Below are 288,358 nucleotides of genomic sequence, written 5' to 3' on the forward strand. Positions count from 1 at the left end.
GCTTTTAATATTTTACATGTAAAGCATTAAATTTGCTCAATATAATCCCTAAAACATATTTTTATGTTTATGAGTCTATTTTGGCCATTTTTGTTTCTTTTTTTTAAGTTACACCAGGGTATCAAAAACTCAGGTGGTCCAGCTCTCTCACATATGCTGAGAGGATTTGGCTTAATTGCATGGTAAGTTTTGTGGACAACTAAACAAATTCTGTGAGAAATAAGGAATATGCTCCCCCAATTTTTTCATAGGAAGTTGAATTGGATTTCTCTTGCAATTCTTTGTTCCCTAGCTCTCTCATCACTATCCCCTAGAATAACCATTGGAATAAGTTAAGTTACGTGAAAGTAATATTTTAAAGTTAGTGGGTCTGTCTGTGCTATAAATGAGTGGCTGGAATAGCTGATCATTTTCTCTTGCCCTATGCCTGTGCCCCATTCCTACTTCTCTCTCCTTGAAAACGAGTGAGGCCAAACCACATTATTGAGGTTTTTCAGGCTTGTTTGATGTCTACATTACAGCAATTACTCTACCTCGAGGAAATTGGTCCCAGTATAGGGGGAGAAAAAAAAAATCAATAATCACTTTAGCAAATGAGGAGGCAGACATTGAACAGAAACATTTGATGAAGAGATGCAGGCATGGAGAGAAGCTGAAAGATATAAAATTTTGGTGAACCTTTCCCCAGTTCATTCCCAGTGATTTACTCTGTGAATCGGTGCTGCTTACTTCATCTTTCTGTGCTCAAATGTGCTCATGTGTAAGATGTAGATAACACATACTTTGTGGGGTTGGTGCGAGAATTAAATGAGAATAACATGTTTGTGAGTCCAAGTCCCTAGCACGTGAAACATAATGCTCAATCACGTTAGCTCCTTCTGTTCCCCTCCTCCTTAAATAAAAGTTTCAAAACCCACTTGATATATTCAAGGGTATTTACAGACTGTACATTAAAATCAAACAAGTTAAAAAATATATATACGTTTGGTAAGAAGATGGTCAACAAAGCCGACCCTTAGCAAAAGTATCTGCCAGTTTTGAACGGCGGAGTTTTTGTCTCCTCATTTCTCATTTCTAGTAACCAAGAGCCTTTTGTGGTGAGCTCCCCCACGTGAGAAATGGGAACAGACTGCCTTTAATCTAAAGCAAACGAGAAATTGCTTAAGTCAAGGTAGGGACTGTATGAATCATAAACTGCTCTCTCAGATAACAACCATTAAGTAACTCTGTGTAAAAATTTGACAATTTTTATTTCATTGGCTTTTGACAGCCCTTTAGAAGGGTTTCAAGAGAACAAGATCTGACTACAGCTTTCAAGAATTCATCACTGAATATTTGTTAACCTTGCTCCCTGTGATAGCTGAAGAACTGAGATAATGCCCTTCAAATGGAGATAAATTACAATCTTTCAAAAGATTATCACGGTCTTAATCGAGTTTGCTCCAGCAGCTGAACAGCCTGTGACCTTGTTAGTTACACAACAAACGTATCTATAGGTACAAGGGTAGAATCCTTAATTTAAATGGTTTCTGTGTACGAAAGGATAGATTTTTACCAGTTAATCCATCTGAAGATGAAACAGAAGATTCCGCCTATTTAAAAGAAGTGTATCGAGCTAGTTCAGATACACAGTGAAATTTTTTAAATGTTTTATTTTGACATATATCATTTCAGAATCACAGAATAGAAAGACTATCTGCATACCTCTCAGTCTCACTCAGACTCCCCAAATGTTAACATTTCATGGGTGCACAGTGTAATTTAAAGAAGGAGACGCTCATTCCAGGCTTAGAAACAGAGTTTGTCTTATATAACTCTGAAATAGTACGACATTACATATAAGATGAATGCGTAGGAATTTCACAGTGAAAATCCTTCAGAAAGTCAGAGAGTACGCATTCTTAATTTCTTTAAAAGAAATCACCTGCTTCTTTTTACATATAGATGCAACTAACTACAAGTACCTAAACAGATGACAACATATGGCCCAGTTTATAGAAACCGCAATTACTACATCTTGGGAAATTTAAATACTTTTATCCTGAATGTAATGTTACAATAGCGTGGAGATCAGCATGCTGGGGTTGCACGATGTCAGCGCATCAGCAGTTACGCCACCGTGACAACTTTCAACAGAAGGGAGGGAGAGTTTGAACGGCATTAGTTATTACATGGCAACATTTAATCCTAGATCCTTACGGTCTGTGCCAAAAGAAAACATCTGTGGGTGCGTGGAACAGGCAGATTTGGAGCCACCACACAGATTTTGTTAGGTTTTGATGAAGCCTCCCAGGGATAAGGTAGTTTGGGAAGTAAAGCATTTATTCTTCCACTTAAAATCTTACCTCTCTGGAAATAGATGACTCTGTGGTATGTTGAAGCCCTTTTCAACTTACCCAATGTGGCAGAGAGGGAAAGGAGAGGCGTTCCCATGTCTGCTTTGTCGGGACTATTTGAAACGGGCACAGTGTCAATCATTGAAAGAAAACTCAGCATCACTTCCTGGGCCACTTTGGAGACTGCGTCTGTGTGGCAATATCCATTCATTTTGTTCCTTGCCATCCTTGCCTTTCTGTTTCAATGTTCATTTTTGTTTGTTTATTTACTTTTTTTTTCACATGGGCAGGCACTGGGAATCGAACCCCCGGGTCTCAGGTATGGCAGGCGAGAACTCTTAGTGTTCTTTTGTAAGTGTTCTTGACACTTTGTTTATCTTTCCTTTAAACATTCTGCCAAGATTATGTCTGAAAATGAAGGAAGAAACATCCATTTTCCACTTCCTAAATCTGTTGCAAGGGAAACAATCCACTGCCATTCCTGAAACACTAAGAACTTCTCAAGACACTGAAAATTTTCCAGAAAGTTGTTGGCCAAAATCAGGGCTGGAGGACACATGTGAAGAGGACAAAATAAATTCCCATAAATGATGTCACTTGCGTGAAATCAGACATTTAATTGATATTCTGTTGTCTCAATTGTTTAAATCACAAACTGCCTTAAGGGAAATACAATTGCACTCCTAGTGTCAAAAGTACACAGAGAAACATAAGCAAACTCCTCAAGCTGTTCTTTTGAATAAGAGCATGAACAAAAGAGGAACCAGGTTAAGGTATCCCGAGAACTTTTCGATAAAGTGTTTTTACGACTTCATAAGTACAATCCATGCATTTTTAGTATGATTTGATGGGTTACAAATATTTGACAAGGAATTCTTTCCTTTTCCTTCTCTGGTGCACCCTCAAGACTCCCAGGGCACTGGAATTGCAGGAGGAGAACCGTTTGTTAATTGTGTTAGATCTGGATGACTTGCTCAATATTAGATGCTCCGAAGGTACTGCTTAACCATTCTGTACTGAGGATGCCACAGCTCATCCACCAGAGGAAGTCTGTAAGGAAGTCAAAGAAACACGTTTCATAAGCGAGCCTAATCTTTAGGCTGCTTTTCGGTTTTAGAGTTAATTCATCGTTGTAAACCTGATTTCCATATCATCACATTTATTTTTTGTGCTTTTCATTAGATACACTGGTTGAGCAGCCCCCACCCCCTATTTGGGACCATTTCTTGATCCCTTTGCCTTCTAATATTTGAATCATGCTTTTTCTTTCTGAGATGTGGGTGATACTTAGAAAGAAGTTAGAAAACTTCACACAGAATGGCCAGATGTTCTCACTAATTTTTATGTAATCTCTGTATAAAATTTGCAAATACATGACCAAAACTTAGTCCAGTTGTGCAGAGGCATCTCAGGTAAAGAAGCATTGCCAAAAAATAATGGCTAAGCCAACACAACAAGCAAACTCACTGCCCTCCTCCTGTCTACATGGGACATGGCTCCCAGGGGTGTGGACCTTCCTGGCAACGTGGGACAGAAATCCTAGAATGAGGTGGGACTCAGCATCAAGGGATTAAGAAAACCCCTAGAATGAGCTGAGACTCAGTATCAAGGAATTGAGAAAACCTTCTCGACCAAAAGGGGAAAGAGGGAAATGAGACAAAATTAAGTGTCAATGGGTGAGAGATTCCAAACAGAGTCGAGAGGTTATCCTGGAGGTTATTCTTATGCATTAAGTAGATATCACCTTGTTAGTTAAGATGTAATGGAGAGGCTGGAGGGACCTGCCTGAAAATGTAGAGCTGTATTCCAGTAGCCATATTTCTTGAAGATGATTGTATAATCATATAGCTTTCAAGGTGTGACTGTGATTGTGAAAACCTTGTGTCCGATGCTCCTTTTATCTACCTTATCAACAGACGAGTAAAACATATGGAATAAAGCTAAATAATTGGGGGAACAAACGTTAAAATAAACTTGGATTGAAATGCTAGTGATCAGTGAAAGGGAGGGGTAAGGGGTATGGTACGTATAAATTTTTTTCTTTTGTCTTTTTATTTCTTTTTCTGAATTGATGCACATGTTCTAAGAAATGATCATGATGATGAATATGCAACTATGTGATGATATTGTGAGGAATTACTGATTATATATGTAGAACGGAATGATCATATGTGAAGAATGTTTGTGTTTCTTGTCATTTTTTTTAATTTAAAAATTAATTTAAAAAAATAATAGCTAATCTTTACTCATGACCTTCTCAAATAGAGTTCTTCTGCTCTAGCTCATTGCACCAAAAATGTCATGTGGCTCTTGTCATTTCTACGCTACCACATAACTATTAGGCAGGGACCTCAAGTGGTGTTGTATTAATTGTAATAAACTGTTTTTCTAGCTCTCCTTTGCTCCTGCTACTACAAGTCCTAAAGCCCATTACTTAACTGTGGGAATCCCAAGAGTTGTCTCCAAAGTACTCGTAAACAAATAAGACTCCATATTAGATAAACATATGCTGTGATTCGATCTTTAGCCCATATAACTGCTGTTCTTAAGCAAACTACTTCCTGGCCTCCCTAGGCCTAGTATTTTTTTTTTTTTTTCTCAACACGATTTTCTTGTATACCATATAATCCATCAAAAGTGTACAATCAATGTTTCTCAGTACAATCACAGAGAAGTGCTTATATTCCTAGGCCTAGTTTTTATACTTGTAAACCATGGATGATAATAGCACCCACCTGATGAAAGTGCTGTGTGGATTAAATGAGCTCATGCATGGGAAGAGTCCCATAAAAGATCAGATTCAAGCTCTAGTCATTCCGTGGTGATACCTGGGAGCATTACTCAAATGCTCTGAGCTTCAGTTACCTTAGCTATATATATATAAAAAAAAATGGCCATAATAATTCCCTCCTACCTCCACTGGAGAGTTTTTGTGTAGATCAAAGGAAGTTATATATGTCAAAACTCTTAGGACAGGGCCACGGTGGCTCAGCAGGCAGAGTTCTCACCTGCCATGCTGGAGACCCGGGTTCAATTCCTGGTGCCTGGTCATGCTAAAAGCAAACAAACAAACTCCTAGGATATAAGAGCACAAGATCTGTGTTCTTCCTTCCCCTTTTCCCCAAACTACAGAGGGCAATAGATGGAGTGGCGGGAGAGAAATAAAATGGGATGAGTTCATCTTATTAAGAAGAATGGCCAACTGCAAAGGTTGACTCCAAAGAAGAGTACTGTAGCGTTGGCTCCCAGATTTTGTTAAGCTGTCATCCTCTGAATATAGTTATGACATTTTTAAGGCATAAAAATCTAAATAGATACAACATTGATAAAATCACAGCAGCAGTTGGATCAGTTTTATCAGTCTACATCTCCCTTCCTTGTGTCTCTCTTTCTTGCCAACATCTCTTCCCATCTCCTTCCTCTGTGTTATTGCACTGCTCCAATGCCATGATTTGGGTGGCAACACTGATTGTTCTGAAGAGGGAGCAGCCCCAGTCTGCTGAGGGTGATTCCTTATATTCTAAACATGATATGCCAGAGAGCACTATAAAAGAGCGTTCCTGGGCACCGTGGCCGTTTTCACTAATAGACAGGACAGACTGCTTGAGAGGAAACAGAGAAGATGTGCAGCATAGAGGCAAGGTGGTGGGTATTTGTGAGCGATTCAATAAATTGCAGTGACCCACAATACCAGGTTGGTGACTGAAAGGGCACATGCAGTGACCACAAACCACCAAAGTATGGTAAGAGGATCAAGACAGAAAAAGAGGTGCCAGGAACCCAGCCTCGTCATCAGCCATTTATTCAGTGACCCTGTGTTTGCTGCAGTCACCTGGGAGACAGGACCAGCCAGGCATCTCACTGACTGTGGACAGGCAGAGGGAGAGACAGAGGAATTACCCAGAGCCACAAACAAGCTCTAAGTCAGGACACCGCCGGGACGACGTCGACCACTTGCTCAGCAAAGAGAGAGTCCAAAAGGGTTTTCAAGAGTTTGAAAAAGTTTCGAGAGGAATAGATAAAGGGGTAAACAAGTTTAAGATTTAGAAAATGTGATACTTTAGAGTCACACAGTCTACAGTGTGAATTCAGCTCTGACATGCACTTGACTGCCCTTCAGAAAATCACTTCTTCAAGCTTCGGTTGTCCCAGTTGTAAAGTGGAGGTAAAAATAACCTACCTGGGCAGGCTTATTGTATGCCTTAAGTGAAGTTATGTATGAAAACACCCCAGGATATAACACCAGAAAAAAATTTGACTCCTTCCTCCTCCTTGCCTTTCTTCTTTCTCCTCCTTCCCTGTGTGCCTACAAAATAAGTTTCCGAAGATAGAGAATGTTTACATTCCATATGAAACAATCTACTTCTTGTTCACTCAGCATCAAGACTCAACTGGTCCTTTCTTTAGTAAAAGCGGGGCGAGCTCCCTTAACAGACACCCTTAGATTTCTAAAACTGTACGTAAGCTCTCTCCACTTGTCACTGGGAAACACCCCTCGCTGTGAGCTAGAGCTCGCCTACACATGTTACACAAACATTTTGATGCTCTTGAATGCTCATTTGTGATGGATCAAGACTAGACAAGAAGAAATAAATAAAATGGCAAATTAGTAGTTGCTAAGTTATTTGGGGGTCATAAAGTTGGGTGGGGTGTGAGGGGAGGAAGAAGCTAGAAAAGACAAGATAAATGGCCAAGAAGTTAATAAAATATACTTGAAATACGGATGCCAAGGTAGCTCAGTGGTAGAATTCTCACCTACCATGTGGGAGGTCCAGCTTTGATTCCTGGCCTGTGATTCCACCACCCCACCCCACCCCCGACTCCCCGCAAAATCAACAAATGGTGCTGCAACAATGGGATACTCACATGGAAAAAGCATGAAATGTGACCCCCACCACACAACATACAAAAAAAAGAAAAGACACCTGAAATAGAGAATGAGTGAAGAGTCCCGTATGTGAGGGACTCAGACTTAAAGAAGATGGGTTCCTTAGGAAGATTTCAGCTTCAACTAACAGAAGGGTTTTCAAGAGTTTGAAAAAGTTTCTAGAGGGATAGATAAAGGGCTAAACATGTTTAAGATGTAGAAACATCTTGGAGTCACAAAGTCTATGGTGTGAATTCAGCTTTAACAGAATTTAACAGAAAACTCAGCTCAAACTTGTTTAAACAATACATTGGTTCATATATCGGGAAGTCCAGATATGGTGAGGGTTTCGGTGTTGCATGTTTCAATATGTCGACGCAGGTCTAGGTTCTTTTAGCCTTTCCACTCTGCCATCAGAGTGGCAGTTCTGTACGCATAAAGGCGAATTCTGCTTTAGACAAGGACTTCTGCAGTAGCAATCAAAGCTATATACGTGTTTTCTTGTTCACATTTGGTAGGAAAGAAGAACTGGCTTCTCATATTTCAGAAATGACCTGCAAATTAGTCCTCACCTTATACTAACTGGAATTAGCTCATATATCCATTCCTAAAGAGAGAAGGACTTACCCCTGGGCCCATCCATCCACCCCTGGAGCTGTTGGGGTGGGGGAACTTAGCTTCCCGTGTAGGAATTTGGACTGGCTTAGAGAATTTACGAACCTGAACAGAATCAGGGCTTTATTAGAAAGGAGAAAGCATGAATGGATCGTGTATAGTCCAGAAGACTAGGGATGTAAGATTTAAAACCTGAATTTAGTTCAACCCCCCAATTTTTCAAATGTGGAAACAATGTCATACAGTGAACTACTGGCAAAGTCAGATCCAGATATCATTTTCTTTAAGTCCCAGGCCATGAGTTTGTTTCGTTGTTGTTCTGCTTTGTTTTAAATCTATCACGCTGCTTCTTAAGCAAGCAGTACAAAAGCTCTTCACCCTAACAAGTGCATGAATCAGAGTTTTCTAATTCTAACGTCTGCTGTACCTGGTGATTTCCCAACCCATGCACCAGGCCCCTGGAGTTTTGTCACGCCATCAGGATCAGTGAATCTCAACCTGACCGGGCAATAGGATCACCTGGGAGCTTATTAAAGATACACATGCCCCAAAATACCGATTCTATGAGTCTGAGGTGAGGTTTAGGCTAATCTATATTTTTTAACCTTAGGTGAGAGAGACTGGGGGTCCGGGAGGCTGAAGCCTGAGATGAGAAGAGCACATTACTTTCACTGATTGTGTGTGTGTGTGTGTGTGTGTGCACGCACACACGTATGTATGGCTTGAATTTTTTTTTAATTATGTGCATATGATTCTACTTTCTTTTGTGTAGGCTTCCAACATCTCCAAGATGCAGTCAGGGCTGTAAGCTATGAAACCGTACCATCAAAAATCAACCCCTAGATTGGACACTAGAAAACAAATTATTGTTTACAATAATTTTTCTGATTACTTATTATTTTAATTATTTCAGTATACTGTCTCATTAATGAAAATCCTGAGGTCATCAGGTGGGTCAGTGCTCACACTTGATTCAAATTCTTGGACTCATTTTTCCTAGTTCCTGTACAGATCATAGGAACCATTCTTGAAATGAAGAAATGTCGATAGCTAGGGAGTTTGGTTGATAGACAAAGAAAAGGAGAATTCCATGGAAAACCATTCAGCTTCCTGATAAAAGAGGAAGCAGTGGAATCGTTTATAACTGGAATCCGCTCTGTTGTTGCTTTCCCCTGGTCCACTGACTCTTTATGCCTCAAAGGACAGACAAAGACCAGAGTAAGATGGTGTTGTTTATTTTCAGATCGCATTGTAGGTGTGCTTTCAAATGTCTCTTCTAAGTAAACAGAGGCACTGCATCCCTTTGAATTAGAATTCTCTAAGAACGAGGAATCACTAACAGGATATTTTAAAGCCCTACTCGCTAGCAATTTAAAGAGATTAGAAGGTCGATGGAGAGAGAAGATTTTGCAATCATTAAAATGGTAGACATTGTTTTCAGAAAGAGACATTTTTTGCTGACTCTTTTGTAACTAGTTTTGGTTTGATGAAAATCAACCACAGAGGAAATACAGGGTAGCATAATGGTCATTTTCACAAGATTCAACAAGACCAAGGCATAGCTGTTAGTCTCTGTTATTTGCACTTCACACAGGACATTTTTTTATCTGTATATAAATTGATTGGCAAATTTCTGTGTATAATTATATACAGGAAATTGGTCCTTCTATAAGTTCAACACCACACTGTGTCATTAACAGCTGGCTTAAAATCTTTTGGGGGCAAATTGTCTGAAACTTTGTCCCAGGAGAGCTTCCCATCCTCATAATACCTGGATACTCTTCAGCAGTCCTAAGTTTAGAGGAAAGGGCTTGTGCATTAGCAAGATGCAAATACCAGGTTATTCTCCCATGGAAGAACTCAGAGATGTCTCACCCATGGAATTTGTACAGTATAATGAGTGACACAGCCTGGGCACCAAACATCTAATAGTTCCTTATAGTGGCCCAATCTTAATTCCTGCCAACCAAAGTACTTGGGTTCATTCAAGATGGACAAAAGATTCAAATTAGTTCCAAGAACTGATAGGAGATGGTAGAAGAAGGGAGTCTGTCTTGGTTGGCCATTCTCTTAAAACAAATGCCACACAACAGATTGATTTCAAAAACAGGAATTTAGGGTCGGTGTGACAGTGGCTCAGTGGCAGAATTCTTGCCTGCCATGCCAGAGACCTGGGTTTGATTCCCAGTGTCTGCCCATGTAAAAAAAAAAAAAAAAACAGGAATTTACTGGTTTATCTTTGTGAGGCTAGAAAAAGTCTAATCTCAAGATACAGGTAAAGTTTTTTTTTTTAACTTTTTTTTTATATAATATAGCAAAAAAAAGCAAAGCAAAAAAAGAAAAAAGCAATAATTCTCAGAGACTCTTCAACAAGTAGTTACAGGACAGATTCCAGAGTTTGTCATGGGTTTCCATATGATCCTCTCAGATTTATCCTTTTAGCTGCTTCAGAATACAGGAGGCTAGAAGGAATAATTTTTTTTTTATCATTATAATCGACGTTTTTTTCTTTTTTGTGATAAATAACATTTATACAAAAAAAGCAATAAATTTCAAAGCACAGAGCAACAATTAGCTGTAGAACAGATTTCATAGTTTGGCATGGGTTATACTTCCACAAGTTTAGGTTTTACTTCTAGCTGCTCTAAGATACTAGAGACTAAAAAATATCAGTTTATTGACTCAGCAATCATATTCGTTTATTAAACCTTACCTTCTCCGTATAACTCCATCTTACCTTTGATCTTTCTATCCCACTCTGTAGGGGTATTTGGGCTATGACCATTCTAACTTTTTCATGTTGGAAGGGGCTGTCAAAAACATGGGGTAGGGAGATGGAACTAGATGATATTCTGGAGAGGCTGCCCCTCTAGGTTTCAGGACTTATCTGGTCCAGGGTCCCATCTGGAGGTTGTAGGTTTCTGAAAAGTTACCCTAGTGCATGGAACCTTTGTAGAATCTTATATATTGCCCTAGGTGCTCTTTAGGATTGGCTGGAATAAATTTTGGTTGGGGTTAGGCAAGTTTCAATAGGCAGCAAGGTCTAACTGAAGCTTGTGTAAGTGCAACCTAAGAGTAGCCTCTCGACTCTGTTTGAACTCTCTCTGCCACTGATACTTTATTAATTACACTTCTTTTCCCCCTATTAGTAAGGAAGGCACGGTCAATCCCAGGGTGCCGGGGCTGAACTCATCCCTGGGAGTCATCTCCCACGATGCCAGGGAGACTTTTACCCCTGGGATATCATGTCCCATGTAGGGGAGAGGGCAATGATTTCACTTGCAGAGTTGGGCTTAGAGAGAGAGAGAGAGAGAGACCACATCTGAGCAACAGAAGAGGTCCTCCAGAAGTGACTCTTAGGTAAGAGGTAAGGCTTCTTTCTCCTGGACTCTGAGCATTCTAGTACTGGCTGCCAGCAACCCTTGGGATTCCAAGGCTTGTATCTCTGCTTGTCAAAAGGCGATGTCCTCTTCTTTCTGGGTTCTGTGACTTCTGCATGTATGTATTGTCTCTATAAGGTCTCCAGTAGTATGGGTTAAGACCCGCCGTAATTTAGTTGGTCACATCTTCACTTAAAATAACAACATAAGGGTGGTGCAACAGTATGGCCCAGTGGCAGATTTCTCACCTGCCATGCTGTAGACCTGGATTCAATTCCTGGAGCCTGCCTGTGCCATAAAAATTTTTTAAAAATAAATAATAACTCAAAAGATTCTATTTACAATGAGTTCACACCCACAGGGATATAAAGTAACAGTAAGAAGATATGTTTTTTGGGTGCATAATTCAACTTACCACAGAGACCAACATTTTCCTGAGGCCATTCTCCCTACAAAGCATTGAGAAGCTAGAGGCCACATTTTTTGTTTCTCCAAATTTTCCATTCCCATGCATCAGCCTGCCCCTTAACTTTCTAAATACACCCAATACTGATTACTCTTAAAAGCAAAACAATTTCTACAGGACATTTACTTTTTATTAGACAAAAGTTGATATTCAGTATTCTAGATTGTTTTAATACTTAGATTTTTTCCTCTAATAAAGGAGGCAGAGAATTAACATATTGAGTTCCTATTGTATCAGCTACATATTGGATTTTTACATGTCATCTCACTTAATCCTTGCAACCATCCTGCAAAATACTTAGTTACATGTATAATTTAATGTTAATCTCCAGACAGTGTCTACTATGTGCCTTCGTTGTTCCAGGGACTCTAGCAGGCACTAGGGACTTTGTGATCCTGCCGTGAACTCTGTCTGGGGAGAAGATAACAAGTGGATGATTAATTACAACACAAACAGAAAAGTGCCGTAAAAGATACATGAGCAGAAGGCGGTGGAAGCCTACCTTTTGAAATTTAAACCTCTTAAACATGTGCACCAATCAAAATGGTAGACCTACCGCAAAGACAAATTCTGAGATAGGTGCAAAGGACTCCGATATTTTGATACAATCAATTTGCAAAAAAAAAACAAAACAAAAAAAACCAGATGGATAATTAAACAGGAATATAGTTTTTATCTTTTTTCTCCAAGGGAACTTGGAGGTTTCCAAATCTCTCTATCTAATCAATGGACTTTAAAGCTTCTATAGACACTTCATTTATTCATCCATACTCCCGTGTTATTTTTTTTAACAAGTTCATATGTAATTCAAATTTGTCCCATGTTATTTTAAATATAATTTAACGTGACTTACAAAAAGACATACACTAGCACAGGGTAAACAAAAAATCCTCAATCACAAAATGATTGCCTATATGTCACTTTCTCCCTTGAATCCTATTTCCTGCTACCCACAATTGTTTTCTTTTTTCCTGGTTTCACCCTTTGTCCTGAAGGCCCCACGGCGGTCCCGGGTGCCGGGGACTGGGCGGCCTCTCCGCACTGGCGCTCGGGGTGCCGCTTCCACAAGCACAATGAAGCTTTCCAAATGATTTAGGCAGGAACTTTCGTCCCAAACAAATGTGTTTATAGGAGAGCAATACGCTGGCAAGTATAGAAGCCTCGTCAAGCAGGATATTTTATCTCCAATTTATGGCCTCTGGGCGCACACGAAAATACTTCCCAGGGAGAGACACCAGCGTGGGGCGACCCTGACCGCGCCCGCAGGGAACCCTCGGCCACCTCGCGGCCACTGCCTGGCTGCAGTATGACAATTAGTGCCTTTTTTTTTTTTTTTTAATTTGCACAGCGTTTGGACTATTCATTTTCGTTTGGGAAATCATTAGTATTCTTCATTTAAAGAGGAAACCCTTGGACAAGCGTCTGAAGGTATAAATCAATAATAAAGATTTTCTCTGAATTATGATGTTTTTGCCTGGCTCTGCAATTGGATTTTGTCCCTTTTCTTTCTTTCTTTTTTTTTTAAGCTTTGGACTTTGACTTCACATACTAACTCTGTCAGGTTCCTGTGGTGAATTGATAATGAAATTAGGAGAGACAGGGTCCATTGACTTAGGAGACCTATGCCACTAGTTAAGTCTTCTCTTGGTTTCTGGAATGGGTTTGACATCTGCTTAGTCACCTTGGTTTGGGCACTTGCCTCTGACGCTCACACTTAAGAGAGCAGAGCTCAGAATGGAGATGAGGAGGAAGCAAGGTAAATAGGCACTATCAAAAGGAAAGACAGAGGTGAAAATCGATACTTCCATTAACATTGAGAAGCAGATTTTCAAAGAACATTCATAGTTTAGCTGACAGTAATGTGCCAAAGAGAGCAGTCCCTGTAAAGATCACAAATTAGGTAACTAACACTAGAGCGTTTTGTCTTTTTTTCCCCCTTTTTGCTAAGAAACTTCCCCCAATGGAATTAAAACAAAATAGACAGAGAGCTCTGCTTAGCAAAAGCATCCAAGTAAAAAGTGCACTTTTCAAGAAAAGTGATATGATAAAATTTCAGCAATGTACAACAGATTTATTAATGTACAACAAAATAAGCTAACCTGTTGAAGTTTGTTGTGATAGGCATTGATTTATAGGTATGTCTCCTTTAAAGGTCATGGCTCGTGGAATGTATGTAACTGAGATGTCTGAACTACAGTGAATTGTCATTCTCTGGTTCTGTTTTGGTTTGTTATTTTAACTCTCTTTTTTTTTGTTCATGCTTATTATTTTTTTCAATTATTTTTACAATTGAGATATAATCATCAAAATTCTCATCTTTAAATGGTTTAATTTCCTGGCCTCAGTGCACCCTGGTTCTGTGACATTGGGAAGCCAATCAACTTACATAATGCTCAGCTTTTCCGTGTGTTATAATGGTGTTGGGAGGTGTGCTGGTTTGAAGCTGTTACGTGCCCCCAGAAAAGCTTATGTTCTTTTAATCCATTCCTGTGGGTGCAGACCTACTGTGGGGGGGACCTATTGCTTAGGTTGTTTCAATTGGGAAGTGACCCAGCCCATTCAAGGTGGATCTTAATCCTTTTCTGGAGTCCTTTATGAGGATAAAAAGGGAGAGTTTAGAAAGAGAGAAACACCCAGAGACATTTGGAGAGAGCTCAGAGACAAAAAACAGGACCAGCATATGCAAGCCATGTGCCTTCCCATGAGACAGAGAAATCCTGGATGCCAGAAGCCTTTCTTCAAAGAAGATATCTTCCACTTGATGCCTTAACTGGAACCTTTTCATGGTCTTGGAACTATATATTTGCAACCTAATAAATCCCCATTATAAAAGCCAGCCCATTTCTGGTATATTGCATTCCAGCAGTGTTAGCAAACAGAAACAGAAGGAATAAATAATAGGTGTGTGTGGATGCCTAGCATGGTGCCTGACCCACAGATAATCTCAATGGACACTTGTCCCCCACTCCCCATTCCACCCTTCTATGGTTTCCATTTTCCCCATGTTGATTCTCTTGTTTCCTCTGCTTTGCCATTTCCTACTGCACATCTTCAGATGAACACCTCTGGGCAAATAAGACCACAGAAGAGTGATGGCATCCAAGCACTTTGGATAGGGGGTGTGCAAGGAGGTCTTATCTCCAACGTAAGGAGGCGGGATCAACTCCTGAGGCTGCCACCCCTACAGCTCCTCTAGCCTTCTTTGCTGGTAACTGTGCACAGGGTCAAGGCTTAGTGTCATCACCCATGATCATTTAGCAGCATGGGATTGGGCCCCTCACCTCCAGAGTCCGAGGTCTCCAACCAAGCAGATAAAGAATGGTAGGCAGTCAGCTTGGACTTTGAAGGACCCTGTTGTTCTAAACTTGATTCTGCTCTTCAAGAATGAGCTATTTTAGAACACAGAAGTGCTAAGAACCTTGGGAGAATAGAAGAGCTTCTTAGAATTCAAATGAGCAATATTAGTCATGCATCCTAGACTATGGAAACACAGATCCCATGACAACAGAGTCCTCTAAAAGGATATATATAGGGCAGTGTGGTGGTGGCTCAGCGGCAGAATTCTCACCTGCCATGCTGGAGACCCGGGTTCAATTCCTGGTGCCTGTCCATGCAAAAAAAAAAAAGGTCTTCAAGGATATATATATATATATATATATATACTTTTGGAAATGTATGGTGGTGATGGTGGCACATTACTGTGTGTGCAATTAACAGTGCTGAATTACATTTGTGAATGTGGTTGCAGGGGGAAGTTTGGGGTCGTGTATTTTACTAGAATGAAAATTAGAAGTTAGATCATGGGACTCGACAACACAGTGAAACCTGTTTGAATGATGGACTGGAGTTAATAGCACAAGCATAAGAATATTCTTTAATGAATTATAACAAATATACTACATTAAAATACAAGTTGTTAATAATAGGGTGATATATGGGAAAAATTACACTTACTATAAATTATGGACTATCGTTAATAGTACTATTGCAATATTCTTTTATCAATTGTAGCAAAGGTACCATAATAATAAAAAGTGCCAACACCCTACACAAATTCCTGCAATGGCTTCCAACACACTGGAATCAAATGTAAAATCCTTATCAAGTCCCACAGGACCCCACATGATGTGACACCTGTCTTCCTCTCTTGTCTCTGTCTTGGTTTTCCAGAGCTGCTACCACATGATGGTTTGTCTTGAATAACAAGCATTTATTGTCTCATGATTTTGAAGTCTAAAGTCAAGATGTTGGCTTTTCAGTAGGGACAACCAAATTGTTAGGCAGAGTCCTCATTCTTGGGGTTCACCCCTATGAAACTTATTCTTGCAAAGGAGAAGTTGAGTCTACTAATAATTATGCCTAAGAGTCACCCCCAGAGAATTTCTTCTGTTGCTCAGATGTGGCCTCTCTCTGTAAGCCAACTTGGCAGATGAACTCACCGCACTCTCTCTGAAATGGGACATGACTCCTAGGGGTGTAAATCTTCCTGGCAACATGGGACAGAAATCCCAGGATGAGCCAGGACACAGCATCAAGGGATTGAGAAAGCCTTGACAGAAGGGGGAAGAGAGAAATGAGAGAAAATAAAGTTTCAGTGGCTGAGAGATTTCAAACAGAGTCAAGAGGTTATCCTGGAGGTTATTCTTATGCATTATATAGATATCCCTTTTCAGTTTATGATGTATTGGAGTGACTGGAGGGGAGTACTTAAAACTGTTGAGCTGTGTTCCAATAGCCTTGATTCTTGAAGATGATTGTATAAAGATATAACTTTTACAAGGTGACTGTGCGATTATGAAAACCTTGTCTCTAATGCTCCTTTTATCCAGGGTCTGGGCAGATGAGTAAAAAAAATGGATAAAAAAATAAATAAATAATAGGGGGACAAAGGGTAAAATAAATTGGGTAGATGGAAATATTAGTGGTCAATGAGAGGAAGGGGTAAGGAATATGGTATTATGAGTTTTTCTTTTTTTTTATTTCTTTTTCTGGAGTGATGCAAATTTTCAAAAAAATTATCATGATGATGAATACAAAACTATGTGATGACATTGTGAGCCAGTGATTGTACACCATGTATGTAATGTATGTGTGTGAAGATTTCTCAATGAAAATATTTAAAAAAAAAAAAAAAAAAAAGTGCCAACAATACTGGGGTACGTGGAAACACTGTATTTTTTACACAATTTTTCATAAACCTACAATTTCTCTAACTAAAATAATAGTAATAATAATAATAATAAGACGTATTTCACAGACCTGAGGCAATCCATGTAAATTGCTTCACACAGCACCCAGAACACAGAATCTCTCAATAAATGCTGGCTACTACTGTTAAAAAGAAAATAGCACAATTATTAAAAAGTGCCATCATCAATTGTAACAAATGTTCCACACCAGTGTAAGGTGTTGGTGGTCGGGTGGTATATGGGAATCCTGTATTTTATGCATGATTATTCTGTAAGCCCATAACTTCTCGAATAAATTTTTTTAAAATAAAAGGATATGTGTGGCAGTGTGATTGTGAAAACCTTGTGTCTGATGCTCCTTTTATCTACAGCATGGACAGATGTAAAAAATATGGATAAAAAAGAAACAAATAAGAGGGGGAACAAAGGTTAAAATAAATTGAGTAGATTGAAACACTAGTGGTCAATGAGAGGGAGGAGTAACAGATTTCTTTTTTATTTCTTTTTCTGGAGTGATGCAAATGTTTAAAAAAATGATCATGGTGATGAATACACAACTACATGATGATATTGTGAGCCATTGATTGTGCACCAGGCATAGAACGTTTGTATGTCAAGAACGTTTGCATGTTTGTTAAGATTTACAATAAAAAATATTTCTTAAAAAAGGATATGTATATAGGTCCAGATGGACTAGAAAATGAAATTATAATTATATAATAAACATTAGCCTGATGTGGGAGAAAAAGTTAAAGAAATCAATATAGTTGCTTGGGGAACTCTTCGTTGAGCTGCAAAGAGCATATCTGAAAGGTGAAAGAACATAAAGCCAAAACAAAATCAATGCAATGGCACAAACCTAGAAGAATGGTGTCATAAAGTATAAAGTCCAGAGTGAGCTCACTTTTGCTGGACAAAAAAAGAGGGTAACAAAAAATGAATTTTTACCCATGTGTACAGAGCAAAAGGAGCAAGGTACTGTTGGTCACATCTCTAAGAGATTATGATGTAACATTAACAGGACAAAGAGAAAATAGAATTACTCAATTCTTATTTTGTTTGTCTTCTCCACCAAAAAGAATGACCTTCACACTGAAAATGTAAAAATGCCTGGCAGATGTGCCTGAAGACTGAAAACAAAAAGCATTCTTTGAGAGGCAAGGGAGCTTCTGAATGATTTTACATAGGGGAATGCAGCAGTATGAAGCACGCAGGAAGGCAGAGCTGGGCAGCTATTATAATGGCCCATTCAAGTATCCATGAAGGACTGGACTAATACTGGGGCAGGGGGGACAGAGAAATAGGAGGTATATTGGAATGTGGTAAGAATGTAAATTGACTGAAAAACCCATTGCATTGGCTCTAGCAAAGCTTTGGTCATGCTGTTTGAGAGGAGCACAGAGTAGAGGATTTCATATAGAGTTGGGGGAAGCAGAATGTCAACAGGTGGGAAGGGTAGAGACTCTGAGTAGAGACCACAGAGGCCTGGTCATGGAGATGGAAAGTGGAGGTGTGTTTAGGACATGGTGAGAAATCACATTTTCCAGAATCACAAGTTATGTCCAGGGAGATAGCTGGATATGAAGAGCCCAGGGAAGAAGGAATAAAGTCTAGATCCAAAGGGTTTACTATATACCAAGAAGTCCAGAACGAGGCCACACCTGATGAGCTGGAGATACATTCGAAAAAAAAGTAATAGAGCCGCTCAGGTATCTCCACCTTCTGTGGATGCCATGAAATTGGAGCAGATGGCAATTTCTCTGAAGGAATCAAGAGTTTTGTGATGGATTGCCCAACTATCAGCTGTTAAAAACAGGCAGTACCACTCCAGCCTTCCCCTCCTAAAGGCAGAGTATCTGGGTTACTTAGTTGGTTTTGGCAGGATGCTAACAGTAGTTAAGGAAGCCTTGAGGTACTGCCAGAATTTTAAAATGACTTTAGGGTCAGGAATGGTTTCCCTAAAGAGATGACATTTGGGCTGAGAAACTGTAGACTTCAGGACTTATCCTAGGGAAGTATTGCACACACTCAACCTACAGAGGAATGTTGCTAACCAAACTGAAGTTTGCCTGGTGAGGGGCCTAGAAACTCTGCTCCATGAGGAAGCAGAGGCAGCAGAGGCAGCAGAGGTAGCAGAAGAACTGTTTTTATGTGGTTTGAATCCCGGCTCTACCATGAATTAGATTACTTCATGTGACTAAAAACAATAACATAATAATGCTTATCTCACAGGATTTGGGGTAGGGATAGATGAATAAATGCATGTCACATGCCTAAAAAAGTAGTCACTCAGTGCAAGTCGGGTATTATTATTACCAGGTGAATAAAAGTTATAGTAAAGTAGATAGTTATGTATCATGTATGAAAGGATGTCTTAACCGTTCAAGTCTTGAACGAAGTTATCCCAGTTACCTTAATAAATAGCTGAAGTGTTTAAATAGGCATTAGATATCAGGAAGAAATGGTGAAGATATGATTACTGTGTCTTGAGGTATGAACTGGATGACATCTCGTCCTTCTGACTTTCAGGTTCCACGAGTTTATGTACATGAATTGGGTATTCCAAGTGTACTTCCTTTCAACTTATATAGATGCATTCCTGGTAGTAAATTATTAATTAAATGTCCAGTGGAGCTTTCCTTGTGAATTTTATAGATTCACAAGATGAGGTCTAAAGTTAAGACATAGCTGTTGTTTCAGTTTGCTAAAGCTGCCGAAATGCAGTATACCAGAAATGGGTTGGCTTTGAATGATGGGAATTTATTAAGTGACAAGTTACAATTCTAAGGCCATGAAAATGTCCAAATTAAGGCATCAACAAGAGGATACCTTCACTGAAGAAAGGCCACTGGCATCCGGAGTTCCTCTATCACATGGGAAAGCACATGGCAACATCTTCTGGTCCTTCTCTCCAAAACGTCTGTGGGTTTCTGTGGATCCTTGCTTGATTCTCCAGGATGTTTCGGTACAAACTCTCTCTCTGTGAGGTCTCTTAAAGGGCTCCAGGAAAGGATTAAGACCCACCTTAAATTGGGTGGTGTGCTGGTTTGAAAGGAGGTATGCCCCCTAGAAAAGCCATGTTTTAATCAAAATCCCACTTCATAAAGGTAGAATAATCCCTATTCAATACTGTATGTTTGAAACTGTTATCAGATCATCTCCCTGGATGATGTGATTTAGTCAAGAGTGATTGATAAACTGGATTAGGTGATGACATGTCTCCATCCATTTGGGTGGGTCTTGATTGGTTTATCGGAGTCCTACAAACAGGAAAACATTTTGGAGAATGAAAGAGATTCAGAGAGAGCAGAGCAGAATGACATAGCCGTGAGAAGCAGAGTCCACCAGCCAGCAACCTTTGGAGATGAAGAAGGAAAATGTCTCCCGGGGAGCTTCATGAAACAGGAAGCCAGGAGAAGAAGCTAGCAGATGATGCTGTGTTTGCCATGTACCCTTCCAGATGAGAGAGGAACCCTGACCATGTTCACTATATGCCTTTCCAGATGAGAGAGAGAAACTCTGACTGTGTTTACCATGTGCCCTTCCACTTGAGAGAGAAACCATGAACTTCTTTGGCCTTCTTGAACCAAGGTATCTTTCCCTGGGTGCCTTTGATTGGACATTTCTATAGACTTGTTGTAATTGGGACATTTTCTCGGCCTTAGAACTGTAAACTAGCAACTTATTAAATTCCCCTTTTTAAAACCATTCCGTTTCTGATATATTGCATTCTGGCAGCTAGCAAAGTAGAACAGGTGGGTCACATCTTCATAGAACCAACCTAATCAAAAGGTCCCACCCACAACAGGTCAAGAACAGTCTTTCCTGGGGTACGTACCAGCACGGCTGTGCATTTCAATTTGTGTTGAGCCAATTCCCAGGGAAAGCCATGTTTTCAGTGTATTAAGTTGGAAACAAAGGACACAGGATTCTTAAAAGGACTTCATTTCAAAATATGAAATGAGAAGTTTTAATTTACCATCAAAATGACCACAACCACTTCTTAAACATTTCATCATTAGTGAACTAATTGTACTTTAATAGAGTCAGCAATGAGCAATAAGAATCAGTTTGGAAATACAGATTTTTTTCCCCCTTCAAGGGGTTTTCTCAAGATTCATGATCTCAAAGAGAATGCTCATAAGCTGAGAATTATCTGGGCTCTCAAAATGCAGAAAAGAATCAAAGGAGATTTAGAAGAGAGCACTGGCCCATTTTACCAAGAATCCAGCCAGGCTGATTTGCTCAATGCAGAGTAACAGCAACTGCATTAAACACCAGAATGGTCAGCGCAATTAATGCAATTAAAGTAATTAGTCCTGGCAGCTGTAAGGTCAAATAGAGGTAGCTTTGTAACAACAATCTGCTACTGCAAAATTACTGACATTTCCAACTAAATTATATTCTCTAAATTATTGCCTTAATGCTAAATAAATGAAGTTATGCTAATACAGGGACTGATTACAGATTGAAATTAGCACAATTGCTTGTTATACAGTCTGCTAGGGTTAACATTTTTTAAAAACATAATTAATGGCCTTTGCTCACTGTCTCTGGTCATGGATCCGGCAGCTCATTTGCATTCTTTTGCAACATGCTGACAGTGCTAAATGTCTAAGAAGAAAGATCTCATCTACAGGCAGAAAATGCGTTTTTCACGTCATCAAGCTGAAACTTGTTATGGTTTCAGTGCAGCGTTAATAACAAGGATAGCCAGGAAGGGAATGGAGAAGAATGAGGCTAGAATCCCGTTTTCTTTTCACTCTCGTGATCCAAGCCTTTCCTGCAGTCAATGTGAAATGTAATTGCTCTTTTGACCTCTATCTTCTCTCTCCCCAGGTCTGAGGAAGAGCTACACTGGTTGATTATTGCAGGAATGAAAGGCACTCTGACCTTGTCGACCGAACGCCTTGCTGCTTTCAGTGTTGCCCATTATACTGAAGGCAGGCAGCTCCTGGAGAGAGGTGGAATCTGCAGGAGAGCTGCTCCCTGGGCAACCTGCCAGAAAAGGCTTCATCAGCAGCAGCTCAGACCTGGCCAAACAGCTCAGGCAGCGAAGGAAACAGCAAGGGAAAAGAAAAAAACAGAGTATATCAAAATATTGTTAGCACACAGTCTAAAGAGCTCTCAGACATCTATGCTATAGAGTGCATTTGCTATTACTGCCCCCACGCCTTCCTCCTGAACTGAAGACCGACCTGGGGATATTTGCTGAGGAAGGAAGCTTTAACCAATATAAATGCAGCTACTGGGATTTCCTAAAATAAGCAGTCGTTCATTCAAAGGTTTGTGATAATATTCCTATGTAAATAGGAATGTAATGTAATTTTCAAGCAGAAAGTAGGTCGGGATATTTAGTTACAACAATTGTTCTAGATTATAAATGATTCACTACAAACCTGGTTGGATGTATTTTTAGAATTTATGGTTGACAGGAGGATTGGGGTACAACTCACCACATGCTCCCTCCTCTAAGCTCTACAGTTAAGGGGGGCTTGTTTAAAATCAGCTGCAGTTACTTTGTGTATCTGCTCATTCTGCGCCAATCAATTCTATTCAACAAAATTTTATCTAGCATTTATTATCTGCCTAGGCTTGTGGGAAACATAATGACATGTGAATCATGCCTATGGATGAATGAAATTGGCTGACCAATCAGGCACAGAAGTGGTGCCATTTAATGCAGGGGTCATTTGTTCTTCTCAAGGACAGAAGGAGCGGGAAGAGAGTGCCATCAAAGCGCTGCAATCAGTGTGGCGTGACATTAGTTCCTTTAGTTCAGAGGTTGCTATTGTCATCCTCATTTTGGGAAGAGTAGATTTCCTGCAGTAATGAAGGCTTTGGGGTACGGAATTAGTCAGACTTAGGTTCAAACCTGTTTTAGATTCCTTGGCTGCTAAGGCAAATACCATGAAATGAGTCGGGTTAAACAATGGGACTTTATTAGCTCATGCTTGTGAGGTTAGGAAAAAAGTCTAAACCAAGACATCATCAAGGCAATGCTTTCGTCCTGAAGACTGTGACATTCTGGGACTGGCTGCTGGTGATCCTTGGTCCTTAGCCTGTCCCACGGCAAGGTCCATGGTCATCTCTCCTGGTCTTTCCCTTCTCTTCAGGGCTCTGTTGATGTTCAGCCTCTGGCTGCTCCTCTGGCTTTCTTTCCCGCTGTCTGAGCTTCATTCTGCTATAAAGGATTCCAGTAACAGGATTAAGACCATTCTTGATTGATGTGAGCCAAACCTTAATTGAAGAAACCTCATCCAAAGGTCCCTTCAATGGGTTTAATGAAAGTCAGCCCCAGGAGTTCTCAGAGAAATTGAGACCTCAACCAAGGGCTCTTGACTCATTGCAGGAAAGAATTCAAGGACGAGTCAGTGTGTACAGCCAAATAGTTTAATAAGCTCGATGCCGGAGAGCCTCAGGAATTCTTAGAGAAGTGGAGACCTCAACCAGGGGCTGATGCCATGAAGGCTCTTGACTCAGCTGCAGGAAAGAACTCAAGGATAGTCAGTATGTGCAGCCAAAGATTCCCAGGGCTAGTCCAAATGTACCACCCAAAACTTCAACACACAGCAAAAGTACACCCTCAAAGGAAGTGAGCACAGGCATTCTCCAAAGGAGGAGAGGTGCTCTGAGGTAGGGATTCTTGCACTATAAGGACTTGGGGAGGGACTCTTCCCTTTCTAGTTATGCTAATAAGGGATTGGTGAGCTGCCCTTGTCATTGGTTCTTTTCAAGTGCCAACCTGAGTGAGGAACTTTGCTACATGTCTTACAGTCACTTCCCCCTCCCACCTTCCCTATCTAACCTGCCTCAGGCTCACACTCACAGGAATGGATTAAGTTTCGAACATGTTTTTTGGGGGGTACATATAGCTGCACACCACCACAAACCCAGTTCTGTTACTCCTCAAAAGTTTTGCAATGTTGGGGAAAAAACTCCAGTTTCCTGGACTTTGGATTTCCTGGTTCCTATAATGGAAGACATGCTGAACTGAGGATCTTTTCCAGGTCTTGTATTCCATGAGTGTGTTTGTTGGACAGCCACATATCCCAGATTTGCTGGGACATCCCAGCTCCAAATGTTGTGGCCTACTGAACCAAGAAGAGTATGTATGCTCATCAAATGTTGAATTGAGAAGACATAATCACCCAGTCTATAAACAAAAAGAACCGTCAGTAGTAAGTAAAGAATGATGACTAAAGGCTGAGGGGGATGGTGTTAAAGGATTTTTTTTTAAGTGGGAAACATCATGACTCTCATACAGAAATAAAACACAGGTCAAAGGTTTAATTCCACTCTTAAAGAGAAAACCAGGCAGGTGTTACACAACACCTGGCTCAAAGGAGAATCTGAAGAGACACATTTATAGACCAGGAACACTGACATGAGTACACAAAGGGAGCAAGACCGGTTTTTCCAGGGGCGAGGAAGAGAAGTCCATTGAACGTCTACCAGACAGGAGACAATTTGCATGTCTATCAGTTCCTTACAACTCAAGAGAGTTGTAAAGTAGCTCAAAGACCACAGAAGACTAGAGTCAGATAACTAGAAGGGTAGGTATGCTGTGTGTGGACAATGCACAGTGTCCCCTTGAAGCACAGTTTTTTTTCTGCAGGACTTCACTGTCATTTCTGACAGTTCTTTGTAGAACTGGGAAAAGATCCTAGTGAGGCCTGGGTGTGAACAGAGGTCACCCGGAAAACTTTTTCTCGATGCACTCACCATCTTTACCCTGCAGCATGGATTCCAATAAATGCTCTGTAAGGTTAGAGGGCGTCTTCCATCACCTTTTGAGGTTGTGATTGGAGGAAGCCTGGAAAATCAGCTGTGTGCCGAATTGAAAAGTGCAGCATTTCTTCCTGATCCTTTGAGGGGCCTGTTGTGACGTCTTGGATGTGGTTTAAGGGTCATGAAACTAGTTTGTTTAGTTCACCAATGGTTAAGGATCAACCTGCACACTGAAGGCATGGGGAGGTCAAAAGGAAAAAGGAACTAAAAGTACAAAAAGAGGGATAAGCAGGATGAGGAAGTTTGGTGTGGGCCTCTGGGGCCTGGAATTCCCCTCCATACTGAGAGTAAGTTGCTGCACGCAGCCACCTACCATGACTGGGACAGAAATGAAAGGTCATCAGATCTCCTGGGGGTGGGGAGGTAATGTACAGATAGTATCATAAACAAAGCTTTAAAGCTCCCCTCATTTGATAACAAATCTCCAGACCCTGTGTCATCAGACTCTGCTGAAACTCTGTTCTCACATCCTTGTCCTAAACTCTTCTAAGCCCTTGCACTTCCCAACCCTTCCAGGAAACATTAACTTCCATTTCCCGCTGGGCAGTCATACGGGAGACTCCTCTCCTGTTTGTAAGTCCCAGTAAAATTCATGTCTAACTCTGTACCTGACTTGTCTTTTGGTCTTGGGCTGCCCTGACCCAAGCCCCCAAAAGCTGGGTTGGAACAACCAGATATAAAGAAGTAAGAGAAGAGTCAGACAGTACAGAGGTGTGCCCTGCTAAAGCTGCTTTGTTAATAAAAACACCATTTCAAACACATGCCCGTAAAAAGTAGGAGTGCAAAAGAAGCTTTATCTCTATAGCTCTGTTGCTTTGTAGAGTCCCACCTTCACTGGGAATCTAACTTGGTCATATTTTTAAAGGCCTCATCAGAGTGTGCATATTCTAGTTCCATTATGATGTGTTTGAAATGGTCTCATGCTCACTTCACCTGCAATTTTACACTTTGGATTTTTTCCCCTCTCCTCCATACTTTCTCCCTATGCAAAAATTGAAAGCCTAAATTGAAGCATTTTCTATTTTAATTTTTTTCTAAAGAGACACATGTCGTACATGTCCTGGACTAACAGAAAAATAATAGTGGTTTATAGCTATGAAAAGGGAAATTTCTAACAACGCAAATTTAGACTCAACAACTTAAATGACAGGTGAAAAAGAAAAAAAAAAGGAAATATGGAGAACTCGATGGGATTCAAAGATGATTGCTGAGAGCAGAATCACTAGCGTTAGACAGCTCTGATAGAGGAAAGAAGGCGTGGTACGAGGGCATACCAGTCCTTTATTTGTAAAGCCTTGCATCCCTCCATGATACTAATCTGGAGTCGCTCTTGAAATAAAAAATGAACCAACTAGGTAATCCTCACACTCAATCAATCATGTCACTTCAAAATGGGAGACAATGTTATCTTGACTGAATCGTGTTGGGACTACGGACACAGGAAAGGAAGGAAGGCCTGGTGGATTTTCTACGAGACATGGCACAGCTGGTCAGCAAACTCCCTCTGAGTCGTGGGTCATTTTGTTTGGACAAGTCACAAAGGGTTAAACCAACTACATTACAAAACAAATGAAAGATCTGCTTGAGCCTCTTTGTATTCAAAGTTTCAAATAAATAGTTTGGTCTGCAGAATAGTTTCTTTCTTTCCCTTGTTTTAATGTAAGAGAGGAAGAAAAAATTAATCAATGTCCTGTTAAAAAGAACTTCTGGTAGCTTGATACAATATATTTTAAAAAATGAAACCAATCATTTGCTTGTGGGGAGAAGAGGAAGCCAATAAAACATAGAGAAGCTTCCTTCTAATAGTACCCATTGCTTAAAAAGGAACTTTAGAGGTACTTTTCCTCCTTTGATCTGCCTCCAGAGCTATGAGGTATGCAAAATGTACAAAAACTGCTCTGCTGTCTAGATGTCATGCTTTAAATAGCCTGATGCATGCACCTTCCAACTTTTGAAAAGCCCATTCAATGTTTTAAATAAAGGCTAGTTACCAGGAATGGACAGAGAGTACACTGCTAAATATAGCAATATTTAGATGGGATTACTGCACTGTAAATTATCTCTTGTATATCACGTTTGAACAGTGAGATAAAAGGTTTATCTTGACAAAGTTTGTATAAGAAGTGGAAGTGATTCAAAATATCCATAACTTCTCCATCCACAGGCAGTGAAAGCGGGGGAGAAAAGCTCCTTTAATTTCACTATCAGCAAGTCTTTCCTGTTCATTTGCATTTAGGGAGTTTTTCTACAGCACATTCGTTTACTAGTGAGATAATGTGTCCCTGCATGATCAGATAAGAGAGGGAGAGAATTACTAATGATGAAAGGAGGCAGTACAAGGGTAAGAAAGCAAAGCAGCCCTTCCTTTTCTCACCTAATCTGGATGGATCTTAATTTCAACCATCTCAATTATTTTTTTCTCTTGCTGATGGTTGGGCCATTTTTCAAAGCTGGGTTAGGACACTGCAGATTGTGTTCTTTGGATTCTTTTTTAAGTTGCCATTCACGAAAGAAGTGTGATGTCGTGTTGACTGGCTTCTATTCTGGCTACTTGTCGTTTAATAAACTGAGGGCCATTTAATTCGACTATCACTCAGTAAGCACTAGCTGCTTTCCAGGTACCATGCAGATAATAAACAATCCGGAGGTTTTTGTCCTTAAAATCAAATTTAAAAGCCGTGATGCAAAGAAATGTTTAAATTAATGATTGGGGAAATGGAGTGTTAACTGCATTGATTAGGACAGAGAAAGAAATACAGGCTCAATTGAAGGAATAGAGGTAACTCCTTATCCTGCGTGGTTTTTAGGTAACTGCAGGGATTAATCCAGAAGCCTCAATGGCAAACCACATGCTTTAGGACCAGTTAAATAAAGACAGAAAGTCAAGGCTGTGCCCTGGAGCTGGGAAGCAGAACAGGAGAGTTGTTAGGAGCTCTGGTGTCTCTGGCATGAAACTAGACCATTACCCTGTTCCTCTTTATTCTTTTCTGCAAACTTCCAAGCCCCCACAGCGGAAAAGTGTGTATTTTTAGGAAAATCTGCAAAAATGTGCGACCAAAAGTGTGAAGGTCAGCACTTCATTGGCATAAATAACACAGAGACCAAGCACAAACATTCTGATGTAATGAAAAGGGAGCAGTAATACAGAATAGAGAAAACAATTTGCTTCAACTTACCTAAGAAACTTTTCAGAGGTAGCTTGGAAACAAAAGCCCTCCATTGGCTGATGTGACTAGGGAAGGTTTAGCACTGTATTATTTATTGTTATTTATTATTTATTTGCCTGCTTGCTGGCTTTTGGATCAAGTACTTCCTGGGATAAAGGAGCTCTCAAACAAGCAACCTGGCCACGGAGGTTAAATCTTGCTTGATACTGAAATCTGCCAGGCCAGACACACTAGGCCTTGTCATACACAGAGAGCAAGAGGAATGAATTATGAAACATTCAGTCTCATAAAGAGAATAGTGGAACACTGGTGTCGACTAAAAACTTGTTACAAAGAAAACGTAGCCCCTACAGTGGGGAAGTTGTTCCAGGACTATTTGTCCAAAGCTGAAGTATAATAGTGATAATTCCACAAATGAGAACACAATTATGAAAGAATATCTCCCTATATTCTAAATGTATTAATTCCCCCCAAAGCCATCAGAAGACATTATAAATTAAAACAAATAACACACAAACAAAAGGAACATTGCATCACCTCCTGCACTGGCCATTTTTCAACCAGGAACCCTCATCCCATTGAGCCTGAACTAACAAGTGAGAGAGAAGATAGAGAGAAGTGAATGAAGGAGAAGCTGACAGAGAAGGATTGAATCTGAGCAGTAGGGGTGATGAAAGAAAAGAAGGTATCAAAGATAATCACTAAGCTTCTGAATGGAATGATGCCCCTTTTATTGAGATAGTAACTCTGGACAAAGATTAGGTTTGAAAAAGAAAGACTCATAAGGAAGAATCAAGAAAGAAAAGCACCCTAAAAACAGAGAAATGGGAACAAACAATACAGAACCCAGATGAAACTATAAGGAATGGACATAGTGCATTTAGATCGAAGGATCATTCTTAGAAAGAGGAAAAAAGGACACAGTTTCCTCTAAACTGGGAAACTCCTTCCCTCAAATGAGGAAACTGAACATTCATTGATTGCCTTACATTGCCAGCATTATGCTTCAACAAGTCCTCATCTGTTAGGATAGTGTTACAAGAAAATTTATGTGTAGAGAGCAGGCTATCATTTAATAGCCCTTATTTTCTCCGTGTCTATAGGACAAAGACTCTGGCTAAGATTATAAAAATAAAGTGAGATTTAAGAAGATGGGAAAGGAACAAGCAGATGACATGGGATGAAAAAAAGGAATGAGAAAAAGTATTGAGAGTCCATATACATAGGTCAATGTCTTAAATGCCATGCTGATGAAATCCAGCATTGACAGTAACTAGATAAAAATTTAATTATATAGCTGGTTATATTCTTAACAAATTCTTATATTCTTTAAAAAAGAAAAGAAAGAACTGAGAAAATAGCAGTAGCTAACAAATGTCTCGTCACTGCTTGAAAGTACCAAGGATTCTTACATATATTCCCTCACCAGGTCAATAGGTTAAACACACATCTGTGTTACATTGGTTCTGATACCCTGCACCATCCCCAAGGGCTTAATTCTGAAAAGTAGCAACCCTGGGAGATGGGGTTATTGAGCAATTCTGTGAGTTCTCCCAACAGGTGCTTGTGAAGTTGAGTTAGACTGAAAATGAATAAATGCAATCGAGCCAAATTACCTGAAAATGTTACATTTTCTTTAAAAGCTGAAATAAACTCTCATGTAATACCAAGTTGGATAAATAATCTTATTCAATTTAACAAACTTTAACCTGGCGCAGTTAGGGGCGAGCATTGTGCTAGGTGCTGGGGAGATACAGTAAGGGTGATGGTAATGATGCTGGCGGACCGAACCCTGAACCAACAAAAGCAGTGTTGTTCATTGTAATCCCAGTCAGGTGGGCGTGGGCCCATGTGTCAATAGGATCTTTTGATGATGCATTTGTAGTTAAGGTGTGGCGTCTTCTGTGAATAGGATCCTCTAAGATGCGATCAGATGTGGCCAAACTGAATTAGAGTGGGCCTTAATCTAAATACTGGGAGGCCTTATGGAGAGAAGCCAGATGTCAGAGGAAGCCAGAAAAAGGCACAAGAGGGGACCAAGGGCATCGCTCTGTGACAGACGGCTGCTATCGCTGGAATGCTACCGACTTGAGGAGACAGCATGGCCTAACTGACAACTTGATGTTGGGCTTCTAGCTTTCAAAACCATGACTCGGGGCAGGTCACAGTGGCTTAGCAGGCAGAGTTCTCGCCTGCCATTCTGGAGACTCGGGTTCGATTCCAGGTGCCTGCCCATGCAAAAAAAAAAAAAAACCCAAAAAGTCAAGACAATAAATCCCTCCTGTCAAACCAACCCACTGTGTGGTATTTGTCATGGCAAACTAAGATGATGGTGACAATGAAGTGACAGGAGCTAACCTTCATGCAGTACTTATAATGCACCACATAGGTTCTGAACCCCTACACGCTTTCATCCAAATAAGTGCTTACAACAACCTCATGAAGGTAGATCAATTCTCCAAATAGAAGAGGAAAGGGAAGCTTGCTTGGCACTATCTCTGGCCCCTAATGCTTAGGGCAGTGAAAGCCCAGCCTTGAGAAAGAGCAATCTTTTCTTTCCAGTATCTCTCCTACTCTCACTGTGAAGTACTGGGGAAACTGAGCTAAGTCACCAGGGAAACAAGTGGACTCGTGTTACGTCCAAATATTGAGAAAATAGACCAATTCTTTTGTATTGCATCAAATCACATTATATCCTATCACATGAAATCATATAATATCGGATTATCTTGGTTATCAAAAAGATATTCTTAGCAATGTCACAAATAGCTTCGTTAAAAGAAGAAAAAAAAAAACCTGTCTCTTAACAGTTGATTGTACTGGTTAATGGGTAACTGCTGAAGCCAGTGGAGGTGGCCATAAGCAGCATACAATCAATCAATCACTTTTTTAAAAGCCTAAAAATGTCTAATGGTTGTGTGAGTGCTTCTGATAAGAAAATGGAAGAGGGTGAGTAAAAAGCATGTATGAAAATATTCTAATATGATAATGCGCATTTTATTCTCTTAAAAACAACAACAATGTTATATTTGCTGAGAAACACTGAGAAGCATTGTGTATTTATGGCCTAAGCTAGTCTTAGAAGCTATATTATTACCAAGATTTTTAAGTATTATTTCCATATTGGAAACATTCTTTCATTAAAATGTCTGGCTATCATTCCATATAATTGCTTACACTAGATTTCTTTTAACCCCACCAAAAACATGTCCTGCTACCACATACAGTCTCAGGGGTATACACACGTTTGTTAAACCATCTTTAGAGAAAAGCTTATAATTTTTTTAAAAAGTGTTTATGTTTAGTTTATTAACATTATTTAAATAGTAACATAACTAGAGTTGATTTGATGCTGCTACCTTGGAAACATTTAAACATTATTATAACTTAGCTCCACATTCCAGTTTTATCTCCAAAATTAATGCTTTTAGGCTCAATTTATGCTGTCAACAAATAATGATCATAGATGTGAGTTGGCTCATAATCCAGAGGTACTAGGTTACCATGTGTTGCCATGGAAACTGTTTTATTGCATTTTCTCTTCTTGATTTAGGCATTTGACAATCATAGCAACTGTTTGCCAGTCTTCTCACATCATAAAAAATTCAAAATCACAAACAACCAATAGAAAAGGACAGAAGGGGGGAAAAAATCCCATTTTGTTTTTGGACCTCACTAGAAACATAAAAAAGAAATGACAGCCTTATATTTAACATGGACCTTTCGTGAATAGCTTATCTCCCAGAAAGTCCAGGATTGTTGGAAAATTCAATCAGTGGTTAGTCACCGAGTGAACCTGTCTGCCTTGTGGTTCATTTTGTTTATTGCATCGTATATCTTTTATGATCACTAGGACTTTAGCCTGAAACAGCATTTTCTTAAACTAGAGCCATGTTTCCTTTAACGTTGTTTATTGCATCTGGAACATCTGAAATCATGGTACATATTCCATCGAGCAAAGGTCTGCAACCGAATCCTGCATGAATGTGTTTATTCAGGGTCTAGAGTAAAGGGGGGAAGAAACACCTCATCCAGTTCATGTAACATTAATCACTTTGCCAGTGTTCAGCTGAGGTCATTGCCACATTCCTAGCAGTATTTTAAGGCAAGTCAAGATTAATCACGTACATTAAACCTTGGAAGGGGAGCACGTGAAATGGATCTCAAATTAGACGTCTCTTAAAAGACAGGGAAGGGACTGTAGCAAAACAGGTTTACTTTGCTGTAGCTTGTCTTAGATACAACTTGCTTGCTTTTGCTTCATGCTAATGGAAGCACAATGATTCCGTAGGCTTCTGTTTTTTGTTTTTGTGTTTTACCCCATGTCTGAGAGTTTATAGGTCACATTAAGGTCTTTCTGAGCATTCAAAATGAAAACTCCTTCATCAAACTTTTTTTTTCTTTTCAGTATATACCAATCACCAGGCGCCGCCTAGGAACTGTGCATGGAAAGAGAGTGAGACACGATCCTCCCTCACCCACCTCCCCCGAGAAGCCCACAATCCACTGAGGAAGGCTGATGCCAGGCATTACAATGGGAAAAAGATATTGTGGGAGTGTTATCTCTCTAGAGAATGATTAATGCTGATACGTAGTCAGGAAAGACTGTACTGAAGTTAACTTTAGAGGTAGAGAACAGTGAGAAAAGCTATCAGGGAGAGGGAACAATGTGAATAAAGGCTTTGTGAGTTTCACAGATTGATGAGTGTACTGTTGGGGCTGGAGCAGAAGACTCCTGTGGAAGAGCTAAAGGAGGTGACAAGAAGAGATTCTACAATAAGTTGGACCCACTTTACAAAAATCGCTGAACATGTACTTTATGGTAAAAGCAATAAGAAGTCTGCAAAGAATTTTAAGTAGGAAAATTGAAATAATCAGATTATATTAGAGACTCATTATAATTTAGGGTGAGGGTAGGTTGTCTGGCAGACTTGTTGGTAAGAAACAAGAATCCCCGTCGCCAAAGAAGAGGATGTACAGTCAGCTAGAGAGGCAGTGACAAAAGCATAAGTTGGACCGTGGAATGAAGAGGGACATATATTATGGAACCAGAGGTGACAGGATTAGTCAACTGAGTTACCAAAGGATGACAGAAAATAGATGGAGAAACAGGAATCTACCATGATGTCAAAGTAAACGTACAAATTTAAAAATGTTTTTGCATGAGGAAGAACAAAGGAATGTCAGTATTGGTGGGTGTTGAAAATAGATGGTCATTCATATTTTAAAACCTTATGTGTAAAAAAAAAAAACCTTATGTGTGAGACTAAAGCAAAAAAAAATTTATTTGGTACAAAATTTATATTTTGACTAGTGCATTTCCTAATATAACTTATGTGGACAGCTTAATTGAACACCACAGTACATGGAAAGTTGAGTAGGGCATGAGATTTTGTAGGTCCAGAGTGATACCCTGATAAATCCCAAAGTAATTTGAACAGTGAATTAAAAAGTATTTGTAAGGACCCCTTGGGGAAATGGTGAGAAAGGGGGAAAATTCAACTCCTCCATGTGGAGAATTCCTGATCTTCTTTCTCACGAGCAGTGGGGACAACCAAAGCAATAGGCTGAGCCCTCAATCTTGGAGTTGGTTCACGTGAAACTTATCCCTGAAAAGGATAGGCTAAGCCTACTTAAAATTAGGCCTCAGATGTGGCCTCTCTCTCAGCCAACATGACAAGCAAACTCATCACCCTCCCCCTCTCTATGTGGGGCATGACTCCTAGAGGTGTGGACCTTCCTGGCAACGTGGGACAGAAATCCTAGAATGAGCTGGGACTCAGCATCAAGGGATTGAGAAAAATTTCTTGACCAAAAGGGGAAAGAGAAAAGTGAAACAAAATAAAGTTTCAATGGCTGAGAGATTTCAGAGTCGAGAGGTTATCCTGGAGGTTATTCTTGTGCATTATATAGATATCACCTTTTTAGTTAAGGTGTATTGGAGAGGCTGGAGGGAATTCCCTGAAAATGTAGAGCTGTGTTCCAGTAGCCATGGTTCTTGAAGATGATTGTATAATCATATAGCTTTCACAGTGTGACTGAGTGATTGTGAAAACCTTGTGTCTGATGCTTCTTTGATCTACGGTGTGGACAGATGAGTAAAACATATGGATTAAAAACGAATAAATGATCTTCATCTTCAAAAGTCGTTGGCTTGAAGATGGCGGCTTAGTAAGACGCGCGGATCTTAGTCCCTCCTCCAGAACAGCTACTAGGGGAGTAGAAACGATACAGAACAGCTCCCAAAGCCACGACAGAGATCAAAAAGACAGAGTACCCCATCCTGGAATGGCTGACTGGCTGAGAGAACCCACTCTGGTGAGATCGCCGAGGGGTGTGGGCTTCACCGGGCGGGGCGGCAAGCGGCCGGAGTCCCTCCCTTCCCCCTTCCCGGGCCGGCTGGGAGAATTGGACAGGCGGGCCCCTCAAACGGTGGCGGCTGGCGCCCACACCACGCGCAGACCCCCAGACCAACTGAGAGAATTGGATCGGAAATCCCCAGACCGCGGAGAACAGTGACGGGGGGGGGCCCTTCCAAACACGTGAATCCCCAGGAACGGTGCACTCTCCAGGGCCGAGGCGGCTGGCACCCTCCCGCCACGCTTGGCACCCCGGGCCGACTAGGAAATTCGGACGGGCGCTCTCCCGGGCTGCGGCGGCCGGCGACCCTCCCCGCATTCGGACCTCGGGCCGGCTAGCACTCTTCCAAGCCACTTCGGCTGGCGAACCTCCCCGACGGTGAGAGTTTTCCAAAGTTAAAGGACCCACAGCACCTTTTATTGGTGGGACCCGCAGACAATCGTGTGCCACGAGCGCCACCTACTGGGCAGGATAAGAAAAACAGAACCCAGAGATTTCACAGAAAAATCTTACAAACTGTTGGACCCAACACCCAGGGAAATCTGTCTAAATGCCCAGACGCCAGCAGAAGATAACGGATCATGCTCAAAAAATTGAAAATATGGCCCAGTCAAAGGAACAAACCAATAGTTCAAATGAGATACAGGAGCTGAGACAACTAATGCTGAATATACGAACAGAAATGGAAAACCTCTTCAAAAACGAAATCAATAAATTGAGGGAGGACATGAAGAAGACATGGGCTGAACAAAAAGAATAGAAAAACTGAAAAAACAAATCACAGAACTTATGGAAGTGAAGGACAAAGTAGAAAAGATGGAAAAAAAAACAATGGGAATCTACAATGATAGATTTAAAGAGACAGAAGATAGAATTAGTGATTTGGAGGATGGAACATCTGAATTCCAAAAAGAAACAGAAACTATCAGGAAAAGAATGGAAAAATTTGAACAGGGTATCAGGGAACTCAAGGACAATATGAACCGAACAAATATACATGTTGTGGGTGTCCCAGAAGGAGAAGAGAAGGGAAAAGGAGGAGAAAAACTAATGGAAGAAATTATCACTGAAAATTTCCCAACTCTTATGAAAGACCTAAAATTACAGATCCAAGAAGTGCAGCGCACCCCAAAGAGATTAGACCCAAATAGGCATTCTCCAAGACACTTACTAGTCAGAATGTCAGAGGTCAAAGAGAAAAAGAGGATCTTGAAAGCAGCAAGAGAAAAACAATCCATCACATACAAGGGAAACCCAATAAGACTATGTGTAGATTTCTCAGAAGAAACCATGGAGGCTAGAAGACAGTGGGATGATATATTTAAATTACTAAAAGAGAAAAACTGCCAACCAAGACTCCTATATCCAGCAAAATTGTCCTTCAAAAATGAGGGAGAAGTCAAAACATTCTCAGACAAAAAGTCACTGAGAGAATTTGTGACCAAGAGACCAGCTCTGCAAGAAATACTAAAGGGAGCACTAGAGTCAGATACAAAAAGACAGAAGAGAGAGGTATGGAGAAGAGTGTAGAAAGAAGGAAAGTCAGATATGATATATATAATACAAAAGGCAAAATGTTAGAGGAAAATATTATCCAAACAGTAATAACACTAAATGTTAATGGACTGAATTCCCCAATCAAAAGACATAGACTGGCAGAATGGATTAAAAAACAGGATCCTTCTATATGCTGTCTACAGGAAACACATCTTAGACCCAAAGATAAACATAGGTTGAAAGTGAAAGGTTGGGAAAAGATATTTCATGCAAATAACAACCAGAAAAGAGCAGGAGTGGCTATACTAATATCCAACAAGTTAGACTTCAAATGTAAAACAGTTAAAAGAGACAAAGAAGGACACTATATACTAATGAAAGGAACAATTAAACAATAAGACATAACAATCATAAATATTTACGCACCGAACCAGAATGCTCCAAAATACGTGAGGAATACACTGCAAACACTGAAAAGGGAAATAGACACATATACCATAATAGTTGGAGACTTCAATTCCCCACTCTCATCAATGGACAGAACATCTAGACAGAGGATCAATAAAGAAATAGAGAATCTGAATATTACTATAAAGGAGCTAGACTTAACAGACATTTATAGGACATTACATCCCACAACAGCAGGATACACCTTTTTTTCAAGTGCTCATGGATCATTCTCAAAGATAGACCATATGCTGGGTCACAAAGCAAGTCTTAACAAATTTAAAAAGATTGAAATCATACACAACACTTTCTCGGATCATAAAGGAATGAAGTTGGAAATCAATAATAGGCAGAGTGCCAGAAAATTCACAAATATGTGGAGGCTCAACAACACACTCTTAAACAACGAGTGGCTCAAAGAAGAAATTGCTAGAGAAATTAGTAAATACCTCAAGGCGAATGAAAATGAAAACACAACATATCAAAACCTATGGGATGCAGCAAAGGCAGTGCTAAGAGGGAAATTTATTGCCCTAAATGCCTATATTAGAAAAGAAGAAAAGGCAAAAATGCAGGAATTAACTGTCCACTTGGAAGAACTGGAGAAAGAACAGCAAATTAATCCCAAAGCAAGCAAAAGGAAAGAAATAACAAAGATCAGAGCAGAAATAAATGAAATTGAAAACATGAAAACAATAGAGAAAATCAGTAAGACCAGAAGTTGGTTCTATGAGAAAATCAATAAGATTGATGGGCCCTTATCAAGATTGACAAAAAGAAGAAGAGAGAGGATGCAAATAAATAAGATCAGAAATGGAAGAGGAGACATAACTACTGACCTCACAGAAATAAAGGAGGTAATAACAGGATACTATGAACAACTTTACGCTAATAAATACAACAATTTAGATGAAATGGACGGGTTCCTGGAAAGACATGAACAACCAACTTTGACTCAAGAAGAAATAGATGACCTCAACAAACCAATCACAAGTAAAGAAATTGAATTAGTCATTCAAAAGCTTCCTAAAAAGAAAAGTCCAGGACCAGACGGCTTCACATGTGAATTCTACCAAACATTCCAGAAAGAATTAGTACCAACTCTCCTCAAACTCTTCAAAAAAATCGAAGTGGAGGGAAAACTACCTAATTCATTCTATGAAGCCAACATCACCCTCATACCAAAACCAGGCAAAGATATTACAAAAAAAGAAAAATACAGACCAATCTCTCTAATGAATATAGATGCAAAAATCCTCAATAAAATTCTAGCAAATCGTATCCAACAACACATTAAAAGAATTATACATCATGACCAAGTAGGATTCATCCCAGGTATGCAAGGATGGTTCAACATAAGAAAATCAATTAATGTAATACACCATATCAACAAATCAAAGCAGAAAAATCACATGATCATCTCAATTGATGCAGAGAAGGCATTTGACAAGATTCAACATCCTTTCCTGTTGAAAACACTTCAAAAGATAGGAATACAAGGGAACTTCCTTAAAATGATAGAGGGAATATATGAAAAACCCACAGCTAATATCATCCTCAATGGGGAAAAATTGAAAACTTTCCCCCTAAGATCAGGAACAAGACAAGGATGTCAACTATCACCACTATTATTCAACATTGTGTTGGAGGTTCTAGCCAGAGCAATTAGACAAGAAAAAGAAATACAAGGCATCAAAATTGGAAAGGAAGAAGTAAAACTATCACTGTTTGCAGACGATATGATACTATACGTCGAAAACCCGGAAAAATCCACAACAAAACTACTAGAGCTAATAAATGAGTACAGCAAAGTAGCAGGTTACAAGATCAACATTCAAAAATCTGTAGCATTTCTATACACTAGTAATGAACAAGCTGAGGGGGAAATCAAGAAACGAATCCCATTTACAATTGCAACTAAAAGAATAAAATAGCTAGGAATAAATTTAACTAAAAAGACAAAAAACCTATATAAAGAAAACTACAAAAAACTGCTAAAAGAAATCACAGAAGACCTAAATAGATGGAAGGGCATACCGTGTTCATGGATTGGAAGACTAAATATTGTTAAGATGTCAATCCTACCTAAGTTGATTTACAGATTCAATGCAATACCAATCAAAATCCCAACAACTTATTTTTCAGAAATAGAAAAACCAATAAGCAAATTTATCTGGAAGGGCAGGGTGCCCCGAATTGCTAAAAACATCTTGAGGAAAAAAACGAATCTGGAAGTCTCACGCTGCCTGACTTTAGGGCATATTATGAAGCCACAGTGGTCAAAACAGCATGGTATTGGCATAAAGATAGATATATTGACCAATGGAATCGAATAGAGTGCTCAGATATAGACCCTGTCATCTATGGACATTTGATCTTTGATAAGGCAGTCAAGCCAACTCACCTGGGACAGAACAGTCTCTTCAATAAATGGTGCCTAGAGAACTGGATATCCATATGCAAAAGAATGAAAGAAGACCCATATCTCACACCCTATACAAAAGTTAACTCAAAACGGATCAAAGATCTAAACATTAGGTCTAAGACCATAAAACAGTTAGAGGAAAATGTTGGGAGATATCTTATGAAACTTACAATTGGAGGGGGTTTTATGGACCTTAAACCTAAAGCAAGAGCACTGAAGAAGGAAATAAATAAATGGGAGCTCCTCAAAATTAAACACTTTTGTGCATCAAAGAACTTCATCAAGAAAGTAGAAAGACAGCCTACACAATGGGAGACAATATTTGGAAATGACATATCAGATAAAGGTCTAGTATCCAGAATTTATAAAGAGATTGTTCAACTCAACAACAAAAAGACAGCCAACCCAATTACAAAATGGGAAAAAGACTTGAACAGACACCTATCAGAAGAGGAAATACAAATGGCCAAAAGGCACATGAAGAGATTCTCAATGTCCCTGGCCATTAGAGAAATGCAAATCAAAACCACAATGAGATATCATCTCACACCCACCAGAATGGTCATTATCAACAAAACAGAAAATGACAAGTGCTGGAGAGGATGCGGAGAAAGAGGCACACTTATCCACTGTTGGTGGGAATGTCAAATGGTGCAACCACTGTGGAAGGCAGTTTGGTGGTTCCTCAAAAAGCTGAATATAGAATTGCCATACGACCCAGCAATACCATTGCTGGGTATCTACTCAAAGGACTTAAGGGCAAAGACACAAACGGACATCTGCACACCAATGTTTATAGCAGCATTATTTACAATTGCAAAGAGATGGAAACAGCCAAAATGTCCATCAACAGAAGAGTGGCTAAACAAACTGTGGTATATACATACGATGGAATATTATGCAGCTTTAAGACAGGATAAACTTATGAAGCATGTAATAACATGGATGGACCTAGAGAACATTATGCTGAGTGAGTCTAGCCAAAAACTCAAGGACAAATACTGTATGGTCCCACTGATATGAACCGACATTCGAGAATAAACTTGGAATATGTCATTGGTAACAGAGTCCAGCAGGAGTTAGAAACAGGGTAAGATAATGGGCAATTGGAGCTGAAGGGATACAGACTGTGCAACAGGACTAGATACAAAAACTCAAAAATGGACAGCACAATAATACCTAATTGTAAAGTAATCATGTTAAAACACTGAATGAAGCTGCATCTGAGCTATAGGGTTTTTTGTTGTTGTTGTTGTTGTTGTTTGTTTGTCTTTTTTTGTTACTATTGTTATTACTTTTTTTCTCTACATTAACATTCTATATCTTTTTCTGTTGTGTTGCTAGTTCTTCTAAACCGATGCAAATGTACTAAGAAACGATGATCATGCATCTATGTGATGATGTTAAGAATTACTGATTGCATATGTAGAATGGTATGATTTCTAAATGTTGGGTTAATTTCTTTTTTTAATTTTTTTCCATAAATTAATAAAAAAAACCCAAATAAATGATGGGGGAACAAATAAAATAAACTTAGTAGATTGAAATGCTAGCAAGCAATGAAAGGGAGTGGTAAGAGATATAGAAAAAAATAGGGGAAACAAAGGCTAAAATATATTGGGTAGAAGGAAATACTAGCTGTCAATGAGAGGGAGGTGTAAGGGGTATGGTACGTATGAGTTTTTTTCTTCTTTCTTTTTATTTCTTTTTCTGGATTGATGCAAATGTTCTGAGAAATGATCATAGTGATGAATATACAACTACGTGAAGATATTGTGAGTTATTGATTATATACCAAGAATGAAATGATCATATGGTGAGAATGTTCATGTTTGTTTGTTGTTATGTTTTAAAAAAATTAAAAATAAAATAAAATGATGTCAAAGGGTCTCCCTGGGTAGAAGAGGTCGATGATAATGCTACTGACCAAGGTATGGACATCCAAGTGGTGATTTCTATTAGGAGATTGGAAAAACTACGGTGCTGCAGAGGGACAGTAGTGGGGGGTACATTGATTTGGGAGTCATGAACTTACTCATATGGGAAGAAGGGAATGTCCAAGGGGAAAGTTAGAAGAAAAAGAAAGAGAGATGAATGAAATGATGGAGAAGAGTGAGAAAGGACATTCAGAGGCTAGAGGAAAATACAAGCATGTGAGTGCATGCATTTCCTACTGCTGCTATTAAAAATTACTACTAACTTGGTGGCTTAAACTGACATAACTTTATTAGCTTACACTTTTGGGGATCAGAAGTCCAACATGGGTCAGCAGAGCTGCATTCTTTCTAGAGGCTCCAGGTGAGAATTGTTTCCTTTTCCAGCTTTTAGAGACTGCCCAGGTTTCCATGTTCCCTTCTGACACTGGCCTCACTCTGACCACATTTCCTTTTCTCCCTCTGCTTCATTCGTTAAACCACCTTCCTTGATGCTGATTATCTTGTCTCTTTCTTAGGAGGACCCGTGTGATTTGCTTTGGGCCTATCTGGTAATCCAAAATAATTTCCCTATGTCAAAACCTTTAATCACATATGCAAAATCCATTTTGTGATGCAGGGCAACATATTCTCAGGTTCCAGGGATGGAGATGCATGTCTCTGGGGGGCCATTATTCAGTCTCCCACAGTGAGGCATCCCAGAAATGCAGCTATAAGAGAATTTCAAAAAGGAGATGATGATCAATGCCAAGAAGATAAGTAGGTCGAGGACTGTGACATCTTAAGAAGTGAAACTATTTCCTGTTCATGTGATCATTTTTACATTGAGAAAGAATGTTAGAGATTTGAGGAATTTTTGTGTGTTTTGGTATCTAAAAAGTAAAAGTGGCATGCAAGATAATTTCTGAAAGACAGAAAATTTAAGAATAAACATTAGATTAAAAATATTTTAGATGGATTGCTTAAATACATCAAATGCAATCTGTACTTAGGATTCTAGTAGGCTCGTATTTAAGAGAATAATGTTTCACAGAAGAGGCCAGCATTATTTTGAACCATTGCAGCTTTGAATGTTCATAATATGCATATTTAAATATGCCCTTATATTGTATGTGACAGATTTACACACTTCCCACGTCAACCATCATACACTTCCATTAAAGATTTATTTATTTTTAAAAATACGTTTTATACTCCCATAAAAGGGGGAAATTAAATCATAAAAATACACACAAACTTACTGTTTACAGTCTGACTACTACTCAACCCTGGAACCACCAGAGTCAGCAGTTTTCCTTTCTGTGCTGCATATGAAAAGAAGGGTCCAGGTAAGAGCTTAGGTTTTCTGCATGAAACTTTGCATTCCCAAGGGCTGAATTTTCATTCAAATCTACATATCACAAATGTGAGGTGCAAAAACATCACCTTCTTATTGGAATAAAAATTGGGAAAAAAAATCCTTCTACGAGAGCAGAAGGCTGAATTGTATTCTTCTATGCTTGGTGTCACCTTTATTCACAGTGAAAATTTCAGAATTATCATCTCATAGCAGAAAGCTATTGGATTGTGTTGTATAGCTCTTACCACAATAAATTTTAAAAAAAGCCATTGGAGAAAAATTGACACTATCCATAGAAACTGCAGACACCATTTTGGGATGTTTGTACATTCCAATTAGTTTTCTATTTATTCATACAATAATTCATTCATTCAATATGTACCTACTGAGTGGTCATAATATGCTGGGCTCTGAGAGAGGATTTAAGATGGGGGCACAGTCCTTGTACTCATGCCAAAAAAAAAAAGGTGTTTAACTACGGCCAGTCTAAAAATAACATGTAAATGCTGTATTAAAATTTTTTAAATTAGAACATATTCAGGAACTGACACAACTGAGAACCTGAAAGGGCCAGGCGACATGCTAAGCAATGTACAGGCATTATATTATTTAGTACAAGAAACCTAACAGTCACTCTCAGAGACACAGCAATGTGAGATCATGGAGCCTTGGAGCTGAGTTGTCCCTGAGTCAGAGCCTGTGTTTTTCTCATTTCTCTTCATTGCAGTAATCCAGAGCCTCCAAACCAGAGAACTGCATAAGGACAAGGGTATTTCTAGCCTAATTGTTTTGTTTGTACTAATGCAAAAACTAATTTACACTACCTGAGTTGACTTACATCTTTGGCAAGGAGCTGCCTTCCAGAAACCTTCTAGGTAGTAGTCTAGTCTAGGAATTTGATCATTCTGTGTCCTAGCCAGAGTTCTCTAGATTTTTTTTTTTACTTTTTAAATTAAATTAATTTTTAAATTTAATTAAAAATTAAAGTAACACACAGTTAGCTTTGACTTTCCAGGATGCTTATCATTCTTACAGAGCTGAAGATTCTCTCTGTCTCTCTAGGCAACCGTTCCAGAGACCCCAGAGGGACCGTGCCCAGCAGCTACAAGAGAAAAAGAACTAGTGCCACTTCTCAACCTATTTGTTGTTTGGAGGCTTGGAAAAAAAGGTATTTTGTTTTCTAGAAATTGAGCAAAGTGGGTCAGAGACTTTTTCTAAATCTACGGTCAACTTACCTTTTGGTTGAGGGTTTTATAAAACATTACTCTATTCAACAGGCAAACCACATCGCCACATATCCAGTTCGAACTTCTTCCCTAAGTTTTGGTCTTTGCTAAATGTCCAATCATGCATTCTTCTCTGGCACACAGTTTAACCTCATGAATGGCTTTTTTGGGACACTTTTAGGCAAGAAGTATATGCCCTAGCAAGAGACCAGACCTGGGTTGGAATCCAGCTCCAACCCTTTATTCCTTTGAGATTATGAGCCACTCTTTACCTCCCTCTAGCAGCCTTTGCTTATTTCTGTGTCATGAACCAGTTCCAAACTTAATGGGCTTAAAACAAAAAGCATTTTATTTGCTGATGAGTCAGTGGGTCCCTAATTTGGACTAGGCTCTACTGAGCAGTTTCGCTGTTGCTCTCACCTGGGATCTTGCATTCAGATGCAGACAAACAATGGCTCAACTGAGGCTGGCTGGTCTAGAATTGCCTCACTCACATGTCTGTTGGGGTACCTCGGTTCTGTTCTCCATGACCACTCCAGCAGTCTAGCTGGGGCTTCTTCACCCAATGGTCTCAGGGCTGCAACCACAGCCAAAATAGAGCAAGTAAGCAGGCCACGGTAGCTCAGCAGGCAGAGTTCTCGCCTGCCATGCCAAAGACCCAGATTCGATTTCCGGTGCCTGCCCATGAGAAAAAAAAAGAGATTTTGGGATGCACAGGTAGTTCCATGGTTAGAATGCCCACCTTCAATGTGGGAGACCTGGGCTCAATTCCCAGACCATGCACACTCGCCCCCCCCCCAAAAAAAAATAGAGCATGCCCTACATGCAAGCACTTTCCAAACCTCTGCTTGGCTCTCATTTGCTAATGCGCCAAGGGCCAAATCAAATATCATGGCTAAATCCAGATTCAAAGCATGCAAAAATAAAGTCCATTGCATATGGAACTTATAGGTAACTAAAACTCTTAGGTTTTCCTTCTATAAACTCCTATAAATCCAAATCCTAATGTTATCCCTTTCCAAAATTGGCACTAAGAGTGACTAAAATGCCATAAAATACATAAACTTTGTCCTTGTTCAAGTTATTCCGTTCAGTTTTTGGCTCATCCTTCTAATTTGTCTAGATTTTTTCTGTGTCCACATTGTGTCACCAAACACGTTTACTTGCTTTCCCAGTTTTGTGCCAAACTTAAATTTGATAAGCAAATATCCTCTCTCTTCAGCAAAGTAGATGATAAAAATGTTCGGCAGGGAAGTCGTGGTACAGAGACCTACATTATATAACTAGAAATTTCCTTTTGGGTTTAATCAGCTACACATCCTCTCAACTTTCCTTTTCTCCAGTTTTCATATCTCTACCTTTTCTGAGCATGCTATTGGCAATCTTTCATATATCTTGCTGAAATTAACATATCAAATGTGTATAGCATTCCCTTATTTACCCAGCCATTTCACCAATCTAACATTTTTATTCTAATGAAATGAAATTAGTTTGCCATGGCTTGGTGTCATCTTCCTATTGACCTGCAGCTTGACCGACGACTGGAACCCTCTTTTTGCCTTCCTTCTTTTTACCACCTCTGATTCCATAGAAGTTCCATCCTCCCACTCGGACACCCCCTATTATTTCCTGGAACCTATTTTGCAGATTTCAGCATCCCCCTGGTTTCTGCAACATTAGTCTCTCCTTCTTCACTAGCTCACAGCCACCACCACTGAAGTATTGATTTTCAAACCTGATCATGTGTCAGAATCACCCGAAAGGCTTGTTAAAGCACAGATGGCTGTGTCTTCCCTCCAGAGTTCCTCATTCAACCGGTGTGGGGTGGGAGCTTAGATTTTGCATTTCTAACAGATTCCCAGGTGATGTTGATGCCACTGGTCTGGAGACCACATTTTTTTTTTATGTGAGAAAATGTCTTTATTTTATTTATTTTCTCCCCCGTTACTGCAGCACCATTTGTTGATTATTACATACGGGTGGTGGGTATATATATATATATATTTTTTTTTTGGTTCTTTTTCTTTTTTTAAATTTTATTATTATTATTTTTAAAATACCAAAAAACATCAAACAAACACAAACAGTCCTATTTTGATCATTCCGTTCTACATATATAATCAGTAATTCACAATATCATCACATAGTTGCATATTCATCATCATGATCATTTCTTGGAACATTTGCATCTATTCAGAAAAAAAAAGTGAAAACAGAAAAAAATTTATACATACCATAACCCCTTACCCTTCCCTTTCACTGATCACTAGCATTCCAAACTAAATTTATTTTGCCGTTTGTTCCCCTGGAGACCACATTTGGAGAGTCAATGAACTAGCATATCCCATCTTAAAATAAAAAAACAGAACATCTCTCCTTTGACCTTACAGACACCAAAATAGAGGTCCATTTCCTGCTTCCTCTTCCTCACTTTTGCCTAATGTCACATCAACATTTCCTCATACCTCCATCCACCTCTATGCCATTGAAATCTCTTTCAGTGAGTGCACCAAAGGTTTTCTTGCTGCCGAATACAAAGGTCAGTTCTCTGACCTACTTTTATTCCATCTCTCAGTCACGTTAAGAATTTCTTTCTATAAATGCTTTTCTTTCTCCATTAGTTTCCACGATACCTTTTTTTTTTTTTTAATGCTCTGCATACTAACTCACCAGTTGCCTCAATGATTTTGCTGGCTCCATCTACTCAACTCAAATTCTAAATCCGTGAGTGCTCAGGACTTAGACCGGGGCTCTCCTCTCTATCTCATTCTCTCTGGAGGTTGTCTTTCTTGGTTTCATGATTTTAAGTACCCTGACTCCCACATTTATAACTATTAGCCAAGGCCTCTCCCTCAAACTTAACTCACACATGCAGTTGCCTACTTGACAACTCCATTCGATGTCTCTCAAGCATCTCAAACTCAAATCTTTATTTTCCATCCTTAATCCAGTCCTCCCCCAATTATCCCTGGGGCAGGCAGAATAAGGGCTCCCCAAAGGTGTCTACATCCTAATTTCTGAATCCTGTGACGATATTACCTCACATGGCAAAAGGAACCTGACCAAGGTGATTAAGATTAAAGACCCCAAGATGGGGGAGATTATACTGTAATCCAGTGGGGCCCAATGTAATCACAAGAGTCCTTAAAAGTACAAGAGGGAAGCAGAAGAGTCAGAGAAGGAGATGTGACAACAGAAGAGAGCATCAGACATATGGCAGTATGATTATCTATGTGAGCTCAATCTAATCCTTTCCCTGCCATTGTCAGAGGGAGATGTGACACAGAAAGAGATTCAGGGGGTGAGATGTGAGAAGTGCCGCTGCTGGCTTTGAGAGGGAGGAAGGGGGCTGTTCTAGTTTGCTAGCTGCCGGAATGCAATATACCAGATATGGAATGGGTTTTAAAAAGGGGAATTTCATAAATTGATAGTTTACAGTTCTAAGGCCGAGAAAATGTCCCAATTAAAGCAAGTCTACAGAAATGGTCCTATCAAAGGCAATCAGGGAAAGATACCTTGGTTCAAGAAGGCCGATGAAGTTCAGGGTTTCTTGCTCAAGTGAGAAGGCATGTGGCAAACACGGTCAGGGTTTCTCTCACATTTGAAAGGGCACATGGCAAACATGGCGTCATCTGCTAGCTTCTTCTCCTGCCTTCCTGTTCCATGAAGCTCCCTGGGAGAAATTTTCCTTCTTCATCGCCAAAGGTCACCGGCTGGTGGACTCTGCTTTGTGGTGCTGCAGTATTCTCTGCTCTCTCTGAATCTCTTTCTTTCTCCAAAATGTTTCCTTTTTTATAGGACTCCAGAAACTAATCAAGACCCACCCAAACCAGCACAGGGACCATAACCCAAGGAACGAAAGTGGTCTCTAAAAGCTGGAAGTGGCAAAGAAACAGATTCTCCCTTACAGTCTCTGGAAAACAACACAGCCTTACCTGGATTTTTACTCAATGAGACCAGTGTTAGACTTTTGACCCATGGAACTATAAGGTAATAAATTTATGTTCTTTTAAGTTGCTAAACCTGTGGACACTTTTTACAATAGCAATAGAAAATTAATATAACCTCCATCTCCGGAAGTGGCACCCACACCTACCCAGATGCTCAAGCCAAAGTCCCAGGTGTCACCCCTGAAGCATGCCTTTTATCTACCTTCTATCTGCCCAACCCATCAGCAGGTCCTGACGGTTTTATCTCCAAAATAGATCTTGAACCTATACATTTCTCCATCTCAGCAGCCAACGCCCTCATCCAGGCCACCATTGCTTGCATCTGGACTACTGTAATAGCTTCCTAAATGGTCTCTTTGTTTCGACAGTGGTCCCCATATAATTGATTCTTCATTTAGCAGCCACAATGACCTTTTGAACAGTGTATGACACTTCTCTGCTTAAAACTCTTCAATATCTCCCCATCACATTTATAACAAAATCCAAGCCTCTGAACGTGGCTACATGTCCCACGTTACCTGGATCCTGCTTCTCTCTCTGGCTTCACTTTGTACCTTTACCTTCACGCAGCTTGTTTACCATATTGGATTTTTTCTGTCTCAGTAACATGCTGACTGCAAGGACATTGCATTTGTTATTCTCTCCCTGCCCATGGGTGGCTAATTCTCATGTTTTAATTTTTTAAGTCTGAACACAAATATCACTTCCTCAGAAAGGCCTTCATTGACCTCTCCAGCTAAAGCATCTCATGCCACCAACTAGTCACTCTTTGTCACATAACCCTGTTTCTAATTATCTAGTTTGTTTTATTTGTTTTCTTTGTTCCCCCAACTAGAATGCAAGCTCCATGAGGCTTGCCTGGCTAATTCAACATTATCTTCCCAGGATTTAAAACAGTGCCTGACACATAGTTGTTGATAAATAAAGGCTCTTTGAAGGGCTGAATGAGTGAGCGAATGATGAGATCACATTTGTTTTTTTAAAGTCACAAGCCCTATTTGGGGATTTTGAATGTAGGCAGTGATTTCTAGGGCATAAGCCTTTTTCAGTCCTTGCCTGGTTCTGATTTTCCAGCACACCTGTCATACCCCAGGATTTCTCAGAGACATTGAGAGTGACTTTATGATCACATCTGCATAATCATTACAGAATTCCTAATCAAGTTTTTTTCTCTGTGGATTCACACAGCAGGGCCCAAACTGAAGGAGGCTGGGGACAGAATTGGGGGTTGGAGGAAAGAGATAAGGGGAAGGTTGGTAGGCACAGTTAAAATGATGACTTTTTAAAAACATGCATATTATAAGATAATCTATTTACTGATCAGTGATGAACTCTGTACTTCCCTCATAAGTGCTGGTAGCAGCCAAGAGCTTTCTGACTGAGGCACTTGGAATCCCTTGATGGTGTGTTCAATGCCAGTGTTAGAAAGTTTTAATCCATAATTAGATATATATTGAGTCATTCAAATATCATTGAATTTTAATGATTTGAATCTATGAAAATATGTAAATTAGTAATGGCTTATTAAACTTTACAGTTTCGGGTTACTGTAAAAAAAGATCTGTACATACAAAATGTTAGGGGGAAAAAGCTTTTTGTGTATTTTATTACATCATCCTTCAGTAAGGATGACAATGTAAGTGTTCATTTAAAAATTAACAATTTTTAAAAATAAGTGTATTAGCTATTATGAATAGTACCATTTCCACAAAAGCTGAGTGCAAACAGTTGTTTAGGTTTAAGCACTTTATCTTGATCCCTGACACTCTATTTTGTGCTTTGGAAAGCTCTACTCAATTCAAAACACAGATTTAGAAAAGGCTTCGTCCCTGGAACCCTCCTGAAAGCCTGTAGTTATGGTGGTTACTTAAATATTATTTCCATAGCTACGCTGGCTTTTAGCCACAGCTGAAATGCATATCAACAAGCCTGCTGTGAAAATGGGAAGGGAAAAAAAGAGAGAAGACCGAGGGCACTAATTTTCCTTCTTTGGAGTAGGAGGTATAATGTCTTTATAAAGTAATAATTAAAAGAAAAACAATTACTGGAACCTTATCTGGACCATGCAGCTGTACTTCCTCCTTTCGCATTTGCAGTGTTTCTAAGGTTATGACAAACCATGAAAATTGCATCTTTAGAGGAGTTTTATTCCTTTTCCTATGATTTGATTGAAACAGACAGCTACATTTTGTGTATATATAATTAGGCAGTAAAATAGGCTTTGAAGGCAGGTTTCCATTTAGTATGTGAGTCACATGCACAACAGCCTTTCATTCAACAGCCAAAGACTGATCTTTTTAATGCCTCAACTCGCTCAACATGTTTTCTGAATGCTACATCTTGCATCGAGGGGGAAAAAAATCAGCTTTTACCCCATATATTTTTTTTCATCTTCTTTGCAAAGGAAAAACAATCTGAAAAGCCAATCTAGGAAGTCTTTGGTGATTTAACCTAACGACAAACTGATTTTTATCGTCCTTTTTCCAGATTGTCGTAGGGACACCACTGAAAGCTGCACCAGTTCTTGGCGTGTCTAATCCCGCTCATAAAAGGCCATTGTGGCAGTAAAACTGAGACCAATGGCTTTTTCATTCTCCACCTCTCAGCTCTCCAAAGTAATGGCACTGGGTCTCCTCATCGTGTTTTTCTTTTCAGATGCATAGTTTCTCCCTTTAACAAGGTTAAAAAAAAAAAAGAAGGGGAAGAGGGAAAAGGAATCAATCCCATTTTTGTCAAAGCTGTCCACATATGTAGCACTAAGTATTTTTTTCCCCCTGAAGTTAAATTAGGAAGAGCTTTAACATGGGGCTGTCATTTGAGACGTAGTCTTTTTTGTTGTTGGAAAGACTTTCCACTGAGATGTTTTTGTGACTATGATGAGAACAATCTTCGGGTGTACTTTTTCACATAATAGAAGTCAGACCTATTGATGGTACATCATCATGCTTTATCTGATTAAAAAGCAGTTGCCTATTAATTCGCTATCCTTTCATCTCACTGCACTGCTATTCACTATCTTCCATCCCATTACGGCAAACCCAAAGATGGGAAGAAATAATATCAAGCGACTTGGCTGATTTATGCAAGTGAAAGTTTGTGTCTGTCGAATGCCTTTCATCTGAGAACCTCAAAGGCCTTACCACATTGACAGGGCCCCATTCCAACATAAAGGGCCCAGAATGACCATAGTCATGTAAATCTAAGTTTCTAGAACGAATAGTACCCTGGTAACCATGAGCGATGAACTGGGTTCTCATTTTTGATGTGAAATTCGATGTCCATGCAAGAATTTCCATTTCCAATTCAGGCTCCATCACAGAATAAACCACTCAGTATTCAATTTACCTGCTGGGATGTCACCCTAGGGAGGTAACTCCCCTAAATGAAGGGCTTTACATGACAGGCAGGTGTATATATTTCTTCAATTGGCCTAATCTAATAAAGTTAGACATGATGTATATGTGCAAAATGTTGCCATGTTAAATAATTCAGGATGAAACTGCCTTTTCTAGTTGAGCTACAAATAGAGGTTAATCAGCATTTGTTGGCGCCTGCATCCCCATGGGGACTTTTGGACCAACTGAAAGAAAACTGCATTCCCTGTGCTGGTTCTGATGCAGAATGCAAGGGCAGGGCAGCTTTCCTACACTGAAACCAAATGACACCTTTCAAAGTGGCCAACCTTTACTGGTTCCGTTTTTGCAAGTAGGAAGTGTGGGTCCCATCGGAGGAGTGTGATGCCCAGCAGAGTGGCCATATGAGTTTGATATGGGGACTTGCCTCCTTGTAAAATGAGGGCGCCTGCATGCAGAAGCAACGCCCCAAACTGCAATAATCAGCTCTCTTAATTATTACTGCCTTCTTCATTCCTCTTCACGTTTCTCCTCCATTTCCACTCCCACCCCCAGCCTCTTCCCCTACCCCCAATCTTATTCCTCCAAACTGTGGATTCTTAAAGATTTATTTGTTCATGAAAACAATATCCCAGGTCAAATTTGTCTGGAGCCTTACTTAGAAGAAAAAGCCATAAGGTTTGCATTCATCACTTCCATATTAACCTTATAGACACAATGGGAGCCATCAACTTGTAAGAATAAGGTCTCTGGGCAGGCCACGGTGGCTCAGCAGGTAAGAGTGCTTGCCTGCCATGCCCGAGGACCCGGGTTCGATTCCCGGTGCCTGCCCATGTTAAAAAAAAAAAAAAAAGAATAAGGTGGAATAAAATACATTTCCACAATATTATGTTTCTGAGCATCAGGGATGCTTTGTATTTACATGAAAAAGCATAACGGACATTATTTCACAAAGAAGCCTCTTTGCCTATGAAAATGAAATGGCAACCTTATGAAAATAATCCAGCCAATATCGATAGTTTCTCAATAACTTCAGAATGTCAGTTTGTATAATCAACTTGTCAGCCTAATCGTGTCCGTGAATCTGATGAAATAAGGGAAATTTGTGCCCTATGTCTTGATTAGTGAACTCAGCGGAACACAGCAGTCAGTTAGTTCATCAATCTTTAACAGCTGACCAGGACCCAGCATTGCATTCCCCTGAAAAGGATGGAGCAAATGGCCAATGATAGAAAACGCAGAGTGACTGATACTCCTTTGCCCCCTCGGTCACATGGAACCATGGCATGGGTTTTCTAGGGCTAGCCTTATTTCAAAAGGGTACTTAGTTAACAAACCCTTTAACGCAAGCACATTTTTGATGTTTGTTTTGTGTCAAGTCAGAGGAATATGCTACCGTTATGAAAGGAAGACCCTGACTGATTTTTAGTAAAGGGAAAAGAAAAAATAAAAAGCTGAAATAGTTCCTCCTGCCTCCATCACGTTCCTTTGTATCATGCTTTACTATTTTCTTCATAGAATTTGTTGCAATCTGAAATTATCATCTGTATTTACCGGTTTACTTATTTATTATTTCTTGACTTTGCTAGAATATAAGTTCTGTGGTGGCAGAGACTTTGGTACCACTGGTGCCTAAAACAGCCTGTCACACAATAGATGCTCCAGAAATATTTGTTGAAAGTAGTTAATAAATGAACACTGGTAATAAGATGAATGCCCAAAAGTAGCTTTTTCTAAAGAGAGATCAAATTTCGATAGATTCTGATTCCATAATCCTATAAATATTTAACCAACATAGAAATGACTCGATCATTTTATTTGGATTGTTGCTAGGTATAAACATCAAAGTCCACAAGCGTTAAATGCAAGCCAATGCCCAATGGCTCTCTACTGCCACTTCTGTCATTTTCTCCTATAAGCACTACAGTGAAAAATCATGTACCTAAGAATGACCCAGAGTCAGTGGAAGATGCTCAAATGAGTTATAATTTCAAAACAAAGTTTAGATATTTGTTCTGGGCTGTTTATTGTATTAAATTGATTGATATAACTTGGGGAAACCATATACTACATCCTCACCAACTGGTCTATGGATCAAGGGCAGGTGGTGTTTAATCCTGCAAAACATGACCTGGATTCCCTAACATGCCCTGTAAGTCTCTCTCCCTGATTTGGGGGTCATAAAACACAGTGCTTAAGAATGTGGACTTTGGACTTCTGCAGGCCAAGCCTCAACTCTGCCACTATGCCTCCATTTCTTCCTTCTCAATATGGGATAATACTTTCTACCTCAGTGGGGTTGTTTTGGAGGGGGTGATATTTTAAAAAAGATAATGTGTGTTGACACTTAGCACCATGCCAGGCACATATCACTTGAAAATGTTAGCTATCATTATTACTGTCATTATTCTCTTACTGCCATTTTCCCCAAACTTGCTTGGCTTGCCACTCCTCACTTCTGGAATCTTCTGCTCGTGTCTTTCTTGTCTCCAGCTCATGGTCTCTCTTCAACTAGCCTGTTCATTCCATTAGAGTTTGTTTGACCCAATTCTGTTCTTTATTGAAATGGATCATTCAACTCATCTGCCTTGTCTTATACCTGTCCATGAACCTCCTTTAGTCTCCCAGCCCCTGTCCTGAACCAGCATCTCTGAAATACTAGATTATTTTTTTTAATGTCAATATATTTAATATCAGTATGTTTTGAATCATCTGAGTTTCATCTTTTTACTTTAATTTTCTTATTGATTTGATTTTCATTAGAAATTATGAAAGTAAGAAGCATTCTTTTCAGACTGTCAGATCAGAGTTGATACATCAACATATTTTCTATACAATTACTTATATTTTCTATTTAACCAAAAGGGAGATTGTATATTTTTCAAAACATTTTCGTCCTCATGGCACTTTCCATAGAGCCTGATTACACATCATTGTGACAGACTAAGAAAAGCAGGTGTTTTCTCAAGTAACAGTTATTTGTTATTTTGCACTAGGTAACTAATATGCGGAATAGCTATGCTTTCTTCATAGTTTAACTACAATAATTCCTGTAAGTATTTATGCTTTAGGTATTAGTAATACTCCTGGGCTTATGAACTCATTATACACGAAATTTCACTGGGAGTTTGTGCTTGTCAAGCCTTTCCTGACATGGGAAATATTTGATCACCAATCCTAAATTTTAAAAGAAGACATTAAAGTAACTTAACTGGTCTCAACATTGCCGTTCTCCTTCTAAACTTTTAAAACTAACACTTCTTGATTTAAAAACTCAAAGTGAAATACTAGATTCTTAATCCAGCAACCACCTTGGACCAATCTCTCACTTTGGACATGACAAATGGTTTCTATATGTAAATAACCTTGCCCAAGATGTATGGCCGTAGACAAAACACGAGCAAACTGAGTTTCCATACTTTGGGGTACAAGATTAAGAGAGGGAGTTGGATTCAAATGCTCCCCAAGGGCCTTGCAGATGTGGCCACCACAGTGCCCTGGCCACAGCCACAGTCAACCCTGCCATGTTCTCCTACATCACAGTTGGAAGGTCTCCTTTGGGCTGTTTGCAGACAAAATCCCAAAGACAGCAGAGAATTTTCATGTTCTGAGCACTGGGGAAAAGGGAATTGTTTTTAAGGGTTCCTGCTTTGACAGAGATGTTCCTGGGTTTATGTGCCAGGGTGGTGACTTCACATGCCCTTGCAGCACTGGTGGCAAGTCCTTGTACGGGGAGAAGTTTGACGATAACTTCATACTGAAGCACTGGGGTCCTGGCATCTTGTCCATGACCAATGCTGGACCCAGCACCAATGGTTCCCAGTTTCTCATCTGCACTGTGAAGACGGAGTGGTTGGGCAGTAAGATGAAAGGGCTGTGAATATTGTCAAGGTCATGGAGCACGTTGGGTCCAGGAATGCAGGAACACAAGAAGGTCACCACTGCTGACTGGGGACAAGCCTAATAAATTCGGTTTGTGTTTTGTCTTAACCACCAATCCTTCCTTCTGTAGCTCAGGAGAGAGTCCCATCCCCCCTTGTCTGCTTCAGTATCCTATCATTGTGCTCTTGCTGCAGTTCTTGGGGTTCTACATTATCCTCCCCTTCCAGGTCTAGCTGTAGTGCAGAATTTAAGTTTAGGATTATGAATAAAAAGTTAGACAACCAAAAAGAAAAAAGAAAGAAAAGAAAAAGAATGCTCCATATTTTATTTGGAAAATAAAAATACTGATTCTAATGATACAAATTTCTCTTTATGTCCATATCTGCTCAGGTTAAATTTTGAAAGCACTTCTGTAGCAAAGCATTCAATCTAATTATCATTTTATCAAATGTTAGACTAACTGATCTAGGTTGCAAATTTTCTGTCTTTATCTCAATATCTTCTATAGCTATCAGTTTCAAATAGATGCTAACAGTCATATGTATAGTCTGTTTGGACTCCTCTCTAAATTCATATTGGAAATACAGTGTCTAATATTAGCAAATTTAATATGCCTCTTTTTATAATCCACAGCAGTGAATATGATGCATCATCCAACTATGTGCTTATTTGGCAGTTTTACTAGTCACCATATAAAATAAAAATACATTGAATTTGAAGATTGCTTTATGTTTTTAAGCACACTCATACATATTAACTCCTTTGACCCTCACAATAAGCGAATGAGGTAAGTAGAACAAGCCTTATTGTCCCAATTTATAACAAGAAAAACTAGGGCACCAGAGAAAATGGAAGTGGTTTGCCCTAGGCAACACGGTTGATTAGTGACAACTAGGACAAGACCCCAGTATTCTAACTGTGAATCCAGGATTCTTTCCACGATGCCTGTCCCCATTCTCAGCCAGCTCGCTCACTTCCCTAAGCGGCAATCACCAAAGCCTCTGCTGCTTTAAGAGATCTCTTCTACCCATAACAGCACCGCTTTGTTTAGACAGAATTAGTCAAAGATTTGGCTATAGAAAAGGTGTGCGTGTGCGTGTGTGTGTGTGTGTGCTTATACATATGTAAAATTGATATAGGTAAGTATGCACAGTTTCTGGTTTTAGATGTGGTGTGTTTCTGGAGATAATTAGAACCCTGGCTGTGCTTGGCTGTAGTGTACAGTTGCCTTCTCCTGTAATGGCCCTGGAGGAAACTATCTAATAATCAGTTGAAAATAACAAGCAAACTCTAGGAGTCTGGAAAAGAATGAGTAACATTGCTATTTATGGGAGGCTGGAAGCAGTGAAAAATGGTTAACATTTGAACTGTATAGTTCTTTCTGTTTACAACCCTGAAAGAACTGTTAGGTCAGATGCTTACTTAGGTTCACCTTCCTAATTTTATTACTGTAACATCATAGGTCTTGGTATTCACCTCTTGCAAATTCAAAAAGTCTGGATGTTTTAACATTTAGCCCTTCTTCAATCTCCTGTCATTTATTTCTTTCACACCCATGAATCCATGTGTCATAGTAATTGTCCTTCCACTTCTTTGGATTTGCAAATTTGTAAAATCAAACTTTATTTGAACTTTGTGCAAGCAGTTTATGACATGTCCAGGCAAGGAACATAAAAAGTAGAAAGTACAATTTGACCTCTTGAAGACTTACACTATCTTGAGAGCTAAGGTATACATGAGAAGGCAATAGAGAACCAAAAAGATATACCCATTTCACATCCATTTAGATTGGTTACTCTAAAAAAGTAGAAAACAGGAGAGGATCTGGAGAAATAGGAATACTCATTCATTGTTGGTGGGGATATAAATTGATGCAACTTGGAAAACAGTTTGGCAGTTCCTCAGAAAGTTAAGTATAACATTAACATATGTCCTGGCAATCCCACTTCTAGGTATATACCCCAAAGAATTGAAAGCAGGGACTTGAACAGATATCTTTGCACACTGATCTTCACAGAGGTAATATTCACAACTGGTAAGATACAAGCAACCATGTGTCCATCAACAGATGACTGGATGAGCAAAATGTGCTATGCACATGCATGGAATATTATTGAGCCATGAAAGAGAATGAAGCTCTTTTTATGAAACAACACTGATGAAACGTGCAGACATCATGTAGATAGAAACAAGCCAGACACAAAGTGGCAAATATTATGTAATTTCACTGATTTGAAATAATCAGAATAAGAAAATTCATAGAATCAGGAACTAGAATGCAGGTTATCAGAACCGAGGTGTGGTAGGAAATGGGGAATTAATACTCAATTGGTACAGAGTTTCTGCTGGGGTGAAAAATAAGAAAAGGAAAGATATTAGAGAGAAAAATATATGATAGCTTATGGAAAATGAGATCATGCAATACCCAGTACAAAGAAATAATGAAATCAACAGAAGTAAACAAGTAAGTGGGTTAGTATTTCTCAGTGGAAAAACCATAGTGAGTGTATAAGTTTCCTAGGGCTGCCAGGACAAATTGCCATAAAGTAAGTGGCTTAAAAACAACAAAAATTTATCACCTGCCGTTTCTGGAGTCTAGAAGTATGAAGTCAAGGTGTCAGCAAGCACATGCTCCTTCTAAGAGCCCTGTGGAAGAATCCATTTGCCCCTGTTTGAAGCTCTTATGCACATGAGAAAATCCATGAGCTTTCTCCCGCTCCACTCTGATGGAGGCAGCCATGTTTCTTTTAATCCTGACTCAATATTGTAGGTGAGACCTTTCAATTGGATTTTTCCATGGAGATGTGACACATCCAATTGTGGGTGAGATGGAGATGAGACTCCACCCATTCAAGGTGGGTCTTGATTAGTTTACTGGAGTCCTTTAAAAGAGGAAACATTTTGGAGAAACCTCAGGTGCAGACACAGACACAGATGTTTGGAAATGCAGAAGCCTCAGGAGACACAGTTGTTTCAGAGCCAACAGAGATACAGACATTTGGAGGTGCTTGGAGTACCAAGAGAGAGCAATGCCTAGACATGAATGTTTGGAGATGCAGAGCTCAGCAGACATTGCCATATGCCTTCCCATAAGATGCTAAGCAAGCCAGAACCCAGAGTTGTTTCCCAGAGTTGCTAAGTGAAGGCCCACAGACATTTCCGCTAGTATCAGAAGCTGAAAGCAACAGAACCGGCAATAAGGATCAACAGACATCAGCCATATGCCTTCCCATATGGCAGACATCAGCCTTTCTTGAGTCAAGGTATCTTTCTGGATGACTTAGTGTGGACATTTTTATGACCTTAGAACTATAAACTTGTAACTTAATAAATCCCCTTTTTAAAAAACTGTTCCATTTCTGGTATTGCATTCTGGTAGCATTAGCAAACCAAAACACTGTCTTTCTTTTATCTTGCCTCTGGTAGCCCTCAGTGTTCCCTGGTTGATAACAGCATTACTCCAGTCTCTGCCTCTGACTTACATGGCCATCTTTTCCTGTGCATCTGTATTTCCATGTCTTCATATGATCTTTTTATAAGGAAGGACACGGTCATTGAATTTAGGGTCCAATTTAGACCTTAATCTAATCGGGCCTCATCTTAACTAGTTAAATCTGCAAAGACCCTATTTCCAAATAAGGCCACATTCTGAAGTTCCAGGTGGGCATGAAATTTTAGGGGACACTATTCAACAGAGTTTAGTGAGCTTAAATTTACTCTTTAAAAAATTTTTTTTGATAAAACAATGTACAAGTACATACATTCTTAACATGCAAACATTTCATACATGGTATATAATCAATGGCTCACAATATCATCACACAGTTTTACGTTCACGACTATGATCATTTTTTAGAACATTTGCATCACTCCAGAAAAAGAAATAAAAAGAAAAGAGAAAAAACTCATACATACCATACCCCTTACTCCTCCCTCTCACTGACCACTAGTATTTCCATTTACCCAATATACATATTTTTTAATTTTAACATTTGTTCCCCCTATTATTTTTTATTTTTAATCCATATGTTTTACTCATCTGTCCATACCATAGATAAAAGGAGCATCAGACACAAGATTTTCACAATCACACAGTCACATTATGAAAGCTATATCTTTATACAATCATCTTAAAGAAACATGGCTACTGGAACACAGCTCTACAGTTTCAGGCACTTCCCTCTAGCCTAGTACACCTTAAATTAAAAAGAGGATATCTATATAATGGGTAAGAATAACCTCCAGGATAACCTCTTGACTCTGTTTGTAATCTCTCAGCCACCAACACTGTATTTCTTCTCATTTCTCTCTTCCCACTTTTGGTCAAGAAGGTTTTCTCAATTCCTTGATGCTGAGTCCCAGCTCATTCTAGGATTTCTGTCCCACGTTGCCAGGGAGGTTTACACCCCTGAGAGTCATGTCCCAGGTAGAAAGGGGGAGGGTGGTTAGCTTGCTTGCCATGTTGGCTGAGAGAGACATAGGCCACATCTGAGCACAAAAGAGGGGTGACTCTTAGGCCTAATTTTAAGTAGGCTTACCCTATCCTTTCTGGGGATAAATTTCATATGAGCAAACCCCAAGATTGAGGGCTTGACCTATTGATTTGATTGTCCCGACTGCTTACAAGAATATCATGAATTCTCCAGATGTTGAAGTTGAATTTTCCCCCTTCCTCACCGTTCCCCCAAGGGGACTTTGCAAATACTTTTTTATTCACTATTCAAATCACTCTGGGATTTATCGGAGCATCACTCTGGACAAATCTACAAAATCTCATGCCCTATACAAGGTTCCATGTACTTATGGTGTTCAATTAAACTGGCCATATAAGTTATATTAAGAAATGCACTAGTCAAAATATAAATTTTGTACCAAATAAACATTTTTTTTTGCTTTAGTCTCACACATAAGTTAAAGTTTTAAAATATGAATTACCATTTATTTTCATCACCCTGTAATGTTGACATTCCTTTGTTCTTCCTCATGCAAAAACATTTTTAAATTTGTACATTTAGTCACTATCATTGTACACTTTAGGCATTCCTTGATTATACCATCTCAGACTTTATAGTCTATCTTTCCTTCTGATTTTATTTGTGCCCCTAGGCTTCTCCCTCTATCATTCTCACATTCAGCTTCATTCAGTGTTCTAACATCATTGTGCTGCAATCAGGTAGTATCGTGCTATTCATTTCGGAATTTTTACAATCAGTCCCGTTACACAATCTGTATCCCTTCAACTCCAATTACCCAATATCTACCTTATTTCTATCTCCTGATGACCTCTATTCTTAACTGAAATTCTCCAAGTTCATTCATTAATGTTAGTTCATATCAGTGAGACCTTACAGTATTTGTCCTTTTGTTTCTGGCTAATCTCACTCAGCATAATGCCCTTAAGGTCCATCCATGTTGTTACATACTTCATAACTTTATTCTGTCTTATAGCTGCATAATATTCCATTGTATGTATATATCACAGCTTGTTTAGCCACTTGTCTGGTGATGGACATTTTGGCTGTTTCCATCTCTTTCCAATTGTAAATAATGCTGCTATAAACATTGGTGGGCAAATGTCCGTTTGTGTCCTTGCCCTCATGTCCTTTGAGTAGATACCTAGCAATGGTATTGCCAGGGAAGTTGAGCATGTTTTCATGTGCCTTTTGATCATCTGTATTTCCTCTTCAGTTCAAGTCTTTTGCCCATTTTGTAATTGGGTTATCTGTCTTTTTGTTGTTGAGTTGAACAATCTCTTTATATATTCTGGATACTAGACCTTTATCTGATATAAAGTTTCCTAATATTGTCTCCCATTGTGTAGGCTGTCTTTCTACTTTCTTGACAAAGTTCTTTGATGCACAAAAGTGTTTGATTTTGAGGAGTTCCCATTTATTTATTTATTCAGTGCTTGTGCTTTGGGTGTAAGAGCTAGAAAACTGCCCCCTATTATAAGATATTTCCCTACATGTTCCTCTGAAACTTTTATGGTCTTAGATCTAAAATTTAGGTCTTTGATCCATCTTGAGCTAATTTTTGTATAGGGTTTGAGTTATGGATCTTCTTTCATTCTTTTGCATGTGGATATCCAGTTCTCCAAGAACCACTTATTTAAGAGACTGTTCTGTCCCAGGTGAGTTGGCTTGACTGCCTTATCAAAGATCAATTGTCCATAGATGAGAGGGTCTATATCTGAACACTCTATTTGATTCCTTTGGTCAATATATCTATCTTTATACTAGTAACATACTGTTTTAACCGATGCAGCATCATAATATGCCTTAAAGTCAAGTAGTGTGAGACCTCCGACTTCATTGTTCTTTCTCAGGATATTTTTCAGGGCACTCTGCCCTTTCAGATAAATTTTCCTATTTCTGAAAAGTAAGTTTTTGGGATTTTAATTGGTATTGCATTGAATCTATTAATCAATTTAAGTAGAATTGACATCTTAACTATATTTAGTCTTCCAATCCATGAACATGGTATGCCCTTCTATTTACTTAGGTCTTCTATGATTTCTTTTAGCAATTTCTGGTAGTTTTCTTTGTGTAGGTTCTATGTATCCTTAGTTAAATTTAGTCCTAAATATTTTATTCTTTTGGTTACAATTGTAAATGGATTTTTTTCTTGATTTCCCCCTCAGATTGTTCATTACTTTTGTATAGAAACACTATAGATTTTTGAGGGCTGGCCTTGTAACCTGTCACTTTGCTGTACTCATTTATTAGCTCTAGTAGTTTTGCTGTGGATTTTTTGGGGTTTTCAACATACAGTATCATATCATCTGCAAACAGTGAGAGTTTTACTTCTTCTTTTCCAATTTGGATGCCTTGTATTTCTTTTTCTTGTCTAATTGCTCTGGCTAGAACTTCCAACACAATGTTGAATAACAATGGTGATAGTGGACATCCTTGTCTTGTTCCTGGTCTTATGGGGAAAGTTTTTCAGTTCTTTCCTATCGAGGATGATGTTAGGTGTGGGTTTTTCATACATTCCCTTTATCATGTTGAAGAAGTTCCCTTCTATTACTATTCTTTGAAGTGTTTTCAACAAGAAAGGATGCTGAATTTTTTCAAATGCCTATCTGCATCAATTGAGATGATCATGTGGTTTTTCTGCTTTGATTTTTTGATATGATGTATTACATTAATTGATTTTCTTATGTTGAACCATCCTTGCATACCTGGGATGAATCCTACTTGGTCATGGTGTATAATTCTTTTAATGTGCTGCTGGATTTGATTTGCAAGAATTTTGTTGAGGATTTTTGCATCTATATTCATTAGAGAGATTGATCTGTAATTTTCTTTTCTTGTAGTATCTTTCTCTGGTTTTGGTATGAGGGTGATGTTGGCTTCATAGAATGAGTTAAGTAACCTTCCCACCGCTTCAATTTTTTTGAAGAATTTGAGCAGGATTGGTACTAATTCTTTCTTGGATGTCTGGTAGAATTCACATGTGAAGCCATTTGGTCCTGGACTTTTCTTTTTGGGGAGCTTCTTGATGACTGATTCAATTTCTTTACTTGTGACTGGTTTGTTGAGGTCAGCTATTTCTTTACAAGTCAATGTTGGTTGTTCATGCCTTCCCAGGAAGTTGTCCATTTCATCTTTGTTGTCTAGTTTATTAGCATAAAGTCGTTCATAGTATCCTCTCATTACTTCCTTTATTTCTGCAGGGTTAATGGTTATGTCTCCTCTTCCATTTCTGATTTTATTTATTTGCATCTCTCTCTTCTTTTTTTCAACCTCACTAAGGGTCCATCAACCTTATTGATTTTCTCATAGAACCAACTTCTGGTTTTGTTGATTTTCTTGATTGTTTGCATGTTCTCAATTTCATTTATTTCTGCTCTAATCTTCATTATTTCTTTCCTTTTGCTTGCTTTAGGGCTCGTTTGCTATTCTTTCTGTAGTTCTTCCAAGTGAATAGTTAATTCCTTGATTTTTGCTCTTTCTTCTTTTTTGATATAGGCATTTAGGGCAATAAATTTCCCATTTAGCCCTGCCTTTGCTGCAATCCATAAATTTTGATATGTTGTGTTTTTGTTTTCATTTGCCTTGAGATATTTATTGATTTTTTCTTGTAATTTCTTCCTTGACCCACTGCTTGTTTAAAAGTGTGTTGTTCAGCCTCCATACATTTGTGAATTTTCTGGCTCTCTGTCTATTATTGATTTCCAACTTCATTCCTTTATGATCTGAGAAATTGTTTTCTATGATTTCAGTCTTTTTCAATTTATTGAGACTTGCTTTGTGACCCAGCATATGGTCTATCCTTGAGAATGATCCATGAACACTTGAAAAAAAATGGATATCCTGCTGTTGTGGAGTGTATTATTCTATAAATACACAAAGTTAAGTCTAGCTCATTTATTGTATTATTCAAATTCTCTGTTTCTTTATTGATCCTCTGTCTAGATGTTCTGTCCATTGATGAGAGTGGGGAATTGAAGTCTCCAACTTTTATGGTAGATGTGTCTATTTCTCTTTTCAGTTTTTCAGTGTTTGCCTCATGCATTTTGGAGCATTCTGGCTTGGTGTATAAGTAATTATGATTGTTATGTCTTCTTGTTTAATTGTTCCTTTTATTAGTAGATAGTGTCCTTCTTTGTCTCTTTTAACTGTTTTACATTTGAAGTCTAATTTTTTGGATATTAGTATACCTACTCCTGCTCTTTTCTGATTGTTATTTGCATGAAATATCTTTTTCCAACCTTTCACTTTCAACCTATGTTTATCCTTGGGTCTAAGATGTGTTTCCTGTAGACAGCATATAGATAAGTCCTGTTTTGTAATGCATTCTGCCAGTCTATGTCTTTTTATTGGGGAGTTTAATCCATTAACATTTAGGGTTATTGCTGTATAGGCAGTACTTTCTTCTACCATTTTGCCTTTTGGATTTTATATGTCATATCTAATTTTTCTTCTTTTTACCTTTAATAATAGTCTTCATTTCTACACTGTTTTCCACACCTCTCTCTCTCCTGTCTTTTTGTGTCTGTCTCTAGTGCTCTCTTTAGTATTTCTTGCAGAGCTGGTCTCTTGGTCACAAATTATCTCAGTGATTTTTTTGTTTGAAAATGTTTTAATTTCCACCTCATTTACGAAGGACAATTTTGCTGGATATAGAATTCTTGGTTGGCAGTTTTTCTCTTTTAGTATATTAAATATATCATCCCACTGTCTTCTCCCCTCCATGGTTTCTGCTGAGACACCATGGTCTTCCCTTGTGTGTGATGGATTGCTTTTCTCTTGCTGCTTTCAAGGTTCTCTCTTTCTCTTTGACATCTGACATTCTGATTAGTAAGTGTCTTGGAGTATGTCTATTTGGATCTATTCTGTTTGGGGTATGCTGCACTTCCTAGATCTTTAATTTTAAGTCTTTCATAAGAGTTGGGAAATTTTCAGTGATAATTTTCTCCATTAGTTTTTCTCCTTCTTTTCCCTTCTCTTCTCCTTCTGGGACACCCACAACACGTATATTCATGCACTTCTTGTTGTCTTTCAATTCCCTGAGTCCCTGCTCATATTTTCCCATTCTTTTCCCTCTATTTTCTTTTGCTTGTCAGATTTCAGATGTCCCATCCTCCAGTTCAATAATCCTAACTCTTGCCTCTTAAAATCTGACATTGTAGCTTTCCATTGTTTTTTTTCATCTTTTCAACTGTGCCTTTCATTTCCATAAGTTCTGTGATTTGTTTTTTCAGACTTTTGATTTCTTCTTTTTGTTCATTCCTTGCCTTCTTTATACCCTCCCTCAATTCACTGATTTGATTTTTGATGAGATTTTCCATGCCTGTTTGAATATTCTGAATTTATTGTTTCAACTCCTGTATCTCATTTGAATTGTTGGTTTATTCCTTTGACTGGGCTATATCTTCAATTTTCCTAGTATAATTTATTATTTTTTGCTGGCATCTAAACATTTAATTTCCTCACATGTTTGTTATGGAGAAAAAAAATAAAAGTTTCACTTTTTTACCTAGGATTTTCTTGCTGGGTGACTTTGTTGTCTATCTGTTCTTTGACATTCAATTCAACTTATTCTGGTCCTCTAGCATAGGTTTTTTTTTTAATTTTAACAGTAAATAATGAAAGTTTTATTATACATTACTGACAAAATACTTTCTTTTACAAAGGACTACAATGGTTAACATCCTGTGATTGCTTTAAATAATTATACTGTCATTGTTATTTTTGTGAATATACAGATTTTAAAAAACAGTTTTCTTAGGTAGGTTTATTAAGCCCCAACATTTGTTTATGCTGTTTTTATCATTAAATATACTGTATCTTTAAGTTAATTTATATTGAATTAAAAGAAATATTTCAACTAAGATTTGTTAGTATCTCAAATCTAACAGATTACTATTCTTAAGCAGGTAGTAATAATTCCTATTAACTTTAAAACCTAAGTTTAATGTTTTACTGTTCTTTTTTGTTAATTTTTATCGATACAACAAAATATAAGCACATACATTCTTTTTTTAATTTATTTTTTATTTATGATACATAATCACATACAAACAAACATTCTTATCATATGATCATTCTGTTCATGTTGTATAATCAATAACTCACAATATCATCACAGAGTTGTATATTCATCATCATGATCATTTCTTAGAACATCTGTATCAATTCAGAAAAAGCAATAAAAAGAGAACAGAAAAAAATTCATACATACCATACCCCTTACCCCTCCCCTTCACTGATCACCGGCATTTCAATCTACTAAATTTATCTTAACATTTGTTCCCCCTATTATTTATTCATTTTTAATCCATATATTTTACTTGTCCATTGATAAGGTAGATAAAAGGAGCATCAGACACAAGGCTCTCACAACCACACAGTCACACTGCGACAGCCATATCATCATACAATTATCTTCAAGAAACATGGCCACTAGAGCACAGCTCCACATTTTCAGGCAGTTCCCTCCAGCCTCTACATTACACCTTAACTAAACAGGTGATATCTACTTAATGCATAAGAGTAACCTCCAGGGTAACCTCTCAACTCTGTTTGGAATCTCTCAGCCATTGACATTTTATTTTGTCTCATTTCACTCTTCCCCCTTTTGGTCAAGGTTTTCTCAGTTCCTGGATGCTGAGTCCCAGCTCATTCTAGGATTTCTGTTCCATGTTGCCAGGAAGGTCCACACCCCTGGGAGTCATGCTCTAGGTCTAGTCCCTCCCTAGAGAGAGGGAGGGCAGTGAGTTTGCTTGTTCTGTTGCCTGAGAGAGAGAGGCCACATCTGAGCAACAAAAAACGTTCTCTTGGGGGTGACTCTTAGGCCCAATTTTAAGTAGGTTTAGCCTATCCTTTGCAGGATTAAGTTTCATATGAACAAACCCAAAGATTGGAGGCTTGGCCTATTGCTTTGACTGTCCCCACTGCCTGGGAGAATATCAAGAATTCTTCACTTGGGGAAGTTGAATTTTCCCCCTTTCTCACCATTCCCCCTAGAGGACTCTGCAAATACTTCCCTATTTACTGTTCAAATCCTCTGGGATTTATCTGAGCATCACTTTGGACAAACCTACAAAATCTCATGCCCTCCGCAAGGTTCTAAGTATTATGGTGTTCAATTAAGCTGTCCACATAAGTTATATTAGGAAATCTAGCATTGGTTTTGTTTAACAAATTAGAATTTTTCAGTTCTTGTTTTCTTATTTCTTGCTCTGTCTGTATGGTGTTCTATTTATTTATTTTTTCCTTAGGAGGGTCTACTTAGATATTATAGACCCCAGTCAGAGTTTCCCAGACCAGACTGGCCTCCTCTCAGGAGGAAAGAGTCACCTGTGTCAGTTTTCTCTGAGGGTGAGACCCAGAAGATTAAAAGGTCTTCCTGTGAAGTCTCTGGACTCTGTTTTTCCTATCCTGCCCATTATGTGGTGCTTGTCTGCCTGTGGGTCTCACCAGCATAAGATGATGCGGTACCTTTAACTTCAGCAGACTCTCCCTGCTGGGGCCGTGGTGGAGACAGAGGAGAGGGTGTACGCTGGCTTTAATCCTTTCAGTGTTACAGTCCCTCGGGCCTGAATTCCTTGAGGGAGGGATTCCACCTGAGCTGGGCCCCACCCCTCCTCTCCTGGGGAAGGCACAGCCTCCAGGGAATTACTTCCTTTCATCTGACCAGCCTCTTTGCCTCTCAGACAAGCATAATTCTGCCCCTGCCTAGAGTAGTAGAAGCTTGAGAAACCTTGCAGTTATATCCAAAGAGCAGTCAAGCCATAGAAACACAGTGCAGAAAAGAAAAAACGAGAAGAAAAAAAATCCTTTTCAGAGCAAAACCCCCTTCCTCGGGTTTGCCAATTAAGAGCCTAAGTTGGTACGTTGCTCTTTATATCTCCAGTTCATATGTGCTCCCTCCTTTCCTTCAGAGCCCAGACTCTTCCAAGTATTTTGTGCTGTCTGATCCAAAAGCCTCTTCTTTTTTTCTCTGTCAGACCTACCCCCTCTACACTGGGGCAAAAACTAGTAACTTTAGCTTTTATTTAAGGTGTAGTTGAACTTGTTTCTATCTACATGATGTCTGCACGTTTCATCAGTGTTGTTTCATAAAAAGAGCTTCATTCTCTTTCATGACTCAATAATATTCCATGCATGTGCATAGCACATTTTGCTCATTCAGTCATCTGTTGATGGACACATGGTTGCTTGTATCTTTTACCAGTTGTGAATATTACCTCTGTGAAGATCAGTGTGCAAAGATATCTGTTCAAGTCCCTGCTTTCAATTCTTTGGGGTATATACCTAGAAGTGGGATTGCCAGGACATATGTTAATGTTATACTTAACTTTCTGAGGAACTGCCAAACTGTTTTCCAAGTTGCATCAATTTATATTTTTAATAGTCAAAATTTGTTAATTAATTCCACAATTGGCGTTTGGTTGGGCTCAGCCCCTGTTGCTGGTAAAGTCCCTTTCCTTTCCCCTCTGGGAAATGGCCTGTGGTATTGGGGTGTGGGGGGCACCGGCCACCGCAGCTTGGGGAGCTCACCGGTTCTGGGTAGGCTCACAGCTGGTCCAACTGGTCCAGACTGGAGTATGCTGTGTGTCCAATCACTGACGTGGCCCCAGCAATTGTTCTGTCCTGTTCCTGACTATTTACTTGCTGCTCTGAAGGACGAACTAAATCCCACACCTTGCTAAGCTGCCATCTTGAGCCACTTTAGATTTGCTTTTTAACCTTGGAAGAATCGAATGATTTGGACAGCAGAAAACAATGAAAGGAATGGTGAATTATAGGCAGTCATGTGATCTTTATTTTCGGGAGATACTGTAGTGTCTTTCTAGCTACAATAATAGTAGCTATCATTTGAATGCCTGTTTTGCATACTATACCATATACATTATTTAATTTCCAGATAACCTTGTTTCCCAATGCCTGACAGAATTCCGGAGACATAGCAAGACTTCAGTAAATGGCGGTTAAGCAAATGAATGAAAGGAGTATGTTTAGCTTCCCTGCTGCTGAAACAAATACCATACAATGGGTTGGTTTAAACAATGGTAATCTATTGGCTTCTGGATTTGAGGCTAGGAAAGTCCAAAAGTGACACATCAGCAGGGAGATGCTTCTTCTTGAAGGTTATGGGGCTCTGGGGGCTGGCTGCTGGCAAGCCATGGTCCATGGATTTTCTGTCACATGGCGACATCTTTTCCTTTCTCTTTGGGGTTCCACTGACTCCAGTAAGCTGCATTAAAGCCCAACTTGATTCAATTGGGCCATACCTTAACTGAAGTAACATCTTGAAGAGATTTTGGTTACAATTGAGTCCACTCCCAACAGAATGTGGACCGAACCCAAGAACATGCCCAAAGTGGGATACACAATTCTATCTCCAATGTAATGTATGATCCTTATTTATTTATGAGGAAACCGAGGCTCAGAGAAGTCAAATGACCTGTATTTGGCTACATAGCTTAATAAACAATAGGACAAGGATTTGAATAAAAGTTGTCTTATTTTAAAGCAGAGATAATCCTTTTCTTGGTAGTGCGTAGATTAACAAAATATTCTGGCTAAAGTTTGAGTACAACACCTGGCACAAAGAGAGTGCTTAAAAAAAGTATTTGAACAAAACATCACTCATAGGTAAAACTGATATGGGATGAGTGAGGAATAATAATGGAAGCAGTAACACAACTGTTTTTAGATTTTCTAAAGTTTAAGAAAATGTGTTTAGAGTTGATGGAACTTCAAATGATCCATGGAAAGCAAATATTTGATGTGATATTTGCTTTTATGCACAGCCATGGCAAGTGTTACATAGTTGTTTTGTCTAATGATTTTAATCCCAGGCATAAAAGAGACAAGTAAATTGCTTTTTTGGATTAGTCCCCATTTTACATATTTAACATGGTTTAAGAATATTTCATATTTTGATGTTCCAAATAACATCAAATAATATTCCCAATTCATATAATACCTTAATAGTCCTTCAAGGTATTAAATTGACTCATAAGCTTTTTAGAATCAACCTAAGTTTTTACAGTATTTCTCTATGAAAATTACAGTATTTCTCTATGAAAAAAGATTATGCAGCCTTAAAAAAATGAGATAATTTTATATGTATTGATATGGGAAGATGTTTATCATGTATTCTTTTTTTTATTTAGAGAAAAGTCCTATTTATTCTGAAAAGAAAAGAAAAATCCCATACATCTCCTTTATATCCCTCTTTTATTGACACTTAGCCTTAGCATAGTGCCTTTGCTACAATTATATCATGTGTTTTTAAGTGAAAGATAATTGCAGAAAAAGTTGTATAATGAAATTCCTGTTTTTACAAGGAGAAAAACTACATATATGTTCTTGTATAGAAAAAGGTATGAAAAGGTATATACTAAACTGTCCAGAGAGGTTTTTACTGGAAGATGAGTATGGTTAGGAAGTTTGAAAGTAAGCTTATGCTTTTTTGCTCTGTATATATCTGTATTTATTTTGATTTGTTTTTTAACTTTTTTGATATGAGCATGATTATCTCCATTTCTTCCATTTAAAACCCAACAGAGAGGGATGGGAGAAAAAATATGAAACTATTAAACTTTACCAACAGGGAATCCCCTTATACTGTGTTAAACCTTAGGGACACCCAAATCAATAGCCAGGCCCTTGATCTTGAGGCTTACTGTTGTCAAGCTTATGTAGTATGCTGGTTTGAAAGGATGTGTGTCCCCTAGAAAAGCCATGTTTTAATCAAAATCCCATTTCACAAAGATAGAATAATCCCTATTCAATACTGTATGTTTGAAACTGTAATCAGATCATCTCCCCGAAGATGTGATTTAATCAAGAGTGGTTGTTAAGCTGGATTAGGTGACAACATGTCTCCATCCATTTGGGTGGGTCTTGATTAGTTTCTGAAGTCCTATAAAAGAGGAAACGTTTTGGAGAATGGAGATTCAGAGAGAGCAGAGAATGCTGCAGCACCACGAAGCAGAGAGTCCATGAGCCAGCGACCTTTGGAGATGAAGAAGGAAAACACCTCCCAGGAGCTTCATGAAACCGGAAGCCAGGAGAGAAAGCTAGCAGATGATGCCGTGTTCACCATGTGCCCTTCCAGCTGAGAGAAAACCCTGACTGTGTTTGCCATGTGCCTTCTCATTTGACAGAGAAACCCTCAACTTCATCGGTCTTCTTGAATCAAGGTATTTTTTCCTGAATGCCTGTGATTGGACATTTCTGTAGACTTATTTAATTGGGACATTATCTCGGCCTTAGAACTGTAAACTAGCAACTTATTAAATTCCGTTTTAAAAAGCCATTCTGTTTCTGGTATATCGCATTCTGGCAGCTAGCAAACTAGAACATGTAGGAAGCAGAGAAGCTTTAGCCTACCTGTAGGTATGCCTAAGAGTTACCCCTGGAGGACCTCTGTTGTTGCTCAGATGTGGCCTCATTCTCTCTCACCCCAACTCTGCAAGTGAAACCATTGCCCTTCCCCCATGTGGGATATGACATCCAGGGGTGAAAGTCTCCCTGGTGTCCTGGGAGATGACTCTCAGGGATGAGTCTGGCCCTGGCACCGTGGGATCAACAATTCCATCCTGACCAAAGGGGGAAAAGTAGTGTAACTAATAAAGTAACAGCGGCCGAGAGAGTTCAAATAGAGTCAAGAGGCTACTCTGGAGGTTGCTGTTACATAAGCTTCAGTTAGACATTGCTACCTATCATACCTATCATTAGGTTTGTTTACCTAACCTCAACCAAAACCATTCCAGCCAATCCTAAAGAATCTCTAGGGCAATATATAAGATTCTACAAAAGTTCCATGCACTAGAGTAACTTTCCAGAAACCTACAACCTTCAGATGGGTCCTCAACCAGATAAATCCCGAAACCCAGAGGGGCCAACCTCTCCAGAATATCAGATAATTCCATCCCCCTAGCCCATATTATTGACAGCCTCTTCCAACATAAAAAAGTTAGAATAGCCATAGCCCAAATACCCCTAAAGAGAAGGATAGAAAGATCAAAGGTGATGGTGGAGTTACACAGAGAAGATAGGATTTAACAAGCAAATATGATTGCTGAATCATTAAATTGATGTCTCTTTTAGTTTCCAGTATTTTAGAGCAGCTAGAAGTAAAAACCTAAAATGATGAAATTGTAACCCTTGCCAAACTCTGAAATCTGTTCTAAAACTAATTGTGGTGCTGTGCTTTGAAATGTATTGCTTTTTTGTATATGTGTTATTTTTTACAAAAAAGTCTATTGTGATAATAAAAAAAGTATTTAATTCTTCTAGCCCCCAATGTTCTGGAGCAGCTAGAAGGAAAAGGGTGAGATGATAGTATGGAAGCCCATGACAAACTCTGAGATCTGTCCTGTAACTACTTGTGGAAAAATGCTTTGAAACCTATTGCTTTTTTCTTTCCTTGCTTTGTATAGATGCTGTATTATACAATGAAAAAAACTAAAACAACAACAACAACAGAACAATAGAGATTATATCAAGATAGTGGCTTAAGCATAGCTACATAATTTCCCCTTACACCAACTGTTTAAATAAAAATTTCTGATAGGAGAAATAACTGAATAGATATACTTATGATCCAATTAATGAGCAGGATGATTGAACCTAATGATTCTACCAGAATTCAGGGCAAAGGGGAAAAAAAAAACATGGAAAGTATGAGAAAATAATTAAGAAACACATAAGATATATCTGGAAGTTTTAACATTTATTCAACAAGACTTTCAGAAAGGTAAAAGAGATAATGGAGGAAAAGACATAAGTACACAACACAAAAAAGAGGAAAAAAGCACAGAACTGAAGAAAAGTATGTGTAAGGTGTGTGGAGAAGGATTAAAAAGGAAAAAAAAAGATACGCTCACACACATTGTGAAATTTAATAGATAAATCTGAAAAAAAAAAGTTATTTTAAGCTCTCAGCTTGAAGAAGCATGCTACTTAGCTATACATGACTGGAATAGTGCTTGGAATTACCAAGATTCTCAGGTCACTTAATTTCTGGTCTAGGATTCCCTCAACCGCAAGCCAGCCTTGGAACTTTATTGCTCTAAAACTTAGCATAGACTCCCTTCCTAAATCGAGCCATGGTTTGTTAGATATCGGGTACGTGTATTGGTCCATATTGATTGGATTTTAAAGTAAACTGTCTTTCGATAACAAAGATTAAGATGGGGAAAAACAGATTATTTCTGGTTCATGACATGAGTCTGGTTCTAATCAGGAGAGGAAAACTAAACAGTAATTTGGAGACAGAAAGCTTAATATAAAGACGTATAAATAATAACATGACTGGAATAAATGAGGGATTGGCTAATAATAAAGAGAACTATATAGAATGTAGGAATAGCAGATATAATATAATATAATATAATATAATATAATATAATATAATATAATATAATATAATATAATATAATATAATATAATATAATATAATATAATATAATATAATATAATATAATATAATATAATATAATATAATATAATATAATATAATATAATATAATGGCTACTACTATTAGTGCTAAGATACAGCGCCTAAGGAAAAGCCCTGCACCCTTCCTCCCCTGCCTCCAAGCTGAGATCTAGATATTTCTGGAGAGGGATGGCCTTGGCTCTCTGATGGCAAAGAAGTCACTGTAGGTCCATGCTGGCAGACCTTGCTAGAAATCCACCTTCAGGAACTTGTTAGAAGTCTAACACCTAGGGCGCTGGTGAAGCTGTTCATGGGGAGATGTCTCATAAGAAGCACTCTTCTCCAAAAATTAGGTGGGTGGGGGCTGTTGAGAGAAACTGCTGGCACTTAGTGCTATCGGTTGCCGTACATGGGAAGCAAAGGGTGCTATGCTGCAGGAGCGTGAAGTTGGAGACGCCACCTGGGGTTTGGAGCTTGGTGCCTGAGAAGCTGCAGGCGCTGCAGGAGCCTGCCGAGGGTACACTGGGACTAGTATGCAAAGCCTTTCCTTCTGCAATGTCTCTCCAATGTCTTCTACTAACAAAGCTTAACATTGTGCCAACTGGCAAGGAAAAGTATCTACAGACCACTTTCACAGAGAAGGAAAAAAAGGGTCAATTCAGACCTGAGAAGCAAGGAAAAAAAAAAGATAACTGGCACAATTAGTATGAACTACATGTCAGGATTTCACTTTATTCCATCTTGAACTTCTTATATTCAAGTTTTGTGAAGGATTACCCAGATGTTTTCAAAAGGTGAATATTTAGATAGTATTAACATTAAACTCATTTTTTTTGCAATCATAACTTTTATGTGGATACCATTTTGTAGAGTACCAAATAGTAAATATTATGTTCATAATTATTACTAGAAACACCTTTATGACCATAAATGAGCACAAGGTTTTCTTCTATCATTTTTTTTTTTAATTCTAAAGTTTCTTTCTCCTTAACTCATTAGCTTCCCAGAAAGTTACTGGATATACTGAATTATTAAGAGTTTTAGGTGTCCAAATAAAAATTCTAGTCTTTTTTCATGTGTTCTCCTAACAGTATTTCACTTTTGCTCCATGGTGAGACTGGGTCCTAGAGAGGCATGAGGGGCACTTACCTACCTTATGGAAATAGCTCCCCAGGTCTCCTCCATCTGGTGTTCCTATTTAGAAATACATGTTAATGCTTGCATGGTCTTCCTGTAGATACAACTGAACTGATGTTGAATGTCCTGTTTTCCTTTCCCTCCTTTCTTTCCCAGCTAGAATCTTTATTCATCAATTAACTTCCATCTCTACTGATTCCTTTCCCTTAGCAAGTATGGATGTTGAAAGCTGTTTTATATTAGAAAGACACAAACAAGAATGAAAGCAAAATCTTCCCCGGACTCTTTTTCTTCTCTCTTGTCTTTAAACAACAAGCCTCCAAAGAATGGGCTTCATTTGATTTCTCCATTCGCTCTCTCCTAATTCAGCCTCGACATACTGCAGTCTTGTTTTTGCCACCATTTCGCGTACATTGCTCCCTCTAAGATCATCCATGATTTCCCAAAGTCAAATCCAACAAGGACTTTTCTGTCTTAAACTTACCTGATCCTCTTTGCTACATTTGGACTTGTTAACCACCTCTCCTTCACACAGCTATCCCTTCCCTAGTTTTTTTTTTTTGCTTGAGCAGTCCCCGGGAATCAAACCCTGCTTGCTGGGCCACCGTGGCCCACCCCCTTCCCTAGTTTTTAAAATCCCTCTGCTGGCTCATTCTCAGGTCCTCATATTATTTGCTCCACACTTAGATGTTGGTGTTCCCTGGGGATCCTTTTTTGACCCCGTATCCTGTTTGTTGACATTCACTTTTGCTTCGATCAGCATGTTTTCATTCATAAAGGCCTATCTCTCAACAGGTGTTCATTGATACAGAGTTTTTCCTGATTTTTACTATTTTTAATTTGGCTGTAGAATATTCTTGGAGAATTTGCACTTTCTAATCTGAGGGTTTTTAAATTCCAGAGTTGGCTTATTGGATATTTATTGTTATCTTTTGTCTACTACATGTACTTTTAGGGCAGTTTACTCTAGTAGTGGAATTGAGTGGATCTAGACACACCCAGAGCTAGTCATTAATCATTGTCCCCTACATTGTGGGGAAACCCATTCTCTCTACTGTTGTCACACATATAAGTCCAATATTAATTCATTGGCTTGGCAGACATTTTTGTGCATTACAATTTCCAAGAACTCTGCCGGGCACTGATGATATAATTCATTTACTACCTTCCAGACCCTCTCTTTTTCAGTTATATAGCAACAAAAGACTATAAATTAACTTATAAAAGATTCAAAGGTTTTCCATGGTCTTTCGAGGGCTGGACATTTGCCTTTGATAGAGCCCATTAGGAGAAGTCAGTCCTACGATGAGCCAGGCTGGCTGAGAACACACTTTGGGTGGAAATGATACAAAGTCTGAGTCTTTCTTAGGTTGACCGGGCGCACAGCTTGGCAAGCAGAGCACAAGCTGGATTTCAGCTTCCATTTTCCCCATGGCAGAACACTTGATTTACAATAAGGCTTCAGCTTACAGCCTGGCCACCATTATTCATCTTTAGGACCCCTAAGATCTAGCCACGCTGGATGAACACCCCATTCTTTTATGTGCATTGTGTTTCCATTGTCTGACATGTCCTTTCCTCCATTCCCATGCTGATGTGACACAAAAATGTAAGCCACCTTCTTCCCCAGATCCTGTACTGATTAGTTAGATAAAGCTAGTTTTCCTCTTCCCCAGAGTAATCCTTTTTGTATTTTTTTAATTGTAAATAGCATCCTTCTCAAAGTTTGGCAAGTGTCTTATCTAGGAAATTGAAGCATCTCAAGGGCAGAGATGCTTTCATATTCCCTTTTGTATTTTCTTCTGTGAATCTTGAATGACACAATAGAGGTTTGTAAAATTACTAACTGAATGAATATGATCGAATTTAATCACAGGAAATGAGTTAATATTGGTAAAATGCTTAACACAGTGCCTTGCAGAGTAAGTGCTATACAGGTGTCTGATAAATAAAATGAAAGGTTGATAGGCTGTGGATTTGGATTTAGGAGGACTATTGTTATTATAACATGATAATTGCGTCTATAATTTATTAACAGATTCAGAGACACTTTCTTCTTTTAACACTAGGCTTTTAGTAATGTGGAACCATGGATGGAAACACTGCTTTCCTTTTATATTATGTTCTGTTTTCTAATTACATATCATTTCTCTCATAGTGATAGTTAAATCTCATTAGATTTAATGATTCATTCATTTTCTGCTATAATAGTTTTATCAGTGACTCCTTGTGTTATAATCTCATTATTTCACAAAATTATATCCTGCTTGTAAAAAATAGTATCTGTTACTGTGATTTCATCTTCTTCAATGCCCTTTTTTTTCCTTAAAAAAAAATATGGAACGCTTCACAAATTTGCGTGTCATCCTTGTGCAGGGGCCATGCTAATCTTCTCTGTATCGCTCCAATTTTAGTATATGTGCTGCCGGAGCGAGCACTTCAATGCCCTTTTAATGTCAATGTCATAGTCCTCCTTGTGACTAGATTAAATTTTTTCTCTTCATTTCGTTTATTTCTGCTCAATGTTGCTTATATTTTATAGCTTTTTTCACTGCATGCTGCTGTTCTATTTAAAGACTTTAACTCTGAAACACTGGTTTCATTTTTACAACAATGTTTCCTTCAATAAAACAAAACATTCAGTGAAGAAATCCAAATTATGAATGTTTCTTTTCTTCAATGTACAATACACATGTAACGAAATATTGAATCTTCATTCTTTCAATTCTAATAATATAATTCTTAATAGGATTAAATTTTTTACCTCCTGATTGCAATATAGTTTATACAAGGAAGATATATATGTTCAATTGAGTATATGTCAAGAACATAGAACATTACAGATTTTCACCAACATTACACATAAAATATTACAGCCACCACAGGTGGCTGAAAAATGAATTTCAAACAGATAAATAAAAATGAAGGATAGGATGTTGGCATAATCTGCAACTTGTCTGTAGATGGAACAATGTCATTTGAGACAATTTTGCCCTATTGGATTAATGCCAAAAAGTTCCAAAGCCAAGGGATAAATTGTGTTTCTGAATGGTTCCTTCCTTCCCCAAGACTTGGTAGCTTTTCTTTCACTTTTCTAATATAGAAATGCCACCAGCCTCAACAATGAGCATTATTGCCACTCATTATGGCAACAATTTTTAAATGTTTTTAAATTTTTTAAAAATGTTTTTGAATGTTAACAATAAATTGATTCTCTCTCTCTTTTTTTATATTCTGATTTTAAGACCAGATCCTTTCTTATTTAGGACTAAGCACTTTCTCACATGATTTGTATATATTTGAAATAAATGTGCCAAGTCTTCTGCTTTGTATAATATTGCTCACTGACAGAAAAAATGGCCAAAAGAAAATAAATTCATTTCCTATTATTATTTATATTCTTGAGCCACAAACCAATTTTAAGCCTGAAAGAACTGTACATCCTTAAGACATCTGTGGTTCTTTTAGAATAGCAATTATTTTTTTAAACAATTGCTTTAATTATAGGAAAATGCAACTTTTTTTAATTTTGAAGAAAAATGCATATCTCCTTTACCCATCAACATGGTCAAACATGAATATTTTTCAGTATTAAATTAAAAGTTTTCTAATTTTATAAAATCTCAGCCAAAAAATCCTTTTCTGGAATAGATAATGTTTAGAATTATAAAAATTAAAGCATAAGTTAGACTAATTTGTTCTTTTAACTGTCATGGGAGTCCTCTACAATCCGAGGACTCCCCTAAAATCCAAGGACACCTCACGAGAGCCCAAATACAAACAGAAAACATTTAAATATGTTTAGAAGAAACTTCCCTGTATCTTAAACTTTATTCTTAGCAGATCCCCCAATAAGAGCTATAGAATTTAAAGAACAGAAGATGCTTCTCTGGATGATTTTAAGAATCTTAAAGAGGAGGAAGAAGGAGAAGAGGGAGTCGAGGAAGAAGACAAGGAGGAGGAGGAGGAAAGAAGGAAAGAAAAGAAAGGAAATGAAACAACAACAACAAAAAGAGGTGACTGAAGTACTTTTGGAGAAGAGGGTCCACAGAGCCGGCTAGTATGCAGCGTGTGACTTGAGCTGTAGAAACCTTAACATACTGGCCCAGGCAGCAGCCAATCAGGAGCTGAGAACCACACTTCCATGCTGATGATTGGCTGATGGCCTGGAGGCTCAGCTGAGCCAGCCGCCTGCGAGGAAATGCTCTGCTGAGAAAATAGCAAAACAACTTTCTGGCTTTCTGTTGTTTACTGCATATTCTCCAAATGATTGTAGTGATTCATCCTTTCGGAAAGCTTGTTTTGAAAACAAAAGAGGCACAGTTGTTCACAACAAAAGTGGTATTCAACAGCCAAAGGAGCCGAGTATAATGGCACTCTTATTTTTTAAAAATAAACTTTCGTCTCCTGATTTCTTCTAACCAAATATGTTTAAAACTTCCCAGTTGATTCATAAAAGTTGGATTTAAATTATAAATTGGACCGGGCTTAGTCTCTCTGTCAAACATGTTTGCTTTACTAATCTGTCAGCTTTGTGGAATAAGCGCGAATGGAACGTAATTCATAAAATGTGGAATAAAATCCCTAAAATCTAACTTCAAAAAACTGTATTAAATGCTTCACAATTAAAGGAATTATGCCATTCTCAAACAGAAGACTATTTTAGGCATTTTTTTTCCTATAGTCATATACATCTGAAAGCTAGAGCTACATTTACCAATTTTTACTACTGTTCTCACAAAATCTACTGTCATTAAGTCATAGAGATTTTTTAAAATGACAAGGTGGGGGACAAAGAAAGAAACAAGGAAGAAAGATGGAGTGGAAAATAATGACTGCATCCTTGCTATATTTTGACCTTCCCCTGCTTAGCAATATTTATTGTTTTGTTTGTCTGTCTGTCTGTTCTTGAGGAAAACAATTCAAATAGAGTAGTGGCAACATTTCACCTAAAAGTTTTTAAATTTAGTTTTACAAACATTCTTTCTCCCAGACCATCCTTCTGGAAATGAGAATAACTCCCATAATGCAGATTAAGCAGAAGTATTTTGCAGTCTCTCCCATGACCATTCCTTGGCTAGCTAACAGACCAGCCATTCAGAAGCAATTTTCTTCAGGCTGAAATTATGTGCTGACCGTAGCAGATCACTGCCCATAATAACCCTTCCCCCACCCAACGCTAAATACAATCTGTCTCCTACTCACTGTAATAACGTGCAAATGACTGTAATTTTGCAGACAAGAAAAAGCCCAAAGTGAAACGTGTCTAAACAGAGGTCGATTTGAAAAATCAGGGCTATTACCTAAATCTGTAAAATACATATTGTAATAAAACCAGCAACAGCAATCTCCAATAAGTAGTTTTCTGTTCTTTTTTTTTTTAATGTAGCTTGTGTTTTGATCTTCTTTAAACACCCGATCTCCTCTGGCATACATGAAAAATCCTTTTTCTGAAATGAAATGGTTTCATTACATGCAAGCAAATCGCCATTCTTTGCTAAGCGATTCACAGACCTTGCTCAACCGGGGTTCAGATGTAGCAGCACAGGCTCACCCCAACCCAGCCCACCCCGCCCCATCCCACGTGAGCGTAGGCCAAGTAGAGGTAAGATTTCAGACACTGACCTACATTGGCGTTCCCTCAATGTGATAGTATACCAACGTTTTCCTATCAAAGAATGTGCTGTTTTGCCGTATTTTGTTAGGATCTATGGCATGGCAGGGCACACAAAGGACAAAGCTTGGCTGCTTTTTTTCTTTCTGATTAATTTTAAAGGGTAGAATTGGAAGAAGGAATGGGGGAATACATAAACATACGGGAAGTGCTCCTCCTCTAATTTCATTTTCTTTACTAGTAAAATTCGTGGTAGTCTTAAATCAGACCATGTAAAATTTGCTTTATATCATTTCAACTTAAGTTAAACTGTGTTATCAAGCTCTGTCAAGACAATTTGTACTCTCCTTTCCTTTCATGTAGGATCCCTCAAACTCCAAGGAGTTGAAATTGAAGGTGGTTAATATGTAACCATCTGAAAGGCTGTCATAGTGTCCCACCACCCAATGTGTGTGATTATTCAGATTCATGAATATATATATATCACAAATGTAGACACGCTCTCCATGACAGGGTGAGCATCCCCATCTTTTTCCCCTCACCCTCCTCTCCTCTTGCCCTGAGAAGGGCCTGAAAGTTTTCAGGGAACCTGGACTCTCTCCTCCGTAGGCTTGTTTCTTGGAGCTGCTTCTTGGAGCTTTCTCTTGGGAGCAGGGAAATTTCAGGATAATGGAAAATGTCAAATGTTTGGCCAAGAACACTGCTTATCTCTTTCTAGGGACAGTTACCTAGAGATAGCTATTGTTAAAAGTCCTCTCCAGAAACCTGAATAGGATTTAGTACGCAGATGTGAAAAGGCAGAGAGTTCACTGGGAGACCTTAAGCTGGGTAGGAAGCCGGGACTTTGCCTGTAGGTATAGAGTGAAGACCTTCTGGGGTTTGTGAGGGTGTTTCATAAATCACCAACTCTGCATTCCTTAGAAAACAGGGCAGGTGACCTGGCCTCTACCTTGAGGCAGGCCTGTTCATAAACAACCCCAGACAGATAATAATCTTTCCTCACAATCTTCGTGGGTAGCTAGTAAGTTTCTCATTATGTCTAAATTAAGTTCCTTTCCCTATAAATCAAGTCTATTTCCAGGTAAGTTGCATTGTTTATAACTTTGTTGTCTTTTTTTTTTCCTTTAAATCTCCAGATTTGAACTGCCAATGTTGGCATAACTTTAGAAAAACGAGGTGCAGGTAGAGACTCTCTTCCCTATAAACAGAAACCCAAGAAATAATTTTTGATCCTTAATAAATATATTCCAAATCAGAGGATATAGGCAGAAAAGGAAGATCACAGTGCTGCCCTGTCTTACTGCCTCAAGTTCCATTGCCTAAGCTGAGCTCTGTTGCCCTTAAAAAAGGAGGAAGCTTGTCATGTCCGGACCTTCTGATCTGTTTGTAAGAGATGTGGTACTTGCAGGGGCAGGCTTGATCCTGGGGCCCTGGGAAGGGATGGTTGTCACTGGAGGTAGGATGAGAGGTTAACTGGTAACTGGCTCAGTTTACACTAACTTCCTGCTCCCCCCACACCTCCATTCCTCCCAGACTAATTTCCAGACATCTCTCCTCTACCACAACTGTGAGGAGACAGGCACTGAAATGGAAAAGTACAAAGTGTACACAATTATAGAATAATGGCTTGGTATTATCAGGTATATATACACGTAGATGTTAGCATGGAGACAAGTGTTTTTCCCTGTTACCTAGATAGGAGATTAAGGTCAAGATTTCTTCTCTTGAAGTGCGGTAGAATTTCCCAGTTTTGTGATGGGAGTAGATATGATTTTCAAAAACTGACAGCTAATTATTTTAGTTCAGTCGTCAATTAGGTGATAGCCCTCAGATGTCTCCTGTTGGCCCCATTGTCAAACAAAACAAAACAAACACCAGCAAAACCGGCATAACAACACAGGCTTATTCAAAGTGTCTGAGAAGAATTTGGGAGGCAGGAGCTGGCTCGGGGTGGGGTGTAAATAGAGTGTGGGGACGTTGAAATGGAGGGAAAGGCTTTAATTTATCAAAATGGTTTTGGTTAAATGTGTGGTTGATTTGGGGATAAGCTTTCATTTCTGGCCAGTGGGTCCATAGAAAGGTTCAAATTTGGGGATTAGGTGTTGAAGTTGGGGTTAGAGCTGATTATTTCTGTATTAGGAAGCCGAAACTTTGGTTTTAGTTATACTAAATCACCCTGTGATTTGCTTTTGCGTCTCCAGCTTCATCAGATCTTATTTTCTGTATCCTTTGAAGTTCTGTTATTTTAAGAGCTGACCATTGATTTTTCCAAACTGATAGAACATATGGGGCAGCTGGAGGTTTCCCAAGGCTGCCATGTAGAAGACACCCCAGAGACATCGGAAGTGCCCAAGAGTGACCTGGTTCTTGGTGGAATCACTTTTCTAAAAGAATAAGAGTTAAAAATAGACCATGTGGTGCTGTGTTGTTATCGATGGGACATACACAAATTGTAAAATCTGTAGGCTCAAAAATATAAAACAAGCCTCAAAGCTAAAATGGAAGATAAGTGGATTTCAGAGATCTAATTCGCCTCTTTATTTGTTAATGTACAGTCCTGATTTAAATACAAATTGATTTACAGAGACCTGAGCACTACTATAGATTGCATTCCTCTCGTTTATATGCCTCAGTAAAGGGTGGAAACTGCTCTTTATTACTATCTGCAGCATCAAATCTATCTAGTTCATGTAGGGTTGTGAAACAACTAATTGGCATTTTTTTTTATGGACTAAATATATTGAAAGCTCAAACATGAGTCAATAGCCATTACTTAAAACGTGTGACATAAATATTTTTATTGATCCACAGTCATCACTTAATATTTACGTCACAAGCTATCTTCTTCAATCCCGAATCCACTTTATATGTCCATTTGACTCAGTTAAGACACATTCTTAGATTGCAATTTTGTTATGTGGAAATCACAATCCCAGTAATACTGGATCCTTAAAATTTGGGATGATAATGCTTTGATTGAATTCAGTGAACACATTTCCATATTGTAGTTTCTAAAAATAATACAGAAAACCACAATGAAAAATTAAAGAGAAAAGTGCTCTAAAGGTTTACTATATAGAAATACATTTGCTTAAATATAGCCACTGTTATAACACCAGACTAAACTTATTTCATATTAATCTCTTATTCTTGACCACAGTACGTCATTTAGTTTGTTGGTGGCACTTGTCCTACTATAAATGCAATAAAATGTTAAATATTTCTGTATTCTTGGTGGACTGCAAGATGAAGCATTACGAGGACTTACACCCGGGAAGACAGGGTTAATGATTTGGGGGAAGAGAAAGTCTGACAATCCAAGTCAGTTTAAAATGGGGAATGGGACTCCTACAGGGGTTCATCTTTCTGGTATATTTCTCTCGCAAAATCGATTTTTTTTTTGTTTTTAAAGGAGGCTGGCCTGAGGTGTTAATATGGTTGGTCGGGACCTTATTTTTCATTTTGTGGGTGCCGCGTTAAGGCCAGGTGGAAAAGATTTGGTACTAATTCCAGGAAGACCCGTTCACGTGGTGGTCGCCGGCGCTCACACTCGGAGCGCTTGTGCACCCGGAGGCTGGAAACAAAAGGGTTACTTGTTTCCCCACCACTGCCTTTCCCCTCAGATCGATTTTTCTTATTTAATAAGCGAGTGAAAAGAGAGACACGGGGAAGAAAAAAAAAAAAAGAAAAAAATACAAGAAGGGCAAAGCGGTGGGGGAGGGTCGAAAGGCAGAAGCTGTAATCCAGAAAGCCAGCCCTGGTTGCTGGCGCAGCCGAGCCTCTGCACCCGGGGAGGGAAGCAGCGCAGAGCGCTCGCAGCCTTTCCGCGCAGCCAGCCTCCCTTTCCTCCTCGCTACGCGCTGGTGGCTCATTTGGCTTCCCTCTGCCACCGAGCGATCACATACATTATTTCCCCCCAGATAACACAATCAAACTTGTATTTACCGACATCCTCTCCTCGCAGCCTGTTTGAGATTTGTTTTAATAAATAAGTGTTTTATGTGAATGATGTAGTAATTGAAACAGGCGCGCCATTTTTTTTCCCTTACTGCAGGAGGTTCCCCAACCCCAATCTGCTTGGAAAATAAAACGCTTTGTCTCCACAACCACCCCCCACCGCACCCCCACCAGCTCGCAGTGTGTGTTTTATACGTGTGTGTATCTCAACCCCCTACAGTAGCCAAGAGAAAGCAGCTGGCCAATCAGGAAGCCCAGTTTCATAAAAGCTGCTCTCTGATTGGCCCGATGCGAAAGGGCATTGGGAACAAAGAAAAGTCCCTTTCAGGTATAGAGGCTGAGAGCTCCTTCTGCTCCACTCCCCCGTGCATGTGTTATGTTTGAGTCCTGATTTCAGTGTTGCAGAACAAGCTTGTTGTGTGTGTGCACCAGGGGATCTTTGTTTTCTATTTTTTTTGTTTTGTTTTTATTTTTGCTTTTATAAAAAAATACACAGGACGGTCTGTGACATTTGATGGCCCATCTTCTTTCATAATACATTTGTTGAAGAGATTATAATTTCCAAAATAAAGCGGCTGCAACCAAACACATTCAATGCAGTTAGAAGGAAAAGGTCAACTCGATCCAATACAGACCGTAAGTACGGTTGCGTGGTGTGTCTCTATATAGCACTTAGCCGGGACTTCATGCAGGGGAATGTGCGAGTTTTATGCATTGAAATGAGGAACTAGTTACAGGGTTTGGCTTTTGCGTTTAGAACAACAGCCCAAGAAGGGTGAATTTTACTCAGTGGAGGGTGAAGCATTTGTAACTTCTTCACACAAATCAAGCTTGACTGGGCACTCGGGGTAACTTGAGTAAATTACCTTTTGGGCTTTAACCCAAAGGAGAATAATATGTGACACAGTTACATATCGTGGTCTGCGGTGTCCATTCTCTACGTCGCCTCAGTCCCCAACCTCTCCTGCCCTGGCAGGGCAGACCCCCCTTCCAGACCCAGCCAGAGAAATGGGGGCAGGGGCAGAGGCAGGACAAGCCGATTTCTGTTTCCTCTTTCATCCTACTGCCCAATAATTTAATATTAAATAAGGGAATGGTCACCCATTACGTGTAATGGTTAGAATTACCATCTTCCACCTTCTTAAAAAAAGCAACCAGGAAAACACCACTGGGGGGGGGGGGAGGAGAAGAAAGCCCCACCCAAACCCAGACAAACCCACAAAAGTAACAATGGTGTGTTTATTACAGAACCTGGCTTGGGAGAACTAGCAAAATGTTTCTCTTTGTTTAATATGTGAGAGGTCCTTAAAAATCCGAGCGTCTCGGCAGCGTCCTCTCCCTGCCCCCAGGCGTCCCTGTCCCTAGCGCCTGGGGAAAGCCGACAAATTGGAGATAAGTTGAGGAAAGGTTTATAAGGTGTTTCTTTAAAACATCTGCTTTGCTCTTGTGTTCATTACATGTCACTCCTTCCTAACTCCCGAGATCTCGATCTCCGAGAAATGTTTCACATTCATAACTTGTAGCTGTGCCCACTGCAGGGGAGGGGAGGCGGCGGCGCGGGGGGGGGGGGGGAAGGTGCGGGGGGAGGGGGAGACCTTCAGCTTTTTTTTTTTTAAAGACCAGATCAGTATTTTCTTGATACGCTTGTCACCATTTTTGTTCTCACGACAACCAATTGAGCCCTTGATCCTCACGTGATGTGAAAGGCTTGCACTGTAACAAAATCGCTCCTTTTAGATGGTTGGTTGTTGCTAAGTCGCCCATCCCCCCCCTCCCAGCCCCGACATTTCCAGCAAAAGCGACTCTCCACTTCCAATCCATCAACAATTCATTACAGCTTTTAGCTTCCAAACGCCAGCTAATTAAAAATACTAAGCCAAGCTCCGAGGCCATCTGACCAAACACAGGAGGGGGTGGACGAGCGAAGGAGGAGGAGAGGAAAATAAATAAAAGGGAGACGCGCCGTTTGCTACGGGCTAAAGGCGGGGGAAAAAACTGTCCCGAAAAAGGTCGCCTTAAAAAAATTTCTCTTTTTTTACTCTAATTATCGAATTACCACATGACTGATTGTCTTGAGCGACAGCGGCTCCCCCCTAACCCCCCCTCCCCCGCCGGGACTATACTAGGAACTGGGTTCCCTTTTCTTAAAACAACATAAAACAGGAAAACATCACATCCTTTAGGCTGAGAAGACTCAACCGATTTTACCACGCCGCGGCTGCCCCCGCCCCGAGCGAATGCTGTTGGCCCTGGTCTCTCCGCTCCCCCCACACCTTTTTCTCCTGCCCGGCTCCTCTTCCCACCCTTTCTTCCTTCTCCGCCTCCCCCTTCTCTTCCCCCCTCCTTGTCTCTTAAGTTAGTTCAAGAAATCAAATCTGTCAGGACGGGCGGAAAAATGCCACTTCCCGGCTAACAGGCGGAATCCAGCCCAGATTTTCAGTCCTTTCTTCTTCTTCTTTCTTCCCTTTCACTAATTTATCCCGATGTTAGCACATTCTGTCTCGTTACTAGCGGACGCCTGTAGGGTTGCTACATGGGATCGTTTCTTACTGGTCCTGGTGACTCTGAAGTCGGCAGCTGAAGGCGGATGAGAAGTTGGGAAAACTTTTTTCTCTAAGCTCTCTAGCTCTGGCTCTCTCGCTCTCTCTCTCTTTTTAAACTATTACTCTCGATGCTTGTTAAGAGGGAAAGATACCCTTGGTGCTTCTGTTGTGAATGTGAAACATTATCTTCCAGCTGTACAGTGACACATTTTTTTAAGGAGAAAAGGACTCCTGATCCGTTTGCCAAAAGAGGGGGTGGGGAGGTGGAATAATGTTATCGAGTGATTATTCTGGCTGAGATGTGTTATTTGGTTTCTTCCTTCTTGATCATTTGGTGTTTAAGTAAAATGAGGCACAGGCTTGTTTGCCGAGTGGAGTGGGAAAGGCATTTTGATTTGCTGGCCTAATTAAAAAATGATAAAGGATTAAAGGTAAGCAATGTCTGTGTGTGTCTCTCTCTCTCTGTGTGTGTATGTATATTTAATTTTTTTTTTTGTGGCAATCAACTGTTAAAAAGGGGCTGATCCCTTTAAAAACCGTTTTAACTGATCTTTGTCAAACACACACTCGTTTGCGGTCATTGAGGCCACCTTGGCGCAGATCACTTAAAGTGTATGTCTTAATCAGTTTCCCGTACAGTCAGTAGCACCATATTTAACAGACTGAGCAACGCTATGATCTAGGAATATGGTAGAACTGTGTAGATGTATTTTTTTTCCTCAAAAAAGCAGATATTTAACCTTTTTACTTAACACTGCCTTTTCCATAGAGAAATGCTCTTAAAAGACGTGTGTATGTGCATTTCAAACAATTGTATAAACTATTGGGGAAGAAAGGATAGGAGGGAGGGATGTATATGGGAGGGGATTGTTTGGCTGTTTTTCTGTTCCTTACTGGGAACAAAACCAGATTGCCCAGACAAGTTGTCAGAAGAAGTAATAAAATCAGAAATAGGGAAAATTTAGGCAGCTTTATTCTGAAACTAGCCTCAGAACTTCCAGTGTCTGGTCTTTTAAATGGTAAGATCTAGGAAATGTTTGGGGATGTTTAAAGCCACGTTCCTCCTTCTTGGTTAAGTCTTCAGGCTGTGTTTCTGGGGCTGAGATATCACATGTGCTAGACAGGAATTCTAAGCCACCCCCTTTTTAAAACCAAAAACCTTCCTGGATTTGAATCAAATTCTTAAGATATTTTAGTGCTTTTTTTTCAAAGTGATTTATCTGTGTTGTGGATAAAGGGATTTTCTTTTTACCTACTGTAAGTTGCTTACTGTCATGGGTATGTTTTTCAGTTTTGATTATTGCCCTTTAAAACTGATATTGGACTGTGGAGACAATACATGAGCCACCTTACTCTCCATCCTTCCCTGTACCCTTTCCTGACTCCCCAATATTAATCGTTTTATATTCTGGTAACACCCAGACAAGAAATATTCGACTTTTCCCCCCTTCACAGGAAAAGGTGGACCTGGACTGAAGGGTGTAAAATCCCTGGACACATTCCTGGGGCAGGAAAAAGAAGAGGAAGATTAGAAGATTTTTTTTTTTCCTTTAAGAGAAAGCCCAGCGGAGCTAAACGAATGTCCCCTCATCTCCAAAGGAAAGTTCATCGGATTTTTATTCTAGAGAGCTCATCTTCAGGATGTCAGTGAACATTTCTACTGCAGGAAAAGGTGTGGATCCAAATACGGTTGATACTTATGACAGTGGCGATGATTGGGAAATCGGGGTTGGAAATTTAATAATTGATTTGGACGCTGATTTGGAGAAAGACAGACAGAAATTTGAGATGAATAATTCCACCAGCAGCAGCAGCAGCAGCAACCCTAAGGATTGTGGAGGTCTGGCTTCCAATGGGGCCGGGGCTGCCGCAGCCTTAGCTGATGGCCTAAAATTCGCTTCTGTTCAGCCCTCCGCTCCCCAGGGGAATTCGCACAAAGAGACCAGCAAATCAAAAGTGAAAAGGAGTAAAACTTCTAAGGATGCTAATAAATCTCTGCCTTCTGCTGCCTTGTATGGGATTCCCGAGATCAGCAGCACTGGCAAGAGGCAGGAAGTCCAAGGGCGCCCTGGAGAGGCAACTGGCATGAATTCAGCGCTGGGTCAAAGCGTGAGCGGCGGCGGCGGCGGCGGCAACCCCAGCAGCGCTAGTACCAGCACCAGCACCTCGGCCGCCGCGGCGGGGGCCGCCTCCTGTGGGAAAAGCAAAGAGGAGAAGCCAGGTAAAAGCCAGAGCAGCCGCGGCGCCAAGCGGGATAAAGATGCGGGCAAATCCAGGAAGGACAAGCACGACCTGCTCCAGGGCCACCAGAATGGCAGTGGCGGCCAGGCCCCCTCCGGCGGGCACCTCTATGGCTTTGGGGCCAAGAGTAACGGAGGTGGCGCGAGCCCCTTCCACTGCGGGGGCGCTGGGAGTGGCGGCGTCGCCGCTGCAGGGGAAGTTAGCAAAAGTGCCCCGGATTCAGGGCTCATGGGAAACTCTATGTTGGTAAAGAAGGAAGAGGAGGAGGAGGAGAGCCACAGGCGCATCAAGAAACTGAAAACTGAGAAGGTAGGATAAAGTCGCCTTCCTAGATCTCCTACTTTCCTCTTTGTGTGCATTTGTGTGGGTGTGTGTCGGGGGTGTGCCTTTGTTGTGCCTTACACGTCTTATTCGTGTTTCTGTTTCTCTGTGAAATTTGTATTCAATGCATCCTTTACATGAAAACTTGGCATGGGGGGAGTTTACTTGGGTGCAGTGTTTGACTCTTGCTGCTGCTGCTGCTGCTGTTTGGGGTGCTAGGGTTTGGGTCCCCAGGTGGCCTGGGGAGGGCCTGAGTGCTCTTAGGGGAAGCCCTTTTTGCCCTATAGATGGGCCCCTGGCCAGTGAGGAGATGCCCTGTGCTTTTAATAGAAAACCAGTTCATGCACCCATTGGACTCTTGTCCTGGTTTCTCTCCTAAGGGTAGCTGCCCTTCTGTTTCCCTTGACACATCCTAGTATTTCTGGTGATGTGTCCTTAGGTGTAGGGTTCACATTCACATTCCTTCCCTGGAGAGGTGTGTCAAAGATTCTATTTGCACTGCACCCTCAACCTTTTCTTTTCCCCCCTGCTGTTTCTCCAATATAGTTCTGTCAAATGATATCCTTGCATGGGTTCCTGTTATTGGTCCTGAACCAAATCACAAGCTTGGTGTCCTTGGGTCATTGATTTCATAATTGTGCATAAAGATTGGAATGATTCTGGTGGCTGCTAGGACTCTGACCTTGGTCCCACACTGACTTATTAGCTGGAAATTTAAGAATGTTATCACTCTTAGGATCACCCTGAGGCTGGATTCTTGGATTTCTAGCTTTATGGGGAGCTGAAAGGTTGGTAAGAAAAACGGAATAGATTTGGTGGATTGGTGTTCCTGAAATGTGAAAACATAGCCAAAGGGGATGTGGCCAGTAATAATGAATTCTGTGTTACATTCACCAATGTGAAAAATTTTTAGGCATTTTGGTCCCTTCCTCCCATCTCGGTCATTCACTTAAAATCTGTAGGTAGACACTGCTTTAGAAAAACTGCCCCCAGAGTTGTGCAGCTCAGGGATGGAGGCCTGTCTGTGTCTCACTGGTCTAGCCATGTGCATTGGGTAATGTCTGGGAACAGAATGTGCTCTGTCCACCAGGCAGGCTGGGAAAGAGCTGGGGGTGTGAGTGATGTTTCCATAAAATTAACCTTTGGATTAATTCTACAAGTTGTGTCTTGCAGAAGCAATATGTTTATCCTGATGTGGTTTGTGGCATGGTTGTTTGGAAATATTTTTAAATACTTTTGTTTTTGGCTACTTCTGAGCAAAATTCTCAGTAGATCAGAATTGTAAGTGGTGGTAAAATGTATTTGGGTAATTTCTGTGAAATGTTATTCATTGCTTTCTAATATTTAAGCTTTTGTATTTTTATGCTTTTGCATGTTCAGGTTTTAACTTGGAGTAATAGGAATATAGTTTTGATTTTGTGAACTTAGAAGTTTATGAAGGTAATAGTAAGATGTAGATCATGCAAAATGGGCAAAAAGCCCTTGAACACTTATTTATATCTCCTTGGTCTGACATATTTTACAATTATGAATTTGAGTAAATTTTTCAAAGTCCCACCCAGGCTTCGATTCTTATGTTTAAATGCGTAGTTTTGCATAATTTCTGTTAAAAGGCGTTCTGAAATCTTCTTATTAATTTAGTACAGTAGGGCATTTACTTTTGTTGCCAATAGTCTTCAAATTGCAGTTCTAATCTGCTTTAACTATCTAGATGAATTGCCCTAATCCAGCACTCACAATGGCTGTGGTTAAGGAGTCAGAGCCATTTGATTGGATTCACTGGCTGCCTGGAATGTGGGAGGTACTGCCCTTTTGCATTCCCTTTAGCCTTTTAATCTTCCAGCCAAATGTTCACATTCAACAATTTTGTTTAGCTGGCAATCGGAACATTTCAGTATCTCAAAGGCTGCTGTCATGGCAACCGAGATTAGAGCGTGGTGTCGGTTCTCCAGTTTTTGTGTTCTTTTCACTTTCCAGTCACAGAGGAAACTGGATGAAGAATGGAAGAATTAAATTATTCATATACATGCAGCTCATCTTCAGACGAAGCAGTATAAATGTGATCATATGAATTACATAAATGGAGAGCAAACATGTCATGGTCTGCGGTGGGGGAGGGGAAAGAGTGGACGAGCACAACGCCTTTAGATTTAAGCCTGGTCCCTGTGCAGGCAGGAAGCTGCTCTTCCCTCCAGAGCCACTGGTGGTGGCAGATGGGACCCTGGGGGTCAGCTTCCAGGACTTGAATTCTGCAGGGTGGAATTCTCTATAAGGCTGAGGCGCTGGCTCAGGCTCTCGAAGACAGTTTCCTAGGTATTCCTCAGCCCACCCCACCCCCTCCCATTCTTGGCCACAGAGATGGAACTCGGTGCATGAATGCCAACCAGGGAAGTAACTCTAATTCCACTAACTCATGATTAGGTAAAATTCGGCTTCAGTTTGGAAAATTCTTTCTACTGATATGAGGATACCTATTTAGGAAGTTAAAGATTTAGGAGGACAAGCTCACCTGACAAAAGATTTCGACACTGATGCATCTTTAGGAACAGTTTTTGAACGTTTTATGCAATGTTTTAATTTAAGCTTTGCCTGGTTTATCTGGGTTTGTGAAGAGTGAGGGCCCTTCAAGAGGAAGATGATTAATCAGACGTGGCTCATGAGGGGCCACATGTGAAAACTGAAAACCTAAAGGTGTGTGTGTATGGCTGTGTGTGCATTTTCCTTTTTTTTTCTTCTTTTTCTGGTTGGAAGGTTACAGGAGATTCATAATACTTGCTGTCACCGGTTAATTTTCACAGCATGCTTAAATGTCTCATTTTTGGTCTGTTTATTCTATTTCTTCACTACACAAAGTCATGTAAAACATGATAAATTGGACCTTATGAAACCTAATTAAATCAATGAGTGTTCTACTCTTTATGTGGAAACCACAAGTATGTTGTAAAAGTCGCCACTCCCTTAATACGTGAACAAAATCAAAACATGCCATAATTCTAAGATGTTTGAGCTATATTTCTATAGCCCATTTTGTGGTTAAACCACCAGTGACATGTCTGAATAAGTAGATTTGACAGGTTGGCTTTTGGTTGTTAAAACCTGCTTCTTCGCTTCCCCATCCTTTCTTTTGAAGCATAGTCTTGTATTGAGGCTTTTCGTGTATCCTCCGTAGTATTACAGTTTTGATTTATCAGACAAAATAGAATGATATGGAGTACATGGGTTTATTTGATCGTTGGAAAATTTGAAAATGCATAGAAAAATTCTTAAAAACAGCTGGTAGTTAAATAGAAACAAAAGGCCTAATTGCGTTTTAAGGTTCAGATTATTCAGTAACTATTTAGAAAGAAATTATTTGTTAATACCATATTGCTTTCACTAAGATGGTCCTTGCCATCCTAAAGCTGCTCTCTACAAATTCTGCAAATAAAGGATATCTTTCATTTTTTTTTCCTTCTTGTAGAAGTCTTTTTTTTACACTTCACTAGGGAGTTCTGGCACATTTTTTGAGTGTGAGCAGTTTAAGTACATTTTTTGATTTATGGGTTTTTTGGATGATATGCTTTTTGTTTTCACTTCCCAAATAGAGTGCCCCCTACAAATTCTGCTTAGAGAGTTCAGTTTATCTACTGTGAAATAAAAGGACATAAGGGTCATTTGCTATAATTAAAGAACAAAGTCCATTGTTGTCCAACAGCAAACTGTTTTGAAAGCTACATAAGGGATTTAGCTGTTTAAAACGTTGGTAGCCAAGTGTGGCTCCCACCCAGCATTGATCCATCTCTTACTTTTTTCCATGGGCTTCCTCGGAGGTGACAGGGCATTTTGAAATGGGTGCAGACGGCCGTCCTTACCCTGAGGAAGTTTCCTATGAGAACCCACAGAGTATTTGTGTGACCAGATGCAGATGCATCATTGAATTCTCTTCTGAGTTTAGCCTTTGAAATCTGACTTGATGGAGAGATTACCAAAAACAAAAACAAAACAAGATTTGGAATTAATCACGATTGTATGTGCTAAATGAGATAAATAATGTTGAGTAACTTTTAGTAACTTTGTAAATAGTCTATAAAAAAAAAGAAAGAAAGAAAGAAAAAGGAAGGGATTGATTGCCTAAATGTCACGAGGTTAAGAATGCTCTTCATGTGAGATTGCTTGGCTGCAAGATTGTTTTAATTAGAATGTTATAAAGACTTATTTTTTCTGAGCAGCATTTTATAGTTGGTAAATGAAATGTATGCTGAAAGTGCTAGGCAGAAATCTCCCTAACCACAGAGGTGTTCAATAACCAGATTCAAACAACATGGAAAGTGCCATCTGTTCTTCGTTTTCAGCATAAAAAAACAGGGATTGAATGGCTGAGATTTGCTCCAATTTTGACTGACCGTGTTTTTTTTTTTTTTTTTTAAATTTAAAAAAGTTCACCTGGTACTTCATAGAGACTTCAAATTGCAGTAATATGAGTAACACTGTGAAAACACATGTTCCTACATTTATTTTAACCAGTTCCACTTTTATTTAAAAGATTTCCAGAAGCCCAGCCATTGAACCCTTTATAATGGTTATTCAGTTCCTGCAGGCAGTCACAAGGAGGGGTCAGCTCTTCAAAGATCTGACTATTTAGCCAGTACCTGAATTATTCTGTCAATTTTCCCCCTGGAGGCATGGGGGGAAAGGCTCTCACAGGTTAACTCTGGTCAGCGTTTATCGGTTAATCTAATTGTGTGAGGACGCCCTTGGACTTGCTGCTGTTTACTGTACAGAGACGTGCTTTCCTTCAGAGCCGTACACTGGGACTGTGGGTAACAAGGACTCACATGCTTTTCATGATAACTTTTGAGCCCTTGACTTCCAAACGTTAAGATTCTTGGTTCTGGATTTAGTGAGAGAGCTCTGGGTAAAACGTTATCCGGCCTTTGTTTGAGGTCTTTTATGGAAGCTAATGACTGGGCTTGTGTCTCCCCGAGATAAATGACATTATCTCTGAGTGGGCTGACAGGAAACAGACATGTTAATGGTGAAACTGCGGGGAGGATCTGCTCTGGTTGTGACAAAAGAGTCAAGAAGGGACCCCTGCTTGTGGTCATTAACACATAATGCATTCTTGCTCTTCCTAAGGGGCCCTTGGTAATTGGAAAGCTATTTTAGCCACAAGCACTTAAATCATAAATCTACTACTAGTTCCTTTGCATTCTTAAAAGTAGCAAAGTAATGTGTTTTTTTGTTAACAAGTTGTGCGATGTGGGCTTTTTTCTTTTTTTTTTTTTTAATGGTGGCAATTCTAGGCTACTGTCGGTGATGACGTTTGGGAGAGCTGTGCGCTGAGACATTTTCAGTTAGATGGGATCCCTTTTTGGCTTTCTTCATTCTCAGTCTTCCTCTGCTTTCATAAAGCAAAAAACTGGATCCAAAAGCCCCAAAGAAATTGTCTTTGTACTCAAAGGTGTCTTGCTTGGGGGCGGGGTTGTGATTTAGAACGTATTTTTTATTTTTTTATAAATTGGGGGAAAGATTTTGCTCAGGGATTTGGATGTGATGTGACCTGCCTTTTGCAGTGTATGTTTACAAAGTCATGGGTGTAATTGAGATTCAGTGCAGTTTGAACTCTCTGCTTCTTGAATGGAGGCGATTGCCGTGTTGAACACACGCTACTGGTATAGAAGAGGTGTAAGGATCACGTTATTTTATTCTTTAATACTAAGCACTGGAAGTTTTTCATAGTAATTACTGTAGCACAGCATAGTTTTGATTGACAGCGCTCTGAACTTGCCAGTGATCTGAACATCAAGGGGCTTGCTTGAATACTAAACAGTTTTTTCCTAAGTTTCTTGCATAAGGTGGAAGCCAGAACTAAGGAGATACTGGGCTAATCTTAATCTTGTTAGTGACGTGGTAGTGGAAATCATCTTTCGTCACTAGGAGTGTTCTCAGTATAACATCTCGACCTTTAAGCTTATAAGAAAAGAACAGGGGAGAACCACAGGAGCACCTACCTTAGGTCAGCATTAGAGAGCAACACAGGGACAATAGTGTTGTCCATTAACTGTCATTTCATAAGTGTGTAAATGGAAATTACACCTACAGATGTTAGATTGGGCTTGGGTCGGAATAGTTAGAATGTGCTTTTATTATTATTATTTTTTAATTAAAAAAAATGTTACCACTCTGCTACAGAGTAAATGGGCCCCTCAGGCTCCAAATTTTTTCCCAGAGCTGAGGTTTCACTAGGGACTACTTGCTCCCTTGCAAGTCCTTTTTAATTTGAGCTAGAGGTTTGGCAACTGGAACAGAGCCTTTGCAACTGAATGAAAGGTTGTTAAGCTATTCATAGTAGATGGACCAGTAGTTGGGCTGTTTGTAATGTCATTTTGAGAACTCAAAAGGATATTCAAATGGATGACCTTGGCACTTTGCTCCTAAAGTGGAACTGTGCACATGTACTCTATTTTGGCTAGAAATACCTTTGGAAATGTAAGATGATGTGTTTTGCCTGAATAATTGAATTGATCACAAAGCAAATACTGCTTGTATTTTGATAGGTCAGTGGGCCTGGAACCACAGGGATTCTCATCTGGTATTCAGAAGCCCCACCCCCACCCCCCACTGCCCCGTGAAGTTAAATGAAAATACAAAAAATATTTTTTATAGTTGTAATAGTGAACTCAAAAGGAAGCGTGTTGTTTTGGGTAGAAAAACTGGTTTTGAAATGATTAAAAATACTGCTGCTGATTTTTCAAAGCCATTTTCTCTTCCTTCTCATCCTTGTGCCCCCCACCCCCCAGTGTGGTTATTATTCACTGTGACTCCTCTAGCTCCACTAACAGGCTTTATGCCTCCAGGGAATCCTCATTGTCAGCTAGCAACTTAAGAAAAATATGCCTACAGGGATATTTAGGCATATTCCAATAACGCCATATGAATGCAGCTTTTACTAGTTTAAAAGAGCACAAATAAAAATATATTGATTATATTTTGTGTTGTACATAATGATTTTGGAAAGCAGATATTCAGGTTATAGAATTGGTTTATTATGTTAACCAGAGAGCAGATGGCATGGTGCCACAGACGTATAATTTTACTTAAAGGAACTTTTAAGGTTTTGATGTGTTTTCTTTTCCTCTTATTTCCCTGATGGCTTCTTTTATTGAAGGGTAACTTAAGGAGACCTGGTAGCAATTTTACTGCTTTCCCCTGACAGTTTAAAATAATAGCTTGGTCTTTGGTTGCGCTGATCTTCTACCAGTTAACTTGATTCTGGTTTTTGTCATGTGGCAGTGAATTAAAAAGAAAAAAAAAACTGTAGTGTGTTTTAAAAAATGGACTCTTTTCTATGCTTCAGTTAGCATTAGACGAAAAGGTTCCAGTTGGTCACATTTTCATAAACTCCTGGGAGTCAACTGCTCATCCTTTTGATTGAAGAAAACTCCTGGTTTAGTTTCTTGGGAAAGCATATCTGGCCCTCTAGTTGTTTTGGGTACACCTTTTTGTCTTTTGAAGTTGTCACTGAAGCTTCAAATGTTGTGTTTAAGTTGTTCCTAATGAAGCTAGCAAGCTTTCCCCAGACTGGAGGGCTGAACTGTTTTTTGTTGCTACACCCATCATGAATGGCAAAAGTGTTTGAATTCAGTTAGAAGTACACTTGTTTCTATGCTGTTCCTCACCTGAAACCTCAACAGAATAAGTTGCAGAGCATCTTCTGACTTTTTTCTTTTTTTTCTTTTTTGCAAATGTGCATGGCCAGACCTGATTACTTTTGGATTTCCTGTCACTTCCTTGGCTGATTTTATGGATGGCTCATGTTAAAAGCCACAATAATGTTTGAATTGGAAAAGTTGGAGCCTTGGGTTTTCATTCTTCATGGAGAACTGTTTATTTGTATGTGGTTCACCACAGTACATGAATAATGCTATCAAATCTGCGCTCTATTATAGACTTATGACTATCGCAGCAGCACTTTTAGTTATGTGTTACTGCATTTTATGTTTTATTTCATTGCCAAATCTTTTGTGATGGAAATGAAATTAGAACTGAATCTTTGCGACAAGGGGAAAGATGGGCACAACAAACGGAAATTGTCCCTTGAGCCAGCGCACAAGTAAGCAGTGGGAATGGATTTCTTTGTTTTTTTAATTTCAAAATCAGTGAAATGTAGAGAAAGTGTTTCAACTTTTCTTTGAAAATATGTTGGAGACAAGTGAATCTTCGACACATGGAGGCTGCTCCAACAACTAGCTTTATCCTGTCGTCTTGTTTCGCATCTTAAATAACCCATTGAAAAGAAACTCACAGTCCCAAATCTTTTAAACTGTTCTGGAGGTGGAATCTGAGTTAAGTAATATGTTTGCTTCTGCTCCCCAAAGGGAAAAATCATGCTTTAAAAACAGAGCAGTGGAGCTTTCTCCCATCAAACTCCATTTGGCCAGTTGTCTGCATTTACATTCCTCGCCCAGATCCTCCACTAGCCTTTCCCATGATGCTGCGGCAGATGCCAGGCACTGGAGGAGGAGAGCGCGAGCAGCTGTTTCCATTACTCCGTTGGTGCATTATCCGCCGCAATCTGCTCTCCTTTTCCTCTCCCCTCCCCCGCCGTGAAAATAAAGAAACCGCCTTCTTTTGACATTTGCATCCCGTAGTTTATCGGTCTGCAGGTTTTCTACGTTATCAAGTGTCCCTGGTTTCTTGAGGGAGCCCAGCAGGCGGAGACCCGGGTCTCCTGCGCGCGTGGCGGCTCGCCCTGGCCGTGCGCTCCCGGGGGCGCGCGGGGGCGGCGGGGCGTGGGCCCGGGACGCGCCCTTCCTGCAGTCCCGCCGCGTTTATGGCCCCGAGCTGTGTAAACCTGTCAGCTCTCCGCGACGCTTTCAGCTCTTTCTCCACGAGCCCCAGCTTCTAGTTTGACAACGTTCCCCCGAGGCGGAATTCTAATCTGCTTCCAATTAGTTGCAAAATGTGACTGAAATTTCCACATTATGACTGCTGTTTTACTTGCACGCACACATCTAGAAACAAATTAATGCTCTTGAATTTTTTTTTTTAATTTAACTCTTGGATTTACTTTCAAAGGAACAGTTTGGAATGACTTCCAGGATTTGCTTATTTTCTCAAAGCCTCATATACTGGGCATTCTTTTTTTTAAAAAAAAAAAACAACAACAAGAACAACAAACTACGGCGGGGCTCCCCCCCACCCCCGTCGTTAGTAAGACTTTTCCATCCTGTCGAGAGTTTCAAAATGTGTTACATATGTTTAAGCTATGCAAATAAATTTTGTAGTATTTCTAAAATAAACAAAACAAGGACGCGTGGCCAAGTTCAACGGAGGGGTCCCTGGCAGTGTTTTAATAGAACACAAATGGCCAGAAACTTACTTCTAAATATAGCTTAAGTATATTTGGCCAAAACGCAATCAAAGACTCCCCCCCTCTTTATATTCTTTCGTTTGATTTTCAAAAGCTATGAATCCAAACAAGACAATCGGGTGATTAATTGGCTTAGGAATATGAGGGTGGCGCTGAAGATGTCACTAGCGCATTCACGTGTGTCCCACGCGTGTGCATGACTTGGGACACATCCCGCTGGACCTAGCCATTGATCTCCTGTGGTTTTCCTGGCCTTCCCGCAGCGGCCCGCACAGAGTCCTCTCTGTTGGGAGAACGTGCTCAGTTTTGGGTTTTGGGGGGGTTCCACTTGAAAAGAGGTCATCACCCGGAGTTTATTGCCTCCTTTTCGGTGGTTTTATTTGACTATGTTGACCCATCTAGTTATGTGTAAATATTACATTTGTTTAAGTCTTGGTTGCTGAGAAGGCCAACTTTAAGACAAGCTTTTATTAATTGCTGAAAAACTACTTTCTCAAGTGCTGGAGAAGTTTAGTACCAACAACCCAGTGGATCTTTGGCTTAGTATTTGTGAAAAGGTGATACTTTTAAAGTATGTAAATAGCTAAATTTACTGGTGCATTTTACAGTGGAGTTGGGTTATTCAGCTTCTCATGTCATATCAGCAGTAATAATGGGCTTTATTTAAGGAAGTGTGAAGAATTTCATTGATGATAAAGTGGTTATGTTGATTACATTACTCTTTATGAATTTCTAAGTAACACCTTCACATGTAAATTGACACTTTATCAACATGGTCACATATATTCATAAAAACCCCATATTGATTGATTTATAATGTCCTCTTCTTTTTTGCATGCTGTTTTCAATCTCTTTAACCAAGAACATTTATTACTCGTGTTCACACAAAATCTTTAAACATATATTTTTAACCATGTTAGAATTCCACAAAATTAGGAGTGCTTTTTGTATTGCTTCCTTTCTCTGTGATTACTAGTGGGGGGAAAAAGCCAGATTGAAATCCTTAAACTTTTAAAATGTGGGCCTCCTGGGTTAAAAAAAAAAAGAAAAAGTGTCCCCATAGTGAAATGCTCCCAATAGGCACTATTGTGGTAGCCTCTCCTGTCCCGGGGTTCACTAATTACCCTTTAATGAGGTCAGTCTGCCCTGGCCTTTTCCCTACCTGGTGAAGAAAAGCACACTAGACAGTTGGAGTTCAAGTGGATCTCGCTGTATTTGCAATTTAGCATAACTGCTTTGAAGGCCCCTGGGGTGCTTAATTGGGGCCGGGCATTTTTGTTTTGGGGGAGCCAGTGCACAGCTCCCCATTGTGCTTGGAGAAGCTACTGTGCATCTTGGAAGCATACATGCTTTTGTTGATGGTGTATAGTTTTATAAACTCCAAATGAGCTTATTGCCTTTTAACCATTGGGAGCTCTAAATAATGGAAGAAACTAGAAGTCTCTGGGTTGGGCAACCGCCAAACTGTTTTTTTTTTTTTTCCTCCCAAGAATGGTTTAATTGTAGAGCAAGCCACTTGTTTACAGATTAAAATTTCTGTGGTCACCAAATCGTTTGGACCAGGAGGAGAAAGAATGAGGTACTAAGGTACAGGAATTGAATGCCTAACGTTATATTTTGTGATCACGCTCAGATGTTTTTACCCCTTCCTTTCACAAAGGAGGCAAAAGAATTCATTGTTTGATGACAAGAACTGCCTGACCAAATGCTTGTTTTAAGCTGTAAAACGAGAGAGGGGTGAAGGGGCGGGGTAGTATGTTGTCATTTCTTCGCTGCTTGGTCAGGAAGCTAAGAATTTAAGGTTCTTCCAGTCTAGAGAGGGGCAGCGGCTGTTGTTGAATTTTCCTGTTTGTTTCAATGAGAGAGAATGGGGTGGGGGTGGGGGAGGTGTGGGGAATAAGAAATAGAAGAAAAAGAGGTGAGAAGGAGGGGGGTGGGTGGCAGAGAGCCTTGGTCGAAATGGCCCTAAACAATGCATTCTCCTAAATAGTTTGGGCTGTACAGATGTTTCCCGTTATTTCATTACTTATCGATCCTTTTATCAGTAGAGAGGGACTCTCCAGCAAGGGCAGTAAAGGGTACAGCAGTTCTTTAAGGAAGAGCTATTGACTGGCAGCCTGAATTTCAGGATATCTTTTTTCCTTTTTAACTTTTTTTTTGAGGGCTAGATGATATTTAACAATATAAGACCATAAATCAGGGCATTTTTTCCATTGTAGTTGTAGTTTGTCCTTCTAATCCTCTTATGAATAAGTAGGCTTAAGGAAATCACTAGTAAAGTCTTGTTTTTTAGAAGTATCTATCATTGTAGACACTCCCCAACAAAAAATAAAATGTTTTTATTTTTACAATAATCTTCTTGGGAGTGAAACCCTGTATCTCAAACAGCTTTTTTTTGTGTACAAACTGTCACTTTTCCTGATAATTCAGGATACTTAAAAATACCATTTCTCCATGATTTCTCTATATTCCATTTGGCCATAAAGAAGCCTATTTCTTCTGCAACATTAAAATCATTTGTTGAAAGAAATAAATAAAATAAAATCATTTGTTGAGCCTTGATTGCTTCATATTAGACAAATGAACTTTTTAATGTTAATTGAATTAAGGTGAGTTTGTTTTGTCTCCTTTTACTTTAAGCTCTGGTGTTATTATTTTGGTATCATGGCATAATTTTCACTTGACAGCTCTTTTTCTTTGGGGTGGGGGTAGTGAGCCACAGCAGGATTATAGGAATGGAGGTGTAAAAAGTTAGAAAAGCCTAAATGGTTTCTTGTCTTGTCTAACTAGTGACTTTAATGTGCTCTTGTTCATTCATCATGCTTTTCTCTTAATATTTTCTCAGTAAGGAAAGAGAATGGATTTCATTTCTTTCAAATCTCATAAAACTTGGCCCTCTCATAGTCACTAAGCAGACTAAATTTGTAAGATCATGTTTTAAAATTTGTGTATTTTTTAAAAAAAATCATGCAGTAATTTACCAAATAGACTAAACAAATCCTGCAAGTGCTCACCTAAATTTGACTTCTTTAGGTGTTATTTGAATGTTAATAGGTGCTTAACCTAGGCTTACTTAGCAAAACAAAACAGATAAAAAAACAAAACAACCACGACTCCTGTTAATATTTATGACAGCCTAGAGCCTTTGCAAGCCTGAAATCTCTTTACAGTTTTAATCCCTCCTGGAAAGGAAGCTCTTTACCAAATTGTCAATGCCTTCAAAATGTGAATGCTTCTGAGGGCTTTAAAAATGTATCATCTACACATACCATTAATTTTCAGTAAATGTAGTCTGCTTTATCTCGTCTCTTTCTCCTCCTCTCCAACATGTTCTTTTAAATACTACTTAAGTGAACTCTTTCTGTTGCCCATTGTTTGAGTTTGAAAATTTGAAAAAGCTGCTGGAATCCAATATACCAGAAATGGTACAGCTTTTAAAAACAGAATTTATTAAGTTGCAAGTTTACAGTTCTAAGGCTGTGAAAATGTCCAAATTAAGGCACCAACAAGAGGCTACCTTCACCCAAGAAAGGCTGATGCCCTCTGGAACACCTCTTTCAGGTGGGAAGTGATAGGGCTGGGTCTGCTGGGGTCTTTGGGTTCTAGACACCTCTCTCAGTTGGGAGGGCACGTGGCGAGGTCTGCTAGCTTTCTCTCCTTACTCCGCAAGGCTTCCCCAGGGGCTTCCCTCCATCGCCAAAGCTCTTTGGCTGTGTGGGTCCTGTTGCCTCTGTTGACTCTGAAGCTTTTTCCAAAATGGGCCTCTTGAAGGGCCCCTGTAAGCAATCCCACCTTGAGTGGTGGAGACACATATCTGTGGAAAGTGCCTCATCAAAGGTTACCACTCACAGTTGGGTGGGTCACATCTCCATGGGAATGATAAAACAGATCCCACCCAGCAATATTGCATGAGGATTAAAGAACTTGGCTTTTCTGGGATATACAACGTATTCAAACCGGCACACCTCTGTAAAATGTGAAAGGAAAATTGCTAACCTAAGCCTCTGGAAATTATTTTTATAAATCTGCTTACACCAATATTTGTGATCCTACCTCATAATAAAGGCCTAAAGTCTCCTTTGGTAGGCTAGTATATGAATTCGTAAGCCTGCTATAAATTCACGCACATTATTTCCTTGTAGAAACCAATGTTTTCCATTTTCCTGGAGTTACTACGGCTGTGAAGTTACTCCCAGCAGATAATCCTGTCCGGTTTTAGGTTGATGGAAGTTCTGTAATATCTACAGTTATTTACCAGTGATTGGATGGCAACACTAAATCACTTGCCCTTGCTGAATTTCAGCTAAGTATGTTGAATCTTAAACATGTTGAATTTTCCTTTTCTGACACTTATAGTAAATCTGAAAAGGATCAAAGACTTGGAACAGTACAGAAAATATCCAGTGTATTCAAATCACATTTTTACTGGTGTTCACTGTAGAAATACAGATCTCTTTAAATTGCCTCTGAACTTTTGTGAGCTGCTTCCTAGCACTCACCAGTAGCGGTAGGCAGTAGATGGTCGAAAGAAAAATAGGTACTGTTATGTCTTTTGTCAGTAAAATAAATTCTGAAAGGGTTTTGAAGAATTTCATTTTGGATCTGTTGTAACTCATTTTGGGATGTAAAGGATAATGCTAACTGTAAAAATGTTACGTGCAATGAGGTATGGATGCCTCGTGTTATTTGAGTCTGAATGTGCATGTGTAATTGGAAGGATTATTGGAGGGGAGTGTTTTGCTGTGGTAGATGTGGTTTAAAGCCTAGCACTAAGCATTGCACTTACTTTCTCAGCTTACCCACAAAATCTGTGACTAATTTAGTGAATGTGAAGATTTTTGTCCAGATGGTTAGGTTTAATTGTAAAAACTGGAAGGCTTTCAAAGTACCCTTTGGGGGAGGACGGGAAACAAGAACCAAGCAACAAAAAAGTAACCATAAATCATTTTAAATATAGCATATATATATATATATATGTATGTTATATATTTATGAACACACATAGACATAGATACTTTAAAAACACAGACATATATTTCTATATACGACCAAGGGAAAGCTGAGAATTTATTACAACAGTCAGTGTGAACAAATAGGACATAGAAGAGATGTGACTTAAAAAAAATAATTTTATTGAAATTCTTCACATGCATGCAGCCCCTACATGGTGTAAATCAGTGGCTCACAATATCATCACAAAGCTGTGCCTTCATCACCATGACGACTTTCTAGAACATCTGCATCACTCCAGAAAAATTAATTAAAAAGAAAAAAGAAAAATCTCATATATACCTCATATATATCTCATATATAAAAATCTCATATATATCTCATATATCTCTTTACCCCTCCTTCTCATTGACCACTAGAATTTCTTTTTTTTTTTTTTAACTTTTTTATTGTACAATATACATATATACAAAGCAAAGAAATAAAAAAGCAGTAGTTTTCAAAGCACTATTCAGCAAGTGGCTACAGGACAGATCCCAGAGTTTGTCATGGGCTACCGTACAATCCTCTCAGATTTCTCCTTCTAGCTGCTCCAGAATATAGGAGACTAGAAAGCTTAAATATTTTTTTATCTTCAGAATTGACTTTTTTCTTCTTCTTTTTTTGTGAAAAATAACATACATACAAAAAAGCAATACATTTCAAAGCACAGCACCACAATTAGTTGTAGAACGCGTTTCAGTTTGACATGGGTTACAATTCCACAATTTTAGGTTTTTACTTCTAGGTGCTCTAAGATACTGGAGACTAAAAGAGATATCAATTTAATGATTCAGCATTCATATTCATTTGTTAAGTCCTGTCTTCATGGTATAACTTCACCATCACCTTTGATCTATCTATCCCTCTCTTTAGGGGTGTTTGGGCTATGGCCATTCTAACTTTTTCATGTTGGATAGGGCTGTCACTAATATGGGGTAGGGAGATGGAACTAGCTGATGTTCTGGAGAGGCTGGGCTCTCTAGGTTTCAGGACTTATCTGGACCAGGGACCCATCTGGAGGTTGTTGGTTTCTGGAAAATTACTCTAATGCCTGGAACCTTTGTGGAATCTTATATATACATCACCCTTGGTGTTCTTTAGGATTGGCTGGAATGGTCCTGGCTGGGGGTTGGCAGGTTATGATAGGTACAAGGTCTACCTGAAGCTTGTGTAAGAGCAACATAACCTCCAGTGTAGCCTCTCGACTCTATTTGAACTCTCTCTGCTACTGATACTTTATAACTTACACTTCTTTTCCCCCTATTGGTCAGGAGACCACTAAAATTTCCATCTACTCAATTTATTTTACCCCTTACCCCCCATTATTTATTTATTTTTATTCATATTTTTTACTCATCTGTCCATACCCTGGATAAAAGGAGCATCAGATACAGTGTTTTCACAATCACACAGTCACACTGTCAAAGTTATATGAGGTGATCTTTTAAAGTTTGATGATTTAATGTTTGTTTCATAAGTATTTTCCTAGTATGTGTGTGCTTGGCTCATCCTGGCCTCAGAATACGTTTCCTCTGAAGTGTGCTAAGACATCACTTTCCTGCCACGGGCTCTTGGCCAAGCAGTGTCGGTGGTTATGTCACCAGACATGGGGGTACATTCTGCTCCTACCCCAGCCTTTGTTGGGGCTCTCACCTGGCTGTGGGGCTCTCTGAGGCCGGGACCAGCCTACTTCTCTGACACTGCTGCCTGAAACTCAAAGAGGGTGTAAACTCCGAGAAAGGGCTAGTGGAATGGTGATTAGCCTCCTTTTCAGCATCCATTCATTCTTCATAGTTCTTGAATTTGAAGGCAGTGTAGGAATGAGTTTAACAGTGTGAGCTGGTGCTTTTAAAGTTGTTCAAGACCTCCGTCTTCTGGTTGCTTTCTCTGCAGATCAGAGCAGAAAGGAAAGAAGTTACTCCCTCCTCTGCTGTGGTGGGGACACTGCTGACCTAAATCTGGAGACAGTTAAGAATCACAATTGATTGGAGGTTGATAGACTGACCATGATCTGTAACGAACTTTGTTGCACCTAGAATCTAGAGGAGAGGTAGAGGAGAGAAGAGTAAAGCATCATGGCATTTAGCAAGTAGCAGAACACACGGGGAGACCATGCGGCTGCTTTGTTCCAGTGGGGTGGGTGAGAGGCCCAAAGAGCAAGCAGCGTGGACGCACTTGTCTTCCACATGAGTGCAAATAGGCTTAAATAGTTATTTATAAATACATTTCATTAGATTCAGAAATTTAAAGAGATGATATAAATTTGTGTTTATTTTTGCCATCTATCAGTTGCGTTAGCGTCTGATTTTTGAGCCTTCGGTATTTTTAAATGGCACAAGGAACTAGCTACACATTGTGTGGCACTGACTGGAAAGGTGAGCAGGAAGCAGCCATATTGGATAGTGATTTTCAGATTAGGAAAACCTGTGTAATACAGGGCGAGAGAACGCCCTACCTGAGCGGGAATGAGGAGCATAGTTCTGCAAAGCTATTGTCTTCAGCAGCATGGAAAAGCAAGAGAAACAGAAAGTCAGCCACCTCAAAGCAGAGGTGATGTCTGCTTTGATCTCTTTGTTGAAGCTCTTTTTAAAAAAATTTAAAAATATATATTTTCTGATATGTCCCTGTCCATTAAAAACCTAATTTCAAAAACATTCATCAAGAGCTTTGTCCTCCACTAACTATCCATTGAGTGACCCTTATGGTGACTTTAACATGGTACCACTATCCCATTGGTAGACTTTTAAAGGCTTAAGGAATGGAACTCCAGTGTAGGGGACAAGGAGAAGAGGCAAGAAAGCTTTCCTGGTGCCTTAAATCACATCTTCTGGACAGTCAGCTTTTCCACCCATTTTATAACAGAGAGAAATACTCTCAGCAGACTTCTAGAAGGAAACCAAGTAGATCTGCGTACTTATTGAGAACATCTTCTGTGGATCTTTCTCAAGACGTTGGAAGGTAGAGGAAGGTGTGAATGCAGTGTCTGATTTCACAGGGGACATTTGAAAGGGCTTTTATATTAAGGAGTGAAATTCAAATAGGGACCTGACATGCAGATAGGATCTGAGGATTGCTATTAATGTTGTTATGGTGTGAGTCAGACTTGAGAGCAGTATAATTCTCTTATTTCTTTTTTGTATTTGATGATACATATGTATGTGTATTTAAAATACAAATGTTGTGTTTTTCTTTGAAAATTTATAAAATATCCAATGAAATTGATTTGCAAACTAGAAATAATGTGCCTAAGTGAAAAAGATGTGGGGTCAGCTGTACAAGGTCAAGGCCACTAGATCTCAAGGCCACAGGTCAGAAGGAGAATGGATGTGCTGAACTAACAGTGTTCCTCTCAAATCCTCCTCAGTTTGCTGTTGGCGAGAGTTCCCCACAGTTTGTGTAAGCAGTGGCACTTTTTAATTTCCTTTGAAATCTCACGGTAGGCAAAAGAGAGGGTTTTAGGGCTGACAGAGCACACTGTTGTGTATTCTTTCTGTTGGGAATCCTAGTCCATCTTCGGCGGCCCAGTGGAGAAGAGGTTAACTGGAAAAAGAGAGGAGATTTGCGTATTTGTTGAGAACTTATTCTGTTGATGTTTCTTAAGACCTTTGAAGCTAGAAAGGAAGGGATGAAATTGAAGCAGGATCTGACTGCTGTGATTTTGATGTGATGTTGTAGAGTGGGGAGTTGTATTAAGTCTAACTTGAGGAAGGAAGGAAAAGCTGATTCAGTAAATGGAATCGAATTGAGAGTAGAAGCAAAGCCTGGACTCCCAATTGATTAGACATTTGCATTTTTTTCTGGATGAGCTTTCTCTAGTCTCTTTGTTGGCTGACTGCACATGCTGTTAAATCCACTAACATAACACACATGGAATGTGTTCTGAACAGACCGTGTCCAGATTGGATTGAGAGTTGGGTATAAGGCAGCTCTTGTAGGACTGTAGACCATGGTAAGGAGTTTGGCTTTTAGTCTGAATATAATAAGAAACCTTACATACTTCTGAGCAATGGGGTGACATGATTTGGTTCATATTTAAAAGCTCACTCTTGACTATTGTGTGGAGGATTGACGAAAGAGAGGCAAGAACAAGAAATGTAAAAGTCATTTATAAGACTTTTTCAGTAGTCTCCGTGAGAGAAAATGGATATATATATATATTTTTTTTAGTAGTCATGGAGGTGGTAAGAAGTAGTGGCATTGTCCTAGGTAGAAGGGTCAGAATTGGATATGGAGATGTGAGAGAATGAGAATTAAGGTTGTTGCTTAGATTCTGAGGGTGGGTGGAATCAAGAGTTCTGATGCACTTTTTTTTTTTAAGTGCATGGTCTGGGAATCGAACCCAGGTCTCCTGCATCTGATGCACTTTATTTTTGTCTCTGAGCCACAGCCGCACCACCCTTTTTTTTTATTATTATTAATTAAAAAAAGAATTAACAAAACAATTAGAAATCATTCCAATCTACATGTACAATCAGTAATTCTTAATAACATCACATAGTTGCATATTCATCATTTCTTAGTACATTTGCATCGATTTAGAAAAAGAAATAAAAAGGCAACAGAATAAGAATTAAAACAATAATAGAAAGAAAAAGAAAAAACAACAACAACAACAAAAAAACAAAAACAAAAAACCTATACCTCACATGCAGCTTCATTCAGTGTTTTAACATAATTGCATTACAATTGGGTAGTATTGTGCTGTCCATTTCTGAGTTTTTATATCCAGTCCCGTTGTACAGTCTGTATCCCTTCAGCTCCAATTACCCCTTCTCTTTTTTTTTTTTAATTAACAGAAAAAAAGAAATTAACCCAACATTTAGAAATCATACCATTCTACATATGCAATCAGTAATTCTTAACATCCTCACATAGATGCATGATCATCATTTCTTAGTACATATGCATTGGTTTAGAAGAACTAGCAACATAACCGAAAAAGATATAGAATGTTAATATAGAGACAAAAATAAAAGTAACAATAGTAAAATCAAAACAAAACAAAACAAAACAAAAACCTATAGCTCAGATGCAGCTTCATTCAGTGTTTTAACATGATTACTTTACAATTAGGTATTATTGTGCTGTCCATTTTTGAGTTTTTGTATCTAGTCCTGTTACACCGTCTGTATCCCTTCAACTCCAATTACCCATTATCTTACCCTGTTTCTACCTCCTGCTGGACTCTGTTACCAATGACATATTCCAAGTTTATTCTCGAATGTTGATTCACATCATTGGGACAATACAGTATTTGTCTTTTAGTTTTTGGCTAGACTCACTCAGCATAATGTTCTCTAGGTCCATCCATGTTATTACATGCTTCATAAGTTTATCCTGTCTTAAAGCTGCATAATATTCCATCGCATGTATATACCACAGTTTGTTTAGCCACTCGTCTGTTGATGGACATTTTGGCTGTTTTCATCTCTTTGCAATTGTAAATAACGCTGCTATAAACATTGGTGTGCAAATGTCCGTTTGAGTTTTTGCCCTTAATTCCTTTGAGTAGATCCCCAGCAATGGTATTGCTGGGCCTTTTTTTTTTTTTAGCATGACCAGGCAATCAAACCCGGGTCTCCGGCATGGCAGGCGAGAACTCTGCCTGCTGAGCCACTGTAGCCCACTACCCTATCTGATGCACTTTTGATATACTGTGCACTGCCCTATCTGATGCACTTTTGATATACTGTGTTGGCTACGACAGATTTGCAGCATCTGCATAGAGAGGGGGTCTTTAAAGTCCTGGGACTGGAAGTGGTCTTCCCTAAGACGTGACTATCTTTAGAAAAGTCTAAGGCCCAGAACTGAGCCCTGGAGCATCATATGGAGCCAGCACTGTGACCAACGAGGAAGAAGGAAACCCAGGATAGTTGGTGTTTCTGGAAAGCAAGTAAATAAATTATTTCAGCGTGGAGGGTGTGATTAGCTGTGTCAAGTGGAAGTTGAGGAGTCAGAATTAACTGTTGCGTCTTGAAGGATGGAGGTCATTGGTAACCTTAACAAAAGTGGTCCTGGGCCGAGGTGTGGAGATGGGGGGAAATAAGCCTGACTGCACTGCTTAGGTTTTTGTTTGTTTGTTTGTTTGCTTGTTTGTTTTGCATGGGCAGGCATTGGAAATCGAACCCAGGTCTCCCGGCATGGCAGGTGAGGACTCTGCCTGCTGAGCCACCATGGCCTGTCCAGTGCTTGGGTTTTGAGTGGAGGTGATAAAACAGAGCCCGTCTTCTGTAGCAAACTTATAAGGGGCAACTCGAGGGCAAGGGAGTATTGATCTATCTCTGTCTATATATTTGTTGTTCTTATAGCCTGTTTGTATGCTGATGGGAATGATGCAGGAGAGAAAGAAAAGCTAGCTGACCCTGCCAGGGAGAGAGACATGAGATGTCTTGGAATAGGCATGGCGGAAGGGGAGGAGGTGCCTGGGTTCAGCGTGGGCCTCTGGAGCTGGGACAGGTCCTCTGCTGTTAATTGATGCAGTTGGCTTGATAGATCTTGTGGTAGAAAAATTAGGAAGTTTTCGTTTTTATCATAGGTGCAGGGTATTGCTGCTGTGCTAAGGGATTTTTAAAACACAGATATTGCAGACAGCGATTAACTATTCATTCCTTCATTTTCTACCGTTTCCTCCTACAGTTTAGAATGCTGTCATCATGATTACTTGACCATTTTGTTTTCTGACAGTAGAACTACTAAAAAGGGAGAGATGTTAATGCAGCTGCCAATTTATTCTTTTATTCATTCCTTTACTGTCATTCTTTCACTCTGCGAATATTTTTGAATGCCTGGTTCGTGCCAAGCACAGTCAGGGTCCTGGAGATACAGTAGTGAACAAAGAAAGGGTCTGCGTTCATGAGGCTCCTATTCTATGTTATTATGGACAAATAAATATTCCTTGGTTGGTCTTGGGTGCTGTGCGGATAATCAGGCGGGTGAAGGAGGTAGAAGAGAGATGGCAGGAAGCAGGGTTGATACTTGTTTACGTTTGAGTAGGGATCGGAGTGGAGTGAGGAGGGGCCACTGGCCTCCCTGGGAGAGAACTTTCTGGGCCCAGGGAACAGCCGTGCGCCAGCCCTAGAGGGGCGAGAGGGTGGAGCCTTCCGGGGAGCGGGGGCGTGGATCTGCAGGAGCAAGATGAGGTCCCAGAAGGGGCGTAAGGCCAGCTCCCAGGCAGCCCGCCGGGCCCAGGTAAGACTCGGAGACAGAGACGGGGCTGCGGGGGGCCCAGGTGAGCGGCGCTCTGCCCCAGACGCAGCGCAGGTCCTGACTCCGCCGCCTTGAAGTTGGTCTCGGCGTGGTTAAGGGGGACCGGGGCACGTGCGGGAATAGGAGCTGCTGATTTCGGGTGCAGGACCGCAAGCATTAACGATAACACGTTAACTAGCAGGGTTTTTCTCCGAGTGTGGCTAAAGAAGGCATTAGAAGAGTAAAAACTCTGCCCGGAGGAAATGGTTTCCAGGTGTCTCTAGTTGTGCTCTTTTATACCCCGAAATACATGTCCTCTTGTATTAAGGTAATCCACCGTACTAAGATTACAAACAATAGAAACTTGAAATGATAAGGCAGGGCTATAAATAGATGCCTCAGTCTCTGTTTCTTACCCTTCAGAGGGCCGCTTGCACAGTCCCGGGGTTTAGCATGCCCTATGGTCTAGAGCCCTGAGAAGCTAGTTGCACTTATTAAAATGCTTTTCAGTTGACTCTTTTTTTAATTTTTTATTTTATTTTTTTATTTTTTACATGGGCAGGCACCAGGAATCGAACCCAGGTCCTCTGGCATGGCAGGCAAGCATTCTTGCCTGCTGAGCCACCGTGGCCCAGTTGACTCATTTTTTTAATTGAAAAAAGCAGTACATAAATCTATAAAAGTTTAAACTATACTGAAATGTTATATAATGGAGAGTAGATTTTTAAATTCCCCTTGTACCCCCAGTGAGTTCCCCAGAGTAAAGCATTTTTAACACTTTGGTATATCCTTCAGCATATACCAATATATATATATATATTTATTTATTTATATTTCTTGCCTCCTTATACAAATCAGAACATATTAAAGAAGGCGATGCGCACTTTGTACTTTTCACATGATTGTATTTCCTGGATATCCTAGGTTCCCTTTTTTACTCTTCTCCCAAAATTTAGCTGTCCCTCTGTTAACGTTTCCAGTTTTTTTCAGTTAAAGAATTCTCCAGTGAACAAATTTGTACATATGCAGTTCAAAATTTAATTGTTCTGCAACTTGATTGCATCATGTTGCCTTCCCACCAACAGTGAAACTTGAAATGCCTGTTTTTGTACAATTTAGCTAATATTTTGAATTGCAACTTCTTTTTACTTTGATTTGCACTGATCTGATATTATTTTAGTTTGCATTTTTCATGTTTATAAGCCATTGTATTTCTTTATAGTCCTACACCTAATAAATTTATAACCTTTGCCTAATTTTTGATTGAGCTATTGGTCTTTTTTTTTTTTCATGGATAGGCATGGGAATTGAACCCTGGTCTCCATCATGGCAGGTGAGAACTCTGCCTGTTGAGCCACTGTGGCCCTATTGGTCATTTTTTAATGGCTATATTTCAGTGTATACTAATTAAACTAGCTCCTTTTCCTGTGTTTTCAGTTTTTCCCCCTTTTCTTTGTCTTTTGATTCTGTTTATGCTAGGTGGATGTAAATATCTTAGATTGGGTAGTTAGATTTCTAATTAATCTCTTTTCATGGCTCCTGCGTTTTGTGTCAGTTTAGGAAGAATTTTCTGACTCCGGAATTATTATTTTTTTTTTCTTTTACTGCTTTTATGGAAGTTGACTATATGTCAACACATTTGGGTGCTGATTTTCTCTTTACTGGCTTTTGGAGTCATAGTTCTACAATAAATGATTTTTGATCCAGTCCCCAATATCCTTGAACCCTTAAACATTGTTTCTTCATCAGAGCAGTGCATCTGAATCCTCTGAAGAGTGACTTATTTTTTTTCCTTTCCCCAGGTACCCGTGCCCAGGTCCCCTACCCCTGTTCTGATTCCCCAGCTTGAGAGGAGGATGCCTTAGTGTGCATTTTGAAAATGCTTCAGATCGCTCATTTGAAGATTTTTTTCTTAAAGGTTCTTTATTTAAAAAATCACCATAGCTTTGTTTTCAAAATGACTTCATTAAGTGATTGATTCCAGGTGGCTAATTAGTGTACTTGGTTAAATGGAAGATGGCCCAGGAAGGATCAATGATTTGCAGTTCAAGCCCTAGGAATATTTACAGGCAGGTAAATAACGAGTATTTCCTAGAATCCTGGGGCAGGAGCATCCCTGCACAAATGAACCGCAGAAGTAGTAAAGATGAGCCATGGCTTTGCTTAGTGAGCCATTTTGATTTAGTCACATGCAGCTAATGGCCGTAGGGGTGGGAGAAAATGTTTGAGGAGTGTGTAAAGCATGCAGTTGTGAGTATACCTGCAGTATGTCTCATCTGTGGAGCTCATCTTTTCTGGTCAGTTGGACCTCAGAAAATTGCTGATTTGCTGTGGTGTGCCCCCTTAGTCAGCGGAGCGTGCCCTATAAATCCCGCTAACGTTGGCCACTTGTGGTCTTCGGGTAGATTGCTCCCCTCGGAGGCCCTTTGCTCTGACCCTTATCTGGATCAGTTTGTGACTCACAGGGAGAAGCTTTGGAACCTAGGATTGGGGATTGGGTTCCATGTGATGATCTGGCCACGATCACCCTTATGACCCTGGGCAAATGTTACTGTCTCTGGACCTTCATTTCTCTTTGGCTTACGTTTCTGCATGTCCTTATACTTCTGAAAGAGCTGTGATTTCCTCCACTCTTTGCTGAGCTCTTATTGCAATGAAGATGCCTTCCTATCTTTTATCTACATCTTTCCTGTTTGGTTGCTATTATTTGTGAATACATGTTTCTTCTAGTCTGAGAATCCTTGAGGGCATGGATTACCACACCCAATGCTGTGCCTGATATTAGGCTATTCTCAGTAAGTATTTGTTGAAATGAATTCACTTTTGGTTAGGGTCACAGAGAAGAGGGCCTCAGGTTTGGCTCCGTGGGGGCCACATCTTTTTCCTTTCATCCATGGTAGAGATCACAGGCAAAGACATTGCTGGGGATTATCTGGATTTTCTTCTAACTTGCGTTTATGTGGCTTTAAAAAAATTTTAAGGCACCGTCATCTATATAATCGGTTATATTGCACCTGCTTTCCCAGGTCTGTTAAAGCAAGTCTGTTGTATTTTATAAGAATAAAGATAAAAAGATGCTCTACACAGAAGGGTTATGCTGTGTCAGAATAACAGATTGCAGTGGCATCCTGTTTGCGCCAGTTTTTTGTCTGTTGATTTCTTTGTTACCCACAAAACCCTCAGGGCTAAAATGGAAAGCTACTTTAAAAAAAAAAGCCTTTATTAAGAGAGAAGTGTCTGATATACTTGGAGCATAAGCGTGACCTTGGAAGAGACTTGTTTAAACCAAGTTAACTGTTGCGGACAAGGCCAGCCCTGAAATTTGGAGTATAATATGATCTTAGAAATTCGAAGGATGAATTCCATCCCTTTTATCGCTGCTGAAATTTGATAAGGATTTGGAGCACAGCTCATTCTGACTCCTGGTATATAATAAATGATTACAACCTTATGTCATTAATAGTCATAACTTATTTTTAAAAAAACAGTGGTTTTGATTTTTACCTTGAAGTTGCCCATTAAAATCAGAATGTTATTAAAATATATTTTACCAAAAAATATCCTTGCCAATATACTTTTTTTACAACTTTTTTTTATTGTATAGTATAGCATATATACAAAGCAAAGAAATAAAAAAGCAATAGTTTTCAAAGCACTCTTCAACAAGAGGTTACAGGACAGATCCCAGAGTTTGTCATGTACCATGACAATCCTCTCATATTTTTCCTTCTACCTGCTCCAGAATATAGGAGGCCAGAGGGCTTAAATACTTTTTTTATCATTACAATAAACTTTTTTCCCTTTTTTTTGTGAAAAATATATACAAAAAAGCTATAAATTTCCAAGCACAGCACCATAATTAGTTGTAAAACATATTTCAGACTTTGACATGGGTTACAATTTCACAATTTTAGGTTTTTACTTCTAGCTCCTCTAAAATACTGGAACTAACAGAGATACCAATTTAATGATTCAGCATTCATATTCATTTGTTAAGTCCTGTCTTCTATGAATAATTCCACTATCACCTTTGATCTTTCTCTACATTTCTTTAGGGGTGTTTGGCTATGGCAATTCTAAATTTTTGATATTGGAAGGGTCTGTCAGTAATATGGGGCAGGGAGATGGAACTATCTGATGTTCTGGAGAGGCTGGGCTAGGTGTCAGGATGTATCTGGACCAGGGACCCTCTGGAGGTTGTAGGTTTCTGGCAAGTTACTCTAGTGGCTGGAACCTTTGGAATCTTATATATTGCCCTAGGTGTTCTTTAGGATTGGCTGGAACCGTCGTGATTGAGGGTTGGCAGGTTATGATAGGTAGCAAGGTCTACCTGAAGCTTCTGTAAGAGCAACCTCCAGAGTAAGTTCTTGACTCTTTGAACTCTCTCTGCTACTGATACTTTATTAATTACACTTCTTTTCCCCCTTTCATTCAGGATGAAATTGTTGATCCCATGGTGCCAGGTCTGAATTCATCCCTGGGAGTCATCTCCCCTGTCACCAGGGAGACTTTCACCTCTCGATGTCATGTCCCACGTAGGGGACAATGATTTCACTTGCAGAGTTGGGCTTAGAGAGACTGAGGCCACATCTGAGCAACAACAGAGGCCCCCCAGAAGTAGCTCTTAGGCATGCCTATAGGTAGTCTAAGCTTCTCCACTATCTACAGAAGCTTCATAAGAGTAAGCCTCTGATCAAGGGCACGGCTTATTGATTTGGGTGTCCCTAATGTTTGACACAGTATCAGGGATTCCCTCATGGTAAGGTTTAATAGTTCCATATTCTGTCTCCCCTCCCTCAGGGGAATTTGCCAATACTTTTTGAACATCTTCTTAATATACTCTAGGATGTTTCCAGGCATTATAACAACCGATGCAGGATTAAAGGACCTCTTTCTTGTTCTGTGCTTCCTGTGTTTCAGTTGTTCATGTGAGCTATACAGAGAGGTTGAATTAGATTATGCACTATAGTAAATTTCAGTTCCAGATCAAATAAACCTTTCTTCCATTGGTCTCAACAAGTATGTGTGGTTCTAAGATAGAGACACTGTCTTCCTCACCCCTTTGTTCTGAATTTCTTTAACCCCATCCTGTTCAGCTTTGTTATTGTCTCTAAATATCAGGTTACACATATAAAACAGCCTCTCAGAATCCAGAAAGCCAATGTACTTTTAATAGATGGAAACTGTACATGTCCTTGTGAAAGTCTGTCTCACCTAAACAAATTCTAATGGAGCAGCTGTAGCTGTGTTGGATAATCACGGGGCAGGGTGTGGTTCCTTGTCTCTACAAAGTTGTCTTTCTTGACCTTAAGAGGGCTTTTGCTGGAAAGGTGGTAGAGAAAAGGAGTTTCATAGTCAGATGTATCAAAAGATGATGGTGCCTATTAATGAAAAAATCTGATATTCCGTCAACAAAACCTCTGGGTGTATTTTCTTTTGAGATGTGCTTTCAGAGGCACTCCCACTCCCCCTTTCCCCCAAATAAGTTCCTCAGGTAAATAGTTTCCTAAGAAGGCTGTCTCCCTTCTAATATCAAAAATCCAATCAGTAATTTTTAATCTTTGTGCAATGCCTGGCATCTAGCTGCCCCAGGAATGTAGGTTGAATTGGATAACACTTTAAATTATGTTTAAGTACTTCAAAAGCGTTGTCCTGTTTGGGTTTTATGACATCCTTCAGAGGTCACCTGAGTCCATGTTACTACTCCGATTTTATAGGTGAAGAAGCTGAGATTTACAACGAGCGAGTGCAGTGGCTTTAATTTAGTAAACGTTTATTGAGTAGGCACTGTAATGAAAAAGAGCCACTGGCTGTTGCCCTTGAGGAGTTTACCACCAGGTCAGTTAGGATTTTATTGACTATCTATGAACATTCTCTCCAGGGGGGAAAACAGTGCTCATATGTGTAAACATACAAACCTTTGCATCTAGAATTACAGGGTGTCTCAGACAAAGTCTGAGAATCCCAGGAGAATAATCTCTGATTTAACAATTATTTGTCAGCAAGCCCTTGAATTAAGTTACTTGCTTAGGAGCCAAACAGCTTAACTACCAAGAAGCAAAGAGAACCTCATGCCTTTTCTTCCTCTGTTTTTTTCCCCAGCAACTCAGGCTGATTTTGAAATGATGAGCAACAAACGTAATAATAGGAAAACACTTTGTAAATAGAAAGTTGTTTTACAAGTGTGGATGCAAACTAACCTTCCCAGGTCACACTTTTTTTTAAAAATATTTTTCTTAATCCTTAACAAACATTCTTAACATGCAAACATTCCATACACACATGGTGTGTTAGTCAGTGGCTCACAATATCATCGTATAGTTGTGTATTCATCACCATGATCATTTTTTTAAACATTTGCATCTTTCCAGCAAAAGAAAGAAAAAAAAGAAAAAACTCACCTACATACCATACCTTTAATCCCTCCCTCACATTGACCATTAGTATTTCAATCTACTCAATTTCTTTTAACCTTTGTTTCCCTTTGTTTATTTTTATTCATATTTTTTTACTCATCTGTCCATTTTATCATCTGTAGATAAAAGGACCATCAGACATAAGGTTTTCACAATCACAGAGTCCATTGCGAAAGCTGTATCATTATACAATCATCTTCAAGAAACATGGCTACTGGAACACAGCTTTACATTTTCAGGCAGGTCCCTCCAGCCTCTCCATTACATCTTGACTAAGAAGGTGATATCTATTTAATGCGTAAAAATAACCTCCAAAATAACCTCTTGACTCTGTTTGGAATCTCTCAGCCATTGACATTTTATTTTGTCTCATTTCTCCCTTTCCCCTTTTGGTCGAGAAGGTTTTCTCACTTCCTTGATGCTGAGTCCCAGCTCATCCCAGGATTTCTGTCCCACGTTGCCAGGGAGGTCTACCCCCCTAGGAGTCATGTCCTAGGAGGTGGTGGTGGGGTGTGGGCAGTGAGTTCACTGGTCTCCAGGGCATGCATTTTTAGATGTGGCTTATGTTCATGTATCAGGGAACTTGCTGGAACCCTATTACACCGTAAGTTGCTGGCTGTTTGGTTTAATCTGATTATTTACAAAAATATGTCAATCCTCACTGGTGCTTATGTTAAATACTGATATCACTGAAACGAATGCTGTGCCTGTGGCATCTATTTTTGCGAATGCTTTCTACATATGGGTTGGGTTGTGAGAGCTGGTTTAATTCTAATTGCAGAAATATCAGGGGGATTTATATCTCTTCTCCTGAGATAGTTGGAAAGAAGAAATTTAAGTACTTAATGTCAGAAACTGCACATTTTGATTTTTGCTCTACGTAGAATAGAACGATGTTGATTCAAAGAGACTCATGAATATGCAGATTGGTACTACTAGTTTCTCTTTAATGTATTGCATTATGATGGGTGGGGGTAGTATTAGAAATGGGTATATGTGAGGCTGTAGAAAACTTCTAATTTCTAGAGCAGAGGAAAAAGAAAAAACCCATGAACATTTCCACTGTGGATGTTAATTTAAAAATAAATCAATAATGCCTCCCGTTTGTTGCATTCCAGCATTAAAAAAGAGACATGGAGAAGGCTTGCCTGTTTTTATTCAGCAAATAGCAATTTTGCAGACCCTTACAAGTTCCCATATGTTAGTGAAAAACATTTTCCAAAAAATTGGCAGCATTGTACCTTGTAGCGAATGCCAGTTTCTTTCTTGGGCCAATTCAACAGAGAAGAGAGGGTGAAAAAAATGCCCCGTTTTAGTGGCTGAATTACACTGACAAGCTTCCACATTGCCCCTCCTCTTATTAATATTCTTTTTGATGTGTGCTTGTAAAACAGAGGATTGGCTGTTAATCTCCAGGATCTCAAGGGCTTTTGGCAGTGGCCCATAATTGATGTGTTCACATGGCTGTTGTCTGACTACTGATTAGACAGCAGTGTTATCTAGCAGCTAAATCAGTGTTGCTTATAAATCACACTTGATAAACTGCAGTTTCATTTCTTCAAAGAGTCCGTACATGTCTGCATACTTTGATAGAACTGCCAGAGGCATTTCGTGAGTCTATGACAGCTTAGATTAGGTTTATTTTTCATTTCTGTTTGACAAAATATTAGACTTTGTAACGCCTGTGGAGGAGAATTTTTTTTGTTCCTCTAACAAGCCATTTGGAGAATGAAAGGCAGAGAAAGATAACCTGCTCACAATGGGAGGAGGTACAGGTTGGCAGGGCAGGTTGCGTTTTTGCCTTTGCCGCCCACCACTCCACCGTGAAGTGTCTTGGGGCCAGAAGAACCTGGGTGGGGGGGGGTGTCCCAGAATGTGGGTCTGTGCTGAGGTCGCCTAGAACTGCGAGACTGCCGTGACTGTTCAGTCATAGTTAGGAGATGAACCCATGGCATCAAGGCATGACTTCTGTTTATAGAAGGGCAAGAGAAAGCAAGAAGGTTTTGCAAGAGGAAGGTAACAGCTGCAGAAGTCCTCTCTGTGGTCCTCCTCCACTGCTCCTGATAGGACACTTTGCTGGCCGTGGACACACCCATTAGCCTGGAACTGCTGCCTGAGGAAATCAGCCTGCATGTTGCATGCACACAATGGGCCTTGGCTGGGAATCTGCCTGAGTTTGGACCTTTATTCTGCCGAAACTCCTGTGGCCTTGAGCTAACTCCCCATCTAAAACTATTTTTTTTCAGGGAGTCCTAAATAATTTCCAAGGTCATTTTGTCTCTATCAGTCTGATTTTGCTTATCCTTGGGCTGTGTTGCTCCAAGCCCCTGAAAGCTTTTTTGCTAACGTTAGCAAATTATTTTAAAATTAGCTAATGAGAGCTTTTTTTTTCTTAGCATTAGCTAATTTTAGAAATTTGAAAAATTTTAGCTCAAATATTAGAATTCAAAGAAGTGGTTGTCAGAATTATTTGTAGTGTTCTTAAAGTAATAGAGCTTTTATTGTTGTTTTGTTTTAAACTGGGTTTTAAAAAATCAAGTTGCTTTTTAAGAGAAGTTTATATAGATTTAAGATGTGTCCAAGGTTACATATTTGATCAACATATATGTCTTCTCTTCAGGATAAAATTATGTTTTGTGGCACTGTATGGGAATGGGATGTTTTGTTAGTAAACTATTATAGTTAAAAGAGTTATTAGAGCTCTAGAACACAAGAATGCTAGAGAATGCACTTACCACTAAAACTGGCTAAAAACAAAACAAAACAGACATCACGTAAAATCAGAGTGCGTCAGAGTTCTTACTGAAGACATTTAGAATCGTTGCTTAAAACGAATACTTGATAGGTTCATTCTTTATGTAATAGATATTTTACATATGTAAAGCCACTTATTTTCTCCAGTTTAGTTTCTCACTTGTGTCCTCCATTCTAAATGCCAACTTTGTTCCTTAACTGCCTAAGAGTTGCCTTTGACGCAAGCACTCCTTTTCCTCTAGTAAGTTTTAGGGTCATAATGAAAACAAGCACCATAGTCAAAAAATAAATGTTTTTGATAAGTATTAACAAATGAACAAAAATACTTAGCTGCTTATCTTAAAATGGTCTGTGGTTGAGGACTTTTTTTTTTTTATTAAAACAATTTAAATGTAAGTTGTTTTGGTTATTGTTATTAGATTTTAATGCACTGGAAAAATATCCACGATTAACTTAGAGAAGATAGTCTTTCAGTGATTTAAATGGATGCTTCATTTAGTTTGGGTACATAAAGCAACTCCATTAGCTTTTCTAATGTAGCTGTAAAATATGAAAAGAATTGCATTTAGAGGAACTGAGTATGGATTGATTATATAACATATGTATGTATATATGAGTTCTGGATGATAATAATAAAGATAAAAATTGGAATATTAAAATTTTTACACCACCTATAAATAGTATTTTCTTTAAAAAAGTAAAATATATAACTAGAAGTTTTATGAAGTAGATTACAAATATGGCAAAAATAAGTAGGTATTTAATTTTAAAAAGATGCTGGTTCTTCTTGACTGATTTAAATCATGATTCAAATCAGCTTGATTTAAATTTAGCTTTGTCTAATGCTATAACTGTTCGCAGGTGTTTCTCAACTAACTGAAACTTGTAACATTACGGAGAGTATGATAGAAATAAATATTCCAGTATAATTATGGGAAGCTCCCACAGGGTACTTACAGTTTAATATTGTAATATATATAGAATATGTCACTCATCATCTGCTTTTCTTTGACTACATCATATACAATTTCTTATTAATTGGTTAAGAAATCTTGGACAGGTCATAGTATCCGTATAAAAGTTGTGGTCACATGTTTCTTTTGGAGCTCATCTTTTATGGTGCTGTGTGTTATTTGAATAGGTGTATGACTGGGTGGATTGTCCCCAAAATTAGCCTTAACATTTGTTAGTTATCTAGAAATCTGTTTTGAAATGAGACATACCTTATATATATGATGTTTTTATATATGTAAAATGATCTGGAAATCTGTATGCTAACATAGTGTGATCCTGTGTCTCATCCCTCTGTGACTTTAAAGCATAAACTGTATTAGCGACTGTGTCAGCAGAAATGAATAACATTCTTCTTTTGGGGCCATTTTCACAGAGTTTATTTAATACTTGACATGTGCCCCTGTGAAATAGGTGGGATAAGCATTGGTAAGTTGAGTTTTTGGATGCTGGCGCTGGAAGAGCCTATGCTCATTCTTAAGCTAGGGTTCCTTCCAGGACACCAGCTTTTAGAAGACGGAAAATAATTGTTTCCCCCACCCCCAAGTAAAATCTTATTATCTGTACAATTATAAATAAGTGTACATTTTCAGTTATAAGTCCATCCCCCAGTTATTTTGAACTTTTTTGTTAAAAAATCCCCTCTGGTTTTCAGAGACCATGGTAGCATGTTTTAGTTTTAGTATGTTGGGTTAAGCCACGGGAAAAATTAAACAAGCCTTGCAAACATGACTGTTGAGGTTGGTGGAAACTGGGTGCAGGGGACAAGAGTCACAGCTGACATTACTATATGACGGGGATTATAAGGGCTTTCTGTGGATTCTCTCATTTAATATGTTTATTACATCACATGACAAGTACAGGATACTATGATCCTCACTTTAGAGATGAGGAAACTGGCGTAGAAAGGTTGTGTGAATCGTTCAAGATTCTATCGCTAGCAAGAAAAGGATCTGAGAGTCAGACACGGAGTCTATCAGGCTGTATTACCCAAGCTCGCAGTCGTTCGTGGGACACCTGACATGTGACATTCTGCTGTATGGGAAGTGGCTTTGCTTGGTCATAGGTGCCCCGACTGGACTTTTGGATGAAAACATGTCTGGATTCCTGGGAACGCTGGGTTCACTTCTGGTCACCCAACAACATGCTTGAGAATTGCGTTGTGGGTGAAATAAGAATATTCTCATCTTCAAGGATTTAAATGTTACCAAACCACACTGCAGTTACATCGAAGGCTTAAATGCCCCCTTGTCCTTTAGGAATAATGAGGTGTAATTTATTGACTTATTTTAATCACTTGTATGAGAGCTCTGTGAAGGCAGAGATACTGTTGTTTATTAACCTGGTGCCTAGCACAGCGGCTGCCATCATCAAACGAAGTTCGATTAGTATTTCCCGAATCTTTTAAGTTCGATTGCTTCAGTTACCGGATCCTTGTGTTTTTTTTCCCCCGGGTCATGACTGCTGGGTTTTATTAGGGGAGCTAAAGGTAGTGGGCACAGTAAACTTTGTTCTTATTCCCTACACTTCTCTCCCTACCCTCTGTCTTCTTTTTCCCCTCACTTTCTGCTCTTTTTCAAAGTACGCCTGGCCTCCTACCTCCACTCTCCCTACCAAAATGAAGTCCAAGAGGGAACCTAAATGACTTACTGAAAATACAAGCATTTCCTGTTAACCAAGGATCAGCAAGCTTTTTTTTTTTTTGTTAAGGACTGATGGTAAATATTTTAGGATTTGCCTACCAAGAGGTAAAATCAAGGATATCATATAGGTACTTCGAAAATGAGAGAAAATTTCCAGGTTTTTTAATTGATGAAAATTTAAATCTAATGGGTCATAATTTAGTAAATTTTTGTTGTACAGATCTGCTAGTGAGAAAAATGGCATTTTTTTAAAGGGGGGGTTGATAGTTCACTTAATCGGGGCTCAAAGTTTAGTGTCTATCATCAACTCGCTCATCAGAAAAGCTCCTCTGTAGTTTGAGCATGTGGGCTGTACAAAGCTGGCGGTGGGCCGGATTTGGACCACACCTCCGAGCCTGCTGACCTCAGAGCTAGACTGGGGGTTAGGAGAAGCCCAGAGCCGGGTAGGCTGCCCTTGGCAGTTCCCCCTGCTCGGAGACGGGAGAGCGGAGGTGCTCGCGCTGCGGGGCGGAAAGGAACGTAGTTCAGTGCGGGGACATCTACAGGTGCGCGGGTGGGACCAGCGAGGGGAAGGAGAGCTTGTCTGAGGTCCGCTCGTCGGACATGCTGGGAGGGAGTTCGCAGGGACGAATTCGAGTTTCTTGCTGGTGTCTCGGGCATGAAGACCTCCTCTTCTTCTTGGGCCACCGGCACACCTGGGGGAGATGCGCCGCGGCCATGACGCCGAGCTGCCATCACGGTGCCTGGATGCAAACCTCGGGAGGTTCCGGGGCCCTGGAACTGCGGCGTCCTCGGCACAGTTCGAGTGGGACTGCAAGGACTCGGCAGCTGGTGAACCATGGCCGGCAGGGGGTGGGAAAGGGACCCGCCGGTGCGCTCCGAGCTCAGAGCCCCTCTGTCCTTTCGTTTGTCTCTCCCGGTGGGCTGCGACCCGACCAGCCCTTCGGCCCCTTCTCTCCTTCTCCCGCACCCTGTCGCCCCTGTCATCCCTGCGCCAGCGTCCTCTCCGGTGGCTTCTCCCTAGTCTGGACCCTTCTCTTCCGCTCCAGACACCCTTGCTCAGCTGCCCAGTAGACGTGGCCCCACAGATGCCTTCTGCCCTTTCTCCCCACCTCAGGGACTGCGGCCTAGCCGCTGCCTGACCAGAAGCTTGGGACGCGGAGCTGAGTCCTTCCTGAGCCGGCCTCCCCTGCCCTCCCCACCACAGCCGCCATCTTCCCTGGACTTCCGCCCTGGCTCCCACCAGTCTTCCCTCCTCCCATACCGGCCCCTCTGCCCTGTTCTCGCCACAGCTTCTGGTGTGGCGTTTCCAAAGCAGAAAGAAAAACCCGACGCTTCCATGCCCTTAGGTGAACGCACTCCATGCTGTCTCAGTCGAACATCGCCACAGTGAGCCCCACCCCCAGTCCGCCTTGGCTGGAGCTGCCGGCACCCGCCTCGGGTTGGTGTCGCTGACGGATGATGCCTCCACAGTGGCTCAGCTCTACCGGCAGCTCCGGGCTCTTGGAGAGGCCGGGTCCTCGGCGTCCTTAACGCCCACCCCCGCACGGCCCGCGCCGTCCCGTGCTGCTCCCACAATGCCCTGGGCTTCACTGACCGCCAGGCACTGCCCTCGCGCCGCCCCCGCGGTGCTCCCACAATGCCCTGGGCTTCACTGACCGCTTCGGCGCTGCCCTCGTGCCGCCCCGCGCCGCTCCCACAATGCCCTGGGCTTCACTGACGGCTTCGGCGCTGCCCTCGTGCCGCCCCGCACAGCTCCCACAATGCCCTGGGCTTCACTGACCGCCAGGCACTGCCCTCGCGCCGCCCCCGCGGTGCTCCCACAATGCTCTGGGCTTAACTGACGGCTTCGGCGCTGCCCTCGTGCCGCCCCGCACAGCTCCCACAATGCCCTGGGCTTCACTGACCGCCTCGGCACTGCCCTCGCGCCTCTTCCACAATGCTCTGGGCTTAACTGACCGCCTCGGTGCTGCCTTCGCGGTGCTCCCACAATGCCCTGGGCTTAACTGACCGCCCCAGCGCTGCCCTCGTGCCGCCCCCGCGGTGCCCCCACAATGCTCTGGGCTTAACTGACCGCCTCGGTGTTGCCCCCGCGGTGCCCCCACAATGCCCTGGGCTTAACTGACCGCCCCAGCGCTGCCCTCGCGCCGCCCCCGCGGTGCTCCCACAATGCCCTGGGCTTAACTGACCGCTTCGGCACTGCCCTCGCGCCGCCCCCGCGGTGCCCCCACAATGCCCTGGGCTTCACTGACCGCCCCGGCGCTGCCCGGCGGCCGCTGCTGGTCGCCTGCCTGCCTCGGGCCCGTGGGGCCGGCCCCTGCAGCCATGCCGGGCCGTAGCAGGATCCTGGCGAAGCTTTCTTGGACGAGGGGATGGCTTCCCCAGCTGTGAGGCGGTTTTCAGCAGCGGCCTTAGGAAGGGGAAGGGGAGGGGAGGGGTCACAGCATGGTCCCGTGTCACACAGACCAGGCCCCGGACGCAGCGCTTGTTTCCGGATCTCTGCACAGGACGCTGAAATGACAGTCTTCCATCCTGTGCAGTAGCTTTCCTTCATTTTTATCCAAAAGTGGAATGCTTAGCATTATTATTTTTTTAAATAACTTTACGGAAGTACCAATGTAGTAATGTCGCTTTTAAAGTTCATAAATTTGACAAAATGCAAAGGGACCCCTCTCTCCCTGTTTGTTTTTGTGTGGATACAATTCCTGAAGGGATGCAGAAGAAACTGAACTCTAAGGGAGGCTCTCGGGAGAGGGACCTCATTCTGGCTTTCAAAATCTGTTCTGTTCTCGGGAGGGAAAATAGAATTCTGGATGGGGCTCTGCGGGAACAAACTTTTGAAAAGTTTGGGATTGTGCTTTAGAACTTGGCAGAGGGCGTGGCACACCTCCCAGGCAGCGCAGAGGGTTTTGACGAGATCATTTCCCTTAGGACTTGTTCCTCAGTTTCAAAAAAAATGAGAGCGAAACCCTATCCCAGCCTTTCTGTAGAGCTGTGAATGTGAATACCTTGAAGTGCCCTTAAAAATCGATATTTTGGTGACCATAACTTTATGTTTTCGTTTCTCTCTTTAAAGCATGAGTCCATCTCTGTGATAAACTAGAGAAAGCTTGACACTGAGGTGTTTATTGGGCTTTGCTATGAAATAAAAAATTCAGGACTTTCATTCATTTATTGAAACTGATCAGTTTTTTTGATCAGTATTCAGGAGGTAGGGAGGGAGGAGGGTTAAGAGATCCATGCGGAGCCTCATTAGAAATATGATGAGTTTAGGTGAACAGATTTTGCAGGGAGAAGAGCAAATGGCACCAAAGTGGTACCCTGGGTGTGCAGTAAAAATCTTTCCCCTCTGTGGCTGACCTGTCTTTTTTTTTGAAAAACAGGATTTTGACTGTTCCCTAGGCACCAGGCATCTTAGTTTCCTACACAGTATGACACAGGTACTTCCTTTGTTACTTAAGTTGTTACAGCCTGCATGTATTGTGTTCATAATGCAAGTGTCTGAAAGTTTCCTTAAGAATGCTTTTTTTAGGTTGCTGCAAGTGATGTCTCTGTAATATAAGGGGGAAAAAGAACTGCTGTTGGTTGAGAGGAATGGAAATACCATGATTTTTCCCGAACACAATCTCTTTCCTTCCCCCTCTTCTTGCTCCCTTTTTAAATCATGTCTGTGTCCGAAAGAGTGACGGTGAGAGACTGCCAACGTTTCTCATACCCCACCAGGAGAAATGAAGGGGTTATTCAAAGACAGGCAGAATATTTGTGGCCAACATCTACTAAAATTCATGCATTATTCAGGTGGTTTTGAAATTGATTTGTGCGCTAATGTAGGTGCACCCCATGTTAGGGTAGAATCCAGTGTTAAAAATCCAGAGTTTTACTACAGGGCTTTTCTTTTAAAGTCTCTCACTGTTAAGGGTTTGGGGAAAAGATTTAATTGCTAGAAATGGGATTTGTACAAAGGGACTCAGGAGAAGGCTAATCCAAGAAGACAGGCTTTAAAAAATGCCTTTCCTATTGTCTCCTTCCGAGGTGATTTATTTTTGTATTTTAAATGACTTTGGAATAGGCAGGAGGAGAGGAAATCAGCGAATGCTTAGGAACAAGATATGAAAACACCGATCATTTACTGCTGCTATTTAAAGCACACCAAACTCTCTGAGCAGTAAAAGATGTCAGCAGCACTTTCAAAACAGCTTAAGTGTCTGTGATTCAGCAGGAGGATAGGTTGTTTTCAAAGAACACAGTTGAGGCTAAGCATGTGACAACTGATGTGGTATGGTGGAGTCTTAAAGGCCACCATCCCAGGGCCCCTTCCCTTCCCCTGGAGGCACTTTTGCTGTGGATCTCTAGGCAGCTGAGGGTGGACGAGGAGAGAACTTGGTCTGGATTCAAAACAAAGTACATTTTAAAAAAAAATTATTTTTGCAACTGAATGGTACACTTCATTTTTTGGTGCTTAAAATACAATGTAATCATTGTAAAGACTGTATTTGTAAAGTTAAGTTTCATAAACCAATTTAAAATTAAGGCTAACAAAAAATCTACAGATATCAGAGTTAATTCTAAATTTGAAACCTTAACTTAAATACTATTGGATTAGCTATCAAAACTACATTCTCAGAATAGCAAGAAGAACTTTTTTAGAAACGTTAACTTGGCTGTAGCAATGACCTATGTTACTGAGCATTATCAAGTTTTTAATTTCAGGAACATATAAAGATAAAAACACTTTTACAATCAACATATGAAAATCTTATCTCTTATGATATCATGACACTTAAAATCTATTTTATCTAATATTACTATAGCTACTTGTGCTTGCTTTGGGCTACAGCTTGCACAGAACATCTATTTCTCACTTTCCGTCTCTTTGTATCCTTGGGTCTAAGCCGAGTCTCTTGTGCGCAGCATATAGATAGAGGCTATTATTTAATCCATTCTGCCAATCCATGTCTTTTAATTAGTGAGTTTAGTCCATTAACATTCAAAGTTAATGTAAAATGTAAAAGCCATTTTTTGAGTCTAGCATCGTATCTGATAGTTTTTAAAATATTTTTATTGACACATCTTTGCACACATAGCATCCATATGTGTTGTACAATCAATGCCTCACAATATCATCACATAGTTGTGTATTCATCGTATCTGATAGTTCTTAAAATATTTTTATTGACACATCTTTGCACACATAGCATCCATACGTGTTGTACAATCAATGCCTCACAATATCATCACATAGTTGTGTATTCATCGCAATGATAATTTTTTAGAATATTTGCATCACTCCAGAAAAAGAGGGTTTGAGTTTTTAACCTATAGTTTTTGTCAGATCTATACTTTCCCTCTCTTGAAGTTACCTTGGCTAATGCTCTTCAATTCTGTACCCTCCTCCAGACCTTCCTTTCTAGTCTTTTTTCAGTGGACAAAGCTCCCTTTAATATTTCGTGTAGGGCAGGTCTCTTGTTGGCAAACTCTCAAGCTCTTAAAAAACAAAGTACATTTTAAAACATTAAGTCGAATCATTTAATTACTCTTGATCTCTACGTACTCAGTACCTTTGGTTTTGCTTTGAAAACTGTCACCGCTGGAGGATAAAGTAGACATAGTCACTTGTTTAAAGCGTGCATGACACGTGCTTGGCCCTTGTATGCCTCTGCTTTGCCACCTGCTCACCCGGCCACTTAAGGGGTGATATGCTAACAGTTAGGGACCTCTCAACAGTGTCAGAAAGTCCCCAGAGTGCCATTCTGCAATGCCAGGGTGGCTGGGGGCCCGGCTTCGAGTGGGAGCCCAGTCTGTCCCCAGGTCGGCAGCTAAACCATTAATAGTACTTTCCAAGTTGCTTTTCATTTAGGGCAGTGTCTGGTCTTCATACCTGAGAACGATAGAATGAAAATAGTGATACAGTTCCCAGTGTGAGTGGTTGCAGCACATAAAATAGAAACTAACAACAGCAAAAACAAAATCTGAGCTTTGGTTTCAGTGAGGTTTTTAAGTGCGATTTCCAAGGGATTGCTGTATTTGGTTGGAAGCTCTGAGATGCACTATTCCAAGCGAGGTACAAAAAAGATGCTTCAGGTGTGTGGCTTCCAGCATATGGGAAAGGGCCAGTAACGAGCTCTGGAGGAAGGTTTCTCCCCATCTCTCGATGTGTCTTTCATGTTGAAGGGTTTGCCTTTGGTATTAGACCATTGTGAGCTCAAATTCTGGCTCAGCCTTCAACCTTAGGCAACCTTGTATGTTACTTTACTTTCACCAAGTTTCTCTCGCCTCACCTGTAAAATACTTGATCTACAGATAGCTGCTGACGTTGTCGGTAGCTGCTGATGTTATTGTTGTATTTTTTACAAGGAGGCCCAGCGGCTTTGAAATCAGATTGGTCTCTCTAGCCTTGAATTTCAGCTCCTAGGGTAAATTGCCATCTCTGAGAGTTTGATTTACGGCCTCTATAAAATGGGGATGTTGTAAGAATTAAAGGAGAGAATATCCATGGTGCCCGTAAGAATTTGTCCATGTTCTTCCCCCAGCAAGCTGTAAAGCATAAACGCTTTGATCAGGTTTTAAAAATTAGAAATGACTAAAATACGGTTGTTCCAGGCTTGTCCATCATGAATGGAATATCAGCCTTGCCAGTTAACTCGGGAGAAAAAAAAATCGGTGCTCACAGAAACGGTTTTTAAAGCATCCCCTGTTTGCTAATGAAGCAAGGACCGTCAGGCAGAAAGGGCAGTTGAAATGGACAGTAAGAGACGGCAGTAATGGTCACCTTTAAAGAGCGGTGGCTTCCCTACGCCGTAGTGCAGTCTCTGACTAATGCTTTTTAAATTAAAGAGGTGACTGTGGACACTCTCATAAAACAGCCAAATACCAGGATACAGAGAAAATGTGAGCATTAAGTAATAGTGCACAGCCATGCCCCTAGAATGTAAAAATATTGACTCCGAGAAAAATAAAACATCGTTCTCACTCTGCTGGTTGTTGGCCAGCTGAGAGTCCCAGGTTTGAGCAGGTAAGTGTGGAGATTTGTGGCAACAGATGAAAGAGACCCAGGGCAGGCTCCCCGTGTCAGCGTTGCAGTCACGACACCAGGATGTGGGAGGGAATATCTGTTCATTGAGGCTTGCCTGACGCCACACTGGGTCTCCCCGTTCCCCTCCTGCCTGGCAGCACTAGCTGTCTCAGCAGAGCCCCCCAAATGCCTTTTTGCTGGGTCCTGGCAGAGCAGGAGCCCCTCCACCCCCACGCACTGTGCCGAACCTTCCTCATTTGCTCTCAGTTTCCAGGTACATCACTGGCTGACACAGTCAAATGCTCGAGTGATGAAAAGCTGACACAAACAGCACTCCAGCTTTGGAGCCTTCCTTGCTAATCAGCACTCCGGAAAGCCCTTGAAATAAGGTGAACAGAGAAAATATTGCCAGAATCTCTGCAGATTTTTTTCCCCAGCCCTCTGATTACACACACTAAGTGCTGCTATCTGTGTAAATAACCTTTTCTTCCCCGCCTCCCTCCACCCGCCTTGCCCCCCCCCCCCCATGCTCTCAGGCTCTCTCGCGTGATAAATAGCCAGGCTACTGCTCAGCGTGCACCAACACCTGGGAATAATCATGCAAAAATAACAGTGAGAGACTGCCGCGCGTCTGTTCTTGACATTAGCTTTCCTCAGTTTGACAGGCTGCCACCCCCAGCTGTTAGACTTATGGGTCTTTTTTCTTTCCACTGGAGATGGCTGCTTTCCTGCTTTCCTCTTTTGGGCTCTAATAGGCTACATCAGTGTCCCATCGAGATGACATAAAAGAGCTTTGACAAAGGAACCATTCCTAAAACTGGCCAGCTTTTTATTCTGATCCCATATTCCAGTTAGTAGCATTTTTAAACTAATAATCCCCAAGTGATTTTTAAATGAGGAGTATCTATCCAAAGGTATATTTTGGACAGAATTCTCTTGAATTGTGTTTGCGTGGTCTTCTAAGGGCCACACCGTCTATCGATTTTTCTTTGGTTCAGGTCTCAAATATATTTGTAGTAATGACAATAGCATTGACAACAGCAATAGCTCTTTTTTTAATCAAGCACTGCCCAGTAACAGACCCTGAGCTAACTACTGCACGATCTCATATACTAGTCACATTAGCCAAGTGTTATTTCCATTTTACAGACGGAGGCATTGAGTCCCAGAGAGAGCCAGAAACTTGCCTAAAATTATGGAGCTGGGCTTCCAGCTCCACAGACGGGCCCTGCGCCACACTGTCTTCTACAACACGCCCTGGGCTTGGCGCTCCCGCCGCTTTGGACCGCCCTTTGGATGCCGTTTCCCCAGGTGTAATTTTGCTGTGTTTATGTGATTATTTGATGAGAACCGCAGTCTTGCCCACTAAGTCGGAAGTCCTTGAGGGCAGCGACCGGGTCGGGTTTGGTCCACTCGTTGGCCGCAGGTTGCGCAGTGCCTGGCGCACAGCAGCTGGGCGGTAGTTATTTCTTGGGTGGGTAGATGTGTGATTGAGTTTAGGCATGCAGGAGACTTGTGTGAATAGGAGAGACAACTAGAGATTAGGGGAGGGGATTTTGTGGTAGTGAGGTACTAATCGGGACCCTGGCTGCAATGAGGGGGGTACATTAAGCAAGCCTGATGCTCCCAGATACCAGTGTGGGAAAGAAGCACGATTTCCCCAGGCTGTGTTTCCAGCGGGCTAGCCCTTTTCCTTATACCTTTGACACACTTAAGCTGCGCTTTTAACCATCCATTTGGAGGGGATTATAGATTTATGTTAAATGTAGTAGGATATCAAAAGGAGCTTTTTGTAAGGTAGCATGTAGGATTAGGGAGCTATAGTATCAGACCAGGGATGACTCGTTTTTTCTAAGTTAATATCACCAACCTAAGCATTGTGTTGAACATTCCTCTGGCGTGAATTATCACATCGAGTTCTCACAGCAACCCTGTGGGGTTAATTATTATGACTGCTCCCATTTCCCAGATCTAGACACACTGAGCCTTGAAGAAGGCAAGTAACTTGCTCAGGGTCACGCACAGCAAGTGGTGACAGGGCTGGGATTTGAACTCAATCCTGTCTGCTTCCTTGTGGAGGTTGCCTTAATTAATGAGCCTTTTTTTTTTGGCATGGACAGGTACTCGGGATCAAACCTGGGTCTCCAGCATAGCAGGCAGAAACTGCCTGCTGAGCCACAGTGACCCGCCCATGAACCTCTTTGGTTGATGAAATTATGGTTTAGTAAATGGGTCAGTGACCTGAGAAATCAGGGTGTAAGGGAGTTGACCTTTTTTTTCTTTTTACATTAGTTTTCCCTGCTATTCACACCTTGCATTCGTGTTGTGGTACCCTTGTTGTAATTATACTGTTAACTGTAGTCCCTAGTTTGCTTTAAGGTTCTCTCTGTGTTGTATAGTTCTGTGGGGTTTTTATTGTTCTTCTGGTAGCATATATACAACCTAAAATTTCACATTTTATACACATTCCGATATACAATCTAGTTTTAATGACATGCTCTAGTTTGTCTCCCCATCACTATTGTCCATTGTCAAAACTTTTCCACCACCCTAAACAAAAAGTCCTTACCAAGCAGGCATTAAGTTCCCATTCCCCACCCCTACCCAGCACCTGGTAACCTGTGTTCTTGTTTCTGGCTATGAATGTGCATATGCTAAAAATTCATATGGGGAACTCACACAATGCTTGCCCTTTTGTGTCTGGCTTCTCCCACTTAACATGATGTCTTAAAGGTTCTTCCACGTTGCAGCCTGAACCAGAACTCCGTCCCACTCAGGGATGAAGAGTATTGCATTGTGTGCACATACCGCATTTTGCTTGTCGATGGGCACTTGAGTGAAGTTGATCTTTATATAAGGCAAAAAACACCCCTTGAAAATCCATTAAAATCCTGCATTACATATAGACACCATTAGAGACACAGGAGAGCTAAAACCTTTTGGCAGGAATGTCCCACCAGGGGCATTCCCTGGCAGAAAGAACTGGTTGCAATATTTAAATTGTCTCCCAGCCAAGCCTCTTTTGTCTCTCAGTGGGTATGAGTTCCTGTAAACTTTCCACTTGTAGGATGCTGCTCTTTTATGCTCACCTGACTGCCACCAGACAACCTCACTGAAATACTGTGTGGTTCTCAGCGCCATTGCTTGATGCCATGAAGAGTGTGGGCCCAGAGTAGCAACATCATGCCATGACTCTTTTTAGAGATAGAGGCAACTTAGAATTTCCCCTGATTTTTGAAATGCTGGCAAACAAACTGGAATGTTTTAAAAGTAGTATACTTACCAAATGAAACACCACTGAGAGGGATGCAATTCCCTACTGCCCATCCCCTCTTTCCAGGCAGTGACTTCTCAGAGAGAAGGGACTACAGCAGATCACATGGGTGGTCTTTGTGCTTACGTCTCTTTCCCCAAAACTGAAATCCCACAGGGGTGAGGAGAATAGCTTCCCTTTTGTACCTTCATCCTCAGGCATCTGTTGATAATATGGTGAAGCAGCAATGCTGGAGAGTCTAAGCTTCTGTGAAGAAGCCCATGCAACGGGGCAACTGAAAGAGAAATTTACTGGTTTAAGTCAAAGATTTGAACCTTTAAAACTATATGCCTAATATTAAAAAACAAAACAACAATAGCAACAAAGACAAAAAAAATAGAAAAACGAACAACAAAACTATATTGTCTCTCAAGTTTAAGAGCCTTAGACTGTTTTCGCATTGGGGAACTGTTTATGATTAAGATCATATTTAAAGTCAAACTCTCCAAACCTTAGTTTTCTCATTTTAAAACAACATGGGAACAGGGCTCCAGGGTCCCTTCTACAAGTATCATCAATTAAACTTTTATCATTACATTTGAATTGTGTTCATGGAACATGTGTATTGAAATGCATATATATTTATAAATGACCTTACACTGAAATAGGAATTTATTCTAGAAATTCTGTTGTGATAGGATTTGTCATCAGTCTTAGAAGGCTGAAGAATACATTTTCCAACTGAGGAAAATGGGCCTTTAGAGAGAGGTTAAACGACTTTCCCAAGGTGTCAGGCAAATTAGTGTCATAGTTGGGGTCAGAATCCAAGTGCCGTGACCCTGAAACTTCTATTCCCTTATTGTAGTATCTTCTCCAATCTCCAAAATCAGAGAGTTGATGTTCTCTAAGGCTCCTTGCCTCTTTTATTCTGTTGTCTTGTTTATCCAACTGAAGCTGTATTTGTTCTCTTGTATTAGTGTAGGCTGATGCTCAGGAGACATAACGAATATTTTCAGAAAATTATTCCAGTTTGTCTTCAGTTTATGTATGTAGCATAAAACTGCAGTCAATTTACCACTATACAAATTAAGACGTTGTTAGGAAACATGGGGAATAAAAGTGCAGTGGGTGGTTTATAATTTTTCTTAGTCTTTAATTCTAGAAAGTGATTCTAATCTCACAGTCTTTTAGTTGTGATAAAAAGACTACAACGTAAGATAGCACTGGATTTTTTTCTCCCCTTAAATTTCCTTCCTCAGAACCCCTTTCTCCATTTGTCAGCTTAGCTTTAAAATAATAACCATCAGAGCGAACTTTGATCCACATTAAGTTGCATTTACATGAAAGCATAAATCACCTTATCTGGGTTTGGGGCTGTTAAATGCTTTTCTTTCTTGGTCTCTGTGATCAAGAATGCAGAACAATAAAAAGCGTGGAGCAATAGAAGTTTTTATGGCAGCTTTGAGAGCAGGAAATTAAGTTTCTTTAACATGCAGATGGGTGAAGAGCTGTTCTATTGCATCTTGGATCACTCAGGCAAGTGAACGTCAGTTTATCATTTTAGTGAAATGCAAACTGTAGAAGTGGTTCCTGCAGTCATATGAACAAGGAGCTGACACAGATGACTGCTTCAGCTGTTTAACTAGGAGCACACTTCCTCATATGACTTCTCTTGAAATACACTTTTTTTTTTTTTTAACGGCAAAGACTGTATAATCTTATGTCTGTTAGCAGCCAAATGTTGATTTCTTACAAAGATTAACTGGGAATAAGTGAACAATGGAATAAGATGGCGTTTTGCCAGGATGACCTTCTATGCATCCTTTTTGCACATATCATTTGTTAGTACTACAGATAAAACAGGCCTGTAGGCTGGGTCGGTAGAGTGCTGATGCAGGTGTGCTTTGCATTTGGCTTCTTCACACCTGATAACCCTTCTGGAGGGTCAAATCTGTCTGTAGCAGTCATTAACGGTGGTTACAGCAGACCGAGTGAATGCATGGGTTGGTTGGTGATCTGCCTGCTTAGTTTGTGCGTGGCTTTCACGCTCATCGATTTCATCATGGCCGTATCTTTTTGTGGTGAGGGCCTTTTTGTAGTGTGCTTCTGTTCTCAGAGGAAGGATGCAAAGCAGATATCGGTGCACCTCAGGATATTTAGGCGCCAGTCATTTCTCTTTCCTGAATTTAAAAGAGGTCTACTGAGCCTTGGTCAGACTCATCAGAGATCTTCAAACGCTGGACCTTAGGAAAGGGACTTGTGTTTTGGAGAAACCCATGTTCTGTTGATGTTGGGCACAAACATTTCACCTCTAATTTAAATTCTTTGCCGTGGGATACTTAATTAGAGTCGATGCTTAACGTATGCTAATAATAACCAGTTTACGTGTTGCACTGTATATAATCAAGTTTATATAATTTATATATTCAGCAGAATACATTAATATATTTTAGTGGTGATTTGATTCATTATGTTTTATAAAGTACTTTGAAGACAATTTTAGTCCATCCTCTGAGCTTCAGTGTCTAATATATATATATAAGCATATATATATATATGTGATATTTATTGGAGTTTCTGCTTTGAAAAATGTGTTATAGTTTAAAAGAAAAAAAGATTTCATTGCAAGTGGGAAATAGTTTTAATTTTGCAAAGGATATTTCTTATTCAGGTCTGCTGTGGCTAGAGGTTGCCTGCGCATTGGAGAATTTAGAGGTGCATCAATGACCCGTCTGTAATTCAGGAAGCTAGAGTTCTATTTTACCTTTGGCATGAAAAAAAATAAAATGCTCATTTCTGTTATACTTTATATTTTGGCAAGATTGAAACAATCGAAGCATGTTGTAATTGCAAACAGACTTTGGAATGGTGTCATATTCTAGAAGTGATGTAAACGCATTACATTGAAAAGAAATCACAGAATGCAGCATCACTGCAGTAAGCCTGTCTGTTTTTCAGGTTGACCCCCTGTTTACAGTGCCAGCACCACCACCGCCGATTTCCAGCAGTCTCGCACCTCAGATTCTACCATCCTACTTTTCCCCATCTTCATCCAATATTGCAGCACCGGTTGAACAGCTTTTGGTTCGGACTCGTTCCGTGGGTGTCAATACATGTGAAGTTGGCGTAGTGACAGAGCCAGAGTGTCTTGGGCCCTGTGAACCTGGGACCAGTGTGAATTTGGAAGGGATCGTGTGGCATGAAACAGAAGAAGGTAAATACAATTTATTTTTATATTTTTTCCCCATGCCCTCTTCCCCACAATGTATTTGTGTTCATCATTGAGGGGATTTATCTGGTGGTATTCAGAGAGGAAAGAAAAGTGGTCTTTGTGTTTGTTCTCTGGATTTCTGTGGAAATGAGAACTGTCTGACTTTTTGCTCATGGCTGCTTTATAGTTAGGCTTGAATCAGATGACCCCCAAAGTGGTTTTTCTGCGTAAGATGGAAGGACAGTGGGAAGCAGGGGGAGGGCTGTCTTTTCCCCTAAGAGAGATCAAAGAAGTTAGGAGAGAGATAGATCTCAATTTGATTTTATTCTTGGTGTGCTAATCAGTTGGTGTGTCTTGATGTGGTTGATTTCGCATTGTAGTGGCTTATATTTACCATCTGCATTGAGCAAGGTGTGGCTGCCATGATGTGGCTGTGGCAGATTGGTGGTCAAAAGCTTAAGCCCTGGTTGAGCCACTCAGTTCGCTTCTATGGCTGGAGACACAGCACCTTCCCTCTCTGCCCCTTAACTCAGCCAGCAGCATCTGGTGAGTGCAGTCCATTAGTCACAGGGGAAACAGGGTGCAAGAGAAATGGATCGGGATTAATCTATCATTGCTATTGGCAATAGAAATGAGTTTATGATGCTGATAGTGGATCCGAATGATGGTTGATCATGCCTGTAGCACATGATCATCAGGTACAATGCGTTTCAGATGGTGGATGTCCACAGAGGTCAGCACGTCATTGAAAACTGAATATACTAAGCAGAGAGCTGCATTGCTCCCTTGGGGAATGAGTAAGAGTAGAAAAGATAAGGCATGACCCAGGGTCCACTAGGGAAATAGTAAAATGAATTACATGGGGAAAACTATTTTTCCCCCTTTAAATCTAGTTCAGGGAACAGTCTAGTTCAAGGATGATATAGGAGATGACAGCTGTCAGTATCATGGCCATTTTGGGAGAGAAGTGATGGCAAGGGTGAGGATAACAGGAAGTGTGTCAGACTAGAAGTTTCCTCTGTACCAAGGGAAAAAGAAACTGAGGACTGAAAATATAGCAGAGAAGGTAAATAGGTGCAAAAGAGACTGGATGACAGAGAAAGAATGGGGAAAGAGGTAGTTAATTAAAGATGTGAGAAATTGGAGGATGAAAGGAGAAAGTAAAAATAAAGAATGAAAATTAGGTGCCAAGTGTAAGTATATTTGTTAGAAGGCAAAAAAGAAAACCAGCTCAAGCTGTTTCAAGATAGGAGAACAAAATTTCTTAGGTGTTTGAATTCTATTCTTGTTCATATGATATTTTATTATTAAATTTAAAAAAATTCTTAATATTGGTAAGGAAATTTAGGACTTTTCTATAAGAAAGGACCAGAGGAAGCGAATAAAAGATAAAAGCAGAAGATGTGGTGAAATGCACTCGTTTGCTCAAATGGAAGTGACGGTTGAGATTTACTTTTGACTTTAGAAGTTTTGGGGGTTTTAAATCCCTTCTCTTGGTATTTTTAATTTGGGTCTTTCAGGTGTTCTGGGAAGCTATTTAAAATGAAACTACATTGGGAGGAAGTGATGGAGAAGGAGCCAGAATTCAGGTTTTCTTGTCTTACTTTCTGTCTGTTCAGACAACCTCCATGCAAGATGTCCCATGTGGGGCATAAACATCTCTCATTACCCTCTCTGAGTTGTACATAGATTACCCTCCGTGAGATTTTCCTTGGAGCAGAAGAGGGTTTCAGATTGATATCTTGGTGTGAAAAGCATAGAAAAGGAGTTAAGACATTAATAAGGTCACAGCTAATTAGTATAGGTGCAAATTTGCAAGAAAAGGATTTGGAAAGAGTAAGAGCTAATTTTCAATAAACTTGGAAGCAAGATTTTCTTCTACTTGGGTAATTTAATCTTTAGAATGAAGCGCTGCCCTCCCATTTTGTAGCACCCGTCAGTTTATTGCTTGTCACGGTTTTATTTATTCAAGTGTGGGGTAAGATTGAGTTCCTGCAGTGTGACCTCACTGGGGGGTAGCTGTTGTAAAATTAGCCACACACTCTCTGAAACAGCTGTAAGTAAGGCTTTGGGTTATTTTTCACTTCACTTTGCTTAGAAAAGTCTGCTTGATTCTGACTTTTAACCTTCGCCTCCAGTAAAAGACTGGATTATTTATTGTTTATCTGGGTTTGGAAACTGGAACAGTACATGACTTGCTTTGGAATTCTGGCACCTTTAAGAGACACTTATTCATTGGCATTATTATTTGGTAGCGATACATATAAAGACTCCTCACCAAAGGGCTCCACCCTGTTCTGGGAAATCAGTTTCCCCTGTATCTGCTTTTATATGCTGTTATCCATCCATCCCTATGGCTAGATTTTCTGTAGATTCACATGGCAGCATCATAGCTTCAGATGAAATGTTTCAGGCATAGAAACTGAACCTTTGGCAGCTCCAACCTCCCCTTTGCTGCCTCACATTTTCCAGGGTTTGGAATGTGTGGTTGTTCAGTGTGGTGACAAGAAGGCGCTGGAGCTGTTAATAGAGTTATTCTTGCTGAATAAACTAAACTTCTGATCTGTGCAGAATTTTAGAACTTGTACTTCATAAAGGCCTGGGTCATGTGTGTATTTAATGTGCAGCCATTCTCAAGAGCGTTCTATTTGCATTTTTTTCTCAGTACAGTGTGTTTAAAGCACTGAAACCAATTTAAAAATTAAACTCACTTGACCATTAATTTTTTCCCTTTTGGGAAAAACAAAGAGAGAGACAGAAGAACTCCTTTTGGAGCCAGTTATTTGGCAGAGCAAAAAGGGATGGTTTGGGGAAGAAGGGTAGGGGAAAGTCAACCACTATAGTTTTGTAGTATGAGGTTGCACTAACAAAAGAGCTTCAAGTTGAACGCTTATAAAACTGCCAGCTGTCTTTAATTAATAACCCTTAGATTGAATTGAGTAAAATCTCTTCCCTGGTATTTTCAGTTTTTAAGGGTCTTGAGTGTTGTATAACTTAGTTTTTTAAAAATTTTTTTACAAACTCAGTTTGTTAATGCAGTTCTCTGTGTGTGTGTGTGTCTAAAGTATATGTGTGTATGTGTTTTAAATCCTAGAAAATATAAAAGTCTGTATCTGCAGTCTTTCTAGGGGGTGGATGAATATTGTGATTTATTTGGACAGTAGAGAACAGCATGACTGGTTTTGAAATCACAGGTTAACACTTAATTGTTTTTTGTGCTTGGAATTCCTCATTAGAGGTTTGTTTTAGTGGGGCTTTCCCCTTGCTGTCTTAGTGCCAGTGTGTGTCCTGGTTGCCTAAGAACTGAATTGTGCTCAGGAATAAAGTGTTACAAGTGAATTCCCTCTGAAAAAAAAGTTCGTGGATTTCAGATCATGCTTAATAAGAGAGAAAAACTATTAGTGCATTCAGATGTTTGGTTATTCTACTCTGAATTCTTCTGCAAGGTTGAATGCATAGGAGCAAAGATGTACAAAACTTGCAGATGTTGAAAAAATTTCCTTATTTCATTCTTGACATTTGGGGCACATGTGCCTGTGTTATTTGTTTGAAAATTTGCTGTTTTTTGGAAGACAAAAAGAGAAGAAACATAGTGTATAATTCGGCGCATGTAACTACTTAGGTGTTGATCTTGGTTTTTTAGCTCATGTAGGTGTATTTTTATTGAATCTTGTGTCTTACTGGGCTTGTTTTGGCCATACCTGGAAACATGCTTGGTTCACCTGTGCCCATCCCCACTACCATTTACTGCCATTTGCCACTGCATCATTCCCGTCCTTTCTCTGATTGGTTAAGCAGAATCGGTGAAGGGAAATGAGAGGAAGAAAACTAAAAACACACAGACTGTTGGACCATGGTTCTCAATGCTGTCAGTGCCTTTGTGTCACTTGGAGGGACTTTTAAAGCATGCTGGGGACCTGGCGATGGTGGGTTTTCAGAACCAGGTGATTTTAATATGCACACAAGGTTGAGATCTGCTGCCTCAGGGCAAGAGAGCAGACGTCCTAGCCTTTACTGGTGCTGGGCCTCTTCCCTTTAAGAAAGCCACATAGGTCACTACCTCCATTTTCTCAGGTGCACAATTGGAGAGACACAGCTGCCCTGTTTACCTCACAGGGTAGATTGTGTCTGTCAAGATGCTGTAGGGTGGCAGGTGAGGCTCGTGCTGACATCAGTCTGCTCCTGGAGAAAGCCACAGCCTTAATCCTGACTTGAGCCCCAGGGAGGATTTGAGGGGCTTAATGGAAAACTAATTGGTTACACTCTTCCTAATTTATTAATATGGTGGGATGGACCTGTTTGTTTCTCAAGTGAGCCAGATGCAATAATTTCATTTCTGTGTGACCTTTGTGAATTGTTTTTGAAATAGGATTAAGGAAAATTAATAATGTAGCAGATAGAGAATCCTACTCAGAGTCATTTGAGGTTTTCAAAGGGGGTGATGGAAATGCAGATGTTAACAAGTGATAGCATGATTTTAATGGGTTTGACACCAGGTGTGTTAGAGAAATAATGCTTGTTTATACGGTCCTTCACTCAGTGCTCTCTGCGTTTTCTAAGGGGAAAAAATGACATTGAGAATTAATGTTTTAAGGGTAATTAGTTGGAGAAATGATTTTCTTATAAATCATCAGAATGGTTCCAAAATTCTTCTGCTTTTCCAGTATCTCCAGTCAAAAAGGGCATCGTGTTTAAATGTGCAATATAGGAGATTTCAAGCTAATTCATTTAAAAGGCAACATATTCCTACATTATCAACAACAGATATGGTATTTTCCTATTCTGCGGCATTTACTTACAACCTTATTAATTTATTAAAAGGGAACATTTCTTTTGATTCTTTTGAGACGAGATTAAATATTAATCTAGGCATACTTTGTATTTTCAGAAACGGAGCATGGAGTTGGCATAGTACCTAACTGTTTAAATATTACTGTTCATTGAGGTATTGCCCAGTGATTTTATACATTCAGCATCCACTCAGAAGGGTAGTGAGGTAACCACTTTCACTTTTGCATCTCATTTCTCCCCACACCATGATGAGGAACTTCACCTCTGTGGCCAGTGGACGTGCTCCCTGTCAGCACTATGCTGAATGGAGATGGCTCTGCCACTCCCCAGCACTCCCCCCCCCTTGATGAATTTGGTAGATGAACATAGTTGTTGAATCACTGTGCTAACGAGAAAAGGGGCCCAGCTTGATCTTTAGCTTCCACAGAAGTTTTGAGGGGCTGGAGGTCAGCACCACCGAGTTTGGGCTGTGGACTTACTTTCCTTGTACCTTCCTGGGCCATTCTGCAAGTGTGGGGTGGTACAGTGGTGGCAGAGCAGCTCTCAAAGTGCACAAGAGCTGCAAAAGGCAACCCAAGTAGGAAATCAAATCTGTGCATTTGCTGGACCACTATACCCTCTTTTCTTCCTTTCCTAGGGCTGCCATAACCAAGGGCCACAAACTGTGTGGTTTAAAACAACAGAAATGTACTGTCTCACATTTCTGGAGGCTGAAAGTCTGAAATCAAACTGCCGCACTTCCTCTGACACCTGTAGGGGAGAATCCTTTGCCTCTTCCAGCTTCTGGTGTTTGTGAATCCTCAGTGTTCCTTAGCTAGAAGATGCATCTCTGTCCCCATTCTCATGTGACCTCCTTCCCTGTTTTTCTCTGTCTCCAAGTTTCCTCGTCTTATCAGAGCACCAGTCATGTTGGGTTAGAGCCCACCCTAATTCAGTTGAGATGACATGTGGCCTCATCTTAACTAATGACATATACAAAGACCCTCTCTCCAAAGGTCAAATTCCAAATAAGGACCCCAGTGTTTAAGACTTCAACATATCTTTTTTAGGGGGACACAGTTCTACCCAAAACACCATTTTAGTTTCCTCTGATTATTCTGAGTACTGTGGTGAAAATTTAAAAATGCAAATGTAAAATCATTTGAAGGATATCAATATGTGAACAACAAATTCATATAAAAGTATTTTCTATTTTAAGGTTAATGAAGCTAATGTTACTAGCCTTGCAGAAAAATACAGGAAGTAAAAATGGGGGATGGCTCTTCACATGGGAATATAGGGAACACTTGAATAAAGATGTAGGTTATGAATGAAGGACAGAGAAAGAGAATGCTTGTCTTTGCTTTTTTCTTGGGTTTTCTCTTCTCTGTTTTATGCCTCCCCAATGAGGTAATAGTGCCAGAATTTGTATTTGATGAGTGATTGTGTGTTTTACTGGAAAGTAATAACTTAAACAGTCATTTTGCCTCTTGTCAATGTGAAAAATAAGCTGCTATTAGGCAGGATTCAGCTTAATGTTTTTGGACCAAACATTTGTCCTTTTGTGTCATTTGTTTACATTTTGGTGATGACATTAGGTGTTAAGTAATGAACCAATAAGTTTTAAACTTACTATGTAAAGACTTTTTTTTAACCTCTTTTAGTCGCTTATTCTCATAGGTGAATACAGAATGTAAAGCAATTAAATTAAGCTTGTTCTAGGACTTAAGTTTGTAAAAGATTTAAGAAGTTGTTTTTTTAAGATGTGTGTGTGTCATTGTCCTGTTTGTGTGCTCACTTTTTCCCTGAGGAAATAGTTGGTAAGAAAAGCTTGAAAGAGCCTTACCATGATTAGTGACTTTGAACTAAAGATATGTTGTTAATTACAAAATGGAAAAAGGTCACGTTGGTTGCAAAGAATAGCTTGTTAGCTCATCTGGGCACATTGTTTGAAGGATTTCATTGACTTTTTTTTTTTCTTTTTGAACAATTTTTATAATTGTTTTGCTAAGATATAATTCACACACTGTACAATTTACCCGTTTAAATGTAGGTAGAAATCAGTGGGGTTTTTTTTTTAAATATATTTGCAGACTTGTGCAACCATTATCACAATCAATTTTACAACATTTTTCGTAATTCCAAAATAAATCCCATATCCATTAGCAGTCAGTCCCACTCCCCTCAGCCTGCATTTTGTTGACTTTTACGTCTTTACCCTTGCTTCTCTCTTTATTTGATGTACAAACGTGTTTATTTTACATATAAAAGAAAGGATTGGTCTGTTGGGCACTAACACTAGGCCAGGCATTGTGCTGATTGTACTTGCCAGGCAGTGATCCCCTTTAATCCTCAAAACAAAATCCAAAGTACACTCAATAGCACAATATCTTTTAATAAAGGGAATGTAGAAAGGAAACCAGTCACCTGTGCAAGGGAAACCACACCTGATGAGTGATGGAGTATGAATCTGAGCCCTTGGTTGTTGGGCTTGGGATTTGCCCGTAATTTCCCTCCTGCTTCAAGGAGTGCCCTATGGGAGGAGGGAGTAAAATATGATGTATTAACTGGAGTTTTTGTTTTTAAGCAGGGAATGATAGGAATTTCTCTACAGTCTGAGCATCTGATTTTGGCTGCAGTAATGGAATCAGCTTCAGCTGGGTTGATGTATACAAACCAGGCCTTTCGGCTGCACTGCACCAAAGCTTCTTAAGCGCACAGATCCCATCTGTTTTGTTCCCTGTTGGCTCCCCAGTGCCTGGCACAGGGTACATGTGCCACATATGTTTGCTGAATGTTGAATAAATTCATGGAACAAAGTGATATGGTCTTGATACCTGTTTAACTTTGAGTAGTGTGGCTTTCCAGTTAGGAGTATGCCTCTTTTAAATTAAGTTTGGTCTGGACAATCTGGGAAATATTGTTCTAGAAATTAACTTTATTGTGCCTGTCCCCCCACCCCATTTTAAACGTTATTTGATTGTATTTTACTGTATTTCCAGTCTCCAACTTAGCTATTATAAGGAGAAATTAAATAGTTTGTGTACGGTTTAGGAGGTGAAAGAGAGAAGAGGCAGAACAAAAAAACCTTCGAGTGAGTGAGTTTATTCCTGCACTCCCGGGCAGAGCTCACAGAATTCAAGGTAGGGAGTTGTGAGCTGGCCCCTGGGTCCTGGTGCGGGCGGTTTTTAAGCAAGGGGGTTAGGTGACGTCTAGAAGGGGCGGCACATTTTACACAGCTCGAGTCATGGTGACCTTCCCTGTTCCCCTGACCTAACAGTTTGCTCACTTTTTTTCCCCTCAGTCCTGTATATCTGGAACATGTTTTTTATTTTCTGATTTTAAAGGAATACAGGAATGGCAGGTGGGCCACGGTGGCTCAGTGGCAGAGTTCTCACTTGCTATGCTGGAGACCTGGCTATGATTTCCGTTGCCTGCCCATAAAAAAGAAATACATGGCCATTTTAAGGACATTTGGGGGGAAAAACAACAACAGCAAAGTAGAAGAAAAAAAATAATTCTGTAACTCACTATCCAGGCAAACAATATGTTGGTTTATGTCTTCTTCTTCTTTTTTTTTTTTTTGCACTTCTTCCTTAGCGGTTTTAAAGTACATTTTAAAAACATAGTTGAGATCTTTCAGTGGGCACACTTTTAAATGTTGCTTTCTCTTTTTTTAACCTTAACATTAAAATATTTTCTGAGAAGTGTTTCTGTTGATATAAAATACCCCATTAAATGAACACACCAAAATGTAATATAATTTACACTCTAATAATGATTTAGATGATTTTCCACCTCTTTGGTAAATATAAATAGAACTTCATAATGCATCTTTGCTCACGAAGTTTTTTGTTTTGTTTTATGAATTTAGAATTGTGCAAGGACCAGTTCTCAAGAAATCAAATTATTAAGTCAAAGGATGCAAACACTTTTAATGCACTGGAACTCAGTGCTTTAACTGTGTGTAGAAACATTTCCTGGTGTGAGAGTGACCCTCTTATCCTCCCCACTTTGGACTCATTGATCTTTAGATGACAAAAGGGATGAGGTTATGGGTCATATGCTTAGCTTGCAATGCCCATATGCAGGGTTCTACCCTGGATAGAAAGGGAATGATTTCTAGTAGTAGAAATCAAAATTGTTCAGCAAGTTGGCAGGGGACCCCCTCCCACCTCTAGAGAGCACGTAGTTGGGGCTCTGTCTTTGTGGAGGGCTTCACTCTGAATGATAAAAACGTTTGCATGTCACTAACGCTTGTGTCTAGAATGACATTTTGCAGCTTTTTTTTTGCCCCAAGCCAAAGAAGTTAAAAAGACTTTTAAATATGAGAAATTCAAGCACCTAAGGGAGAAAATTAGCTTGTTAAGCATCCACTCTGAACTGGAATGAATTGTAGCAACTCTGTTTCTTTTTCTGCGAACATATTTCTTTTGGAAGGACAAAGGACAGGATCCAAGTAGAACACCCTTTTTTTTTTTTTTTTTTTTTTAAAGGAAAGACAGAGAGAAGGAAGGAAGGATAGAAGGAAGGAAGGAAGGAAGAAAGGGAAACATTTTTAAACATTTTCTTGTTTTATTGTATTCTGTTTCTCCGTTTTTGTTACATGGGCTGGGGCCGGGAATCGAACCGAGGTCCTCCGGCATAGCAGGCAAGCACTTTGCCCGCTGAGCCACCGCGGCCCGCCCTAGAACACCCTTTTTTTTTATGATTTATTTATAATGTATAATTTGTCAGTTGACGTATTTGGGCAATTTTGCATATTCTTCCCTGGCATACCCCAGCTCTGCACTGTACCCCTGCTTCCAACATTTACTTCTTCCCATAGTCTCGCTTCTTCTCTGGCTGCTTCTATGTATAGTTACAGCAGGAGGAAGAAGCAATTCAGGTTGCTTATAAAAGTCATATCTACCAAAGTATTCCCATATATACCTTTTCTCAGTCTTTGTCCTATCCTCAAATAAGTCTGGCTAATTTTTCCCTGGCAAAAGGAAAATAAGCTATAATGTGGGAGAAGGTATACCGTAGGCTTCAAATAGCTCTTCCCAGCGGAAAAAAAAAAAGTTTGGAGAATTAGGCTCATGGGCACAATTGCAGAGTATCTAGCAAAGTCTGGAACACAAACCAATCAGGAGACCCAAGAGAGGGATGGATAAAAAGTGCTGAGGTAGGCAAGACCTTTATTGCTCTTTTGATACTTGTTTATAATTGAATAGTAAATTGAACAATTGTATCTACTTCACACACACACACACACACACACACACACACACACACACTATATTCATGTCATAATTAAACATTCTGACTCCATATTTGAGGCACCTTTTCAGTCCTTGGGCTGTTTTCTTTACGTGACACATGACACATTTGGTGCATCTGAACGATTGAACACTTTTACCTGGGGGAAACTTAGGTTGCTTTATAGATGCCATCTAACTGTTCTTAAGCATCTTCTTTAGATGGACGACTCCTGTAATTAATTTTATCATTCTTATGGAAAAACTGAGGTATAAGACCAACTAAATAGAATGGCTTTGTGGAATGTGTCTTTTCTGGATTTCTGATTGCTACCTAAGGTGATCAACCCTTCCTAATTTTGAGTGTGTATATGTGTGTGTAAACTCAACCAATTATTTAAAAAATATGCTAAAAGAGAAAATTTGCTTGTCAGTTTGAGGTTTGGAATGAAATGTGGGAATTTAATTCAGCTTATAGATTGACCTGTTTTTAAAATGTAATAATCACTCGATATTTTTATAAAAAAATCCCCCCAATAGTTTTACATCATGTATTTCATGACATGAAAAAGAAATGTCCAACCCCTTCCTATGTCACATATTCCCCTGGCTCATTGGGCAGCTTGTGTCCTGCCAGTTCCTCAGGGACTTGCCTGTACATTTGCACAGTTCGTATGTTGTCATGCAATTGTCCTCTTGATATTTGCGATGATAGACAGCTCAAGTTCAAGTTTTCAAGTTGAAAGAGCTGGCTGAGAACGTTTGCTGTCTTATTTCGCTTGAACAGTATAGGTCATCTTGCTCTAAGGGAATCAACAAAGGCTGCATTCCACTGCTCTCCTCAGCTTCCTGAGAAGACAGAGTAGTTTTTCAGAATGTGAAAAGCTGGCGTGTAGTATGCACACAGTTGGCTGCTGCTTACCAGCACTTCACGCATACACATATAAAATTATTTCTTGTCCAAGCAAACATTTAGGGGGTGAATGCTAGAAGTGTGGAAGAAACATAGCTATAGTGGTATCAGCACTCATAGGACATAAACTGGCTGCAGGAGGCAAGCATGTGAGAGGTGTTTCGACTTCAGTAAGTCTGTGAATGCTCAAAGGCAGACAGGTTAGGAGCCCACGGATCTGAGGTGTGATACTCTCCATGGCCAACAACCGCCACCATCTTGAACTTGTTTCTTCATGTAGTCCCTTGCTTGGTAGAGTGAGGGAGGCTGAAAGGTCTTATTACATTCATAGAGAGTTGTTAAAAATCTGGGTGAAAATGTGATTGTGTGACTGTGAAAACCTTGTGTCTGATACTCCTTGTCATGGCCAGGTTCATGTGTCAACTTGGCCAAGTGGTGGTACCTATTTGTCTGGTTGGGCAAGTGCTGGCCAGTCTGTTGCAATGAGGACATTTCATAGAATTAGATCATGATCACGTCAGTTGCATCCACAGCTGATTCCATTTGTAATCAGCCAAGGGGAGTGTCTTCTGCAATGAGTGATGCTCAGTCTAATCACTGTAAGCCTTTTAAGGAGGATTCAGAAGAGACAGGCTCTCTTCGTGCTTTGGCTGGCGAGCCTCTCCTGTGGAGTTCGTCCAGACCCTCCATCGAAATCGTTGGCTTCACAGCCTTCCCTGCGGATTTTGGACTCTGCATTCCTGCGATCACCTGAGATACTTTTATAAATTTTATATTTGTGAGTGTTCCCTGTTGATTCTGTTTCTCTAGAGAACCCTAACTAATATACTCCTTTTATCTATGTTATGGACAGATGAGTAAAAAATATGGATAAGAAATAAATTATAAGGGGAATAAAGCTTAAAATAAATTGAGTAGATTGAAATACTAGTGGCCAATGAGAGGAAGGGGTAAGGGGTATGGTGGGTATGAGTTTTCCTTTTTTTCTTTTTTCTATCTTCTGCGGAAGAGAAGCAAACGTGCAAAAAAAAAAATGATCATGGTGATGAATACACAACTATGTGATGATATTGTGAGCCATTGATTGTAACTATGTCAAGAATGTTTGTATGTTTTTGTTGTTCATAATAAAAATATTTAAAATAATAATAATAAAAAAAATCTGGGTGAAGGTCTGAGTTGATGGTAGGACAGATTACACAGTGAGATTTTAGGGAAATGGGGGGTCTGTTTTCAAAGAAGTAGAATGCAGTGAGATGCTTATATTTACACATTCATCTTCAGTGATTGAAAGGGAAAGGAGTACTACATACTGTGCTGATTTGAAAGGATGTATGGATCCTAGAAAAGCCATGTTTTAATCAAAATCCCATTCAGAATAATCCCTATTATGTTTGAAACTGTAATTAGATATGTGATTTAATCAAGAGTGGTTGTTAAGCTGGATTAGGTGATGGAGTGTCTCCACCCATTTGGGTGGATCTTGATAAATTTCTGGAGTCCTATAAAAGAGGAAACATTTTGGAGAATGAAGGAGATTCGGAGACAGCAGAGAATGCTGCAGCACCACAAAGTGAGACTCCACGAGCCAGCGAGTGACCTTTAGAGATGAAGAAGGAAAATGCCTCCCGGGGACCTTCATGAAACTGGAAGCCAGGAGAGAAAGCTAGCAGATGATGCCGTTTTCACCACGTACCTTCTCACTTGAGAGAGAAACCCTGAACTTTGCTGGCCTTCTTGAACCAAGGTATCTTTTCCTGGGTGCCTTTGATTGGACATTTCTATAGACTTGTTTTAATTGGGACATTTTCCCGGCCTTAGAACAGTAAAAAAAAAAGTAAAAAAAAGCCATTCTGTTCCTGGTATATTGCATTCCAGCAGCTCACAAACTAGAACACATACCATCACCAGTCAGTTTCCTGTTTACTAGAGAGTCCTGAAGTGTACACCGTGTAGGACGTATTTCTTTATATACCTGACTTTTAAACTAAATGTCTTCTAAAAATAAATATCAGGAGGTGCAAGGGTAGTTCAGTGGTAGAATTCTCACCTTCCAAGCAGGAGACCTGGGTTCAATTCCCAGTCCATGCATTTCCCAAAAAACAAACAAAGAATCAAACAAACAATAATTCAACAAATGGTGCTGCAATAACAGGATACTCACATGGAAAAATAATGAAATGTGATCCCACCATACAGCTAATAATAATAATCATCATCATCATCATCATCATCATCATCAGTGGCTTTCCCAGTCCTGAGTTTGTGGTTTAGCAGGTTTCTGTAGCACATCTCTAGGTATGGAATTTCATCAGAGCATCTCAGTATGTCGAGAGTGACTTAACTATTTGAGACTAGTTAATACCACCACCCTCATGTTCTCATAGTGGGGGAAATAAGGTGTGGGTAAAATAGGACTTGCAGAAAGCAAGGCAGGGTCTAAAGGAGAATTAAAAGCCACAAAATTTCAGTGATGGCTTGGGAGGGATCTAGTCATCTTGTCCAGTGTTCAGTTCAAGGTTTGTGTATGAAGTAGGCCAGACCATGCTGGTCTTTTCTAGACTCTGAAGAGTCAGACCCTTGCAGCTTAGCCAGGACTGGATTTAGGCTCCTTGCTAAGTATGCTACAGATTTCAGACCCCAGTCTGACCAGAGGGAAATGCAGATACTCCACAGGGAACCCACAAACCTTTAACTGAATATGCATTTACTCAGCATAAATCGTCAGGGGAGCCTTACTTTGTGTTGTTCTGGTGGTTTCCATTAGTGAATGTTCAGTGTTGAGAGTTAATTCTCCCATTTATTTCATTCTGATCATTAATGCAAAGTGATACAGAGATATCAGGAGTGCCAGGCCAGTTAATAAGCAACCTGAGATTGATTGGAACCAAAAATGAAAATATTAAATTGGCTTTAAAGCATCCAGAACCTTTCCCATGTTGCACATGAGCTTCTTTTTGGTTTGGGACTACTTGAACAGTGGTATCTTAAGTGTCGGTAGACAACAGAAAGAGCATGTGAGAAGTTAGGCTTCCTCACAGTGCACTGTGATAACTAAGCAAGTGCTACCTCTTCTAGTCCATGCAAGATATTGCGTTTAATAAGACTTTCTGAAAGGGCACGATCACGTGAAACAAGAGGTTGTGTCTGTTATACTTTGGTTAAAAATTCTTCTTGGTTGAAATGTCTTAATGGTTATTTGATTAAAAATTCTTCTTGGTTGAAAAGTCTTAATGGTTATCCATTCAGCAGATTTTAAAGAAGATATTATTGCAGGAATCACAAGAGTTGTTGGTATTGCCGTCGGGACTACTATTGCACAAATGTTTTGAGAGAAGACCTGCAGCTGTACCATGAGGAAACTCCAATTAAGTCAGAGTGTATGAAGTGATTGTTATAACTTTGAAGTTCGTATAGAGTATTGGTCCTAAGAGAGGTGGAAACCTGTTAATGGAAAAAAGGAAAGCTATGTGACTTTTGTTGGAAACATTCACTTCCCACCATCCCCATTTGTATTATACATATATTAAAACATACACAGACACCTGCCTAATGAAGTTCCCTTTGGAAATTCCTGCTGCTTTCTCTGCTTTTGCTGAGATTATCCTCTGTTCACTGGGAACACTAACATTTTACACAAGCTGAATAACATGACATAATTCAAAAATTACGGAGAAGTTTGATAGTGTACAAGGGAAAGCAAGAGGCCTGGAAGAAAGTGCTGGTCTAGATGTCAAGAGAACTGGGCTGTAATCTTACTTTTCTCACCATCTAGCTGTGTTTCCTTGGCTCTCGGCCTCACTTTCCTCATGTGTAAAGTGAAGTTTGGAGTACATCTCTTAAAGATACTTGAAGTTTGGATAGCAAAGGAGTGTGAAGATCTTAGGGTGTTCTTCATGCCAGAATCACTTCAGACTAGAAGGATTCTGTACAAAATGCTTAGCAAAGGGTGGGCCATGAGAGCTTGATCTTTAAATAATAATAGAAAAAATAGGCATGACTTGAATCTCCAAAAATGGATCTATTTCTAGGACTATTTTATTTACTTAATTCATTTATTGAACAATTAACACTTTTATAGGTAAGGTGAGGTCTGGTCTGAGTGAGTTGGTTTTTTTTAATGCCTTGATACCCTCTAAGGAAGAATGAGTTCCCAAAAGATATTATGCATAAAATACAGGATTCCCATATGCCACCCTATTATAATTGTGATAGCTGGTATTTTTAACGGTATTTTAAAAACATATTTATATGGTTACTTCTTCATTTTTTTTTTTAGTTTTAGTATTTCATATTAACTTCTTAATTCTTAATCCATCTTTACGGGTGTGAACTCTTGTAACTAGGACCCTTTGATGGGTGGACTTCAGATAAGGTGTGGCCCAGCTGAATCTGAATGGGTCTTAATCCTATTATCCAGAAGTCACAGAGAGGGAGGGGGGAAAAAAAAGCCAGAGAGGGCAGCCAGAGGCTGAAAGTTGGTGGAAACTGGAAGAGAAGGGAGAGGCCGCCAGGCTATGTGTACTGCCATGTGGCAGAGGAGCCAAGGACCAAAGATCACCAGCAGTCAACCCTAGAGTGCTCGTCTTTGGGGAAGAAAGCATTGCCTTGATGAAACCTTGATTTGCATTTCTCCTAACATCAAAATTGTGAGCCAGTAAATTTCCATTGTTTAAGCCAACTCCTTGCATGATAATTGCTTTAGCAACAAGGAAGCTAAATTGCTTTCTATAATGATTTAGCTCTTTAAAAAAATATATTTTTATTGAGAAATATCCACATACATAGTCCAACTATATTATACAATCAGTCGCTCACAATATCATCACATAGTTGTGTATTCTTCACCATGATCATTTTCAGAACATTTGCATCACTCCAAAAAAATCAATGAAAAGAAAAGAGAGCTCATACATCCCATTCCCGTTACCCCTCCCTCTCATTGACCCATAGTAGTTCAGTCTACCCAATTTGATTTAGATCCTTCAGCCACCAATCCTTGCATCCCCTCAAAACAAACAAACAAAAAACAACCATAAATATATTATTACTACTATCCATGCTCCCACTACAAGTATATACTAATGTATGAGTTATCTATTGCTGTGTGACAAATTGCTCCAAAACTTTGTACCATAAAACAACAAATGTGTACTATCTCACAGTTTCTGTGGGTTAGGAACCCAGGAGCAGCTTAGCTGGATGCTTCTGGCTCAGGTTCTCTCATGAGGTTTTAGTTGAGCTTTTGTCTGGCGCTGTGGTCATCTGAAGACTTGACTAGGGCTGAAGGACCTGCTTCTAAGCTTGCATATGTGGTTGTTGGCAGGTTTTAATTCCTCACGTGCTGTTGGACTGAGATCCTCAGTTCCTTAACTGTGCCACAAGGGCCTCTCCATAGAGCTTTTTGTAACATAGCCGCTTGTTTCTCCAGCATCAGTGATCCACAAAAGGACAAGCCCAAGATGGAAATCACAGGATTTTCATAGTATCACCTTTTAAGTTACAGCCCTTCACTTCCACCACTTATTCTTTTCATTAAAAGTGAATAAGTCTATCTCATGCTTAACAGGAAATCATTACACAAAAATGTGAGTACCAAGAGATGTGGCTCACCATTTGAGAGGCTGCCTATCATAAGTAACTTTTGGTTAGGTCGATATTCAGTGCTTACATTATTATGACTGTATATATTACTACAGCATAGCCATATACTAAAATTACATTTATCTTATAATTTTCTCCCTAGAGTCAATTATTATTTTTTCTTTGCTCAGTTTTTTTGTGTATCGATCACTAATTCATCATCAGCTATTCTGCCAGAATTACTGCTCTTCAGTATGTTTAAGTACATCGGGTATTTCATAATTTCATTTTTTGGAGTAGTCTCTCCGCTACTGTGTTCTGATGTGCTCCGGTCTGAACTGGTTGTTCTTTTAGGCCTAATGCATAGCCTGAGGATTCCATTTGCCTCCTGTGTGGGCTAATCTATTTCCTGGACTTATGTGCCCTTCTTTCTTAGTCTGTCCCTTCACTGGGGTGGAGCACATTTTCTGATAGCTTCTTTTCTTAGGGTGCGTTTTTGAAATCTTGAATATCTGAAAATGCCTCTCTTCTACTCTCACACTTGATTGATAATATTGACAATATGGCTAAAATTGCTTGAAAATCATTTTTCTTTAGACTTTTGAAGGTGTTGCTCCATTGCTTTGAGCTCTGGGTGTTGCCTTTGAGAATTTCGATGCCGTCCTGATTTGAGATCTTTTGCTAGATGTTTCCCCCCTACTTCCCAAGCCTTAGTCTTGTCTTTATGTCCAGCATTCTGACACATTGCAGTGGCATCCTTTGGTGTGTGTCTTTTATCATCTAGTAGGTTAATTACATGAGTTGGTTCTTTCCTCAGAAATTCAGGCCATGTAATTTTGGAAATTGAGTAAGTATTTCTCTAGAGAGTAGGTAATTTCTATTTCGACAGCCTTTTTTCTGGGGCTTTTTTTATGCAGACATTGTTATGGATTGAGTTGTGTCCCCTGTAGAAGACATGTTCAAGTCCTGACCCCTGGCCCTCTGATTGTTACCTTATTTGTAAATAGGATCTTTGAAGATGTTATTAGTTAACAAAAGGCAAAAGTGGATTAGTGAACCCTAATTCAACATGACTGGTGTCCTTATAAGGAGAGGATACTTGGAGAGAGGGAGAGGTGGAGCATGGGCACGAGGCACACATGTGTGTTATGTGATGGGAGCAGAAAGGAGTTTTCTGGCACACTCCTCAGGCTCTGGGGCCGAGGCATGGAATGGCCTCTTCCCTTTAAGAGGAAGCATGGTCCCATCAGTGCCTTGATTTCAGACTGTTAGTGCCCCCCAAATACTGTGACAAAACAAATTTCTGTTTAAGCCAACTAGTCTTAAACTTTTCTATGGCATTCGGGCAAACTAAGACATGTTGATCTTCCTGTACCAATCCTCTACTTTTCAGATCTTTCCTCTCCTGTTTCAAATCTCTGGTTTGTAGGTGTGCTTACATATTTTCTTTTGGGGAGATTTTCTCAACTTCATCTTTCAATTTTTAAGCTGAGAAAATAATTTCTCCTCTCATTTCATTTATAAAATCCCCTTTTTTTTTTAACCATAGGAATTGTTCCTTTTCTCTTGCCTTCTATTCTAATTTCATGAATGCTGAGGATATTAATGACGGTTCTTCCCCCTCTCAGCATTGTTTCTGTTTCCTCCAGGTTCCTTTTTGTTTGCTTTGGCCTCTGTGTTTTGTTTTGGAGACTTTCCTCAAATGCCTGGTGATCCTTGGCGGTCTGGGTGTATGAGATGTGCTAAGCAGCTGGTCTGAAGTGGAACGTTCCTGGGTGTGGAGCTTGTTTATGGTATAAGGAGATCCAGGCGGGTCATTTTTCTATGGAGGTCCCAGCTGTGGCAAAAGGTATGCCTCTCCTCTTAGTTTCATTCGATTTCCCCTAGAAAGGCCCTCTGTAGTTTCCTGGCGACCCATTTTCTTGGAGCAAGTTGGGTAAAAAAAAAGGTTAAAATTTCACTCTCCATTATATGAACTTTGACTTTATCTTCCTGTCTTTTAGTGACTATAATATTATCCTCATTTTACAGATGAGACCACACTTAAAAGAGCCTTAGATTCCTTTGTTGAGATATCTTGGTAGATGCCATTTATTTCATCACCTGAAAAATCGAGGTAGTTTCATTCAATGTGGAATGAACCATCACGATGATCATTTTACTTCTAATTAAGTCATTTAATTCATTTTGTCACTAGATTTACTTGGCCTTTTTTTTTTTTTTACAAATGCGGCTTTAGTTTTGTGTGGCTTAGAGACTGACTATAGTTTTGTGTGGCTTAGAGACTGACTATAGATAGATGAGGGGGACGTAAAACATCCAGCATATAAATGAAGCTTCAGAGACACAACTCTGCATTTTATTTCATAATTGGTCATTTTTAAAAAGCTAAAAAATAATCCAGTAGCTTTTTGGATTTGACAGCCTTTCTAACCCCAGCCTTCCTCCCTTAGAAAACTGGAATTGATCCTTGCTTGCCAGATCATTATTTTGGGCTTGAGCTCTGTTCATTTCAACCTTACCCAGCAACCTGAGTTGTTTACCAAGCTTCATTTTTCTAATTCTTTTCAAAATTTTTTAGCAAAACTCTCATTCCCTTCTTGCTTCATCATCCTTTAGTACTTGCGCCTCTAAGAAGTGGAAGCTGAGATGGGTCTCATAAGCATTTTCCACCCACAGGGGACAGATGCATTGAAGACACCTTGTTAAAACCCAGGCCCAGTGCTTGTGTTCTGAAGTCCTCAAGCGGGGTGTATGGCCAGTGCCCCCAAGCACCCTGTCCACTTCACCAAAGCACGTGCAATTACTGGTATTTTCAAGGTTTTCTTTTTTCAGCCCAGAAAGGTGCTTTTTCCTTTAGTTCATCTACTTTAGAAGAATAAAGATTACTTACTTTCTTTCCTTGAGTTTGAAGACTGTAAAAATTATAAACATCACAGAGTTTTGGTCTGTCTTTTTCACTGATGTATCTCTAGAGCCGAACATCTGGGCAGCCACCATTAAATCTGTGTTGTCTGGTGAAGAGAAAGGGGGTCAGGTTAACCCATAACTGTGTCCTTAAAACACACACGACTGTGTCCTTCAACTGCAAAAGCTGCAATTAGAAACGCGCCTTCCCTCCTGTCTAGACTCCCCTCCCCAGTGTAGCTCAGCCTCTGCCTGAGGCCCTCCGAGGGCACTCATGTGAGGCACACGCTGTTCTGTCAGCCGAGTCAATAAGGTGATGGGCAGTAAGCTGAAGGAAATGTTTTTATATCCTTAAAAGTGTTGTCTTAGAGGAGCACAGTTTGTAACGCTGGAGTGGAAAGAAGCCTTCTTTCCGATGGCCAGCTTGATGCAGGCAAAGCTGCTAATTTGTTTTCAGCTTCAAGGAGATTTAGTGCCATGACCTCCCTGGCAGTAGCTCACTGTGGAATTGTTTTCCTGCTCCTTCATCTAAGTCCTTGCACAGCGATAGGAAATGCCAGGATGTTTACTGACTAGCAGGAGACCAGAATCTTCTTTTGTGGATCAGCATGGAGATTCACTGCCTGAGACTTTTCTGACTTGACTGCATACCTTGGAAAATACACCGAGGCCTTTTCATATCTGAGGATGACCACAGAATCGCCCTTGGGAAGGAGAACTTGGGTCCAGTCACTTCCCTGCGGGACAGAAGCAGCAGAGTGCAAGTTCTTGGCTTGGCAGGCCTGGGCAGAACTATCGTTAGCCCTGCCTGAAGGTGAAGATGGCACGCACATGCACACACAGCAACTAACACCACACCTCCGAAAATGCTAGTCAACGTCACACCTTTGACAGGTTTTACCCCTGGCCTTGACTCTCAGATCTAGAGGTGGGTTTTGGTGGACACAGGGGTCCCAGATGTCCCTTTTGGCCTTTGGTTGTGCTTACCGAAACCTATACATGGTTGGAAATTTCACATTATTATGTAGATCTCCATCATTAATTAGATTATTTTTCCTCTGTTACAGTTCATGGAGATTTTGTTCCAAAGTGAAGGCCTTTGGGTACTGACAGTCGAAGTTTTAAAATTTCTTGGTAATGCCTGGATCGACATTCTAGGAATTGTTTTATTCCCAGCTTTCCTTTTTTGGCAATGGAAAAATGCATGAATAGTGCCTTCTTTGAAGCTGTAAGACACACAATAAGCTAAGAACTCTGATTGAACTTTATAAGCTGAAGGGGCTGACATATGGGCAGTATCTGAACGAACTTCCAGTCACCATGATTTAGTAAAGGCTAGTTGCCAGAAGCCATGGAAAGCTTTATTTCTTCCATTTATGAATTAAGAGCCTTCAGTAAATTAATTACCATATACTGAGGATAATAAAACGTAGCAGGATGAGGCCCTTTTGGGTTCATCTGCAGAGAGAAGTTCGGACAGGCCTTTTCCTGGTTTCTGAGCATCTCCTGGCCCGGGGCCTGGGCCGTGCTGGAGAAGAAGAGCACTCATGCTCTGTGTCCATCAGGGCTGCATTTGAGCCGGCTTTTGGCTCTGCAACTACTGGAAGGCTTCGCTTTATTGATCATAATAAGCTGTTCTGTCTTATTAAAGTTGCATCATGGAGTCTGGTTTTTAGGAGCCCCATTGAGAATTAGTTGCAGAAGAAGTGATTTGCTTGTATTTTCCAACAGTTAACAGGCCAAGCAGATGGGAAAGCAGACCAGAAATAGTTGGGTTGGCTGCCTGCCACTGTTCTATGAATTTTGATTTGCATGGATATGTAATAGTTTTAGTTTTCCCTTTTTTGGAAGTACTTGCCTATGAGATTTGGGAAAATTAATCCTTGGTTTCCTGGAAAGTATACACTTGTAGGCGTGTTTTGCTGCAGCACACCTCGCAAACCCTGTGTGGTGTCAGATCAGGACGTCATAGACTCGATGTTCTGTAAAAGCCTCAGTTTCCCCTGGCTTTTCAGGGGAAAATGGTTTTCATTCACAGTTTGCTAAGTGTTTTAGTTTTCCCTTCTCAAAGGGTAGGATTACTTTTCCTTTTCTTTAGGCTTTGTTCATCAAAATATTGAGTAAAAGGAAGAAGAGATGCAAAACTTAAGGTTAAAAAAGGAATTTATATATAAATATGAAATAAGCCGGAGCTGCATTAGGGTGAAGAAAATCTGAGTTCTTCCCTAAGCAGTTAAAAAACTTGATTGGCTAAACATTAAACACAAGCAAAAAAAAATTCTTAACATATATATGAGGCAGAAAGAATAACATGAAAAAAACAAACATATTTTTCTCGCCCTCCACATTAAGAAATAGAAAATTTCAGTTTCAGTACCTTTGAAGACCCCTGGTTACCCTTCCTCAATCCCGTTCCTCTTTCCTTCTCTCCCTGACTAGCCATTACCCTGAATTTTGTGTTTTTTATTCCCATGTTTTATCACATGCCTGTGAATTCCTAAATAATACATTATTTAGTTTTGCATATTTTTGTACTTTATCTAAATGGAATCATATGCAATGAATAGGTTTTCTCGGCTTGCTTTTTTTTTTTCACTCAACATTGCGCTCTGTCCGTATAGCTGGAGTTCATTTTCACCGCTGCATGGGGTCACTTGACCATATACCATTACTAATTACCCATTCTTATGCCACGGACATTTGGAGAGTGGCCATTTCTTTGCTATTTCCAACATTGTTCCTGTGAACATTCTTACACGTGTCTCCTGATATTTTGAGTCAGTTCTAAAGCAAACAATCTATTTTAAACAGTATGCTGATATATTTTCAAGGTTTGTTTTGCTAAGAGGGTCTGCCACAAAACATTCCAGGTATTATAGATTATAGAGTGACCGTGTATCACACACTTCAAAGAAAGGCAAGAGTATAAGGGAAGAGTAGCTTTCTTCTTCTTCTCTTAATAGCATTGCACATAAAAGTCATTGCTGCTGCAAAATGTCTTACCTTAATGTTTGTTAAAACTCCAGCATAAAAGACTACCAACAAGGAATGCCTACCTCATTTACCTCTGCCGCTGCATTTACCTATTCCATCCCGAGTTCACAAAGCTTGTACTCTTTGCACATGCCTCTTTTTTTTAACTTTTTTTTTTTTACATGGGCAGGGACCAGGAATCGAACCTGGGTCCTCTGGCATGGCAGGCAAGCATTCTTGCCTGCTGAGCCACCGTGGCCTGCCCTGCACATGCCTCTTAAAGGACTTTGGGGCTCTGGCCAAGTTTCTCCAGCAGCATTAACTGAGGCCCTAGCATGGCATCTCCTTAGCTTCATATCAAGTGAAGACACACTAGGTTCTCACCAAATAGCATACCTCTCATCAAGTACATCTCCCAGGACCCACTGTGTGAAGAAGTTGAATACTACTTCTGCACCCTCATCTCCTTGTTGCCTGTGGGCCTTTGACTCAGGTCTTTTCCCTGCCCACAGCCCTGTTCTCCCAGATGTCTCACACCCTTCAGTTCTCAGCTCAGATACTCTCCCAGATGGACGTTCCTCGACTCCCATCTCCAAAGAAGCCTCTCCCTTCTTACCCCCCAAACCCTTCTCCTGCTTTATTCATTTGTTTGTTCATTCATTCATTCATTCACAGAACTTATCTATAATTATTCTTGCTCCTTGTTTATTATCTCCCTCATCCTGTTCATGGTTCTTTTGCAGCCCAGGACCTAGGGGAAGGACTCGGAGGAGGAGCACCACAAATACATTCTGAATAAATGAGTTTTCCATAACAGGTAGATTGAGGATGTCTCTAAAAGGATGCCTGTTGTTTGTGGAACCAACTTTGGTAGGGACAGGAGAATTTTAAGCAACTCATTAAACTCCTTAGACCTTATCTGCCTCATCTCTATAATGGGGAAAATGGATGTGGTAAATGGAAAATGCGAATGTATATAAAAGCGCTTTTTTTTAAAAATGGAGAAGATGTGTTATTATTTTCTCTGTTGTTGATGTGACATAAACTGCCACTGACTACACGAGTCCTAAATGTTGTTGAAGGGTGCTTGGATCAAAAGTGTTTTAGAATTTTGTTGTTTAAAAACAGCAGTCCTCAAAGATGAAGCACAGATCAGGTTGGAAGGCTCAAGACTTTACTTCTATCAAACCTGTGAGTCCAGTTCAACTGCAGTAAATTTCAACAAGAGTCTGCACATTTTTTTTTAATTTAACTTATCTTGTATTATCAAACCAAAACAAAATACAAACATAAACATTCTTAGCATACAAACATTCCATGTATGGTGTACCACCAGGGCTCACAATATCATCACATAGTAGTATATTCATCACCATGATCATTTTTTAAAACATTTGCATCACTCCTGAAAAAGAAATAAAAATATGAAAGAAAATACACATACAATATCCCTTACTCCTCCCTCTCATTGACCACTAGTATTTCCATCTACTCAATAGATTTTAACTTTTGTTTCCTCTATTTTTCTTTCTGTACCCCTTACCAGTACCTTTCATTGTTCATTAGTATTTCAGTCTACTCAATTTATTTTAACATTTCTTCCCCTTATTATTTATTTATTTTTAATCCATATGTTTTACTCGTCTGTCAATATTGTAGATAAAAGGAGCGTCAGATACGAGGTTTTCACAATCACATAGTCACATTGCAAAAGCTATATTATTATACATTCATCTTTAAGAAACATGACTTCTGGAACACACCTCTACAGTTTCAGGCACTTGCCTCTAGCCTCTCTAATGCAACTTAAACTAAAAAGGGGATATCTATTAAATGTATAAGTATAACCTCCAAGAAAACCTCTTGCCTCTGAAATCTCTCAGCCACTGACACTTAATTTTGTCTCATTTCTCTTCCCACTGTTGGTTGAGAAGGTTTTCTCAATCCCTTGATGCTGAGTCTGAGCTCATTCTAGGATTTCTGTCCCACATTGCCAGGGAGATTTACACCACTGGGAGTCATGTCCCAGGTAGAGACGGGGAGGGCAGTGAGTTTGCTTGCTGGCTGAGATGGAGATAGTCTGCATGTTTCTGAACAAACCATTTGTGCAATTGACTGAAATGAAGTAGAAATTTACTAAAAACATGTTACTTTTTTCTTCTCAACACTTAAATTAGGTATTCCAAGTTCTATAAAATATACCCTTGCTAATACTTTGTAACATTCTTGTTATTTTTTCTGGATGAATTATTTATCTAACAAGCTCAGTTGCAGCCTTCTTCAGAGTAGAGACTTTATATTTAAATTTGTTATTGTATTTGACAAAGTCATGTCCTCTGCAGAGAAAGGGTGTTTCCATAAAAGCTTATTATGATGTTTAAAGACTTTTTTTTTTAACCTTAGAATCTACTAGCCGAGTTCAGCAACTGGGCTGTACTCTAAGATTACCTTAGGCGCTTTAAAAAACAACCAACCAAACAAACAAAATAACAGTTGCTTGGACCTCCACATCCAAACGTTCTGATTCAGTTTGGGCATCGAGTTTTTGTTCCATTTTTCCGAACTTCCTACAGGCTGGTTTGAGAACCAGTAAAACTAGAAGAGAACACAGCCTCTGGGATGTGGCTGCCCTTCGGAATTACCTGGGGAAAGGTAAAATGTACTCCCAGAGATTCTGGTTTAAATTAGAGTGGAGTGATTCTAATGTGTAACAGAGTTTTCTAACTACTGCACTCCATTATGTAGGCTCCTTGAACACAGCGCCAGATACAGTGCTTCAGGGCTTTCCGGATGTGCCTGGTGACACAGTTTAACTGGAATGCCTGCTAAAATGCGTATTTCTGGACACCACTCCACACGTTCCAAAGGAATTGTAGGAATCCCAAGCTCCTCAGGTGATTTTTGTGTAAGACAAGTTCAGGGAACATGGCTCTAACTCAGTAAATATTCCAATGCTTATATTATGGTTGATGGGTGAATTTTTAATTTTCTCGTAATTTACCTGGTTTGTCTCTGAGCAGAGAAATCTGCTTTGCAGGCACTAACTGCCTTTTGAATGATTAAAACAAACAAATAAAAAAGACTTTCAGATTTAGGCTATAAGCAGCAAAAGGCAATTATGCCATTTCAGTGAACAATTATAATTGCTTTCTTTCTGTAGTTAAATGATCGTAAACTACGTGCTGCATAAATTCTTGAAATAAACAACCTATTCAAAGATACACATTTGATCATGGGAAAATAGCAAATCCTCAATTGTATATTATAATGAGTAGGGTTATCAAGGATAATTAAAAGCCAAAGCTGATGAAAAAATCTCGTTGAACTCTAGTCCTTATTCCCCCCACTTCCGCACCCCCTTCTGTGGAATTATTTTTAAAATTTGGAGCTATGAAAAAGTTTTCTGGTTTGTGTTTCACCCTATTGCATTTTCATGATTCTTTTTGTCTTGTGGAGCTACTAAGATATAATTTTTTTAAGGGGGGGAAAAGATGAAAAGCCAGGGGCCCAACATTGTGTCAGTCATCAAAAGAGAAATTAAAATTATTAGACTATCTGTAGTAGTAGGAGGATAAATTTAAATATTTTACAGTACCTAAGTTGTATAATCTACGAACTGGTTAATTACTTGCACAATAATTGAGAGTGGGTATATGTGTGTATACACACACACACACACACACGCACACGCACACGCCATACTGCGTGGCATTTCCAGTCATTTGTAGGAGAAAGTTACCTTCAATGTGAATTGAGAAACTGAGTTTTAAGAACAGGCATTCCCAGCTTTGTACAGAATCCATTTGAAAGATGTGCAATCGAGGCTCACCCTGAAGGTGGGGGTTGGGCAGGGTGCCAGAATTGTTAGATTACAGTTTGGTCCCCTTCATTGGATATTGGAAGTTTCAGAAATTTATTGATTATGTGCATGTGCCCAGTTTCTGGTTATATATAATTTTTCCTGCAGTTTGTGTCTAGCCAATCTATTACATTTCTCTTTCTTCTCTTTTTTTAAAATAAGAGAGTCATCTTAATTTAGTGTAGGACCTTACTGTTGTCAGCATGTGCTGACCCCAAACCTGTGATAAACACTTGGGTGAACTTCTTTTTGTTTTGTTTTGTTTTAAACTTCTTTTTGATGAAAGAATTTTTTGGTGACATATTTGTTTTCTCTGGGCCTCCTCTGAACAATGTCAAGATCTGAGATTTTTGCCTTTTTAGTATTTGAGATGCTAACATCAAAAGGCTGTTACTTCAAAGAACTTCACGTTGCTATCTAAGTGGTAATTACTTATCCCCTGGTTTAGCGCTGGGCTTGGTAAATTTTACAGGCTCAGTATTATTATTTATTTTTTAATTTTAGTAACATATATGCAATCTAAAATTTCCTCTTTTAACCACATTCAGATATTATTCAGGGCTGATAATAACGTTGCCCATGCCTTACTGTACAGCTATCACCATCGTCTATTATCACAACTTTCACAGGTTCAGTATTTTTATTTTTTATTGTTGATGCTATGAGGTAAGTGTCTAAATCAACAAAGTTCTGATTAAGAAGATAGTTGAGGGTCAACACATCTAGAGTGAGGATCTGTTTGATTGTTATTTGGGGAACATTTTAAACTATGAGCCAGTGAAAGTAAGCTAATGATCCATTTGCTTTTTGCAATTACCCATTTTACATGCATTTTCCCTTTAGTATCCCAGAGACAGTTATCCCAGTCAGATTATCTTTTCGTTGTAATTGAGGACATAGTTAGATTGGCCCTTTAGAGATTCATTCTTTCTAGGGGTTTTCAATTTATGGTTATACATTAGAATCCCTTTTTTTTCTTTCTTTTTTAAGTGCTAGGCCTGGGACGCAGATCAACTGAATCACAATAAGGGATCAGGCTATTATTCTAATGTACAGCAAGATTGAGAACCCTGTTTTATTTAGCCGAGGAAGAGTTAAATCAATTTTACTTAACTAGGCATCGATTAATATTTTATGTTGTATTCCTCAGCAGAGTTTTTAGGGTAAGAGTCTTTCTGCTTTTTAATAATTTTGCTGGATAATTTCTTGGTTCATTATTTATGAGGACTGTTACCTCTTCCGTGTGTTCAATGATAAAGGAACCTAAGGATGGTACAGTGCGTTTATTTCTTAGCCACATAAATGAAACCCAATTTGTGTCTCTTTATTAAAATTGTTTTGGTAAAGAGAAGGGAGATAAATTTGACTTTTGTAGTATTGTGCGGGTGAGACATTTAGAAGAGAAGGTTGGGAATGGAATCAGTTGTACTTGCTATGTGCTGTCTATTAGACTTAATTTTGAATAGGATTTGTTTTTGTGGTTTCAAATGACCTTTTGGAAATGGCAAGTTATTTCAAACCCCAGGTGGCAAGGTAAGTCTTGGCATATTACTCATCCAGGAATCGGGCAGGCAAAGACCTTTCTGGGTTTCTCTTTATGTTGTGTATCTCTTGTTTCCTGATCATTTAGTTGAGCTTCCTCTGAATATTTTATTATCTGCTTGGATTACAATCAAGACCACCCACGTGATTTTAGCCTGCTGACTCTTTCTGCCTTTTTATTCCCTCAAGCCCACAGTGCATGTGTATTCATGTTTTTGCTTTCCATTCACGGAGATCTCCAGCTGGGAAAATATAGTGTGTACAATACTCTGTGCCTTCAACTGACATTGCTCATAAATTGCAAGAGAAACACTGCTATCAGCAGCTTAATAGCAGGTAGAATGCAGCTCCACATATCAAGTCTCAGCAGGATACAGAATCTATGGTTACCAAATTTCCAAAGGAGAAAGGGAGGGGTTAGAAAGTTTTCTGTCTAAGAATAACTGAAACAACATTGAAAATTGATTCACCGAAAGCAGCTTTTTGAAAAGGACTTAAGGGCTGACCCAGTGGTTGCTGTGCTGTTACTTTTTGCCGAATTGTTATTTTTGAAGACCTCACAAGAGGTTTTTGTGGTGGAACAGTGTAGAAAAGGCAAGCTTCCCTCCCTCCCCTCTTTCTTTCTTTTCTTTCTCTTCTATCAGTTTAAATGAAAAGGACTTCAATGGATTTAATGAAAAAGGTGACGGTTAAGTGTAATGTAGGGTGATCAAGTCAAAGGGGAAGTTACACTCAGGTGCACCCACCTCACGTGCACAGAGGCCCCTGCAGATGAATCATGCCTGTAACTCTGTACAAGCTAACCTCGCTTTGCCATTAGTCTTGTCTATCATCTGTGGTTTATTTTATTTCACACCCGCTAGCTGTCCAATTATTTCAATTATTTCACTTTTGGTAAAAGAAAACACAATTATGTAGCATATCAAGATGATAATATTTTAGGCTATGATGTGAAAGTAGACATGTAAATATAGATCTCTTCCATTAAAAAAAAAAAAAGTAAAAGAAAATAGATAGCATTCCAGAGTGAGAATTTCCTGTGCTTTAGCACATCATTTTATCTTAATAAGTGAGATTATATTAATATTTTGTGAAGCCCAATTCCCCACTATGAAAAAAACGATTGCTAGGCTCCATCATTTTTGTGAGTAGCCACAGCAGAATTCTGCCTCTTGCCAGAAAAGATTAGAGTAGATGGTAAAATAATTCTTTCTTTAAATCAAGTAAAGCTCTTATATTAATACTCCTGTCAAAGGGCTAAGGCAGATAAAAAGTTCTCAGCTGCATTCCAGGCTCCTTGGTGACCTTTTCCAAAAGAATAGCATACCCCTCCTATCTCCACCACAAACCCCTGTCCCAGAATGTTGGAGAGTAATCAGTCAAAATCATTAGTCTCCATTACTTTCCTGGAAGAACTCAACATGGTTTATGCATATATTATTTCATATCATGTCTTTAAAGTGGCTTAACAAAGCCTAGTGGCTCTGATAAGAATATCCTTAGTGGCTTGTTACAAACGGATTCCATGGTTCCCCTGAGAATATGCCTGGGGTAGGGCCTAGGGATCAGTATATTTAATAAGCAATCAAAGGGAACTTTTATTATCAGGTGAGTTTGGGAAAATACGATGTCTCTTACGGCCTGGGTTTGAAACACAATCTCTATAGCCTTACCCGGGATCAAGGTCAGGAACCCCACTTTGTATTTCCTTCACAAATGGAACCCTGATTCTTAGTGTTAAGAAAAAAACCAGAGCCTTGCAGCCTATGGCATCCCTTTCAGTAAGGCTGCCCCTGCCAGGCCTCTTGGCAGTGTACCCTCTCAGTTGCGCCCCCTCTCAGTTACATCCTGCCCACACTGTCTCATCCGTTTTGGAAAGCACACGTGGTAAATGCCTCAGCGTGCAGCCCTACTCTTCCTCTATTGTAAGCCACTTTTTGAACCTTGTGATGAAGTAAAGCAAGTATACGAAGAGGCTCACAGTGCACATTTAGGCAGACTCTGTTTTGTAACAGCAGAGAGATGCACGCCATTCCAACAGACAGATGGTGGGGGGTGGGGGGGGCGAGCCGCTCACCAAGGTCCTTGGTCTTCTCTGTTCTCTACCATTTGCCCACTCTCCTCCTGTCCAGGCACCATCCCAGGACATCTGTGCTCATTTTCCCCAGACACAGTCTTGTCCCTCCGTGCTGCTTCATTCACTATGTTTTTTTCCTTCTCTAGTCCACTAAATATGGCACTAAATGGATTGTGCTTTAGCAGGGTGGCCTTTCCAATAGGTAGTCATCTGATTCATTCTTTTCAGTCACTTTATGTGCCGTAAATTTGAGTCTTCATGTTTAGTTTGCCGCGCAGGCCCTTGGGTAGGCCAAGAAGTTTAGGATTGATAAAATGAAAAGAGGAGTTGCTGGCTCCAGAGTGACTTCCTCAGAACTTTGGTTATCGCTCAGTGTGCTGGCTCCTTCCTCAGTCAGCTCACAAGGAAGCCTTCTCCTGATCCCTAGTTAGGATGTGTGTTAGTCTCACTGGAGCAGAATTCCCAGTTGGCTCCTGGTTGTTGGCCAGGCCACCCATTGTGATGGGTTTAAGGGACCCTCACGCTCACTGGAGAAGCACCTGCAGGCGGCAGATGGGTGTCCTAGCACAGCTCACCCTACAAGGTCCTATGCGGAAGGAAAGGTTCACTGGAAGAGAAGAGAGTCCTGACCCAGTTGTGGCTTCAGCTGTGTTCTACGTAGTCGGAGACCGGCCATTTAACCTCTCCAGGCCTCAGTTTCCTTCTCAACAAAGAGACCGGGTTTGGTCTCAATGATCTTCCTGATTTTTCTCTGCTTGAAAATCCCATGATTTTTTCTTGGTTTGCTTATTTTGGGGAGTTCTAGACATAACATGGTGCAGCTTATGAGTGAATCATGTACCTTGTTGTGTCTATTTAGCACCTAATGAACTAGAGGCAGGATCACATTTCTTGAATTGACAGTCAGGGGTGTATTTTCACTTTTCTGTATTTTCCCATAGTGTATTTTTCATGGGACTACTTGGTAATTGTCACAAACTGGAGCCAGCTCCAATTCCCTCCTTGTGTTGTCTTGGGCAGGAGCTTACTGCCTTTTTTGTGCCTCAGTTCCTCATCTGTAAAATAGAAATAGTATAGTATCCACTTCACTGGGTCATTATAAGGAATATTTATGTTAGTATTCGTGAAACATTTAACAGTGCCTTGGCATGTGGTCAGCACTATGCACACCTGTTAAATTAACAAACAAATAAATGAAAGTACAATTCTCAGTGTCATGGTACTTGTTCTAGGCAGAGAGAGGGTCTGCTTTAACCTGTCAGCACATTCTCTAAAATTTGGGATCCCAACCTAGAAGATGTGAAGACACTCATACTTGCAAATCTTTTTTTTTTACATTATCAATCATGGTTCTGATGTTGGCTTGTGAGTCCCTTCTGACCATCAGCTGCATCAGACTCTCTGGTGTCGAACTGCAGGACCTTCCACTAGGGGTGATCACGAGGGCAGGGGGGAAGCTGTGGCTTCCTGTTAGGAGATAGTTGAGGGAATGAATGCATTGCAGCATCTGTGGTGAAGGAGCACCCCATTCCCAGGAGCCGGCTTCACCACTTATCAAAAGCAGCTTTCCTCTGGGATCAGAGTGAATGTAAATGACAGGATAATGCCTGGCTGGGAACAGTGCTTTTTTGGTGTAAATGCATTGTAAAAAATATTTATTGCCCACCCCCAACCTGTAACAATAAATTTCTTTTATTTCTATTAAGTAACGACTAGATTTGTGAATACTCTTTAAGTAGAAGTGATATGGAAGGGTTGGTCCTAAATACCTCATGCGCTCAGAGATCAGGCAGTTCATTTTTACTTTGAATTGAAATGCTGATTTATATTAAGTAAATAAAAATTTACATATCTCTAACCTCCTGCTGCAGAGGACACTGTGGATGTGCCCATGGCAGCTGCGCTTGCTCATGTGTCCATAACTGCCATTTTACATTGTTGCTATTATAGCCATTTTTGTAGAATAGCAATTTTTATAAAGTTTTTCTAATATTTCTTTCTCTGCTTTGTAGACTATTTGCCTGCATTCTATGATTTTTACATATTTGCCAAGTTTCTGTTGAAAAATACTCCTTAGCATATAAAATTAGGCTTATTTAATTAAATAGAATTAAATGTTGAAGGCCACCATGTGTTGTTAAACAGATTAACACACACACACACACACACTGCCAGTGCAATTTGTATTTCGATCATTTGAGTTGTAAAGAGACTAGTAAAAATGAGTTGCCAATCTCCTGGGGAAAAAGTAATGCCTTTACTCTTTTATGAAGGCAAGAATATTGAAGTGATTTCCTTTCCTTATATTAGGAACCAGGCAAATGATTCCTAATAGCTCAAAAAGTCCCTATTAGAAGTCACGGGCCACTTGTTGAGGACATGTGATGCATGTGCCCACATCAGCAGAAAGTCTGATGAAATAATAAGTGCCAACAGGAACTGCAAACAGGAAAACATCACCTGAGTTTTTCACTATTAATAATCCTGAATATGTAACCTGGGATTTGCATTGCTGAGCAATAATTTAAATAATTTTATATCTCCTTGATATCAATTTCTGGTGATCACACATGCAGATTGAAAACCATGGCTTGAAGATTTACATTCAGCAAATAAAATTTACGTTCCCTGAAAGGCAAAGAAGGCTGTCATTTCATGCTTCTTACCTTTCATTGTCTGTTTCCCTTTGGTATACACAAGCAGCCTCCACCCACAAAAGTACGTGCCCATTATGGAGAGATAACTTTCTGCTCTGTCAATTTTGTTTTATAAAAGCTCTGTTTTCTTTATTGCCTTTATCTGTTACATCTGTAAAATTTATTTAAGCAATGACAAATCTCTCTTCAGGGCCCAGCGTCTGGAAAAAGAACCACTGGCAGGCTATTGGGAGGCTATTTGTTGGGTATGACTGTTCATTAAATTGCAAGGAGTAGTAGGAGAGGCCAGCAGTCAGCATCTGCTGTGGCTGGGTGGGTTATGCTCTGTGTTCAGAGCTTCTGCGTCGGGTGAGGCACAAATGTACTTGGCCAGTCGCTTTTGTAATAGTTCAATAAAAGTAGATGGCTTTCCAAACCCCAGAGGAAGGTTTCCTGATTTCTGTTTAACTTGTAAAGTTACTTATTTCACAAAAATTTGTAATAAAAAAGATAAGAAGATACATTAAGCCATTATCAGTCAAATTATTTAAAAAATGGGAAGAATGAACTGGGATGGGCTCTTTTACTTAGCAGATCCCTGAATCAGGTGACAAATAATTTTCAGCTTGGCAGTCTTCATTTTTAGTGTTCTGATCTGGGTGCACAGTTATAGTACATGAGATATTTTATACTTTTATTAGTATTGCCATTTCATTTGCCTTCATGAAAGATTGAGCACCTACTCTTTGCCAGGCACTTTGAAAGACACTAAGAAAGCTGTTTAGTCTACCAAGGGAAGCTGAGGGATGAAAATCAGACATCCTGAATCGGTTACTTACGGTAGAGTATCCAGCCAGCAGTGTCAGGGCTTTCAGGAAGGCTTCTTGGCATTCAGGACACCTGAACTCAGGCCCAGAAGATCAAGCCAGGCAAGGATGGGCAGAGTTTTCTTGGTGAAAGTTAGGAGCAAAAGCATGTAAGTATGAAGTGCCTGTTCTGTCAGGGACTTCCAAAGGCATTGTGAAGTGTGAGGAGAGGAGGGTAAGTGGGAACAGGGGAAGATGAACTAAGCTTGCATTTGGACAGTGGTGGTACCCGAAGAGGAGTGAATAGAGTCGAAATTTACTAGGAGACCAAAAGAGGCATGACTTGATTACCCGTTAGGTGTGAGGCATCAGCCAGGAATGGCCTGGGATTGTGAAACAATAATTGAAATGATAAGAAGTTAGAACCGCAGAAATTAATAGTGTGCAGTGAGTTCCAGAACCCCCTCAGTTTTATGCTGTGGATATTTCTGAGCAGTTCCACATGAGAATGGAGGGTCTCCAGGTTCCGTGCTTCTCCCAGACCACTCGTTTCTTGAACAAGGGTACGTATGACCATTGGTGTGCTGGCGACTGTTTAACAGCAGGCCTTTTGGCCATAGAGAAGAGCCCTGACTTGTGGCGTTTGTTCTCAGTGGGTGTATACACCCCACTGTGGCCACAATCAAGGTGACATCATGGAACATGGAGCGGGGGAGAAATCAGGTGCCCCCAGTGCCCATAACCGGTCATAGCCGGACCTCCCCTCAAAGCTCCCCACCCGTGAGTTTATATGCCTTTACGAAACTGCGTTATTGAGAAACTTATGTACACTTAGAGAATGTTTTTAGGATCATGATATTAGAGATCAGACTATGTTCAGCTCCTGGACTTTTTAACTCCTGGGCCAAGTCGATTAAGCTTTCTTAGAGTTAATTTCCTCATCAGTAAAATAGTGATAATAAAAGAACTTGCCAAAAAATAAATTAAAAAAAAAAAAAAAGAACGTGCCACAGAAGCTCTGAGGAATAAATGAGATAATTTGTGTAAAGACAGTTCTTCTTGTGACCAGCACCGAGTAAAGCACTCAACTCAGTCAGTGTTCCTTATATTTCTTTTCCATCTTTACCCCCTGGAGACCGTAATGCAGATGTTAACTACATGTTGTGTAGAACAGGGCTTCTTTTATTAGTTTTTGAACGGTCTTCTCTGAAGCTTCATAGGCCCCAAATTCAGTCACCAAGATTCAGTGAGCACCTCTTGAGTTCATCTTATCCGTAGGTTTCAAGTTTTTTGTCCCCTTGCTGTTTCCATCTTTACTGATTCGAGAGTTCTAATTTGTAACCTATCTTTATACAGCGTCTTCTTGAGTATTTTGATTTTGCTTTTCTCTGAATCTTTTCCTAACGTAAGATATCAGAAATGGGACTACTCAGGGAAATCCTTTTACATAAGAACTGGTTATACATTCATCTTTGTTTTGACTACCTTACAAAATGTTTTGGCCCTGGTGCACATTATGAGATTAACGTGCATAACCATGCATACTCAGTTGTTAAAAATTGAGGACTTAAAGAAGATTTAAGACGTCAATTTAAGGAAAAGGTTAATTGCAAATTTTAGTTTTTCTTGCTGTAATTGCCTCTAATATTAAAGTTATGCTGGACTGAATGGCACCAGAAAATGCACCATGAGACTACCAGCACTGCAAACACTGTTCTCTTAATCAGGGCCTTTTCAGAAAGCTAGTGAAATCTAGTACTGCATTCACATATTTTAGTGTTGGTACATGTTCAAATACATACAGGGAGCAGATTTAAATAGAAAAAAATGGCTTTCTACTCACATATTTGGAAGAGTGTGCACTAATTCATATATTGGGATATATTAAAATCGGATAATTCCTTAGCTAAATGTTGATGGATTGTGTGGCAGAAAATGTCTAAATCAAAAGCTAAGTTAAAAACCGTGCCATTTGGTCTTTGTACTTTTTTGGATCCAAGAAAATTGTTTCCCCAAATGTCGACATCGTATCTCTCCTTCAGAGCATTCAGCGTCTAGCTAGTCATTCAGCACCTTGCGACCAGCTTTTTCTGGTGCTCACTTGATGGCACAGACAAGGCCCAGGCTCTCTGGCTGACTCTCTGCCAGGCTACTTGTCTTTCCCCTCTCCCTCTCTTAAAAGCAGCCACTTTGGGTAAGAAAGATAATGGTGCACCTGTTTTCAGAGAAAACTGGAAAGCCTCTGGACCAATAATTCTGCAACTCCTTTTAGAGTGCTGATTTCTTCAAAGGAAGCCTGAGTAGAATTTTGTTCTCTCTTCAGCCTGAGGCCATCTCGTCTGTTGCTGTCTGTTCACAAATACAGCTACAAGTCTCTTCCCTTTCTCAGAAACCACTCAGAGTTTCATCTGAAAAAGATTTTTTAGTTATTTTAAGCAAAGGACATCAGAAAGAATATAATAGATTCGATCTCATGCCTCCATCAAACTTATTTTCTGCTACATGTACTGGTCTCCACAGATAATTGCCACGAAAATAAAATATTTATTTAATGCTCTAAATATCTGCCAACTCCCAAGTGTCGTTCAGCCCAACATTCCATGTTTGGATTGGTGTTAGATTTCGTGATTCAGGGACTGTGGTGGGTACAGATCAGGTTTTTGTCCAGAATGGTTGTTTTGTTTTTTGTTTTTCACACTGTTGAGAGAATTCCAAGGTAACCCGGGAAAATGTTGAAATGTCAAGTCAGGTCTTCTTTCAGGGACAAAGGGGTGTGTAAAGCACACCCAGATGATGGGCTGCAATTAACCGTGCATTGCTTTCTGGAAAAGACTTGAAGGCGGCTGCCCTGCAGGTCAGAGTCAATAAAGACGGAGTTACTAACAATAGCCCTTCTCTCTCGCTGGAGCCTTGGACTTAACCCTAACTTCATCAGGGTGTAGGAGAAGAGAAGAATGCCAACAATAGGGGTCTTGGAGTTTGATTTGGGCCTAATGCGCAGAGCCGTAAAAGCTGTCGGAGGGCTTGATTGAGGGGCTCTCGCGCCTTAGTCCTTGTTTGAGACTGTTGCTGTGCCTCCTGGGGTCAGAACTTACCAGCTTGGGGGCTAATGTTTCAGAGGAGACCAGAGTGCAGTCGATAATTAATATGGAAATTGGTGCTTAGATTCCCAGGACAGGAGGTTTGGACTTGAATTCGCTGTCTGTCCAAAAAAAAATTAATCTGGGCCAGCACCATGGCTATGTATATTAATAACACTAAGACATGTGCTTCGTCATCACCAAATGCTCACTTAGCAGTTGTCATTTGGAACCAAATTCAGAATCAATTGGTGCGATCCTGCTTTGAGCAAAGGAAACGACAGCAATTTTGAATTTATTAAACAAAGAAGAGTAAATCACCTCTGGAATGTCATCACCGGGTCAGGTTGAATCATAGTGGCTTCAGAAGCTATTAAGTGTCCATGGGGAGTGTCGGTTTACAGGCTCTGAAATTGAGGTCCATGGTACTGACATTTAGGGAAATGTTATTTAGGTAATATCAAGCACTAGAGGAGACAGAAATATCAGAGGAATTAGATTTCAGTTAGACGCTTGGGTGCTTCATCCTGTTTGCTGAGAGACATAACCAAAATTTAGCTTGGGGGTATGTGTGTGTGCATTCGTGGGTATCATCTCTGTGTCTATATTTATACACACAGCACATAGAAACAGACAGCCAGGCAATGACACCAAGCGAGGCTGGTCAATCAATAACCAGCCAAGTTTTGTTCTGCTCCAGCAAAATGACGACTTTGCCCCAGTAAGTGCTAACAAAGGCCTTTTTACCTTGGCCCTGCTCTAGGTGAGAGCACTATTAGTCACACTTCATTAGGCTTGTTTACAGAAAAGAGCTGGTCTCTAAGCGCGTTATTGAAATACTTGTAACTCTGTTGGGCTTTTTTCTTCCCTGCAAGATAAGAACTGTGGAATGTGGAATGGGGGAGGGTGGGAAAGCCAGCCTGTGACCATTGTCAAGAAAAACTCGACTGTTCAGGTGGGGATTGTAAAGATGAGTTTGCATTCAAACTGCTCTCTCTGCTTCCCCTTCCTTTCTACCCTACCCACCCCCTCCCCGCGCCCTGCCCCCCCAGCCCTTCACCATTTCTGTAGTCACGGTGTTGAAGAGCTTTAATTTAATCTTTTCTAGTTTAAACAAAATGTGAGGCATTCACTTAGCTTGTTCCTGAAAACTTGAAATGAAGCCTCTTTATGCTTAAATAGTCCAGTGAGAAGGCTTCAGTGATTTAGAGCCTCCTGCTCACCATTGGCTTTACTATCAGTGGTCAGAAGACGTGGCTTTATCATTTACTAGTGGTCAGATGAGAAAGTGTTTGCTTCAAGCAATGAATGTGTTAGGAAAAGTAACTTTATATTGGTTGAAATTGGTGGCAGGTGTAGAAAAAAATAAAACTTTCTTAAGGATAGAATTTGCAGCCCTTAAAATTCCAAAAGGTTCTAAATGATAAACATACACGTGTCAACATTAAGCCCTGGTCACCAGGAATATAGGATAATTAGGGCAATTGCTCAGATCTGAGGCTGCTTCACTTGGAAGGAATGCAGGAGGGCTGGCTGCTGGCAGCATTTCTGAATGTGGAATTACTGCGATTTCAGCATCTCCCTCCATTCTTCAGCTTCTGACCGGTTAAAGGAGAGTTTAAAGATGAAAAAGACAAAGGACACTTGCTGTGCAGCTATTTTATGCCAGTCTAATTGTTAAATGCCTTACATAAGTCACATTTTACTCAATGTTTCCATTACCCCTGTTTTATAGATGAGGAAACTGAGGCACAGAGAGGTTTGGTCAGCCCAAGAGGAGCAGTGCTACAAAGTGAGCTTCAAACTAAGTCGGTCTGTCTCCACAGCCGTTTTCAGACACTTAGGATGCCTCATTACTATGGGGCACTCTTAAAAAGAGTCTTTCTGCCTCCCTCATCCTCAAAGTAAACTGACTGCAGACTAGACTCGATTAGATTTCATTCCTCCAGTTTTCCTTCTTACTTTCTGAACCTGAGCCACAATTATGTGGTGTTTACCAGTGTGTGTAAACCACCTCCCACGCTGCCTGCGGGCATGGCTACCTCCAGGCAAGCACATTTCACCCTGACGCCTTTCTTTGTGAGGGCACTGAAGAGCGACAGACACCCACACCTCTGTCTCCCTGCCAGATTTGCCAGGATGCTGCTTTGTCATGGCACACAAGTGTACCCCTTTGGGTACCATATACATGCACAGCCCTCCCTTTTACACACACACACACACACACACACACACACACACACACAGAGGCAGTCCCTGTTTTCAGCTGCTGTTGCAAATTGCTGTTTTAAATTTCAGAGAGTGGAATAATAGCAGAGTGATCATCTTCAGTAAATGCTATTGGCCTTTGTAAAGAATGGCTTGTTCAGAGGTTTTATGATTTACAGAGGACACAGCTGGTGGCCAGCAGAGCTGTAGGAATGTATGCTCTCCTGGGCCCAGTACAGCTCGAGATGAAAAGGACCCAGAGCTGGCACAAAAAGCAAATAAGTGCTCTGACTTTAAATAAAGCATCATAATTTATATGAAGCCTGGCTCTTCAATCCTGGTGAGATACGTGGAGCAGCAGCAGCGTTTTGATGTGGAGCATAATTGTCAATTGGTTCCCACTGTCTCCTTATATCTCAAGGACTGGGGCTGGTATGAAATTACTTTAAAACACAGCCCTATAATCTCTAGTTATATTACACATATTTTGACAAGCAATTCAATAGTGTTTAATCGTGAAACTCTGCTAATCACCCATGACCTAGGCTGGTGGCTGATCTACAAGAGGCAGTGGGAGTGTGAGGTTTGGGAACTTTGGATACCTCCACATTCCGTTTTCCTCGCTGCCCCCCACCCCCAAAGGTATATGAGGTTTTTCATTCTTTCGCTTCCTTTGCATTGTTTAGTTTCATCCATCTCAGTATTTACTTTGCTTCTTTCCTGTTCTGTTCCTCCTCCTGTTCCTGCCATGTGAGAAGAATTTGGCAAGAAACAGACCCCTGCTTTTCCACACCATAGCAGTTTGCACCCTGCTGCCCCCTTTTAGCTTTAGACTACGCCCTCTTCGGAGTGAGGGGCGGAGGTGGAGTGCCATGTGTTGTTTTTTGCCTTAAGGATAGTTTTTGTCTGTTTTTGTGGTTCTCTTAACCTAATTTTCAAGTTGGAGAAATAACAATTGTGGATACAGAAGTCGTTAGCTGAAAAGATCCTGTAATTTATATTAACTGCAGGAAACGACTGGGACAGATGATTTGAAAGGCCTGCATTCTTTCAGTCACTTATCTAAAGTGATATGTGTCTGAAAGTGGGAGTGAGTGAAGGCTACTTCCCCCTACCTCTGGTGTCCCCTGGCTTGTGTGTGTGGCTGGGGTGCCCTGTATACAGCTGTCCTCCACAGTTACCCTCTAAGAAAGGCACAGTGTATTAGGAGGGAATAAGAGGAGCACCTTGTCAGTATTATGGCCCATAGTAGGCCCAGTTCAATAAATGTGTATGGAGGATCTTTCCCAAATTTTTAGTGTTTTTATTTAAAGGAAGAAATAAATGATCTTCTAATAGCTAATTCTAAAAGTGCTTAAGGCTGACTTGGGGGAGGGAAGTCAATTCTGTTGCAGTTGGCATTGAATCCCCAACTTCCCATGAAGAAAGGGAGGAGGGGAATGAGAAACCATCCTGCTACTGTGAACGAGGAAATTGTACTTTATAAAAGAGGAATGGAGGATCAACAATTCCATCCTGACCAAAAGGGGAAAAGAAGTGTAATTAATAGAGTATCAGTGGCAGAGAGAGTTCAACTAGAGTCAAGAGGCTACTCTGGAGGTTTTCTTACGCAAGCTTCAGGTAGACCTTGCTACCTATCATAACCTGCCAACCCCCAACCAGGGCCATTCCAGCCAATCCTAATGAACACCTAAAGCAATATATAAGATTCCACAAGGGTTCAAGGCACTAGAGTAATTTTCCAGAAATCTACAACCTCCAGATGGGTCCCTGGTCCAGATAAGTCCTGAAACCTAGCCCAGCCTCTCCAGAACATCAGATAGTTCCATCTCCCTTCCCCATATTAGTGACAGACCCTTCCAATATGAGAAATTTAGAATTGCCGTAGACCAAATAACCCTAAAAAGAGGGATGGAAAGATCAAAGGTGATGGTGGAGTTATACAGTGAAGATAGGATTTAACAAATGAATATGATTGCTGAATCATTAAATTTATATCTTTTAGTCTCCAGTATCTTAGAGCACCTAGAAATAAAACCTATAATTGTAGAATTGTAACCCATGTCAAAACTCAGAAATATGTTCTACAACTAATTGTGGTGCTGTGCTTTTTTATTGCTTTTTTGTATGTATGTTATTTTTTACAAAAAAAAGAAGGAAAAAAAGTCGATTGTGATGATAAAAAAGTATTTAAGCCCTCTAGCCTCCTATATTCTGGAGCAGCTAGAAGGAAAAATCTGAGAGGATCGTATGGTAGCCCTTGACAAACTCTGGGATCTGTCCTGTAACCACTTGTTGAAGAGTGCTTTAAAACTATTGCTTTTTTTATTTCTTTGCTTTGTATGTATGTTATACTATACAATAAAAAAAGGGAAAAAAAGGGGGGGGGATGGGACACCTGCTGGTACTAGAAACTTATTTAGACTTATCAGATGTCAGATAAATCAATGGGTACCTAATCAAAGAGCAGGTGAAAACTCAAGTTTAGAACTGGGCCAGAGATCAGAGTGGCGCTATTCCTTATCTCCTGCCACCGAGCCTCAAGGGAAGGTGGTTATTTACTGGAAAGTTTAATCAAAGACAAGAATTGAAGCTCCTTTATACAAATGTATACACACATACATAGACTTTGTATATACGTTTTATGCCTTCTGTGTATACAGTTTAGGCATTCAAATTGCTCCAAATGCCTGTCTCACAAAACCTGGTATTTTTTCTATCCTGTCTTCCCCTATCCTTCTTTGTCTCCCTCTCTGTCTCTTCCCCTTCCTTTATCTTTTGGCTTTTACTGGCTTATCACTACATCCTGCTGTGTGTTGGCTGAGCCTTGATGGACCACTGCCTAAAAACCTCCCCCTTGGGGGCTTGGGTTGGCTTTCGATGCCGGCAGGCTAAATGTCTAGTGCCTTGCTGCCCTTGCTGAAGCAAGCTCAGGGGGCTTCCTCCTACCCTGTCCACACACATACTCTGTCACTGGAGAGCTAGTGACCTTGTAAGTCTGTCCTCCTGCCTGTCTCCCAGTGGGAACTCTGGGCACTTAAGCAGAAACTAGTAGAGCAGCTGTGAAGGGCTACACATTATGGTGTGAGTGATATGGATGGATGGGTGGGTAGATAGATCGATAGAGAGAGGTAGATAGTAGTCTAAAGCCATGTAGGGCAGTGTTGCTTTCTGAATGTATGTTAACATAAAAGGAAGTGTTCTTTTGTTACTGATCATTTAAAAAATTACTTCCTAAAGATACTCCATGTCATTATGCTCTGTGTTCCACCAAATGTTTCTAACCTGAAACATTTAATAACTGGGAAAGTTGTTAAAACTTATGTGCTGCTTCTTTAAAAGGAGTGACGTTATCTCTCTCTGCATTAAACATCAATTCAGTTCTAATGACTTGCTCAGATTTGATATATTTTTTAGTCATATCTTGGACTATCAAAGTTTTCATGAACGCTTAAACTTGTGTAAGTAATAGCGGGTCTGTGGAAATACTGTCAGCATTTACCACACATGTGGGTCAGACTCCCACGCAGATGTATGGGACAGCGTTTCAGTGTTCCTCGCCATGCCTTACAAAAGCCTTATTTCTGATCCCTCTTCTTACCCACAAGCCTTCTTACTGGCCCGTTGTATTTTCTAGAAGTGGGAAAGGATAATGTTACTTAGGGAAGCAAGAAAAAGGAAAGCAGTAAGACCTTCTTTTAGCTGACCAGTCATCTGGATATTGACCACCTGTCTTCATGGGAAAGAAATAAATGGCGGTGAATAAGCGAGAGTCTAGTTTTCCAAGAAGCTCAATGATTTTCCCAAATCAATACAGCTCATCAGGCCTCAGAACAAAGACTGCCGGGTGAGGGGTGGGTGGGGGGTGACAGTGATGGAAGTGGCTCTGTGTTCTTTTGTGTATTAAACCATAAGGCCCACAGGGAAACAAGGTTTCTTTAGCTGTGTGTGTGTGTGTGTGTGTGTGTGTGTGTTTGTGTGCTTGAGGGCTCAGTCAGTGTATTTAGGGAAGAAAATTCTTTCAGAATTTTTTTTTAAACGATCTCCATAGATGACTCCTAATGATCAGGTATACTTTTGAAAGAAATAAGTGCAGTCAAATAGATTAGAACAGCATTTGGCCTTGTTTTTTGCTTTTTGGTATTGGCTTAGTATATTTATTTGGATTAAGATTTCTTTATTTTCTTATTTATGGACAGAGTTTAGGTGAAGCAAAAGGAAAGCCTCAGTGTTCAGCTTAACCTCTGGCAAATAAAGAATCATAACTATCCTCCTGTAAATGAACCCGATTTATAATGTCTTGAAAATAACACCAAACCCTAATAGGAATGCTGAACTGTCATCTGAGAGGTTATAATTAATGTAGATAGAGTGATGCCAAGATATTCCAGCCACTGACAGAGAAGATCTATCCAAACCAGCAATTTTTAGCCCTCTAGTTCTTTAATCTTGAAGCTCACTGTGCTTTTATAAAGTAGTACATTAACACCAGAGCAGCAGAGCAGTGTGTCTCTGGGGTTTATGTCTGGGGTGGCGGCACACTAGGGCATAAAGTGTTTCATTACACTTCCCTTTGTTAGTTCTGCCCTATCTCCCGAGCTCCATTGCCGTACACTATTTGTTCAGATAAAGCCCAATGTTCAGGGTGACTAATCGCAGCTCTGTGTTCCAGATGGTTTGATTACAGGATGTGGTTAAAGTGACTCTTCAAACATTCGGCCCAGCAGTAGGGCTCTTTTTAAAAAATACAGCATTTTCTGGTCATGTGACAACACTTAGTTTTCTTGTCATAGTGCTGCATATACCAGTCCCAGGCAATAGAAAAGTTCCTCCACTTTTTGGCTAACAAGTATTTTATGGGCAATTTTAGTTGTAAATTAAAATTATCCCTCAGTAATTATAAATTCATTTTGTCTCTTGAGGAAAGATCTGTCTGAAGGTAAAAGCTCTAAAGCTGGAACACGGAACTAGTGTACTATTCAAGACCCAGCATTTTAAAAGCACCAGTATTGAATAAAACAGAGCAACAACAAAAAATACTGGGGGTAGGAAGTCCTGTACAAATGAATGGTGATAAATGATACCTTGTACAATAGTCACATTGTGTAAAAATGTTGGGTAATAGGATACCTGAAATATATGAACTTTATCCTATACTCATGAAACGAGCACATTGTGGCATTTTTATTGTCACTGATGTTTCTACTGGGAAAAAAATGTGTAAACTTAAAAAAAGGATTCTGGCATAAATGGGTTTTATTTTGGTGTTATTAGAGTGAGGTTTATGTTTCCTGCACGAGTGCACACCAAGCCCATCCAGATGTGGTAGTTTGAATAAGCGTTCAAAAAAAAAGCCCTATATCTGATTCCAAATTCAGCATTTGCAATGCTTGGCAAAGATTTCTGTCCCAGAGATGAGGCACTTTAAAGACTCTGAAACAGTCTTTAAACTGTAATACAAACAGAGTCAAGCTAATCTTCTGGGAAATCAGGCATTTGCCCAGTTCTTGAGGAAACAGCCTCACAAATACCAGAAATAATAATTCATAAACCATATTTATAGCATCTTCACAGTAAAATCTCTCCATAGAGAATTTCTATCATCTGTAAGCTAGTCGGAGATTTTGCTTATTGAAAACACATGGTGATAGTGAAAAGCATTCACCCACTAGGATTCAGATCTGGACTCTCTTTGGTTGTCATCTAGTTAGTTGTACCAATTATTGACTGAACCCTCCTGAGTGCAACGCACTGCCCCCACAGGGGCTATCGGAGCAAACACTGCTCTTGTATGGTCTAGTTGGAGGAGAGAGGCATCCTTTATTTATGAGTAGAAGTTGCAACATCAGTTAACTCCTTTTCTTTCCAAAGAACCCAGTCACATGGCCACATCTAACCGGGAGGGAGGCGGAGAAAGGCAATGTAACTGTGGACTCAGAAAGGAGAGGAAAACATGGATTTGGGTAGGCATCCATAGGTGAGAGGATTGCTTATGGAGTGTGCAGTGGGGACAGGTGGGAGTGACCGTTTTTTAAGTGGTGTGGATGGTGTGCATGTGATTGGAGGGAATTCAGAGAAGAGGCAACGTTGGAATTTGACTCCCTTTAGCCCTAATTCATTAGGAGTCTTAAATTTGCCTTGGGGGTTTAGACTAGGGCAAATTTAAGATTTCTTTCAGGGGAGGTAAAAGTGTGACGTGAAGAATGGTTGGTGAAAGTTTTTTTAGGGCGGAGGGGGGAAAAAAACAACCAAGGAGTCTTTCCTCCGGAGGGGAGAGAAATGTCAACATGGAAATTGTCCTTGCCTGGATAAAAGGCTGTCAAGTGCAAAATGCGGTAGACTGCCTCTGCAGTGTATCAGAGGGTACAGCCAGACCAATCTTTTCAAAGACAGGCTTTAGTTCAACACATATAAACCCTTAAGATAACTAGAAGATAACTGGGCATCAGTGATGAAGCAGGAGGGAAGAGGGGCACACAAGTGTTGAGGGCCTTTGTACCATCTCATAGGGGTTGCAGAGTGGTTAGGGCAGGCGTCGGGACTGCACATGAAGGGTGTGGTCTAATGTGATGGAATAAAGGGTCTGCTCTACAAACTGGATGATATGTAGAGCTATACTTCCACTTCTGTATTGCAGACTCTTGGAATACAGATTGGTTGGTGGTCCTGCCAAAACAGTATGGATTCCATAGCACCAGACATTTACTTAGTGTGTACCCGGTAGATACAAGTAAAGGCTTGACGGACCTGGCCATCCACCCCACAACCCCCTCCCGAGAACAATTAACCCGCTAAGTATTGACAGGAGGCAGTGAGAATTAGAACATAATCACTGTGGAATACTTTGAAACCTCAGGCTACTTTGCCTAGAGGTAATGTTACCGACAAAGGCAGTGGATTCTTTTGCCCCTTGCACTCAAATGACCAATTCCTGAGACACCAGCATTCCAAAGGGAGAAAAATGTTTAGTACTAGGCACATAGCAGGAGATCACTTGGCCTATTGCTCCCCAATTCTGTCTCCCTGAACTGCAGTAATCCTGATAGTTTTATAGCATCAAAAGATGGGCAGGTTTTAGGTTAATCAGCATATGGCCCTAGATGATGCAGTTGGAGGTGATCTAATCATTGAGGATGCGCAGATTGATTGATTACATGCTTAGTCACAGAACGTATGTAAGAAGATGGTGGCAAAGTGTATTGTTTCATTGTAGGGACATCTGTGGCTAGCCAGCATCCTATTGGGAGGTGCCAAGTATAAAGGTGATTGATGCTTAGTATTTTATTATTATAGTGAATTTTAGTATTATAGTGAAGTATAGGTGACTTGTAGGTTAAAGTCTAAGCTACTGCGCATGTCAGGCAGGCCCAGGTTGGTTAGATCCACACTCAGTTATCAAGCTACCTTTGTTCTTGGGGTGGGTTAGTTCTGGACTGACTCAGGGCCCTTCATTAATAAACATTAGGGGCTGTCTAGTGATTACAAGAGTCTAAAGTCGAAAAACTGGGTAACTGTGTACAAGTGAAGGTTAGTCACAAGGTTTTTACAATCACGGGCACAAGATAAAGAGTATACAACCATTATCAGGGATCCAGACAGCTGGATTATACAGTTCAGAGGTTTTAGGTATTTCACTCTGTCTACTCCAGTATACCAGAAAGCAGCAAGGCATATCTATATAATGATCCAGTTCTCAAAAACATCCCTTAAATCCTAATTTCTAGGTTATACAGTAAGGGGCTCAGGTTATATACTAATAAAGGCCATGTTCCTGTTAAGTGTTCCGGTGGTAATTGTGTCTTCCGGGGGGGCATCTTAGATTCTGTATCCATATTTGAAACAAAAATGTTAACAGTACAAAGAAGAAAAACCACTGTGGGGAGCATATTCTCAAACCATCCATTCTTCCCTCAGCTGTATTCTTTATTAGTAACAATCTTCAAATGGTTTTCAGATATAAAAATTGACAGGACAGGCATCACTGGAGGAGACCATGCCCTGTCCATGGATGGAGAGGGAAGGATAATGACCCGCTGTGTGGGACTTGGGACTGCAGAGACCGAAAGGATTTGTATGGCTCACAGGCTAGGCAGTTGAGTGAACAGATGTGCATTAAAAGAAAATATTTAAATCATTTTGGAATAAGTGTCTATTTGTTTTCAATTTGTTTAAGTGAGAAGTATAATATGCTCAGATTTATAAAATTCAAATGAGTCCTCTTTTACAAGGACTTTTTCATTTTGGGCATTTACTCCTTTAAACAGTACAGTCTGCTTCAGATGACCATGGGTTTCGGAAGTTCAAGATTTAGAGAATCCAGTAAAATGACAAATCATTTGCATCTTTTGGAGGTAAAACTTCAATCACCTCTCTCCTTGGCACCTCCCAACACGATGCTGGCTAGCCATCGATGTCCCTAAATGAAACAGTACACCTGCGTAGCTCCTGTGAGAAGCACTGACCTGGCCGTGAAGTGCGTCTGGGCGCAGGAGCTCTGATAGCAACTCGGGGCCCAGAGGCCCACCCCAGTCGGCGCTGCCGGACGCTGCCGGACGGGCCTGGTCAGCCTCCGCCTGCAGCGGTGCGTGTGTTGGCCGCTGCACACCGAGGGCTTCTAGATAAATCTAGGTGGCCTGATGTGAAGCTGAAAGTGGCTTTTCGTTACTATATTCTATCCCCCCGAGGGTAAGAATAACAGTAATCATAAACAACTAAAAGACTGCTTGGACTTGGATAACAGGTTGCTTGTGTGGCTTCTAGAAATAGCAGGAGATGTGGCTAGTTTCACAGCGTGGAAGTTGCAGCCTCAGGTCAGCCTTTCCCGTGGCTTCACACTGTGCGGCTCGATGACCAGGGAGGAACCGCCCGTTTGGGCGGCGGCCTCGCACCCAGCCCCAGGCCTCTGTCCCGTGCGGCCGCGCAGGCGGCGCCCAGTCACCACGGCGGCGGGCGCGGGCCTCCGACCCGGTGCTCGCTTACCAAGCAGGGCAGCGGGCCTCCATGGCCGGGCACCCCCCACGCCAGGCCCCGCTGCCCGCGCGGCCCCAACCGGGCCCGGCCCTCCGCTGAGCTGGCCCTGCCCCGTCGCGGCCCGGCCAATCAGGCGCGAGCGTGAGCGGCAGGCGCTGGCCAATCCGCGGCCGGGCTTCGCTGGAAACGCGAAACCCTTGGGGGAAAAGCAGTAACAAAAGCCTTTCACTGCAGACAAATGTTAAGTGTCTGTGCAGACTTTTCCTGTTTTTAATTTTATTACTGCAAGAATGGAAGGTTTGTTGTTTCTTTCATGTTTCCTTTCAAGCAATTTTAATTATACATTGGTGCTACATCAAGGACTCTGGAACGCAGTGCTTCAGCCTATTGCATCTAACAACGCAGCACCCTTCCGGCAGTAATCTGGCAGATCTATTCCTGCACTGTAAATATCGCTGACATGCTAAAGAATTTTAAGCAGCTGCAAAGGTCTTCGACACCACACACAGTGCCCCAGAGAGCAGATGATGAGAAAACCAACGGAGCCTTCCCCTTCTCCTCCCCTCCCACCTCCCTCCCTTTTCCTGAAGGGCTGTGCTCATAAAGAATCCTTTCCTCCAATTGTTCTGTCTTCTGCGAAATTTGACCAAATGCCTAATTTCCATTGATTCTCATCTCAATAGGAATTTTTATACTTCATGGATTAAAACATTTTCCTGAGGGGATTACAATAGACTCAACTGTGATTTGAGGAAATGCTTGCTTTGCTTCATCCAACCAAATATATATATTTGCTCTACTGCAGCGAGTAAATCCAGCTGTCATCTAAGCAATAGCAACATAGACCATATGGGAAACAATTTAAAAATCTCCTTTTGAAACTTTTGAAAGAAATCCCTCCGTCCCCTGTACTTGAGTCCCAACCATTCAAATATTTTACCTGCTGTTAAAACATTCCCAAGGAAATGAGTCCTACCTTGTTTGATTTCCCTCACCATAAAGGAACACAATACAGGTTTTCTATAAAATTCAAAAGGGCAGTGGAAAAGCAAGTAAGCAGACAACTAAAGAGACTTTGAGTAATGTCCCCTGATGTTTCCAAGGAAGAATGGGGAGTAACTGCAGAAAAGAAAACAAAGACTTGCTTTTAGAGATTTCTTTATCTAAAGATGGTATATATATTTCAAAATCTAGGCCCCTTTAATATATGCTTCAAAGGAATTATTTAAAGATATATATCTATATGGTATTTTTTAAAGATACAATCGATATGGTATTCATACACTAGAGAAACAAAGAGGATGTTTATTTTCTTTCTCTGTGTCATTTGGTATATTAGGTGCACTTAAGTTTAGTAAGTCACAGATGCAGTGGTAAATTAGATTGTCTTTCTGTAAAGCAGTAGGGAAAAGCAGAATGGCTTGCAGGAAACAAGTGTGTTGGTTTAGACATTTTTTTTTTTGTCCTAATCCTCTGTGGCAAATGCTTACTAAAGTTGATTCTGAAGATAACCCCAAGAGCACATCTATTGTGCACATTTATTTTCTTAAGAGGGCTGTTTTAGAATCCCTTAATATGAAACAAGACCAAACAGTGAAACAGATACCATTCCAAAGCTGATTCTTGTCTCACAAAGTCCTGGAAGGGGGGGATTTAGAAAGAGAAAGCGTAGCCGACTGTTTACGTGGACCCTGTCTGAGTCCTCACTTTCTCCTCTATACCTATTTTTATGACTCTATATGATTTTTTAATAAATAAAAATCACTGTTTTTTTAAATTATTGGCTTGAAAACAAGACCGACTCCTTTCTGTCACCTTCTGGTTTAAGCACTGGTAACTGGCGCTAAGTTTATGTTGGCTGCTTGCCAAACGAAAGCAATTATGTGTAATAATAGAAAAATTAAGAGGTGAGTGTTGCTGTTTTACAGCAGGACATGGCAAAACCTATTTCCTTCTGTCAGCGGCATCTTGATTACACTCTCACACTCAGTCTCACCCTTTTGTAGTGCATGCATGCACGCATGCGCATGCACACACACACACACACACACACACACACAGAGTTTCCTGTGGGTTTTTAACCTGAGGTCAGTGAAACCAGAAAGAAGAAGAAAGCAAACCGCAGCGTTTGAAAGCAAATGAGAACAGAACCTTGCTGGTAAAAATATATAAATAAATACACCGGAAACAGAATAATGGGCGCTCACTGTATTCCCTCTTCGTTCTCCACCCCTGCAGGTGTCCTCGTGGTCAATGTCACGTGGCGGAACAAGACTTACGTCGGGACCCTCCTGGACTGCACCAAGCACGACTGGGCCCCTCCCAGGTCTGCATGCGGACTTTTATTTCAGGCCCCGTTTTCTCTCTTCTTTCCTTCTCCTTCCTCTTTCCCTCCCCGTTCCTCTCTTCGCAAGGAAACTATAGAGGGTGATTAATAATACATAAAAGTCTGCCTATAATTGAAACCAGGCAAAAGAGAAATGAGCAGTTCAGGACAAATCCCAGTGAAATGCAGATGCTGGACTTCTTTTCTTATCAGGAGAACTCTCCTCCCCAGCCCTTCTCCCTCTTTTGTTTTCTTTTCTCAAAATGGGAATTTGAACTGGATTTGAAACGAGTTACTGGAGCAGTTTTCCTTTAGTCTTCCGTGAAAGAATATAAGCTGTTGCTGGCCTGTTCTTTTGCCAGTGTCGAAATGACCAGTGGAAGTCTAAATTATAAATAGAGTTCCCCACCTTTGGCCGGGTCCAGTCCGCCAAAGGACATTATTGGGGAGCTAACTGCTCTTTGCCGCATTGTGCACCTCGTGATTCTACCTGGCCCTTTGGAGGACACCCATTTTGATTTCTGTTACTTGCTTCCCTAGGTTTTGTGAGTCACCAACAAGTGACCTGGAGATGAGAGGAGGCCGTGGCAGAGGGAAGAGAGCGAGGTCTGCTGCGGCTGCCCCGGGCTCAGAGGCCAGCTTCACCGAGTCCCGCGGGCTGCAGAGCAAGAACAGGGGTGGGGGCAACGGGAAGGGGAGGCGGGGCAGCCTCAATGCCAGTGGACGAAGGACGCCCCCAAACTGTGCTGCCGAGGACATCAAGGCCAGCCCCTCCTCCACCAATAAAAGGAAAAACAAGCCTCCGATGGAGCTGGACCTCAACTCCAGCTCAGAGGACAGTAAGCCTGGGAAGCGTGTCCGCACAAACTCTAGAAGCACTCCCACCACCCCCCAAGGGAAACCAGAGACCACTTTTTTGGACCAAGGCTGCTCTTCTCCAGTATTAATCGACTGTCCCCACCCCAACTGCAACAAAAAGTACAAGCACATCAACGGCCTGAGGTACCACCAGGCTCACGCACACTTAGACCCTGAAAACAAGCTGGAGTTTGAGCCTGATAGTGAGGACAAGATCTCAGACTGCGAGGAAGCATTAAGTAATGTGGCACTCGAATGCAGTGAACCGAGCACAAGCGTGTCCACTTATGAGCAGGTGAAGGCACCAGCATCTCCGGGTTCCGGAAACCCCCCTGGGACCCCCAAAGGAAAGAGAGAGCTGATGAGCAATGGCCCGGCTTCTGTCCTGGGGCCTAAAGCTGGGAAGAGCTCTGGCAAAAAGAAGGGCCTCAGCGGCGACCTGAGCAACCTTCCAGTCATCTCCAACATGACCGCCACATTAGACAGCTGCACAGTAGCGGATGGCAACCTGGCCGCCGAGATGCCCAAGCTGGAAGCCGAAGGACTGATTGACAAGAAAACGTTGGGAGACAAGGAAAAGGGCAAAAAGGGCAACAATTGCAAAATGGACAAGAACCTCTCCAAACTTAAAACTGCCCGGCCCATTGCACCTGCTCCGGCACCCACCCCGCCGCAGCTGATCGCTATTCCCACTGCAGCCTTCACAGCCAGCACCGCGGGCGCAATACCTGGGCTGCCCTCCCTCACCACCACGGTCGTCCAGGCTACACCAAAGAGCCCCCCATTAAAACCCATTCAACCAAAGCCCACGATCATGGGAGAGCCCATTGCCGTGAACCCAGCTCTCGTGTCACTCAAAGACAAAAAGAAAAAGGAGAAGCGAAAGCTAAAGGACAAAGAAGGGAAAGAGACTGGGAGCCCAAAACTGGATGCTAAGCTGGGGAAGCTAGAGGACTCCAAGGGGGCCGGGAAAGATTTATCTGGGCATTTTTTAAAAGACCATCTCCACAAGAATGAAGGGCTGGCTAATGGACTGTCGGAGTCTCAGGAGAGCCGAATGGCCAGTATCAAAGCCGAAGCCGATAAGGTTTACACGTTCACAGACAACGCTCCGAGCCCTTCCATTGGGAGTGCCTCGAGAATGGAATGCAGCACTTTGGTGAACGGGCAGGCGCCCATGGCGCCGCTGCACGTGTTGACACAAAATGGGGCAGAGAGTTCAGCGGCGAAGACCAACAGCCCTGCCTATTCGGATATATCGGACGCTGCTGATGACGGCGGCTCCGACAGCAGGTCAGAGGGCATGCGCTCAAAGGCCAGTTCTCCATCGGATCTTATTTCTAGTAAGGACGGTATTGTAAAAGGGCATTCTTCAACGACGGCACAGGCATCTCAAATGAAAGAGTCCCATTCTCCCTATTACCATGGCTACGATCCTTATTATTCTCCGAGTTACATGCACCCTGGACAGGTCGGCGCCCCCGCAGCTGGGACCGGCGGGAACACCCAGGGAATGAAGATCAAGAAGGAGTCTGAGGATGATGCAGAAAAGAAAGACAAGGTCGAGCAGTTAGACTCGAAGAAAGTAGACCACAGTTCTGCATCCTTACCGCCTCAGCACCAGTCAGTGATCACGCAGAGACACCCTGCCCTGGCTCAGTCACTTTATTACGGTCAGTATGCCTACGGACTCTACATGGACCAGAAGTCTCTGATGGCCACCAGCCCTGCCTACAGACAACAGTATGAAAAGTACTATGAGGACCAGAGGCTGGCAGAGCAGAAAATGGCCCAAACTGGGAGAGCAGCAGACTGTGAAAGGAAAAACGAGCTCCCCTTGAAGGAGCTGGGCAAGGATGACAGTAAACAGAAAAATGTGCCATCAGCCACAATCTCAAAAGCTCCTTCTACTCCAGAGCCTAACAAAAACCATTCTAAGCTAGGGCAGTCAGTGCCTAATAAAACTGAGGAGACAGGTAAATCGCAGCTTCTCTCCAATCACCAGCAGCAGCTTCAGGCCGACAGCTTCAAAGCTAAGCAGATGGAAAACCACCAGCTTATTAAGGAGGCTGTTGAAATGAAATCTGTCATGGACTCTATGAAGCAGACAGGTGTAGACCCAACCTCGAGATTTAAACAAGTAAGATTGTGGAGCGTGGCCCCTACAGAGAGAGAGAGACAGAGAAAGAGAGCAGTCTGAGTATTTGTACCTGTCTGGGCTTGATCTGGTTAGACTTCTTAAAAAGGAAATAAACCAACGTTACATGTTTTTCTTTTCTTTTGAAAAACATTTGAAGAGATTCTCAGAAGTCATTGTATGGTTCTAAAGTTTATGTTCCTCACTGTTCTCGTCATGTTGTATGGTTAAAAAAAAAAAGGACATGTGGTTTGCAGACTTGCGGCCATACCACTGAGTAATTCTGATGCTGACCAGTTCCCTTAATCTACCATTTGGTCTGAGATGAGGGTGGTCCCCTCATTTGCAGTGGCCACTGCTATTCCCTTCCTACTCTGGTACTCCAAGTCTGGTCTCTAAAAATGTGTTCTTTTTTATATTTCCAAATTTCTGTTAGCATCTTCTAGGAATATGAAGACTGGGTCCCCAAGTTCACATTTCACATTTCCTCTTTTTAATTAAACCTGGGGCCCAGATGTCTTTCCTTTAGGGTCTGAGACGCCTCGAGTTCTGTTTTATGCTATATGCAGACTGCCCCAGGCACTCGGCATCAAGCGTCTAAGGAAGTGGTTTCAGTGACGGCCAGCCAGCCTGAAGTGGGATATGTGTACACCTTTAAGTCGGTCACCGTGTAACCACACTTGTTACTAGTGCTTTCTGTCACGGTTCAGACATTCGGACTCATGGTAGCCCCGTGAGCGTTAATTTTGGTATTCCCAAGTGCCCCATGCTTAGAAATCCCCAGTGAATCACAGCAATGAAATCTGTCCTCACGTAGATTTCTGCCTTGTGGACCGAGACCCAGCTCTGAGGGTTTACTTAAGCTCTGAGACCCCACTGTCACAGGGTCTGGACATCTCAGAGGCCATTTAGGATCCTGAGAATCCCTCACTTCACCTGGCCTGAATCAGGCTGTTTCTTCTTCAGAGGGATGTAGTAAAACTACATAATTTTTATGGCTTAACGATGGCTCTGTTTTCTAATAGAAAAGCCATAATGTGTGCTATTAATTTGAAATCTTGTTTTGATTAAGGTGTTAGCACATAATGAGAAGTGAGCCAATATATTCAACCTCAGCTGCACTAGATGAAGAAATTGTATTGAGAAACCAAGAGTTTTTCCCTCGATGATGTTAATAGCTATAATAATTACTTAAATTTACCATCAATAGCTTGGGTTTGAGTTTTAAAAATATCCATGTACCTAAGTGTGATATAAAAGGAAAATGCGGCTTGGACTGATGGACTGAGGGTGCTATTTAATGCTGAGATGGCATTAAGGGCCAGCTCTGAATTCTTAGTGTGACGTCCAGCTCCACAGCTGCCCGGCAGTGTGGTCCTCCCTGATATTGCTTGACCGTTAAAGGTTTTGTGCTTTCTTCTTCTGTGAAAAGGATCAATAACCAGGCCCACTTCTGACATTGTTCCTTTGTGAGAAAGGGAAGTAAAGCCATCAGCACGGTGCCTGGCGCACAAATGAGTGTTAGCTTGGTGTCGGAGATAATAGTAATAGTCGTGTTGATGGAGGGGTTTTTCTTAAAAATTGAAACTTTACAACAAGTATGTTTTTCTATCAGGATCCAGATTCAAGGACATGGCATCACTATGTGTACCAACCCAAATACCTGGACCCGCAAAAGTCAGAAGAACTTGACAGAGAGAAAAAATTGAAAGAGGATAGTCCGAGGAAAACTCCTAATAAAGAGAGTGGTATGCCTAGCCTCCCTGTATCGTTAACAAGTATCAAAGAAGAGCCCAAGGAGGCCAGGCGTTCTGATTCTCAATCAGTGGAAGACAGCAAGCTGAAAAATGATGATCGAAAGACTCCTGTAAACTGGAAGGACTCTCGGGGAGCAAGAGTGGCGGTGTCCTCGCCCATGAGCCAGCATCAGTCATACATCCAATACCTGCATGCTTATCCTTACCCACAGATGTATGACCCCAGCCACCCTGCATACCGGGCCGTTTCTCCCGTCCTCATGCACAGCTACCCTGGTACGTGTTGTGGGTTCTAACTGTGTTGGAGGGGAGAGGCATTCTTTAAATATTAGCTGTTAAAAACTCAGGATAAACTAGATGCTTCAAGAGTATCACGTTTGTCTTGCTTGTTATTATGCTGCTAAAAATCCCAAAGGTGAAACTGATAAAAGATGTTTTTTTTGTTTTGTTCTGTTTTGTTTCCACATGAAGTCCCGAGAGTCCTCTGCTCGGACCTGTTTCCGTGGTCTCTGATGGTCTGCTGTAGCTGTTAGACTAACAGATACTTTATTACCTATGAAAATATTCTAAGCACTTACTGTCAGAATCATTATATTTACTATTCCTTTCACTTAAGCGAACACATAAATGTATGAAATGGCTGTAAGCTCAATTCTGTTTATAACCTCCGTTCATCAGGATGAATTAACTGGGAGAAGAAAATCGGAGAACCTAGATACAGCTTAACAGTGATGTAGCCCATTCTTAATGTAATCCCTGTTTTCAAGTATGCGACTTACTCCAAATTCATGGAACCCAAATGACTTTTTTTTTATTTAAACATAACCCATAACTTGATGAGGCATTTGTTGTTTGTCTGCAGGGGCCTATCTCTCTCCAGGATTTCATTATCCTGTTTATGGGAAGATGTCGGGGAGAGAAGAGGCAGAGAAAGTCACTACCAGCCCTAGCATCAACACAAAAGCAGCCACTGAATCTAAAGCACTGGATCTGCTCCAACAGCATGCCAACCAGTACCGCAGCAAGTCTCCTGCTGTAAGCCTCCTTTTGTTGGTTTTAAAGAGTTATGCTCTGGGGGAGAAAAGGGGATAAGCTAGAGGACATTCTTGAAATAAAAGTAGTTTTAGAACCCAGCTGTGATTTCAGAATACTGTTTTATCTTAATATGTAAAGAATGGAGTATTCAAAAGTAAGATGCTTTCACACATGAGGAGAAAAAAATTGCTAAAAGCATGTGTGGTAGCAAGCTTTTCTATCACAAGATCTATATAGCTTGCATGCCCAGGATGGTGCTTATTAGGTGGAAATTTAAATTCAGAGAAACTGAAGTGTGGCAATATGTATTTGTAATTTACTCCATTCGTTTACTTTACATACATATAACATAAAACTTGCCATTTTAATAATTTTTAAATGGACAATATAGTGTTACTTGTTAAATTCACAATGTTTTGCCATTTTCACCCCCATTTGTAACTGAAATGATATTTCATCTCACCATAAAGAAACCCTGTACCCATTAAGCAATAGCTTTCCATCCCACCCTTGCCCTGGCACCTAGCAAGCTATAATCTGCTTTCTTTCTCTATGAATTTGCTAATTCTAGATATTGCATGTAAGTGGAATTATGTACTATTTGAACTTACGCATCTAGCTTATTTTACTCAGCATGATGTTTTCATGAGTCATCCATGGTTGTAGCATATATAAGTACTCCATTCCTTTCTATAGCTGAATGATAATCCATCATGTGTACATCCATGTTTTGTTTAGCCTTTCATCTACTGATGGACATGGGCGGTTTCCTTTTTGCCTGTGGCGAATAACGCTGCTTTGAACATTAATGTGTACAAGTATCTGTGTGAGTCCCTGCCCTCAGTTCCGCTGGGTGTATACCTACAAGTAGGATTGTCAGGTCCTATGGTAATTCTGAGTTTAACATTTTTTGAGAAATGGCCCAACTATTCCACAGTGGCGATGGTGCAAAATATTTTTGATAAAACACTGAGAAATTAAAAGATAACAGAGCAGCATCCTGTGACTAAGTAGTTCAGAGGCCACAAAGTGTTGACTTTGAAATAAGTTGAGCTTTTAAAAAAATGTCTTTTGAGACAGCTTTTAAAAATCAGAGATTTTACATGCAAATTCAGTGCCCTCTTTTTCTTAGGACAGTCGAAAATCTGGTTCAGAATCACATAGCAGGAATTGATGGGCGCACATAGCCCTTTGTGTAGGCAGTGTGTCATGCTGCCCAACAGTGTAAGCATTTATAGAAAGAAAACCTACCCTCCCTGCATTTCCTCATCTATTTTGTTGGCCTGACTTCTATAGGGATTTGAGTTTTCAGCTCTTTGTGTTCACCCTTGTCCCATGTTTAATGGTCATGGATTGGGGCTCCTTGAGCAACGCCAGAGGTACATGAATGTAATGTCTGGTAGCTTTATTCAGGTACCAGTTTGAGCCTTGCACATACGAGCTTCTCTCATATGCGAGAATGAGTCACTTAGCTAAAGAGTAATGGCTGCATCTGCTGTTTTTGGCCTTGACTCATGGTCATGTCCCTATAACTCCGCTGATGTAATGCAAACATTGTGTCTTTGTAAAAGATGGGGAGATAGCTCTGCTTCCCACCCCACCCCCCTCCACCCCCAGGGCAGCTGCTAGTTCTACAAGACTGTTGTAAAGAGAGACTAAAGAAGAGATGTGATGGTTCTGGACTAGAAAAGAGAAGTTTGTCATAAGTTAAAATGCAGGACCTGTGATGCGAGTCCATTGGAGACTCTATAGAGAAACTGGAAAAGGTGATTCATGAGTCAGTTTTAGTGAGTACTCCTGGGCAAAGTTGTTTTTTTTTCTCCCCGCAAGTGAAACAGAGAGCTTGAATGAAAAGGTGGTTAAGTTCTAGTGGGTAGAAATATATAGGAAACACCCGATCCTTAACTAACCTGTCATTTGGGAGACCCGAAGCTTCTCTGTGAGTGTTCAAGCGGTTAAAAGATTCCTTAATACCTCCTGAGGCACTTCTTGCGAATGGCGATGGTTTCCTATACTTTATATAATATGGAAATGTGCATCCTCAAGGGGGAGAAAAATGGATGATGCTGATGTATTTAAAGCCACAAGAAAGTTCTCCCCAAAGAATATAAATAAAGTGAAGATGTGTTTAGAAAACTTGACACCAAAGGAATCACAAAAATGACTTCACCCTTACGTAAAGGCCGTTTCTGGGAAGAAGTCTGGTGGAGCCTGTAGGAAGGAGTGATCATGCAGAGAAGTCCCCTTGTGTTCAGATGTTTGGGGAAAGCGTCGGTGTCACCTGGTTCGCTTTGGTTGGGGCGGTTCTTTAGTGTTGGCTTAATTCCTACAGAAATTAATGCATGCCTTTTGAAATTATCTTCCGTGAATAAAGGATCTTAACTATTCACGGATCCACTTTCTAATCATTACCGCGACATTGACATAGGTGGCTTGGCGCTCTTCCCGGCTGTTTTTCAGGTGGTTGAGGGGGATAATGTTTTCTCTTGCAGCCTGTGGAGAAGGCTGCAGCTGAGCGGGAGCGGGAAGCAGAGAGGGAGAGGGACCGCCACTCGCCCTTCGGCCAGCGGCACCTACACACGCACCACCACACCCATGTGGGCATGGGGTACCCGCTGATTCCCGGTCAATACGACCCTTTCCAAGGTCAGCAGCTCTATTGTTATTCTGCCTGCCTTCATTCTGCTCTGCAGAATTCTGCCTTGCTAAATCTGCCTTTCGTGTCTCAAAACACAGCCAAGCTTCTGAGATGTGGAATGGCTCCCACTTCATAGCTGTCACAGGTGATGCTATCAGCAGAGTACTGCCACCTCGTATACTGCGTGGGTGGACATGGGGGCCAGTCTCTGTGGTCCTGAGTAGAGCAATCGGAAGATCCACTGTGTGCTCCTGAGGAACCCTCAAGGGAGGGAGGGGGATGGATGGTGGGGCCGTGGTGACATCATCCTGATTTCTGCAAGCCATTTAAGTTGCTGTTTTTCCATGGAAATATTGGGGTTGACATGATTTAGGTCTAATACTTTTTCATAACCTGATTCAAGGATTCTTCACAGCTCTTCAGTGCGGTGACTCCTCCACTAAGGAGGGAGGTTGAGAAAGAGAGGCATTTTTTTTTTAAAGCCATCGACTTGACACAAGGGACCCTTCAGTTCTTAGTGTGTTAGCTGAGCACTAGCGCTGTGTCCAGCTCTGTCTCCTCATAGCACCTTGGAGACCAGTAGGGCTGTGACCACCATGTTAGGATCTTGCCAAGTTGCCTCATCCCCTGTCTACTGCTGATCCAAAGAGAGCATCTCTGAAGGACTTCTAAGGGAAATAGTGGGTTATTTCTAACACATGGCCTCTGTATATAAATATGTGTAAGACAGAACATATTAAGTTGCCTCTGGAAAGAAAAAATATATACAAATAAAAAACCTATAAGAACAGAGTAATCTCTGCATTTGTTTCCTCTCTTTTTCTCCCAGGCCTGTTTTCTGTTGAATTATAAGAAATTTCCTAGTAGGCAACTTCATTCCTTTTGGAGCGATTACATTTTCTGACTGCTCCCTTTCTCTTCCAGGGTTAAACTTGAGACTATTTCTAAATTTGAGACTGTTTCTAAATTTGATTGGCTGATTCCATGTACCTTATGGGATGCATTAAGTTCAATCACTGGGGAAAATGTTAAAGTGAAACAAGTTATTAGAAAAGTATTGTCTCCTAAGCAAATAGCAAGTCACTTCTATAATTCACTGTGACTTTTGATTCCTGTTGTTACCTGGTACCTATTATGTCTCCTGAGCTCCCTGTTCAGGAATGCATGCAAACCGTTTAGCACCATGCAGAGCCCGAGAGATGGAATTCATATATTCTCTTTGAATAGCTATTGAGAAAACTGCAGCATATTCGATAAAGGGATAGATAGGTGTTGTGCACGTCAAGCAGTTTGTACGCCATCCTTGCTGCATGACACATCTCTCTTGTGTGTTTAGAACAAGGATATATTGCTGCTTTTGGGTCCGCAGCCCTTCACCACTGGGTCTGTACATATTCTTTCTTTCTCAATGTCACAAAAACCCTGCATTTCCCCCCATTAGGCTTGACCTCTGCTGCCCTCGTTGCCTCTCAGCAGGTGGCTGCCCAGGCATCTGCATCAGGAATGTTTCCTGCGCAAAGAAGGTAAACATCTTCTATGTTTTAAATTAGTTTTCTAGACAGAGGCACATCTTAATGGAGAAAGGGGCGGGTGGGAGAAGTAAACTATAGTCTTTTCAGATGAAAAATTTTGTTCCTAGTTTTTTTGTTTGTTTTTATTATCATTGTAAGGAAGGTACTTATTATTACTGTATCCTTCACATGCAGCTTATAGCCCATAAACCTCACTCCAGTACTGTAATGTGAGTTAGTAATCAACTGATTAGTTTTCAAAACAGTTCACATTTTCTTAGATTATCCTTACAACTTTGTTATAATAATGCACCACTACTCCCTTTCTTAAAAATGCATTTAAAAATAGGACGGTGCGATAGTGGCTCAGTGACAGAGTTCTCGCCTGCCATGCCAGAGACCTGGGTTTGATTTCCTGGTGCCTGCCCATGTAAAGAAAAAAAAAAAAAAAAGAAAAGGCAGTTAAAAATGAAGTTGCAAATGGAGAAGTTTATTTTGATAATGCTAAAAATAGTTTTTTCTCTGATATTTTTATTAGCCTATAAATTGTTTTAAAAACGGAAATTATTTTTCAGCATGTATATTATTACCTGTTTACTTCCCTTCTACAGAACTGAATGAATAGAATTAAAAACCTGTCAGCCCTAACAGCTTCCTGCTTCTGTTGTTAATGTTGCTAGAAACCTATGCTAAGCTTTTCTTTTCTTTTGCAGAGAATAACAAGATTGGAAAAATGTACCTTGTCATGTGACTGGGTCACATGGGGAAGCGCTTTATACAGACATCAGTTCCATGGTGTTAATTTGAAATGCCTTAATGGCAGGCAAAAACCAGTCATTTCATTTTTGTAAATTACAGATTTTATCACAGAGTAACAAATGTTGCTGTAATTAAACTTCTGTTTTATATATATATACGTATACATATATGTATATATACATATATATATATATTCTTTACTTTTTGTATCAGTAACCAGGCTCGCACACACAGGGTCTGCTGCCAAGTTGCAAACCACTCAGTAAAAGGAAATAAAAAATGTATTTGTCATGTTGAAAAGTGTTCGCCACAAAAAGGCTGTTTACTTTCTTTTCCTTTTCCTTTTAAATTGTAAATAAATAATGTTATGTATCAGTGTGCCTGAACCTTGCATACCCTTCAGATATTTCCCGTAAGCCCCTCACAAAGGCTAACTGTGATGATGACACTTTGGTACAATTTAGATGTCTATTTGGTGGCTCCTGTTAAAGACGCATCAGTGTAAAATGTTCCTGTAGTCACTGTTTCATTGTACTTGTGTATTGTGGAAAATATACCTTTGGAAGGCATGGGGTTGCCAGTACCACAAAAACTGTGTTGTATATAATGTAAAGAGTAAAATGGGGAAATAATGAGCATCTGTGAATAATGAGGTGTCACTTTTTGATGATCTTGAATGGCAAATAACCCAATAGCCTGTGTACCAGAGACATCTGTGATTGTTCTATTACTTGAATAGTCCTGCAGTCTTTTTTTTTTTTTTTTTTTTAATGTTTACAATTACCCAGTTTTAGAAGAGAGAGACTTTAATGCCATTGCCTGGTTACTTGTTTTATGCTGTAATCTAGTTTATTTTATGTAAAATGTATATTGAATGCTTTCCTTTTTTATACCTGCCTTAAATAATTTGGCAATCAGAATTAAAAAAGGGTTTTTTTTTTTGTAATTCTTGTCTGTCTCGTTATTTCTAGCTGGCTGATAGTGATCCTGAGTTTTGAAGAAGGGTTTTTGTTTTGTTTTGTTTTTTTAAATATTTTTATTGACAAATCTTCACTCACATACAGTCCATACGTACATGGTGTACAATCGGTGGCTCACAATATCATCACATAGTAGTGTATTCATCACCATGATCATTTTTTAGAACATTCGCATCACTCCAGAAAAAGAAAGAAAAAGAAAAAAGGAAAAAAACCCATATCCCTTACACCTCTCCCTCACTGACCACTATTATTTCTATCTACCTAATTTATTTTACCCCTTACCACCCCGCCATTTTTTGTTTTGTTTTTTTGTCTTCTTTGTTTTGTCCCCCCATTGTTTATTTATTTTTTTAATCCATATTTTTTTACTCCTCTGTCCATACCCTGGATAAAAGGAGCATCAGACACAAGGTTTTCACAGTCACAAGGTCACATTGTGAAAGTTAAATCTTTATGTAGTCACCTTCAAGAATCAAGGCTAGGAACACAGCTCAATAGTATCAGGTACTTCCCTCCAGCCGCTCCAAAACATCATAAATTAAAAAGGGATATCTATATAATGCATAAGAATAACCTCTGAGATAGCCTCTCTGTTTGAAGTTTCTCAGCCACTGAAACTTTATTTTGTCTCATTTCTCTCTTCCCCCTTTTGGTCAAGAAGCCTTTCTTAATCGCCTGATGCCAGGTCCTGGTGAATCCTGCGTTTTCTGTCCCACATTGCCAAGGATGTTTACAATCCTGGGAGTCATGACCCGTGTAGAGGAGAAGGCATTGAGTTCACCTGCCGAGTTGGCTTGGAGATAGAGAGACCACATCTGACCAACAAAAGAAGTTTTCTGGGGATGACTCAGGCCTGATATTAAGTAGGCTTAGCCTATCCTTTGCAGGAATAAGTTTCATACGGGTGAACCCCAAGATCGAGGGCTTGGCCTATTGATTTGGTTGGCCCAACTGCTTGCGAGAATATCAGAAATTCTCCAAATGGGAAATTGAATAGTTCTTCCTTTCTCCTCAGTCCCCTAAGGGAACCTTGCAAATACTTCTTTATTCAGTGCCCAAATCACTTAAGGTTTCTTAATATTATGAATGTCCAGTGTGGAAGATGTGTTTCACAGATCCAAACGTTTCTTATGTTATATGCAGGTTTTACCAAATAGTGTGTTTGTTTCAGTGGATCTGTGCATATATACAGACTATTTACTATGTTTATGTCCAAACATGGACCATGTTACTGCTACAAATTGATAGGTACAGGTATTTATGGTATTCCAAAGATGTAAATCTCGTGACACTTGAACAGTAGAAAAAATGTGTAAATAATCACTTAGCTAGCCATTTATTTGACTTGCAAAATTAACTGTTTCAATCATTCACCCGACTCATACTTAGAAATCACCTATTTTATGCCAGGTCCTGTAATAGGTGCCTGTATACAGCAATGAACAAAGCAGACAAAAATCCCTGTATTTTATAGAGTTTGCATTTTATAGTAGGGGCATAGAGTGAACGTATATAATAAAATACATGAATAAAATAGTGTATGTTAGGTGACTGATAAATGCTACAGAGAAAAAGAGGACATGGGACATGGGGAATATATGTGGGCATTTGTAACTAAATAGAATGGTCAGGTAAGGCCTTGATAAAAGAGATGAGGAAGGGGTCTTCTCTGGGGGAAAGAGTATTCCAGATGGATAGAGAAGCCAGTGCAAAGGGCCCGGCACTGGACGTGTGCCTGGTGAGTTTATGCTAGTTGATTTCAGTGATGCATTCCAGCTGTAAATGTTTATGGTTTTTACAATTACTAATGACGTTTCTACCGCTTGGTTTCTCCTTTCTCCTTTCTCCTAGAAGGATTTGGCTACATTTGGCTAGTTCTCCTACTTACAGGCCCTTGCTTCATCAATGAATAGAATTTCGCAATCAAAAGGAAATGTCTGCCCTCTGACTACTTTTTTTTTAATGCAATTTTATTGAGACACATTCACACATCATACAATCCATCCAAAGTATACGATCATTGGCTCACAGTATCATCACATAGTTGTGCATTCATCAATCATGATCCATTTCAGAACATTTTCATTACTCCAGAAAAAGAAAAAAAATACGAAAGAAAACCCCAAACATGCCTCTTAATCCTCCCCTATTATTGATCCCTAGTTTTGGGGCGGCACCTTTGTTACTGTTGGGAAAGAATATTAAGCTGGTCTGTTGGCTGAAGTCCTTGTTTGTAATAGGCACACATTCTCCCACATACACTTTTATGAATTTTTTTGGAAGCTTATTACAATGTTACTGTTGACTACAGGCCCTAGCTTCCATTGGTTGTACTTTTTTTACCATCCATTCTCAACACCTTGCAATGTTGACATTCGTTTGTTTTCCCTCATGCAAAAACGTTGTTCTGTTTGCACATTTGATCACCATCATTGTCCACTCTAGGCATTCCTAAGTTATACCATCTCAGTCTTGGTCCTCTATCTTTCCTTCTGGTTTCATACGTGCCCCCCAGCCTTTCTCCCTCTGTCATCCTCACATTCAGCTTAATTCAGTGTACTTAAATTATCGTGCTGCAATCAGGTAGTATTGTGCTATCCATTTCTGAATTTTTACAGTCAGTTCTGTTGCATTGTCTGTATTCCTTCAGCACCAAATGCCGAATTTCTACCTTATTTCTACCTCCTGATAACCTGTGTTCTTAACTTCAACTTTCAAGGTTCACTCTTAATGTTAGTTCACATTAAAGAGACCATACAGTATGCGTCCTTTTGTTCCTGGCTAATTTCACTCAGCATACTATCCTCGAGTTTCATCTATGTTGTTATCCTCAAGTTTCATCTATGTTGGTACACGCTTCATGACTTTATTCTGTCTTACAGCTGTGCAATATTCCATCATATGTATATACCCCAGCTTATTTAGCCACTTGTCCATCGCTAGACATTTGGGCTGTTTCTATCTCTTGGCAATCATAAATAATGCTGCTATAAACATCGGTGTGCAAATATCAGTTTGTGTCCTTGCCATCAGTTCCGCTGAATATATTCCTAGTAGTGGGATTGCTGGATTATGTGGCAATTTTATATTTAGCTTCCTGAGGTACCACCAAACTGCCTTCCAGAGTGGTTGTACCATTTTATATTCCCACCAACAGTGGTTGTGTGCCTCTTTCTTCACATCTTCTCCAGCACTTGTCATTTTCTGTTTTCATTTTTGTTTTCGTTATGGCCATTCTAGTGGGTGTCAGATGGTATTTCATCTCATTGTGGTTTTGATTTGCATTTCCCTAATAGCCAGTGAAGCTGAGCATCTTTTCATGTGCCTTTTAGACATTTGTATTTCCTCTTTTGAAAAGTGTCTGTTCATGTCTTTTGCCCATTTTTTAGTTGGGTTGTTTGTTTTTTTGTTGCTGAGCTGAAGAATCTCTTTATATATTCTGCATACTAAACACTTATCTGATACGTGGTTTCCCAATATTTTCTCCCATTGTGCAGGCTGTCTTTTTACTTTCCTGACAAAGTTCTTTGAGGCACAAAAGTGTTTACTTTTGAGGGGATCCCATTTCTTTCTTTTTTCAATGCCCATGCTTTGGGTATATAAGGTCTAGTAAACTGCCTGCTACTATAAGATTTAGAAGATATTTCCCTATATTTTCTTCTAAATGTCTTATGATCTCAGCTCTAATGTCTAGGGTTTTGATCCATTTTAAGTTAATTTTTCTATAGGAAATGAGGTATGGATCCTCTTTCATTCCTCATTAACTCTTTGTGTCATGCATTTGTTTTAAAAGTTCATAAAAAGAATTTTTCTATATTTGTACAGGTAATCACAGTCACTATACACCACAAGATTCACTGTGTTGTACATTCCCATGTTTTTTTTTAAGATTTTTTTATTATGAAATACAACATACAGCAAAAAAGCAATAAATTTCAAAGTACGTTGTTGCAAGTGGTTATAGAACAGATTTCAGTTTCATGTGGGTTACAGTTCCACAGTTGCAGGTTTTTCCTCTTAGCTGCTTCAAGTCATTGGAGACTAAAAGAAATACATTCCCATGTTTCAAGCTCCAACTTTCCTGTTGGTGACATACACGAGTCTAAACTGCCCCTCTCCTCCACGTTCACCCACAATTCAGCATGGTTAAATAGTCTCACAATAACGTGCCACTGTCACCTCTCTCCATCACCAAACGTTTCAGTTCGACCTAGTTAAACATTGTGCATATATTAAGCAACTGCTCCCCATTCTTCAGCCTCATTCTATGTCCTGATAGCCTATATTTGAGACTTTATGTTTTTGAGTTTGCATTTTAAAGTTAGTTCATAATAGTGAGATCATACAAAATCTGTCCTGCATCTGATTTACTCCACTAGCATAGTGTCCTTGAGATTCATTCATGTTGGTTTTTTTGTTTTTCTCTTTTTTATTTTTACCTCCAACTTACCTTGGAAAGACCACCTTCGGTTCTGGAATTTGCTGCTTATTTTGTGGGTCTATTTCAGAAGTGTAACAGATTTCCACAGGAGGATAATTTTCTCCTAATTTTCAATTTCCTTTACTTCTAAACTTCACCCATGTTATCTTTTACAAAAAAGCACTGTGTGGTGTTTACTCTTGCACATAAAGGGTGTTTCACATTCTTTTCATCATTGTGTCACTCTATCGAATTTATCGAGTTCTTGTATCACATCTTGACGTACCCTTGAAGACTTGACGTAATTTCACTAGAGATCTCTTATACCAGATAAACGTGTTTCCTTCCGTTTCACGTATGGTTGAAGCTGTGACTGTCATCTAATGGCTGCCTCCTCACTGCTCCTGTTGTTGCTCAAATGGACCAACCCCTTAGCTGGGGAAACTCTGGAGAACGAGGCCATTTACCCCTTCACCACCGAATTATCAGGTTCCTGTTGTGGTTGGGAAATACTGAGAATTCCTGCTGATTTCTCTGCTTTTAGTAATAGATTTTCTTCTAAGTCATACTAAAGCCAATCACCTTTCAGTCACAAAATGATTGAACATATGTTTTTTAGGTGTGAGGCTTTTAATCATTTCTAGTTAGGCTGCTCAATAGATGGGGTTATAAGGAGATGCATTAGACCATCCTTATTGACTACTGTAATAAACAGGAATGTTGATAAATACAGAGATATATGACCAAATGCACAATGTGATTTGAATAGTTCTCCCCCCTGCCCCCAGGTTTTTAATGGAACATTATTCGTGACTGGCTTACATTAATCACTAACGAAGTTTTGTTTCTTCCCCTTGCTATTACAGTGTTGTCTTTGCTGATGACAGCATGAATTGCTGAAGGTCAGAGTTTGTTTATATTCATTGTGCCATTTCCCTGGCTGAGTACATAGTACCGAATGGTAAATTAAAGATTCCCAAAAGGCAAGCATACTTGGCTCCATTATGTTACTATGATGAATCTGCCATTAATACGGTTCTAATTGTTTTACTTTTATAGACATAAAATCAGTTCCCTTAGTGACTAATAATAGGCTTTATTGATTTTACTAAGCATTATTCATTCCAAGCCTGCTCATATCAGCTTGTCCTGAACATATGCAAAAAGCCTGCAGTGCTGACACAGTGCAAATTAACTTCATGGAGCAATAGGAGTGAAGAGTTCTTTACAGCTGTGCAGTACCATTGAAAAAAGAACATTAAAAACAAGGCAATAGGCTCCATATAGAACCATTTATTCCTAGATTAGGATCTTAGATGGCTTTTTCATGGAAACTTGCCATTGATGCTCAGCCCAGGTCATTAAGATTTACATGGTAAAGAGGCAGGCCTTATATATTCTCACTGGTTGTGACCCTGATTTACTGTGGTTTCAGGCCAAGTGTCTGTGAGTAACCAGAATGAATAGCTCTGATATCATTTAAACTGTTTAAATGATAATTTAAACAGTTTAAATGATAATTACTGGTCATTTCATTCCATCCCTGACTCCAAAAAAGACAAGATGGGCAAAACCATTTATTATTGCTTTTGTCTCTGGCCCTTGGCCATCCATGTCCTGCTTCCTGCTGAAGCCTGAGTCATAAATGTTATTTACTTTAGGAGCTAGAGAAGAAAAAAAAGTGAAGCCAGAAGTCAGACTATTAGCAGAGCCTCTGGATTCTTTTTTAGTTTATTTGTTTTTCTTAACCAAATCATCCTCTAAGGCAGGGATTCTCAATCTCTATCAACTTTGTTGTTGTTATTTCACACATATAGTCTAACTTGTTAACATAAAGGCAGTCTGGTGGGTACTTTTATTTGAACTCTACAGATCAGCAAATTTAAAAAAAAATATTTTTATTGACAAAACCACGTACAAAGACCAACATTCTTAGCATATGAACATTCCATACTTGGTGTACAATCAATGGCTCACAATATCATCACATAGTTGTATATTTATCACCATGATCATTTCTTAAAGCATTTGCATCACTCTGGAAAAAGAAAAAAGAAAAAACTCTTACATACTATGCCCCTTACCCCTTTTCTCTCATTGGCCACTAGAATTTCCCTCTTTTGTTCCCCCTATTTTTTTTTCATATTCCCCTTGCCACTTCCTTTCATTGTACAGATGAGCACATTTTAAAAGAGATAATAGGATTTTTATTGATCCTTAAGTCCACTCCTCACCATAATAAAGGAGAAAGGAAATATTCATGACTCACATATTTTGTAGAATCTGTTTTTGAAAAACTATCCTAACCTGAAACATTTTTCTAAAATTTTAACAGTGGTTACGATCTTAAGAACAAAATAGATGTAGATGTAAATGTTGCATATTATCATTGCCAGATTCATCTTCTTCCTTCAAAGATTCCTCAGCATATTTCTCTGCTTCTTCCCTTATATCTTTATGGAACAATTCCTTTAGTTAATTCACCAGCTCAGCTGACCCTAGTTAAAAGCTTTATCCTTAACTTCATCACATACTATGTACATTATTTTGGTAACTTCCTTAACTGCATCACAGCAAGTCATTGCTTTGATCTGAAACTTTTCTATTTCTGTCTTTGCAGCTTGCTGAGTTTACCAATGGCACAGCTCCCAATAAAGCTGTGAAACACCTCATGGATCAGTCATGTAGAGTTGTAAGACCCGAGCATAAGACTGCAGCCAAAAGGTCTAACCTGCTGAGTGTGTACGCACAAACATGCATGGACACTGTCTGCAAGTTGCTTTAGTAGAATGTTACAGCCTGAGTTCCATCCAAAGCTGGAAGCTTCCTTTGCTATGCCTGCTAAAGAATGAGCATCTGCCAACAAACCTACTACCACCTTTCCAACATGCCGATCGACATTAAAAAGTCATTTGTTAGAACCTTCATAAAGTTTAGAAAGGACTAATTTTTCTACCTCGGAGACAATGCTGTCTTTAAATCTGATTCTGATAGTGGGATTACCTTTTCAACAGCCTTCATAGCATATGAACTTGAAAAACTCTTCATCAGTGGAGATTGTAGAGGCTGCCCCATCATCCTCAGTGCCGATAAAGCTCATTGTTTAAAACTACCAGGATGAGTATGGCTTTAAGCCCTCGCTACTGACATTTTTGACCAGATAATTCCTTAGTGTGGGGGAACTGTACAGTGGATTGTAGGATGTTTAGCAATACCCTTGGCTTCTACCCACCAGACACCAGTAAGCATCCCAAGTTTTCAGTCATGGCAGCCAAGTGGTTATGTGAAATTTAGATCTCTTGCCTAGCCCTGTCCCACAGATTCACTGCTGAACTATTTTGTACTTTTTTTTTTTTAACTTTTTAATTGAATAAGATTGCATATATGCAAAACAAAGAAAAAAGCAATAGTTTTCAAAGTACTCTTCAACAAGTAGTTACAGGACAGATCCCAGAGTTTGCCATGGGCTACCATAAGATCCTCTCAGATTTTTCCTTCTAGTTGCTCCAGAATATAGGAGGCTAGGAAGAATAAATAATTTTCTTCATCATTACAATCAACTTTTTTTTGTTTTTTGTTTTTTTTTTTGCATGTGAAAAATAACATATATATAAAAAAAAACCAATAAATGTCAAAACACAGCACCGCAATTAGTTGTAGAACAGCTTTCAGAGTTTGGTATGGGTTACAATTCCACAATTTTAGGTTTTTACTTCTTAGCTGCTCTAAGATACTGGAGACTGAAAGAAATATCAAAATAATGATTAAGCAATCATATTCATTTGTTAAACCCTATCTTTGTATAACTCCACCATCACCTTTGATCTTTCCATCCCACTCTTTAGGGGTATTTGGGCTATGGCCAATCTAACTTTTTCATGTTGGAAGGGTCTGTCAATAATGTAGGGTAGAGAGATGGAACTAGCTGATGTTCTGGAGAGGCTGGGCCCTCTAGGCTTCACTCTTGTACTTTCTTTGTTGCTTTTAAAATAAGAAAGACATCAACAGCGCCTCATAACCCCGTGAGAATATAATGGGGACACTCTGACCCACATGAATAAAGTTGTACCAGATCTTACAGTTTTTCAAAGACAGTCGGATGGTCCAGATTTTAACATAATAATCAGCAGTTTCTATATATAGAACATAAAGTCTATTAAAAAGCCATATTTGAGGGCTGAATTCAGCTTACAGAACACCAATTGCCAACATATGCTTTATGTATATTGTTTTAAAGCCTCACACTAGCCCTTCAAAATATATATTATTTTCCCCTGGAACGAAAGCTTTCAGTGAAAAACCTGGAAAAGTGGGTAATTCTTGAATGAGTGGTGAGTGTTGAACTCAAATTTTCTTCCCACAGAGAAGGTTTGATATAAAGGAACAATCTGGAGATTCTCGGATACCCTACACATCTCAGTGAAGATTTTTTTTCTGATTTAAACATTTGAAACAGAATGAAAGGAAGCATGCCCAACTCAAAGATTATGGAAGAAATGATGGTCTCCAGGCCAACACGAGCACAAGGCATCGACAGTGCCCATGAGCTTATGCAGTCCAATCTCCAGGCTTAGAGTCCTCTGAGGGTGAAGCTCGGCCCTGCCCACCTGATATCCCACTCTCTCGTGGAGTGGCAAGTAGGTGGCAGGTGGGACAAAACCCCTTACAGACCTTGCTCATTGTTGCAGCCCTCTCCGGTGGGCCTGGGTAAGACCTCACCCAACATTCTCCCCTACTGCTGCATAGAGCCACAGCTGATAGTTCAAAGTTGATCTATCAATGAAGCCTGTTTGATGACCCTTCAAGAAACTGAGTTCTCCTTGAGGAACCAACTCATGATCTGTCTTCTAACCCCTGTGCTCTTGTTGGTAAGGCCCAGGCTCGGGGCATCAGATGCTCCATCTTCCTAGGCCAGGTGTCTTAACATGGCACTACAGTTCCTTCCCACTGTTGGACATTTTGCAAGTTGCTTACCTACAATTTAAAGCAAACATTTTTCTTTTAGTTAGGGGAATCAGAATTGCCATTTATTGGCCCATCTTTCTACCAATTTATGGTGCTGTGTTGTTTTCTTTTACATCCAGCGATGCCGGTCACTTGATTTGGAAAATGTCTCAATAGAGAATACTAATTGCTTCTCAACATTTTGGCTAACATCAAGTGTAGTGGACAATACTAGATTCGTTTTCTAGATTATTACTTCAGTAGACAAAAAGGGACTTTCCTAGTGTTTTCATTTTCAGTAGCACATCACTTAAGACAAATACGTGCTATCCCTCACAACCTTCCCTGTACACAAAGCCACCATTACTATTAATTACTGAAATGTTCTTGCGGATTGAGGATTGGTTTAAAGCCAAGCATTGGGGAGTCAAGGGTGAGAGGCAGAGATCAATTGGGTCCCTGAGGAAATTAGGCTGTAAACTCCGAGAGTAGCTATTTACCATTCCCTAGTCTCTTTAAATAGGCCCACCCCAAGCACATCTAGGCTTTGGAGGAGGGAAAAATCATATGCTGATGTCCTGACAGCCATCCAGATCTTCAGGTTTGCTCATTTTGTCTGTCTTCAGGAAGGAAGCAATATAAGCCAACAATTAGTGAGTATAGGGTTGGTATGAGGCTTAAATAAAATAATATATGTCTTAGTTTACCAGAATGCAATACACCACAATTGGAATAACTTTTCAAAAAGGGGAATTTAATACATTACAAATTTATAGATCTAAGGAAGTGAAAGTGTCCAAATTAGGCACCAATAAGAGATAACCTTCACTCAAGGAAGGCCAATGGGTCAGGAACACCTCTGTGAGCTGGGAAGTCGCGTGGCTGGCATCTGCTGGTCCCTTGCTCCTGGGCTCCGTTGCTTTCAGCCTCTGTTTCTGTGGGGGTTCCTCACTTTACTTCTTCAGGGCTGGCTTTCATCTCTTGGCTTCCTCTGGCTCTCTCCAGGTTCTGGCTTGCTTAATATCTTAAGGCGACGACTGCTGGGCTCCAAGCATCTCCAAACATCTCTGTCTCTGTGTCAGCTCTGCTTTGTCAGCTCTGTCATTTCTGTCGTTTCTCCTTTTCGGCTCTGGCTCTCTCCAAAATGTTTCCTCTTTTAAATGATTCCAGTAAACTAATCAAGAATCACCTGGAATGGGTAGAATTGTATCGCCATATAATCAAAGGGTCACACCCACAATTAGGTGTGTCACATCTCCTTGGAGATAATCTAACCAAAATTTCCAACCTACAGTATTGAATCAGGTGCTCTCACAAAGTTGGATTAGGATTAAAGCATGGCTTTTCTAGGGTACATAATACTTTCAAACTGACACAGTATGTGACGCCATGTGACAACCCATTCCCATTAATGATGAAACTGGCTGAGGATCATGCAGTTAATCAGTGGCTAAATTCATGTTTCATTCATTCAATATTTATTAACCATGTGGTGTCTAGAGCACAGTTCTAGATGTTCAACCTGAAACTGCCTGTGGTTATAATCCAAATATTCACTCCAAGATCAAGACAAATAAGAGACACTCCCTTTGCCCAACTCCCTGCCCTCACCATGGCCCCATAAACCTTTCCTGCTTCCCTCATCAAAAAATGGGACTCACCTATCCTATTATTGGGTATTCCCCAGATTGTCTAGCAGACAGACTTGGAGTAATGTCCTGAAATCTTTCTCTCAGTACAATATTGAGTTTCTACTATTTGTAAACTATCCTATAAGGCACTGGGGATACAAAGACAATTAAAATGTAGTGCCTAAGCTCACATTTGTCATGGCCCACCACATACAGAACTCTGAGCTCTATATAGAACCTATATAATAATAGGTTCTTTTTTTGTTTTTTGCATGGGCAGACACCGGGAATCAAACCGGGTCTCCGGCATGGCAGACGAGAACTCTGCCTGCTGAGCCACTGTGGCCCACCTTCACAGTTTTTATAAACCATTTGCTTTTCATAGTTTTTTCTAAGGGAATCAGAATATTCCATATATCAAGAATCTATTGGGCAGGCCACAGTGGCTCAGCAGGCAGAGTTCTTGCCTGCCATGCCAGAGACCTGGGTTCGATTCCTGGTGCCTGCCTATGTGAAAAAAAAAAAAAAAAAGAATAAAAATATAAAAACTGTGAAAAAAAATGCCAAGATAGGAGCCCTATTACAAGGGAAACCAAATTCTGTGTTAGGATTAGATGGCCTGGGTTCATTTTCTGCCCTGGTATTGATATTTGAAATGTGAATTTGTATGGCCACTTTTCTTCTGTAATGAAATGTTTGAAACATAGCAAAATACCTAGAATAACTGAAAGACTCATGCATTTATTTCCACATCCATAAAAAACGAGGATGATGATAATTGTCACCAGCTGATTTCATATAAATGTTGTCTGCAATAAATTATTTGAACCCTCCTGGAAATGAGACCCGTGAGTATTTGTGTGTGTGTGCATGCTTTAATCTAAGAAAGTGCTGTCATTGAGTAACTTTACTAATTTTGGCTGTTTCATTCTTTTCATATATGTCTTATAAACACAATGGGAAAGTTAAGGAAGAAACCAAACATGTTGAACTTATCTTTATACATGTCTATGAATCAAGCAGAAACCGAGGACTATCTGTGGCTATCCCAAAGAAAATCACCCTACAGTTGACTGAAGAGCCATGAGGCAGTGCTGTGGTCTGAATTAATCTGCATCAGTGATTTGCATTAATTTAATTTGTCTGAAAGGTCTTAGTTTTACATTTTACCTAACTGGTACAAGTCCTGTTTACATTATATTTGTGTGTTAAATAGGTGTGCTACAACTACCTATCTCATTTGCTCTTCAAAAAAAAAAATTGCATTTTTTTCTTTACTGAATTTGTTAATATCCACTGCAGTGCCCGATGCACAGTTAACCAATGCTAAGCCATGTGTGTGTCTTTTAAATTATGTGACTGTGTTGGGATTTCCTTTTAATCTTGATGCCTAACCTCTGAGCCAATGGCCACTTTCGTCCTAGGTTAACTGTGTAGAAAGTTGCACACCTACTAATTTAAATCCCCATCCCCAAATCACTTAACTGACCTGATTTTAATATTGTGGGGTCTGATATTGAGGTCCGTGTCCTAAGTTCATAGGTGTTAAGGATACAGCAACAAGCCAGGGGGGGTCATCCTTCCACTCATAGACCTGTATTAAGGAAAAAGAAAGAAAGAAAAGAATAGACCAGAATTTAAAAAAAAATTAAAAAAAAAGGAAGTCTTCCCACATTACAAAAGTCCCCCTGCTCCTTCCGTGATCACCCTCCAGAGTTGCTGATAGTTTCGTAGGGCCCCATCACACATCATTTATGGGAAGTGGAGTCGCTGCTCCCTAGAACCCAATGCCCACCCTCCAGGGGTGCCGTGGGGTCCTCTGCCTGCAGAAATCCCCCCCCCCGGGGCCTTGAGTCACGGGCCCGTCTGAGCCTTGTTCAGATCTGGTGTGCTCCACGGGATCTCCAATGGACAATCTCCAACCATTAGCTCTGCACTGGGCATACCATAGGAGAAAGGAGCCCACACATTCATTCATTTCATACAAAGATGCCCAAACTAACTACTCTGCCTTTTGGCACTGCTCCGTTGGAATACTCTGCCTGACTAATGCAGCCCCTGGTTCTATGTGAATGCTCAGCAGTGGGCTAGTTTTATGCAGTTCCTTTTACTTGCAGAATATTTTCTTGCCTCTGGACTCTTTTCCATACCACATTCTGTTTCTGCAATCTCTCTCCCAAAAGAATTTCCTCACCAAATTAATTTTGATCATCCTTCGCATTTTGGTTTTTCTCAGTGTTAATCTATTCTTCCCCAACCTATACTAAACAAGTTTGATGATTTGCCTATGTCAGTAATTCTCAGAGAAAGCTCGGTATACTGCTTATATGTATTGATTTGTCTGTCCCTCCACAATATGATAACCTTCTTAAGGGTAGATGTGGTATCTTATCTTTGTAAACAGCTCATAGCATAGCGCTGACATACTCACTTATTTGTTGAACAAATAAACATATGAGTGCATCATGACCCAAATAATCAAAGCCCTCTCATAAAAGGTAGGGATCGAGGAACACTGCTTTGAATGTGTGTTGATCATAATATGAGAGAGGTAAAGGACTGTATGCTGAGCCTCCTATCTAAAGTTGCTCATTTCAAAACCACAACCCTGCACAAGTGCCTCTGATGGGTAGAGCCAGGGTCACTTGCCTGGAACCTAGACACAAAGAAGGAGTCTGGTGGAGATTCCAGGGTTCTTTCTTGGATGGTGGGACTCAGAAGGTTAAAAATTTCCTAAACACACAGGTGTGGTCATAAAGGGACAGACAACCAGGTGACATAGCGAATGTCCACCAGACAGCACTACTCTTTGTGGAAGATAACCATCAACACTGACCTCAAAAAGTCATAGCTATACAAAAAATGTTTATCTGATACAAAATTTGTATTCTAACTAGTGCATCTCCTAATAAAACTTATATGAACAGTTTAAATGAACAGCATAAATACATGGAACCTTGAGTAGGGCATGAGATTTTCTAGGTTTGTCCAGAGTGATGCCCCAATTAATTCCAGAATGATTTGAATAGTGAATAAAAAAGTATTTGCTAAGTCCCCTTGGAGGAATGGTAAGAAAGGATGAAAATTCAAGTGCTCTATTTGGAGAAGGCCTGATATTCTCGCAAGCAGTGGGGACAACAAAATCAATAGGCTGACCTCTCAATCTTGGGGTATGTTTATATGAAACTTACCCTCACAAAGGATAGGCTAAGCCTACTTAAAATGAGGTCTAAGAGTCATCCCCAAGAGAACCTCTTCTGTTGCTCAGATGTGGCCTCTCTCTCCAGCCAACACAACAAGCAAACTCACTGCCCTCCCCTCTCTACGCGGGACAAGACTCCCAGGGGTGTGGACCTTCCTGGCATCATGGGACAGAAATCCTAGAATGAGCTGGGACTCAGGACCAAAGGATTGAGAAAACCTTCTCAACCAAAAGGGGGAAGAGAGAAATGAGACAAAATAAAGTGTCAATGGCTGAGAGTTTCAGAGTCAAGAGGTTATCCTGGAGGTTATACTTATGCATTTTATAGATATTCCCTTTTCAGTTTATGGTGTGTTACAGTGGCTAGAGGGAGGTGACTGAAACTGTAGAGCTGTGTTCCAGTAGCCTTGTTTCTTGAAAATGATTGTATAATGATATAGGTTTTACAATGTGACTATGTGATTGTGAAAACCTTGTGTCTGATACTCCTTTTATCTATGATATTGACAGATGAGTAAAAAATGTGGATTAAAAATAAATAAATAATAGAGGGAACAATGTTAAAATAAATTGGGTAGAGGGAAATACTAGTGGTCAATGAGAGGGAGGGGTAAGGGGTATGGTATGTATGAGTTTTTTCTTTTTATTGCTTTTCCAGAGTGATGTAAATGTTCTAAGAAATTATTTTGGTGATGAATATAGAACTATGTGATGATATTGTGAGCCGTTGCTTGCACACCAAGTATGGAATGTCCATACGTTAACAATGTTCATGTTTGTATGTTGATAGGTTTTATTAATAAAAATGTAAAAAAAATAAAAGTGATGGCTATAAACCTGCTTCAGCCTGAAACCAGAGGCCAGCTGTAGTAGTTTCCTACTGCTACTATAACAAATTACCATAAATTTAGTGACTTAAAATTAATCATCCTTCAGTTCTGGAAGTCAGAAGTCCAAAATGAGTCTCACTGAGCTAAAATCAAGGTGTTGACAGGGCTGTATTTCTCCTGGAGGCTGTATTTCTCTTAGGACAATCAATTTCCTTGATTTTTCTGCTTCTAGAGGTTGCCTGCATTCCTGGGCTCTCGGCCCCATTCTTCTTTCTTCAAAGCCAGCAACATCACACCAAGTTCTTGTCACTACCATCCCTCTGATCCTTTCTTTCTAGCATCCATCTTCCTTTTATAAGGACCCCCAGGATTACATTGCCCCACCTGGTATAATTTTCTCACCTCAAACCTGGTTGATTACCAACCTTAATTCCATCTTTGGAAGTCACTTAATGTATTGCAAAAGTTCCAGGGATTAGGATGTGAACACTTTTTTTAAAAAACTTTTTTATTGTATAGTATAACACATATACAAAGCAAAGAAATAAAAATGCAACCGTTTTCAAAGCCATACGATTCTCTCATATTTTTCCTTCTACCTGCTCCAAAATATAGTAGGCTAGGGGGCTTAAATATTTTTTTATCATCACAATTGACGTTTTTCTTTCTTTTTTTGTGAAAAATAACATATATACAAAAAAAAGCAGTACATTTCAAAGCACAGCACCACAATTAGTTGTAGAACATATTTCAGACTTTGATATGGGTAAAAATTCCATAATTTTAGGTTTTTACTTCTAGCTGCTCTAAGATACTGGAGACTAAAAGAGATACCAGTTCAATGATTCAGTATTCCTATTCATTTGTTAAATCCTATCTTCTCTGTATAACACCACCATCACCTTTGATCTTTACATCTCTCTCTTTAGGGGCGTTTGGACTATGGCTTTTGGTCAGGATGGAATTGTGGATCCCACAGTGCCAGGCTTGGATGACTCTCTAGGAGTCATCTCCCATGTCGCCAGGGAGACTTTCACCCCTGGATGTCATGTCCCATGTAGCGGGGAGGGCAATGATTTCACTTGCAGAGTTGGGCTTAGAGAGACTGAGGCCACATCTGAGCAACAACAGAGGTCCTCCAGAAGTAACTCTTAGGCATGTCTAATGGTAGTCTAAGCTTCTCCACTGCCTACATAAGCTTCATAAGAGTAAGCCTCAGGATTGATGGCATGGCCTATTGATTTGAGTGCCCTTAAAATTTGACACAATTTCAGAGGATTCCCTGATGGTAAGGTTTAGTACTTTCATATTCTTTCTCCCATCCCTCAAGGGACTTTGCCATTATCTGCTTTTTCATTATCTACTTTAGGTACTCTAGGATGTATCTAGGCATTACAATAATCTCTACAGAATTAAAGGACCTCTTTTATTCTGGGCTCCCTGTGTTTCAATTGTTCAAATGAGCTATACAGATAATACTCACCACTCCGGATTTAATGTGTCTGCTCTAAAAGTTTACAATCTAGACCCCCATTTTCTTATAAGCATTTTCTGAAAGTTACTATACCATTGTTGTTCTTTTGTTTCTGGCTTATTTTGTCTCACTAAATGTCCCATATGTTCCTTCACATTGTTGTTCCTTTTTGTAACATCACAACCTTCATTGATAAGTATACACCATCGTTCGCCACTCTACTTCTCAGTCAGTGCATCCTTCAGCCACCTGCATTTACTGGGCATCATGTATACTGTGGACACTTTAGTACGTGTGTGTGTGCATTATTCTGCCTTCACACCACCCCATACGAGTTCCTTTCTTCCTGGGTAATAATAATACAATAATGCTGACAATATCGACTAGTGCATGCATTTACTATGCTCTAGACACTGTTCTAAGCACTTCACATGTAACCACTCATTTGATTCTCATATCAACTCAATGAGTTAGGTTCTATCACTATTCCCACTTTAGAGGAGAGAAAACTGAGGCACAGAGGTAAAGTAATTTGCCCCAGTTCACATGGCTATATATGTGACAGGGGCTGGTTCCAGAACTGCTAGGCAGAAAAGGAGTTATAAACTCCTTAGGTAAATAACAAGACCTGGCCAGCTTTTCTTCCCTAAAGTATTTCTTTCTTTCCAAGGTGAGAATGAGAGCTATATCGTCTCTGTCTCTAGTTTTCTATGGGAAAACCCCTGTAAAGGCTGCCCTGGAGCCAGACAGAAACCTCTAGTTATAGTTTCCAGTCCAGACCCAGGACCCTGAGAGCCTGGAGGGTCCTCAGTGCATTGCTGGGTATTGCTCCAGAGGCTTCTGGAGGTTTCACTGGTTTTCTTTTGTCATGGTAACTATGATAGTTTGAAAGGACTATGCACCCTATAAAAGCCATGTTTTAATTGGGATCCAATCTTGTGGGAGCAACTGTCTCTTTTAAGTCCTATTCAATAACACAGGCTTGAATATTTGATGAGATTATCTCCACGGAGCTGTGACTCACCCAATTGTGGGTATTAACCTTGGATTAGAGGGAGATGTGACTCCACCCATTCCAGGTGGGTCTTGATCAGCTTACTGGAATCCTTTAGAAGAGGAAGCATTTTGGAGAGAATGAGAGAGCAACGAGAGAACCATGAGACCCACGAGAGTCACATAGCCAGAGACCTTTGGAGATGAAGAAGGAAAACACCCCTGGGGGAGCTTCATGAAACTAGAGTCCTGGACAGAAAGTCAGCAGACGTCACCATGTTTGCCACGTGCCTTTCCAGTTGAGAGAGAAACCCTGAACGTCATCGGCCTTTCTTGAGTGAAGGTAACCTCTTGTCAGTAGCTTAATTTGCACATTTCTATAGACTTGCTTTGATTAGGACATTTTTATGGCCTCAGAATTGAAAACTTGCAACTTATTAAATATCTCTTTTTAAAAAGCCATTCCGTTTCTGGTATATCTCATCCAGGCAGCTAGCGAACTGCAACAGTAGCCTTTGCCACTTTGCATAGTTCTCTGATAACTAGACACTCAAACAATAAGAGTCGGATTTGGTGGGAACTGGTGTTCAGTGGCAGATGGGGAAAGGTGATGCTTTTGTGATTCTGGCAGACTGCCATGGTATCACACAAAGAGTCAGTCCTATGTTTGACGAAGAGTCTCAAATTTAGGTTTTTACTTATTTCCAAATAAGATTATACTTATTGATTCAGACGATTTCTGAAAAGATTAGAAAAGGAAGACATTCAAACTACAACTTTAAACTTCTCTAGTGAATTTTGTGTGTGTTTAGGGAAAGGGATTGAGGAGGAGATATGTAAAGCGCATTTATTTGTAAATGTTTAAACTATACTCAAATTTCTTTAAACTTGTATTGGAATTGCTTCTTTATTTTAATATGGCAGGAGCCCCTGTGCCCTTAATTGAATGGCTGAGATTTTTCTTGACCTACACCGAGAAGCCTTTGTTCCAGATGGTGTATGCTGGTCGCAGGCTATGCTAATTCATTCAGAAATTCTTCCTAATGAAGATGACAGGGGGCAGTGGCTCCAGGCATCCTGGACTCCATTCAATCATTAAAGAACAGTAGGTTAGAAAGCGGACGCTCTCCCCACCACTCTCCAAAGAAGGTAGCCCAGCCACCCACACCATTCTCCTAGCTCAGATCCAGAATTTTTCAGGCTCTATTTTTAGGAGGTGGTTGGCAGGGAGGGAAGGAGGGAAGGAATACCCAGCCTGGTAGGGATGACCTTTCAGCAAGATGAAAAGTGAGGGCGTACCTAGCAAGATTGCTTGCTTTCAGCTGCCTGTAACAGAAACCACGGTTCAAACTGCCTTGAACCACAAGGAAATGTATTCTCACTCACAACAGGAAGCCAAGAGCAGGGTGCTGGCTCTGCTTCTCTACAGTATTCTTTGCACTGTCCTCTGCCTTATGCTCCAGGCAATGCCACAGCAGTTCCAGGAGACATTCAGAGACACCAATGTCCAGGGAAAGAACATGGCTTTCTCATGCATCTCTCTCAGGAGGAAAGAAGCCTATTTTGGACACCTGTAGTAGGCATCCTATCTGTCACCTTGACAAGCATCAACTCACCTGCTCATTCCTAAACCATCATTGGCAAGAAGGATGGGATTGTGAGGACTTTCTCAGGTTATTAAGGATGAGACATGTCCTGATGAAGACAGATGGGGTGGGAGTGGGGTGCAGGAAGATGATGGAGGTTTTGTGGTAAAACACTTTCAACCTTTTCTGGAGACTACTGTGGAAACTGGTAGACTGTTCTAGCATACTCTGTGGCTCTCCTGGGGTGTATGCGGAGTGGGATTTGGGTAAAAGATAGCCAGTTGCTTGCATTTAAGCAAAACGTAGTGAGACCTTCAGTTGTAACTGATTGTTCCTTAGAGAATCTAGTGGCCACCAGAATTAGGATGGTGAAACACCCATGCCCTTGGGCTACACAGAATATCAAATGGAATCCAAAGGAATTAAGAAACCTACCATATTTTATTTTTCATTTTTCCATAATACAACCAAGCAGGACTTTACTGATGAGAAGAAATGTGTCACTCTCCACCCAAACCTTAACACACATGGAGTGTTTCCTCCTACAGAGGATCCTCAGAAAGAAAGAAGGGTCACAACTTCTTCCCAAAGCAAGTAGCCTTCACTTTTGAAGGAAGAGAAGCTCAGGATCATTTTGACTGGCATAGAGAGAGGTGGGAAGGTGGAGGACTGAAATGTCAGGAAGTGCATGTGTTGGACTCTGATAAATGGAAAGAAAATGGACAAATTAACCCAAGGATAGAGGGAGAATCTCACCACATGAACAAGGAAAAATTCCTCGAAGAGAAAGAGATGAAGCTTTACATTGGAGCCATTGACTTAGAATTGCTGAAAGTTTTAGGTTGAGAAGGTCTCCTTTCTCCCAAAGCAGTCTTACTGTTGCTGGAGTGCAGAGAGCAGGCAGGTAGTCCCCAGGAAGTTCCAGTAGGGTGGGGGAATAGCCTCTTTGCCTCCCTCAGCACTCTCAGAGAGGAGAGCAGAACCTGTGTGGTGGGAGGAAGATAAAGGGATGGGTACCCATTTTCCTGTGCCTCCATCAACCTTCCTTGGGTTCCAGTGTACACAGGACTAACATGCTTCAGAGTAGAAGGTGGAAAACTAGATGATTCCATGTAGAGATCCCTGATTTGCCAGGCGATGGGAAGAAAATTCCTTCAAAAGGAGGAATTTCTTAAGTGGGTGGCCAGGATAGGAAGCAGAATTCATTCAGGAAATATCTCTTGAGGACCTACTAAGGACCTGGGCTTACCTGGGGAAAGAGTGGAGCACTGCAACCAGACTCTGTCCTCAAGCCTGCATAAACAGGGCAACCCTCCCCTCAGCAGATAAGCCAGATGCCTTTGCAGAACTGAGCAGACCCACTGCTGGTTAGGAAGAGCTGCTGAGAAGACACTCCCTCTGGAGAATCTGCATTGAAAGTTCACGAACCTTCAAGCCTCGGAAGTCCCCAGGTGCCTGTCCGTCTGTCCCGCAGACTTTCACCATCCCCTCAGTGATAAGATATGCAGAGATGGGCAATCAAAGACAGATTTTATGGCAACAGTCTGATGACCAGGCAGTGTATCTGTCAGGGCTGAGTCCAGGCTGAGAGCAGGAACAGGGATGTGTCATGGAAAGGCTCTGGCAGGCAGCTCTGGGAGGCCCTCTGAATTTAGCAGCTCTGCAAGCTCTCGGCAGTGTCTGAGGTAGAAAGCTGGAGTGGCCCTTTCCTGACCTTCCACTCAGACTCTGTCAGGCATCATCCCCAAAGGGAGAGACAGAGCAGAGACAGGGGCAAAAGAGGGCCACCTTACTAAGGGAAGCCCCCAACTGCCCATGAGTGTCCAACCTATAGGTGGTTTATATATTGAGGCTCTCTGCCTTAGAGCAAATGCAGCTTCTGGGAGCAGGATGTGACAGTCTCTGGGGCTTGGGGATATTCCTGTGACTGACTCTGGTAGGTGAGACGAGCTGAGGACAATGCAGGTGACCAGGCAGTGTTCTCACGTTAGCTAGACGGGCTTCCTGTTCCTCATTCTGGTAGGAGAAATTGACGAGTTGGCATCAAATATGAAATACGGTATCCCCTGGAGAATAGTATCTCTAATCTTGTCTCATGCTCCCCGGGCTTCTGAACGTTTTATTCACTTCCAGGTGGGGCAGGGCTCAGCGATGCACTTCCCACTTACCAGTGAATGCCGTCATGGTATAATCAAGGAGCTTTAAGTTGTAGATAACAGACCTATTCAAATGAGATGAAGCAAAATAAGCATGTTTAATATAAGGACAGGGAAGGTTTTATGGGAGTAAGGATGGAAAGTGTGTACCCGCTCCAGCAGGGCTACACCTGGGACCTGCAAAGTCTTCTGCAAACTAGGCAGCTTCTTCTCTTTCTCTCCCTCTCTTTTTCAGATTTTCTCTGGTTCTCCAAACACATGGCCTTCTCTAGCCGGCAGTACTGTCTGGCACCTTTGAGTTCCAATGATAAATTTCGAGGAGAGAAGATCAAGGAGGTCCAGCCCAGGTCCAGTGAGCCCCAGGGGTGCTGTGGTATGATGTGGACATGGTTGTCCTTACTGGGTGGGGTGAGTGGAAGCAGGATGCCAAGCTGGCCCCTGGGTTTGGCTTCTTTGGGCTAGCCCTACCTAACTGCCATCTAAGCTGTGCCCAAGGAATATTTATGACCAGGTACAGAAGCCCATTCAAACTAAATTAGTTTCAAAGAAGGTGTATTGAATGCTTCTAAGAGGCAGTCTCAAAATATCTGAGGTTGGGAAGGGAATCACAGACAGATCATAGTGATGGTGTCTGGAAAGTCCCTCAGTTTCTCTGGAGTGTCACGTACTCTTTTACTCCTCCCTCTGCCCAAACAGGGAGGGGTAAGAGTAACTGTTTCATTCACCTGCTGCTGTGGGTGGACTGGCTGTTTCTACCTACTCTTGGCTTCTCTGCTTCTGTAACTGAATGTGGCTTGAAGTTGCTATGGATCTGACCCGGGTCTATTTTTCACCATCACCTAACTGAATCCAGCCTCTCAGCTTGTGCTCCAAGTTCCTGTTACAGATAAGAGGGATTTTTTGTTGATGAAATACCCAAATATGGCTGAGCTAGATGTGGAAGAGGTGGGCCAAGAATTGTGGGTAAGGTAGATCCTCAAAGAAAAGTGAGTCAATGGCATCTCTACTGTATCAGGTGACATGATTCATCTGACGAGTATTTACTGAGTGCCTGTTAATAGGTTAATTGCTATCCTAGTGCTGGAGGAGAACAGTGAAGGAACGATATCAAATCCCTGCCCTCAAGGAGCTTACATTCTAGTGGGAGGAGATGACTGTAAACAAATACACAGACACATATATAATAGGTCAGGTGGTGACAAACAATATGGAGGAAAGTAAAGTAGGAAAAGGAAATAAGAAGTCCAGGGAAGAAAGAGAGATTTCCATTTCCTATAGGAGTTCAAGAAAGCAAGGCACATAGATATCTGCAGAAATAGCATTTCAAGGGGAAATGTGCTCAGGTAAGAATGGGCTTGGGCGTCACTTCTGGGGAAGATGGTGAAGAAAGGAGCTCCAGAACTGAGTCCTCACATCAGAATGACTAGTAAACAGATGGGAACTGCCTGAAACAACTATTTGGAACTCGGGAGACCAGAAGAACAGTGTAGAGCATCCAGAGAAGACCAGGAGGACAAGCAGATAAATTACAGTAAAAAATTCTAAATTGCTCTCTCCGCAGAGGCTACTGCTGCCCATCCCCCACTCTTGTAGCAGACCACTGTGGCAGGTCAGCTCACTGGCTAGCTTCTGGTGACAGAAAGGGACACAAAAATCCTCCTCCCCAAGGACAGCGGATGGGTAGACACAGCTGATCAAGTTTTTTGATTAGCAAATTTGTATTGCTTGGTTTGGGCTCTGAGGGCAGCTATTGTTTCAACCCTCCTCCTACCCCGAACCCCCCACCCCCTACCCCACCACAAAGGTGAAGGAAACCATTGTTTCAACCCTCCCTCAACAGAGGCAGGGGTGGGGGGTGGAGGTGTAAAGGTGCAGCACTTCCCAGGGCTGCAGGGGACAGTTATCTAAGAGCTGCATTTGCTTGGCAGGCCAGGAAAGCTCAACTTTGGGAAGCCATCAGCTTTTGGGGTCCTTCCTGATCCCCTCCCCAGAGTATGTTAGAGCTTGTCTGCATTCCCTTTGTAGATCTCTCGCCTGTTTTGGTTGGGTAAGAACAACTTGGGAAAGTCCTCTCTAAGACACTCCTCCCTGAATTTGTCCTCTAGGCAAAAGCAGGATAAAACAATGAAAGGACTGTGAAAAAACAGGCAGACAATCCAGGACAAAGGCCTGCTGGCATCAGATACCTAGGAGAGGGAGGCCTGTCTCCTGGGAAACAGAGAAGACCACCAAACTCCTGTAAACAAGGAAATTCCAAAACAGCTAACAAACAAAAGCCCAGGACAAGACAGAGCACAGAAAGACAGGGAAATCCCTGTACATTGCATTCACTTTGGGGGGACATTCCTGATAGAGGGCTGAAGCCCTGGCTTATCATCAACTGGTTACAAAGTGAAGAAGCAGATATGTCAGGGAATAAATCACAGAGTTAACGTTTTAAAATATCAAAATGTACAGTAGGTAACAAAAGAGTACAAGGCAAACAAAGAAACAGGAAATGATGGCCCATCCAAGGGAAGAGAATAAAAATACAGAAAACACCACTAAAGGAGATGAGAATGTGACATACTGAACAAAGCCTTTAAAAAAATGATCTTAAAAATACTCAACAAGATGAAGGAAATTACAGAAAGAACTAAAGGATATCAGGAAAGCAGTCATTAACAATATGAGAGTCTAAGAGGGAAATTTTTAAAAGGAACCAAACAGAAGTACTGAAATTGAAGACCACAATAACGGAAATGATAAATGTCCAAGAGCGTTTCAAGAACAGATTGGAGCTAGCAGAAGAAGGTATCAGTGAATTGGAAGACAAGGCACTTGAAATGAGTCAGGCTGAAGAAAGAAGAAATATTAAAAGTGAAAATAGTCTAAGACACCTCTGAGACACCATTAAACATGCCAATATACACATTATGGGAGTCCTAGAAAGAGAAAAAAGAGAGAAAGAGTTTAGAAGAAACAGTCAAAGAAATAGGGACAAAGAACAATCCAAATTTAACGAAAGGTGAACATGCACACCCAAGAAACTCAAGGAACGCCAAACAGGATAAACATGAAGAAAAATACACCCCATGATACACTGAATAGACTATCAAATATGAAGGACAAGGAGAGAGTTGTGAAAGCTACAAGAGAAAAGCATCACATTATGTATGACAGAATTCCAATTAGATTGAGTACCAATTTCTTATTAGAAACAACAGAGGCAAGGATTGAAATATTTAAAGTGATGAAGGAAAGCAATTGTCACCCAAGAATTTTATATTAGGCACGATTTTCTTTAAAAAATGGGGGAGAGTTTGTTTCCCAGATCCTCCCATGCAAAAAAAAGGAAGAGATTAAGATATACTCAGATAAACAAAAGCTGAAGGAGTTCATCACCACTGATAAGATCAGCCTTATCAGCAATGCTAAAAGGAGTGCTGCAGATTTAAAGGAACAACACTAGACAGTGGTTTAAAGCAGCATAAAGAAATAAAGACCTGCAGCAAAGGTAGCCATTTGGGTAATTATAAATGCCAATATTAATGTATTGTATTGTTTCATATGTAACTTCACTTCTTACCTCCCACAGGTGCTAAAATCAAATGCATAAAAAGAAATCATAAACCTAAGTTTTTTGACATACAAACATACAAATGATAACAAATACAAAAACATGGTGAGGGGAGAGAAGGATATAGTAAAAATATATGGGTATGCTATTGAAGTTAAAGTGTTATCAAACCAAATATGATTGTTATATATTTAGGATGTTAAATATTAAGCCCATGGTAACCACAAGGAAAATAGATGAAAAATGTATCCAGATAGAAGTGAGAAGACACTCAATATGGTACAACACAAAAAGCAAATAGTTATAAGAGTAGGTTTTAACTGAAGTGAGTGATAAAAAAGGCATGGCTTACAAATGCTAAATAGCAAAATGGCAAGAGAAAGTCCTGTACTATCAGTAGTCACTTTAAATGTAAATGGATTAAACTCTCCAGTTAAAAGGCAGAGGCTGTCAGAATGGATGAAAAAGCATGACCCAACTATAAGCTCTCTGCAAGATACTCATCTTAAAGTCAAAAATTGAAGAAGGTTGAGCGTGAAGGGATGGAAAAAATATACCACAAAAGTAGTAATCAAAAGAGAATGGGGTGGCTATGTGAATATCAGATAAAATAGACTTCAAGACAAAAAGTTGTGAGGGACAATGATAGTCATTACATACCAATGAAGGGCATAATTCAACAGGAAAATGTAACAATTATAAATATACATGAATCTAACATCTTAGCCCCAAATTATATGAAGCAAGTACTGACAGATTTAAAGGGAGATATTGATTGTTCTATATAATAGTAGAAGATGTTAACACACCATTCTCAATAACAGATAGGATATTTAGTCAGAATATCAATAAGGAATACAGGCTTTGATTTGTACACTAAAACAACTAGACCTAACACATATATAGAACTCTGCACACAGTGAAAACAGAATATTACATAGTTTTCTCAAGTGCACATAGATCATTCTCTAGGATAGACTGCATGTTGGGTCAGGAAACATGTCTCAATAAATTCAAAAATATTGAAATCAAACAATAAACCTAGAAATAAAAAACATTGAAATCATACAATAAAACTAGAAATCAACCACAGAGGGTGAAATGAAAAATTCACAAATATGTGGAAATTAAACAACATACTCTTAAAACTCTTGAACAGTCAAGAGGTTCAAGAGGAAACCAAACACAAAATTAGGAAATATCTTAAGGTAAATGGAAATGCCACATGCCAACACCAATGAGATGCAGAAAGGCAGTGCTAAAGAGGGAAATTTATAGCTGCAAATGCTTATATTAAAAAAGAAGAAAGACTCCAAATAGGAGCCTTAATCTCAAAACTGAAAGAACTAGAAAAAGAAGAGCAAACTAAACACACAGCAAGCAGAAGGAAGGAAACAACAAAGACTAGTGAGGAGATAAAGGAAAAAGACAACAAACAAAAAAAAGTCACAGAAAAAAATCAGCAAAATAAAAAGTTGGTTCTTGAAGAAAGTCAATAAAACCAAGAAACTTTTTTCTTTGGAAAAAAAAGAAAAAAAGAGAGAGGATGCAAATAATGAGTATCAGAAATGAAAAAAGAAACATTATTACCAGCCCCACCAAAATAAAAAGGACTGTAGGAGGATACTATGAACAAGCACATGCCAATAAATTAGATAACCTAGATGAAATGGACAAATTCTTAGAAACACACAAACTTCATACATTGACACAAGAAGAAATAGATGACCTCAATAAACCAATTACTAGTAAATAGTTTGAATCAATAATCAAAAACCTTGCTTCCAACAAAAAGGCCCAGGCCCAGATGGCTTCACAGGTGATTTCAACAAAACATTTCAAGAGGACATAACTACAGTTCTGCTAAAACTCTTCCAAAAAATGTGAATAGGCATGAACACCCCCCAACCCATTCTGTGTGGTCAACATTGTCCTCACACCAAAGCTGAATAGACACTACAAGAAAAGAAAACTACAGACCAATACGTGTTATGAATGTAGATGAAAAATTCGCTACAAAATACTAGCAAACTGAATCCAACAGCATTTTAAAAGAATTATACACCATGATCAAGGGGGATTTATAACTGATATGCAAGGTCAGTTCAACATAAAACATCACTTAATATAATACACAACGTTAACAGAATGAAGGAAAAAAAACCTACATGATTATCTCAATTGATGCAAAAAAGACATTTGAGTAGCTGCATGTGAGTGTAATAGAGGGAGAAGGGCTGGGGGTACGTATGAAACCAGAAGGAAAGACATAAGATAAAGACTGAGATGGTATAATCTAGGAATGCCTAGAATGGACTATGATAGTGACTAAGGGTATGAATTAAAAAATATTTTTGTATTAGGAAGAACAAAAGAATGTCATTATTGCAGTGTGTTGAAAATAGATGGTACATAGGAAAAGTACAAATTAATGTAAGCTAGGGTCTATACTTAACTAATATTTTTAAAAAGCTTTTTATTGTATAGTATAACATATATACAAAGCAAAGAAATAAAAAAGCAGTAGTTTTCAAAGTACTCTTCAAAAACTGGTTACAGGACAGATCCCAGAGTTTGTCACGGGCTGCCATACAATCCTCTCATATTTTAACTTCTAGCTGCTCCAGAATATAGGAGGCTAGAGGGCTTAAATACTTTTTATCATCAAAATAGACTTTTTTCCTTCTTTTTTTTGTGAACAATTACATACATACAAAAAAGTTATAAATTTCCAAGTACAGCACCACAATTAGTTGTAGAACATCTTTCAGACTTTGACATGGGTTACAATATCACAATTTTAGGTTTTTACTTCTAGCTTCTGTAAAATTCTGGAGACTAAAAAAAGATATCAATGTAATGATTCAGTATTCATTTTCATTTGTTAAGTTCTTATCTTCTATATATAATTCCACTATCACCTTTGATCTTTCAATACCTCTAACTGAGGTTGTTTGGGCTATGGCAATTCTAAATTTTTGATATTGGAAGGGTCTGTCACTAATGTGGGGTAGGGAGATGGAACAATCTGATGTTCTGGAGAGGCTGGGCCAGGTATCAGGACTTATCTGGACCAGGGACCCGTCTGGATGTTGTAGGTTTCTGGGAAGTTACTCTAGTGCCTTGAACCCTTGTGGAATCTTATATATTGCCCTAGGTGTTCTTTAGGATTGGCTGGAATGGTCCTGGTTGGGGGTTAGCAGGTTATGATAGGTAGCAAGATCTACCTGAAGCTTGCATAAGAAAACCTCCAGAGTAGCCTCTCGACTATATTTGAACTCTCTTTGCCACTGATACTTTATTAATTACACTTCCTTCCCCCGATTCAGTCAGGATGTAATTGTTGATCCCACAGTGCCAGGTCTAGATTCATCCCTGGGAGTCCTCTGCCATGTTGCCAGGGAGACTTTTACCCCTGGATGTCATGTCCCATGTAGGGGGGAGGGCAATGATTTCACTTGCAGAGTTGGGTTTACAAAGACTGAGGCCACATCCGAGCAACAACAGAGGTCCTCCAGAAGTAACTCTTAGGCATGCCTGTAGGTAGACTAAATTTCTATGCTACCTACATAAGCTTCACAAGAGTAAGCCTCATGATCAAGGGCATGGCCTAATGATTTGGGTGACCCTGAAGTTTGACGCAGTGTCAAGGGATTTCCAGATGGTAAGGTTTAATAGTTCCATAATCTTTCTCCCCTCCCTCAGGGGACTTTGCCAATACTTTTGATTATCTGCTTTAGGTACTCTAGGGTGTTTCCAGGCATTAAAATAATCTATAAAGGATTGAAGGACCTCTTTCTCATTCTGTGCTCTCTGTGTTTCAGTTGTTCAAATGAGCTATACAGATAGGTTGGATTAAATTCTGCACTACAGAAAATTTCAGCTCTGGATCAAATAAAACTTTCTTCCATACAAAGAGTATGTGTGGTTCTAAAATATAGACACTGTCTTCCTTACTCCTATCTTCTGACTGACTTTAACTCCAAACTGTTCAGCTTCATTCTTATCTCTAAATATCGGGTCATACATATAAAACAACCTCTCAAAATCCAGAAATAATAATCACCACTCTTGACTTAATTTGTCTGCTCTAAAAGCTTACAATCTAGGCCCCTGTTTTCTTATAAGCGGTTTATAAAGGTGACCATACCATTGTTGTTTTTTTTGTTTCTGGATTATTTTGTCTCACCAAATGTCCCCCATGTTCATTCACATTGTTGCATGCCTCACAACATTGTTCCTTTTTGTAGCAGTGCGGCCTTCAACCATAAGTATACACCATTGTTTGCCATTCTACTTCTCCATCAGTGCATCCCTTCAGCCACCTGCATTCATCGGGCATAATGAAAAGGGTCCAAAGTCCACAGTCCATCAACATTCTCAATTTTAGATAACTTCATTGTTTCCAAGAGACAAAAAACCAATAAACACACCCTCACCAAATAGGAGATCTAAACCTCCTCTTAACTCTTGTCTCTCACCCCGTTATTTACCTCTGCTGTTGCTGTGGTAGTGCTGATGGTTTCCTTTTGAACATAGCTCATACACATATTGAAGATGAACAAGTTTGAAAGGGGTTGTATAGACCTATGTGTCCCACTGACTCACACTAGAAATATGAATGAGTTCTGGTAAGAATTACTTCAAAGATATAATTCTTATATAAAGAGTGTTGAAGTCCAAGGTCAGGGGGAAAACTGCTATTGCATGTATTAGCTATGTTCAAAAGGAAACCATCAGCATGATTGTATAATGATATAGCTTTTACAATGTGACTTTGTGATTGTAAAAACCTTGTGTCTGATGCTCCTTTTATCTTTGGTATGGACAGAGTGGTAAAAAATATGGATAAAAAATAAACAAATAATAGGGGAAAAAGATTAAAATAAATTGAGTAGATTGAAATACTAGTGGTCAATGAGAGGGAGGGGTAAGGAGTATGGTAGGTATGAGTTTTTTCTTTTTTCTTTCTTTTGCTGGAGTGATGCAAATATTTAAAAGTGATCATGGTGATGAATACACAGCTATGTGTTGATATTGTGAGTCATTGTTTGTACACCATGTATGGAGTGTTTGTATGTTAAGAATGTTTGTATGTCAAGTTTTTACAATAAAAATATTAAAATAAAAAAGAATGTATGTTTTTATGTTAAATTTTATCAATAAAAAAAGGCGTTTGACTAAATACAGCACCATTTCTTGATAAAAAACATTTAGAACACTAGGAATAGAAGGAAACTTCATCAACATGAAAAAGTGCAAATATGAAAAGCCCTCAGTTAACATCCTACTTAATGGTGAAAGACTGAAACCTTTCCTTCTGAAATCAGGAAAAAGAAAAGCATGTCCTCTGTCACCACTATTATTCAACATTTTACTGGAAGATCTTCACATAGCAATTAGATAAGAACAAGAAATAAAAGACATCTAAATTAGAAAGGAAGAGGGAAAACGTTCATTATTTGCAGATGATATAATCCAATATATAGAAAATCCTGAAAAGTCCACAACAAAGCTCCTAGAGCTAATAAATGAATTCAGCAAAGTGACAGGGTATAAGATCAACATCTAAAATCAGTAGTGTTTATATACATAGGTAAAGAACAATCAGAAGAAGAAATCAATAAAAATCTTATTCACAATAGCAACTAAAATAATCAAATATCCAAGAATAAATCTTACCAGGGATATAAAAGAACTAATTCACAGAAACCTACAAACATTGCTAAAAGAAATCAAAGAAGACCTAAATAAATGGAAAGCTATTCCAGGTTCGTAGATTGAAAGACTGACTCTCATTAGGATATCAATATTACTCAAAGCAGTTTATAGATTCAACACAATCCCAATAAATATCCCAACAATCTCAACAATTTTCTTTGTAGAAATAGACAGGTCAATCATTAAATTTATATGAAAGGGTAAGACTCCCTGTATACCTAAACCCATTTAAAAAGGAATGGAGTTGGAGGACTCACACTTCCAGATCTTAAAACTTATTACAAATCCACAGTAATCAAGGCAGCACGGTACTGGCACAGACAGACATATAAACCAATGGAATTGAATGGAGGGCTTAGAAGTCACCCATAACATTTATGGCCAAATTAATTTTGACAAGGGGGCAAAGACCACTCAATTGAGAAAGAATAGTCTATTCATCAAATAGTATCAGATATCCATTTGCAAAAAAATAGAACACCTACCTTACACCATATAGAAAAATCAACTCAAAATCATTCAAAGAACTTAAGAGCTAGAGCTACCAAAGGCTCAGAAGAAAATGTAGTACACCATCTTCAGAACCTTGTGTTAGACAATGGTTTCTTAGACTTTACACCCAAAGCACAAGCAACAAATGAAAAAAAAAAATAGATAAATGGGCCCTCACCAAAATTAAAATCTTTTAAGACTTAAATGATTTTATTGTGAAAGTAAAATGACAACCTATGCAATGGGAGAAAATATTTGGAAACCACATGTGCTGGTTTGAATCTGCGTTGAACCCCATAAAAGCCATGTCCTTTAATCCTATGAAGATTAAAGCATTTTGAACATTTTGATTGTTCCCATGGAGATGTGACCCACCCAATTGTGGGTGGTAGTTTTTGATCAGATAGCTTCCATGAAGTTGTGACTCCACCTATTAATCCTTTAAAAGAGGAAACAGGGCGGGCCACGGTGGCTCAGCAAGCAAGGATGCTTGCCTGCCGTGCCAGAGGACCCGGGTTCAATTCCTGGTGCCTCCCCATGTAAAAAAAAAAAATAAAAGAGGAAACATTTTCGAGAGAGTCCCTTTTTAGAGCTATGAGAAAGCTTCGGAACGCCACAGAACCAAGAAGCAGAGAGTCCACCAGCCAACGACCTTTGGAGCTGAAGAAGGAAAATTCCTCCCAGGGAGCTTCATGAAGCAGGAAGCCAGGAGAGAAAGCTAGCAGATTATCACCATACTCGCCAAGTGCCTTTCCAGGTGAAAGAAACGTTGAATGTCATCGGCCTCCTTGAACCAAGGTATCTTTCCCTGGATGCCTTAGATCGGACATTTCTATAGACTTGTTTTAATTGGGATATTTTCTCAGCCTTAGAACTGTATATGTTGCAACTTATTAAATTTCCCCTTTTAAAAGCTATTCAGTTTCTGGTATATTGCATTCAGGCAGCTAGCAAATTAGAACACCACACATCTGGTGAAGGATTAATATCCAGAATATATAGAGAAATCATTCAACTTAATAACAAAAGAACAAACAATTTAATTTTTTTTTTGCAGCTTCATTCAGTGTTTTAACATAATTACATTACAATTAGGTATTATTGTGCTGTCCATTTTTGAGTTTTTGTATCTAGTCCTGTTGCACAGTCTGTATCCCTTCAGCTCCAATTACCCATTATCTTACCCTGTTTCTAACTCCTACTGGTCTCTGTTACCAATGACATATTCCAAGTTTATTCTCGAATGTCGGTTCACATCAGTGGGACCATACAGTATTTGTCCTTTAGTTTTTGGCTAGACTCACTCAGCATAATGTTCTCTAGGTCCATCCATGTTATTACATGCTTCATAAGTTTATCTTGTCTTAAAGCTGCATAATATTCCATCGTATGTATATACCACAGTTTGTTTAGCCACTCGTCTGTTGATGGACATTTTGGCTGTTTCCATCTCTTTGCAATTGTAAATAATGCTGCTATAAACATTGGTGTGCAAATGTCCATTTGTGTCTTTGCCCTTAAGTCCTTTGAGTAGATACCTAGCAATGGTATTGCTCGGTCAAACAATCTAATTTTAAAATAAGCAAAAGACTTGCAAAGACGTGTCTCCAAAAAATATATACAAATATCCAGAAAGCACATGAAAAGATGTTCAACATCATTAACCATCAGGGCAATGTAAATCAAACCATCATAGATACCATTTTGCACCCATTAGAATGGCTGCTATGAAATACATGGAAAATAAGTTTTGGAGAGGATGGGGAGAATAGGAACATTCATTCATTGCTGGTTGCAGGTTAAAAAGATGCAGCTGCTCTGGGAGACAGTTTGGTGGTTCCTCACGAAGCCAAGTATAGAACTACAATATGTCCCAGCAATCCCACCGCTAGGTACACACCCCAAAGAATTGAAAGCAGGGGCTTGAACAGAGAATTTGCACACTGCTCTAGTTTGCTAGCTGCTAGAATGCAATAAATCAGAATCAGAATGGCTTTTTAAAAGGGAAATTTAATAAGTTGCTAGATTACAGTTCTAAGGCCGAGAAAATGTCCAATTATAATAAATCTATAGAAATGTCCAGTCAAAGTCATCCAGGGAAAGATATCTTGGTTCAAGAAGGCCAATGAAGTTCAGGGTTTCTCTCTCAAGTGAGAAGGCACATGGCAATCACAGTCAGGGCTTCTCTCTCAACTGGAAGGGCACGTGGTGAACACGGCATCATCTGCTAGCTTTCTCTCCTGGCTTCTGGTTTCATGAAGCTCCCCGGGAGGTGTTTTCCTTCTTCATCTCCAAAGGTTGCTGGCTGGTGGACTCTCTGCTTCCCAGTACTGCAGCATTCTCTGCTCTCTCTGAATCTCCCATTCTCCCAAATGTTTCCTCTTTTATAGGACTCCAGTAAACCAATTAAGACCCACTCAAATGGGTGGAGATATGTCATCACCTAATCCTAATAACCACTCTTGACTAAATCACATCATCCAGGGAGATGATCTGATTACAGTTTCAAACATACAGTTTTGAATAGGGATTATTCTACATTTATAAAATGGGATTATGATTAAAACATGGATTTTCTAGGGGTCATACTTCCTTTCAAACCAGCACACACACCAATGTTCATAGCAGCATTTTTTACAACTGCCAAAAGATAGAAGCAAGCCAAGTGTCCATCAACTGATGAATGGATAAACAAAATGTGTTATATACCTATAATGGGATACTATTCAGCTGTAAATGGGAATGAAGAGCTGATACGTGCAACAATGTGAATGAACCTTGAAGACATCTGGTTGAGTGAAATAAATAAGACACAAAAGGACAAAAATGATATGATCTCACTGTTTTGACATTTAGTACAAACAAACTCGTAGAGTCAGAATCTAGACTATCGGTTTCCACTTGGCAAGGTGGGGCTAGGGAATAGGTAGTTAAGGTTAAAAGCATGCAAAGTTCTTATTTGGAATGACTGGGAAAGTTTTGGTCATGGATGGAGGTGATTGCTGTACAACATTATGAATGCAATTAACAACACTGAAACATATATCAGAATATGATTAAAAGGGGAAATGATAGATTGTATATATGGTAGCAGAATTAAATTTTTAGAAAAGTCCATGGAGCAACAATACACAGTGAACTGTAAAATAAATAAATAAATAAGTAAGTAAGTAAATAAGTAAATAAATAAAAGAATGTGCTTGGAGTGTTTAAGAAAGAACACAAAAACATTGCTGCTGGCGCACAAGTGAGGTGCAGAATGGTAGATAAGATGTGATGAGATGTGGGAAATGACCCTGATGCAAGGTAACATCCAAGGACACAGCTAGGTGAGTAATGCCATAGGGGTGGAGCAGAAAGCTCACAGTCCAAATTAAGATGCACAGATCTCACAGTTTATTGAAGCAATATAAATGCAAGCATCTAGTGAGAAGCAAGTGGGAGCACTGGACAGTTAAGGGCTAAATACCAGAGGTTGAGGTACAAGCAAATGGAAGCTTCCTGCCACCTGAACTCCATTACACAGTGTTCTATGTCCTGTGCTTCTTTGTGTTTCATCAGCCTTCTTACCTGATGGTGTAGTTTTCAGGCTGGAGAGAGGGTAAAGAAGATGGAAGACGCCTGGCATCAGCCCACATTGGCTCTCTTGGAGAGCCTGGCCAAGAGTTGCAGGATAAACCTGATAAACAGCTATGGGCCTTTATTTGCATCTTAAGGGCAGAGAGCAGGTGGGGCTCTGCATGGGTGTCACCAACGAGTAGAGGAAATAAGACCTCATGGATATTGAGTGTTTCATCACCTCATGTTTATTTAGCATGTAATGAATATTCAGCGTTTCATGTATATTTAGTTTATAATGAATATTTAGCATTTACTTGGTCCTTCCTTTCTTTTCTATCTAGCTTCACACATATATGAACTACTTTCTTTATCTGTCTAACATATCTTCCAGATAAATAATTTAGTTATCTATGCTTAACACATCTAATGATTTGCATCAATCCCATTTGTTTTCCTGTCTTCTGTGGCAGAACTGAATATTCTCGATGTAGCAAATGCACATTATATGAGGCCCAAGAGATGTATGGGTGTATTTGAGGCAGGAAGGAAGCCTATAATGAGGACTTTATAAGTTATTGCATGAATGCTCCTTTTACTTTGAAGGGGGCTGTTTCAGTTTTCTAAAGCTGCCAGAATGCAGTATACCAGAAATGGGTTGGGGTTTACAATGGGGGTTTATTTGTTTACAAATTTAAAGTTCTAAGACCATGAAAATGTCCAAATTTAAGGCATCAAGAAGATACCTTCTCTGTGGAAAGGCTACTGTCATCCAGGGTTCCTCTGTCACATGGGAAGGTAAATGGTTGGCATCTGCTGATCCTTTGCTCCTCGGTTCCACTGATTGTAGCTTCCGATTCCAGTGGTTTTCTGAGTATCTGTGATTCTCTCTAAGTGTGCTCTGTCCATTCGCTCTTTTATTCTTATAAAGGACTCTAGTAAAAAGGATTAAGACCCACCTTGAATTGGGTGGGTCACATTCTCCATGGAAACAACTTAATCAAAAGGTCCTACCCACAATAGGGCTGCACCTACAAGAATGTATTAAAAGAACATGGCTTTTCTGAGGGTACAGAACAGCTCAAAACAGCACAGGGAAGGAACTGTCTCTTTGGATGAGCCTAAAACATCATCACATGCATGGAAGATGTTAAGAAAGTCAGGAATAAGGAAAATTAGAGAAGTAGGTGCTGACAGGTTCTTTCAATAGTATACTTTATAATGTGTGTTGAGAATGTGGTTTATGGTAGAACAGAATAATAGATATCAATTTCACTTTGTTTGCCTACCAGCTGTTTCAATCTTGCCATGGTGGCAGGGAAACAAGAAAGTACAGGATGTAGCAGCCACCTAGTATGTTGAGGGAGGAGCTTGATAGAGTAAAAAAGGGTCAGCCTAGGCAACAGATAGAATCAGCTCTGGGAGGAAGTAAAATGGCAGAAGTTTGCAGGGCAGGAGATAAATTAAGTACTTATAAGATTCAGAGTAACAGCTGCTTTTCAATTAATCATTCAATCCTTACAATAAGCTTGGTATCTTCCCATTAAATATCCTATTTCTGCTGTTCCTTATGTATTTCCTTATGACAGTTTGAATGAATTTTGAATGATACAACATTATATGGTTTAATCATGCCATTTCCATGATCTGAGTTAGCTGGGGCTGAATTTACTGCTTTGATCAAAATGTTGCAGGGTTTGTTCATGAAGTGAACAGGCACAGCATTTTCAATTGGTCTTTAACCCTGAAAGCCAGTATAAGCTCTACCATAAGAGAACCATTTGAAAATGTTTTTTTGTGGAATATAATGGGTTTCACCCTTTTAGGAGTCTCTCTTGTTAAGAACATGGAGATTTGGGGTAAGTGGGGGGTTATTCTTCTCTCATGTCCTAGATCACAGAATTTACTGTTGCATGGTTTCTTTTTTATTTGTAGAAAATGTTTCTTAAAGAAACACATATCATAAACCTGTGAAATCACTGTAGTGCATTATTAACATTTCCAAAAAATAAAATTAATATATGAAAGCAAAAGTAACTTTAATGCTAGTGATCAATGAAAGGGAGGGGTAAAAGGTATGGTATGTATGAATTTTTTTTTCTGTTTTCTTTTTATTTCTTTTTCTGAATAGAAGAAAATGTTCTAAGAAATGCTCATGATGAATACACAACTGTGTGATGATATTGTGAATTACTGATTATATATGTAGAACAGAATGATCAAAAGTTAAGAATGTTTGCTGTTATATATTTTTTAAAAAATAAAAAATTAATTTAAAAAGTAACTTCAACTTTATTTTTAATAAAACATTCCTTGGCCAGCAAATGTGGGATGTTATTACCTTAAATATACCTTGACACATTGGTAATCCATATGGAAAAAAAAAGAGCCTGAATACCACATAATACCTTACAACAAAATTAATTTCAGATGGATCAAATATTCCACAAGAGTTATCAGAGTACTAGAAGAGAGCCTGGATTAATTAATTTATAATTTTGGAGTGGGAAAGTGTTTCTGTGCACAGGATGAAATTCAGAAGTCATAAAGTAAAAGATGAATCCTTTGGCAGGGTACAAGGGTAGTTCAGTGGTAGAATTCTCATCTGCCACGTGGGAGACCTGGGTTTGATCCCAGGTCCATGCACTTCCCAAAAACAAAAACAAAAACAAAAACAAAGCAAAAACAGAAACAAGCAAAACAAACAAAAATTCAACAAATGGTGCTGCAATTATGGAATACTCACATGGGAAAATAACAACAAAAAAAGACGAATACTTTGATTGCATAAAACAATTTTTAAATTGCAGTGGAAATAACATAGAAAGAAGTCAAGTAACAGAGAACGAGGTCGGGAAAATATTTGTAAAAATATAGCTCAAAGGGTCAATTTTTATACAACAAACTATTTTTTTTACAAACAATGAACAAGCAACGTCACAGAAAAAAATGGGTAAATGATATAAACAGTAATAGAAAAGAAAAAACAATGTGTGATAGAAATATGAAAACATGCTTGTATTTTGAATTAAAATAACAGCATCTGACTATTTCTTACATCAGTCTCACAAATCTTAAATGCTGGTGAGGGTCTACGTCAAAATTTCCATACTGTTAGCAGAAGATATTTTAGAAGCCAATTTGGCTTCTTTGTCAAAAATATCAACGTATGTAGTAATTTTCATTTAAGAATTTAGTCTATAGCCACACTCAGCAAGTGCACAGGGGCACCGTCAAAATGTTTATTGCATCATTTTACACAACCGAAAACAACATTGTTGTAAATGTTCATCAATGAGGTCCAGAAATGGCATAGATACAATAAATTGCTTTGAGAAGGATGAAATAAATCTTACTTACAAAATATGGTGTCACGACATACTGTCAACCAACGAATTTGCTGGTCACCATGCATTGGCCATTGCATCTCTGTAAATAAATGTGTACCTATTTATACATGTGTGTTGCATGTTCATATGTATTTGTGCATGCATGTGTTTGCAGTATGTGTGTATTTGGATAGAGAAGCCTGGAAAAAAAACCTCTTAAGCTGTTAAAAGCGGTCAATTCTGAAGATGGGAAATAGAAAGAAGTGATCTAGAGGATGAAAGGACTTTTATTTATTTATTTTTTCACAAATAAGACTTTTTATTTGTCACTTTTAAAAGTCTGAATTTTAAATAGATTCTTGGACCGGTGGCTCATATCTATCATCTTGTTCCACTTTAGCACCCATCTCATCTCCAGTTGCTTTTCTAGAACCTTCCAATTGCTTTTCCAGAACTACTACCTTCACCATGAAGCTACATGAATTTTCCCAATTCAAACTTGGGCTTCTTCAGCATTTTTACTTTTCTAACAAACACATCATGGAGAGGATAGATAGGTTGGCAAGCCTTTTCTATGTCTTTACAAATGCTGCCTGTTGTCAACTTATTAACCACTTCCCTCAAGTCATTTGTCTGCACCTCATGGGTCATGATTTCCATTATCTTATGGATTTGATGGACCTGTTGGTGCCGAGCATAAGAGGTCCTCTAAATCTGATTGTTGCTTTTTTTGGTAAAACCAACACAGAATAGATGAAGCAAATAATCATCGTTAGTTTTGACATCAACATGAGCTTCAATCATGGTCTGCCATTTTTTGACCATGAAAACACATTTTGTCACAGGTAAGAGCCACATCATGGAAGTTGGTTTTTGTCCTGGACATCTTCAGTAATCAGCTTGAATTTTCTAAATGCAACTTCATCATCCTGCAGATCAGCAAGGTTCACTTCAAAAGCATGACCCTGAGGCCATCAGATGCAATTTTGGTTCCTCGAGTCCTAGTAATTAGTGTTCCCCAATATTTCTTATAGTAAACATTGCTGGTACTTTCACATCATACCAATCTTTCTTAGAAAATAGATCAACAATTTTCTTCTTGGCTCCTTTTTTTGTCACCTTTTGTAAGGCACTTGTTCTTGCCAACCGCCATGGTGCCGTGCTGAGAGCCAAAAGCAACTTTTATTTTTAATTAATGTAATTCTGACCTATTTGATTTTCTAAAATGATAGGCATAAACTGCTTAAAAGCTAAAGTGACACCTCTCTTACCGTGAATATGTGGTAGGACATCTGACTGTTCCTATCTTATCACTCATCACTATCACCATTTCTATTTAATTCTATTACTATATGCTTGTATATGTTAAATGAGGAGGGAATGTCCATCAGCTAGCTATGGAGTTTTTCACAGTCATGCGAACTGCTTTGAATTTATTTATTAGGCAAAGTTTTTCCTTGGCTATTTGTGGATAATATTTAATTTTAGCCTAACACTGTGTGCATTCCACTGCAAGCTTAATGAGGAAAGTGCTCAAATGGAGCACCAAACAAATAACTGTCTTTATTAATAATAATATGTGAAGTAGCTTCCTATGGTACTTAATAACCCAGAGTTAAATAGACCTATCAATAGTGAAAATATATAAAGTTTTAAAATAGATGTCTTATCTCATTTTGAAATATGGAAAGAGTCTCATCTTTAAGAAAACAGACTATAATGATCAGTTAACAGTAAATAGTCAACTCACCTGCATTGTGGGCTGTCATTTTGAAAAGAGTATTTAGAATCTGTTTTATTTCCTTGGCTGCTCAAGGAAATACCATGCAATAGGCTGGCTTAAACAATGGACATTTATTAGCTCATGGTTTTGAGGGTAGGAAAAATATCCAAACTAATGTATTATCAAGGCAGTGCTTTCTTCTTGAAGACTGGCATTCTGGGGCTGGCTGCTGGTGATCTCTGGTCCTTGGTTCCTCTGTCACATGGCAATGCACATGGCGACCTCCCCTGGAATCTCCCATCTCTTCTTTGTTCCTTTGAATTTCAGCTTTTTGCCTCCTGTGGCTTCCTCTCTCTCTCTCTGTCTGAATGTCATTATGCTTATAAAGGACTCCAGTTACAGGATTAACCTCCATCCTGATTGAGTTGGGCCACACCTGTATTGTGATAACTACACCAAAAAGTCCTACTTAAATGGGTTCACAAGCACAGGAATGGATTAAGAACATGTTTTTCTGGCATACATATCTTCAAACCATCATAAAACCTTTGGAGACAGAGGATACAGAAAAGACGTGCTTTGCAAGAGATGAGTTTAGTGAGGATGAGCTAAGGTTAGTTAATGTCCAGAATAATAGAAAGCTTCCACCTTATTTTCTCCTTTCTTCTCTTTTTACTGCATAGCATTTAGGGACAGGCAGTAATTGAGGCAACCAGGAGCTACAAATAAGCTCAGGATAGCTACAAAGTAATTAGACAAGAAAAAGTAATACATAGTATCCAAATTGGAAAGGACAAAGTAAAATGTTTCCTATTTCCAGATGACATGATTCATATGTAGAAAATCCTGAAAATTTCACAACATAGTTGCTAGAGCTTATAAACAAATTCAGCAAAGTGGCAGGGAACAAGATCCACATGCAAAAATCAAGTATTTTTGTAGTATTTTTATGCACTAGTGTGAATAATCTGACAAGGAAATCAGGACAAAAATTTTATTTACAATGGCAGTGAAAAGAATCAAAGATCTAAGAATGAATTTGACAAAGACTGTAAAGGGCTTATACATGGAAATGGTGAAACATTGCTAAAATAAATCAAAGACCTGAATAAATGAAAGGACATTCTGTGTTCATGGGTTGGAAGACTAAATATGGTTTAGATATTAATTCTATCTAACATAATTTACAGATTCAATGCAACCCCAATAAAAATTCCAACAACCTGCCTTGCAGAAATGGAAAAGCCAATCATCAAATTTATATGGAAGGATAAGTGGTCTCGAGTAGACAAAATCATCTTGACAAGAAAGAATAAAGTTGGAGGACTCATACTTCCTCATTGTAAAACTTATTTACTAAAGCCTCAGTAATCAAAACAGTATGGTACTGGCACAGGGACAGACATAGAGAATACGTCTATGTTTACATATAGACATGTCAATATATATGTCTTGAATTGACATATTCAATCATTGAATTGTGGGTTCAGAAATAAATCTTCACATCTATGACCAACTGATTTTTGACAATGTTGCAAGGTCCATCGGATGTGGAAAGGATGATTTCTTCAACAAATATTGCTGGGGAAACTGGACATCCATATGCAAAGGAATGATGGCAGACTCTTTACCTCACACAATATACACAGTTTAACTAAAAAAGGATCAAAGACCTAAATATAAGAACCAAAACCCTAAAAGTTCTAGAAGAAAATGTAAGTAAGCATGCTCAGGGCTGTGTCAGGCAGTGGTATCTCAGGCTTTACACTCAAAGCACAAGCAACAAAAGAAAAAAATAGATAAATGGACTTCATCAAAATTAAAAAGTTTTGTGCAATAGGAGACATCATCCTGAGAGTAAAAAGACAACATACAGAATGGGAGAAAATATTTGAAACCCATGTACCTGATAAGGGTTTAATATCCACTATATATAAAGAAATCCTACAGCTCCACAACAAAACGATAAAGAACTCAATTTAAAAATGGGCAAAAGACTTGAATAGACATTTCTCTAAAGAAGATACACAAATGACCAAAAACCATAAGAAAAGATGCTCTACATGATTAGCCATTAGGGAAATGCAAATCAAAACCAGTGAGGTACAATTTCACTCCAAGTAGAATAGTTACTATTTTTTAAAAATTACAAATATTGGAGAGGTTGTGGAGGAATAGAACGCTGTTGTTTGTTGATGGCAATATAAAATAGTGCAGCTGCTGTGGAAAACAGTTTGATGCTTCCTCAAAAAGTTAAATATAGAATTGACGTATGACCCAGCAATCTCACTTCTAGTTTTATAGCCAAAAGAATTGAAAGCAGGGACATGAACAGACATTTGCACACCAATGTTCATAGCAGCATCATTCACAATTGCCAAAAGACAGAATTAACCCAAGTCACCATCAACCAAGGAATGGATAAACAAAATGTGACGTACAATGGAATATTATTCAGTCATAAAGCAGAATGGAGTTCTGATACATATGACAACATGGATGAACCTTGAAAACATGATGTTGAGTGAAATAAGCCAGACACATAAGACAAATATTTTATCATCTCACTGATATAAAATGATAGTATAGGCAAACTCAGCGTCAAAAACTAGAATCCAGTTTACCAAGGGCTGAGAAGGCAACAGGGAATTGATGCTTAACTGGTACAATTTATATTTGGGTTGTGTGATAGTTAGGGTCAGATGTCAACTTGCCCAGGTGATTAAGCCCCACTCTGTTTCTGTGGTCTTAAATCATCAGTATGTGAAACTCATCTACAGCTGATTACATTTGCAGTTAGCTAAGGGGAGTACCTACCACAATGAGTGAGGTTTACTTTAATTGGCTGGAGGCTTAGTAGAGAGAGGTCAGAAGAGAGCTCAGCAGCTCTGCATACCTCATCTCAGCACTCGCAGCTCAGCCAAAGCATTTGGAGATGCAGAAAGGAATCACCCAGGGGAAAGCTGTTGGAACCCAGAAGCCAAGAGAGAAGGCCAGTAGTCATTGCCGTGTGCCTTCCCATGTGACAAGAACCTCAGATGAAAACTATCTGCCTTTCTTCTGAAGAACTATGAATTTTTAACCAAATGAACGCCTTATTAAAAGCTGGCCCATGTCTGGTGTTGCATTCTGGGTAACGGAAAATTTTGGTAATGGAGGATGGTAAAGGTAAGACAGCATCGTGAATATAATAAATACCACTGAAGTCTATATTCATATTTGAGTTTAGTTAAAGGGGGGAAGTTTTAGTTTCTATATGTTATTACAATACAACAGCAACAACATAGGACTCCTCAACACAAAGAGTGCACCTTAATGTAAACTATGGACTATAGTTAACAGTATAAGCAGACGAAAATTATTCCATCAATTGTAACAAAGGTACAAGTAAAATGTTAGTAATGGGAATGTAATTCAGGAACTCTGTGTTTTCTGCATAATTTTTCTATAAACCTACAGCTTCTCTAATATAAAAAATTATAGATTTGAGAAAAACACAACTCTCTATTTCCCTTACTATCTTCATTGATAAAGTTACCTTCTGTTTTCGTCCTTCCCCTTGTACTCCCCGCCCAAACTTCAGTATTACTTTTTATTGTCACTTTTGCAATGTTGATTATGCTTTCCATTCTGCTACTTAAAATGCATTCATTTGTTCTCACTTGTTACAGAGGATTTTCTATATCTTGTAAATTCTTTCATCTGTCTCTCAATTTTTATTGTGTTATTTTGTTTTATTATAAACCACAATGGAATTTTCTATGCCTTTAGAAAAATCTCATTGTAAATGGCTTGATCTTTTTGCCTAGCTGTGCAGAGGATTATTTCTTCATCTTAAAATTCTGATAACTTTATTAGATTTTGTCTCAGTTTAACTTTCCCTGACACATGATTAGCTCTTTAAATGTAGGGACAAGACTCCACTTATATCAGGAATGTTTAATCAGAGATCATTTAAGAATATTTGCTCTATTTTATTTTTTCTTTTAGGGCAGAGGGGGTGGGAATCCAATTATGTATATGTCGGATACTCTTTGGCTTCCATATTTTAAATAACCTTTGTCTTTCCTATTATTTTCCTTCTAGATCTTTTAAAATATTTTCTTTATGTCTATCGCATTTTGTTAGTTTATTTCACTTCTATCTCCAGTGGTCCTTTCTGGGTTTTCTGCAGTTTTTATTTTTCCTTTTTGCTCCTTCTATTTTATTTTTGTTCATTTGTCTAATTTTTTTGTACTCATTTCATAAGCCCATCAGCACACATTTTAGCCCCCCCATAGCTGCTTAATCTTAACAGCCCTGTGTACTTCTATTTTTATTTTGTAATTTTCCTTTATGAAGGTTATTGTTTCATTATGCTTTTTAAAATATGGTAAAATTTTTTATTACAAATTTCATTTACTTTATGGCAACATTTTTCTGATGAGTGTTTTATTTTTTGCTTTTTTTTTTTGCAATACTGGGTTTATTATGTTATTTCAGAATGAATGGGGTAGATTTTTCTGAGCCACCAATTTATAGGATGTTTTAATTAGAAGTGAGGAGTAGAACAAAATACAATTGGAGGCTTTGAGAATTGGTGGGAAATTCAGGCACTGATAACCCCTCATGGGATGGTTAGAAAGCTGGTCTAGGAAACGGAAAGGAGTGGCACTGCCCACGCCAACTCTTCAATCATCGTAGCTGGGATACTCACAGCTCTTGGGTGCTGGATTATCCCATGTGCCTGAGGGTTAGTTCAGAGACTCAGTGAGGCTGCCTTAACCAAGCAAATGCCTATTCAGTACAGGAAAAACAATTTGTATCCCCTTAAAGAGGAAGATCCCTATTATGAGGAGTGTGAAAAGGCTCTTATCAAATTTGAAGAAAGACTAAAATGTGAAAACTAAAAGAGTTAAAAAGAAAGAGGGGGAACTTGTAAGAATAAAACTAAGTTTAGCTTTCACACAAGCTGGTGCTGGAAAGGGCTGCAGGGCAGCTCAAACTGGTCTTGCAGTCAGGGAAGGAGAGAGCCTCTGATGCAAACCTAGAATTGGCACTAAATAAGTAGAAACAAATTTAAATGAGTAAGGGCTAGGGTCACTGAAATGTAAAGTATAATCAAAAGCAGGAACCTTTGGTGGGATATTTGAATTGGACTATCTGGATAGGCTGTAACCTCTGGAGTGTTCAATCAGTGTGGAAACAGGGGCGGGACCTGTGTGCTAGGATTGGGGAATAAACATTACTGCTTTCTGTTGCCCAGGGCATCAGCCACCATTTTTCGGTTGCATGCCCATTCTTGCAAAATTGTTTATAAATTCTTTTCTCCTAAAAAAATTTAAAAAAAGAGGCTTTGAGCTCAGCATTCTTTCCTTTGCTGCGATAGAGTCACTGTGTTTAAAATATGGTAACTCTGAACCATGTAGTCATACTTTTTTCTTCTCCAAACCTAATAACATCCAGTGGCTTCAGCTGCCATTTCTTCCCTTTCTTACACATAGGCTTCTGCCAGCAAGAAACACTTTCCTCCCTGTTCTAGTCTGCTAGCTGCCAGAATGCGATATACCAGAAACAGAATGGCTTTTAAAAAGGGGAATTTAATAAGTTGCTGGTTCACAGTTCTTACGCAGAGAAAATGTTCCAATTACAACAAGTCTATAGAAATGTCCAATCAAAGGCATCCATCCAGGGAAAGATACCTTGGTTCAAGAAAGCCGATGAGGTTCAGAGTTTCTCTCTCAAGTGGAAGGGCACGTAGCGAACACAGTCCGAGTCTCTCATCTGGAAGACACATGGTGAACACGGACGGGGTTCCTCTCTCATCTGGAAGGGCACATGGCAAACAGAGTCATCTGCTATCCTCTTCTCCTGGCTTCTTGTTTCATGAAGCTCCCCGGTAGGCATTTTCCTTCTTCATCTCCAAAGGTCGCTGGCTGGTGGACTCTGCTTCTCATGGCTATGTCGTTCTGTTCTGCTCTCTCTGAATCTCCTAGTCTCCAAAATGTTTCTTCTTTTATAGGACTCCAGTAAACCAATCAAGACCCACCCAAATGAGTGGAGACGTGCCTCCCCTAATCCAGTTTAACAGCCACTCTTGATTGGGTTACATCTCCAGGGAGATGATCTAATTACATACAGTATCGAATAGGGATTATTCTGCCTTTACGAAATGGAATTTTGATTAAAACATGGCTTTTCGAGGATACATACATCCTTTCAAACCAGCACACTCTCCAAATAATTTCTTCTACATCAGAACATATATTCTCCACACATTTTCTCTCTGCCTTCTCATGCATACCCATACATCACTACCTGATCTTAGCTCTGTTTTATTTCAGCCCATCTCACAGCAATTTCCTCTTTCGCGTTTCAATTTGTAGTGGATGCCTGCCATTCTGAGAGTGTTTGTGCTTATGCTTCCTGGGATCTGCTGCCAGCTTGGTTCCTTCAAACCTTTCTGGGCTGCTCCCTGCTGCTTCCAGCAAAACTTCTCCTGGGGCTCTGTCTGATTTCAGCTCTTTTGGTCTGCATTTATTGTAGGAAGTTTGCAATGTCCTTGTATCCAAGGTTTATGAAAACGTTTTGTTTTTCCTATAGTCCCTGTTGCTCAGTATAGCTGCAATAAGTGATTGCTCAGTATAGCTTCCAGGAAGAGAAGAGAAATTCAGAAACAAATCTCACTTTGTTCAGACCAGAAATTCTTATTTTCATGCTTTAAACATTTTATTTCTATTATGCAATTTTTCACCACATAAATAATATATAACTAAATGATTATTTAAAAAATTAATTTAAGCAAAACATAAAGAATAAGGGAAATAAAAATCTCCCTTATTTTCCCTCTCAACTCTTAAAAAAAATAGCCATCATTCATTGTTTGGTATATGTCCTTCTAAATATTCACTATGTATGTGCATTGAAATTGATATATAATTTTAAAATTTTACCTTTAACCTTGCTGTTCGTTAATACTTGTTCCCCCCATCTTCCCCCTTGTCCCCATCTGCTAAAAACAAATACCATTTGTTGGCTTATACAATGAGAATCATTGGCTCATGGTTTTGAGTCTAGGAGAAGTCCAAACTGGAATATCAGCACTGCAATGCTATCACCTTGAAGACTGTAGGGTTCTGGCTGCTGGCAATCCTTAGTCCTTGGCTTTTCTGTCACATGGCAGTGCACATGGAGATTTCTTCTTCTTTGTTCTCCATGAACTTACTGCTGTTGGCTTTTTTCCCCTTGGCTTCTCCTTCTGGGTCCAATTTCCTTTGCTTATAAGGAAAGGAAACACTGGATTAAGGCCCATCCTTGTTCAATTTGGGGACACCTTGACAAATGACATTTTCAAAGGTCCTATTTACAAATGGGTTCACACCTTAAGATAGGTTTGGGACTTGAATGTGCCTTTGAGGGCATGTATGAAATGTCATATATGAAATAAGGTCAGGTAAAATTTTCATTTATTTTTGGCAATCTATATCTTCATATTCAGAGCACTCATTTTTAAATGACAAATAAAGAATGAGAGGTATCAGTCTTTGGTCACTATGTTAGTCATCTGACTGAAAGTTTGATTCTCGACAATCTGTCATTGGAACAAAATATTCATTTGGCACAGTTTGAATTTTCAGAGTTCATTCATCCACAAAAAGGCTAACAAATTGCTGCATCAAGGGAATTCTTCGCAATTGTACTTACTTGTATAAAAAAGAAGACTGGCGAGGAAAACAAAATCTAAAATGAGTGTTGCAGTTAGCAATGTGTTGGGGATGATTTTAAGAGTACCTTTTACTTTAGAAAGGTTTTCTTGTTTTCATGTTTTTGGATGGACTCTAGGAATGCATATGTCCAAATAGCAGGCAACATTTTGCATTACTTGATTACTGTAATAGCAAGGATTCTCTAGAGAAACAGAATCAGCAGGAAATATCTGTAGATATAAAATTTATAAAAGTGTCTCACATAACTATGGGAACGTACAGTCCAGGGTCTGTAGGGCAGGCCACAAGCTGGTAACTCTGATAAAGGTCCTCAATGAACTCTCAGGAAAGTTGGACAACCATAGGAATGGAAGAGTCCAAAATCTGTAGGACAGACTGTGAAGCTGACAACTCTCATGAAGGGTCTGGACTAATTCCACAGGAGAGGCTCGATGGCTGAAGCAGGAAGAGGAACTGTCTCTTCTAAATACTACTTAAAAGTCTTCCAGTGATTAGATTAAGCATCACTTATTGCAGAAGACACTCCATTTAGCTGATTACAAATGGAATCAGCTGTGGATGCAGCTGACATGATCATGATTTAAGTCCATGAAATGTCCTCATAGCAACAGATAGGCCAGTGCTTGCCCAACCAGACAAACGGGCACCACCACCTGGCAAAGTTGATACATTAAACTGACCATGATGATTTCACATGTGGTTTTTTGGAGGAAAGGACTTTAGACCCCAGAGACAATAATGAATGAAGAAGTTTATGAAGTATGACCAGGGAAGATTACTACAACGTCATTATTTCTTAATGTTGTGATGATTTGTTGTTCCTATCTAGCATCCATGCCCTTTTCTTTTGGTAACAGCACTGTCATGGGCCTCCTTCCCTCTCGTCCAGGTGGTATAAGCAGGGAGCTCCATACCTGCACCAGACAGAGCTTAAGGCTCAGGAAGATTAATCAATATATCCCCTCCTCCTGGCGAGAGTGATTGGTTCAGAATAGGCTAGGGACCCACTCTGAGCTTGTGAAAGTGAAATCTGAGAATTTCCTGTAACTATTGGAAAAAAGCACCTTTTTTTCAGTGGAGTAGCTAAAGACATAAGATAAAAATCTGGGTCTGACAGAGTCTTCCTGTGGTGAAGGAAATAAAGTTGAGACAAGTGATTGAGGGAAACAGTCTTAATAACTTTTTTTTATATGCTGTATGGCAGGGATCACATTTCATTCTTTTTCCATGTGACTATCCAATTATTGCAACACCATTTGTTGCATTTTTATATTTTTGGTTGGGGGAAGTGCATGGACCAGGAATTGAATCAGGTCTCCCACATGGCAAGTGAGAATTCTACCACTGAATACCCTTGCATCCCTGATAATAACTTCTTGAGTCCCTAAGTCCAGTTATGTCTAAAGTAGCTTACTTCTGGGATATTCAATTATTTGAACCAATAAACACCCCACTCATTAAAAAAAATTTTTTTGTTTGTTTACGAAGCAGTTTGAATTAGAATTTCTATAACCTGGAACTGAATGAGTCCTGGCTAACGTCTCTGATTTCCCCCCTTGCAAGATGCTATCAAGACAGTATATACATCTGGTTTTGTATATCTGCAGAAAAGGCCTCTGCACAATTTGCTGCAGGAGAGCAATGTACCAAGAAATGTAATTTGCCATTTTGCATATATAAGTTGGTGTAAAATGTATTTTAATAGCTAAGTAGACAAATAACTGTCTTCCTAGCCTTATTATTATAGCTTATATTTTGTTCTGGGCCTACTAGGTTTTGCTCCTGGAAAAAAAGTGTCTTCCTATCAAAAATGACTCTAATGTTAATTGAGCTTCATTTGCTATTTAACCCAGGGCACATGGATGTGCCCATTTACCCTGTGACCCAAACAGGAGAGTAGAAAACAATTCAAATCGGAGGGCTCCCAATTGTGGCCCCGATATATTGTTGTTGTTTCTTTCATTGGACAGTGAGTGAGAAAGTGATGCTTCTTTTTATCCCAATGAAATGAACATTTCATTGAGAAGACAGTGAGAGAAGACAGAGTCCTGAAGAATCTGCTAATAGTTGCAACAAAGTAGGTTCTCACTAAGGTTCAGTTACCAGAAAGATAGAAAAATTCTTATATATGCTCAAGTACTTTTTATGTTTTTTTTAAACCAATACGATATTCACACTAATGTTTCCTTGTGTAAAATATTGACTTTATGAGTAAAACATATGGAATAAAAGTAAATAATGGAGGGAACAAATGTTAAAATAAATTTAGATTGAAATGCTAGTGATTAATGAAAGGGAGGGGTAAGGGTATGGTATGTATGAATTTTTTTCTATTGTCTTTTTATTTCTTTTTCTGAATTGATACAAATGTTCTAAGAAATGATCATGATGATGAATTGCAACTATGTGATGATATTGTGAATCACTGATTGTATATGTAGAACGGAGTGATCATAAGTTAAGAATGTTTGCATTTATGTTTTTTTAAATTAGAAAATTAATTTTAAAAATGTGAAAAAAAATATTGACTATAGACTTGATCATTTTAGTCCTTATGTAAAATTGCCTATTTTAATTGTCATATGGGTTCTAATCATTTACAGTCCCCTCTTATGAAAAGAGTAATGGAAGGACAGCTAAAACTGAACTGTATAGTTATTTTATAACTGGCACTAACAAATTTCGCCAATTACCGAGTCCATTCTGTAAGCAATGAATGTGTGGCTCCCAATTAATCTAGTGCACCTTTAGGCAAGGTCTAAATCAGCTGGATACAGCTAAAGCAATTTGCACTTAGCTAAAAGCAAATTGGAAAATAAGTGTTCCACGCTGCTGCCTATCTTTCCAAGCCAAAGACACAATCAGTATTCTGGCAGCAGCCCTTTGTCATGTTATTTGCAGCTATCAATTTTAATTATAACAATTATTGATTAGTTAGGAAAGTGAATAATCTAAAGCTCAAATGGACAACCTAACGGTCTCCTTCCTGCCTCTCAAGACGAGTCCTTGCTGAGGGTCCTACTTAAGGGTCCTATATGCATGTCTGGACTGACCTGTCTTTAGTCATCTCTGGCTCCTTACCTGCCCCCCATCCCCCATTCACACACACGTGCACGCACGCATGCACACACACAAACACCCATTTTAGTTTTGCTCAAAGGCTGCTAAGATCTGAAATAAAGCCTGGTCAGCAGATAAGATCCTTAAATCAAAGGATTTAGAGAAAGTTACAGAAAAGTTACTTTGATTTGAGGATTTGGAATTCATTTAATTATTTTGCTCAGTTGACGAAGAAGTGAGAAAAAGTTCAATAGGGACAAAGGAAAATAGAACTATAAGAAAGGGGGAAAAAGGTCACTGTGTTGCTAGAATAAGCAAGCAAGAAAGTGTGGTATAGTGAGGGGAAAAGTGGAATTTGGGGTTAAAAGGCATGAAAGAAACTTTACCTTCACACTTATTAACTTTGTGATCTTGGGGAAATGAAGTAGCACTGCTAAGCCTTTGTGTCCTAATCTGTAAAACAGAGGGGAGAACAACAAAATGAGAATAATAGTCTCAATTTTCTTCATTAGGTAGTTTTATTTTTAAAGTCAAGAGAGGTGAGAGTGGGAGACAATGAAATGATTTGCTCCATTTGAAAGAGTTGTGCAAGATGGTCATGTATGTTATTTCCTGCTCTCCCAAACCGGGTCTCTCCTATTTGTTGAATCAATCACATTCTCCTCTGACTCCATCTTCTTCTGTCAGGTTCTGCATAAAGAAAATCATAGAAAAGGTAGACAAATATAGATGATAGATATGAACAGAAATAAACTCATTTCTCAGTTTATAAACTAGATGCATGCTAGCAAATTTGGCTGTAAAATGAATTTCTGTAAAGCAAATCCCATTTCCCTATTGATGCCTATTATAAAATCAGATCTATATCCATGCAAAAGAATTTCCCAGGATACTAAGTAAAAAATTGTCATAGTTCAGCAGCAGGTACTTGGAAGCACGTTGAGAATTTTAAAGCATTTGGCATGACTTTCACAACTGTGGGATTCGATTGGAACCTATCTTTGCAGAAAAGGCCGACTAATGCCCAAGAAGGATCAATTGCTTTTAGAATGAAGCTTTCTTCCCTTGTCAAGGGTTCCCCAGGTCCACGGACCTGAGTTGTGACTGTATATGGCTAATCAGTGATGTGGTCTATGCAGAATAGTCCAATTTCTTAAACTTCAGAAGAGATGATGGAAAGTGGATAAGTTCTGTGCTTCGTAACTTCTTTAATCTACCAGTTAAGTGAAGTGTGCTGTTTTAAAGAAGGCTAGGTAGAGCTGGATATGCCAAGTGTTGTATTTTTGGTGGTCCAGCATGAATTCCACAATTGCCGTCCAGTGGGCTGGAATTCTTCTGTGAAGTTCCAGAGCAGGATATAATCCCAGAACTTAAAGCAAGGTCAGAGCCTTGTTATTCTGAGCAGTTCTTAGAGGTGAACAGCTAAAACCTCAAACGATTTATAATCTCTGCTTGTTTCTTCTTACAAGAAGAATCATACTTTTGGAGAAGCGTATTTGTAGGACTCAAACATCATGATGAAAATAGCCCAATAGTTTCACGAAGATCAGTTTTCTCTATAGGTCTCTTAGAAATCACTTCAAATTGGGTGAGGTACAGTCTACTTTTATTTTTCTCTTAATTTTATTTAAGGACAGGCATGACCTACTTAGCTTGCTCTGTGTTGGAGAATATGATTTTTTAAAAATATGATCGTATAATTCGAACAAGTCTGTCACCTTAGCTGAAGGGAATCTTTTGTTCCTTTAGTAAACATTTAAATAACACCATAGTAAATAAAAGTCTCCAATAGTGACATGAACAGAAATTTTAAATGACTCATCATTAATTTTTCAATCATATTATTTAGATATGCAGGATTAGTCATCATATGAGGCATGTTTTAGAGTATCAGATTCTGTTCTAAAATTCCCCATTGTGTTTTGCTTTAGCACGTATTGTAAAATACACAACACTATGCTTCAATATCTAGCCCTCAAAATGCTTTAAAGAGGGATGCAGTGGTAGTTCAGTGGTAGAATTCTTGCCCACCAGATGGGAGACCCGGGTTTGAATCCACCCATACCATCACCCCCCAATTCAACAAATGATGTTGCAATAATGGGATAGTCACAGAAAAAGAATGAAATGTGACCCCTACCATACAGCATACAAAAAAAAGTGCTTTAAAGACTTAGCACATGTTAATCAGCTGAAATTCTTTCTACGAATGGAATGAGCATAAAGATCTCCTTATTTGATAAAAGGTTACTGATCAAGGAATGCATTTGGATTAGGAATGTCCTTGGGTTATAGTTACATTTAAAACTCATATGACTTTCACCCAAGAATGGGGGAGTGATTTGATAGACTCCATTGAAAGATGTCTATATTGTAACTCATAGATAGGAGAAAGGCCATAACACATAGAAGAAGTGTGAGATTTGGTGTCAGAAAAACTCTGGTTACGCCCTGAACCTGCCCCTCTGATTCTGTGTCCCTGGGCAAATTACTTAATGCCATTGAGCATCAATTCTCTCATCTTCTTTCCTGTCCCTTTCCTACTTCAAAGTAACCTCACACATGTGCATAAGGGAGCTGGGCTCCCTCAACCGCTAGATGGAATATATTTACAAACCTCTGATCTCTCTGCACTCCAAATCAGTTTGGAAATAAATACAAAATTGAGCTGGAATAATTTCATAGAAGAAATTAAACTTTTTTTTTTTTTTTAGCAGAAGAGTCTTTATCTAATCCAACACTTTTGAAAGCTGAAGCTTCGGCCCATATAGCTGGTTAGACAAAGACTCTCTTGTAATGTTTTACAAAATCACAGAATCTCAGTGTTAGAAGAGATTTTAAGTGTCATGTGGCCTAATTGCTCACCTGGTATTTTAATCCCCATTTCTCATTAAACTGGGTCCTATATGAGCCCAGTAGAGAACAGACCTCTAGGGAGTGATCATTAGACTAAAATTTGATCTGTAGAGCAGAATGGTGGGCTACAACCCGGGTGACCTGATTAAATATGTTTGTTTCTTTTGTAATGGGCTTGAGCTACAAGACTTTGGGATCCCTTGATAAGTTAGGGTAGCATGGCCAACCCTATCCTAAGTAATTACTTCTATACCAGCCCCAGGGGGCCAGGATGGCTGCACAGCAACTCCCCCCAGGGTATCTTTTTTTTCTCTTTCAATTATTTATTTATTTATTTATGAAACATAACCACACAGAAACACAAACATTCTTACCATATGATCATTCCAATCTTTTTTTAATTCTGATGAATAAAACCAGTCAACATACAATAGAATATTCTTTTTTACTTTTATCACATAGTTGTATAGTCATCATCGTGATAATTTCTTAGAACATTTGCATCAATTCAGAAAAGGAAACAAAAAGAAAACAGAAAAAAAATTGTACACATCATGTCCCTTACCCCTTCCTTTCATTGATCACTAGCATTTCAATCTATTAAATTTATTTTAACATTTGTTCCCCTATTACTTATTTATTTTTAATCTATGTGTTTTACTTGTCTGTCAATAAGGAAGATAAAAGGAGCATCAGACACAAGGTTTTCACAATCACACAGTCACATTGTGAAAGCTATATCATTATACAATCATCTTCAAGAAACATGGCTACTGGAACACAGCTCTACATTTTCAGGCACTTCCCTCCAGTTTCTCCATTACACCTTAACTAAAAAGGTGATATCTATTTAATGCATAAGAATAACCTCCAGGGTAACCTCTTGACTCTGTTTGGAATCTCTCAGCCATTGACACTCCATTTTGTCTCATTTCACTCTTCCTTCTTTTGGTCGAGAAGGTTTTCTCAATCCTTTGATGCTGAGTCCCAGCTCATTCTAGGATTTCTGTCCCACATTGCCAGGAAGGTTCACACCCCTGGGAGTCATGTCCCACCTAGACAGGGGGAGGGCAGTGAGTTTGCTTGTTGTGTCAGCCAAGAGAGAGGCCTCATCTGAGCAATGGAAGAGGTTCTCTGGGGGTGACTCTTAGGCCCAATTTTAAGTAGGCTTAGTCTATCCTTTGCAGGGTTAAGTTTCATATGAACAAACCCCAAGGTTGGGGGCTCATGCTATTGCTTTGGTTGTCCTCACCGCTTGTGAGAATATCAAGAGTTCTCCACTTGGGGAAGTTGAATTTTTCCCCTTTCTCACCATTCCCCCAAGGGGCAAATACTTCTTTATTCACTGTTCAAATCACTCTGGGATTTATCAAGGCATCACTCTGGAAAAACCTACAAAATCTCATGCCTTACTCAAGGTTCCATGTACTATGGTGTTCAATTAAGCTGTCCATATAAGATATACTAGGAAACACACTAGTCAAAATACAAATTTTTTACCAAATAAACACTTTTTCCTTTAGTCTCACACATAAATTAAGGTTTTAAAATATTTATTACCATCTATTTTCAACACCCTGCAGTATTGACATTCCTTTGTTCTTCCTCATGCAAAAACATTTTTTAAATTTGTACATTTAGTCACTATCATTATATACTCTAGGCATTCCTAGATTGTACTGTAGCAGGCAGGCCTCCCCCTCTTTCTAATTTAGCTGTGCTGTCTGTGGAAAATCCTGAAACCCCCTCCCCTAGTCTTCAGGAACTGGTGAAAATGCACATAGGCAAGATAAGATATTCCTGGTGTGGGGGCCCCTCAACAGTCTATAGGCCCTGGGCCATAGACTTAAATAGGGTGTGTTGGTTTGAATTTGTGGACTGTAGAAAAGCCATGTCTTTTAATCCTCATTCTGTATTGCTAGGTGGGAGTATTTAAATTATTCCTGGAAATGTGACCCACCCAATTGTGGGTGGTAACTTTTGATTAGATGATTTCCATGAAGTTGTATCTCCACCCATTCAAGGTAGGGTTGCTTACTGGAGCCCTTTAAGAGGGAACCATTTTGGAAAGAGCTATAGAGTCCCTGCAGCCAGAAACCTTTGGAGATGAAGAAGGAAAACGCCCCTGGTGGAGCTTCATGAAACAAGAAGCCAGGAGAGAAAGCTAGCAGATGCTGCCACATTTGCCATGTGTCTTTCCAGTTGAGAGAGAAGCCCTAAATGTCACCAGCCTTCTTGAACCAGGTATCTTTCCCTGGATGCCTTAGATTGGACGTTTCTATAAACTTGCTTTAGTTGGAACATTTTCATGGCCTCAGAACTGTGGACTTGCACTTTAATAAATTCCCCCTTTTAAAAGCCATTTTGTTTCAGGTATATCACATTCCAGCAGCTAGCAGACTAGAACACAGGGTATCATGAACAATGGAACATGTGTAACCTTAAAAGTTTTCCTTTCATTTAAAGCTCAAAAGTGTGCATTCAGCTTGCACTTCTGGTCCACTGACTGGCCTCCTGCATCATCTTTATTGCACGAACATCTCATGTGCAGGAGCTTAAAGAAACGTTTGAAGCAATATGAGAGCAAAATCTTCTTAAATTTTATGTTGTCCTCCCAATCATTTACAATATCCCTCACCCACACTTCATTGGACAGCTTTAGAAAAAAAACTCAACTTTTATAGAAAAAACATCTCTCTTTAATTTGATCAGGTTATTTAAATGTTAAAAAAATTCCATGACCATCCGAAGGAACAAAGACAACTGGTATAAACAGCCTTGGGAGCAAACACAACTAATTCTTAATAGGTGATCAATTGTTGAGATAGTCTTTCCAGAGAGGAGCCTGTTAGCAGTGCATTGGGTATGGTGGCCGATAGGGATATTTCAGCTAGTTGGGAATTTGGTTATTTGGGGGTTCAGTTAACAGATCATCCTCCATATTGTCAAATTGCAGAAGTGAGATATCTTTGTTTGTTTCTGAAATACTAGAGAGTATCACTCACAGTCTATAGAGATGTCCGACCTCATGGGACCCTTGCTTTGAAGTAGAGGCTGGGGAGGGCTGGTGGAGTAATCACCTGTCATACTGCCAGTAACTTCTGGTTTGCTATGAGCCCAGCACCCAGCAAAGAAAATGCTACACGTCTTTTCCAGCAATTTTTTTTAACAGAAGCCTAAAAAAACTCATACATGCAACAGCAACAACAAAAAATCAGAATGGAAGGCTTTTAAACATATTTGGCTTTAATGTATAATTTCCATAGCAACATATTTCTCATTGTTCAATTCACTAATTCAGGATACTGATTTACCCAAAACACAACTGGGTAACATTATTCAGATTTAGATTATAGGAAGCTCATTCTTACATAAAATATTACGACCTTGAGCTTTACAATCTAAAATGAGTAATGCCTGATCTGGGAATTGGTGTCAAATTCCATAACTAGAGTCACTTCTGAAGAGCAAAAATAATTTAGTGTGAAAAAAAATCATAAAAGAAATTGAGTGCACTAATCCATGGACTAAAATATAAGTTAAAAAACTCTTTCTGGCTCAGAGTTCAACTGCGAAATGATTTCACTCAGTTTCATCCTCTATGAGTGCTGGCATTGCCAAAAAACAGAATCATTTCCCTTTAACATTAAAAAATTCATCACTGTGAGTAAGGCTAGTCCAATACCATCTTGAGATTCTTGAAAAAAAAAATGCTGTGCTTCCAAAAATCAAGCCCGGTCATTTAGCACGTTTCCAAAAGTTCACGGGCTGTTGGATAATCAGAGGTTCAGATCGCACTGACATGCCAAAATTTGGCTCTGTGAGTTCTTGTAGGATCCTTAGACCATGCCTGGAAAAGCCCACTTGGGCCTGTCCCTTGGATCTGTGTCAGCGTGCTGTCACTGGGAGTTCGGAAACATTTTACAATGCGGCCCTGAACTCTGGTGCACGGATGACTTGTTTTTCCAAAAAGGAAAGAGGGCCAGCATTATTATGTAAGCAGAGGAAGTTGACATGATCTCAATCATGGGTCTTTCTTCTATTTGTATCAAGGGAATGAGCCCCTGCAGAATAGCCGGCCTGTCTTTTGGCCACACATGGTTGTCTGCCTCATTTTCCTCATTCTTAACCTTTGCCTCCTCCTTGGAATAAGTATGAAATACTGCCCAGACTCTGCATTCTTTCTGTATGTCTTCCTCTTAATAGCCCCAAGTTGTCGGGTTAAAGATGTTTGCATACCCAGAAAATAATTCTAGCTCACAGGTCCTGGTCTGAACAGCCAACCAGGAATGGAAAGAGGTAATACATAAAAATGGGTTCAAGGAAGAATATTTGTTTCTGTCTTATACAATATGCATGGAAGCAGCCTAGTTAACTGTTGTCTAATTTAAATTAATGATAAAACTTATCTTATAAATAATAAAAGTCCCCAAAGCAAAACTTTCATTTAATAGAACTAATTGCCTTTGAATCAGCCCGTCCCTTTAAAACTGCTTTCGTACAGCAGCACATTAATTATTGAATAATATTTAAATCCTTGTGAAGTAAGTAATAATTTAATTTGCTATGTTTTATATGGTGATGCTTTATTTTCTTATTCTCTAGTTACTGTTATATACATGTACATATATACTGTTATATACATTGCATAATTATGAATAATTCTATAGATAGGATTATTCTGAGAAACAGAGATAAAATTTTGACTATACAGTCAACAGTGAAGTACTCATTCTGTCGTGCTACTCATAGGACATTCAAGAATGTCTATCATTGTCTCAGTTGATGGCCTGATTGATCAGAAAACATTTTACTTTTACTGGTTTATTTTAAAAGAGAGTGAAATAGCTCTGCTCTAAATATGTTGCTCATTTCAGCTGGGAAGCAGTGATTTTTTTTCCATTTAAAAAAATATTTTTATTATAAACAGTGAACAAACATATGTTCTTGATATACAAACATTCTTGGCATGGTTAAAATCGATGGCTCACAATAGCATCATGTAGTCATGTATTCATCACCATGATCATTTTTTGAACATGCATCTTTCCAGCAAAAGAAAGAAAAAAGAAAAAAACTCATATATGACATAGCCCTTGCCCTCCCTTTCATTGTCCACTCATGTTTCAATCAAATCAATGTATTTTAACATTTGTTCCCCTATTACTTGTTTATTTTTTTAAATTTTTATTAATGACACCAATCAACATACAATACGAACATTCTTTTTTTGTTCATCACATAGTTGTATATTCATCATCAAGATCATTTCTTAGAACGTTTGCATCAATTCAGAAAAAGAAATAGAAAGAAAACAGAAAAAAATTCATACACACCGTACCCCTTACCCCTCCCTTTCATTGATCACTAGCATTTCAATCTACTAATTTATTTTAACATTTGTTCCCTCTGTTATTTATTTATTTGTTATCCATATGTTTTACTCATCTGTCCATACCGTAGATAAAAGGAGCATCAGACACGAGGTTTTCACAATCACACAATCACACTGTGAAAGCGCTATCATTATACAATCATCTTCAAGAAACATCGCTACTGGAGCACAGGCAAGCAGTGATTTTCTTCAGCCTATTCTATTGCTGACTTCCTATTTTCATTTCCATGGGAGGAAAAAAAAAAGAAAGATGCCATATTCTACATAAGCCTTAGTGATAGAAGGTGGAGGGGGAGTTGATCCACATACGAGAACTACAACCCAGTGAAGTGTCATTCATTCATCCTCTTGTCGGTCTCTATGCTTTTCTGATTGCACCGTCGCATAGAAACCACAGAGGACAAAATCAGCTTGGAACTCATTTTTCATTCATTCTGTGCTACTGTGGCATTCTGGGCATAAGGTCTTCTGTGAACCTCCACGCACTCTGAGCCCCCATGGGATCTGTCAGAAAAGAAATTGCTCGGCACCACTAGTTTGCTTCTTCACATGACTTAAACGAACTGTTAACTTCTTTTTAAGAGATCTGCTTTTAATCTTTTTTTTCCATACAGTTTGGTAATTATAGCAATATAATATTTTGGAGGATTTAAGACAGAGGAAATACCTACTGCCTTTAGTAAAATTATCCCAACAGAATTGTATTGTTATTTTTATATATATGGCCTTCCAGTCTCTTTCATGTGAACTTTTTTTTAACATAGTTTGCAGTCATGGTGTATACTTAGGCCTAATTTTTTTTTGCACCTAACAGAAACATATACATGTTCCTGTACAGTCTTCATAATTATGATTTTAAGTAGCTGCATAATCATCTATGAAGGAGATGGTCCGTCATTTATTTAAGAACTGCTCCCATTAAAAAAAAATTACTTTTCTGTTATTTTACAAGTATATATAACACTAAAATAAATCATATTTAATTTATCCACTTTCTCCTTATTTTTCAAAATGTCCTTAGGCTAAAGATCCAGAAGAGGGTATACTGAGTCAATGGCTATGAACAGTTTATGGCTCTTAATTCACATTGTGAAATTAAGCTACTCCTTCTAGCTACTCAATATTATACCCTAGCACCAGCCTGTTCTATGCTGGCTGAAGAGAATACAGATTGGAAAAACCTATTTCAAGTGATTGTTAGGTTGACAATTGACATCTTCCTCTGAAAAGGATAACTGAGTATCATATTACGCTTAGATGTTTTACTGTAAATTTGAATTCTTTGTCTTTATTGTGTTTCTGTTGCTTATTCATGCTTCTTAGGTATGTATTATTTTAGTCATAAAGGCATTTTGATAAAGTCATATTTTTATAGAAAAGTTACTCAAGCGTGGAAGCATGTGTCAGGCTCCAGTTCAGCTGAGGATATCATTGCCTGGTCAAAAATCTTCGCTAGACTCCATTGCATTAGAATTCTGAATTCTTTACTCAGGCATTTCAAGTCCTTTATTCCCTGGCCCCAAACTTCCTTCCATCCTTATCTCTCACTACAAGTTCTTGACACTCCAGTCAATCAGAGATTGTTGCTGGTCCCCAAGCAGTCCCCACACTTTCCTGCCCTTTCTTGTGCTCTTTCCTGCTGCCTGTTGTGGCGCTGCCTTTCCCATCAAAATTGTGTTTGGATTTCAAGGTAGTTAGAAGGACAGGCTCCCACAGCCTCCCCTGATTCCCGACGTGCTTTCTCCTGAGCGCCTATGATCTCTTCCTCTTCTCGGCCATCGTAACAGTTTTGCTTCTCTCTCATAGCATTTTTTCATATCCTATCTCACAGTCAGTACTGATGAACTTGTCAAATCCCATTAAGTTGTAGTATTTTTGAGGGCAGCATAACTTCCTATGTACTTTTAAAATTGTGCATTGTATTTAGCAATGTGCCTTATATATAGTAGTTTCTCAATAGATACGTGTTTAATGAAAATATTAAAATATTAACCAGAATCTTCAGCTCTGTTCCTTGTCCCCTTAGCACAGGCTTCTGGTGCTCCTGACTCCAGAACTTTCTCAGCTTCTTTTGGTCTTTGCTGACGCTATTCTCATCTACTGACTCTCTCACGCAAGTGGAAGATCTGATTGGTCAGTCAGTTCTAACCGCTCAGTGCCCTCCACCATCTCTGGGTTGACCAGATTTCTAGGGGACCAAGTGACAGAGCTTACAGACTGAGGTCTCCCTTGGCTCCAGGAAATATGGCCCCAAGATCCATGCTGGGACGGCTGGGACAATTGTACAAATTCTGGCCAATTTTTCCAAAAGGAAAAGTATTTGTGACCAACAGAATGTTATTTACTATTTTATGTTTCGTATTTTGATGTTAAATTCTTTTCTAATTTTAGAAAGCTGGTAATCCACATGCTTTATATATATATATGTAAACTCTGTCTGAATTTTGTTATCACTCAGAACTTTGCATTATCCTTTGGGTAGTGAATACACAAGTGCTAAGTACTACCTTTATCACACATTTACCATTGCAAGTATTTCTCCTTTATCTTCAAAAGAATTCTATGAGTCAGATTTTTTTAAATCCCCATTTCACAGAAAAGAGAGGTTTATTAATTGGTCTAAATCACATAATTAATAAGGAATAGACCAGGATGTGTACTCCAGTTGGTCAGATCTCAAAGCCTGTCCTGAGTCGCTCTCAAGGTGGGGGGCAACGTAGAGTTTGGATTTTTTTAACCATCATTTTTCTCTCCCCAGGAAGGAAACATCAGGGTTTTATGTTTGTTTTAGCTTCTTCACATTCAGGGTGAGTTTAGCTATTTTGCCGGCGAGGTCTGGAGCCACGAGGCTGAACGGGCACCCCAGGAAGGTCAGCCTTGTCAATATCCCTGCTCATTCCACCGGGAAAAGTCCCTCCACCCTTCACGTTTCTTTTCTTAAATATTAGGAAATGACCCCGAACACCTCATCAATGCAAAGGAATGTGCAGTGCAGCGTGACAGAGCTTAGCGCTGAAGTGCTTTCGGGAGGGAGTTAACTCTGTGATTAAGCAACCTCACTGTGTTTAAGTAGCTTTGCTGAGGACAGCATGTTCCTCACGCATCACTGCTGCCTTTATTGATAACCAAAACAGTTGAGACAGATAAACTTTAGTTCCCATAACCTATAGTCTTTTTGTTGTTAATTTTTTTTTTTTTAGCATGGGCAGGCACCGGGAACCAAACCCGAGTCTCCGGCATGGCAGGCGAGAACTCTGCCACTGAGCCACCCTCGCACTGTCCACCTTTATCTTTTTGCAGAAGAAAAATAAAGCACAATTAGCCGTAATATGTTTCTTAATTAGAAGCTGAACTGGGTTCACAATTATGTTTCTGATTCAATTGTAATAAAAAATATATATATACTATAGAATCTCCTATAGTGTTATATTCCTTTTATCTGGGATTTCAGGTCTCTCTCTTCTGTTTCCTGGGCTTTGCAAAGCTGCAAAATCAGCCAGTTTACATTTAAGATGTTTTGATTCTTTTCTCAGACTCTTGCCAGTGTACTTAACACAGAATGATTAAAAGCTGTGTGTTCTGTTAGAACTGTGATAGTGTTTAAACAAGGAAGTCTGTGTTTGTTTAAGAGAATGGGGAAATGGTTATCTTGACAGATTAGACTGAAAAAACAGGGCAGCCACAGTCTAGCACAGATGTCCACATTTGCCACTTGGCTGGCTTTTGGAGGTATTCTAAACAGAACTCGCTTGTGTGCTTGTGCTGAGCTCTGTTTGACACCTGACTGAGGAATGCGATTAAGAGCTACTGCCAGGGCCTGTGTGTGTCTCTGGGCAAATGTTCCCAGGTTTTGAAAACTCTCAGAGTCTGTTTAACTATGTCATAATTAAACTAATGGAACACAAGAGGAATTTCTCTAAATGGCTTAAAGACCCTGTTCAAATGCGATTTCATTTCACATCACACATAGTTCCTGTGGCTTCACTGCAAAGCCGAAATGAAGCAGAGCAGAAGCTGCAGGGAATAGCACATTAATCAATCTCTTAAAAATGTGACCTTAAAAAGTGGATGGGGGTGCACGGGTGGTTCAGTGGTAGAATGCTCGCCTTCCATGCGGGAGACCTGGGTTCGATTCCCAGACCATGCACCACCCCCTCCCCCCAAATAAGCTGTGGTTTAGTGGAAAGAGTACTGGACTAAAATTCGGGAAATCATTATTCTAGTGCTAACTCCGGCTCTTGGATCTTCCTGGAGTCAACACTTAGCATTCCTAGGACAGTGAAGCTGCTGCTGTTGGTGATAGCAATGGTAGTTCACGTGGACTGAGCCCACACGATGTGCCACATACTGTGTTACTAGCTTGGCATGTAGTAGCTCATCTTATCCCCAAAGCAACCTGTGGTAGAGTCAGGTGTCAACTTGGCCAGGTGAAGGCACCTAGATCTATTGCTGTGGACATGAGCCAATGGCATGTGAACCTCATCTGTTGCTGATTACATCCACAGTCGGCTAGGAGGCGTGCCTGCTGCAATGAATGATGTTTGATTTAATTGACTGGTGCTTAAATGAGAGAGCACAATGTAGCACACCCCAAGCAGCTCGACATTCCTCAACTCAGCATTGCTTAACTCAGCACTCGCAGCTCAGCCCAGGTCTTTGGAGATGCAGAAAGAAATCACCCTGGGGAAAGTTGCTGGAACCCAAAGGCCTGGTGAGAAGGCCAGCAGAGATTACCCTGAGCCTTCCCACGTAAGAAAGAACCTCAGTTGAAAGTTAGCTGCCTTTCCCCTGAAGAACTATATATTAACTAAATAAATCCCCTTTTATTGAAAGCCAATCTGTCTCTGCTGTGTTGCATTCTGACAGCTAGCAAACGAGAACACAATCCTACGAGGTGGGCACAGTTAGTCTTGTTATTTCCTATTAAGGTTCAGAAAAGCTAAGAATTTGTTCAAATTCATACCTCTAGTATGTATCACACCAGCTGGTACGTTTGAATCCAGGTCTGACTAGAACACTTTGCTGGATCTTAAGTTTTCTTAGACAACAGGGTTGCTATGGTAACTTCCAGCTGTGAAAGTCAGTGATTGTGAAATCTGAACACATCAACATCACTTTAAATATGTTTACGCATAAATGAAAAAGACAAAGACTTACCCTTGATTGGTTAAAAGGTTGAGTATGCATAGATGTCCATTTCTATGAGCTGGTGCACAGTTTTCCACAAGTATTAGTATAAAATTGTTATCATTAAGTTTATGAAAATATCAAACAGTGTCATGATATTTTGTTTTGTTAAAATTTGTCAAAATTCAGAACTTGAGAGTTTGAACTCTGGCACAAATGATTGTGATTTTTAAAAAAATTTTTATAGAGGAAAACATTACATAATTTAGGAGTTTGGGACATGCTTGCTACATTATCTAGGCAATTGCCAATTTCCCTCTCCTCATTTTATTTATGGCTATTAATGTGTACTTGATCTTTTAATATGGGTGGTATTTGAATATAATCAATCTGAATTTATAATTTATTATAATGCAGTTTCAACATCAATGTACAAAGGTTTCCATAGCCTTATTTTAAATAAATAAGATTTTGATTAATCTTTAACATGCAGTAACTGAATATCTTACTAAGATGACTGCAGAAAGTCATGAGTGTATGACTTTTACTGAAAATATAAAATGCAATGTATCAGATGAAATCAGAAGGAAAGGTAGATGATAAAGACTGAGATGGTATAATCTAGGAATGCCTGGAGTGTACAATGACAGTAACTAAATGCACAAATTAAAAAATGCTTTTGCATGAGGAAGAACAAAGGGTGTTGAAAATAGATGGTTTCATGGTTCGGGACACGTGTCAACTTGGCCAAGTTGTGGTACCTGTTCATCTGATTGGGCAAGCGCTGGCCTGTCTGTTGCAATGAGGACATTTCATAGGATTAGGTCATGAGCACATCAGCTACAGCCACAGCTGATTCCATTTGTAATCAGCCAAAGGGGAGTGTCTTCTGCAATTAGTGATGCTAAATGCAATCATGGGAAGCCTTTTAAGGAGGACTCAGAGGAGACAGGTTGCATTCCTGCTTTGGCTGGTGAGCCTCTCCTGTGGAGTTCATCCAGGCCATCCATCGGAGTCATCGGCTTCGCAGCCTGCCCCATGGATTTTGGACTCTGTGTTCCTACGGTCACGTGAGACACTTTCATAAATTTTATATTTGAAGTGTTCCCTGTTGGTTCTGTTTCTCTAGAGAACCCTAACTAATACAGATAGTAATTCATATTTTAAAACTTTAACTTATGTGTAAGACTAAAGCAAAAAATGTTTATTTGGTAAAAAATTTATAATTTGACTAGTGCATTCCCTAATATAACGTATTGGACAGTTTCATTAACACCATAAGTACATGGAATCTTGAGTAGGGCACGAGATTTTGTAGGTTTGTCCAGAACGATGCCCCGATAAATCCCAGAGTGATTTGAACAGTGAATAAAAGAGTATTTGCAAAGTCCCCTTGGGGGAATGGTGAGAAAGGGGGAAAATTCAACTTCTCCATCTGGAGAATTCCTGATATTCCCACAAGCAGTGGGGACAACCAAGTCAATAGGCCGAGCCCTCAATCTTGGGGTTAGTTCATATGAAACTTAATGCCACAAAGGATGGGCTAAGCCTACTTAAAATTAGGCCTAAGAGTCACCTCCAGAGAACCTGTTTTCTTGTTCAGATGTGGCCTCTCTCTCTCAGCCAACACAATAAACAAACTCACCGCCCTCCCTCTCTCTATATGGGACATGACTCCCAGGGGTGTGGACCTTTCTGGCAACATGGGACAGAATTCCTAGAATGAGCTGGGACTCAGCATCAAGGAAATGAGAAAACCTTCTTGACCAAAGGGGGAAGAGTGAAATGAGACAAAATAAAGTGTCAATGGCTGAGAGATTCCAAACAGAGTCGAAGGTTATCCTGGAGGTTATTCTTATGCATTATATAGATATCACCTTTTTAGTCAAGGTGTATTGGAGAGGTTGGAGAGACGTGCCTGAAAATGTAAAGCTGCATTCCAGTAGTTTCTTGAAGATGAATGTATAATGATATAGCTTTTGCAATGTGACTGTGTGCTTGTGAAAACCTTGTGTCTGATACCCCTTTTATCTACGATATGGACAGATGAGTAAAACCTATGGATTATAAATAAATAATGGGGGAACAAATGTTAAAGTAAATTTAATAGATTTTAATGCTAGTAATCAATGAAAGGGAGTGATAAGGGGTATAAAAAAATAGGGGAAACAAGGGCTAAAATATAGTGTAGATGGATAGACTAGCGGTCAATGAGAGGTAGGGGTAAGGGGTATGGTGTGTATGAGCTTTTTTCTTTTTATTTCTTTTTCTGAATTAATGCAAATGTTCTAAGAAATGATCATGGTGATGAATATACAACTATGTGATGATGTTGTGAGTTATTATATACTAAGAATGGAATGATATGTGGTAAGAATGGTCATGATTGTATGTTGTTATGTTTAAAAAAATTTAGAAAAAAAAATACAATGTATCAGAGTCGCTGATGAGTCCATTTCTGGTCTGACGCGGTTTTTTTTTTTTTTTTTTTGTATGCTGTATGGTGGGGGACACATTTCCTTCTTTTTCCATGTGACTCTCTCATTATTGCAGCACCATTTGTTGAATTTTTTTGGAAGTGCAGGGGCTGGAAATTGAATCCATGTCTCCTGCATGGCTGGCAAGAGTTCTACCACTGGACTACCTTTGCACTCCACTACCCTATTTTGTTGTGGTTAGTGGGGTCACCCAGGTCTTTGGGAAACCAGCCTGGATTATAATCAAGGGTTGTGCAAGTTTACTCCTAAAGACCCACCAGAGTCAACCGCCAATAGAAGATTTGTTTGAAGAATTAAGCTGGCACCTATTTTGATACATATTTATTAGATAATCAAATAATGTCTATTTAATAATTTCTTCATTAAAATATTTAAATGCTGTATGGCATTGTGCCTCAGCTCTTGTCATCCTGCCTGAAAACCATCAGCCTGGATGGCTTCATTGCTTGCTTTCTTGCCCTTATCCTCCACCTAACTCTCCTCCTTAGTCAATGTCATTTCTCACATTTGGAACAAGCTTTCTGTCCTCATCTGGTATTTTCTTCTCCCAACAATCTTCTTTAGAACAAATCTCTTGGAATTCTAACTTTAACCATCTGTCTGCCTCATCCTTATTAAATGATAACAAGAGGGATCCTTATTAAATGATAACAAGAGGTACTCAAGGCATTTTGTTTAGCACAGAAATAAGAGACTACTTCTCCAAGAATAGGAACCTATTGTTTCGTCTTATCACTTAGAATTTGAGAACTGAAAGATCAGGGTCACTTCTTTATCCCCAACCTGACAATTGATGTTAATAGATAACAAAGGAGTTTCAATCTAATTATTTCTTGCATACATACATTCCTAGCAATATGTCATTTAATTCCCTTGGTTTGATTTTCCCAGGAATTCCTGAGGGCAGGGATTTAGATTAGTTCCTGGTAACATTTCAGGATACCAAATATTGGCTGTGATCACCATTTTATCCATGGCTCAAAAGGTAAATAAAAATAATAAGCTTGAACATATTGACTCGTATTTAGGAAAAGTGAGGTCCAAGCCTTTGGAAGCCATTGGGCTGAGAATGAGTCATAAGGCCTGTCCACTCTATGACTGAGCATGTTGGGAGAATTCAGGGTAAACTAAAGATCTGAGACAAGCTTCAGGGCAGTCTGTGTGGCAAGGACATGTGAGGCTTGCCTGGGTGCTGGAAATCGTTTATGGAGGCCATGGTGTGCTTATGAAACTCAGGTCTTTTATTTAGCCTTACTGTTCAGGCACATTCCTTCTTCCTGCTATGTTCTCCTTGGTTCTTACAAACATAGTGGCAGTTCACCCACCATCGATTGATACTCGAAGCTCCAGGCCAAAGATAATCACCAGGATTTAGAGATGAAGCATTTTGGAAGGAGTGTCTTTAGAGCAGTGTTTCTCACATTTGAGTCATTTGTGGACCCACCTTTCCAAAATGCTAGGTCTTAAAAAAAAAAAGTTGACTTCCTTTTTCACGTAAATAAATGTATTATTAAAAAGAAACAAGACATCATGTGTCTTAAATAGGAGACTTATGACAAAATCTGTGAAGACAAAAACAGTGGATTTTAGACTCTAAAGGTTGAAGAGGATCTGAGCTCGATCCTCTTTTTCTCAAGAAGGAAATGCTTGAAAGTGTCAGAGAGGAGGTTCCGGTGTCTAAAAATTTCCCCTTGATTTATTTGGAAGGAATTGAAAATGTAAAAATTTTCTCACTATAGTTAGTTTTATTTAATATTGTGCTCATGAGTGACTGCATCTCACATACCTTCAAAAGCATGAGTCCCGCACATTGGGAAACATTGTTTTTAACTATCATCTGGTCCACACAGTAGCTGGCGATGAATTCAAAGGGTCAGTATGGGTTTATTGAATGCCTATTGTGTGTACCATTTGAGCAGGTCGCTACGGGGAGTGCAGATAAAACATAACCTGAACTCTGTAGGTGTGTGTACACATATTTGAGATTTGAGACTAGGACTAAATTTACATATGGATATATGTGACATCGCTGGTGAGCATCGAGGGATTTAGAGAAAATGAAACATCGTTCTGAGCTGTGATTGCTGAGGCAAAGCTTCATGAGAATTCATCCTGTGCTTGAAGGGTGTCTATGTTTTAAAACTGTAGGCAAATGGAACAGGGACATTTCTGGAGAGAGGAAGTAGAAAGGAAAGCTTTATTATGAGGTTGAGCACTGGGCCTATTGAGCACAGGTGAAATTTAGAGGTGTGGTAGAGTGACAAGGGTTCATTAGGAGAGACTACATATAAAAGCTGGATTGGGATTTTTTTTTTTTTTTTTTCATATTTCAGGTGCAGCTTCATTCAGTGTTCCAACCTAGTTACATTACACTTAGGTATTATTGTGCTGTCCATTTTTGAGTTTTTGTATCTAGTCCTGTTGTACAGTCTGTATCCCTTCAGCTCCAATTACCCATTATCTTACCCTGTTTCTAACTCCTGCTGGTCTCTGTTACCAATGATATATTCCAAGCTGATTCTCGAATGTCGGTTCACATCAGTGGGACCATACAGTATTTGTCCTTTAGTTTTGGGCTAGACTCACTCAGCACAATGTTCTCTAGGTCCATCCATGTTATTACATGCTTCATAAGTTTAGTCTGTCTTAAAGCTGCATAATATTCCATCGTAGGTATATGCCACAGTTTGTTTAGCCACTCATCTGTTGATGGACATTTTGGCTGTTTCCATCTCTTTGCAATTGTAGATAATGCTGCTATAAACACTGGTGTGCAAATGTCCGTCTGTGTCTTTGCCCTTAAGTCCTTTGAGTAGATACCTAGCAGTGGTATTGCTGGGTCGTAATCCATTCTGCCATTCTATGTCTTTTGATTGGGAAATTCAGTCCATTAATTTATAGTGTTATTACTGTTTGGATAATATTTTCCTCTACCATTTTGGCTTTTGTATTATATATATCGTATCTGATTTTCCTTCTTTCTCACTTTACTCCATACCTCTCTCTTCTGTCTTTTCGTATCTGACTCTAGTGCTCCCTTTAGTATTTCTTGCAGAGCTGGTCTCTTGGTCACAAATTCTCTCAGTGACTTTTTGTCTATAAATGTTTTAATTTCTCCTTCATTTTTGAAGGACAATTTTGCTGGATATAGGAGTCTTGGTTGGCAGTTTTTCTCTTTTAGTAATTTAAATATATCATCCCACTGTCTTCTAGCTTCCATGGTTTCTGCTGAGAAATCTACACATAGTCTTATTGGGTTTCCCTTGTATGTGACAGATTGTTTTTCTCTTGCTGCTTTCAAGATCCTCTCTTTCTCTTTGACCTCTGACATTCTAACTAGTAAATGTCTTGGAGAACACATATTTGGGTCTATTCTCTTTGGGGTGCGCTGCACTTCTTGGATCTGTATATTTAGGTCTTTCATAAGAGTTGGGAAGTTTTCAGTGATAATTTCTTCCATTAGTTTTTCTCCTCCTTTTCCCTTCTCTTCTCCTTCTGGGACACCCACAACACGTATATTTGTGCGCTTCATATTGTCATTCAGTTCCCTGATCCCCTGCTCAAGTTTTTCCATTCTTTTCCCTATAGTTTCTGTTTCTTTTTGGAATTCAGATGTTCCATCCTCCAGTTCACTAATTGTAGCTTCTGTCTCTTTAGATCTACAATTGTAGGTATCCATTGTTTTTTCCATTTTTCCTTCTTTGTCCTTCACTCCAATACGTTCTGTGATTTGTTTTTTCAGATTTTGTATTTCTTCTTTTTGTTCAGCCCATGTCTTCTTCATGTCCTCCCTCAATTTATTGATTTGGTTTTTGAAGAGGTTTTCCATTTCTGTTCGTATGTTCAGCATTAGTTGTCTCAGCTCTTGTATCTCATTTGAACTATTGGTTTGTTCCTTTGACTGGGCCATATCTTCAAATTTCCGAGTGTCATCCATTATTTTCTGCTGGTGTCTGGGCATTTGATCAAATTTCCCTGGGTGTGGGACCCAGCTGGTTGAAAGGTTTTTCTGTGGAATCTCTGGGCTCTGTTTTTCTTTTCCTGCCCAGTAGGTGGCGCTCGTGGCGGTCGTCTGTCTGCGGGGCAGTCGGCCTGGGAAACCGTGCGTGGAGGCGGGGGTCGCTGGCCGCGGCTTGGGGGAGTGCAGGTCCAAATAGCCCAGCTGGCCCGAGACGCCAAGCGTGACGGGAGGGCCCCGCTATCCAACGTTCCCAGTCAGACCCGGGAGCCACGTGCGTGGAGGGGACCCCAGTCACCAGCCGCCCTGGCAGGGAAAACGTGTGCCCCTCAGGTATCTCACCACAGCGGATTCTCCCTGCCCATTCAGCCATTCCAGAATGGGGTACGCTGTCTTTTTGGTCTCTGTTGTGACTCTGGGAGCTGTTTTGTATTGTTTCTGTTTCTTTAGTTGCTTTTCTGGAGGAGGAACTAAGACCCGCGTGTCTTACTAAGCCGCCATCTTCTCCGGAAGTCCCCTGGGATTTTATTTTACTGGCAGAAGGAGGATGTTTCTGGCACTTGTACTCATGTTAGCCTCACGAAGGGTGTTAGGAAGACGTACCTGGCAGTCAGGTATCGACGTACTGAAGCAAGTACATCCTCAAGAGTAATTCGTCAGGAATATTTGGTGGCCATAACGAGGTGAAGCGTCCTAAGTTAATGTTTGGGAGATAGAAAGATTAGTTCACAGTCTGTGAAAGCGTAATCATCAGGGCTTGGGGAGGTGCAAAGGAGGGAGACTCGAAACAGAACACATTTTGGGGCCTGGGCCAAAGGAGAATCTGCAAAGCAAGATGGTTTGGGTGAGGGACACTTTTGTGTTAAGCTTGATTTGAAAGATTATGTTCAATTTTAGTTGAAGGCAATTGAAATTTTTGTTGTCCCTCATACGAAAAACCAAACCAGAAATTTAAGTCCCCATTCTATATAAGGTTTAATAGTGGAGAAAGGCTTTTCTTGCTCCCTCAATCAATATACAGGGAAGATAAGGAAAAGGAATGGTATGTAGAATTGATCAGATTCCCAGTTTTTGCCATGTACTATACTGGGAGATCTGCATATATTTTCAAATTAAATTCTTATTGCAACTTTGAGAAATAGGTCATATACACTCCATTGTACAGATACTGAAGTGGAGATTCAGAAGTCCCACTGGATGTTCATAGGTAGGATAAAGGAGAACGGGGCAGAAATGTCCAGAAAAGAGAGAGAGAGAGACATTAAGAGAATAGGGAGAGAGAAACTTCAGGGAAGCTAATGTAGGAGAGTATTTCAAGAAGAAGGCGATTTCCTACTGTTTATTTAATTATAAATAAATAATTAGTTTTATTTCACTACAAGTCCTTTTGGGAATCAGATACTATATTGTTTAAAACAATGAGGCAGTACCCAGTGAATTGGACTTGATAATACTAAATTTGGTGATATGATTGGTCTTTTTACTTCTCTCTTTTTTTTAAGTATAGCATTTCAAAAACGTCATACTTCATTTGAAAATTTAAAGTGCTCTGAATGAAATCTATATGAGAGAAGGCATGTCAAATGGCTCACAGCTCAAGAATGGTTCATCACACCGTAATTACCTTGACTAGGGTATAAGATCTTGTGGGTTTGTCCAGGTTAGCGTGATGCTCTGATACATCCCAGGGTAATTTGGGCAGAGAATAAAAAAGTATTTGCAAAGTCCCTTCAAGGAATTGGGCAGAAAGGAGGAAATATTAAACTTTCCCACCCAGGGAATACCTGATATCCTCACAAGCATTGGGGAACCAATTTAATAGGCCGAGCCCTTGATCTTGGGGTTCACCCCTATCGAAACCTATTCCTGCAAAGGAGAAGTTCAGCCTAGTTATAATTATGCCTGAGTCACCCCCAGAGAACTTGTTTTGTTGCTCAGATGTGGCCTCTCTCTCTCTCTCTCTAAGCTGATGCTGCAACTGAACCCACTGCCCTCCCCCTCTACGTGAGACATGACTTCAAGGGGTGTAAATCTCCCTGGCAACATAGGACATGACTCCTGGGGATGGGCTGGGACCCAGCATCGTGGGATTGAGAAAGCCTTCTTGACCAAAAGGGGGAAGAGAGAAATAAGACAAAATTTCAGTGGCTGAGAGATTTCAAATAGAGTCAAGAGGTTATTTTGGAGGTTACTCTTATGCGTTATGTAGATAACCCTTTTTAATTTTAGTGTATTAGAATAGATAGAAGGAAACACCTGAAACTGTTGAGCTGTGTTCCAGTAATCTTGATTCTTTTTTTTAAATTAATTTAAAATTTATTTACATATGAATTTGATTAATGGTAGCTAAATTTTATGAGCAATAGGCATCTCTAAAACTAACAATTTTTCACATCTCCCACAATTCTTTAAAGGATGAGTAGCCTTGATTCTTGAAGATGATTGTATAATTTCATAGCTTTTACAATGTGACTATGTGATTGTGAAAACTTTGTGGCTGACTCTCTCTATATCTAGGGTATTGACAGATGGGTAAAAAAATCAGGACAAAAAATAATATAATGAGGATAAGGGGAAAAATTGGGTAGATTGCAACACTAGTGGTCAATGAGAAGAAGAGGTAAGGGGTATGGGATGTGTGGTGTGTTGTTTTTATATCTTTTCTTCAGAGTGATGCAAATGTTCTAAAAATGATTCATGGTGATGAATACACAACCATGTGACCATATTGTGAGCCATTGATTATATACTTTGAATAGTCTGTATGGTATGTGACGATAACTCAATAAAAATATATTTTTTTAAAAAAAGAATGTTTCTTCGACTTTGGTTTCAACTAATTTCAGGGAAGTTACTGTCCAATGTTAGTATTTTAACATTAGACTCCTACATTTAATGTAGATATCCAAATTTGAAATAAAAATGGATGAACTTTCTTGAGAACTGTTCTTAGATCCATGCTTAGAAATGTCAGTATGTTAATGGGCAGGCTTTCCCTCATGGAATCCAGCAGTCTTCATCATTTCAATGACAGGTCCCCCTTCCAAGTTCCAGGGAGTAGGATATATATATGTATATATATATATATATATACACACACACACACACATATACACCTGTGAGGGAGGGAGTTAAGGCAGTTTTAGGCCACACTAACAGTTTGAAAGTGTGGAACAGTGGACTGCCCCTTGGCTTTTTTCTACTTTTAATAAGTGGAAAGTTCATTTGAATAATCAAGGAACTGGGCTTTCTGTTTATGTTGAGATCTGCTGTTACTCCAGGTTGTTTAGCACCACTAGACTTTAATATTATACCAAGAACTTAAAACTCACCTATCCTGTGCTTTTGCACAGGTGTGTGTGTGTTCCAGCAGGGTCTGCCCTCCTGGACCTTGGTCTTTGAAGTGGGATGGTGGTTCCATGCACAACAGTTAGGAACATGCCTCTCTCTGGCTTTGTTTCTCCTTACTTGCTCCCCCTGCCTTCTTCCCTAATTCTCTTTCTATGCCTTGCCATCTTTTGATGCACCATCTCTCAACATCATTTCTTGTTACCAAGCAACTGCCCATTAGAATAGTGTATCTTAGCAAACACTTTAAATCCAGACTCCTTTGGGCTATTTCTCAGGGGACCCCATTTGTCAGAACTGGCTCTCTTTTCAGATTTGGGGAATCATGATCTTAAAAATTATTCATTTATTCCACAAATATTTGTGTGCTTAGCATGTGCCAGCCACTGTATCAGGTAGGTCCTTAAATAAATAACACCTCCTCTGTACCCTTTAGAAGCCTGGAGTCTAGTGGGAGGAGACAGGCAAGTAAAGCAATGATTACATTACTATAATAAGAACTATGATAGATGCACTCATAAAAAACATGGTGAGAAGAGGCATCTAAATCAGATGCTCTGCATTCTCATCGCTCTCTCCCCTGCCCTGTCTTCACCTGTGTAGTTCCTGCCTCATTGCAAGAGCAGAGCATGAGTGTAAGGCTGAAACACAGCTGGCACACACTGGTAAAGCTGGTCCAGCTGTTAAAATATGGAAATACTCCGTTCCAATTGGTGAATGACCTCAGTGTACCTTCTGCCTCAGATGACCCAGCGCTTTTTCAAATAATCAGCAACTGAAGGCAGTTGAAGGGACCCTCCAGGGCCAATTATCCAGGGTCCATTCTGTTTGGATTTTACCTGGACCATAAAGATTGTTATACATTTTGAATATCCTCTCTGTGTATTGGACTTGTTGGCTACTGAATCCGCAGTATCCAGGATAGAGGCTGCCATATAACCAGTGCACAATAAGTATCGGTTGAACATATAACAAATAAATTAATTACTAGGGGTTGGGATAAGGAAGATAAGTAGAACAGACTTCTCAGAGGGAGTAAGATTTCAGCAGAGTTTTGGAAATCCTAATTGTAATTTCTTTTCAGGGGAGGAATAATATCATTGAATTTTATGAAAAGTTCAAAAAGTAAAAAGGAGACAATAACAATCAGTTATAATCCCACCATTCCAAGATGAGATGTTCACGATTGACATTTTGACATTGTTTCCTTCACACTTTTTCTATATATGCACTACTCCTTTCTGTGTGTGTGCGTGCACATAGAAGTGGGCAAGGATTTTAACATTGTAACCCATAAATGTCCGCAGCTTTCTGACTTTGCTCAGCTCTCCAAGGAAGACTCCAGGTTTGTCTACTGGATTCTGGTCCTTTAATGTGCTAATTGGGTTAATGGGAGCTGATTAGGATGGGGAGGAGCCAAGGGTAACCGCCTATTTACAGGAGAAAAGGAATGGAGTTGCAGTCTATTAGCAGTTTGAAACCCACTCTCGGAAGGGGATGAAAGTGAAGAGTTTTGAGAATACACTGCTTTGGCTGGAATTGGAGGAAAAAGGGCGATATGGGGGAAGCAGCTACCATGCCAAGAAAGACACTTGGGAGATAGGTCAATAAGGAAAATATTTAGGCTGATTTTTTTCTATGACATGGGATAGAATGCCCCCTTTGTCTTCTCTTCAAGCTATTTTCTTGAAGCTCTAATGTTTCAAGGCTTTTGGAAGTGGATTTATGGTTTTGGATGTGTCAGGGGAAAATTAGCATCAGACAATGATGGCAGGCAAGGGTGACTTTATTCAAAACTTTATGCAATAGAGAAGAGAAAGCAGGAAGGCTACTGAGTGTATGTGAGAGAAGGGGAGACACAGAGGCAGAGGCAGAGACAGAGACAGAGAGTTAGAGAGTCTATTATAGTAGGGGGAGAGAGAGGACTCAAGTCTGCTGAAGCAGAAGGCAGGAGAGTTTTTTAAGGACTGGGATGAGCTCATGGAAGAGTCCTGGGGTGGGGAAGGGGAGGCCAAGCAGTAGGGTGTGTCCATTACATGAGGTTCTCGTCTGAGTTCCAAGTGGAACATGTTCTATCTGGATTCTGTAAGGCCCAAGGTGAACAGATGAGGGGTCTAGAAAGAAGAAGAAATCGCTCTAAAATGTAGTCAAGCTAAGAAGCTAAGGCCACCTTCAACAGTAACACACAGGGGATTTCTTAATGGGCACTGTTTTCCAGTATCACGGGTTCAGGTAAAATTCCACACTATCAGATGGAAGTCTGCTGACATGAGCTTTGAATGGGTGTGAAGGACCAGTTTGCTCTGATTGCGTGTGCATGAGTGTGTGTTTATAGGCCTCTGTGCATGTGTGCCTGTAAAGTGGTGCTGGTAATACATCAAAATTGTTTAGTGTTATTTATTTTGTTTTTCTGAGTACATGACCTTGGCTTTACTCTGAAGCATCTACTTATCCATCTGCCTGCAGAATGCAGAAAGAGAAACTGGGGTAATAGCCAACTTTTGACATTCAAAATAGGATTTAGTAGCAAGTCAATAGCCTTTGAAAGGAGGATGTTTCTTTGAGAAAGATATTTCTAAATGTTTTTTTTTTTTTTGTCTCCTTACTTTAGCATATCAGAGTTCTGGCTCAATAAGTGAGGGGTCTCTTAGGTGTAGAGGGCCAGACCAGAAGAATGGCTCTATTTCAGCCCCAGGGGTGTTGAGGGAAGAAAAACAGGAAAGTAAGGGAAAGAAGTGATCCAAGGTGTGCCCTGGGGTGAGTTAGAAAAGTGAGGCTAACACCACAGGGCTTCTTGCCCACCATGGCTTCAGATCACCATTTGGGATTATGGGGGTCAACTGTCCAGCTGGCTGCTTCCTAGTAATTGGAAGTGAACCCACAGCAAAACAAAATGCGCTGGTACAGCAGGCTCAGGCAGAGTCATCTTCATGTCTAAAGAGCATCACTCTGGAGCTGTCCTTGGTTCCTACTTGGCAAAGTACGTCCAAGAAGTCATCTGGAGTGATTGTGGACATTGTCAAATAGGGTTCCCTCTTGGACAGGGTGCCTCTGGCACATAGATGTAGGGGTGACACTCAAGTAGGATACCCTAGGAATTAGTAAGGCCTGGGAGGGATCTTGAATACCAACTTTGACCAAGCTGAGAGAGACCAGGTCAGCAGCTCCCCAGCCTTGCATAGACTCCATGAAGGACATTGGGGAAAGTAGTTTCCAGCTGTAAGGGACATTGCTCAGAGGCATTGGAAGCCTGAGCTGGAGGAAACTGAAAACATTTACTCTGCTCTGCAGTTAGTGAGTCTGACCCCCACTCCACCTTATCCTCATATAACCAGCTCCCTGTCTATTAGGTTATCTTAGAAACCAACATTTCTATCCAATCTCATTTAAAGAGGCTGTTTAATATATGATTGGACTAAACGTTAAATCAGACTGGACATTTAGTTAATGTTTTTCCAGCTAATGACATCTGGGTGCTAGAGAAGAATAGCTCACCCATAGATAAAAGAAAGATACTGCGTATCTTTTTCCACGTAACTGAATTATTTAAAATCGTACACATACACACAAACATATGCATAGTCAGTTAAGATCATCAAACAGGGTATAGAGCTATTCCCAACAAAGTTCTTTATTGGTGAAGATTAGGAACCCTCTCAGCCTAACTCAGGCAACAGGGAAGAGGATGAATTAGGGATCCAGATGGCAATCTCACAGCTATCCACAGAGCAGTCAAAAAGGAGGGTCAGGTCTTGTGGTATCCAGTGCTGAAAATTCTAGACCCAAGATTATAACTGCCCCCTCTTGGACATCACATGATCTCTTTCATTTCTGCTTCTTTTTCCTTATTAAACCTGTACTTGGTACGACATGGTGGCCATCCCCAAACTGTATTAAGACCTTTCAGCTTAGGAGTTCCCACCAACTGATAACTTCCTTCTGAATCTTTTACTTCAAATTCCAATGGGAGAAGATGGCTGGGCAGTTTGAGATTAGCTCTGCTCCATGGAAAAGTTAGAGAAGGGACAGGAGGGAAACTGAGGTGGCAATTTGGGAGTGCAGCTGACCTGGGAGAGCCTTCTGCACCACATGTGGCAACCCTGGTTGCAGAGGTCGAGGAACTGAGAGGCATAAAGCTGGAGGTTGGAATGGAGGCACGGATCTGCAGAGCCTGTGGGAGTGCACAGACAGGAACACGGGACTAGGAAGTAAGCCAGGCCCATGACTGGGAACTCATCCCACACCCCACACACCCGAACTCTCTCACCCGCTCCCTTCCCCACGCTCCAGGTGTCCCCACCCCAGCAAGCCCCCAGTGCACGTACCTGCCCCCCACCCCCACCCCAAGTGCACCCCGACCCACCTCTCCTACACCCTTCCCGAGAACTACATCCCCCTCCCTGCTCCCTGCAGGCTGTTACCAGTGCATAAACGTTGTGGGCACTAACCCTCACACCTAGGCTACCCCGTTCTCGCCCATAGTGTTGCACAGCCTCACCCTACCCTCCCTGAGCTCAGCACATCTGTTTGCAGCATTCCCAGGCCCATGCATGTGCAAAGACCCCAATCACGTCGTTCAGATCTAGGAACTGCATGGTACAGCACCTAGAACCATGCATGTGCACAGTCCTCAGCCTCACTTCCTAGCTCTAAGAAAGTACCAGTTTGCACAGTTGGGTCACATTGTCCACAAGTCCATGAAGGTGTAATGTTGACTTGCTGCCATAGCTCTATGCATGCGCACAAAGGGCCCCATGCCTTAGACCAGTGCACACCAGGGTTACACCCCCAGACAAGTGCACCCACACAGCTACATCCTCCATGGTCACTAGACACCCATGTTCACAAGCATCAGCATAACATCCCCAACCTGCGCCCATACCTGCCCTGAAACAAATCACCACACTGAGTGCCCCACCCTGTGCCCTGCTCCCTGCTGTACAACCATCCTGCAAACACAAGGCCTTAGACTACTGAAAGAAATCAACTCTTATACTAAATCAATCAAGATATTTAAATGCGATGAAGACAGCAGAAGATCCCTAAGCATATCACAATGCAGACAGATAAAGCCCGGCCTAATGACCAAATTAAAACACCAGAGGAGACACAGATGTTGGAACAACTAATCAAAGATGTTCATACAACTCTACGTAATAAAATAAGTGGGATAGCAAATGACATAAAGGAGATCAAGAAGACAGTAGAAGAGGAAAAACAGGAATTTGAAAGAATAAATGGAAAAAGAGCAGAATTCACAGAGATTAAAGACTGTTGACCAACTAAAAACATACTAGAGGCACACAACACCAGAATTGAAGAGACAGGAGAAAGAATAAGTGATATTAGAGGACTGGATAATTGACTTGGAAGACTCAAAACAGAAAATGGCAAAAAAGATAGAAAAAATTCAGTGGGAACTCAGGGAAATGATAGACAAACCAAAGTGCGCAAATATGAGAATTGCTGGTGTCCCAGAAGGAGAAGAGAGAAGTAAAGGGTTAGGAAGACTAGTTGAGGATATAACGGGGGAAAACCTCCCAACCCTCATAAAGGACATAAATATACAAGTCAAAGAAACCTAAAGAACTCCAAACAGAATAAATCCAAACAGGCATTCCCCAAGGCACATACTAATCAGTCTGTCAAATGTTGAAGAGAAGCAGAAAATCCTGAAAGCAGCAAGAGAAAAGCAATCTACTACATACAAGGGAAACCAAATAATTCTGGATTCAGACTACTCAACTAGCACACTGGAGATGAGAAGGTAGTGGTATGATATATTCAAGATCCTGAAAGAGAAAGATTTCCTGCTAAGAATTCTGTACCCAGCCAAACTGTCCTTTAAACTTGAAGGAAAGATTAAAGCTTTCACAGACAAAGAAGTCCTGAAAGAGTTTGTCAACAAGAAACTGGCTGTACAAGAAATACTAAAAGGAGTTCTGCCAGCTGCAAATAAAAGGCAGGAAAGGGAGGGCTGGAGGAGGGCACAGAATTAAAGAGTATCACTAAGGGCAATTTAAAGAATACAAAGAGAAAGAGGGAAAAGAATATATATCTGACAAATAAAATAAAAATGATAAGGTGGTGGAATCAAGAAATGCCTTTTCAGTAATAACTTTAAATGTTAATGGACTAAACTTACCAATTAAAAGATGCAGATTGAAAGAATGGATTGAGACATAATCCAGCTATATTCCGCTTACAAGAGACTCATCTTAGACGTAAGGATACAAATAGATTGAAACTGAAAGGATGGAAAAAGATTTTCCATGTAAGTTGTAATCATAAGAAAGCAGGAGTAGCTATACTAATATTGGAAAAAATAGACTTGAAATGTAAAGACTTCATAAGAGACAAAGAAGGACACTATATACTAATTAAAGGGTCAATTCACCAAGAAGATATAACCATCATAAATATTTATGCTCCCAATCAAGGAGCTCCAAAGCACATGAGACAGACATTGGCAAAACTGTAGCGAGCAATAGATGTTTCAACAATAACAGTAGGAGACTTCAATACACCACTCTCCTCTATAGATAGAACAACCAGACCGAAGATCAACAAGAAAATACAGAAGATAAATAACTTGATCAATGAATTAGACTGAACAGAGACATATAGGTCATTGCACCCCAAAACACAAAGTTATACATTCTTCTCTAGTGCTCATGGAGAGCATATGTTGGAGCACAAAACAGGCCTTTATACATTTAAAAATATTGAATTATTCAAAGCACTTTCTCTGATCACAATGGGAGGAAGCTGGATCTCAATAACCACCAAAGAATGAGAACATTCACAAATATATGGATTAAATAACACACTCTTAAACAACCAGTGGGTCAAAGAAGAAACTGCTAGAGAAATCAGCAGCTATATGGAGATGAATGAAAATGAGAATACAACTTATCAGAACTTATTTGATGTGGTAAAGGCTGTGCTGAGAGGGAAATTAATTGCCTTAAATGCTTATATTGAAACACAAGAAAGAGCAAAAATCAAGGACTTAAGAGCAAACCTGGAGGAACTTGAGAAAGAACAGCAAACCAACCCCAAAGCAAATAGAGGAAAAGAAGTAACAAAGATTAAGGCAGAGATAAATGAATGGGAGAGCAAAAGAACAATAGAAAGAATCAATAAAACTAAAAGTTGATTCTTTGAGAAAATCAATAAAATTGATGGGCCACTAGAAATACTGATGAAGTAAAAAAGAAAGAGGATGTAAATAAACAAAATAAAAAATGAGACAGGGTGTGTTAACACAGACCCTGAAGAAATAAAAAAAATCTTAAGAGGATACTATGAACAACTATATGCCAACAGACTAGACAACTTAGTTTTAATGGACAAATTCCTGGACACACACAAACAAGCTACACTGACTCAGGAAGAAACAGAAGATCTCAACAAGCCAATCACAAGTAAAGAGATTCAATCAGTCTTCAAAAATCTTGCTACAAAGGAAAGCTTAGGCCATATCACTTCACTGGGGAATTTTATCAAACATTCCAGGAAGAACTAGCACCAATCCTACACCTACTTTTCTAAAACATTGAGGAAAATGGAACTCTACCTATCTCATTTTATGGAGCTAATATAATTTTAACACCAAAACCAGATAAAGATGCTATAAGAGAGAAGAACTACAGGCCAATCTCCCAAATGAACATAGATGCAAAAATTCTCAATAAAATATTAGCAAATCAAATTAAAACAATTATATACCATGATCAAGTGGGGTTTATACCAGGAATGCAAGGATGCTTCAACCCAAGAAAATCAATTAATGTAATATAGCACATTAACAAATCCAAAGGGAAAAATCACGTGATCATCTCGATTGATGCTCAAAAAGCATTCACCAAAATTCAGCATCCTTTTCTGATAAAAACACTCCAAAAGATAGGAATCAAAGGTAACTACCTCAATATGATAATGGGTTTATATGTAAAACCGATAGCCAGCATCGTATTCAATGGAGAGAGACTGAAAGCCTTACCCCTAAGATTAGGTACAAGACAAGGATACCCACTATCACCACTATTATTCAACATTGTGCTAGAAGTTCTAGCTAGAGCAATCAGGCAGGACAAAGAAATAAAAGGCATCCAAATTGGAAAGGAAGAAGTAAAACTTTCATTATTTGCAGATGATATGATACTATACTTGGAAGAGCCTGAGAAATCTACAGCAAAGTTACTTGAGCTAATAAACAAATTCAGGAAGGTGGCGGGATGTAAAATTAATAACATTAAAAATCAGTAATATTTCTATAGACAAGCAATGAGCTAGCTGAGGAGTCAGTTAAGGAAAAAAATTCCATTCAAAATAGCAATTAAAAGAATCAAGTATGTAGAAATGGACTTAACTATGGATGTAAAGGTCTTGTACACAGGAAACTATATAACATTGCTAAAAGAAATCAAAGGTGATCTAAATAGGTGTAAAGACATTCCCTGCTCATGGATAGGAAGGCTAAATATAGTCAAGATGTCAATTCTCATCAAATTGATCTACATATTCAACACTTTACCAATCCAAATTCCAACAACCTACTTTGAAGATTTGGAAAAGCTAACTACCAAATTCATCTAGAAGGGAAAGAGACCCAAAAATAGCTAAAGCCATCCTAAAAAAGAAGAACAAAGTGGGAGGATTAAAACCCCCTGACTTTAAAGCCTATTATAAAGCCACAGTGGACCAAACATCATGGTACTGGCACAAAGACAGAAGCATTGACCAGTGGAATTGAATTGAGAGTGCAGAAATAGACCACCAATTCTATGGTCAAATGATTTTTTTTTAAATGCAAACATTCCTATTTTGATCATTCCATTCTACATATATAATCAGTAATTCACAATATCATCACATAGTTGCATATTCATCATCTGGTCAACTGACTTTTGATAAGGTCCCTAAATTCTGTGAACTGGAACAAAATAGTCTTTTCAATAACTGGACATGGAAGAACTGGATATCAATAGCCAAGAGAACGAAAGAGGACCCCTAACTCACACCCTACATAAAAATTAACTCAAAGTGGATCAAAGACCTAAATATAAGAACCAGCACCATAAAACTTCTAGAAGAAAATGTAGGGAAACATCTTCAAGACCTGGTAATAGGAGGTAATTTCCTAAACTTTACACCCAAAACACACAACAACAACAAAAAAGGATAAATGGGAATTCCTTGAAATCAAATGCTTCTGCACCTCAAAAGACTTGATCAAAAAGGTGAAGAGGCAGCCAACTCAATGGGAGAAAATATTTGGAAATCACATATCAGACAAAGGTTTAATTTCCTGTATATGCAAAGAAATCATACAACTCAACAACAAAAGAACAAAGAATCCAATTACAAAATGGGCTAAAGAAATGAATAGGCATTTTTCTGAAAAGCAAATACAGATGGCTCAAAAGCACATGAAGAGATGCTCATTTTCACTGGCTATAAGGGAAATGCAGATCAAGACTACAATGAGATACCACCTCACACCTGTAAGAATGGCTGCTATTAAGTAATCAGGAAACTATAAATGTTGTAGAGGATATGGAGAAACTGGGACACTTAGTACTGCTGGTGGGAATGTATAATGGTGCAGCCACTATGGAAGACTGTTTGGTGGTTCATTAGGAAACTAAATTTTGAGTTGCCCTATGACCCAGCAATGGCACTACCTGGTATATACCCAGAAGAGCTGAAAGCAATGACACAAACAGACATTTCACACCGATGTTCACAGCAGCATTATTCACAATCACTAAAGATGGAAACCAACCAAAAGCCCATCAACAGAAGAGTAGATCAGCAAAATGTGGTATATACATACGATGGAATCTTATGCAGCAGTAAGATAAGGTGATGTCCTGAAGCACATGAGAAGATGGATTAGCCTTGAGGACATAATGCTGAGCAAAATGAGCCAGACACAAAAGGACAGATACTGTATGATTCCACTTTTATGATCACCATAAAGGTATAATCAGAGACTTCTATACAGAATAAAGGGGACTTAGAGATACACAGAAGCTAGAGATGGGTGAATCGTTAGGTAATGAAGTTGAACTCCAACGTAAGGGAATAGACAGGAGTGAAGGTGATTCTCTAGTGGGTCTACAAGTAATATTACCATATTGAAGATGAACAAGATTGAAAGGGGTTGTATAGACCCATGTGTCCCACTGACTCACACTAGAAATATGAATGAGTTCAGGTAAGAATTACTTCAAAGATATGATTCTTGTATAAAGAGTATTTAAGTCCAGGATACAGGGGGGAAACTGCTATTGCATGTATGAGCTATGTTCAAAAGGAAACCATCAGCACTACCACAGCAACAGCAGAGGTAAATAACGGGGTTAGAGACAAGAGTTAAGAGGAGGTTTAGATCTCCTATTTGGTGAGAGTGTATTTATTGGTTTTTTGTTTCTTGGAAGCAATGAAGTTATATAAAATTTGGAATGTTGTTGGACTGTGGACTTTGGACCCTCTACATTATACCTGATGAATGCAGGTGGCTGTAGGATGCACTGATGGAGAAGTAGAATGGAGAACGGTGGTGCATACTTATGAATGAAGGTTGTGCACTACAAAAGGGAACAATGTTGTGAGGCATGCAACGATGTGAATGAACATGAGGGACATTTGGTGAGACAAAATAAGCCAGAAACAAAAAAAACAATGATATAGTCACCTTTAGAAAATGCTTATAAGAAAAGAGGGGCCTCGATTGTAAACTTTTACAGCAGACAAATTAAATCTGGAGTGGTGGTTATTATTTCTGGATTTTGAGAGGCTGTTGCATATATATAACATGATATTTAGAAATAAGAACAAAGCTGAACAGTTGCTTTTAAAGTAATTCAGAGCATAGGGGTAAGGAAGACAATGTCTATATTTTAAAACCACACATACTCTTTGAGAACAATGAAAGAAAGTTTTATTTGATCTGGAACTGAAATTTTCTGTAGTGCATAATCTAATTCAACCTATTTGTATAGCTCATTTGAACAACTGAAACATAGAGAGCAGAGAATAAGAAAGAGGTCCTTTAATCCTGCATAGATTATTGCAATGCCTGGAAACATCCTAGAGTATATTAAGCAGATAATCAAAAAGTATTGGCAAAGTCCCCTGAGGGAGGGGAGAAAGACTATGGAACTATTAAATCTTACCATCAGGGAATCCCCTGACATTGCGTCAGACTTTAGGGACACCCAAATCTTTAGGCCATGCCCTTGATTGCAAGACTTACTCTTGTGAAACTTATGTAGGTAGCAGAGAAGCTTAGGCTACCTATAGGCATGCCTAAGAATTACTTCTGGAGGATGTCTGCTGTTGCTCAGATGTGGCCTCACTAAGCCTAACTCTGTGAGTGAAATCATTGCCTTCCCCGCTGCATGGGACATGACATCCAGGTGTGAAAGTCTTCCCAGCAACATGGGAGAGCACTCCCAGGGATGAATCCAGACCTGGCACCGTGGGATCAACAATTTCATCCTGACCAAATCGGGGAAAAGAAGTGTAATTAAGTAAGTATCAGTGACAGAAAGAGTTCAAATACAGTCGAGCGGCCACTCTGGAAGTTGCTTTTACGCAAGCTTCAGGTAGACCTTGCTTCCCATCATAACCTGCCAAACCTCAACCAGGACCATTCCAGCCAATCCTAATGAACACCTAGGGCAATTCATAAGATTCCACAAATGTTTCAGGCACTAGACTAACTTTCCAGAAACTTACAATCTTCAGATGGGTCCCTGATTCAGATAAGTCCTGACACCTAGCCCAGCCTCTCCAGAACATCAGATATTTTCATCTCCCTACCCTACATTAGTGACAGACCCTTCCAATATCAAGAAACTTAGAATTACCATAGCCCAAACAACCCCAATGAGAGGTATGGAAAGATCAAAGGTGATGGTGGAATTACACATAGAAGATAGGACTTAACAAATGAAGATGAATGCTGAATCATTATATCGATATCTCTTTCAGTCTCCAGTATTTTAGAGCAGCTAGAAGTAAAAACCTAAAATTGTGAAATTGTAACCCATGTCAAAATCTGAAATATGTTCTACAACTAATTTTGGTGCTTTGCTTGGAAATTTATTGCTTTTTTGCATATATGTTATTGTTCACAAATAAAGAAGGAAAAAAAGTCTATTGTGAATAAAAAAGTATTTAAGCCCTCTAGCCTCTTATATTTTGGAGGAGGTAGAAGGAAAAATATGAGAGGATCATATGGTAGCCCATGACAAACTCTTGGATCTGTCCTGTAACCCAGGACAGATTTTTGGGGGGTGCTTTGAAAACTATTGCTTTTTTATTTTTTTGCTTTCTATATATGTTATTCTATACAATAAAAAAGTTAAGAAAAATTCCAATGAGACATCTTTTATACAAATAAACTAAAAATGGATCATAGATCTAGGTGAAAATATAAAACTATATCAGTTTAGAGGGAACCATGAGAGCAAATTGTTGTGAACTTGGGTTAGGCAAAGAGCTCTTAGGTATGACAACAAAAACTCAATTCATAAAAGAACAAAATTGATTAATCAGGTCTTATAAAAATTAAAAGTCTTTGGTCAGCAAAAGACAATATTAAGAGAATGAAAAGGTGAGCCATACACTGGGAGAAAATATCTACAAATTACATATTTACAGAGGCTTGTGTTTTCATTTTCTTGGCTGCTTAAGCAAATACCAGGCAATGGGTTGGCTTAAACAATGGGGATGTATTAGGTCACAGTTTTGAGGCTAAAAAACACATTTCAGTTCAAGGGAACAATTTCTTCTTGAAGACTGGCATTCTGGGGCTGGCTATTGGTCATCCTTGGCCCTGGGCTCCTCTGACACATGCCAATGCACATGGTGGCCCCTCCTGGTCTCCCCTCCCCTTCAGGTTCTGCTGACCTTCAGCTCTTGCTCCCTGTGGCACTCTCTTCTTCTGTCTGAATTTCATTCTCTCATAGAAGACTCCAGAAGTAGGGTTAAGACCACTTGGTTGAGCTGAGCCACACCTTAACAGAAGTAACCTTACCAAAGATCCTATTCACAATGGGCTCACACTCACAAGAATGGGTTAAGTTTAAGAACATGTTTTTCTGGGGTACATAGCTCTAAACTGCAAAGATTTGTGTCCAGAACATATAAAAAATTCTCAAAACTCAATAATAAGAAAGCAAACACCACTGAATTATGTATTTGAATGTGATTTTAAATGGGAAAATTTTAGGTTGTATATATGTTACTAGAATAAAAATTTAATAAAAACCTCACAAAAAATAGGACTGAGCAACAGAAAAAGTACACTCTATTGTAAACAAGGGACTATAGTTAATAGTGCAATTATTAAAATAGTCTTTCATGAATTGTGACAAATGTACCACATTAATGCAAGGTGTTAATAATAGGGGGATATATGGGAACTCTGCATTTTATGCATGGTTTCTTTGTAAATGCACAGAAAAATAAACCTCCTCTAATTAAAATGAAAAGGGAAACAAACATCCTAATTTTAAAAATGGGCTAAAGAAAAGTCCCCTCCAGGGAATTGTGAGAAAGGGGGAAAATTCAACTTCCCCAAGTTGAATTATTGATATTCTCACAAGCAGTGGGGACAACCAAAGCAATAGGCTAAACCCCAATCTTGGGGTTTGTTCATATGAAACTTAGCCCCACAAAGGATAGGTCAAGCCTGCTTAAAATTAGGCCTAAGAGTCACCCCCAGGAGAACCTCTTTTGTTGCTCAGATGTGGTCTCTCTCTCTCCAGCCAACACAAAAGCAAACTCACTGCCCTCCCCCTCTCTACGTGGGACATGACTCCCAGAGGTGTAGACCTTCCTGGCTACATGGGACAGAAATCCTAGAATGAACTGGGACTCAGCATCAAGGAATTGAGAAAACCTTCTCAACCAAAAGGGGGAAGAGTGAAATAAGACAAAATGAAGTGTCAATGGCTGAGAGATTCCAGAGTCAAGAGGTTATCCTGGAGGTATTCTTATGCATTAAGTAGATATCACCTTGTTTGTCAAAATGTAATGGAGAGGCTGGAGGGAACTGCCTGAAAATGTAGAGCTGTGTTCCAGTAGCCAAGTTTGTTGATGATGATTATATAATGATATAGTTTTCACAATGTGACTGTGTGATTGTGAAAACCTTGTGTCTAATGCTCCTTTTATCTACCTTATCAACAGATGAGTAAACATATGGAATAAAAATAAATAATAGGGGGAACCAATGTTAAAATAAACTTAGATTGAAATGCTAGTGGTCAATGAAATGGAGGGGTAAGGGGTAAGGTATATATGAAATTTTTTTCTGTTTTGTTTTTATTTCTTTTTCTGAACTGATGCAAATGTTCTAAGAAATGATCATGATAATGAATATGCAACTATGTGATGATATTGTGAATTCCTGATTATATATGTAGAATGGAATGACCGTATGTTAAGAACGTTTGTGTTTCTTTCTTGTCATATTTTTTTTAAAAATTAAAAATTAATTAAAAAATTAAAAAAATAAATAATAAAAAATAGAAAATGGGCTAAAGATTTGAAGATACTTTTTGGAAGAATATATTCAGATGGCAAATGAACATTAGGAAAGATGCTTATTTATAGTCACTTGGAAAATGCAAGTCAAAATCGCAATGAGACCTCATCACACACCTTTAGAATGGTTAAAAAAAGCCCAACAAGGTCACAGAGCAATTGGAACACTCATATGTTGCTGGTGGGAATGAAAAATGGTGCAGCCACTGTGGAAAGCACTTTGTCAGATTCTTTTAAGGTGAAATGTAATCTTTCCACATGATTCAGCAATTGCATTTCTAGATATTTACTCAAGTGAAATAAATATTTATAGCAGGTTTACTCATAACTTTTCCAAATGGAAATGACCCAAATATTCCCCCACTGGGAATGGATAAACAAGTTGTGGTACATCCATGCAATGGAATATTACTTAGCAATAAAAATGAATGAACTAATGGGGCAGTGCAGTGGTGGCTCAGTGGCAGAGTTCTCAACCTGCCAAGCTGGAGACCTGTGTTTGATTCCTGGAGCCTGTCCATACAAAAAAAAAAAAAAGAATGAACTAATGGTACATGCAATAAGATGGAGAGTTTTCAAATGCGTTATGCTAAGTCAAAGAAACCAGATTCAAAATGCAACATACCCTATGATTCCATTTAAATGATAAGCTGGGAAAGGCAAAACTATAGGAATGGAGAACAAATCACTGGTTGCCCAGAGTTAAGAGTGGGGAGAAGGTTGTTCTACAAAAGGACAGTATAAGGATATCTGGGGAGAGGAACGATGAAAATGTTCTGTATTCCCAGTGTGGTGGTGATATTCTCTGTTCATTTGTCAAAGCTCATAGAACTGTATACTTTTAAAAAGAGCTATTTTACTGTATGTAAATTCAAAAGTCAAATTTTTAAAAAACGAAGTGGGAAAAGTTACAGTGAGAGAGAAACCCCGATTGCCATCTCTTAGGTCAGGTTCCAACTTTGGTACAATCAATGATCGTCCCCAAGTAAACAGAGCCCTGTGATGTTTCTCCTGGCTTTGAGTAGAGTAGCAATAGTGCAATGGAAAGCTGCATATCCTTTACAAATTAACAGACTTGTCCAGGAAAAAGTTTTACATTGAGACAGCATTGATTAACATTATATAACAGGTAGCTTCCCAAATTAATGAAATTGTTTTGTATGCATCAGTTGGAAATGTTATTAGTGATCTATTCTACCTATTCTTATTGAGTTTAAGTAGAATAAGAAGATGAGGATAAGAGACAAAGAACAGGAGATGGTTTAAATACCATCTGTTCTCAGAAATGACTCAAACCGGCACCCACTGAACCAAGAACTTCTTAGGGAGAATCCATTTTGAATATAATATTGGGCTAAACAGTTTGAGTGGCATATAAATATGCATAAAGATTAAAACTCCTAATTGCCAAAGAGTTCTCTAGATAGGGAGCAAAACTAACACATAAGAAAAAGAGTTATTCTTACTTTCTGCTTAATGTATGACTTTTTCAGTCCCTTTCTAAGGCTTGTAAAGTTATGTTACATTAAATATAAAAATAACCTATTTAATGAAAAAAAAATTGAAGTTTCAAGATCTATAAATTTTCTTTGCAATGTACAAATACGTCTAAAGTAGTCTCTACCATGTTGGTATGAAGCAGGAGTGTTCCATTTTACCATTATTTATAGTTTTGGAATAGCTTCCTTGATTTTCATAATCAAGCATCTTTGGGCAATTGCTGAGCATCTTGAAAATACTTCAAAATCAACATAACTATATATTCAAAACAAGCACGAAGAAGCAGCAATTAAGCCCAGGACTGATGGCTAATATTTAGGGATATCAAATCACATTTTCCACACGATGAGGAATCGTCCAGGTTTTGATTTACAACATAAAAAACGGGTGAGGGCGGGCCGCGGTGGCTCAGCGGGCAAAGTGCTTGCCTGCTGTGCCGGAGGACCTCGGTTCGATTCCCGGCCCCAGCCCATGTAACAAAAAACGGAGAAACAGAATACAATAAAACAAGAAAATGTTTAAAAGATGTTTCCCTTTCTTCCTTCCTTCCTTCCTTCTCTCTGTCTTTCCTTTAAAAAAAAAAAAAAAAAAAAAAAAAAACGGGTGAAGCGGTGTTATATCAGTAAACAGAACTAACGTGCTGTCCGGCTACTCTCCCCAGGGGACAGTCACATAACAAATATTGCTGGGTTTAATTCTCTTTTAGGAATGACATTCCTAGGTTGAGACTGAGGCCAGCGGCCAGACAGTGTATGTGTGTTGGGAGTTGGTGGTAGTGTTGGGAGGGGGCAGGGGAGTTGGGAAGGAGTGCAACCTCTTTTTATGAGTACTTTAGTGTGGCAAATATTGGAATGTTCTCATACTTCATTATCTGCTGATCAAGTGCAATAATCATCCAGGAGGCTCTTTAAAAGACAAATAAGAAGATTTTCATTAATCTTTTCTTGTCAAACCTTGCATAATGTAAATGCATCAGTGCAAGATTAAGGGCCAACTCATGGAAATGAAATAGAATGACTTGAGGTGATTCAGGGAGAAGGGAGTGCAGTCATTGTTGGTAAATGAAGGTTAATGATATCGTTCCACCAGTTGCAATTTTGTGGTAGGCATATTTGGATGAATTATTGCAAGACTGCATTATAATGTGTGGCCTATATGCAAAAGAATCAAAGTGGATGATTGCTATGCACTTTTACCTGCATTTTATTGTCGGCAAAAGATATTTTCCCCTGATTAGAGACTTCCCCCAACCAAAAAAATCACCCTACTTAAAAAATATATACTAAGAGCACTAGTTTCCTGAGAGACTTGAGTTAACATTGAACGGTTACACAGTGATAAAAGAGAAAGAAATAGCTGTATCAGTCCTCTGCACATGCCAATAGGGAGCGAGGGGGAGGGCTTTAAAAATTTTTAATTTAGATTTATTTACTTTGAAAATTGTCAATAGACGTTTTCACATCTCACCTCAAAAGACTGAACAATATCACTGCTGACAGTACATCTACCCAGAGACTGACTTTATGCTAACCAATATGCTGTTCAGATTGTCAGCAAAACTAAAATGAATGAGCTTAGCACAATTCAAATGGATCTTTGGCATATCATCAATCAATTAAGTGCTTCCTGGCACTCTTAGGTTAATATCAAAGTATACAGTACTGCACCATCCATTTTGTTTAGCATTCTTTGTGCACAGCCCCATAAAACATTCTATAGAGTTTCCTTATACTTCCCTTCTAGACCAGAGTGACTAACAGTGATAAAACAAAATCTTAGGAGATGTGACCAAAGACTGTTAGTATAGCTTTCTTTGTCTCTAGACGAAAGATGAGTGTCTCTAAAACAACTGAATTCAAGGATAAAAGGTTGAAAGGCAGTAAGAAGTGGAAAAGTGGGGAGAAGATGGAATAAACAGTCAAGAAAGCTCAACTTCAACTCCAGTGATTTAGTGGAAATCAGCCTCAACAGAAAAGTGAGCAGAGAGAAATATGGTGGGACTGACTCCAGGAAGCTTTCTGAAAGCTGGAAGTTCATTCTGAAAAAAAAGTCTAACCTGGGTTCTTATTTATCCCTGGTTTGGCTTACTTCAGTTTACATGCACTGTAAATATTCAAAATGAAATTTACTTTGTCATTGAAATTATAAAAATAGTCATTCTTGACATGTATGATTCTATTTGGCAGAGAATAATCCCGGGCTTATATCACCCGCTGCAATAGAACTTGTATTCCAGAGAGGAGCAAGAGAGGCTAGCAGAACAGTAATCACAAACTGTACTTTCTGGTTTGATTATTATATCTTGTGAATCTGGAGCACATCAGAAGTTCATCCAGATTGTAGCATAATTTTTTATGAAGAAGATCCCAAAGGTGAATCACCTATA

General features: G+C 39.8%; 1 protein-coding gene, 2 non-coding genes and 2 pseudogenes across 10 annotated transcripts; 2 read left to right on the forward strand and 3 right to left on the reverse strand.

Annotated features, from left to right (window-relative positions):
• Positions 1-75,596: 75,596 nt before the first annotated feature.
• On the reverse strand, positions 75,597-75,703 carry LOC143665861 (U6 spliceosomal RNA). Its single transcript, XR_013167256.1, has one exon. It is a non-coding gene; the product is annotated as a U6 spliceosomal RNA (small nuclear RNA).
• A 7,469-nt stretch (positions 75,704-83,172) lies between these two features.
• ZNF608 (zinc finger protein 608) lies at positions 83,173-196,279 on the forward strand. 8 transcript variants are annotated; one of them, XM_077138782.1, is made up of 10 exons: positions 83,173-83,472; positions 86,835-87,929; positions 134,518-134,773; positions 184,573-184,660; positions 185,201-187,658; positions 189,271-189,688; positions 190,275-190,447; positions 192,940-193,093; positions 194,527-194,608; positions 195,310-196,279. In XM_077138782.1, the coding sequence occupies exons 2-10, from the start codon at positions 87,021-87,023 to the stop codon at positions 195,314-195,316; spliced, it is 4,545 nt and encodes a 1,514-aa protein (XP_076994897.1). In that variant the 5' UTR covers positions 83,173-83,472; positions 86,835-87,020; the 3' UTR covers positions 195,317-196,279. The 8 variants fall into 8 exon arrangements, with proteins under 8 accessions (XP_076994897.1, XP_076994902.1, XP_076994899.1 ...); XM_077138781.1 differs by lacking the exon at positions 83,173-83,472 and adding an exon at positions 84,630-85,810; XM_077138783.1 differs by lacking the exon at positions 83,173-83,472 and adding an exon at positions 86,263-86,398.
• Positions 196,280-203,104: 6,825 nt separating this feature from the next.
• Positions 203,105-217,602, reverse strand: LOC143665802 (proteasome subunit alpha type-3 pseudogene; annotated as a pseudogene).
• A 16,978-nt stretch (positions 217,603-234,580) lies between these two features.
• LOC143665253 (small ribosomal subunit protein eS1 pseudogene) lies at positions 234,581-235,386 on the reverse strand (annotated as a pseudogene).
• A 23,663-nt stretch (positions 235,387-259,049) lies between these two features.
• TRNAG-UCC (transfer RNA glycine (anticodon UCC)) lies at positions 259,050-259,120 on the forward strand. Its single transcript has one exon. It is a non-coding gene; the product is annotated as a tRNA-Gly (tRNA).
• Positions 259,121-288,358: the final 29,238 nt, after the last annotated feature.

This window comes from Tamandua tetradactyla, chromosome 21 (assembly GCF_023851605.1).
Source record: "Tamandua tetradactyla isolate mTamTet1 chromosome 21, mTamTet1.pri, whole genome shotgun sequence".
Lineage (NCBI taxonomy): Eukaryota > Metazoa > Chordata > Mammalia > Pilosa > Myrmecophagidae > Tamandua > Tamandua tetradactyla.

Coding starts and splice junctions, on each gene's coding strand:
- ZNF608 (XM_077138782.1), top strand. CDS start 87,021: ATGTCAGTGAACATTTCTACTGCAGGAAAAGGTGTGGATCCAAATACG. Junction 184,661..185,200: donor CACGACTGGGCCCCTCCCAG/GTCTGCATGCGG, acceptor TTGCTTCCCTAG/GTTTTGTGAGTCACCAACAA. Junction 190,448..192,939: donor ACCGCAGCAAGTCTCCTGCT/GTAAGCCTCCTT, acceptor TTTCTCTTGCAG/CCTGTGGAGAAGGCTGCAGC.